The following is a 270,699-nucleotide window of genomic DNA, read 5'->3' as shown; positions in this document are numbered from 1 at the left end:
CAGAAATCTCTTGCATTCCTATACACTAACAATGAAAGAGCAGAAAGAGAAATTAAGGAAACAATCCCATTTACCATTGCAACAAAAATAATAAAATACCTAGGAATAAACCTCCCTAAGGAGACAAAAGACCTGTGTGCAGAAAACTATAAGATACTGATGAAAGAAATCAAAGACGACTCAAACAGATGGAGAGATATACCATGTTCCTGAATTGGAAGAATCAATATTTTGAAAATGACTATACTACCCAAAGCAAACTACAGATTCAATGCAATCCCTATCAAATTACCAATGGCATTTTTCAAAGAACTAGAACAGAAAATTTTACGATTTGTATGGAAACACAAAAGATCCCAAAGAGCCAAAGCAATCTTGACAAAGAAAAACAGCTGGAGGAATCAGACTCCCCAACTTCAGACTATACTACAAAGCTACAGTAATCAAGACAGTATGGTACTGGCACAAAAACAGAAACATAGATTAATGGAACAGGATTGAAAGCCCAGAGGTAAACCCATACACCTATGGTCACCTTATTTTTGATAAAAGAGGCAAGAATATACAGTGGAGAAAAGACAGCCTCTTCAATAAGTGGTGCTGGGAAAACTGGACAGCTACATGTGAAAGAATGAAATTAGAACACTCCTTAACACCGTACACAAAAATAAACTTAAAATGGATTAGAGACCTAAATGTAACCCAGACACTATAAAACTCATAGAGGAAAACATAGGCAGAACACTCTATGATGTAAATCACAGCAAGATCCCTTTTGGCCCACCTCTGAGAGAAATGGAAATAAAAACAAAAATAAGCAAATGGGACCTAATGAAACTTTAAAACTTTTGCACAGCAAAGTAAACCATAAACAAGATGAAAAGACAACCCTCAGAATGGGAGAAAATATTTGCAAAGGAAGCAACTGACAAAGGATTTATCTCCAAAATGTACAAGCAGCTCATGCAGCTCAATATCAAGAAAACAAACAACCCTACCCAAAAATGGGCAGAAGACCTAAATAGACATTTCTCCAAAGAAGACATACAGATTGCCAACAAACACATGAAAGGATGCTCAGGGTCTGGGTAAGATGGCGGAAGAGTAAGATGCGGAGATCACCTTCCTTCCCACAGATACAGTAAAAATACATCTACACGTGGAACTGCTCCTACAGAACACCCACTGAACGCTGGCAGAAGACGTCAGACCTCCCAAAAGGCAAGAAACTCCCCACGTACTTGGGTAGGGCAAAAGAAAAAAGAAATAACACAGACAAAATAATAGGGACAGGACCTACACCAGTGGGAGGGAGCTGTGAAGGAGGAAAGGTTTCCACACACTAGGAAGCCCCTTTGCGGGTGGAGACTGCGGGTGGCGGAGGGGGGAAGCTTCGGAGCCACGGAGGAGAGCGCAGCCACAGAGGTGCGGAGGGCAAAGCGGAGAGATTCCTGCACAGAGGATCAGTGCTGACCAGCACTCACCAGCCCGAGAGGCTTGTCTGCTCACCTGCCAGGGCGGGCAGGGGCTGGGAGCTGAGGCTCAGGCTTCGGAGGTCAGATCCCGGGGAGAGGACTGGGGTTGGCGGCGTGAACACAGCTTGAAGGGGTTAGCGCACCACAGCTAGCCGGGAGGGAGCCCAGGAAAAAGGTCTGCAGCTGCCGAAGAGGCAAGAGACTTTTTCTTGCCTCTTTGTTTTGCGGCGCGCAAGGAGAGGGGATTCAGAGCACCGCCTAAATGAACTCCAGAGACGGGTGCGAGCCGCGGCTATCAGCGCGGACCCCAGAGACGGGCGTGAGAACCTAAGTCTGCTGCTGCCGCCACCAAGAAGCCTGTGTGCAAGCACAGGTCACTCTCCACACCGCCCCTCCTGGGAGCCGGTGCAGCCCGCCACTGCCAGGGTCCCGTGATCCGGGGACAACTTCCCCGAGAGAACGCACGGCGCGCCTCAGGCTGCTGCAATGTCACGCCGGCCTCTGCCGCCGCGGGCTCGCCCCGCATCCATACCCCTCCCTCCCCCCGGCCTGAGTGAGCCAGAGCCCCCGAATCAGCTGCTCCTTTAACCCCGTTCTGTCTGGGCGGGGAACAGACGGCCTCAGGTGACCTACATGCAGAGGCGGGTCCAAATCCAAAGCTGAACCCCGGGAGCTGTGAGAACAAAGAAGAGAAAGGGAAATATCTCCCAGCAGCCTCAGAAGCAGCGGATTAAAGCTCCACTAACAACTTGATGTGCCTGTATCTGTTGAATACCTGAATAGACAACGAATCATCCCAAATTCAGGAGGTGGACTTTGGGAGCAGGATATATTAATGTTTCCCCTTTTCCTTTTTTTGTGAGTGTATATGTGTATGCTTCTGGGTGAGATTTTTGTCTGTATAGCCTTGCTTTCACCATTAGTCCTAGGGTTAGGTCCGTCCGTTTTTTGGGTTTTTTTTGGTTTTTTTTTAACTTAAAAAAATTTTTTTTCCTAATAAATGTTTTCTTAATAATTTTTTTCCTTATTTTCTATTTTTAAAAATTAAAAAAAATTTTTAATAAGTATTTTCATATTGTTTATTTTAAAAAATTTAAAAAAATTTTTCTTAATAAATTTTTTTCTTAATAATTTTTTCTTATTTTTTATTGTAAAAAATTAATAAATCTACTTTTAAAAATTAAAAAAAATTCTTAATAAATTTATTCTTAATAATTTTTTCCTTATTTTTTATTACAATAGCTTTATTTTATTTTATTTTATCCTCTTTCTTTCTTTCTATTTTTTCTCCCTTTTATTCTGAGCCGTGTGGATGAAAGCCTCTTGGTGCTCCAGCCAGGCATCTGGGCTGTGCCTCTAAGGTGGGAGAGCCAACTTCAGGACACCGGTCCACAAGAGACCTCCCAGCTCCACGTAATGCCAAACGGCAAAAATCTCTCAGATTTCTCCATCTCAACATCAAGACCCAGCTTCACTCAACGACCAGCAAGCTACAGTGCTGGACACCCTATGCCAAACAACTAGCAAGACAGGAACACAGCCCCATCCATTAGCAGAGAGGCTGCCTAAAATCATAATAAGGCCACAGACACCCCAAAACACACCACCAGACGTGGACGTGCCCACCAGAAAGACAAGATCCAGCCTCATCCACCAGAACACAGGCACTAGTCCCCTCCACCAGGAAACCTACACAACCCACTGAACCAACCTCAGCCACTGGGGACAGATACCAAAAACAATGGGAACTACAAACCTGCAGCCTGTGAAAACGAGACCCCAAACACAGTAAGATAAGCAAAATGAGAAGACAAAAAAACACACAGCAGGTGAAGGAGCAGGGTCAAAACACGCCAGACCTAACAAATGAAGAGGAAATAGGCAGTCTACCTGAAAAAGAATTCAGAATAATGATAGTAAAGATGATCCAAAATCTTGGAAATAGAATAGACAAAATTCAAGAAACATTTAACAAGGACGTAGAAGAACTAAAGAGGAACCAAGCAACGATGAAAAATACAATAAATGAAATTAAAAATATTCTAGACGGGATCAATAGCAGAATAACTGAGGCAGAGAACGGATAAGCGACCTGGAAGATAAAATAGTGGAAATAACTACTGCAGAGCAGAATAAAGAAAAAAGAATGAAAAGAACTGAGGACAGTCTCAGAGACCTCTGGGACAACATTAAACGCACCAACATTCGAATTATAGGGGTCCCAGAAGAAGAAGAGAAAAAGAAAGGGACTGAGAAAATATTTGAAGAGATTATAGTTGAAAACTTCCCTAATATGGGAAAGGAAATAGTTAATCAAGTCCAGGAAGCACAGAGAGTCCCATACAGGATAAATCCAAGGAGAAACACGCCAAGACACATATTAATCAAACTATCAAAAATTAAATATAAAGAAAACATATTAAAAGCAGCAAGGGAAAAACAACAAATAACACACAAGGGCATCCCCATAAGGTTAACAGCTGATCTTTCAGCAGAAACTCTGCAAGCCAGAAGGGAGTGGCAGGATATACTTAAAGTGATGAAGGAGAAAAACCTACAACCAAAGTTACTCTACCCAGAAAGGATCTCATTCAGATTTGATGGAGAAATTAAAACCTTTACAGACAAGCAAAAGCTGAGAGAGTTCAGCACCACCAAACCAGCTTTACAATAAATGCTAAAGGAACTTCTCTAGGCAAGAAACACAAGAGAAGGAAAACACCTACAATAACAAACCCAAAATATTTAAGAAAATGCGAATAGGAACATACATATCGATAATTCCTTAAATGTTAATGGATTAAATGCTCCCACCAAAAGACACAGACTGGCTGAATGGAAACAAAAACAAGACCCATATATATGCTGTCTACAAGAGACCCACTTCAGACCTAGAGACACATACAGACTGAAAGTGAGGGGATGGAAAAAGATATTCTATGCAAATGGAAATCAAAAGAAAGCTGGAGTAGCAATTCTCATATCAGACTAAATAGACTTTAAAATAAAGACTATTACAGGAGACAAAGAAGGACACTATATAATGATCAAGGGATCGATCCAAGAGGAAGGTATAACAATTGTAAATATTTATGCACCCATCATAGGAGCACCTCAATACATAAGGCAAATACTAACAGCCATAAAAGGGGAAATCGACAGCAACACAATCATAGTAGGAGACTTCAACACCCCACTTTCACCAATGGACAGATCATCCAAAATGAAAATAAATAAGGAAACACAAGCTTTAAATGATACATTAAACAAGATGGACTTAATTGATATTTATAAGACATTCCACCCAAAAACAACAGAATACACATTTTTCTCAAGTGCTCATGGAACATTCTCCAGGATAGATCATATCTTGGGTCACAAATCAAGCCTTGGTAAATTTAAGAAAATTGAAATCGTATCAAGTATCTTTTCTGATCACAACGCTATGAGACTAGATATCAAATACAGGAAAAGATCTGTAAAAAATACAAACACATGGAGGCTACACAATACACTACTTAATAACGAAGTGATCACTGAAGAAATCAAAGGGGAAATCAAAAAATACCTAGAAACAAATGCCAATGGAGACACGACGACCCAAAACCTATGGGATGCAGCAAAAGCAGTTCTAAGAAGGAAGTTTATAGCAATACAAGCCTACATCAAGAAACAGGAAACATCTCAAATAAAGAACCTAACCTTGCACCTAAAGCAGTTAGAGAAAGAAGAGCAAAAAAACCTCAAAGCTAGCAGAAGGAAAGAAATCATAAAGATCAGATCAGAAATAAATGAAAAAGAAATGAAGGAAACAATAGCAAAAATCAATGAAACTAAAAGCTGGTTCTTTGAGAAGATATACAAAATTGATAAACCGTTAGCCAGACTCAACAAGAGAAAAAGGGAGAAGACTCAAATCAATAGAATTAGAAATGAAAAAGGAGAAGTAACCACTGACACTGCAGAAATACAAACAATCATGAGAGATTACTACAAGCAACTCTGTGCCAATAAAATGGACAACCTGGAAGAAATGGACAGATTCTTAGAAATGCACAATCTGCTGAGACTGAACCAGGAAGAAATAGAAAATATGAACAGACCAATCACAAGCACTGAAATTGAAACTGTGATTAAAAATCTTCCAACAAACAAAAGCCCAGGACCAGATGGCTTCACAGGCGAATTCTATTAAACATTTAGAGAAGAGCTAACACCTATCCTTCTCAAACTCTTCCAAAATATTGCAGAGGGAGGAACACTCCCAAACTCATTCCACGAGGCCAGCATCACCCTGATACCAAAACCAGACAAAGATGTCACAAAGAAAGAAAACTACAGGCCAATATCACTGATGAACATAGATGCAAAAATCCTCAACAAAATACTAGCAAACAGAATCCAATAGCACATTAAAAGGATTATACACCATGATCAAGTGGGGTTTATTCCAGGAATGCAAGGATTCTTCAATATACGCAAATCAATCAACGTGATACATCATATTAACAAATTGAAGGAGGAAAACCATATGATCATCTCAATAGATGCAGAAAAAGCTTTCGACAAAATTCAACACCCATTTATGATAAAAGCCCTGCAGAAAGTAGGCATAGAGGGAACTTTCCTCAACATAATAAAGGCCATATATGACAAACCCACAGCCAACATTGTCCTCAATGGTGAAAAACTGAACTTTTCCACTAAGATCAGGAACAAGACAAGGTTGCCCACTCTCACCACTATTATTCAACATAGTTTTGGAAGTGTTAGCCACAGCAATCAGAGAAGAAAAAGTAATAAAAGGAATCCAAATCGGAAAAGAAGAAATAAAGCTGTCACTGTTTGCAGATGACATGATAGTATACATAGAGAATCCTAAAGACTCTACCAGAAAACTACTAGAGCTAATCAATGAATTCGGTAAAGTAGCAGGATACAAAATTAATGCACAGAAATCTCTTGTATTCCTATATACTAAGGATGAAAAATCGGTAAGTGAAATTAAGAAAACACTCCCGCTTACCATTGCAACAAAAAGAATAAAATATCTAGGAATAAACCTACCTAAGGAGACAAAAGACCTGTATGCAGAAAATTATAGGACACTGATGAAAGAAATTAAAGATGATACAAACAGATGGAGAGATATACCATGTTCTTGGATTGGAAGAATCAACATTGTGAAAATGACTATACTACCCAAAGCAATCTACAGATTCAATGCAATACCTATCAAACTACCAATGGCATTTTTCACAGAACTAGAACAAAAAATTTCACAATTTGTATGGAAACACAAAAGACCCCGAATAGCCAAAGCAATCTTGAGAACGAAAAATGGATCTGGAGGAATCAGGCTCCCTGACTTCAGACTATATTACAAAGCTACAGTAATTAAGACAGTTTGGTACTGGAACAAAAACAGAAATATAGATCAATGGAACAGGATAGAAAGCCCAGAGATAAACCCACGCACATATGGTCACCTTATCTTTGATAAAGGAGGCAAACATATACAGTGGAGAAAAGACAGCCTCTTCAATAAGTGGTGCTGGGAAAATTGGACAGGTACATGTAAAAGTATGAAATTAGAGCACTCCCTGACACCATACACAAAAATAAACTCAAAATGGATTAAAGACCTAAGTGTAAAGCCAGACACTATCAAACTCTTAGAGGAAAACATAGGCAGAATACTCTATGACATAAATCACAGCAAGATCCTTTTTGACCCAGCTCCTAGAGAAATGGAAATAAAAACACAAATAAACAAATGGGACCTGATGAAACTTAAAAGCTTTTGCACAGCAAAGGAAACCATAAACAAGATGAAAAGACAACCCTCAGAATGGGAGAAAATATTTGCAAATGAAGCAACTGACAAAGGATTAATCTCCAAAATTTACAAGCAGCTCATGCAGCTCAATAACAAAAAAACAAACAACCCAATCCAAAAATGGGCAGAAGACCTAAATAGACATTTATCCAAAGAAGATATACAGATTGCCAATAGACACATGAAAGAATGCTCAACATCATTAATCATTAGAGAAATGCAAATCAAAACTACAATGAGGTATAATCTCACACTGGTCAGAATGGCTATCATCAAAAAGTCTAGAAACAATAAATGCTGGAGAGGGTGTGGAGAAAAGGGAACCCTCTTGCACTGTTGGTGGGAATGTAAATTGATACAGCCACTATGGAGAACAGTATGGAGGTTCCTTTAAAAACTACAAATAGAACTACCATACGACCCAGCAATCCCACTACTGGGCATATACCCTGAGAAAACCATAATTCAAAAAGAGTCATGTACCACAATGTTCATTGCAGCACTATTTACAATAGCCAGGACATGGAAGCAACCTAAGTGTCCACTGACAGATGAATGGATAAAGGAGATGTGGCACATATATACAATGCAATATTTCTCAGCCATAAAAAGAAATGAAATTGAGTTATTTGTAGTGAGGTGGATGGACCTAGAGTCTGCCATACAGAGTGGAGTAAGTCAGAAAGAAAAACAAATACCGTGTGCAAACACATATATATGGAATTTAAAAAAAAAAGGTTCTGAAGAACCTAGGGGCAGGACAGGAATAAAGACGCAGACATAGAGAATGGACTTGAGGACGTGGGGAGTGGAAAGGGTAAGCTGGGACGAAGTGAGAGAGTGGCATGGACATATATACACTACCAAATGTAAACAGATAGCTAGTGGGAAGCAGCCGCATAGCACAGGGAGATTAGCTCGGTGCTTTGTGACCACCTAGAGTGGTGGCATAGGGAAGGTGGGAGGGAGACGCAAGAGGGAGGAGATACGGAGATATATGTATACATAGAGCTGATTCACTTTGTTATACAGCAGAAACTAACACAACATTGTGAAGCAATTATACTGCAATAAAGATGTTTTTTAAAACGTGTTCAAAAATTAAAGGAAAACATGGTCTTGATGTGTGAACAGATAGAGAATCTCAACAGACATGTGGAAATTATTTTTTTTTAAGAACAAATAGAAATAAAGAGTAGAATGATAGAAATGGAAAGTTTACTGGATGGACTCAACATCACATTTGAGATGGCAGTAGAAAGAATCAGGGAACTCTAAAAAGATCAAAAGAAATTATCCAATATGAAGAACAACGAGAAAAAAGAATGAAGCATTTCAAAACCCTATGGGACAATGTAATTGGAGTCCCAGAGTAAGAGAAGAGAGAGGATGGGATAGGAAAAATATATGAGGAATAATAGCTGAAAATTTCCCAAATTTGGTGGAACATGTTAACTAGCAGATCCAGTAAGCTCAACAAACCTCAAGCGGTATAAATACATTGAAAACCACAGCTAGTTAGCATATCAGAATCAAACTGGTGAAAACCAAAAATAAAGAAATATCTTAAAAACATATGTTTTGCCTGGTTTTCTTATTGTAGGTAGGATAGGAAATTCAAGACTAATTATTTCAGTAATGGTTGGAAGTAGAAGTCCTATATAGTCCTTTTAAGTCTCGTTTTCACAAGACCAGCTGATTAACTTGTACCTATTCTACCTTTATTTCTGTTATGCTCCGGCTACATGTCCCATCACTTACTTTTAAGATTGTCCTGTACATCCCATGACTACTACTCTCTTAAACCTATCTATATTAATCAGCTCAGGCTGTTATAACAAAATACCATAGACTTGGTGACTTAAACAACAGACATTTGTTTCTCAGAGTTCTGGAGGTTGCAAGTCCAAGATCAAGGTGCGGGCAGATTCAGTTTCTGGTGAGGACTCTCTTCCTGCTTGTAGATGGCTATCTTCTTGCTCTTATGGGGGAGAGAAAAAGAACTCTAGTGTCTCTCCCTCTTCTTATAAAGATACTAATCCCACCATGCAGGTCCCTCTCACATGATCTCATGTAAACCCAATTACTTCTCAAAGACACCACCTCCAAATACCATCACATTAAATATTTTGGAGAGACAGACATTCAGTCCCTAACACTATCATTGGTCCCCTTAAAACAATGAAAACAATCTGAATCGCTTTGCTATTTTGGTTGAAGTTTTGGTTAAGTTCTTAGCATTTAAAAAAATAAACTCCTAGGACTTCCCTTAAGGCAAAATAAACTCTGTTTGTTTGAGAAACAAGATGCATTCGAGGACTTGAATTTAGGAAGAGCAATGGGAGGAATGCTGCCATCTGACCCAGTTTTCAAACATTCCAAAATCGTTCTTTGGATGAATCTTTCCTTTCCTTCCTTTATCTCTTTCTGGGTCACTATCTTGGAAATTGGAATAAGAGTATGGCTTAACATATTGTTAAAATAATCACCTAAAGCATTCTGCTTCCTTTCCCCACCCCCATTTCAAAGCATCAGATGATAAGCTATATTAACAACTTTTTAACTCATAAACATCATTGACATGGCACCTCCCAACCTGCTCTCCCTTTATCAGAAGGAAAAAACTCTTCTCTCAGTGAGACAAAATATAAGACAAAAATATTTATTTAACTGGACTCGTCCTTTTATTTCTAAGACTGTTTTAATTGTGGCAGCCTAGCCTGACACTGGAACAAAACTGAAACAATTGAAATCTGAAAACAAATTGCACACATTTATTGAATTGGAGCACTATATTTAACTACACTTCAAATAAACTTAAAGGATTTTAAAAACACTTCGCTAGTTCAAACTGGAAGTGAGTGTGTAGCTGTTTTTATAAAATTACTAAGTAAATTTGGTCTACAAAAAATATTCTCCAAAACAACCTAAAGAAAAGTGATATTCATGTGGTTAAGGTTCTGCCCCTTGAGAAGGGAAGGCAGTGCTTTTAACCTTGAGTATTTTATGGTATATCTCTAGGAGAACTGGAAGTTTTGTTTTGCTTTTGTTTTTATGAAGACATCACCACGTTTAATATAGTGGTGAATGGCAGATGTTAGGGAAGAATAATGGATGGAAAAGTTGAGGGAGAGAAGGGGCCATGTTTGAACTCCCTGGGTCTAGCCACAGTAGAGTGGCATTTCCCCCAGACCAGAGTCAGCACATTTCAGTAGAACCAGACCCTAGTCTGAGTTTGGTGACTTGTGTTTTCTTTTGTAATTCTAATCACATTTTTATTTGTTCTGCACTCTTTTCCTGGCCCTCTTAATTATTGACACAAGGGACAAATTGGTCAAATTTGTGGCTAAAAATTGGGATCTTTGTACCTGACAGGACTTTGTTTATCTTTTATAGCCTGGAGTATAAGACTCCATCCAAAAGTGAGCAAGTGAGATGTTTAAGATGCAATGGGTAGAAATGGAATTTTTCAGCCCTTAAGAAGGGCAAGAGGACAAAAATATGTATTCTTGTACTTTTAGTCTAGGTTTACTTTTCTCAGCACATTTTACCCATGTGAAATACGAGGAGGAAATTACTTTACCTTGGATGGCTGTAAATTTCAAATTCCTTTGGCTGTAATACAAAGAACTTTTGAAAACTGGTCCAGATTGTTAAGTGTCTGTCAGTTTGGTTTTGCTTCTCCACATTGAGACAAACTTGAGAAGCTTGTCAGAGGAGCTGCATCTTCCTTGGTTTTCCTCCACTTTCTCTCTCATGGAGTTCCCTTCCTGCATATCCAAGCATTCTCAGCATTTCCATCTCCCCTATCCCCCCAAATTATGGTCATTAGTTTCTTCCTTGCTTTTTTCATCTGTGTGGAAGAGGGCATGCAGGAAAAACTCTACAAAATTAGCTTTATCCAAGGGTTTCCAAATGTGAGTAATCATAAAAATTATCTGGGAGCTGGGCGAAAATGCTGATTTCTAAGCCCCATGTCATGGACTTGAGTGAGCAATAAGGTTTTGAAATTTATTTAATTTGAAAATCTCCCTGAGGGATTAGAGATCAGTTAGGTTCTGGGGATCCACTGCTTTAGTGTATTTTCTTATAAAGTATAAAGTAATTATCAAATTAAGTTCGGATGATAATATACCAAGTTATAGTTGAGTATCTACATGACTCAACTCAGTGGTTTTGCATGATGACAGAAAATATTTTGCTTAAGTTATTTATAGATTCATGGCTGTGTGTCAAGCTGGCCTGAATCTGGAGGGCTTTCTCTGCTTACACTGCTCTTCCCTCTCCCCACTATACCCTCATCTGAAAAAATTACTTTTATCCCCCAATAAAATATCTTTATTGTTATGGTAAGATTATACAAAAGTGTATGGATGGCAAAATTTTAAACAACACATAAGTAAAAAAAACAAAATGTAGGGGACTTCCCTTGTGGTGCAATGGTTAAGAATCCACCTGCCAGTTCAGGGGACATGGGTTCGAGCCCTGGTCTGGGAAGATCCCACATTCTGCAGAGCATCTAAGCCCATGAGCCAAAACTACTGAGCCCACGTGCCACAACTACTGAAGCCCACATGCCTAGAGCCCATGCTCTGCAACAAGAGAAGCCACAGCAATGAGAAGCCTGCACACCACAACAAAGAGTAGCCCCTGCTCGCCGCAACTAGAGAAAGCCCGTGCACAGCAACAAAGACCCAACACAGCCAAAAATAAATAAATAAATAAATTTTTTAAAAAGTAAAAATGATTTCAAAATCTACCATGTTCACAAAACTCCTATGAATTTGAGGTCTAGCCTTTCATAAAACTCTTTATGTACACATAGAAATGCATAACTCTAAATATATATTTATATTTACATTTGTAGATTAGCTCAGAATTATTATCTCCCTCTCCTATCCCCAAGTCTAGGCTTAGAGTACACTTCCTCATCCCTTGGCTTTTTCACTCTCTTTGGCCAATAAGTGACAATGTGCCAGTGTCAAGCCGAGGCCCAAAGATGCCTCTCATATCTCCTCTTGACCTCTTGAGTGAAGAGCCTGTCCCAGCCTTCCTGCTGATCCCAGGAAGAGGGTGAGAGCCACATTGAGTGATGTCTTCCCTGCCAGCCCAGCTAAGCCACAGATATAGAAGATAAAGAAATATTTATTCCAATGTCACTTAGAGTTTGCAATTTTTTGTCCATACAACAATAGATAGGCAATGAAAAAAAATTTTTTCAAATAATAAATTGTATAATATTATCCATGCATACATGGACATCATATTTTTTCAGGTTTTGTTGTTTGTTGATTTAGGGGGTTTTTTTTGGTTTGCTTGCTTACTATATCTCTCCCACTCTTCTTACTGGACCCTCCCCTCTAGTCCCCATGTAACCGATATTACCAGTCTAGATTGTATCTTTCTATACCTTTCTCCATTTTCATATTATTATACACAAATATACAAACTTTATATAAAGGAGAATATCATGGTTTGTTTTACAAAAATGAGATAATATTACAACTATGATATGTCATGAAGGAGAAGTGTAGGAACATTTATGTATGTGTGTGTGTGTGTATAAAACAGAGGGATGCAAACTTCTTCCAGAGTCAGGAAGTGCTTCCCTGGGGAAGTGACATTTAAGCTGAGCCATAAAGGATGGTGTTACGGGATGGTGTTATGGGCTGAACTGTGTCTCTTCCCCAAAATTCGTATGTTGAAGTCCTAACCCTCAGTACCTCAGAATGTAACTGACTGTATTTGGATATAGGGTCTTTAATAAAGAGGTAATTTAGTTAAAATGAGGTCATTGGAGTGGGCCCTAATCCAATATGACTGGTATCCTTATATAAAGAGGAAATTTGGATATAAACACACAGAGTAGAGACCATGTGAAAACATATGAGGAAGACAGCCATCCACGAGCCAAGGAGGGAAGCCTCAGAAGAAGCCAATCCTGTCGAAGACCTTGATCTCAGACTTCTAGCCTTCAGAAATGTAAGAAAATAAATGTCAGTTGTTAAGCCATCCAGTCTCTGTGGCCTTGTTATGGCAGCCCTAGAAAACTAAAACAGATGGATAGGAGTAATTTGTTACAGGGACATAGGAAAAAGGGTACTTATACACTGTTGTGGAAATGTGAATTATAACATTTCCATTATACTCTTTCTGGAGAGTAATTTGCCAATAGCTATTAAAAATTTGTTTCTATGGACAAATTCTCAAGAGTGGGATTTCTGACACCAGATCATTTTAAAAAATGCTTTCCGGGGCTTCCCTGGTGGCACAGTGGTTGAGAATCTGCCTGCCAATTCAGGGGACACGGGTTCGAGCCCTGGTCCGGGAAAATCCCACATGCCGCGGAGCAACTAGGCCCATGAGCCACAATTACTGAGCCTGCACGTCTGGAGCCTGTGCTCCACAACAAGAGAGGCCGCGACAGTGAGAGGCCCGCACACCGCGATGAAGAGTGGCCCCCGCTTGCCACAACTAGAGAAAGCCCTCGCACAGAAACGAAGACCCAACACAGCCAAAAATAAATTAATTAATTAATTTTAAAAAATGCTTTCCTTGTGGGTTCTCCAGAGTCCTATTTTTCCTGCGATTACACTATAAAACTGCTGCTCTCAAAATATTTCATTTTCAAAAACTCAAGCAGCATACTAAGTGTGAAAACCAGTTAGGAAACTCAATATCAACAAAATAAAAGGTAGCAAAATTCTGTAACAATGTAGATTGTATTAATTTTCTATTGCTGCCTAACAGATTACCACAAACTGAGTGGCTTAAAGTAACATACATTATTATTTCACAGTTTCTGTGGGTCAGGAGTCTAGGAATGGCTTATCTGGGTCCTCTGCAAGGCAGTAATCAAGGTGTTAGCTGGGCTGTGTTCTCATCTGGAAGCTCAACTGGTGGAAAATCGGCTTTAAAGCTCATTCGAACTGTTGGCAGAATTCAGTGTGTTGTGGCTATAAGAGTCCAGATTCTTACTGGCTGGAGGCTGGAGGCCACCTGTAGCTTTTTGCCAAGTAGGTTTCCCCAACATTGCCATTTACTTCATCAAGCCAGCAAAAAGAGCTTGTAAGTGAATCTGCTAGCAACACGGAGTCTTACTTAACCTACCATAGTCACAGGAATGGCATCCCATGACGTTTGTCATATTTTATTGGTTAGAAGCAAGTCATAAATCTTGTCTACACTCAAGGGGAAGGGATTACACAAAGGTGTGAACACCAGGAGACAGAGGTCATGGAGTGACCTTACAGTCTGTCTGCCACACAAATTTAAAACCTTCCTTGTCTGTGAGTTAAGACATACACTCCTTTTTTGTACTCCACTAATCAAACTTATTAGTGTGCCTGACTTCCCAAAACTAGTCAATAATGTTACCTTTTGTTTCTTGCTTCCTTGCTGGGCTTTCTATGGCTTGATGTTGCTTTCACTTGCTTTGTTACAATTAAATTCAAATCAGCAAACATTTGTTGAATATCTTCTAAGCAGCAGTCTTTCCAGAGGTTGTGGGAGGTCTGATGACTTCTATCTTTTGAGGCTACTATTATACTAAAAAATTAGGAAGAATGCCTAGTAAGGGTTATAGCATTGTTGCATATTTTGAATGGGAATCTTAGAACTGAAAAATATAATATCTGCAATTAAAAAATTCACTGGGTGGACTTAATAGTGGAACAAAGATGAGAATAGAAAGAGTCGGTTAATTTCAAGTTAGATCACTAGAAAATATCCAATCTGAAAACAGAGGGAAAGTTATCAAAAAATTAACGGAGCCTTAGGAATCTGAGGGATAAAACCAAAAGGTCTGACATACAGGCAACTGGAATTTCAAAAAGAGAGACGAGAAAGAGTGGGATAGGAAAAACTGTGAAGAAATGATGACAACAAACTTCGCAAATTTGGTGAAAGACATACATTTACAGATTCAAGAAGCTTAGCAAATCCCAGTCAGGATAAACACAAAGAAAATCATGTCTAGACATATCATAGCCTAACTGCTTGTGGTAGTTTCTGACATGGTTCCCAATGACCCCAACCTCCTTGTATTTATTCCTTTGTGTAATCCCTCCCCATGAGTATGAGCTGAATCTTGTGACTTGCTTTTGATGAATAGAATACAGCAAAGCTGTGGGATGTCGCTTCCATGATTAGGTAACAAAAATTATAACTATTGGTAGCACTCTCTCTCTGTGTCTCTCTGTCTCTGTCTTTCACTCTCTCTCTCTCCCTCTTGCTTGCTTGCTTTCATGAGACAAGCTGCCATGTTGTGAGGTGCTCTATGGAGAGGACCATGTGGCAAAGAACTGAGGGAAGCCTCTGGACAATAGTTCATGAGAAACTGAGTCATCTGGCCAACAGCCCATAAGGAACTGAACGTTGGCAAAAATCACATGAGTGAACTATGTGCAGGTTCCTCACAGTCAAACCTGAGAAGACTGAAATGTGTGAGAGACTCAGAAAGTTGTGCCCAAATTCTGGATTCCTGACCCATAGAAACTGTGAGATAATAAGTGTGTACTGTTTTAGCTGGTAAGTTTTGAAATAATTTGCTACACAGCAATAGGTAACCAATGCACTGCTGAAACCAAAGATAAAGAGGAGATTCTGAAAACAGCCAGGAAAAAAAAAAACACAAAAAAAACCAATACATTACACACAAGAGGAAAAGTATTCAATGATTTTGGACTTTTCCAGAAAATATGGGGACCAGAAAACAGTGAGCAATATTTTTCAAGTGCTTAAAGAATGAAACTATCGTTTTACCTTGCTGTATCTAACAAAAATCTCCTATGAGAATTAAAGAAAACTAAAAATATTTCCAAGTAAAGTTAAACTAAGAGATTTCACTACCACCAGGTGTGCACTAAAGAAGAAATGCTAAAGGGATTTCATCAGACTGAAGAGAAATGACACCAAAGGAAAGCTTAGATTTTCAGGAATGAATTAGGACTATCAGGAATGGTAAATACCTGATAAATATATACGTCTATTTTTCCTATAATTTATTTAAAATAAACATGATTGTTTAAAGCAAAAATTATAGCATTATCTTTTGGGGTTTATAACATGTATGGATGTAATACACATGACAACCAGAGCATAAAGGAACGGCAGATAGATGGTTAAATGGAACTATACAAATGGAAATTTATATATTTTTTTGTGTTTGTGACATGATACATTAAATCCAAACAGACCGTGAAAAGCTAATGCTATGTATTATAACTTCTGGAGTGAACAGCTAGAAATTAATGCAAAAAGTATAGTTAAAAAGCTAGTAGATAAATAAAGATAGAATTCAAAAAATTATTCAAGTAATTCAAAGAGGGTTGAAAGTGAGGAAATAGCAAAACAAACAAACAAAACAGAGGAGACAAATAGAAAATAAATAATAAAACACCATACTTAAACCATATCAATCATTACATTAAATGTTAATGGACTAAACACTTCAAAAAGGGGGAAGGGGAGAGGATTTATCAGAGTAGACAAAAAATCAAGGCCCAACTCAGAAATGTATTTAAAACCATGCTTGTTAGCTGTTATCCAGTATTTCTAGATGTTTTTAGCAGAAAGGTTTTCAGGCCTACTATTTTTCAGGGACCAGAAAACTTATTGTCCTCTTTTATAAAAGATTACTAGGAAAAAGAAGTAGAATGACAACCAATACATACCAACTCACTCCCTAAATTCTATCCATGGTTGGTGATATCCTTAAACAATAGGCGAGGAAGTTTACAGAAAAATGATGTCCTAGGCATATGGACAAGTTAGTGACTCTCAAAAAGGAACATGTTGTACAATATGTCTCCTGTGGGCTTTAGACCTTTATCTTTTTTCCTTCTGCTTCCCATTTGACAAATATTTTTTGACCACCTTTCTGCCAGCCACTGTGCTATGAATTTGAAATATGGAAAGGAACAAAACAGACATAGTCTCTGCCCTTAAGAAGCAGCCCAGTTGGATAAATAAACATTTTAAAATTACTCAAATTATTATTTAATAACACATTATGACAAGTGCTAAGTATAAGCTACTGTGAAAGCCAGAACTGCAGCTGACTTCAGCTGAGTTTCCAAGCCTCATCCATTTGGAGCACTCCATTATCTTCAAGAACCAAAAAAGAAAGCTCAGTGGGTTGTAACAAACCTCATTCCCCATGCTGTCATCAGTTTTCTGTGTTGGGCTGAATTTATTATGAGAAATTTCCATGCTTTAGAAATCAGTGATTATATACTACCTTGTTCCTGTCTGATAAGGAAAGCTTTATGTAACTGTATATGCTCCTCACCTGGAATCCAGGAGGTATGGAGCCCCATTGATATGAATATTGGCCATCTTCTATATACCTTTAGTGTGCCATAAACCTATGGTACTTCTTATGGAAGAAAAAAGATGGCACATATGCATCAGTCAGGGTCCAATTCAAAAGACAGAAACTATACAAGTTATTCAACAGAGAGAATTTAACTTAAATAGTTGTTAGTCATTTGTAGGAAACTGAAAAGGCAAACATGGAAGCTAAGTTTTCACAAAGGTAATCATTAAGGGAAGCAAGGACTGCTCGTAGGGCTGTCACTTTTAAGGTGAAAATCACTGCTTGGTGACAATGATCGTAAACAGGAAGGAGGAAGTTTCTTTTTCCTCCAGACTTATAGCTTTCCTCTAGCATCCCCTATTATCAAAGCCTAAGGTGGAGTGGGTCAGCTGGTAAAGCAAAAACTGTAGTTTGCAGGGTCCAAGAACACAAAGCAGAGAACAGAATGGTGGGTTTGGAGAAGAAACTAGTTGATAACTGTCACAATGTGAAAGAGCAGATCAAAACTACAGAATTAAGGTCAGTGGGAATTTAGGAAGCTGAAAGTGGACTGATCAGCTCATGAAGAGAAAAGTTGAACAGGATGAAGTTTGCTGACTTTATCCAGTGAGTGGCCTTTGTTTCCCACTAGTTCTTTACCACTTGGGAACTAAAAGCGGAAGCTTCCAAGAATGAGTTAAAAAATTACCCTTAGGTCTGTCCTTATTCATTCATATTATAGTATTTTTTTTCAATTAAGACCATCTAAAATATGCCATAGTGCTTGTCTTTCCCCCACAATCTCCCCAGCTACATTGTCTGGACTTTCTCTTCATACATATCACCCAATTTATCTGGTACTTAGACTTCCAGGAACCCCCACTCTGGAACACCTGTGAGCCTGACAAAAGGCTTAAAGTAAATGCAGAAAGTGCCTGAAGCTAGTTTGAAATAGATGTCATAAAAGTCATGCACTTTATCTCTATCCAGACACAGAATATTTAAATTAATATTACACTTAATACTTACTTATCTGGTTTCCATTGGCAACCATGCAGAAGTGGCTGAACAAAAAAGAAAAGAAAAAAAGTTACATCATTCTGGCAGCTTCAAGAAGTTACCATGGAGAAGACAGATGCAACAAGAAAGAAAAAAAAACATTATCACCACCAAAAAGAGAATAACAGCATGCAATGTGGAAACAGCCCTACAAACCTCACAGTTTCAAAAGCATCAGTGATGGAGAAAACAGATCAACTATAACTCAAGACAGTGCAACAGCATGGCAGTATTCAAGAAAAAGAGTGGTTAAGTTCTACCTGTCTCAGACCCCTGAGGCATGTCATTTTTATCACAGACTAGAACAGCCATGTGTCTATTCACCATTTGTATGCTCAGTGCCTGAAACAAGACAGGCATTCAGTTGAGGAATCGTGGATAACCATATGGATGCCAAATCACCAAAAGAGTTTAAAATTATGATGAATATAGTCTAGTGGCAAATGCAAAGATGTATCAATTGCCTTTTGGAAAGTCACTACTATGATAAGCTACTACCTGAGGGCTATAGAAAGTAGGACCAGAGAAAGTTATTTCAAGAACAAAAATGCACTACTATAGGCCACTACCCTGATTCTAAATGGGAAAAAGGCAAGGATTTGATTCATCATGATTTACTTAAGAAAGAACTGTATTTCTCCCTCTCAGCTAACGTATTTGGCCCCTTTTGTTTTGTTGCTATTCAAAGACTCTTCTGTTGGGATAGATGTAATAGAAGAGATAGATAGATACATAATGAACAGTTATATGATTATATCACAAGGAGAGAACAACTTTGAAAGCCATCTGCTATTTGGTATAACAGAAGATACTAAAAATCTATAAGAGTCTAATAAGTAATAATTGGAAATGGTATGGTTCTTTTAACATTAAAAGGCTTCATAGGCTTTAGACTTCCAGTTTTTAAGTCTAGAGTTAAGCTTTTTAAGAGAAGCTCTTCTCAAACTAACACTCCCATCAAGAACAACTATAAACGTAGGTAAAACACAAAAATAAGTCAGTTATTTGAAGACATTGAAGAGCAACCAAGGTAGCCAGGTCCAAGAAGTCAAGATCATTGAGGAAAGGGAAACAAACTGGAATAAATGACGTCCTCCACCAGTTTTTCCTCTGAAGGCCTCTTCCATTTTATAGCTAGGAGATAGAGGCACAGCAAAGAGCAGTGGCCAAGAGCTTTTAACAGTCACATGGGGACGGAAAGACCAAAGTTGGAATTCAGACAAGTGGAGTAGCTAAGACTTGAACAGCCAGGATCCCATAGAGAAGGTAATCATAGAGAAATGAGTATGACATTCTGCAAGGATTTTGCCTCAAGGAATATTCTGAATCCTAAGTCTCTAGATAATGGGGGAAGGAAGAGGAACAGTTGCAGTAAAAAGAAAAATAAAAAACACCTCACAGTGGTTAAGGTGTTTAAAGGGTAAATGGAGATTTGGGCAGTCTCTTGAAGCTCAACATACAAAAACAGGAGTTCAGAGCCTGAAATGGAGAAGGAATCCTAGACAATCTGCCAGTTTTCAAGCCAAGACCTCTGAATGACTATTCCTTAGGTTAAAGACAACAACAGTAATATATCATTCCTCACAAAGGTTTAAATCCAGACTCCAACTATCTCAAAGCCTAATGGGAATTAATGTAAACTGTGCTAGTTAAATGAGGGCAAAAAGAAAATGTAATCCTCTTTGGAGGAAGATAACATCATCCAGTGCCTCTAAATAGTTTCATACACAATGTCTATCATTCAACCAAAAGTGTACTGGGCTGAATGACTGGAAAACAAAACAAAAACAGAAAGTAGAAATAGATACTCAGAAGACCCAAATTTCACAGTTACTAGAAATATAATTTAAAATAACTCAATTAATATGTCCAAGACTATAAAGGGACTGATGCAGAAAATAGATGGAAGTATGGAGAATTTCATTAGAGATCTGAGATATATAAAAGTAAATCAAGTAGCAATCTTAGAAATTAAGAATAAAATTTCAGAAATAAATACTCAATATATAGGATTAACAACAAATTAGACACAACTGTAGAGATCACTAGTGAACTGAAAAATAGGACAGAAGAAACTATACAGTTTAAAAAAGAGATAAAAAGATTGGAAAACAAAGAAAATTATAAAACAGACTTGTAAGACATGATAGAAAATCAACATATGTAGTCCCAAAGTGAGAGGAGAAAGAGAAGGAGCAAAAATCATGTTTGAAGAGATACTGTCTGAGAATTTTCCAAAATTGGTGAAAGACAATAAGCCACAGATTTGAAAAGCTCTAAAATCCTCAAGAAAAGCAAATATAAAGAAAATCATAGCTAGACACATCATAGTAAAACTGTTAAAAGTTAAAGAAAAAAGAAAAAGTCTTAAAAGCAGGAGAAGAAGAGAGGGAGATGCATAATTTTAAAGGTGTAAAAACAAAACTGATGGCTGACTCTTCAAAAGAAAATATGGAAGCCAGAAAACAATGGAATAAAATCTGAAGGAGAATAACAGCCAAGCTAGAAAGTTATATCCAGTTAAAATATCCTTTTAAAAGTGAGGGTAAAATAAAGACATTTTCAGACACACAAAAACTTTTGGGAATTTAATGTCAGTTGACCTACACCAGAAGAAATACCAAAAAATTTTCCAGGCAAAGGAAAATCATCCCTAGTTGAAGCTCAGTAACACAAGATATAAAAACAGATGAAGAACTTCCCTGGTGGCTCAGTGGTTATGAATCTGCCTGACAATGCAGGGGACATGGGTTCGATCCCTGGTCTGGGAAGATCCCACATGCCGTGGAGCAGCTAAGCCTGTGCGCCACAACTACTGAGCCTGAGCGCCACAACTACTGAAGCCCGTGCACCACAACTACTGAAGCCCATGCACCACAACTACTGAAACCTGCATACCCTAGAGCCTTTGCTCTGCAAAAAGAGAAGCCACCACAATGAGAAGCCTACGCACCTCAACGAAGTGTAACCCCTGCTCATCACAACTAGAGAAAGCCTGCACACAGCAATGAAGACCCAACGCAGCCAAAAATACATAAATAAAACTTTAAAAAAGTAAAAACAAAAAAAACCAGATGAAAGCGTAGATATATGGTTAAAAGTAAATGAATATTGACTGTTTAAACAATGGTAATATCTTGTTGAGGTTAAAATATATGTAAAATACATGTAGAGTTAAAATACATGGTATTGATGACAAAAATAGATGTGAAGGAGAAACAGAGTTTACCACACTATTTTTCAAGAATAAGTGTAAAGTGAAAGCATTTTCAGTCATAAAAGGATTATGAAAGTTCAGTAGTAATAAGTTCTTTGTGAAAAAACAACTAAAGGATCTTTGTAAAATGAAAATGAGCCCAGAAAGAAATAGTGGAAGCAAATATATTAATAAATATTTTTTATACATGAGAACTTCCCACAATCCCCTCTTTAGCTTTGAATAATTTATTAGAGCAACTCACAGAACTCAGAGAAACATTTCACTTACCAGATTACCAGTTTTATTATAAAAGGATATAACTCAGTAACAGCCAGATGAAAGAGATGCATAAGGCAAAGTATGTGGAAAGGGGCACAGAGCTTCCATGCTCTCTTGGCACACCACTCTCCCCCCATCTCCAAGTGTTTACCAGCCCAGAAGCTCATTAACTCTTATTGTTGAAGAGTTTTATAGAGCTTAATCTACAGCTGCCCTTCTCTTCCTCTTCCCAGAGGTCAGTGGGTGGGTCTAAAAGTTCCAACCCTCTAATCACTTGGTGTTTCTGGTGACCAGCCCTATCTCAAGGCTCTTTAGGGACCCCACCCTAAGTCATCTCATTAGCATAAACTCAGGCACACTCAAAAGAGACAGCTAATGAATGACAAAAGACATTTCTATCACTCAGGAAATTTCAAATGTTTTTGCTGGGGACAAAGACCACATATATTTCTTATTATACTACTCTAGTCAATGCAGCTACCTCTTATCTATCAGATGAGGCTGTTGCTTTAACAGTGAAGACCTTGTCTGAATGTCCTTCATGCCTTTCTCATATACATATCTCATTGCTCCAGTTTCATAACTAGAGCTGAAACTCAGCTAGTACCACCAGTGAAGCTATACTGGTTGCTCATAACTGGAATCTATTTTGATTAGCTTAGCATCTCCTCTGATTGAATGGTGACCATACCTAAATAGCTAGAGTCAGACCATAGTCTATCAGTCTATAGTCAGGAAACAGAAACCTCTCTAGGCATTTCAGGCAGGAGGGTATTTAGTGAAAGGAATTAGGTGTTTACAAAACTTTTGAAAGTACCAAAGAGGGCAATAGACAGGGAAAGTCATCAGTTATCTTTGGAAATCAGAAAATGGCAGGAAACTACCACTAATGATCTCAATAGCCTATTGCACCAAAGCAGATGGTTCTCAGTAGAAAGCCCAGAAGTCACTGCAAAATCTCACATTTAATGTCTGCTGAAGACCACATGCCTGCTTGTTGAGGCTGAGTAATAATGATTTCCGTTGTCTTCCACCTTCCAAAATCTAGCATGAATAACTCTTATTGGAAGAATCAAAACCATAACTCTGCTGGCAAGGGATTCTGGGAAACATAGTTTTCAGATTCTGAAATATAAAGGAACCCTTAGAAGGGCAGGGATGATGCTGAGTTAGCATCAGACAATATCTGGCAATGCCAGAAATCCCCTGAGAGATGATTACAATTTTTCTTATTAAAATATAGTTAATTTACAATGTATTAATTTCTGCTGTACAGCAAAGTGATTCATATACATGGATACATATATATGTATTTTATACATGTATATATATATTTAAATATTCTTTTCCATTATGGTTTATCTCAAGATATTGAATATAGTTCCCTGTGCTATACAGTAGGACTTTGTTGTTTGATAATTACAAATTTAAAACAAGAAGAGAAGGATTACAGTTCTCAATAATTGCAAGATTTTGCTAATTTATGCTGGCAAAAGTCTGGAGAGTAAATGTGAAAATGAATTCTGAAGGTGGTAGAACAAGAGAGGAAGAATATAATCTTAGATGCTCACTGAATTTACTTGTTGACCTAAATAAAGAGGTAAACTGAGGTAAGCTCAAAGAGATGACTTTATTTGGGAATAGCAGAGAAACTGCAATTCAGGACACACAAACTAGAGCAAGCTACAGATGAGTCCACTGAGGGTTTGGGGTAGGCTGTATTTATGGGAAGGGAATGTAAAGAGGGGAGAGTTCTGTTGGAGTCTGTTAAAATCGAAACAAAGAGAGACCAGCTTTGAAAATTCAAGCAGACAAAACCAGTCCAGTCATACAAACAAAGCTCACTTCAGCTCACTTGGCAAGACCAACTCAACCTGGGTCATTTCCCATTCATACCTCTGGAAACCATAAGCAAAAACCTTCCAAAGTTGATATGACATAACCCCTGATTAACTCCCTATCATTTAAGAAAATTCCAACATTTTCAGTTTTCAGTACATCAGGAAATCCATTTTTCATTCCTTAAGTTTTGTTTTTCTGAAGGCACATGAGTGAGACTTTCCATTTTATATCCTCTGGCTCCATTTTAGATTGAAATTCTTTCTATATCGATATTGGTATTGAAATAGACATGATAAAAACAAATTCTGGAGAGGGTGTGGAGAAAAGAGAACCCTCCTACACTCTTGGTGGGAATGTAAATTGGTGTAGCCACTATGGAAAGCAGTATGGAGATTCCTCAAAAAACTAAATAGAGTTGCCATATGATCCAGCAATCCCTCTCCTGGGCATATGTCCAGACAAAACTATAATTCAAAAAGATATATGCACCCCTATGTTCATAGCAGCGCTATTCACAATAGCCAAGACATGGAAGCAACATAAATGTCCATCAACAGATAAATGGATAAAGAAGATGTGGTACATATATACAGTAGAATACTAAGCCATAAAAAAAGAATGAAATAGTGCCATTTGCAGCAACATGGATGGACATATGTAATAGGGAAGAACCTTTTGTATTTTATTACAAGTTAATCACTAAAGGGATGTTGCCTATAAGCTTAAATTATACATAATGGCCCATCTCTCATCTCTGTCTCCATCTTCACATTGCCTTCTCCGCTGTGTCTCTGTGTGTCCATATCTCCCTTTCCTCTCTTTTACAAAGATACTAATCATTGGATTTATATCTTTGTTTTTTCTTTCCTTTTTTTTTTTTTTTGGCTGTGCCAAGAGGCTTGTGGGATCTTAGTTCCCCAACAAAGGATTGAACCTGGGCCCCCTGCAGTGAAAGCATGGAGTCCTAACCACTGGACTGCCAGGGAATTCCCTAATCACTGGATTTAGAATCCAGTCTAAATCCAGGAAGATTTCATCTTAAGATCATTAACTAATTACCCTATTCAAATAAGGTCACATTCTAAGATTTCAGGTGGACACGAATCTAGGGGAGGGAAGCTATTCAACCCACTACAGTAAAATTCTTCTCAATTATATGAACTACGCTTGGGGAGTTACACCTAAGGGAGTGGTAGAAAGGTGATATATGTTTCCCCTTTCTGGCCCAAAATGAGAATGTGAGGAAAGAAGATACTTTGTGTTTCTATTATCTAGTGCTGCATAACAAACCACTCCTCCAAACTGGAGACTTAAAACAGTAACAAATTATTGTTTCTCACAATCTATGAGCTGACTAGGCAGTTATGTTACTTCTTTGGTGTCTCCTGCAGTGTTGGGTGCTGGAAGGTCCAAAATAATACCACTCACATGACTGGCAAGTTGGTGTTGGCTGTTAGCTGAGCTGGGGCTGTTACCCAGGGCATTGATTCTCCTCCATATGGCCTCTCCAAGAGGGTAGTTTGGGCTACTTACAGGATGGCATATGGCTTCCCCAAGAGTGCAAAAGCAGAAACTTTCAGGACTTTGTAAGCTTTAGGACTGAAACCAACAGCATCAGTTCCGTGCCAGTCACCCGGTCAGTTCAGATTCAAGGCAAGGAGATACACAAGGGTGTAAAGAGTAGCGTGGTTCATTGGGGCCCACCAAAGTTTCAGTCTACTCACTTTCCTTCTCTCCTACAACTGTGATTAATGGGGGACCATTTCAAGTGGCAAGTAATTTGCAAAAATAAAATGTAGAGGTGGGTTAATGGGGCCAAAGCTGTCAAAGATCTTTGAGGCTTTGATGTTGGATAGAGCACCTAGGATGTTGGCAGATGTTGGGGTGAAAACGCTATGAGGCAGAAGCCAAAGTCTTCACTGAATGAGGAGAGTAACCTGAAGATATAAAGAGTTCAGCAATGAGGGAAATCAGATAGTAAGAATTCCAAAGAAAGAAGTATTGTCACATAAGGATAGAAAAGTAATGGTCTACAATATGGCACTAGCATAACGTTGACTGCCCCAGGGCCCTTCCCTATGGAAATGTGAGAATAGGCAGCCTCCATTAAAGTAATCTTTCAGAAATATTAGAAACAATAATAATATGTCTTTGCTGCATGAGAAGTAGAATACTTTTACCAGGTTTCAGAGAAAGCATTGATCAGAATCCCTCCAAGCACTTGAGAATGCTTCTTTAGGTAACTGTCACATCAGCATGGAAGTGTGACAACTTGAAGGGGTTCAAGATTGATTTAGGGAGCAAAACTTAGAAAAGATAGTCTAAATCTACCAATAAATGTATTTGGTTTCACTGAATAGTACTTTAGAAAGTACTTGAATAACTCCAGGTGAATAATAGAGACCCCCTTCCCCCAAAAAATCCATAAGATAGTTGATTAGCATACAAAAAGGCAAAATTTGTAATTGGTTGTTTTCTTCTATATACTCAAAAAGTTTAATATAAAGAAGAAATTTATATTGTCAAAAAATTAAAGGTGATGTGGAGATCAAAACATGAACTTTTACTATTAAACTCATTCTAAACTTTACCTATTAAAGGGACTTCCCTGGTAGTCCACTGGCTAGGACTCCGTGCTCCCAATGCAGGGGGCCCGAGTTCCATCCCTGGTCAGGGAACTAGATCCCACATGCCGCAACTAAGAGTTTGCATGCCGCAACTAAAGATCCCGCATGCCACAGCTAAAGATCCTGCATGCCGCAACGAAGATCCTGCATGCAGCAATGAAGATCGCATGCCACAACTAAGACCTGGGGCAGCCAAATAAATAAATAAATTAATTAATTAATTAATTTAAAAAAAACCTTTACCTATTAACTGTACCCACCAAGAGCTGCGTGCCTCTTGGCAGCCAATACAAAAAGAAGAACACATGCCCTCTGGGGGGCTGGTAGAGCCTCAAAGATGGTGCTGAGCAGGGTCAGGTTATGCATGCTAAGAGAATCAGAAAAGGAAGAAGAGACCTGTGAATACCTACAAGAAGGCAGAGGTCCCATTCATGGGCTGATAAAATGTCTTCCTCTACAGCTGGCTGTAAGAATAGCCACTACGGGAAATGTCCACGGAGGAAGGTATCTCCAGGGGGAAGCCAGGTTTTAGTTAGGGGAAGACTTGGAGATAAGTTCCTAGCTGTAGCTTAAGTAATGGTAGTTTGTTTGATTTGTGGACTAGGAGTTCCTAAAGATGCAGTGAAATGATTTGGGGAGAAGAAGGAGATAATGTTTAAGACTGTGTCAAGGACAAGAAAGTTAGGCACTGATTAATGAAAACAGGGATAAGCAGCGAGGTGAATTTAATTCTGACAGCCTCTTTTAGGATGACAGGCACCTGGTTTACCTGGCTTGGGGGTCGCATTTCCAGGCCACCATCTAGCACCCTGGGCTTTGAGCACACCTCACGCAGCTTGAGCTCCTATCACTCCAACAACAGTTCTCTTATCTGTTTACTCAGGTTTGTTCATCCCAATGACCACAGTCTCAGACCTTCAGAAAAAGATACTTTGGACGTATAACCTATAGTTCTTGTATTCTAGACTGCTTATCTCTAAAAATTAATCATGCATTCCTCATGGTGCTTAAAACGTCCATATAGAAGAATTTCCCTGAAGATTCAGGATAATTGGCAAAGATGTCACTGAAGGTGATAGACTATATATAACTTGGGTCTGGATGTGGTAGAGGTCCTTTGCACAATTTCCTTTGCTTTTTGAAATGTGAATTTCTTCTATCGATAAAGGCAAATTCTATTTTCAGTGCAAAAACAGAATTATTTTCTAGGGGCAAACTTACCACTTCTGTGGTGCCCCCTAGGGTGGTATCCTGTTAACCACAGAAATATATCAAAACCTGTAAGCAGTCAGCAAAACTTTAGGTTTTGGGAAGAACATTTTCAAAGACCGGCACACTAATTAACACAAAACAAGGCAAAACAAAACAAAAGCCTTACTTAGCTCTCTGGGTTATAAAAATAAATTTTTTTAAATTTATGTATTTATTTATTTTTTGGCTGCGTTAGGTCTTTGCTGCTGCGCGCGGGCTTTCTCTAGTTGCGGTGAGCGGGGGCTACTCTTTGTTGTGGTGCGCAGCCTTCTCATTGCGGTGGCTTCTCTTGTTGCGGAGCACAGGCTCTAGGCGCGCGGACTTCAGTAGTTGTGGTTCGTGGGCTCTAGAGCGCAGGCTCAGTAGGTGTGGCGCACGGGCTTAGTTGCTCTGCAGCATGTGGGATTTTCCCGGACCAGGGCATGAACCCGTGTCCCCTGCATCGGCAGGCAGATTCTTAACCACTGCACCACCAGGGAAGTCCCATAAAATGTTTTTATGAAAAACTCTGAAAAAGAGTTTTAATCAAAAGTCAGAAGCTTGTTAAATCTTCTTTTCTTTAGTCTTAGCGTGTAGTGCAATAAAATGCATAAGAACAAGCAACAGGTAAAGCTTTGTTCTTGAACAACTCCCTGTATGCCTGCAGATTTGATACTTTATTTTAAGTTCAAGGTTGGGAAGACTTTTCTTCTTGTTTCAAAGACCTTCCATAACAGCCTCTTACCAACACTTCTTGAGATAATATGATGACAAATGCAATAGAAACTGGGAAAGGGGGTGTAATTAGTATTTCAAAAGCAATTTCTCTTTTTGAGGAATCTAAAATTTTTAATAAAATATTATTTTAAGACACGTTATCAGGGCCTTATAAGCACTTGATATCGGCCAAGAAAGTTACTCTCCCCACCCCCCCCAAATTGGAAAAACTTCTGACCTCATTTAAAATGTATTATTATTTTATATGCCCAAAGTCTACCAAATGAATTTACTCATATAACAGTGACCGTAGGAATGTGCTCTACTTCGGGGGACTTTTTATAAATGTGGAATATGGCCCAATGTCTGTTGCCATGTAATATCAAGAAATTGTTTTCAATAATTACAATTTTGTGGTTCAGAATACTCCCTCCGTAGTTTTGCCTAGGTTCATATAAAAAAATTAATATGTGTTGTTGCTGAAAGTTTAGAAATTGCTAAATCCAGTTGTCAGTTCCCCGTTCTTACATTGTTTAATCACCCAGCAGCATCTGATGCAGTCGGTTACCCTCGCCTCATCTTCTTACTTGGCTTCCATGACAGGATACTTCCCTGTTTTCCTCCTACCTCTCAGTTTCCTTGGCTGGCTCCTCCTCTTCCCTTGACTCTCTTCATTCCAGCATGCCCCAGGTGTCAGTGTCTGGTCCTCTTCGCCATCATGTTCATTCCTCTGATGCTCTCATCCAATCTCATGGTTTTAAATATCATGTATATGCCCATGACTCCCAAACAAGGCCAGTTCCATGGATGTGCAGCCTGTGCCCCCCTCAGGAGGACCCCACACTCAGTTAATGCTCTGTTGTCACGATCTTGAAAATTCTTAGTAATTGTTTAACAAGGGGCTCTCCCTTTCATTTTGCATTGAGTCCTGCAAATTACATGCATGTCCTCCTCTCAGCTTTATATACCCAGACTAGCCATCTCTCCAGACTTGTACACCTAACAGCCTGTTCCACATCTCAACTTGAATATCTAACATATCTCAAACTCAGTAAGAACAAAACTGAACTCTTGAATTTTCTTCCCCAAACCTGCTCCACCTCTAGCCTCCCCAGTCTCAATTGATAATATCTTCATGTTTCCACTTGCTCAGATAAACACTTTGGAGTTATTTTTGATTCTGCTGCCTCTGTCATGTCCCCCAACCAATCCATCAGCCAATCATGTTGGCTCTGTCTTCAAAACATATTCAGCATCCAACGGTTTCTTACCACCTCCACTGCTGCCATCCTGGTCTGAGCCACCATCAGCTTTTCCCTGGATCACTGCAGGAGCTTCCTGTAGGCCTTACAGTCTATGCTCAACATAGAAGCCACTGTGGTCCCTTTAGAACATAAGCCTGATAACATCACTCCTCCGATCAAAACCCTCCAATGCTTCCCCATTTCACTCAGAGTAAAAAGGACAAACTCCTTATCAAAAACACCCACATTTCTCTAGGATCTTGTTTCACCGCCACCACTGCTCCTCATCCTATTCTTTGAGCTCCTCTCCTATTATCTGCCTCTCACTCTCCACTCAAAAACCATCCTGGCTCCCTTGCTTTGCCTTGAAAATGCCAGGCTTCTGATCATCTTAGGGCCTTTCCACAGGCTGTTTCCTCTACCAGGAATGTTCTTTCCCTGGTATATTTTTTTTTTTTTTTGTCTGCGTTTGGTCTCTGTTGCTGCCCACGGGCTTTCTCTAGTTGCTGTGAGCGGGGGCTTCTCATTGTGGTGGCTTCTCTTGTTGCGGAGCACAGGCTCTAGGCACACAGGCTTCGGTAGTTGTGGCATGAGGGCTCTGTAGTTGCGGCTCGCAGGCTCAGTAGTTGTGACACACGGGCTTAGTTGCTCTGCTGCACGTGGGATCCTCCCGGACCAGGGCTCGAACCCGTGTCCCCTGCATTGGCAGGCAGACAACCACTGAGCCACCAGGGAAGCCCCTTTCCCTGGTATCTTTATGGCTGACTTCTTCAAATTTTCTCAAATTCAATGAAATCTCTAGACCCACAGTGAACATCCTATTTAAAATTGCAAACTGCTCACTTCCTGAACTCTCAATGCCCCTTATACCCTACTTAAAATTTTTTTTCTGCAGCATATATCACCTTCTAATATAACATAATACATCACCATATACTATACAATATTATACATTCTAATATGTATACATATAATATATATAATATATATACCCTATATATAGTGTTTTGTATATGTTTTTTAATTTGTTTATTGTTCATTGGCTCCCCTTTCTAAAATGTAAGCTCCACAAGAACAGGGATATATACTATTCAATAAGCACAGTACCTGGCACATAGTAAGCATTCAATAAATATTTGCTATTAAATGAACAGTATATAGTACAATCCATATTTATTATAGAAAAACTTTAAGCAAGGGATTTAATCAATACGTATTTGAATTGTTCTGTCATTTATATAGAGCTCAAGTGATCAGCTTAAACTCCCTCTCCAATATTTAGCATGATGCAAAAGTAAAAACTCACCTTCAGCTGTTCTTTATTCAGTTATTATTCACATGAATGCTATTCCCTTCAACTGTTCATTATTCAGATAAATGGTATTATTCTCAAAGATGGTGTAGTGAGAGTGAGTGGATTAAGAATAAATCACTGTTAAGTGAGATGCTCCAAGATTGCATGCAATAATGATGCCTATTTAGTAGCATCTGCTATAGCAAAGGAATTTTGAAGTAACTAAGTATAACATAACCTCTTTAAGATCCAACTATAAAGAAGCTACTTAGAAGTCTGTAGATAGTGGACTTCTGAGAACTGGAAATAATTTTTGCTGGTGAGTAGTAAGGCAGTCATTCACAGGAAGGAAATGTAGCTTTTCCCAAAGTTAAATCTTGCCATATTTTTCTTGGTGGTGAGATGAAAGGGTTAATAGTCTCTAATATTTAAAATAATTTTGGGGACTTCCCTGGTGGCGCAGTGGTTAAGAATGCATCTGGCCAATGCAGAGGACACAGCTTTGATCCCTGGTCTGGGAAGATCCCACATGCTGCAGAGCAATTAAGCCGATGCACCACAACTACTGAGCCTGCACTCTAGAGTCCGTGAGCCACAACTACTGAGCCCATGTGCCACAACTACTGAAGCCCATGTGCTCTAGGGCCCATGTGCTGCAACTACTGAGCCCGCATGCTGCAACTACTGAAACCTGTGTGCCTAGAGCTGTGCTCCACAACAAGAGAAGCCACTGCAATGGGAAGCCCGTGCACCGTAACAAAGGGTAGCCCCTGCTCGCCACAACTAGAGAAAGCTTACTCGCAGCAACAAAGACCCAATGCAGCCAAAAAATAAATAAATAAAAATTAATTAATTAATTAATTTAAAAAACACTTTATAAGAAACAATGTTTAAAAAAATAAAATAATTTTGAAGCTAACTTTGTTGGTGCTTTCAAAGAAAAGTTACAGAGAAAGGTTTCACGTTTGAGCCTAACACTACAATGAAGAAAATGCAAATGAGCAAAGAATGCCCTACCTCTCTAAAAACTAGAATCCTAAGTCAGGCGTAGGGCAGCCTGAGGCAGGCCTAGGAATTGTGTCCAACCTGGTATGAGGAAAAGTTTGATCTAAAGGATCAGTGTAGGGCTATATTTCTGCCTGTAATTTAATGGGGTTTCAAAAACCAGTATCAAGAGTTTGTGTGGTTGGAAATGAAAATTTATTAAGAAAAATTAACACATTTAGGATGATTCCCTCTGGGGAAGAGAAGAGGATGTTTCCTGTCTTTAACCATGGCTCTTAGAATCTTTTGTGCAGCATTTTACAATTTACATGTTGCTTCCATTTACATTATCTTATTTTGATCATGACTAAGCTATTTACCAAACAGGTTAGATAATAAGAAAATAATCAAAATGAGTTTTTCCTTTTTAAATGAGATTTAAACACATTTTAAAATTATATTTATAAGTATAGACTTCGAATATATTAAGTTTCAAAATTATCATTGTGGCATAAAGACTATAACTTTTTATTACATAGCACAGATGGTCCTCCTCAGTTTTAGACGTGGTTGAAGTTAAGGGAAAATAAGGCAGAGCTAGCTGACTGGCTGTACCTTTGGGAAGCCCAGTCTGTCCCAGGGAATGTCCACAACTCAATTTTGTTGTAATGTCCAGAGCTGGTGCAGCTTTCAGGTCCTTCCCCATACTAAACAAACACTCAACAAGCCTGAAAAGAGTATTTCCCCATTGTAATTAAGAAAATTACTTCTTGTTTTATAAATATTCAAGGATTTTGTGACACAATAGAGGGAAACAGATAAATACATCATTTAAATGAAGTATTGTGGTTATTATCAACGGATCTGCACAATCTATTCAGGGGAGTAAAACCCATAGTTTCCCTGGGGTGGAATCAGAGATGATCTTATGAGAGAACTGCATCTTTAAAAAAATCATTGCAATACCAGAGAACATGAATAATAGCAGAACTGGGATACTTGATTCAAATAATAACTAACATACTAGTATTTCTGTTTTGAAGCTTTTTAATTCATAAATTAAAATGTAAGACTAGGTATTTAATGCAGTTTAAATTTTAAAATCATACATTAAGTAAAATGAAAAATTACAAAAATTTAAACATTAAATATAAATCATTACCAATATCAGTGGTTGGCAGGTAAAACAAATGAAGTGTTACAAACGAATATACACACTACATGAAATAAAGAAAATGTAATTAATCATGAAAAATAGAAGATGAAATATGATATCTTTTTTTTTTAAGAAAGATGTTTCTTTAAGTGCCAATTGGTTTTTATTAGATAGTGAACTTATTTTTGTGCACATTTTTCCAGTTGCTGAGAAAGCTCTTTCTAATTCTACACTAGTTGGAAGAGGACATATTGGTTATTAGCTAACTCCAGATATTTTCTTTTTACTCCATCTCCAAATGATCTTTGTCTCTGTCTCTCTCTGTCTCTCTCTTGTTGACTTTAATGACATATTTTTAATAGCTATCTTTTCCATGGGTTGTGATCTTTTTGTTGACAGCAAGCTGTTTTTCTAATTCTTTCAAAAGAGATATTACAGTTCCCTTTTGGCTTCTTTAGTTTCATAGTGGGATTCCATGCAGAGAGTTTCTTGCATTAATTTCAATACTGGCATTTTCATATCCTATTTGTTCAGAAGTTCCTGGAACACAAATAAGTATTATTCTTCCAATAGGAGATTTTCCTTTCAATTGTCATTAATTCTTCCTCTTAAGAATTATGGAGACAGTGAAGAATTTTATCTAAACAAGTGAAACAGTTTGATTAGAAATTGTAATCCAGTTTAATATGTAATGATTCAAATTTCAGAAATTTTTAGAATAATGGTTTTATTCCAACAAAAAATACTGATCTTCTGGTACCTTAAAATATCATAGTATATGAAACACTAAAAAATTTTTTAAAAACCGATATTGCATTTACTTGCTTAAAAGTGAAATGTAATCCACATAATACAAGGCAGATGTGCGGTTCAGTCCCAGCATTAAAAGAATCACAAATCCAGCAACCTGAAGTAATTAAAATAGAAACTCAAATCTTTACTATACCCTCTGAAGAAAATCCCCAAGGAGAAATACTTACTTAAAACTTCAACAAAATCCCCTTTCTTTATCACAATTGCCTGGAACACATCTGGAAAGTTATTCAAAAGTCTTTCTTCTTTGTTCATTACCAAAGTTCTCAGAACTTTCATTTGAACACATACAGGGTGAATTCTTGTCTTCCCATTATCCTTCACCTTCCAGAATTACCATTTGTTCTTTTCCTTGTAACCCTCCCCTCTTTCCCATGAAGGTCTCCTGTGTCCTCAGGTTAAAGATGGAATGGGAGGTAAGGGACTTGAGGTAGGTCCTATATTCTTTCAAGGAGCATGCCTACATTGAGAAAGAGGAAGATAGAACAGTAGCCTGAGGAGGCCACAGTGTTGAGGGAGGGATTATTTTTTGCATTGCTTTTGAATATAAGAAACATTAACATGTTTATAAGACATGGAAAAGGGGCCAAATGGAAAGAGAGACATTAAAAACACAGAAAAGATGGACTAGAATAACCCAAAGATGGAGGTTCCGGGCCTTTGCACATGCTGTTCCTCTCTTGCCCGAGACTCCCTTCTATGTACCCCATCTGGCTGTCTACTGCTTGTTCTTCAGGACTCAATTCAGAAATCATGTCCTACAGAAAGTCTTATAGGATCCCCCCTCCATGTTTCCATAGCTACTGAAGCTCATCCTAGTGTGGCCCTCACCCCTGTATTTAACGGTCTTGTGCACTTGCAGACTCCATCTCTAGAGACCAGGTCTACAAAGCAATCTTGAGAAAGAAAAACAGAGTTGGAGGAATCAGGCTCCCTGACTTCAGACTATACTACAAAGCTACAGTAATCAAGACAGTATGGTACTGGCACAAAAACAGAAATATAGATCAATGGTACCGGATAGAAAGCCCAGAGATAAACCCACACACATATGGTCACCTAATTTATAACAAAGGAGGCAAGAACATACAATGGAGAAAAGACAGCCTCTTCAATAAGTGGTGCTGGGAAAACTGGACAGCTACATGTAAAAGAATGAAATTAGAACACTCCCTAACACCATGCACAAAAATAAACTCCAAATGGATTAAAGACCTAATGTAAGACCGGACAGGAAAAACACTCTTTGACATAAACCACAGCAAGATCTTTTTTGACCCACATCCTAGAGTAATGAAAATAAAAACAAAACTAAACAAATGGGACCTAATGAAACTTAAAAGCTTTTGCACAGCAAAGGAAACCATAAATAAGATGAAAAGACAACCCTCAGAATGGAAGAAAATATTTGCAAATGAAGCAACGGACAAAGGATTAATTTCCAAAATATACAAACAGCTCATGCAGCTCAATATCAAAAAAACACACAACCCAATTAAAAAATGGGCAGAAGACCTAAATAGACATTTCACCAAAGAAGACATACAGATGGCCAAGAGGCACATGAAAAGATGCTCAACATCACTAATTATTAGAGAAATGCAAATCAAAACTACAATGAGGTTACACCTCACACCGGTCAGAATGGCCATCATCAAAAAATCTACAAACAATAAATGCTGGAGAGGGTGTGGAGAAAAGTGAACCCTTTTGCACTGTTGGTGGGAATGTAAATTGATACAGCCACTATGGAGAACAGTATGGAGGTTCCTTAAAAAACTAAAAATAGAACTACCATATGACCCAGCAATCCCACTCCTGGGCATATACCCTGAGAAAACCATAATTCAAAAGGACACATGTACCCCAATGTTCATTGCAGGACTATTTACAATAGCCAGGACATGGAAACAACCTAAATGTCCAACGATAGATGAATGGATAAAGAAGATGTGGTATATATATGCAATGGAATATTACTCAGCCATGCAAAGGAACAAAACTGGGTCATTTGTGGAGATGTGGATGGACCTAGAGTCTGTCATACAGAGTGAAGTAAGTCAGAAAGAGAAAAACAAATATCGTATATTAACGTGTATATGTGGAATTTAGAAAAATGCTATAGATGAACCTATCTGTAGGGCAGGAATAGAGATGTAGACGTAGGGAATGGACATGTGGACCTGGGGGGAAAGGGGTGGGTGGGACAAATTTGGAGACTAGGTTTGACATAAATACACTACCATGTGTAAAATAGATAGTTAGTGGGAACCTACCATATAGCACAGGGAAAAGCCTGCATGTAGCAACGGTGCTCTGTGCTCGGTGCTCTGTGACGACCTAGATGGGTGGGATCGGGGGGTGGGAGGGAGGTCCAAGAGGGAGGGGATATAGGTATACATGTAGTTGATTCACTTCATTGTACAGCAGAAGCTAACACAACATTGTAAAGCAATTTTACTCCAATAATAGTAATTTAAAAATAAGACCAGGTCCAGTTGATCCTTGTAACCCCAACCTCAGGCAGAGGAAGTGGTGCACACTGTAGTAGGTTCTCAATTAACATTTGCTGAATAAATGAATGAATGCTTTAAAGAGAGGAAGAGGTGGGTTTCCCTGGTGGCACAATGGTTAAGAATCCGCCTGCCAAGGCAGGGGACACAGATTCGAGCTCTGGTCCGGGTAGATCCCACATGCCGTGGAGCAGCTAAGCCCATGTACCACAACTACTGAGGCTGCGTGCCACAACTACTGAAGCCCACACACCTAGAGCCTGTGCTCCGCAACAAGAGAAGCCACCGCAATGAGAAGCCCGCACACCGCAAGGAAGAGTAGCCCCTACTCACCGCAACTAGAGAAAGCCTACATGCATCAACGAAGACCCAACGCAGCCAAAATATTACATGAGTAAATAAATAAAAAAATAAAGAGAGGAAGAGGTGGTCACACAACCATAAAAATAGGATGAGTCTTCTTTTTGAAAGAAACTACTTAAAACCATCATTTTCGTGGTCTCTTTAACTAAGATAGGAATCCTGACAGCTCCCATATAATCTGAAGGCCCAAAGAGAAAGTATAAAAGGAACTAAATATTCTACAATTTAAAATAACTAATTGATTCCAAGATGGGTGGGCTGTGGAAGGCAGCCCACTTCAAATCTCATGTAGTCTATCTCAAGTCCCAAACATGCCCTTCTTCTTTAAGGCTTTAGATTTAACCGTTCCAGAGAATTAATGTTTGTTTTAAGCAATATATTATTTAATATAACATGTACTATCTCACAGTTCACACGGGTCAGGAATCAGAGCATGGGTTAGCTGGGTCCTCTGGGTCAGGATCTCTCACAGGGCTGCTGTTAAGGTGTTGCCCGAGGCTGTAGTAATCGCAAGGATGAGCTGAGGAAGAATGTGCTTCCAAGCTCACTCACATGATTGTTGGCAGGATTTAGTTTGTCACGAGCTGTTGGGCTGAAGGTCTCAGTTCTTTGCTGACTATTGGCCGTTGGTTTCCCTCAGTTTCTTACCATGTGGTCTTCCCTACAGGGTATCTCACAACATGGCAGCTGGCTTCATCAGAGAGACAAGTGGGAAGACCCAAAGGGAAAGTGTGAACAGGATGGGAGTCAGTCTTTTATAACCTAATCTCAGTAGCGACAGCCCATCATGTTTGCTCTATTCTACTTATTAGAGTCAAGTCACTGGGTTCCACTCACACCCAAGGGGAAGGGAATATACAATGGAGTGAGTATCTGGAGCACAGATCACCAGGAACCATTTTAGAAGCTGCCTGCGCAATGGTGTTTTCACGTTTGTGTCATCAGGTACAGTAGTAGAGCAACAGTTCTGCAATTTACACCGATAGGTACATCAAAGAGAGGACCCAACCCAGAAGTCCTACATCTGTCTTGGACCCACTATGAGAGCAGGTGTGTCAAATCTCCCCACTGCTACATGTCAGAAAAAAATCTGTGGGACTTAGCATCCCTGACCAGCCTCTAAAACCACAGGGCACAACTTCAGATCGAATGACGGAAATTTATAGAATTGTACAAATGAGGCAAGAAGGATGAATCCAGGGAGTCGTGCCCCTCCTTGGTTTACCAAAAGGTTGGTAGGATTTTCAGGGGAAAGAATTAAAGAAAGAGGCTGAAAAGAAGAAAGGTAGAATCTTAGCCTACTTCCTCAGAAAGCAGAGCCTGAAACAAAGGCTGAAGTCTACATTCTTTTTTTTTTTCTATTTCTTTATTTATATTATTTATTTATTTTCATTGCGTTGGGTCTTCGTTGCTACATGCAGGCTTTCTCTAGTTGCAGCAAGTGGGGGCTACTCTTCGTTGCGGTGCGCGGGCTTCTCACTGCAGTGGCTTCTCTTGCTGTGGAGCACGGGCTCAAGGCGTGCGGGCTTCAGTAGTTGCAGCACGTGGGCTCAGTAGTTGTGGCTTGCGGGTTCTAGAGTGCAGGCTCAGCAGTTGTGGCACACGGGCTTAGTTGCTCCACAGCATGTGTGATCTTCCCGGAACAGGGCATAAACCCGTGTCTCCTGCAATGGCAGGCGGATTCTTAACCACTGCACCACCAGGGAAGCCCTGAAGTCTAGTTCTTTATTGAGGAATGTGAACTAGGGAGCAGGAGCAAGGGATGGGGGATAGAGGCAGGGAAGATGGAAAACTGATGCAACGATGCGTCATCAAGTTGGCCGTCACTATGGGTGACTGGCTGTGGGATCCAGTGGGACTACCAAGGAGTCCCCTGAAATGCATCTCAGGACAATCAATTAGGGATAAAAGGGGGGTAATATTCTTCAGTCAAATCCCATCCCCCATTGCTCAAAGGTCCCCCCAAGGGTGTGAGCCCCACTACTTCTGGGTTGCATAAACATGAGCACTATGGTGGGTTTCCACAGTGTTCTTCACCATGGAGCCAGCAGACAAACCCCAAGTGGAGGGTGAGGGGCAAGATTACAATTCAAGATTATGAGCCCCTTAAGGTCATGGACTATGCATTTTTCATCTTTGTGTTCCAAATAGCTCAAAATTATGATGGACAAATGTTCGTGGAATAATGAAGGAATGAATTTTAAAGCCTCTAGATTCACTGAATGTAGTTTGTGACTTACATGCTCCTTCAAACTAAGAAATTGTGAAAAAGTAGAAAAAAGTTTAAGAACCAGGAAAGCCATTTCTGGTTTATTAATAAGTAGGAAGAAAAATATGAAGACTGAGTTAGTCTGAAAACCTAACAGTGTAACACCTTAAAACACAGATTTTGCTTTATAATAGTTAAAAATTTAAAACATTTGGTTGGTTAAAATAATTGCATGTATATTTATATTTTATTCCATTCCACAGAAATTGGAAATCGTTTTATATGTGTTTGTAGAGAAAAAAAATATACAATTACATAAGACTTGTTTAAAATAGTATTATTCACAGTGAGGTGTTAAACCCCTAAGGATATTCAGTGGTGGGTTCACAAAACTTACAAAGTAAATATGCCATATCTTCCAGAAACAAGAGTGTTACAATGATTTTTCCTCTGGGAGGGTGGGGAAGGGGCAACCTGAGAGGTAGGTTGGGGATGAATACTGTTCTCCTAAGTATACATAGCATAAAGAGGCTGTGACGGTTAATTTCATGTGTCAACTTGACCGGTCCACAGGGTGCCCAGATACTTGGTCAAACATTATTTTGGGTGTTTCTGTGAAGGTGTTTTTGGATGAGATTAACACTTAAATCCTTAGCCTGAGTAGAGCAGATTGTTCTCCCCAATGTGGGTGGGTCTCATCCAATCAGTTGAAGACCTGAATAGAACAAAAACGCTGAACCTCTTCCAAGTGAGAGAATTCCTACTGTCTGATGGGCTTTGAACTGGGACATCAGCATTTTTCCTGCCTTCAGACTTGAGCTGAATCATAGGCTCTTTGGACTAGAACTACACCATCTGCCCGCCTGGGTCTCCAGCTTGCCAACTCACCCTGCAGATCTTGGGACTTTCCAGCCTCCATAATCACAGGAGCCAATATACATACGATAGCTAGATGGATAAATAGATAGATAGATAGATAGATAGATAGATAGATAGATAGATAGATAGATAGATAGATAGATAGATGATAGATGGATCCATCTTCTCTGAAGAACCCTGATCAAAACAGAAGCCAAGAACATTCATACTTGACCTGTTGAATTAGAAATGATTCCCTTCCCAAAGTCTTCACTAGTATTTACTAACTTCGGTAAACAAAATAATAACCATTCCATTTCCAAATTGGCCTCAAACAGAAATTGACATAACATAAAAATAAATTGTAGAATCCAGGTGGTAGGTAAATTAATTCTCCCTGTATAATTCTTTCTACATTTCTGTATGTTTGATAATTCTCATAACAAAATATTGAGGAAAAGAAATTTATTGGCCAGCCAAGATGGCTGCCGCCGCGGTGAAGGCTGCACGAGGGTGGTCGGGCTTTCTGCTGGGCGTGCGGAGTGTTGTCCTGCGGCTTCCAGGGCTGACCCAGGTGAGGTGGAGCCGCTATGGTCCTGAATACCAGGACCCCCAGATTGACAAGGAATATTACCGCAAGCCCTCGGCTGAGCTGACTGAGGAGGAAAAGTATGAGCGGGAGCTCAGGAAGACTCGGGGTATCAAAGCTGCTTCTGCGACGAAAACAAGCTCTGTGTTTGAAGACCCGGTGATCAGCAAATTCACCAACATGATGATGAAAGGAGGAAACAGAATACTGGCCAGATCCCTCATGACGTAGACTCCGGAAGCTGTGAAAAGGAAGCAGTTTGAGAAGTACCACGCTGCTTCTGCAGAAGAACAGGCAACCACTGAACGCAACCCTTACACCATCTTCCACCAAGCACTGAAAAACTGTGAGACTGTGATTGGGCTGGTACCCATGCTCAAGGGTGGCCGTTTCTATCAGGTCCCTGTGCCGCTAGCCGACCAGCGTCGCCACTTCCTGGCCATGAAGTGGATGGTTACTGCGTGTAGGGAGAAGAAGCTCCGGCGGATGCTGATGCCGGAGGAGCTGTCTCGGGAACTGCTGGAGGCTTTTCACAAGCGGGGCCCTGTGATAAATAGAAAACACGACACGCACAGGGTGGCCAAGGCTAACCGCGCGCGGGCCCACTACCGCTGGTGGTAAGGCGCGGGCGGAGGAGCTGGGAGGATCCCAGCGCGCTCTGCTGCAAGAAATGGCGTGAGCCACCGCCATGTTGCAGAACACCTGTGGGTTAAGCGTATACTTCCCTTTCAAGGGCAGGCGGGCCTCATAAGAAGGATGGAGCAGCATGTTTACTGATTGTTAGTCCTTTCTTTGGGGGCTAGAACTCGCTCTCCCTGCCCCATCTCCTTGCAAAGAGGGGACATATCAACTTGGATTTCCCCCAAGAAACTTAGGGCTCATCCAGCCCTTCTCTTCCTTCAGATTGGGGTGGATCTTTGGGTGATATGAAAGGAAGCAGCTTTAGTATCAGAAAAAGTTTATTAGAAAATTCTCATCCTGAGCTAGTGTAGCATGTGATGTGGTATTGCCATCCATTAAAACCAACTGGAGGAAACATGCTCGGTTCCAAAGTGGTCCTTGTACAAAATGTATAAAAAGCAGTTTCTGATGTGAAAAAAAAAAAAAGAAATTTATTTAAAATGCATAGGTTGTGAGAAAAAAAAAAAACCTTTAGGTTAAAGAGGAAAATGAATGTTTATAAATAGAATAAAGTGGAACAAAATCCTTACTAGGATTTTAAATCAATTGAGTTTAATTCAAATCCCAATTCCAAAATGGCAGTAACAAGATGCCATCTCAGCAGATGACCTTGACCCTTAATTCATAGACAAGAATGACACCTTCAGGTATGAAGTACCCCAAATGTCCAGCACCCTCTCGTACAGACTTACCTCCAAGTATCTCTTTTTTAGCTTTCTCTAGTCTCAGAGGATGAAGTGTACTGCCTCTTGGTCAAGACCAATCCAGCCACCTTGTCCTTGTTGCTCCTTCATTCTTCAAAGTCTTGCTCCATCAGTTAATCTCTCTCTGCTCTTGTTTCTTCAGCTCCTTTCTCATTACTGGTTTCTTCCCCTACAATATTTATGAAATGCTTAAGAATCTACTTTTCCAAAATATCCCTTCTTTGTCTCAGATACACAAGATAACTATTTCATGGAGATTCCTGTTTAGAAGATTCTGGGTCTTCCTTGGGTAATGCTGGTCTGTGAACTGTCTGTTACTGATCAGAGATTGAGATAAGGAAGTTTCATCAAAGTGTAAAGCAACTACACCAATAAGCACGCAGTTTCATTCAGCTTTTTTTTTTTTTTTTAAGTAAGACTTTCTCAATGAAATAAACAGTGTGTTCGTTTATATTCTGGCACCTTACCTCACTATGGTTACAGTCTAGTAATGAACAGTTTGTGGACCGGCACCCATCAGTGGACTAGCTTGTTTGTGGACTACACATGGAGTAATACTGACTGGAGTGACAATAATGCAAATCTCACTATATCCCCACACCAACATCCTACCCCGGTCAAGTGAGGCTGGAGAGAGAATTGTCAGAATTAACTCAGTTACGTGTTCAGATTACACTTCTAAGACATAGATCACGTATGTTTGAATCAACATCCCTCTGGAAAACTGTTTTTCAAACTACAGCTCTTGACCCAAACTACTTCCTAAGAATTGTTTTATGGAACTTTTGATTCAGTTATATTTATATATTTTTGATAGGTTATTGTTTAAAAATATTCATTCCCCTTATCTCCGTGATTATACTTTTCTGTCCTGGACTTAGGGCTTGCCATTGACTTGCTTTAGCCAGTGGAATGTTAGATGTGACATGATCAAAGGTTTGAAGAATATTTGTGCAACTGGGCTTACTATTTTGCACCTCCGCCATTTCCATAAGAAAAATATGCTCAGGCTAGTCCACGAGAATCAATAATAGGATGAGAGACGCATGGGGCAGAACCACCCAAGCTAGACCCCACCAGCCAGGATCAGTTTATATCAGCTAACCACCCACCAACCCACAGACCCATGAGCAAGCCCTGCCAAGATCAGCCGTGACACCCAGCTGAGTCCAGCATAGATCAGCTGACCCTAACCAACACACAACTGAGTGAAAGAAACGCTTGCTCTTGTATATCCCTAAGATGTTCTGGCTGCTTTATTACAAAGAAATAGCTGATTGATACACATTTATATGTCTGTATTGGGTTGACAATATAATGTGTATTGCAGTGGGTAACAAAAGGTTTGAAAGCCACTGGTCTAGAAAAATACCATGTTTCTCCTGCATTCCTTGCTATTTAATGAACTTAAAGGAAGTTCCTGTCTGGGAGTGGCTGCTTGCAGTAATAAAGAATGAAGGTAAACAGAAAATAGAGCTGAGAGATGAGAAATTAGGGGTGGGGTCTGGGGCAGAAAGAGACAGAGACTTAATAGCAACAAGCCTTTATTTTATATGCTGAGGTCCCTAAAATTGACTGTTTCCTGTTGCTTTTTCTTTGAGAAGTTTTCTCAAGTTCTAATACAATGGTATTTATTAATAGTATTAAGTCCTGGTTTTCACACTGGCATATATTCATTGTTTATAATCCATCTCCTTGCAGTATTCTTAGCTTAAATCATATATAAAATTAAATGTTGGAAACAAAGGTAGGATTTTTCTTCACAATTTAATTCATCCTACCCATTATCATTACATCTCAAACTATAAAATGTTGGATGCTTCACAGAGGCTTAAATATCTTATAATTAAAACACTTTAGTTTCAAAATGCAATTCATGGCTCAGAAGTAATGAGAAGTAATAATTTCTAATAACTGTCTCAATTAATAACTCCCATTATTATGAATTTTATATTTACCATGTTTTCAGTACTCCATTTAAGAGGGCTGCCCACCAGGTGAGGGTTACAGCAGTAAGACCTGTGGGGTGAGTCAGCCCACAGTAAGGGCTGAGGGACAGTGGAGGAGGTAAAGGCCTTTTTTTGGGGGGAGGGGGATTTATTTTATTTTTTATTTTTGAATTTTATTTATTTTTTAAACAGCAGGTTCTTATTAGTTATCTATTTTATACATATTAGTGTATATATGTCAATCCCAATCTCCCAGTACATCCCAACCCCCCCCCCACCAGCCCCCTACCCCGGTAAAGGCCTTTTGAAGACCAACAAAAACACCCCCAGAATTTGGAACTGCCATAACCAGCGAGTGTTAGAGAAGCAGCAGTAATGACAGAGTGAAGGTTACCACACTAAGAATAGTGAAGTAAGAAGACAATCTGCCTCCATTCTTCTTCTTCCCTGGACCCACTTCAAAGGGCTGGGGGATGACGGGGGGAGGGTCCCATACCCACTGCAAACCCCACAAATTTGGCCTATGTTAAATAGAACCGCATTACTCTGATAACCGAAAGTAATGGAATTAGATCAAGATGTAGCTAAGAAACCCTGTATCCAGAGGGAAAGGGGGACTTTTTAACAGTTACTTTTTAAAAATCCTGTTTATATCCTAATAAATTAAGATTCTTTAGGGAACCTCTTTCTTTGTATTGTTATCTCTAGGAATATTTCTATCCAAATAAGGGACCATTGTATATATTGGGGTGCCATCTCCTTGGTCAGTTCTGGAGAAGCTTTGATTTTACTTCTAATCTCTATATTTAATAATAATAATAATAATAATAAACTTCTGAATATTTACTATGTGCCAATGACTGTGTTTTTGTCAATGTCTAAGTGCCAAATTTATAGATTATTCTATACATTATATTTAGATTACTATCTCCAATCTCCCAGAATTTATTTTAGGAGCCCCTAATCTCATGAGCAGCATGTTTCTGAAACATTTTCAAGTCACTTTCACAAGTCAATTTAATGTTAGTTTGTATCCGTTTCAGAGGTTGACGCATCTAATCTTATCCCTGGATCTTCAGATTACCTCACAATTTGGATTCTATAGTTCCCTACAGACTGATTTTAATGAATATTCGTTTTGTTTTGTTTTGTTTTGTTTTTGGCTGCGTTGGGTCTTCATTGCTGCGCGTGGGCTTTCTCTAGTTGCGGCGAGCAGGGGCTACTCTTCGTTCGTTGCAGTAGCTTCTCTTGTTGCAGAGCATGGGCTGTAGGCGCGTGGGCTTTCATAGTTGTGGCACGTGGGCTCAGTAGTTGTGGCTCGCGTGCTTAGTTGCTTTGCGGCACGTGGGATCTTCCCAGACCAGGGCTAGAACCCATGTCCCCTGCATTGGCAGGTGGATTCTTAACCACTGCACCACCAGGGAAGTCCCTAATGAATATTCTTGCAAACACCTTTTTTAAGCAAGAAAAGTTGATTTGTGAATTTTCTTTTATGATTTGTGAAGCCAAGGGAAAGAAATGAATGAGTTGGTATATTCTGTATCAGGGGCAGAATTAAAATGTAACTTTAAACTTTTCACTGTCTAGTCTTTTTCTTTCTTTTTTAAAAAAATTTAGCCAAACAAATCATTATAAAATCATATTTGTATGATTTAGAAGTTTAGAAAATTGTTTAAATCACCTGCCTACTTTTAAAAGACTGTATACACATTTAAATATAATTCTCCCAGATAAAAGTCTATATTATTTTTAAAGACAGGGAGATTTCACAGTCTCCTTTCATAAACAATTCCAGAACTTAAAAAAACAATTCTTCCAGAAAATGCTCTTTATGTCTAACTGCATAATTCATTCCTTAAACAAACATCTACTATGCATAGGCATTGTACCCAATGCTGAGAATATAAATTAAGACACTGTTCCTGACCTTAAAGGTAAATTTCATTTATCACAGGTAGAAATGCCCACAGCCAAGTCATTTAGTATGTTGGGTAAGAAAGTCAGAATTCAAAAAGTTCTCAAAAGTTTCAGGTAAGCTAAAACAAGCCAGGTGAAATTAAATGGCAATACATTTAAACTCATTTACTGAGGAGGGAGGGGAGGGGGGGGAAGGAAAATAAAAAATCTACTGGAGTATAAGTGGGGAGAGACCAGGCAAAACACTAACAAATGTAAAAGCCTGGAGGATGCAGTTGATTCCAGATTTAGTAACCATGTGCAGTTGTTGCCAAGAAAGCTAATTTTAGGATGGCTTAATAAAAATATGGTGCAAAGAAAAGGGGTCAAAATATTTCCAATTGATTTTGTACCAATTAGATCTCACACTGTCGTGGGGGGTGGCTTATTCTAAGTATTCAACACAAACTAGAGCACGTTAATAGGACAGTTGAAAAGGTGAAGGGTCTGAAAACAGTATCTGTAGATTTGTCAGAGAATGATGATGTTTACCCTAAAAGAGAAGCTGAAGTGGGACATGATTGCTGTTTTCAAATATTTAAAGGACCCATGTGACAGAGCTTGCTAGCTGCCTTTCAGTACTCATTTTTCCCTTCATCCTTAGCTACAGAGCCCTGATTCTTAGCAGAGCACTTTGACATTTCCCAGCCTCCTTTGAGGTTAGTGGGCCATGTGACTAAGTTCTGAACATTGATATATCAGCATAAATGGTATATGGTACTTCCAGAAAATCTCCTTAAAGAGAAGGGGTGTGCCCTCCTGCATTTCTTCCTCTATCCTGCTGTGAGGAGTGTGATCGTGATGACTGCCCTCTAGCAGCCACTTTGGATCATAAGGGCAAAAGTGACACTCCAGGAATGGAGGAGGGGTAGGAGAGAAGGAGCCTGGGTGCCTGACACTTTCATGGCAGTTGTCATTTCAGCCGAGGATTTTCAACTTCTGGATATCTTTTACATGAAAAGAAATAAATTTTCATTTTGTTTAAGACACTGTTATTTGGGGTTTTTCTTATATGTAGTTGAACTTTGGGTGCCAAAAAAAAAAAAGATATTTTCTAAGACCTAGACATCTTTAAAAAAATGAAATGATCTACTTTGTGATGCAGTTACCTATCTCTGTATCTGTTTAAATGGAGGCTGTAAGACGAGCTTCAGAAATGGTAAATATTCCAGGGGGTGAAGAGAAAGTGGGTTATAAGACCTCTAAAGTTCCTTGCAGCTCTTAAGGTATGATTTCCCCCCACCCCACCTGGGGATCAGTGGCTCTAAAAAACAAAACAAATACAAAAACACACAGCTCCTTCTTCCTGTTGAAAACATGTTTGGACTGTCCCCACCAGACTTGGTCCAACATGAGTGGCTTAGTGGTGGGTAGTCTCCTGGCCATGCTGCCTGACTCTGTCTTGGAGTTAAACTTATTCTAAGACAGGCACTTCTAAAGTAAAAATAAAGGAGAACCAAAGAGCAAATCAATAAACTCTTCAGCAAAAGTGGTGTCATAAAGACACTCATTATGAACCTGGAAATGAATAAAACAGGACCTCTGTGGAGGTCCTTCCTGTGTGCCTATTGTAGTTGGCGAATCAAGGTGTAGCCCACAATCATCACCATGCTTAAATTTTTTTCCTTTTGTAAAATGAGGATAAAACCCCTAACGCCTTTCCATCTTTCCTCTTCCATTCTACTTCCCAGCTTCTAATAACTGTAACATTACTTTGTTTACTTTGTTACATTGTCTTAATATTGTTTTTTAACTATATTTACCTGTGTTTTGTCTATTGATTCTTTAAACATTTATTTCCTCGAAACAGTAATACATACACATGGCAAAAGAGTCCAACCGTGAACAGAACACACAAGAGATAAAGTCTCCCTTTCATCTCAGAGTCTGACACCCCATCCTCTAAGCATGTATAGGCTGCTATATATATTCATAAGTGTTTTCTAGAGGCACTATTATTTTATCTTTTACATTTAGGTCCACAATCTATTTAGAACTTTTGCATAAGTAAAATGTTCACATAAGCATCTGTTTGGGAACCCTATTCAGGTCCATTGGTCTACTTTCTAACATCTGGTAGTATAAATCCCCCAACTTTGTTCTTCCAGATTATCTTGGCTGTTCTTGATTTTCTGACTTTCCATATACATTTTAGGGTCAGCTTGTCAATTTACACAGACACACACAGACACACACACAAAATCTGCTGGGATTCTAGTAGGGATTAGACTGAACCTACAGATCATTTGGGAGAACTGACACTTTTACAATATTAAGTCTTCTGATCCATGAGCATAGAATATCTGTCCAGCTACTTGGGTCTTCTCTGATTTCTCTCAATAACACAATTTTCAGTACAGAGTTCTTGTACCTCTTTCATTAAAATTTATTCCTAGGTGCAGTGGGTGGGATGGTGCCCCAAAGACATTAGATCTTAATCCCCAGAAACTGTAAAATGTTTTCTTATTTGGAAAAAGCATCTTTACAGATATGATTAAGGATCTTGAGACAGGAGATAATCCTGGACTATATAGATGGGCCGTAAATGCCAGTAGTGTCTTTACATAATAAAGAAAAAGGGAAATTCAAGACACACACAGAGGAGAAGGCAATGTGAAGATGGAGGCAGAGGTTGGAGTGATTGTGGCCTCAAGCCAAGGAAGGCCAGCAGACACGAGAAACTGGAAAAGGCAAGGAGCAGATTCTCCCCTAAAGCCTCTGGAGGGAGCGTGGCCCTGCTGACACCTTGATTTCAGACTTTCGGTTTCTAGAACTGTGAGAAGATGAATTCATTTTAAGCTACCAAGTTTGTGGTAATTTGCTACAGTTGCCACAGGAAATGAATACACTAGGTATTCAATAGTTTTGGTGCATTCGTATATGGTATCACTTTTTAAAAAATTCATTTTCTAATTGTTTAGTGCTGGTACATAAAATATAACTGATCTTTACATACTGACTGTATCGATTTGCTAAATTCATTATTAATACTAAATGGTTTATAAATTATTATAATTTTATAGAGACTATCACCCTTTCTCCAAATAACAGGTTTATGTATTTCTTTCTAATCCTTATATATTTTTACCTTGCCTTTTTACAGTCGCTGGGAGGTCTAGCACAATAGTGAATTATAAATTCTTATACATTTTGATTTTGTAACTATGAAAATGTACTGTCTGTTCCAAACTTATAATATAATGAAAATAATGTTAAAAAATTTTAATACAGTAAAAAAGCAGCCAAACAAAATAATCAACATCCTTCTAGTTAACAAATCCAAAGGACTTTTCTTAAACCCCTCTCATGACTCTGCATCCTTAGACATTATTAACCCAGACATTGTTTATTAACCCTTTTTAATGCTTGCTTCTTCCTTGTCCAGATTCTTTTCTTCCTCTAACCCCTTATAGACATCCCCCAAATTTTCTTAGAACTTTTCTCTTTCTATACTGTCCTTGTTCACTGTTGGGATACCATTTTGAGGCCTATTATTATTCTTCAGAACCCTTTTCTTCAGGGGCAAAACAGAAACTTGCTTCCCTTCCTTTTTTTAAAATGCCATACCCCAAGACCCCTTCTTCATCCGAGTAGAATGCAGTCTTCCCTGCTCTGCCTTCTTTGCTGTACTCAAGAAAACCGTGAAATCTTCTCACTTTAAGGGTTTTACTAATAAATAGAAGTTACAGAAGTCCCCAAACCTTCACAATGTTTTGGTCCTGATCTATATACAAAAATTCCTTTCTGCAGAAAAGTGGCTGGAAGGTGTTGCAAAGTTGGGGTGTCAGAAAGCTGGCTGGCCAAGCAGCCTCAGAGTGACATTTATCTTTGTGAATTCACTCAGTTCAGGGTCTGGCCTTTGTGTTACATGACCACAGATGCTGAATCATGATCATTAGAACTTGTGTATGAAAACCAAAATACCAATGTGTTAATTCACAATGAAAAATGTAACTGTCAAGGGAAACGACTATTCATTTCATTCGGCGAAGACATTCTCTCCTTGTAGAAAAATTATATGGGAATTAAAATAATATTCAGAACTGTATTTGGTAAGAAAAGGAATAAAAGGTTTAGTTTTATGATTCAAATATTTAATGGCATCATATCAGGTTTTGATAGAGACGAAATTACCTCCACTACCAAAACCAGATAGGTTTTGTACCTGCTCAGGAGACCTTCCCCTTTAGACTGAGACGCTGTCGAATACTTACTTCCCAGGCTTTTCTTGGCTCAATTCCTGATTTAGACATTCTGCTTTAGGGATGTTGTTTCTTTCAGTGAACTATTTTCTGGCCAGAGAGGCTTATTTTTGGTTTGATCCATTCTGCATTGACCTACTATAGAAATCTTCCAGGACAATCTTTATTTTTAAGTGTTTGAAGAATATCTTACTGTGGACCTCAAATACCACTCTGCATACATCTGCATACTAGATGTTCACAACAAGTTCTCACTTCTACTTACTGGTGAGCAAAATTAAAAAAAACAAAAACCCCAAAAAAATAAAAAAAGGAAGAAAATCCTAAGTAGCCCCCAATGCCAGGCAGCCTGGCGCAGAGCAGACGTCCTCAAATCTGGTGAACGAAAAATGCAGTTCCTACTCCTGCCTAATGAAATTCAGGAAAGCATTACAGAGCGCATCGCCTGCCAGGCTGGAAACTCTGCCAGACTGCAGCTCTGGCCTCACCTCCACTCCGGGCCTCCGCCCTCTCCAGAGTTCTGCTCCAAGGCTCGACCGCAGGTCAGCGCACTGAGAAAGCGCCAACTGGGCAAGGACCCTGTCCTAATTTTATTTCACAACTGACAGCACCCACTCCCCTAATTAAATAGCAAAGACAAAAAAAAAAAAAAAGTAAGAGAAGGAAAACGGAGGAAAAAGGTTACCAAAAAAACCCAACAAAAACAACCACCTTTCAGCAATATACAGCTGTATTGCTCGGCACTGGGAACTCATCTCGGAAGCCTCAGTCTCTCCAGGGAATCAGGCCCCAGTTCTGAGGATCAGAAACAGAACTGCAGCGTCTGGATGGTTGGGACCGAGCCTACTTCTCCGGCCACCTGGGCCTCGGGACCGAAGACCTCCCTGTTACTCCGCCAGACTCCACCGCGGGCAAGCGCGCGACCCTAGCTCGACGCTGTTGGAGAAGCCCTGAAACTGGGCAGCCGGTCCTCCGCAGCATCTCAAGAGGGCCGCGCTCCCGCCGAGGTCTGCCCTGACATCTCGCCGCGCAACCCTCTAGAAAAAAGGGGGGCCGCACCCAGAACTCGGGCGCCTAGGGTCGCACCGGGCCCTTTCTCAGGCCGGCAGCGTTCCTTCCGCCCAGAGAGGGCAAAGAGTCCGGATGCCTCGCGTGCGCCTCCGCCCGCGCTCCGGAGCGCCCCCTAGAAAGGAAGCCCGAGAGGCGGCCGCGCCTCTGCGGCGATTTTATTAGCGCTCGGTTGGGGTTGCCCGGTCCGTCGGCGAGCGGGACTTCCCCTCCCCTCCCCCTCTTCCCCGGCGCCCCTCCTGCCCTCCCCCGCCCGGAGGCCGGAACCTCCCTGCGGGGCGGAGTGATACCGGCGGCGCCGTAGAGCTCGGCGCGGCCGAGAGGGACGCCGGGGACTGCGCGGGGCGGCCGGCGGGCGGAGGAGGAGGAGGGGAGAGAGGCGGGGCCGGGGCGGGTTGTTGTGAGGCGACTGCGCTACTGCCGGACCGGGGCGGTTATGGCGGCTCCATATTAACACCCTCCTCCTCCTCCGCCGCCACCGCCGTCTCCTCCTCCTCCTCCTCTCCCTCCCGCCCGCGCTCGTAAGCCATCTCCCCCTTCACCCTGACGCCTACCTCTTCTCCTCACCTTTCCCCCTCCCCTCTTCTACCATGCCCGGCATGATGGAGAAAGGGCCCGAGTTACTGGGGAAGAACCGATCGGCCAACGGCAGCGCCAAGAGCCCGGCGGGCGGCGGTGGCAGCGGCGCCTCGTCCACCAACGGCGGGCTGCACTTCTCGGAGCCCGAGAGCGGCTGCAGCAGCGACGACGAGCACGGTGGTAGCCTCGAACTCCTCCCAGCCAGCCCGCCTGCCCCCCTCCCTCCTCCTCTCCCCCAGCCCCCTCCCCTCGCCGCGCTCCCGCCCTCTCTCCCCTCGGAGCCCGGGCGCTGCGGTAGCCTCGAACTCCCGGTGCAGTGCAGCAGCACCCGCCACGACCCCGTCCCTCCGCCCTCGCCCAATCCTCCGCCCTCGCCCCCCCCCCAGCTCCCCGCCCCCATCCGCTGCCATCTCCCGGAGTGCCCGGAGTTAATATCTTCCCATCCACCCGCCGCTTCTTTCCTCCCTTCAGCAATTTTCATATTTTATTAAGTGTCTCTTCCTTTTTTCTTTCTTTTTCTGCCCCCACGCCTTTCTCTTTTTTTCTGTTTTGACCTTGCTTTGCAGATGTTGGGATGAGAGTCGGAGCTGAATACCAAGCTCGGATCCCTGAATTTGATCCAGGTAGATCTGTTTGCTTAAGCAAAATCCTGTCTCCCCTTTTCTGGGATTGGTTTAGGGTGGAAGGGGTAGAGGGCGGGCGGGTGGGGTTGGGGTCCGGGTGTGCGGTTGGGAGGAGATGCGGGGCTGGGATGGGCAGGCATGTTTGGCGGGGAGGCTGTCACGCTTGGCAGGGCTGTGACACAGGGCGTGTGGGCAGATGTGTGCATTGCAAGGTTAACATGGTTCCTTTGGAGGCCACTTGCCCGCTAGTGGCATCACCTTTCTACCGCTTGAGCCCGGGGTGAACGGAGGAAGACGGCCCCTCGGCGGATTCAGGGGTCGGAGGCCGGGGGTGGAGCGGCTGCGGGGCCGAGAGCTGGAGGAGAGGGTGTGCGGGCTGTGTGTGGAAGAACCATGCAAATGTCAGTTGCCACACCACCGGCCCCCGGGAGCGGAGGCCCGCGCTCTGCCAGGGCGGTGATCCCCGGGCTGCTGTCACCGGCCGAAGCCGAGGGCGAGCCCTGCCCGACCCGCGCACACACGGGATTTTCTTTTTTCTTTCTTTTTGGCTAGGTGGTGTAGCTTTGGTGGCGACAGCTTTGCGGAGTGTAGGAGCCGCGGAGCGAATGGGATTGGGGGAAGAGGGTGGGGAGAAGCCAGAGGCACACCTCGCTCCAGAGCCAGCCCTGGGAAGTCAGACCACAGGACAGTGACTGCAGCTGCCAAGGAGACATTTTCTCCCCTAGCAGCCAGGTTCCAGCGTCCTCTGCCAACCCAGCTTGCGGGCTCCCTGTCTACTTTTCTCCAAACAGGCTCTCTGGCGGTCACGGGATTTCAGCCTGGACGGGGATTGGGCGAGAGTTCCGCATATGGAGGCGCCCTTGTTGGAGCCTCTCGGAGTGGAGCGTGTTTCCTTCTCCCCCCAGCCCACCACAGACCCTCTTCAGTTCAGGCTTTGGGCAGACTTCGAAGGGGCTTCCCCACCCCACACCCCCGCTTCTTGTACTTAGTTTTTGCCCATTGCCCGCTTATAGTAATGTTGTGTCTCTGTCAGACTCTTGAATTCTATATTAGATATTAATAGGGGTTACTTGTATTTCTTGGGGGGAAATAGCATGTTTATTTGATTATAGGGTCTCGATGGGTATTTTCATTCCTCTCCTGCCCATTACTGCAATGCAAAGTGATATTTACCAACCATTTAAAGATTTTTAGGGTTTAGACAGCTTTTCTTGTCCCAAGGGAGAGGGTAAAATAATGTGAGTTAAAAGGATTGTCAGTGCAGGCTATTTTTCAACAGGTAAAAACAATGATACAAAAGTGCTCACTAGATCAGAGTTGCCTTCTAAATGACATGGCTTTGATACATTTTATTCAAAAGCTGCCTTCTAAATGACATGGCTTTGATACATTTTATTCAAAAGCTATCACTGTGTGTGCTGGAGGGCTTCAAATAATTTTAAATGTTGTGAAACTAATTTTCTTTATTAATGTAGCTAGTAGGTGAATGGCACTTTCACATTACAGTGCTCTGCCTCAGGTTTTAGCTTGACATTTGGAAAGTGCTTGCTCTGGCTTAAGACAGACTGAATTAATCACTCATCTCTTATTTTTGTACCCTGAGCAAGTCACTGGCCCTCCCTAAACCTCAGTTTCTCTAGCTGTAAAATGGAAATAAAAATACTTCGGGGAATTCTTGCCAAGGTTGTGTGAGTGGGCAAATGGGAGTTACTCAGTGAAGATTAAATTTCATAATTGTGAAGAATGATTCTGCATACATTTATTCCTTTCTGATTTGGGGCTTTCATTGGTATACTGCTTTTTCTGGAATAAACTTATTTCCAAATTAGAACTCAGCAGCATAATAAGCATACCTATCTTTTTGCCCCATTAGATAGGTTTATATTTCATAGACAACTATACACAAGTTGATTAAGGATGTTGTATTTAAGACCCAGACTTCATGCTAGACCAAATTTATGCATGCCATGGCCTGATCACTGTAGCAACTTTTGGAAAAAATTTCAAGCAAGCAAATACTAGAACAAATTTCAAAGTTTGAAAAGTAATTCATTGAAAGTACAGAATACTTTTTATGTGGTTTCACATGGCCACTATTTGTATTATCCAATTTACATTATCATATTTTGTCTAAGTAGAATATTTGAGGGAAAAATCACAAATATTACAATTTTTAAAGTTATATTCTCAATAATTTACTCAGACTATAGTTGATACTTTTTATTAGAATAAGGACAAATATGATATTCTTTAAATTCATCTACAGGTATGCCTCAGAGATAATTGCAGGTTTAATTCTAGACCATTGCAATAAAGCAAATGTCACACTAAAGCAAGTTACACGAATTATAGTTTTCCCAGTGCATATAAAAGTGTTCAATAGCATTAGGTCTAAAAATGCAATGTACATACCTTAATTAAAAAGTACTTTATTGCTAAAAAATTCTAACCATTTACTGCAATAGTAACATCCAAGATTGCAGATCACCATAACAATGTAATAATAATGAAAAAGTTTGAAATATTGCAAGAATTACCAAAATGTGACACAGACATGAAATGAGCAAATGCTATTGGAAAAATGGTGCTGATAGACTTGATCGACATATCTGTGAAGCACAATAAAATGAGGTATGCCTGTATTCATTTTCTCCTTAATAATCTGCAGAATATTGAACCCAAGGACACAAGTAAAACCAGTTATCATTTAAACTTAGGTGGGCTTTTCTATAGTTGTTATAGGCAAATCTTGTCAAGCAAATGTAGATTATCAATTATTAGACACCTTTTACAAGGAAATTTTGAGCCTGTACGCCATTCAACATAGTACCACTGCTCTATCTTATTCTAAGTGTTGTGGTGGTGTGTGAAGTTTTTACCCCACATCAATCAATATCATTGGGTGAGAACTTAAACGTATTTCTTTGGAAGAGATAAAGAGGAAAAGATGTTTATTAATTAATGATAGAAATTGAGAAATGGTCAGCTCCTCTCCTTTTCCCTTCTTCGTACTCTTATCTTTAGTCTCATAAACCACTCAATCTATCTTCATGAAGATTGCCCACCCGTAGCCATCCAAGTCATTTGGAAGAAAAATTCCTGAGGTATCAAGATTATGATGATCAGAATGTAGGAAAACTAAAAGAGGATTTTTTTGTGGAGGATATTTTTATTGGAGGAGACGATAGAAATTAAGGACAGAAAGAATGAATTATTAATATGAGTATTTTAGAAAATATGAGAAGAACTGAGATTTAAATTGGAATTACTGAAGTTAGGAGATTAGGAACAGTTTATGTTAATTGATGGACCATTGCTAAGAATGCTGTTATAAAAATTTACTAAGTGGATTTTTGATTCTTTTTTAGGTGACTCTTTTCCTTTTGATTCTTTGCTAGGCCTCCCCAACTTTTATTTAGTGCCTACTGACTATGCTTACATCATGAGGAGCAGTTTTGTGTGGTGATTAAGAGTCTTACCTCTTATCTTATGCCTTTTAGCCACTATGGCGTAGTGACCTTGGATGAACTGGGTACCTGATATATCCAAGCCTTAGTTTTCTCATTTGTAAAAGGGAGATACTATTAACTATATGACAAGATTAAGTAAAAATTAATGTATATAAAGCAGTGGCATTCAAAATATTTTGCCTGCATACTTGTAGAAGAAATTTGAAAAAACAGATTCCCATATTTTTAAGTTGACATCTGTTATTTGTCACTGAGTTTATTAGCTGAAAAATGTAATCTCCAGTGTACTGAAAATGTTAACACTTTGAAATAAAGTTGTTATATACTTATTTGAAATGCATCCAATTAAATGTAAATACGATAGTAATGTGGTAGTATCTATTTTATAAAATATATGAACAGGCTCCTAACATTGTTCCTTTTGTTTTTGAAATCATTTCTGTGCATTTTCCTCACAGAATTTTGTAATACATTTTTGTGCTTGAAAGTGCATTATTGATCACCTATCCAATTTATCTACCATCATAGTATGTATTCTTGTGAACAAAAGGTTCTAAGTGTTAAATCTCTTCTGGCTTGAGTTATTATAATTAATGTGTAATTAATTAAAACTGTAATAGTCATGGTGCCTTGAGTAAAAGAGAGCTTTGCTGATGTTCATTTGACATCATAGAGGTTTTTAAATTTTAGGCAGTGTACTCTTGTAAGATTTGGGATGGGTGAGAGACCTGCCTTTTTTTTTTTTTTTTAAAGTGAGGGAAGGGTGTTTGTGAAGAAGGAAGTCAGAAGTAGAATAAGTGTACAGCTTAGACTGCAGGTGAGTTCTCAGGCAGATTGTCTTGGGGAAGAAAACACAGGGAAGTTTGAAGTTCTGAAAACTGATTCCCAGAAAACTTATTCATGCTTGTGTACCTCTTGGAATGTCTTTGTTTACCTCAGTTTGAAATTGGTGAATTAAGTATATTTAAAAAATATTTGTAGTGTCTTACTGATCTCAATATTTAAGTTCTTTATATAGAATATTTGTTCCACAATTTCCATCAAAATCCTTAGTTGGAATGTCTTAAAGGAAATCTTAAAAGAAATAGAAGATTTATATTTTTGTACTTACTTTGAAACTTGCTATTGGTATAGAAATCCTAATCAAAATTGTACTTTTGTTGTTGGTTTTCCCCAAATTGGTCTCATAAATGTATTTTACCAACTGCAGTTAAGGAGATCTAAAAGTTTTCAGAAGGCTTGAACTTTTGTTTCATTTAATACTTTAAAAAACTGATTGCTCAATAATTTTATTTTCATAACTGTTGAGCTACTATAGTCTTTTAAAATTGTGGTTGCTTGCTGTCTAAGTTTTGGTTTGTTTATTTTTGATCCATTCAGAAGCTAGGCTACTTCTAAGGCCTTGGTTATTTTGTTGCTGAGTCAAATTGGATTCTCGGTATTATTTCTGAATATCAGACGGTTTTGAGGTATAATCTTAAACACTGTTTTAGATAAAAGCAAAATAAAAATTGGGTTTATGTCCTTTAAATATTTTGGTTTACTTCAACTTTTATGATGGAAAGGGTAAAGCTTTACTGAATGCAAGTCATCCTGAGAGGTAAATTGTTTTTAATAATGCAAGTTACTTTCTCCTATTTTATAGGAGAGGAATCAGATCTGAGTTGTCAGTAAAACAAAAAAGTCATTTCAGCTATTCAGTTTCATTTTCAAAGGGTTGGTAAGAGAGGTCATCAGCCGTTTGAGTTAGAGCCCCATGAGATTTTATACATTTGTATTTTTATTTGATTGATAAGGTAAGAAGAAGCCTTTCCAGCGTACAGAAAGAAGGGAACTTAAAGAACTGTCTTCAGTAAGCATGTAGTAGTAATCATAAGTCTTAGATAGTGCTTACCACATGCCAGGTACTTTACATATATGAATTCACTTCATTTTTGAACAACTCTGTGAAGAAGGTGCTCTCATTATCCCTATTTTTTAAGATGGGTTAAACTGACGCACAGACAGATTAAGTAAATTTGCTCAAGGTGACAAAGCTAGGAAGTGGCAGAGCTGGGATGCAAACCTGGAGTCTGGCTCTGTAAGTGGTTACACTCTTAACCATTATGCTAAGATATCTCTCATTTCCTATAAACATCAGTCATCTTTTGGTCCTAGTGGGACACATATATGAATGAAAATGGTGGAGTCCAATTCAAGAGTCAGGGAAAGAACATTGTGAAATGCCTAATTAGGCATTCTCTATACTCCAGACATACACACCCATACACCCATATTAGAAGAGCTGTTAGTCCCCACAGTTTGGATGCCAGTTTGTGTCAGAAGATTGGGCCCTTAATTACAGTGCTAAGAATTTTTGAGGAAACTTAACTATTGTTCTTCATGGGCAAGAATACAAAAAAAACCAAAATAGTTTATATCTGTTTAAGAAGAGATATTTAATGAAAATATTTTAATTCAGACTTTCTGTAATACAAGAATCAGATGCAAGGAAATATGTCTAAATATTAAGCATGTATGCTATTAAGACTTGAGACTTAATGGAAGCCTTTTCTTTGTTGCATTCCATGTTCTGTTAAGTAGTATTTAAATTATCTTACTGTCACAATCCATAGTGAAAAAGAATCAGTCCCATATTAAAGGATTGACGTTTAGGATACTCACTAGAAACAGCAATAGATTTTATTAATTAAATAAAGGCTTCTGATCAACTTAGATGTCTGTTTTATTTCCACTGAGTGGTTTAGCTATTTTGCTTTTGTGTTTTTATTTTATGTGGTTAAAAATTAAATATATATCTTAATATTTTTTAAAGAATTTTTTTAAAGACAGCTTAAAATTTATTTTTATTGAATATAAATTTTAGATAATGTACTTCTAACTTGCATTTTCTTAAATTCTCAGCTCCTATTTTTATCCTCTCTTATTAAAGATAGTTATGACAAAATGCAATATGTTTTGCTTTTAGCTTTATTTTGTAATTATGCTTTTTCTAATACTTTTATAGTATTCTCTCAATTCTTTTTTCTCCGTACCTAATTTTTCCTTATAGTAAAACGTACATAACTTAACAATTTTAGCTTCATATTGCACTAACAGTGTGTCATTCTCTAACTAAAATTTGTTGATTGAATATACAGTAGTGATGTGTTATGATTCTCCAAAAATAAAGAACGGCTGAATGACATTAAATTATTGCTTGATAGATAAAGTCTCTAGTTGGGAGTATAATAGTAGTTACTTTTACCCCTGGAAATGAACGTTCTTTATTCTGAATATCTTATAACTTTATAAATGATTACAGTTTAGCCTTAGAATTGTATTAAGGTTTTCTGTAAGTAATTTTGGAATTCTAGTCATTAGTTGCTGGTGGCTATCAACAGCTCATAGTTTTAATTGACTTGAATGCACCTAAGAATTAGGAAGAAGCCAGAAAAGGACCATCGAGTATTTAAAGACAGAACCTACTGGCATGGACTTGGCTCTGGGATAGCTGTGTCAGGCCTTTCGTGCATTCTGTCTATTCTTAATTTACATGCAGTTTCAATAGAGCTTGATTTTTCTGACTTTTTAGATTATAACAGATTAGAAATAAATTAGAAACAGCAATAGTATGCTTCTAGATTAGAGGTAGACTCTCAGATTACATTAAGGAGAAATAGCATTATTAACTTTTCCATGGTTTGACTTTGTTATCCTCTTACACAGAGTACAAACTTTTATAAATATAAAAAGTAATAAATGAAATTAACTCTAAAAAGGAATAACTGGCAGACTCCTAGCAAGGAGAACAAGATTAAATAAAAAACATAAAAAGCAGATACAGGTATTTAAAAATTACAATAATCTTGGCCCATTTAGATGTGGGCAAAACAATTAACTCATCACCTGAGGTATTCGCTCTAGTTTTAAAGCCAGAGTTTTTAATGACTCCTAAGTAACGTATAGAAGGTTAAATCAGATTTACTACCCGTTAAGAAGTAGGGATATAAAATGTACTTAATAAAGTCTTTCTTTTTAATTTAAAGAGGGTAAGCTTCAGTGTTTGTGAAATTTCGTTCGTATCTATAAATGGTATATTTACTATATTTAGTGTATATCTGTTTTCCTTCCTTTGTTTTCCTGTACTTTGTTTCTTTGTCCTCTTTTGCAGGTACTGTACTAAAATAGAAATAAAACTTACTTTGTTTATACTTATTTAAATGTAAAGTTCATCATATTCAAAATAATTAATTTTTTCCCCAGGTGCTACAAAGTACACCGATAAAGACAATGGAGGAATGCTTGTATGGTCTCCATATCACAGTATCCCAGATGCCAAATGTAAGTTTTCTGAAATTGAATGTTTATGTCAATAGGGAATCTATCAACCAATTCAAAATGCAACTTATATTTGTTTTTGGGTCTCTTAGATTCTCATAAGAAATCAGTTTGTCTTTGTTTTGTTTTGGTTTTTTGATGGAGCTTGTTATGTTAGAATGTTTTTCCTTTTGAAAGATAGTGGGTTGATCATTCCAATTTGTGTCAGGCCCAGGAAGACTGAAAAAACCTAGGATCTGATGGCATTGCTGCTTAAATCCTCAAGCAGGGGAGGGAGTTACTATGTAGACATCTGCACAGGCTATTCCTCAGTATATGAAGCTGTAAAGAAATGCCTTCAAACTTCCAAGAGCCCACTATCATTACCATTTTAAAGAGGAAAGGGGAAAGAACTGACTTCAGCAGCCATCAATCAGGTCATCTTTGTGCTCTCCATTTCTGGACGGAGACCTTCTGGATCATTGACCATGCACTTCTTGAATCATGGTGTGGCTTTAGACTTCAATGTGATGTAGCGGACCTGATCCTTTGCGGCACATCAGATATAGGAAACGTGCAGGTAACAAAACTAAGATCCCCACCCCTCCATTCAGTTATCATTTGATTTATTAAAACAAACAAACAAAAACCACTGAACAGCTATTCTAGTGGCTGTAAAATAAGCTTGTCTTTTAAAAATATTTACTAAATCTTAAAGATGTCCCATGATGGTTTATTTAGTTTCATGAAAATTAATGATGTCCTATGTATCATGTGCATAGTAAGTCTAGTCATACTTATTGATGCAGTAAGAGAACTAAAAATTGAAAACGGGGTATTATTCTGCATACCTGAGAATTCTTCCTATTTAAGAGCTTCAGAATACCAGCAAAAAGTCTAGCTGGTAAAGTAGGAATTATATGCCCTTGAGGTATTCTTAACAGAAAACACAAAATTGTACATTCTGTGTACTGAGAAACCTGAAAGAGACGATCAGGTTTTTTGGTTCAATCTTCATTATAGGCAGAGGTTTTCAGTCACAAACTGAGCATTAGGGTGTCATTGGTTTTTGCTGTTTTAGCACTGTTTTATACAATGGTGCATTTCTTAGCAAAATGGAAAACAAAATTCAGAAAGCCAACATGTCCTGGTAGTGGTGTGTCCATGTGGAATATCCAACTGAAGGTACAGGGCAGTGACTTTCATCCCTGGCTGTGCTTTGGAATCACTTAGGGGAACTTTAAAAAAAATTCTATTGATGTCTGGCCTCTACCTCAAACTGATTAAATCAGAAATCTTGGGGGTGGAACCAGGACTTACTTTTTTAAAGCTCCCCTACTGATTCTAATGCATAGCCAGGGTTGAGAATCACAGGGTGATTGGTATTGTTCAGCCTTCTATTTATAGGACTATAAGACATTTTTGTTAATCAGCATGTGTTTAGACCTGTCATATGTTTAAGTACTATGGGTTCTAAATAGAATATAATATTTGGATTTTCTTCATCAAAAGCTTCCAGTCTTAGGGAGATATAATAACATCCATAAAAATTAGTTGTTAATCTAACAGCATTATTGTTATAATAGCATATTTATATATTAAACTGTGCTGTACTATTAATAACAGCAAACTCTTAGAAAGTACTTAAAATGGGCCAGATGCTGTTTCAAGCACTTTACGTATATTAGCTCATTTAATCCTAGGAGGAATAGTACTAAATATAGTACTATTTTTATCACTATTTATAGTGAGGAAACTGAGGTACAAAAAGGTCAAGTTAATTGCCTAAAGTCCAAAAACAAGTGACAGGGCTGGGAACCAAGTCCAGGTAGACCAGCTGTTCTACAATCAGAATTCTCAACCACTGCTTCTCAAAAATGTGCTTAAAGAATTTATTTATTTATATATATATATATTATATAGGATCAAGAAGGACTTAACGTAAAACTGAGTCCTGCTGAATGTGAAGTGGCAGATTTCTTAGCAATGAAGCCTTGAAATAGCCAGTATATATATCATCATAGAAACTGTGCTTATTTAAACACCTCTACTGGCTTGATTACAATAATTGAGGATGAAGAAAAATGGAATAGTCAAACATCTTTTGTATAGCTAGCAGGAAGAGCTGAAGAAAATTTTAGGGATTCTGAAGCATATTTAAATTGTTATTATGTATAGCTGGCAAAACTATAGATAAACCATCCTTTATACTGTAATCAGAAACGGGAAGGTAAAAGCTTTGGGAAAACTCTAAACATGAGATGGGGTCTTAAATAATTAAGTCTCTTCAAATAAAGACTGCAATAGAAGTTACCTAATATTTTATACTGTAATTAGGCTTTATTGGCTAACCACAGATTGGTCTTTTTTTTAATACAAAAATAATTTTAGTAATGTCAGTGAATTTAATAAGTAGATGCTGTATGGTCACAGAGATAACTCATACTAAGTAAAATTTTAAACCAAGTGAACTTCTGATCCTGGTCATAGAAGTGAAAGTCTTTTTTATAGTATTTCATGGAAAAAGACTTTGGCTATTTTTTTACCCCTAGAGTGTAATTGTTTTTAAACTTTGCTTTGTTAAAAAAAAAAAAAAGTCAACCTGGGCAAATGAAGTAAATGAGAATAATTAATTATATAACATTGTTTCATTACAGTGGATGAATATATTGCAATTGCAAAGGAGAAACATGGCTACAATGTGGAACAGGTATGTAGAGAAATATTTTAATATTAAGGTTTGCCTCAGTATTTATCAAATCCAAAGAACATCTCATGATAGTTTCTGTCTTAAGAAAGTGCATAAGTTCAACCACCTTTATAGATACTACAGAAGTCCTAGCAAAGTCTGACCTTTCATCATCAAGGATTTTGCTTTTATAAACATTATTTATCTCAAGGCCTTGAACATTTTTCTCTCGATACCTCTGTTTCTTATCTGTTTTGAGTTCTTAAAGTATCTGAAAGCCTTCAGGATTACTCTAGAGATGCTCAAGAAAAAGGGAACATTTTTTTAAGTAGAGGTAATTCCCTTTGACTTTTTAACCTAAAAGACCTAAAAGTTAAACTTTTTATTTAAAGAAATACTTAAGATTTTTAGATTTTGAAGGAAATAATTCACAAAGGGCTTTAAAAAAAAGATTAGGGGCTTCCCTGGTGGCGCAGTGGTTGAGAATCTGCCTGCCAATGCAGGGGACACGGGTTCGAGCCCTGGTCTGGGAAGATCCCACATGCCACGAGCGACTAGGCCCGTGAGCCACAATTGCTGAGCCTGCGCGTCTGGAGCCTGTGCTCCATCCGCAACAAGAGAGGCTGCGATAGTGAGAGGCCCGCGCACCGCGATGAAGAATGGCCCCCACTTGCCGCAAGTAGAGAAAGCCCTCGCACAGAAACGAAGACCCAACACAGCCATAAATAAATAAATAAATAAATAAATAATTAAAAAAAAAAAAGATTAGATAACTTTAAAAGGAGATATATATGGCATATGGTTCATTATCCCTAGTAATAAGGGAATGGAGAACATGGAAAAGTGAAAGTGAAATAGAAATTCTTAAATTTCATTTCGACTAAGTACAAAATCAACCTTTATCAGAATTAATATAAAGTAAGTGAATTTTCTGTAACCTGGATTATTAAGAGCTAACTTTATAGTTAGTAACATGATTAAATAATAGAAAGTCATTTCAGTGAAACTGAGATATTTATCTAAATGTAGTTAACTATTCTGTGGATTTTGCAGACTTTGATTACGTATTTTGTTTTTAAGCCTTGGCTTTCTTTTTAATATTTGTTTGAGAAGGTTAATCCTTCAAAATGTGACTATACATGTGTTCATTCTCATGTTCATTTTCAAGGAGTATTACCAAAGTACAGAAATTAAAAACTCACTATTTAAAAAGTTGCTGTATCTCTTCTTAAAAAATAAATCTTTATCCCCTAAATGATACTCTGTACCTTACAGTAAAGATAAAGGCCTACCGCTTACTTACAACAGAAGGGAAAGTTGTTGAATTGTTAGAAATTATCCATTTCAGGCTTTCCTATGATTTAGTAATAAAGTCATTGAAGTTATTAATATGCCTCATAATAATTCTTTGTGTATATTATGATAATAAAGAACATTAAAAAATATATGTGGTAAAATATTGTTAAAGTTGCAGTTGAGGTACCCTTACTTCTTAGAAGTATTTAGCCCATGATACACTTCTAACAGGTTAAAACATAAATATTTCTCCACTGAGTCTTGACTGAGCACTTCTAGTTTTGTGTTATAATTGATAGTCTCATTTAAGTATTGACTTACAGGTTATTTTTCCTTTTAACATATTTTTCAATACACATTGACAAATGAATAAATGTGAGTGAAAGTCTTCATATGAGCCTACAAACCTGCTTTAGTAATTATAGCCACTCTCCTCAGCTCACTTTTTCTAGATTCTACAGCAAATATGGTATGTAAGAACATTTACTGTTCTGAGGCCCTGATTAAAAGAAATAAATAAATGAGGTCTGCTACCTGGGCACCCCTGATTAAAAGCCCCAAACTGTGAGTGTATCTTCAGTTGAAGTCATAGGCTTAAGATTTTAACCTAATTTGTGTTTAACTCTCTTAAGTGTGATGGAACATAAGTCCATTAAAACCAAAGGGGAATGATTTCTCTTCAAAGGCACTTGGCATGTTGTTCTGGCATAAACATAACATTGAGAAGTCCCTTGCTGATCTCCCTAATTTCACTCCCTTTCCGGATGAGTGGACAGTGGAAGATAAAGTCCTATTTGAACAAGCCTTTAGTTTTCATGGGAAGAGCTTTCACAGGATTCAGCAAATGGTATGGTAATTTTGCTCTTACTGTGATTCATACCTGAGTGATAAACTTATTCTATTGTTAAACACTTCCTAATTATTAAATACAAAAAAGTTTTCCAATCTAATTTCAATTTTTAAAAACATTTTGAAATAAGTATATTTACATACAGTTTTATTTTCTACTATTCTAATGCATGATCATTATGTGCCATTTCATTGTAATAAATTAACATTTATTATGACTTAAGTATACGTTTAATAGAGTTATTAAATACGTTTGTCATTTCAGAAAAAAATCATAATTTCAATTTTATTTTTAAATGTTTCATTTTTCCAACATTAGGATTTTATTTTCAAATTTATATTCCTTTGGATATGAAAACCAATTTTTAGAAATTCTGTATTATTTCAACATTGTTCAGGTGCTGTTGCTTTTTTTTTTTAAAGAAAAGCTATTTCTAGTTGTTAAATTTCTAGTATTGTGTCAAAATAATATAAATCTGAGAAGTTGCTACATTAAACTCTTTTAACTTGAATGAATGGAAATTAGATAATGGTTGCAGATATATCTAAGTGTCTTCCATAATCAAAGAGAGCATTTTTAATTGGGAGTGTGTGTCATTGTTTGCCAGTATGACAAAGCAGTACATGATCATTAGTCATTTTAATACCCAAGACTTTATTTTGTAGCTTAAGTCTGTTTGCATCATTTATCATTTTAATTTTATCTCTCCTTTCCCTGCTCAGAATAAATAGGAATATTTATTTAGAAATGTGAGTGACATAGGTATGGTGGGGTGCTATGACTATAGCTGCATTTTTTAGCTCTATAATTCATAAAGGTACCTGGGAAAATATTTTTTGTCTATGCTTTTGTTTGCTAAGTATCAAAGAATAATAGAAATATTATTCATTCTGTTAATCAGAGTTTATGAATAAACTTGCTTGATATTAACATGATTTTTTTTTCAAGCTTCCAGATAAGACAATTGCTAGCCTTGTGAAATATTACTATTCCTGGAAAAAAACTCGATCTAGGACAAGCTTGATGGATCGCCAGGCTCGTAAACTAGCCAATAGACATAATCAGGGTGACAGGTGGGTTGAATGCCCTTATGTAGTTACAGGTATTGCTTGTATTTCCTAAGGCAGAACAATTATCACAATACAGTGTAAATGCTTCTTATCCTTACATTCATGTTTCTGCTCTGATGAGAAGAACTGAATGATCAGAAATCTTAATAGTAAGAACTCTCTTCAACTCTTTAACTGTTAATCATAGCCAGCAAACCTTGCAACTGAGTTATATGTGCGTTGTATTTAACTAATCACAAATGCTTCCTTTCAGTACTGATGTATTCAATACATATATTTAGAATATATTAAGAAATATATTCTCTGGAAGGTGGTCTTTCCACAGTTATCTGAGTAACTGAGGTCCGCATTATTGTAGCTGTATCTTTCTAGTAGTATAAAACATCCTTTTTTCAGTTCTCCACTTGGAACACATTTATTAATTTGATATAATACTTATTATTTCAGTTCTCCAGTTGGAAAATAAGTATTATATCAAATTAATAAATGTGTTTTTTTTCCCAAATGATATTTCTTTCTAAATATCTTTCCTATTGGGTCTCTGTTTTTTAGCTAGAAATGTTTGCTTAAATGATTCTATATACTTAAAAGGGTAAATGTTTCTAAACACTACAGAAATCTAAACTATAAAAGCTCGTCTTCCCAAGGACAACTCCTGGGGAATATTTAGTAAAATTATTAGCCATGTATATTGCAGTTTGATGAGAGCACTGGAATAGAATAAAAGGAAGTGAATTAAGTTTATTAATCTTTGGTTTTTTTCAGTGATGATGATGTGGAAGAAACACACCCAATGGATGGAAACGATAGTGATTATGATCCCAAAAAAGAAGCCAAGAAAGAGGTAATGATAATCATTAGGGTGCTTATAATTGTTCTACAAATCCACTCCAAAAAACGAATAGTACTTCATATTAAGAAAAACATTTTTATATAATGGGTTAAAAGGTAGTAAATTTCAATGTTAATTGGAGGTTTTTGGAAAAACAGTAGCATCTAGAACTCCAATTAGCCAGTGATTTAAGTAATTTTGGGGTTATCTCATCCACTCCGAAGTATAAAAGCCCTGCCACGCTGCCTATTCTTTTTTTTTTTTAAATAAATTTATTTATTTATTTATTTATTTATGGCTGCACTGGGTCTTTGTTGCTGCGCTCACGCTTTCTCTAGTTGCGGCGAGCAGGGGCTCCTCTTCATTGCTGTGTGCGGGCTTCTCATCGCAGTGGCTTCTCTTGTTGCAGAGCACGGGCTCTAGGCTCACGGGCTTCAGTAGTTGTGGCTCGAGGGCTGTAGAGCACAGGCTCAGTAGTTGTGGTGCACGGGCTTAGTTGCTCCGTGGCTTGTGGGATCTTCCCGGACCAGGGCTCGAACCCATGTCCCCTGCATTGGCAGACGGATTCTTAACCACTGTGCCACCGGGGAAGTCCCCATGCCTATTCTTTTTTTTTTTTTTTTTTTTTTATTTCTGGCTGCCCCAAGTAGCTTATGGTATCTCACTTTCCCGACAAGGGATTGAACTCAGGCCACAGCAGTGAAAACCCGGAATCCTAACCACCAAGCCACCAGGGAACTCCCCACGATGCCTATTCTTTAATCCATAGAAAAGAAGTAGAACCACCCTCAGGTAATACAATATTAGGTGTAGAATATTCTTGGAAAACCTTTAGTTTATTCCATGTTATAACAAATTATTAATTAGTACCAGGTATACTGATAGCAGTGAAAATCGAAAGCTGCATCAAAGGAAGAGATGGAAGAATCCCCAACTAGAAGAGCACTCATATTCCTCAATTTAATGATAATAATGATGACTTAAAATCATTAAAAAGAAAAGTTTTAAATTGATATGCATGCTCATTTATTAAGGCAAGGAATTACATAATTGTAAAAAAAATAGACCAAATGTTGATGGGTAAAGGCTTGTGATGTATTGGCAGCTGTGGAATAGTGAAAATAACATTGAAAATTGGAGAATCTGACTTCAGCCAATTTAATGACTCCCATTCCTCCTCTTAAGGAACTCAATGCCATGGCCCATTCTGGCCCTTGTCATCTTTCATCAATGAAATTTAATAAATCCTACTCTTAACTTGATATTTTACTGATTTTCTTGCTACTGCTAAATGTTCTCAAATTCCTTGATTCCTTCATTTCTTTTCCAAGTCTCCTTTTTTCCCTAAACCGTAGACCAAATGACCAATTACTTAAGTTGCTCTCTTCCCAGTATCTTTGACTCCCCATTTCTCTCACCCTTCTGCTATTCTTTCTCTAACCCTATAAACCCACAATGCTGGATCAGTTGCTATTCTTGGTCTGGTGTAGCAGGAGAAAATTGCACGATCATGTACATTGTTGCTACTTACAAAAAATAGTTTCCAATCTCAGTGTAGCCCTTATTACCTCTCAGTTTTTAACCTGTAATTTTCAGTTTTTTCCATTGGTAAAATTAAAAGGTTTGTTCTGACAATCAAAGAGGTAATACGTATAAAAGCACTTATTACAGTACCCAGTACATAATAAATGTTGAATAAAATTTATTATGTAAGCAACTATTTGAACATTCATCCTTTTCTACACATCACCTACCACCTCTCCACTCCCCTCAAAAAACTTAGCAGATAACTTCACTTTCTCCTCCATGGAGAAAATATCAAGCAGGAACGCCCTTAAATTCCAGCCCTTGCCCTAACTCTGTGCTGCCATACTACCCTTTTTATCTGAGTATATTTACGCTTAGGATGTTATATTAAAATTATTGTATTTTGCCCACTAAGCTGTGAACTCTTTGAAGTCAGGGCCTCAAGTAACACTGGAACACCTGGTATCCCCTAGCACTTTACATAGTACTCATTGTGCACTTCCTTGCTGGTACTTGATAGGATCAGATTTTTAAAATGTCACAAATCCAGTAACATGAAATTACTGAATGAACAGTCTGAGCTGAATGGCTCTCTCTCACAGTAAGATAGGTCCCTCCCCTTGTTCTGTATAATTTCACTGCTTGTTTGACCTATCTTATCCCTTCATATTGCCTCTAGGACCTTCTGTTTGCCATACTTTCAACCTTTTCATTGCAGCCCAGAAGTAAGCTCCAGTCTTTCATTTAAAAGCATGACTATCTCTCAACCAGTCTAGAAAGAATTATCCTCCTTAGCATTACTTCACTCTTGAGTTTGCTTCAGTCAGACTTCTGTCCCTTTACTTCACTGAAACTGCTGATAGGTCAGCAGTGACCTCCTAACTGCCACATCCAGGGACTGGTTTCTCAGTGTACTCTCCTTGTGCTTCCTGTATTATTTCAAGTTATTGACCCCTCCCTTCTTCTGAAAATCTCTTTTTGAGTTTTGTAACACCATTCTATGATTCCTGTATACCTTTTTAACCATTGTGTCTCAGTTTTACTGACTTCTTTTTCTCAATTACTCTGTTCATTTTGTCATTACCATTTTTAATTCTCTCTCTCAAATAACTGTAAATTTTGTTCTTCTCTCTTTGGTCTTCTAGGTGACTGCCTTATTTTTAGGTTCTCATCTCTTCCCTGAATTACTGACATTTTCTATCTTAATTTACCTTATCTCCATGCCTCCAGACTCTGCACCACACCTTCCAAGTCCATTCTTCACCCTGCTGCCAAAGCAATCTTTTTAAAACCAAATTTACTGTTTGCAACCCTTCCATGGCTTTGTCCATAGGATAAAACAGTCTTTCTAGTTAGGCATTCCCTGCCCCACCCCACTTATTTCGCATTACTAAGAGAGTTTCAGGTAAGTGTTTTAGTTCTCCCAGCTTTTGTTCTTTGTTGGTCCATTTTTTTTATAGAATTCCCTTTCTTCTCAAATCTGCCAGGCAAATTCCTCATAACTCTGCAACATGTAGCTTGTCTATGAACCCTCCTGTGCCTTATGTTGAATTGACCACCTCCTTAGTTTTCTTTAAATCCATTGCAGTACTCATTGAGCTAAGTGGTACTTGTTTACATCTGGTTTCCCCTCACCTGCCTACCTATCCCTGGGTGGTAAGCTCTTAAAGAGCAAGAATTGTGTCTTAACTACAGGGCCTGGTTGATAGTAGGCTTTCAGTCAAATTAATTTTCACAGATGAGAATATATGTTATGAATTCTTAATTACTGTACAAATATGAGAGATTAGGGATTTGGGTTTAGTTATGTAGGAAATGTATGTATGTGGAATACTGTTTTTTCCAACTATGAGAGATGGTACTTACACATTTGGTCTTTTGTTTGCCTGTGATCTCATCCTGTTAGCAAATATAGTGAGGGGAGTAAAAGTTAAAAAGTGTTAAAAACATACTGCAAGGTTGTGGTGCGAGACTGGCACTGTTTGTCAGCAGCTTCATTCATTTCTCTGTTCTTTCACAGATGATAGGGACACCACGCGGGGAATGATACTATATCATTGCCTTTAACACACATCTTTATAGCTGCTTCTGCATGTTGTTGACACATTATATGGAAAGGTTTTTATTTTTGACTTTTAAAAATTATGAACTATACATACCATAGACTGTACAATTTAAAGAATAATAATAAAACAAACACCAGCGTGTCCATGACTGAGCTCAAGAAACGGAAGTCTTTTGTGTATGTTTTCTTTATTGCACCCCTCCCTTCTTTCCAGTGGGAACCTCTATCCTGAAATTTATCAATTATTCACTCCCTTTTTTATAGTTTTATCACAAAGTTATGTATCTCTGAGCAACTCACATTTAGTTTTGTACATTTCAGACTTGACTTAAATGGAATCATATAGTATGTGTTCAGCTACCTGCATTTTTTTGTTGCTGTCCAACATGTTTTTGCAGTTCATTTTCATTGCTGTATTATAGTTTTCCGTTGTATGCATATGCCACAACTTATCCACTCTCTAATTAATGGACATCATTTCTAGCTTTTTATTATTATGAACAATACTGATAAGAACATATCCTGGATACATATATATAAGAGTTCCTTTGGGACAGTGGTTCTCAGCTAGGTTTAGTATTACCCACATAAAGGGCACTTAAAAATTATGGACGTGTCTTTGGTTGATGGGCACCACTGGCATATAATGGGAAAGGGATGCCAGCTCTCCTCAAATGCACAGCACAGATTGTTCCACCAAAATGCCAGCAGTGACTTAGTGAGTAATAATACCCTAGGATTGTTTGGAGTGGAATTACGCTATTTTAGGGTGTAACCATGTTTAACTTTCCTAGGTAATGGCAAATCATTTTCTACATTTGATGTACTTCTGTTGAGCTATGAGAGTACTCATTATCCATTTCCTTGCCAATACTTTATGTGGTAAGACTTTCAAGCTGTTAGAAATCTGATAACCTGAAATGGTATCTCATTGTGTTCTCATTTCGTTCATGAGATTACTAATAAGGCTGATTATTTTTCCATCTGTTTGTTGTCCATTATTGTGTCTTTTTTTAATGCTTATTTGTGTTTGTTTTTTATCTATTGGTTTGGTTTTGTCTTTTCTTAAAGACAATGTATAAAATTTTTTTTTCTTAATGAATTCCTTATATATTCTGGATACTAATTCTTTGGTTAAATATGTTGCAGAGATCGTTTAGCAGTTCCTAGTTTATCTTTTTTTACTCTCTTTACATGCTTTGATGAACAGCTATTTCATCAAAAGCATGTAAATATTCAAACTTCAATATTCTTCTATATTTTTTTCTTTAAGTTTTAAAGTTTTGTTTTTTACAGTTAAGTCCTTGATCTTTCAGTAATTAGGTTTTGTTTATGTTGTGAGATAGAGACCCGTTTTTATTTATTTGTTTTCTAATATGGAAGTGAGTTCATTTCTTTCAACTGGTCTGCCATGTCAGCTTCATCATAGATGAGGTTTCTCTATATGTATGGCTCTCTCGTCTGCTTCTCTTGTCAGTTATATATCCCTTGTCAGTCACACAATGTCTTAATTACTATAACTTTATAATAAGTCTTGATAGCTGCTAGGATGAGTCCCATTACTTGGTAGTGCTTCTAAAAGTGAAAGTCCTTGGCTATTTTTGGACTTTTGCTCTCAAACTTCAAAGTAAGAAAGTGCTACTTGATGTTCCGTTGAATCTACATATAACCTGGAGAGAAATGAAATCTTTAATTGTTTATAGATTAGTTTGCATTTCCTATATAGAGGTTTATATTATCTGAAAATAATAGCAGTTTTATTTCTTTTCAGTCCTTATAATACCTTTTATTTCTTCCCTTACTGAACTGGTTAGAATCACCAGTATAATGTTGAATGAAGTTATGATAGCAAATATTTTTATCTTATTCCTGACTTTAGAGAGAATGATTTTTATGTTTCAACATCAAGTAGGATGTTATTAAAGGTTTTTGACTTGCTCACATGACTGGTAGTTGATATACTAGCTGTTAGCTAGCATTCCTCTCTAGCCTGGTGGTCCCTTAGTAATTTGGTTTCTGACCATGGCTGGTTTCCTCCAAAGTAATCATCCCCAAATTTACTGCATTCTGTTGGTTATAAGTGAGTTACTAAAGTTGGTCCAGAATCAAGGAGAATGGGAGAGAGTCCCACTTCTCAGTGGTTGGAATGTTGAGGAATTTGAGGATATGTTTTAAAACCTCCAAGTCTAGAATGTCAAATTTTCATAAATGTTTTTCCATGTGTGCTTGAGAGTAATACATACTCTAATTATTGGTTACAGGTTTTTTATGTGTCTTAATTGAAGCTTGTCAGTTATATGCTTGAAATCAATATTCTGTTACTGCTTGCCTACTTGCTATGGTTGTTTTTGTTGGTGTTTATGTGCTTATCTGATGGATTATTGAGAAATAATACTTTTTATATTTTGAAGCTGTTATTATTAGGTGCATAGAAATTGTTTTATCTTGTTGAATTGAACCTTTTATCAATATGTAATGACCCTTTCATCTCTTTTGATGTCTTCTACTTTTCAAGATTATTTTGTCTGATATAACTCTATCACCTTTCTTTTGTTAAGTGTTTGCCTGGTATATCTTTATTGCTTACTTTCAACATTTCTATGTCCTCACATTTTAAGTATGTGTCTTACAGGAGCATATAGGTTGGATTTTATATTTTATCTACAGAGTTTAGCTCCTATATACCAGTCATGATCATTGATATTTGTATTTTTGTTCTTTCTTATTTTTACCTTCTATTTGACTTGCTTTTTCTGGTTTTCTTTCCCCTCCTTTATGGCCTTCTTTTTGGATTAAGAATCCATCTCTTGTTTGATTTTTTTTTTTTTAACTGTCTACTAGTTTGGAATGGTTCTATATTTCTATTCTTACTGTGTATTCTGGAAATTTTATCCTGCATATTTAACTTAAAGCCTAATATTGGTGTTTTTAATGGGATTCTGATTAATATAAGACCCTTAGGCTGCTTTGACTTCAACCACTATCCTCTTGATTTATATGCTATTTTTTGCCAAGTTTTAGTTACATCTTATTTTTTGAAGTATCTCATATTAAACACATAGTCGGGGTTAGTTTAGATTTACCCACATGCTTAAAATTAATTTTGCTCACCATTCTTTCTTGAATCTTAGAACTTTCTTTGAAAATAATTTTTCTTTTTTCTTAAGTGTGTCTTTTACAGGTTAATTTAGTGAGAGTCTATTGATTATAAACACAGTCAGTTTTGGAATGTCCAAAATGTCCTTCCTTGTTCTTGAACACTTAATTTTGCTGGGGTTAGACTCCTAGGTTGACGGATATTCTTTGAAGATATTATTCTGCTGCTTTCTGATTTCTGTCATTGCTTTAGAGAAGTCTGCTGTCAGGCTAGTTACCACTCCTTTGGAGGTAATTTAGCTTTTCTCTTTGTCTGCTTTTATGATCTCTTCTTTGTCTTTAGTGATCTGTAGTTTCATTTTAATGTATCTGGGTATGGATTTCTTTTTTTAAACTTGCTTCGGATTCATTTGTACTTTCTGAATCCTGTCTTAAGTTCTGTAAAATTCTCATTTGTTGTCTCTTTGAATATAGATTCTCCCTCATTCTCTCTATTCTTTCTTTTGGGAATTCTTTTAGAAATGTAATGGACTTTTCACATGCCTCTTAACCACTCATATTTTCCATCCTTTTGTCTTTCCATACTTCTGTACTATGTTTTGGGCATTTTTCTCATATGTGCATTTGAAGTCACTAATTTTTTTTTTTTTTATTTATTTATTATTTATTTATTATTTATTTTTGGCTGTGTTGGGTCTTCGTTTCTGTGCGAGGGCTTTCTCTAGTTGCGGCAAGTGGGGGCCACTCTTCATCGCGGTGCGCGGGCCTCTCATTATCGCGGCCTCTCTTGTTGCGGAGCACAGGCTCCAGACGCACAGGCTCAGCAATTGTGGCTCATGGGCCTAGTCGCTCCGCGGCATGTGGGATCTTCCCAGACCAGGGCTCGAACCCGTGTCCCCTGCATTGGCAGGCAGATTCTCAACCACTGCGCCACCAGGGAGGCCCTGCAGATATAATTCTATTGTTTGCTTTCTGCTGTGTTTCACTCATGAGGCTTGTTTGGCAGTTTGTGGTTGTGAGCTCATTTTCCTTGGAACATATTTGTTGAAAATTTTTGAGACCTGGTTTTACAGTGCATTCTTCTGAGGATAGTTTGCCTTTACTTCTGCTAACTGTCTGAAGGCCCTACCAACCTGAGACACTTCAAAGTAAATTTTCGATTTGGGGTTTTTCAGGCCAGACAGTTCCTATAAATGTAGGCCCCAAACCTGCCTGAATATAGGCCTGTGGTTAGGGATTCTTAGGGAAGACTTCTTGGTTTCTTTCCTTTCCTTTCGGCCAAAGATGAAGTAGGCATGACTTTCTTTAATCATCCTCTCCCTCTGCAGGGCAGGAGCACTTTTCCTACTTTGCACAATGATAGAGTCCCCTTCCAGAGTTCTGGCTTTAACTTCTGTGCCCGGCACCTGTTGTCCATTGAAGCCTAGGCAAATGTCAGCTCCTGCATCCTTGCTTATCCCTCTGGATTCCTGCCCTCTCATCATTTCTGGTCTCTGAGGGATTTCCTTACCTCTCTGCCAGCTCAGAAATGAATTTAAAAGATTTAAAAAATATATTTGATCTAGGGACTTCCCTGGTAGCACAGTGGTTAAATATCCATCTGCCAATGCATGGGACACGGGTTCGAGCCCTGGTCCAGGAAGATCCCACATGCCACAGAGCAACTAAGCCCATGCACCACAACTGCTGAGCCTGCGCTCTAGAGCCCATGAGCCATAAGTACTGAGCCCATGCACCACAACTACTGAAGCCCTTGTGCCTAGAGCCCGTGCTCCGTAACAAGAGAAGCCACCACAATGAGAAGCCCACGCGCCGCAACAAAGAGTAGCCCCTGCTCACCGTAACTACAGAAAGCCCGCACGCAGCAACGAAAACCCAATGCAGGCAAAAATAAATAGATTTATTTAAAAAAAAAATACTTGATCTAGCAATTTTAGAAGTGCTATACTGGGAGGAGTCTCCCTGAAAATCAAATCTGCCATGTGTTGCTTTGAGTTGAGTTTTAAGCAACAAAGTGGATTATACTTCACTATACAATTATTTTGTGACTTTTCTTGGAGTTTCTTTTCTAAAGAATTGGATTATTAAGTCTCTTCAGTGAAATAGCCTTCAGCCTAATGGACACAAGTTTCTAATGGATTCCTGTCTCAGAAGCACAGAATAACACTGTATTTTTACATCACAGTTTAAGAATATTGCAAGTAATAATGAAATCCTCCTTAAGAGTTCATGGTGATCATTGTTAGAACTTTTCTAACCTCTTCCAAAATGCAAATTTGAGCTTTATTTTATTCGCAGATAAATAGACTTGTAGTTTAGAAATGTTGTTAGGATTAAAATAATCCTGTGCCCTTTTTAATTTTTACAAGGCATAGTTCTCTTTCAACAACTCTAAAGTGAGAATGAAATGTTATCTCTTTTTTACCAGTTGTCTAATTTGCCACTTGTCATGATTCCTAATTTGCCCCTTTTTTTACTTTCTTTAAAACTTTGCACTTAATAAGTTATAGCTTCCCCCTCCCCCCTTTATTGCTGAGGGAAAATATATCCCATCTTGAAATCTTGAAGCAAACAGAAATAGTTTAGAGTCCACCTTATTTTTTCATTTGTTCATAGTCCTCTGGGCATAGAAACCAAACATTTTATTGAGTGGATTAATCAAAGATACATTATGTTATATGCGCATTTCCCCCTAATTGATGAGTTGCTGTGTGTGTGTGCATTTGGACTCGTATGTAATATAATTGGTTAGAAGCATTTTGTAGGTGTACTTAGTGTAACAGATACTTCTACTAGTAATAGACTGTTTTCAGTTTATACATTTGTAAAAACCAAATGACCTATTATTCTGTCTTTATTCTTCCAGGGTAATACTGACCAACCTGTCCAAACAAGCAAGATTGGACTTGGGAGGAGAGAATATCAGAGTTTACAACACCGCCATCATTCTCAGCGTTCTAAGTGCCGTCCACCTAAGGGCATGTATTTAACCCAGGAAGATGTGGTAGCTGTTTCCTGTAGCCCCAATGCAGCCAACACCATCCTGAGGCAACTGGACATGGAGTTGATCTCTTTAAAACGTCAGGTATTTTATAAAAATCATATTTTTTGATGATTCTATCTATTTTGCTTATATACTTTTATCTCAGTAAACTCAAGTATTTTTGCAGATTTTCTCAGCCACCTATTTACATAAGTTTTGTTTTTTTATTTACCTTGTTTTCAAGTTATAAGACGCCTCTGTCTTTCTAGATTTGAATCCCAGCATTGCTACCTGTTAGCTTTATGATGTTGGGAAATAAAGTCTCTATAAGCTTCAATTTTTTATTTGTAAAATTGGGCATAATAATCATACTTCTTTCACAGGTTATTGGGAATTATTTGAGATAATACATGTAGATTGCTCAGCAGTGTTTGGCACGTTTTGAATGCTCAGTGAATAATGGCTGCCCTCTTCATTATCATCATTATCACCAGTAGTCGTAGCAGCAGTATTATTTAAAAGTATCATTATCATAATCAGGTAGTGGTTAAGTTAGGTTTTAGAGTCAGTGCTCCTAAGTTCTAACCCTAGCTACACTGTCTACTTCCTGCGCAACCATAGAGGAGCTTGTTTAACTTCTCTCAACTTCAGTTTACCATCTCAAAATGAGGATAATAATATTTTGCTTGGGAGGAATTAAACAAGATAGTATATGGTAAGTGCTTAAAACATTACTGCCTTGCACATAATATGTACTCAATTAATGGTTGTTATTAGGTCTCCGGTCTTTCTCAGTCATGTTTTCCTTTATTTATTTATTTGTTTGTTTCTCTTGTTGTTTTAGGTACTCTTCTAAGTCTGTACTTTCTTGCTCTAAATTAACCAGCCTTACACTATTTGCCAGTGACTTCTGAGTCTACTTCTCAAGCTGTGGCTTTTCTCCCAAGCTCTATAGCTACATTTCCAGCTACGAGCTAGACATCTCATCTCACCCCCAAAAGATTTCTTTCTGTGTTCCTTGTCTGTTGAAACATCTGAATCATCTTTGACTCATCCCTTGCCTTTATCACTCCCCCAACACACACAGACATAAGTGGTAAGTTATGTGAGTTTCATCTCTGAAATTTCCTTTAAATCAATCCCCTTATGTTTAATCTCATCCCTACTACCCTTGTTCAGGCCCTTATCACCTCTTATCTGACAATCCCTGTCTTGTTGATTCTCCTTGCTGTCCATCTCTCTTCAGCTCTATGTTACGAATTGTTATCAGTGTTATCCTTTTAAAATTCTGGTATAATCCAGATGACTCATCTTAAAGCTCTTCATTAATTTCCACTTGCCTTTAGCAGGTTACAGCAGAGGGAGACAGGAATTTATAGGAAGGTCATGTTAAGAAATTTAAAATTCATCATGCGTTAGGGAACCACTGAAGGATTTAAAAGAAGTATAACATGGTCATATTTACGTTTTTCAGCTCTATCTCTTCGTTTTTTTTTTTTTCAGTAGTTGCTCTAGGGGTTATAATATGCATCCTTAGCTTACAGTGTCATCCTTGCTTAGATATTACAATATGCATCCTTAGAGTTAATATTATACCACTTCACATATAATGTAAGAACCTTGCAACAGGGTAATATGGACCAAGATAGTTTTTCTCTATACCAAACATTCAGATTTCTCTATCCCTTGACCCTGGTTACTCACCAAAACTGCTATTATATTTCTCTTTTCTTCTCCAGCAAACTTCCTGAATAAATATCTACCACATTAGCTTACTCTGCTTTCTTACCACTTATTCTCAGAGGCTTCCCAATCTAATTTCTGCCCTACATCCCATCCCAGTTCTGCCACTGAAAAAGCTATCTTAAGATTGTTTATGAACAAGTTGCCAGGTCTAATGCCCTCTTCTTGGTTCTTACCTCTTTTGGCAACCACTTCTTCCTTCTTAGAATTCCTTTGTTTTGACTTATATGACCCTGGACTCTCAAGTATATATAAAGTATATATTTGATTGAATGCTTTGCCTTTAGTCGAAACATACTTGTGTGCAAGAATCCCATCTTCCAACCCACAGCACTCCTTCTCTTTAGAGAACTTCTGAAACACTTTGCCTGTGATATTTTTAAAGTGCTCAGAATTTTCTTAAGTAATGAAGGAATAAAATGTACTCAGTCACCTGTAATTATACTTAATCCTCAACACTACTACTTCACTACTACCTCACTTAAGACTATTTTTATTGATTTTTTTTATTAATTTATTTTTTTAATTTATTTATTATTTTTGGCTGTGTTGGGTCTTCGTTGCTGCATGCAGACTTTCTCTAGTTGCCGCGAGCGGGGGCTACTCTTCATTGTGGTGCGCGAGCTTCTCACTGCGGTGGCTTCTCTTGTTGCGGAGCATGGGCTCTAGGCGCGCGGGCTTCAGTAGATGCGGCATGTGGGCTCAGTAGTTGTGGCTCGCGGGCTCTAGAGCGCAGGCTCAGTGATTGTGGCGCACGGGCTTAGTTGCACTGCAGCATGTGGGATCTTCCCAGACCAGGGCTCGAACCCATGTCCCCTGCATTGGCAGGCAGATTCTCAACCACTGCGCCACGAGGGAAGTCCTATTGATTTCTATAAAGGAACTTTTTTAAAGCTTTAAGTTCCTTTCTTGGATATTCATTTGATGTGTAACATAGTAAAGATTTGCACTCTTGGATTTGCAAATTCTACCACTTTTATATCCCAGACGCATCTCATAAGCAGTGTCCAGACTGAATTCTTCCGTGCCCACTAGTTATCTGTTCCTCTTTTTGCATTCCCTGTCTGGTCGAATAGCACCACGTACACTCAGTTACTCAAACCAGTGACCAAAGAGTTATCCTTGATTCCTCCTCCTCCCTAATTCTCCACAATCAGTTGTTTACAAAGACATCTTAATTTTGTTTCCAAGTTATTCCTTAACCCGTCTCTGTGCACCACAGCCACCGCCACCCCTTCATTTCTACTGTTTAAATCGAAGTCCTCAACGTTTCTCATTCGGATTGTTACATTAACTTCTATCTTCTTCACCCCATTCTATTCTCCAGATTACTACTGGAATTATCATTATAAAAGTGAAATATGGTTATGTTGCTCCCTTGCTTAAGGTTTCCTTCAATCTTTAGGCAAGATTCAAATTCTTTGGTCTGGCCCCAGCCTAACTGCTTGCCACTGCTTTAGGGCTGTCGTGTCTTTCTAATGCTATTCTGCCTGGAAGACATTCCTTCCCCACAATCTTGTCTACCTGCTTCATTGTTATTAATCCATTAAAACCAAATACAGTATGCTAACACATATATATGGAATCTAAGGGAAAATAAAGGTCATGAAGAACCTAGTGGCAAGACGGGAATAAAGACACAGACCTACCAGAGAATGGACTTGAGTATATGGGGAGGGGGAGGGGTAAGATGTGACAGGGTGAGAGAGTGGCATAGACATATATACACTACCAAATGTAAAATAGATAGCTAGTGGGAAGCAGCCGCATAGCACAGGGAGATCAGCTTGGTGCTTTGTGACCACCTAGAGGGTTGGGATAGGGAGGGTGGGAGGGAGGGAGATGCAAGAGGGAAGAGATATGGGAACATATGTATATGTATAACTGATTCACTTTGTTATAAAGCAGAAACTAACACACCATTGTAAAGCAATTATACTCCAATAAAGATGTTTTAAAAAAAAAAAAAAAACTCAATTTAGGTGTCATCTCCTCTGGAAAACTTTCCCTAATCTTCCCCATGATCCACACCTGCTAACACATGCAAACACACTCTCTTCTTTCTCTCTCCAAGATTAGGTGAGGTGTTTTAGCACTTATCATACTTTTATATTTATTTATCTCCCCACTAATCTATGAAATCCCTAAAAACTGAGACTTCACATTTTATCTCTGTATATCTATCTAACGTGGCTGATCAATTAACCGCATTTGAACCAACCTAGATTTATACATTTTAGCTTTGTTTTTAAGATCTTAGGTGAAAAAAAATTTTGCACATCACTTTGTAAATATCAGATTGTCCATACTGGAAAAACAAGAATAGAAAAAAACTAAACAAATGAACAAACAAAAAATCCTAACCCTTAATATTCTAGGTAGAGATTAACAAAATTGCTAGTGGAATAGTAGTTTAAAACTTGGCATGGTTCAAAATCAGGTTCTACCTCCTATTTCTATAGCCTTGGGAGTTTCTTAATTTCTCTGTACCTTACCTTCCTCATCATTAAATTGTTACAATAGAAATAGAGTCAGTTCTGCTATAATGCTTGTTTTGAAAACATGATTTTTTTCCAACACAGTTGATATACTAGGGAACAGTTTGAACATAATGTGACTTTTGCATTTGCTTACATGTGATTTTTGTTAGGGAAGAACTACATCTTGCTGAGTACATGCCCACACACTTCAGATGTATACCAGCTACCTCAATTCACTGTGTGTTATGTGCCATCCACATCCACATCTGGTGTTAAAACTTTTTATCTTTTTTCAAATAACCCTTCTTCTACCACTTCCCAATGACTCACAAATTGCAGTTATTTTGACACCCACTTACGTAAGCAACCGTTTAAGGTAAAGTATCATCGTTATTGTAACACTTGTGAATTTCTTTACTATTTAGAGTGTATAAAAACTATGCTATCATTTTTATTAGGTGTCTATCTTACATGTCACTGATGAAGTTTTTAAGTGTTGTGTCCCAAGCTCCTTTTCCGCATAAGCCCTGTGGTTTTTATTGTGCAGTTTTGCATAGTACAGTGGCTTTTGAGAATGAGTATGTCAGGTTATAACAGAACTGATTGTACTTACTTCACAGAGTAGTTATGAGAATTAAGTGATTTATTACGTATGATGCACTGACAATGATGCTTAACATAATAAACACCTAATAAATATTATCCACTGTCATCATTATTATTCTTATTAGAATAATTGTTATTTGGTCAAAGCATTATTATGGTAGTGAGAAATATTGGTGGAATTTAATCCCTATATATACCAGTTGTCTTGGATTATAAGAGACATTGTTACAGATATTCAAACACTATGATTTATGAGTCTGTTAGATATGTATATAGTTGATGTGTATATTACTTGAATGAGTGTTGTATCACACCCTAAGTGTGATAAGTGTCCTATCCTCACGAACTTCAATTTAACAGGGTGATGATATATATCCTTTTCACTTATTGAATACTCAAAAATTCACCTAAGTAGATGATCTGATTCATATTTTGGGTTATTTTGTTGAAGGTTCAGAATGCTAAGCAAGTAAACAGTGCACTTAAACAGAAAATGGAAGGTGGAATTGAAGAATTCAAACCTCCTGAGGTATGTTATTGAAGAGTACATGTGCTAAGTACAGTGAAACCTTGTTCTTTGAGTTATCCAGTGTTCAACTACTATTTTGGTTACGTGTTAATACTTTGAAGGTTTTATAATATGGATAATTTATTATGTCTCTATTTTGTCATTTAGATAGTTACTCTCTTGAGACTTGGCTAATGATTTACATTAAATCATTTCGTTCCTGTCCTTAGCACTTCCTATCAAGCAAAGTAATTAGGGAAAATAGTGATACTAATAGGCCCAGTGCATGTGAAACTAGAAGGTCATTAATGAACAAGCCAGGGCATTTTTAGGTCTAGAGCAGTGTTTGTTCAAAGCCCTTTCCTACCTGTGTAAATTGGTAACAGGAAGAAAAGATCACAAGAAAAGGAGCTCGTTTTAACAAAATTTTTCTTTAATTTTGTGTATTTGGATTTTGGCTCAGGTTTCCAATTAGGATTTTAGTAGGTGGATTTACATTCTTGTACTTACATTCTTGTACTCATTCTTGTACTCATATCCCGGAAAATATGAAATCTAAAAACAAGATATAGATTGACCATTTTCTCAAGTCTTACTTGTACTTCAGCTAAAATTTAATATGTTTTTTATATTTGTGATGACTAAGGGTGTACTTAAATGCTCATAAAATCCAATCAAATATTTTTACAGAAGCTTCTATTATAAAGTCTTTTCTCTTTTCTCTCTCTTTTTTAAGACTCCTGTGTTATGCTTCATATCCTGGACTTGCTTTTCTATGTATGTAATAATCAAATAATCCTACTTGGTCTTAATGGGATGTTTTTTTCCCCCAAATCACAGGTTGACTGAAATATCTACAAAGGAAATATGTATGAGGGGATGGGGGGAGGCAGAAGAGTAGTACTTCATATGCCATCTTACTCATTAGAATCTTTCAGAAAGGAAGAATCATTATGAAGGAAGTTGTTTTTGTTTGTTTTGAATAGTCTCTTTCAAGAAGGTCAGGCAATGGAAAAGAATGAAATATACGTAGATTAATATCTCATTCCAAACCCCCAGGTAAACTGACAAATATTCTAGTGATATTTAAATAAAGATAGTGTAATACAAAGAATACTGCTCTATTTTATGTTATATTATTGCGACAAAAAATTAAATTTTGTATTGGAATTAATTTAATATTTAATTATGCATTATAAAATGCATAAAAGCAAAAAACTTAAAATGCCTATGAGTTTATAATTTAAAAATTAAATTAAAAAGTATAGCAGATGTTGAAAACATTATGGGAATATCTTGAAGAACTTTATGCCAATAAGTTTGAAAACTTAAACAAACCTTAGAAATTCCTAGGAAAATATGGCTTACCAAAAGTGTCTTAAAAAGAAAGAAAACTGAATAATTTATAACCATTAAATAATTGAAGGAACAATTAACATTTTTTCTCAGAAGAAAACAGCAGGCCAAGACAACTTTACAGAAAAAGTCTACCAAATTTTCAAGGAAATAAAATTCTAATCTCAAATTTTCCAGAAAATTGCAGAATAGTCTCATTCATTAACATTATATAAAGCAAGATGTGAAAGTACAATAGCATTTATAACTTTCCTATATGCTGCTTCTTTTGATGATCACGTAAGTCCAAAGAAGTAGATGAAGTAAATGCTGTTATTTTACATGAGGAAGTTGGGCCTCAGAGAGATTAACTGACGTGATCAAGATCACACATCTAGTAAATAGTGAAACTCTGGCTATATTTCAGATCCTTAGAGTCCAGTTTAATGCCATGCTGTCCTAGATTAATGCCATGCTGCCTCTTACTTTTGGAAGTTTTCATATAATTGTAAAAGTGTATATTAGATTCTCACATTTAAATGCAGTTATTGGGGGACTTCCCTGGTGGTCCAGTGGTTAAGACTTCACCTTCCAATGCAGGGAGTGCAAGTTCGATCCCTGGTCGGGGAGCTAAGATCCCACATGCCTCGTGGCCAAAAAACATAAAACAGAAGCAATATTGTAACAAATTCAATAAAGACTTTAAAAATGGTCCACATAAAAAAAAAAATCTTAAAAAATATTTAAAAAATAAATAAATGCAGTTACTGGTTTAGAAGTTATCATTTATTACATCTCTTGGTTTATTGTAAAAATAATGATCAAAATGAAGCAATCAAAATCTTAACACACTACAATCCATACACTGAAGTTTGTATATTACTTTGAGGTTGATTTTGAACTCACATGACTTGAAAAATGTATACATGTTTTATCATCTAGAAAATGCCTAGGATATATTTATATTTATCATATTGTTCCTATTGCTTTACAGGGGAGAGCAACCTGAATAGATATATTTCAAAACATAGATTAACAGTCATAGTAAAGACCTTGAAAACTCATGTAATCTGTCCCCTTACCTTTAGGTTAGCTGGTACCTAACCTAAAAAATTTCTCCCTAATACCTAATAAAAGAATTTTACTAACCTTTTAAACCATAGGCTACTAAATTATGTAACTCAACTGGAAATAAACAGTTACTAAGATGCTTTACTTATTCATTTGGTTGTATTTGTTATTTTCACTCATTTAGGGAAAATATTGGTGAAGAAAGTCCATTCACTTCCCTAAGTATTTATGATCACCTGTTTCATGTAAGGCACTGCATTAGGCACTGTGTGTGGGGGGAAGAGGCGACACCTAAAAAGGAGGAAGGATAGACTTTTTCCACCTACTTTTTAGAAGAAGAATTTATAGTCTAGATATTATAAGACAAACTGATTAAAGTTATAGATTTATAGGTAAAGATCTTAGGAAAACAAGTGGCTATTATTCATTCCAGCTAGGGTAATCAGAGAGAACTTCCTAGAGGGGGAAGTTTCAGCTGAAGTTTGAAGGATGAGTAGGAGTTTTGCACGTACAAAAAGGGCAGGTGAAGGGAATAACGTGAACAATGGTTTGGTGTTGAGCAGTGCATTCAAAATATAAATACAGTGGGGAAAAATAAAAGCACTGGATATTCCCTGAGCACTTATTATGTGCTCATTATTGTGCTAATTACTATTGAGAATTCAGTGGAAGTATAAAACAATGTTTTCTCAAGAAGCATATTGTCTACTTGGGAAGGCAAACTTGGTTGCAGAGGATGAATGCACAGGGTGTATGAGAGATGTTAATAAGGTTGAGTTTAACAGGGACTTCTTTGTGGTAGAGGTCAGTGGGCAAGACCACTGTGAAAACAAAAAGTCTTTGTGAAAGCTAGGAAGAGAAGTTTTCCTTTTAAATTAAGTCAAATGGAAAGGCCCTATAGCTTCTTCAATTTAGGAAGGATGTAATGCAAACTTTTTATTTTGGGAAAGGTATCCTGGCAGTGTTTTACAAGATACATTAGAAACTTTAGAGCTGCTAAAATACCAAGCATGTGAGTGATAAAGTAAATGGTAAATGGGTACTGGGTAGTGTCAGGTATTAGTTGTAGGAATGGACAGCAAGTGATAAATCTAGAGAACATTGCAAAGTAGAGGATACTGTATCTCCTGGAAAGTATGTGAGAGTGTTGTGGGGAGCGGTGTTATGTTTGGTTATGCTTTGATTTGTTGTGGGAGGAGGTAAGTGGGGAGCAAGGAGATTAATGAATCTAGGAAGGAAGAAACTGAAAAAGGAGTGCCTTTTGAAGCTAGAAGTTTCCCAGTCTGTGGGTATTTTCATGGATAGGTGTGTGACATCCTTTCATTATGGATGTTGGATGGAATTTTCAACATTGAGTAGCGGTGACCTTTTCTAACTCTTCCAAGTCAGAGGTAGTATGAATCTACTACTGACAAAAATGGGAAAGATGTGAAGACAGTTTAGCAGGGGAAGGATGTAGTAAAGATGCTGAATTCACTAAGGATGTCATAGATTGTTCTAGAAGGCTCTTTGGGGCCTTCTACATTATTATCGTTAGTATTATATACTGGATTGTTTTATATTAATATTTTATTATTTTTAAAACAACAATATTTCAGACTGGGGTTTGCTGCAAAAGAATATTCTCAGTGGTACCTCACAGCTCACCATAACTACCACACAGTTTTAGATTCCTAGATATAGTCTAGTTGTCCTTTCCTTAAGTTAAACAAATCTCTACCAAAGTTTCTTGGGTCTAAAATATAAAAATCAGTAACTTAAAGGAATCTTATGTATTTTTTAAATGTTGATTCTCTTTCTCCTATAGTGTTCCCTTTCTTCCACTGTTTCCATTTTGTAACATATAGACTTTTAAATTCCATACAGTTTCAACTCCCTCTCTGCATTTTTCCACTGACGCGTCTTCTTAAAGATTAATATTTGTGCTAATGACCAAATTCCACAGCTCTAACTCATTTCCCTTACCTTTTTCTGAGCCCTTCACATAGTGATGACCTCCTTCTTCCTCTAACTTTTGAGAGGTTATGTTCTCTTTTATAACTATTATTTTCCCTTCTCAGCTGTAATTTTTCTTTCTCTACATAAATAAAGACATTCTCCAAATTTGTATCCTCAGAATGCATTTCTCTTCTGTTTGGAAATATACAGTCTCATCACTTTGCTATATTAAAGTCATATCATATGTACCTTTAAATGACATAAATTCAACCATAACTATCAGCCAGATAAAAAAGAGAGAATACGTTTAGTAATAGCAAATGCACTAGTACTGGCAATTCTGCCTAAACTCCATTTATTGAGTATATGCCCCAGAGTGAGCAGTTATGAGCTGGAAACTGTGAATCCACCATTCCTTCAGTCAGTTTAGCTTCCATATGCCTCCTGAACATTTCCTTGAACTGAACGATATTCTAGTATTTAAATAAGTATTTATATTTTTCATTCAGTACTATCCTAAATTTGAGCCACAGGCTTCATCTGGGATTTAACTGAGAAACTAGTGGCCCATTCCAATGCTGGAGGAATAATTGGCTATGTGGACTTTTTGAGAGACTGTGCCTATCTCCGTGGCTACCTTTGTAAGAACATTTCAAGAGTAATTTTAGGAGGAAAAAAAAAAAAAAACTTAAAACAATTCACAGGCTGGTTTTAGTAAGATGACTCCATTGTTTTCCCTCATAAACATTTTCCAGACACTTAAAAAAAAAGTTTGAATCGATGACTCTGTTTTAGCCTCCTGCCTAATACCTTTTTTCAGTGTATCCCAAGTTAAATTCCTCATCTTAGCCTTGCCTTCCCACATCTCCCAAATCCTAAATCCTTAACATCATCACCCTTCTCCCAGCTTTCTAGGCTCAAAGTCTTATTCTGCTCAAAATCCTACCCTTCTCCCCTTGCTCCTTAACCCCCCCACCCCCCTGCCCAGCACAGTTGCTTATTAAATCTAGTATGAACTCATCAACCTTGGTTTTTATGGCACTTCCAAAAGTGGTCCTTACCGTATTTTGGTTTAGTTAAGTATCACCAACCTTCCAGGCTTATTTATCACTTCTTCCTGGCAAAAATCCTCTTGTTCCCTGTCATGGTATGCCTTCTCCTCATTTTTGCCTTTCAGAAACTTCTCCTATTCTTAAACCCATCTCAGACTCCAGTCCCTTCAACTTCCCTTTTTCCCTATTCTAATCATTTTGACTTTTCCCTCTCATCTTTGAATCCCCAGTATACTCTGTACTTTTTAATTTTAATAATAGTTATTCATCTTCATCCCATCTCCTGATATGCTTGTAAACTGAAAATAAGTCTTCATAGTGCTTGTTATTTCTCTTTCACCTTTTGTTCCCTTTTCACTAATGACACCTTTTCCTCCAGTTTATGCCTTTCAGGTTTAACAAACATCGATTGATCAATTTCTGCTGCTAAGGCACTGTGCTAGATGTTCTACATATATCCTAACTTTAATCCTAAGAACAACTTGCAATGTAGTATTACAAGAGATCCTCAGTATCCAAATGTTCATTAATCTAAGGGATACATGGAGAAGCAAAAGTTGCCAATTAAGAAAATATTCACTAATGAATTGAGCACCTATAAAATGAGGCTCTACTCACCAATTCTCCCTAATTAACTCTAGCTGTTATCCTTCCCACCCATCACAGCAACATCCTTCTCTGTTACTCTCTTGCTAATATAATGCAAATACAAAATGAAATTGTAAGCCTTGCAAAAGTTGTGAAACTTCATGAAGTCTATGAAAGTACACGAGAATGACTTTAATTGCTTGCAAAATTGTTGACAAACGGGTATCTAGCAGAATTAACAGTGGAAAAAAAGAGGATGGTGACTGAGACAAGCACTTTAAAAAAGAATAATTTGAGTAACAAATAATTAAGAGGGGTTACAAAGAATTAAGAGAAATTTGTTGAAGTCTTCAAAACAAAAATGGCCTATATGCTACGCTCATGTTGTAAATTGCAAAGCTAGAGAATGTTATACCATTGTATAGTCAGAAGACGTATGCCAAAAAATAAAATTAAAGCATGTAAGTGGAATCAGTGACTATTTTTTAATGAACTAATTTTCCTAAGTTTTAGTTTCATATTTCAGATCAAGTTACAATCAACCCTTTATTTTTTAACCATTTACTCTGAAATATTTGGACCTGTTTTAAGTAGGTTCCAGTACCAGTTATCCTTGGGTACCAAGGGCCTCTTCTGTCTACCTGTCACAGCCACGGTAGCAACAGATTGCCTGGGTATTAACTCAAGTATTAGCTCCTACTTCATTCTTGTTACTCCTCTTGGGGGATTAATTGCTAGTTTTTCCTCTGTCATCTCCTTTTTCTTTTCACTTTTGAAGCCTTGGTTCACCCTTACTACTGCTTCTGTATGTCCTATTTCCCCTCTTTCTCTTTGCCTGTTTCCTATTATTCCTTTACCTTATCACCAGCATCCTAATCTGGAGGCTTATCCAGGCTTTGCCTGGCCTGCCTTGCTATCCCTTTATAATCTCATCATCTGGAATTCAGTGCTTTGTGCTTTAGGTTTTTTCCTCCTTTACTATAGCTGTTTTTTTTACTTTTTTCTTTCTTCTCTCCTAATTTTTTTTTTGAATCTTTGTTTCATTCTTTCTTCCAAATGCTTGCTTATACCTCTTCACTCATGGTGAGAAAGTTGGTGTTACCCAGAACCGCTGTGTACTGTGGAAACACTTATTGCTAAGACTACAAGTGAGATAAGACCTAAACACCCCTTCTCAGAGGAAGCCTTTCTTACTGTTTTGTCCAGCATGTGCGTGTATTACATTGGCCACTTTATCTGGGCAGTTTCTACTGCACACCTCTGTAGGCTGGCATACTTATTTCTGTCCCTCCATCTACTGCCAGAGGTTCTTGATTACTCAGCAGTGGGTATACACTAGTGAAATTTGGTTAGGTGTTTAATTGATATTGTAATGCTGCCATAGTAAAAATCTTAAACTTAGAAATTTTTTAAACAAAAATACTGGAAAGAATGTAGGAGGTCTTGGGGGGAAAATCTATTCTTATAGTGGGTCACTCTCTGCTTTAGAAGTTTAAAGAAGTATTTTAGGGCATAGGCCTGATCTACAGTTTTATGTTAATTTATGTAACACTGTTTTTGATGGAGTAAGGATAGGTATAGTCTAAATATGAAGAGAAGAAACTTTAGAGTCACAGATCCTTCTCTGAAGAAAACGAAGTCTCTTAAATGTTTAAAACTAGGCTAAAATTAACATCTGCAACGTATGATAGGACCATTGTAGTTGGAAAATGGGCGATTAATAGATTTTCTCAGTTTTGATATCTCTGCCTAGCGTATAAGTGCGAATGTTGTTCATTCTCCCAAAATGGTACATTTCCCTTTCATTATCTTTTTGTGTTGGTAAAAGGTAATTCAGAATATATTTTTTAATTCTTATAAAAATGAAATCCTCATAAATCAGAGTTTTAGTAATCTCTTGTCTGTGATTTGGTGAAAAGTTTAAAAAAAATAAGCACTTTGGAAAAATGTCTGTCTTCATATCCTCATTAGGAAACTTCTCTTTAATTTTGTAGTCAAATCAGAAAATTAATGCCCGTTGGACCACAGAGGAGCAGCTTCTAGCAGTGCAAGGTATATTAAAGATAAGCAGTTACTGTTGTTAATGATTATTTAACTTGTCGTGAAAGGTGACTACCATAGTTCTTCCCTTCCTTTAGAAATGGATCAAGAAAGGGGTCTTGTGTTCACCACAAAGTCCTGGTGACCATGAATTCTGTTTTGTACTTGTGGATGTGACATACTGAGCCTGTGTGCATTTTGGGTCCTGAACAGCATGTAATGCATTCTCAGCACTAAATAAATGATGGTGATGACAAGCTTGAACAAGTCTTGGTCTCTCCGTGCCTCTGCTTCAGTATTCCTGCAGTTGGGTTCATTCTTACTGTATCAGTCAATAACTCATTATTTAAAGCATAGACTAATTTATGTTTCTGGTTTCCCTGATTACTCTGTATTTGATAAATGTCAGGTACTGAAAATATTAATGATATGCTTTACTTTCAGTGTACCATAACTTACTTAAGAGATATGCCACTGAATGCTTCAAAACCTGACTTTAAATATATCTATTTATACAAAAGAGAGGCTTAAGATATATATATATATATATATATATATACACATACAATTTTAAATGCACTATTTATAAGAATGCTTTGTTGAATTGTATGGCAGAAAACTTTTTGTAATATGAATACCCATGGGCAAATTGGAAGCACTATAAACTTGGATTTTCTTGTATTTGAATTACTTAAAGAAGGGCATATTGTATGTTTTAATTCAGTGTTGTAGATTTTTTTCCCTTTCAAGATGAACTATCTGCAGGACTGATTGTGTGATTTAAGTTTGGTTTACAATTTGTTTCTTCCTGGCTGAGCCCTCTGTATTGAGTACTAATAGCTTTTTTGTCTAGGTTAACTACTATAAGAGAGTTGGGCCCCAGTGAAACATATATCTTTAAAAATAGTTCCAAGTATTCAAACATAGAGAAAATATTTAACTCAAAAATGTTGTGCAAGTATCATTCGGATATGAGAATAATGTAGTTAAAGATTGATTAATAGATGACTCTGCAGTTAGAATTAGAGTAAGAATTACTCACCCAGTGTGACTTGAAAATGTCACAGGAGGGTGCCAGCAGGATAATGTCAGCCTTCCCTTTGGTGTACAGTCACTTCATAAATAGAAATACTTGATTCGATGGAGGTAGGGTGCTGGATGTGCATTGAGCACATCTGTAATTGTAGAATTAAGTTTCTGAATGAGTCAGAACACAGTTTAATTCGCTTATAATGTTCAATAATAGCTGTTTTAAAACTAAAAACTGACAATTTAAATTTTTGATTAAAAAATTGGTATTTTCAATGGCTGTCTCATATTTATTTAGAATTATGTCTTATGGCTCTAACATAGTTATTTGAGTAGGCATTGGTTTGACTGATGTAAAGCCTGTTTCCCTTCATCAGAGTAGCCTATAGAATTTAACCCCGTCTTCCAGTATTTCATTGCTTAAAGGTTAGTATACTAATCCTGTACTCTTCATATAAGAAATTATCCCAGTGAAAGGGTTTTCTTAAGAGAATAGGCTAGGAAGTCTGGGTTAATCTTTCTCTATATGTACAGAATCAGGATTTGATATTGTTCTACAGTACTCCTTTAAGTGGTAGGGTCCACTGAATCTTATGGCTGGGTTGGATATTATGAAAAGCTGCGTTCAAGAGAAGGACAATGGAAAGATTTACATATGGAGTTGAGCTATATATGTGGACACTATTTCAGCTTATAAATATTACAAGAATGGAGTATTTATAGAAATAATCAAACATTTCCTCTCTCCTGAGGGATATTCAGTGTCATATTTTTATGCACGTTTGAAAAGTAATCCTTAAATAAATTACACTAATGGAGCAATTTGTATGGAAAGATTCATGTTCTTAGGATTTTGAAAGCACTCTCTTAGTATGTTAATGTCTTCGTTTTTATTTAAATATTTATTTTGACTCTGTGTGTGAAATTTTTATTTTCACTTTGAGTTTTTAGGTTTTTTTGGTTTTGTTTTGGGTTTTTTTTGTTTGTTTTTGTTTTTGTTATTTACAATAAAACAAAGCTAAGCTATTTGTGTCCAAAATAGTTATTTTAGGGAGAATTAAAAAGTGCCATCTTTGCTTCATGTGCCCATGTATTTATATAATACTCAAAAGTGTGTCTTATAAACAGTATAATCGTATAGTAATGTCACCTGTACCTGAGTCTCAGTGTGGTTAAGGTACATAATTGAACTTTTTATTTTAACATGTGTAATCCAGAAGTACTTATCTTAGCAGGCAATTGTTTTTGGTTTTTTCTTCTTCTTTTTAATCTTTATTTATGATAAGCCTTTATATGATATTATTCTTCTGGCCACTTCACTTTCAAATCATTTATGTTTTGATATTAACATGTTTTAATTTATATAGAACTTTCTATTCAAGACATTTTACATATAGATTCTGATTTGACATTCATTTGTTAAATGCTTTATTTTATCTTGCTCGTAGTTGACCATTACAGTGACCTAGAAAGAGAAATGTTGACTCTAGTGTCACTAGTGAGATTTATAACTCTATTTTTTTTTTTTAACTCTACTATTAAATAAACTTTTTGTTGTAATTCTGAAAACCAAATAAGTATATTAAGATCATTTCCTAGGGCTTAAATATATATTTCCCACTTCCATCTGCTCATATTGTTGTTAACTAAGTACTAGCCATTTAAATTGTAAATAAATATTATTTTAACAACAAATATTTAAATAAATAAATAAGCCATTTCCCCTTCTTTCTCCCTTATTTGGAAGGGGGGAAAATCATGCTCAGACCAGATAGGAATGTCTGCTTTTACTTGTGTAATCTATCACTTTATTATGTTGATTTTAGTTCTAACTATGTTATAACTTCAATAGCATTCTTTGAGAGTCCCCAAGGGGGATATTATAAATGCTGCTTTAATTTAATTTAATCCTCTTAAAATACTTACCAAGAATGGTATTTCTACAATTTCTGTAATCTGTTTCAGCTTTGAGTATCTAAAATTTCTATTATAACAAATTAGTTAACAGTAAGGCCAGTTATAGTCTTCACATATTTGTGTTAATGGTGAAATACCCCTGTTTGTAGCTTATGTCATATATATAAATTTTTTTTTCTAATCTGTGGTGCTTTTAGAAATTATCCTAAAATCAATCTTGATATTCATATGATAAACATTCCTTATTAAGCAAGAATTAAGAAAAGAATTAGATTCTAGGTATATTTTTTTTCATGTAAAATGGAACAATTATTATCTGTTTTCAAAAAGTAACAATACATTTAAATGATAGTGCAAAACATCTGCTCTTTAAAGTGTATAGGAGCAGAAGCATGGTATACAATGTTTGACATTTTTATTTTATGTCTCCTCTTAAATGTATTCATTTCATAGTCATTAGTGGTAAAAAACTAAAAAACAAAAACAAACAAAAAAATATGCTTCCCAACTACAATATTTGTGCTATATTAGGGTAAACAACAAAAAATTTTTCTAATTTTATCAAGGCATCAACTTTAATTTTTAGTTTTTTTTTTTTATATTACTTGCCTTCTCGTATAAAACAGGAAATGACAGAACTATGTTCAAGTGAGTTATGCTTACAGTTGAATTTTACCTTCTCTCCCTATAGTTTATACATTCATTCCTTTTTAGGAGCAATGAAGTTGCAAGTCTAGAAATTGTCTTCTTTCTAATTTTATCTCCTACTTTAAAAAAAGCTAGAATGGTCCCTAAAGTAGGGGGGAAAAAGAGATTTGGCTGTTGATTAAGGCATAAGGATTGTAACGATCCTTACATGATCCTCAGTACATGAATGATCAAAAGGAGGTGGAGATAGATTCATACTTTTCCGTCTAAAAGTTATCTGTTTGCATTAGAGAGTTTCTTCTGTTATAACTGATATCACAAGAATGGAGACCCAAAAGTATAATTGTCAACCCTCTGATGCACTTGCTTCAGATAATTAATGATTCAAAATTCCCAGCATTTTGGGGATGGAATTTAACTTGTAGCAAGAAGATGGGAAGCTTCAGAAGAGAAAGGCTAGACATTGGAAAGACAATATATGATTCTGACTTTTAGCCGTCGCCCAGATGCACCAATCATTGTCCCACTGCTGTTGATATCTTTTTTACCTTCTTTACTAGGAATTCTTGACAAGATTTACAGGAGGTGAAAAGAAATGCATGTTCCTGAATGGTTTGAGTTTAAAATTAACCTCTTATTGATAGGAAAGAACCATATCCCTGGAGTTTCTAGATGTCACTGTGTTCTTACTTCAAAAATAGATTTTTGAAAATTAATATTTTCCAATTATACCAAGTACATGCTCACTTTAAGACATTTGTGCAAGAAGCAGGGAAAAAAATATCCCCCAAATTTTCATTACCTATATCTAGAAGTAGCTTGTCACTGTAATGTTGGCTTTGTGGGGTTTTTTTATAGTCCAAAATAAGATTTTAAAAATAACTTTTTAAACATACCAAAAGCAGATTTATGATATCCTTTCTGTCAAAGTAAAAAAAAGTCTAAATACCACGTTCAGAGTTGGGAAACACCATATTACAAATGCTCCTGAACTTACTATTTTACTACCCAAAGCTCTAAAAATACGAATTGTTTTTTGGTTGGGTAATATAGAACACTGGTTGGAAAATAAAATAATGATAACACAATATCCTAATGAGTAATATTTTTATGTTAATTCCCAAACAAAACTTTAAAAGTATATATTATAAAGATTATACGGTTTCATCTGCTAGTGTAGAAGCCATGTTGTTTCACTGTAACTTTGAAATGAAATTTAGCAATTTTACTGCAAACAATTTTTTCCTCTCCCTGGGAAATATTTAATTTCCCTCTTCTGGGGTTCTCTCAAGTTTTTTCCCACTCACCTTTGAAAACTGACCTCTTGCCCTAAAGGTCACAAGTTTAATTTAAAACTGTGGTTCAGATGGACCTAAGCCTTTTATATCTTCAGGAGGAGTGAGAGAGATTTAATCTTTTTTTTGTTTTGTTTTAGAGAGATTTAAAAAGTGTTCTACATTTATTTGTTATTTCATAATGAGATAATGAGTGATTAGATGATTTAACTTGTTTACTTTTTGATACCTTTAGTGAATTGTCAATCAAAAGTGATAGAGATAGTATTTCACATAAGGAAATAGAGTTACTAATGAGGAATAGTTGTGCTATCTTATTGTCTCACAGTATTACTTTATTGATTCAGCCTGTGATATGGGATATAATTCAGACCATAAAAATCTGTTTATTGAAGAAATTCATGAGAAGTTGATCCTTCATTAGAATACAAATTAGGGTTTTCAAGGTCATTAATATTAGCATTCCCATTTTATGTGTTTGTGTGTGCCTAGAATTTTTGTCAAGGTGAACATATTTTAAAGCATAGCAAAATTCTCATACCTGCAGTATTTAATGATGAAAATGAAGGAGAAATTTCAAGTTTTGTAGTAAGAACTTCCTAAGTCATTCTAGCACCAACTCTTATGAGGGATATAATATGAGATATGATGGACCTCGTTTTTTATAAACTGTGGGAAAAGAATGGACCCTTTCCCCAGCTACGAGTTGTAACAAAGTAACTCCGATATCATAGGTTGTTAAAGATGGTTGCTCAGCACCGCTACCTTGCTAGGCTGACCTACAGAAGCCTACCTGGGGATTCATCGGAAGGAGTCAGTCCCATTAAGTCTTCAGTTGGTGTTTCACTAGAGTTTGACTAGTTATCAGCCATAGTACAGAGCTTAAGAATTCCACCTTCTAGCCAAAATGTGCAATGTCACTGGGAATGTGAAAGTGATAAAGAAGTCAGCCATATGTGACTTGTAGCTTGGGAAGAATAAGAGAATGAAGCCCTATGGAGAAGAAAAATCAATCGTATTTCCTGAGCACTTCCTCTGTACTCTGCGTTGTAGTAATGCTGGTGGTACTTTGTATTCCATAGTACTTTCCAACCTTTTTCACATCATGGCACACAGAGAAAACTATGAAAATTTTCATAGCACACTGAGGCAGGCAGATGAGGCTGTTGTCTGTCCAGAGGAGACTGCCCAGGAGCTCGAGCTCTTCCAGACCCGGCCCAGCCACCCTGCAGGTTAAAGACATTAATATCTGGACCCATTTACTCTCAGGACGTGATTGAGCTCCTTAGCCAGACTACAGAAGTCTACAGTGTGGTCTGAGCCTTAAGACTTTGCAAAGTAGTTGATACGAGACTAGCATACACAAGTTAATGATAAACTTACCTAGGTGACTCAGAACCTAGGTGACCTGAAGAAAATCCAAAGTGTCTGGGTAAACTAAAGTTCCTATAGGAAGTAGTTTTGGTTTGGGGGCATGCAATTCTGGAAATGCAACAATATTAGTGACAAGGCGAAGTCCATCGAGCAAGAGAAAATAAAGTGGAAGACCAAAAAAAATAGAGTCAGAAGAAGAGGGGACAGTTATATAGTGGAGTTAGACTTGGGGACAGCTTAGTGGTAGGTTTTAGAGTATATTTTGCTAAACAAATGGGTGTTCGGAGGGTTGTAATTATTGTCAGACTTGGAGTCAGAGTTACTCTTAATGTGACTTCTTGCTAAGAATATAGCAGATCTAATCCTCGATTTATTTAAGGTTTTCATTTCTAAACTCACGTATTCAGTAGCATTGGTCATTTCTAGAATGTAAATTAAATATCCATTATGAAAACTAGTACACTGGTAGAACACTGTGTGTGATTTCCAATTAGTATTTGTTTTTCAGTGCAGTCATCTCAAGTTGAGTTGCTGTTTTCCAAAGTACAAGTAGTAGAGAAGTACTTGAGTATGCAGCAGTAATTCTTCATATGAAATGACCTTGGGTTCTTATTGCCAGATAAACCCTTGGTAGAACCTAGTCACCATTAGAATTTATACTCAATTATGAAGTTCAAAGTGGAAATCAGCTCATGTATTTAAGAGAATATAAATTCATTTATATTGTAAATGAATATAAAATAAAATATTGTAAGCAATGTTTAAGTATCATTATTACTTTGTTGTCATGCATATGTCTTTCCTTTTGAGAACAGAGCAAATGAGCATAGTTTATAAACCCAAAACTCTGTATTAACAATGGGATATGGTTATAGCTTAATAATGTCAGGCCTCCTACCCAAAATGCTCTAAGAGAAAGGAACTCCCCATAGAGTCAAGCCTAGCAAGTTGAATGTAGCAAGAGATACTTATTCCCAAGTTTTCAATAAAAAATAAGCACAGAATTTAAAAACAGGAGTTATATCATGCTGGTGCTTTAGGTAATAGGTGTATCACCCAAATAGCTATCAGTAAGAATATGTCTAGCATTTCTGCTGGGGTATTAATATGTCCTTATATTATTCTCTTATGTGTGATTGTATACATGTTAAGTTTATCTAAATCCTTGTATTTCTGGCTGCTTAGGTTAAACTACAGACTTTAATATCATAGACATCAATATTTTTTTCCTCCTTTCTCATCTCTAATTAATGAGTTACTGTTTTCTGGTATTTTAAAAAGCAGTTATCAAATTGTAAACTAAAAATTTTGACAGCTTTTATACTTTGAGCTAAGTGCATCTCTTCCTAGAATGAGTCAGTGAATTTCTTTTAGAATTCCCTTAAGAGCAAATTATTGTCCATCTGATTATATAAACTCACTTTAAACTCTGTGGCATAATTGACTATCTCAAGTTCATAAATCAAATATTATCCTTCATTTAATAAAATTTCCATAATTTTATGGAAGTTAGGTTTTTTAATAACTGAATGTACAATCCTTCTTAAATTTAAGGTAGTGATGATAAGCACAAGTATCTACAAGTAGTCACTATTATACCCTGATTCTTTAGGCTACAGAGCATATCTCGGAATCCTTCATATATACAGTCCTTAGAACTGTTAGATGAGTTAAAATCCAACAAACTCTGAAAAATAGCTTCCCCTTTTTTTGTCCATCAGATTGTGATGATTCTCCTGCTTTTTATGTTTAAATTCTTATCTCATTTCTATTCATTGGTACCTGGTAAGATAGGCAATTAATTATGTTGAAGTTGGTGTTAAGACCAAAATTACAATGCTTTTCTTAATGGGGGAACCCTAAGACTACTCACTCAGTCCATTGAGGGGATAAAAGAGATGGTTCATTCCCATCCAGTTTTGTTTACAAACGGTGTTGCTCAAATTTAGGTGACTGGCTACTAGGGAAATAAATGAATGTGGAATTGAGGATGGAACAAAGAATTCAATGCTTTACAATAAATGGACTGTATTTGAGAGTTCAAGAGAGGATTGGAGAAAATAACTGAGTATGTAAAAAATGGTAAGTCTCTGATTGTTCAGTTGAAGGCAAGTGGCTGGCTCGATGAAATGACATAATTGATAGTTTTCATCTGTGACCCTGATATCTTAGCCTCTATCTCAGAATTGAGAAATGAGCAGAGTTTATCAGAAAGGATTTTCATTGCTGGTATCTTGTGTGTGTGCATGATGTATAGTACACACAGCTCTCCTTACTGATCCTTCACAGGTGTATTATTTACTTTGCCTTCCAGGTGTCCGCAAATATGGTAAAGATTTTCAAGCTATTGCAGATGTAATTGGCAACAAGACTGTTGGCCAAGTGAAGAACTTCTTTGTAAACTACAGGCGTCGGTTTAACTTAGAGGAGGTATTGCAGGAGTGGGAAGCAGAACAAGGAACCCAGGCTTCTAATGGTGATGCTTCTACTTTAGGGGAGGAGACAAAAAGTGCTTCTAATGTGCCATCAGGGAAGAGCACTGATGAAGAAGAGGAGGTGTGTTTGTGTATGGAATTTGAGCTAATATGAGTTGAGGAATCACCATTTTGTGTGGTGTTCTGTAAGGTTAATTTGTCAGAGGACTAGCTAAATGAGCATGAAAGGTTGACAATACACTTACTCAGTGGTGCATCTCTCGTGACTCTTAAGTCATAATGACATGCTAAGTTCTGATCCTAGAAGAATGGAGAGTGTATTGTTCTTTCATAGTCTTATTTTTATTTCCAGTGTTAAGCTGTTTACTAATAAAGATGCCTGTTTGGTAGCTTCATTGCTTTTTCGGTTTTTGGTTTTTTGTTTTGTTTTGTTTAAAATAAAAGAAGCTTGTGCTTCCAAAAAACACTGGTGTTATGTTTTTGTTTTGTTTTGTTTTTCCTGTGACAGCCCAAACTATATTGTATTAAGTTCATTAGGAACTGTCATCTCATACGTGTATTTTTGTTTCTTCACCTCTAGGCACAGACCCCACAGGCTCCTCGGACTCTGGGTCCATCACCTCCTGCCCCATCATCCACTCCAACACCAACAGCCCCCATTGCCACTCTGAACCAGCCTCCACCACTTCTTCGTCCAACACTGCCTGCTGCCCCTGCTCTCCACCGGCAGCCTCCTCCACTCCAGCAGCAGGCTCGGTTCATCCAGCCCCGGCCAACTTTAAATCAGCCTCCACCACCTCTCATTCGCCCTGCTAATTCTATGCCACCCCGTCTAAACCCAAGACCAGTGTTGTCCACAGTTGGTGGTCAACAGCCACCATCACTTATCGGAATTCAGACAGATTCACAGTCCTCACTGCACTAAGATTAAATTGGACAGAGCTGCAGTAACTTTTCACCCCATCATTATACCAGTGCTCATCTGACTGATGCAAAAGAAGAAAGAATAATCCTTCCTAGATACTGAGGCTGGGAACTAGTTCTGTGGCAGTGGGCTAGCATAAGTAGATGCCTAAGAAATTTTTTAGTTCACGCAACTGAAATGTTATACAACAGAAAGTCTACAGTTAGCTTCCTTTCTAGAGTATACATTCAGCGACATGATCTCATTAAAGGAAAAGAGATTAAGTATTCTATATACCGAGGGTTTTTGTTTTGTTTTTACTGTATTTATTTTATTGAGAATCTTTATATTCCTGCCTCTTCATAGTCAAGGCTCTTAGTACAGGAATACTGACTTAGGAATTGTGAAAACTCCTTAAGTTTCATAAGTTAAGGATGTTCGACTTTTTCTCTTTTTTCTTTAATTTAATTTTTAACATTTTCCTATGTTAGGAGTGCAAGAATAGATAGCCTGCGTTTCAGATTTTGACATATGTTCATTTAATGCATATTTAAGAAATTATAGCTGCATATCCCTTTTTTCAAAAACTCTTGCTTTTTTTTCTAAAGGAATTTAAATATATTCCTTTAAAAGAAAGCAATTTAATCAATTGCAAAGCAATTATATGAACCCACAAAGAATGTACTGAACCTGCTAACTCTTTAACACACAGTTTAGGGTCCTAGCGCAAAGTCCTTGCTTAAAGGTCATTGACTCGCCATCTTGCAGTAGTAAGAGGATCGGAGTAATAATTTTACATATAAATGAGGATTTAATCTGTTCAAGTACAGTGTCTTTAAGTTCCTTGAAAATGGAGTTAATTTTGGTTTTTTTTTTTTTAATCTTTCTAAGTGCTATCTGCTTTTAACTAGTAGTTGCCTACAATAGGGACTTTAGAAGAGAATTATATTTTGTCAGTTATGTGGAGATAGTGGTTATGGAAGCATTTATTTACAGTACCCTTTTTGTGTTTAGGTTCTGAACTTTAAATTGCTGTCAGACTTATTAATATGGTCTGTATTTAATATAAAGGATGTTTTCTTGGTAAATCTCTATTGTGCTATTTGGATACATTTGTGTATTCCTTGCAGCTGACCTGTACTTCTGGGTTTGGTTTAGGGTTAAATCATCAACATTATTTCATAAAATATATTTAAGAATTTGTTCTGTGTTATCCAAAGATGTATCAGTATATTGTCACAATTATGCTGTTAACTTAAAATGCTGAGACCCCTTTTATAAAGAAACAAAAAAATTCAAGTCTTCTTAATTCAACACATAATCATTAAGCACCTACAAAGAATATTTTACAAGTGATTGTATTACTAATATTTTTGATAACAATGATTTCATATTGGAATCATGACCTGTGCAAAGGGACAGATCGCTTAGATTGCTATACTAGTGGAACTTAAGCTAAATGTTTGCACATTCACATTCTCACATTTAGAACTATTCCACGAAATGGTCAACATCAAAGGCCCTAGTTTATATTTCGAGATGTCATATATTCCCCAAATATTGGGTAGTCCCTACCTTTGGCTCTAAAGTGTTAAAGAGCTATTGACTTAAATCCATTGATTAGTTTTAATTTTGAAGTTTAGACCACTTCTTTCCATAAGGACCTTAAGTTCTGGCATAATCTAAAACTTTTTCCAGGATGTGTTCTTTCTCTCTCATTGGATCATCATGATTTAAAATTCCTAATATTCAAGAATTTATACTTATTTTTACTTTAATAGCCATGGGGACAGTTATATATCTTAAAGGAAAATATCTAAAGCATTTTTTTAAAGTATTTAGATTGTCTTGCATATGTGCATACTATACAGCTTCTATTGTCTTGTCTCTTGTCAGTAGACCTTCAGTATACAGTGTGTGGGATATGTGAGTCAAGTTGGTCAGCACCAGCATCTGTCCAGCTGTTAAGTATATTGTGATTCATTTAAAATCCGTTCTATCCCAACCATGGGCAAAGGTGCTGTATCTGAGGGATGTGCTGTAATTTGATCTACGTACACTAGAGCACACAGTAGAAAAATCTTAGCTTCGTTAATAATATGACACATGTATATAGTGAGATGTCTTTATTGTGTGCTTTGCATATTTTGTAAATATTTTGCACGTCATTATTTTTCTTTTTTGTTGAAGCAGTGTTTGGCCTGGAAGAGTGATATGCTTGCTGCTTAATCAAAGGATTAAAGAGTTAAAGATGTGTATGTCTTCTATTTTTATATAATTTCATGTTGTATGAGAAATTTAGGACCTCTTCACTGTGAAATTCTAAATACTGATTTTTATAAAAAAAAAAAAAAAGCAAAACCTGAAAATCTTTTAATGACCATTTCATTAATTTCAAGTTTATCAGTTTAAAAAAAAATCTACACCCAAGTATTTTTTTCATTACGTAACTAAAAATAAATCACGCTGTTGATACATCTGGTGATATTAATAAACATTTTTTTCTATATGATTTAATTCCAGTGTAATACGATGGAGGTAAAAGTAGGTTATGATCAAAAGTTTTTCTTAATAATCTTATAATAAAGTGAGTAAAATATAATGTAAAATAAAGGTGAAAGAATGTCAAATTCTGTCTTAATATAGGCCTACATTCTTTTTAGGAATAGATGTAGAGAACAAAAAAACCTGACAGTCAGGTTTTTCAACTATACTAAGAATGTTGCAAATACGTTGGTTAAAGTACTAAGTTTAGTTATTAAATATGTTGTATTTTAATGTTTCTTCCTGCTATCAAAAGAATATTATCCATGGATATTAATAACTGCTGATCACTTAACACTGGGGTGTCAGGGTCTCCTCAAAAATAATAATCTGACTTAGAACTCAAAGAAGGATCTCTCTTTTTGTGGTTTCCTGAAATAAATTATGAATACATTCTGATAATAGGAAACAAGAAAATGCGTATTAGTTTTTTAATTTGGACATTCATTATAGATACATCATTCATAAGATTACAGAGTAAGTGAACACAGAAAGAATCCAAGAATCAAGTTTGAGAAACCATGCTATATTATAAAATGTCTATAAGAAAGTACCTCACTTTTTGATGCATTTGTGGGGGTACCTTATCTGCCCTCTCTTAGGAAAAAAAAAATAGGTCACATGTAACTCCTCCCAACTTAGGTCTTGATTAACTGCCTTAGTGAAGGAATGTTCTGCAACAATAAATTTTGATAACAATGGAGTTTGGTAGTAAAACATTAAGATGAATGTTCCTAAATGTGTGACTGTGTCTAAAAGGCCATGTGGCGTTATCTTCCCTTCTTCTGTTATCAGAAGAACACCTAAGGGAGAAACGGTGAAGACCAGAAATTAATGTTGGATTGAGATGTTTGCAAATTGTCTTTACCAGATTTAAAGTAGGCTAATGATAAGGAACGGATCTTTCTTTGCATTGTGGTGACTTAAACTTTACAATCGTAAAGCTGGAATTTGGGTGAGCAGTCTCAGAAAAAGATGCTGGGAAAGTGAAGTGGAGATATCTAGGAGCAGTCTTCACACTGTAAATGGCATGAAGGGTAATCTTCCAGAATGCTTTATAGAATTATCTTTTTTTCTGGATTATTTTAAGAAAGGTTAAATTTTTATTCTATATAATTTAACTTTATTTAAATATATAAGGTACAATTACCGATAACTAAGAAGATCCTGAATAACACCACAACACGAGGTATCTATCTCTTGAGGTATCTATCTAGCTTACTGCCCAGAGCAGCTTTCATAATTGGCAGGATTTGGCTTCAAAAGGCCTGTATTCCCAAGACCATTTTTGTTCACATGCTGTGCCCTTTCCAAAAGAGAATTTGAAAACAATCAGAATTGTTGAGGGGCTTGTCACTTGACTTATATATAAAAAGTTCTCCCTCTACCATGGTGACTCTTCCAACTCCACTGAAAAGTTACTTCACCTCCCTGTGCCTCAGTTTATTTATTTTTCTTCCCACCCCAAAGTTTGGTGAAATGACAAGAAATAGAAAAACGAAAATAATGCTTAGCAGTGCTGGAAAGCCAGAGAAGGTGCCTCCAGCAGATAGAGACAGATTTATGACAAAAACCTCATAGAATTAAAGAAGCGCCAACTCCGCGAAGGCAAAAGAGCAGGAAAACACTGACATTCTCAAAAGGGTCCCATAATAACCTCAAATTCGAGGCAGATACGGAGCAGCCTCCAAGGATTCCTGCTTCCTGGTGTTCATGCCATTGTGTGTGGGCTGGACTTAGGGACTTGCTTCTGACCAATAGAATATAGCAAAGGTGATGGAATGTCATTTCTGTGGTTAGGCTAAAAGACTGGGACTTCTGTCTTGTTAGTAGATTTCTCTGCTTGCATGCTTTGATGAAGCAAGCTGCCATGTTGGAGAGGCCCATGTGGCAAGGATCTGAGGCAAGCACGCTGCCAACAGCCAGCAGAAAACTTAGGCACTCCGAATAACAACCTGCCAGGACCTGAATCCTGCCAACAACCACGTATGCTTGGAAGTGGATCCTTCCCCAGTTGGGCCTTGAGATGACTAGAGCTCAGCCAACACCTTGATTGCAGACTATGAGAGACCTTGAGACAGAGAACTCAGCTAAGCTGTGCCCAGATTTCTTAACACCACAGAAACTGTGAATTAAAGAGTTGTTTTGAGCTGCTAAGTTTTGAGGTAATTTGTTATGCAGCAATAGAAACAAATACAATGAACAAATATATACCATCTTCACAATTAAAAGAAAGTTGGAGTGACCGTATTAATGTCAGACGATGATTTCAAAGCAAGGAATATTGTCAAAGATAGAGATGTTCACTGCATAATGATAAAGGTGCCAATTCATCAAGAGGATCCCTGATAGAACTGCAAGAAGAAATAGGCAAATCTGCCATTAAAGTCAGTGACTTAAATACCCATCTCTTAATAGTTGATAGAACATGAAAACCCAAAATGAGTAAGACTATAGAAGATCTGAACAACACTATCAACCACTTTTACCTAATTGAAATTTATAGATCATTCCACCCAACAACAGCAGAGTAAACATTCATTTCATGTGCACATGAAATATTTCCAAGAATAAACCATATTCTGTGCCATAAACAAGTTTTAATAAATGGAAAAGTGTTCAAGTTACCCAGAATATGTTCTCTAAGTACAATGGAACTAGAAATCAGCAACAGAAATATGGAAAATTCTCAAATATTTGGAAATTAAACAACTCATTTCTAAATAAGTTATGGGTCAGAAAATAAGTTACAAGAGAAATTAGAAAATATCTTGAACTGAATATAAGTAAAAACAGTATATAAAAAACCAATGGCTGTAGCAAAGTTGTGCCTAGAAGGAAGTTGATAGTTTTAAACGTTTATATTATATAGGAAGATAAAATCAATCATCTAAACTTTCTTCTTTAAAAACTAGGGGCTTCCCTGGTGGCGCAGTGGTTGAGAGTCTGCCTGTCAATGCAGGGGACGCAGGTTTGAGCCCTGGTCTGGGAAGATCCCACATGCCGCGGAGCAACTGGGCCCGTGAGCCACAATTACTGAGCCTGCGCGTCTGGAGCCTGTGCTCTGCAACAAGAGAGGCCGCGATAGTGAGAGGCCCGCGCACCGCGATGAAGAGTGGCCCCCGCTTGCCACAACTAGACAAAGCCCTCACACAGAAACGAAGACCCAACACAGCCCTAAATAAATAAATAAATAACCCTTTAAAAAACAAACAAACAAACAAAAAAACAAAAAAAAACTAGAAAGAAAAGAGTAAATATAACTTAAAGTAAACACAAGAGAGGAAATAAAATCATAATTAAAATAAATGAAATAGATACCAGGAAAACAACAGAGAAAAATCCCCAAAACCAGTAGTTGCTTCTTGAAAAGATCAACAAAATAGAAAATTCATTAGTTAGAAAATTTGTTAGATCAAGAAAAAAATTGTGCAAATTATCAAAATCTAGACTGGAAGATGGATCATCACTACATAACCTACAGAAATTAAAAGTATTTGTAAAGGAACCTTATGAACACTTTATGTCAACAAATTTGTAAATGTTTTTAAAATGGACAAATTCTTACCACAACTGTCTCAAAAAGAATAGAAAATCTGAATCAAGTAAAGAAATTGAATTTGTGATTAAAAGTCTTCACACATAGGGGCTTCCCTCGTGGTGCAGTGGTTAAGAATCCACCTGCCAATGCAGGCTACATGGGTTCGAGCCCTGGTCCAGGAAGATCCCATGTGCCGCGGAGCAACTAATCCCGTGAGCCACAACTACTGAAGCCCGCTTGCCTAAAGGCCGTGCTCCACGACCAGAGAAGCCACCGCAATGAGAAGCCCGCGCACTGCAACAAAGAGTAGCCCCTGCTCGCCACAACTAGAGAAAGCCCGTGTGCAGCAATGAAGACCCAGCACAGCCAAAAATAAATAAATTAAATAAATAAAATTTTTTAAAAATGTCTTCACACATAAAAAAGTCTTGGCCCACATAGCTTTATTGGTGAATTCTATCAAACACTTTAAGAAATAACGCCAAGCCTACACGAACTCAGAAAATACAGGAGGAAGGAACACTTCCCTATTCATTCTATAAGAGCATTATTACTCTGATTTGAAGCCAGATAAAGACAAAAAAAAAGGAAAAAAAAAGAGAAACTTCAGACTAATGAACAGAGATGCAAAAATCCTTAACAGATATTAGCAAATAAAATTCAGCAGTAAAAGGATTGCAGAACATAACCCAGTGGTGTTTATCCCAGGAATGCAAGTTTGGTTTAACAAAAGAAATCAATTAATGTAATATACCAGAGCTTCATAACCTCAGCACTATTGACATTTTCGGCTAGATAATTCTTTGTTGTGCATTTAAGATGTATAGCTGAATCCTCAGCCTTTATCCACCAGATGCCAGTAGCATCCTCTCGCCCACCTCCAGTTTATCAAAAATATCTCCAGCCATTACCAAATGTCCCTCAGGGAGCAAACCCCTCAGTTGAGAATCATTGTAATACATCATATTAATAAAATAAAGGGAAAAGGAAAATGATCATAACAATAGACACAGAAAAGACATTTGACAAAATCCAACACCTATTCCTGATAAAAACTCTCAGAAAACTAGAAATATAAGGGAACTTTCTCAACCTGATAAAAGAAGCCTATAAGTAATATTACACTTAACTGAGTGCTTTCCCCTAGGATTGGAACCAAGCTAAGGATACCTGTTCTCATCACTTCTAGTCAACATTTTACTGGTTGTTCTAGCCAATTCAATAAGGCAAGAAAAATAAAGGCTTACACATGGGAAAGGCAGAACAAAAATTGTCTTTATTTGTAGATGACATGATCTTGCATGTAAAAAATACTACTAAACCTCCAAACACTTATAGAATAATGAGTTCAAGAAGGTCACAGGATACAACATCAATATAAAATCAGTTGTATTTTTATATACTAGCAATGAATGGTCTGAAAATAGAATCAAGAAAACAATTTTACTCACAGTAGTATCAAAAAGAATAAAATATTTAACAATATATTTTAACAAAAATGTGACAGAGCTGTTCACTGAAATACATAAAATACTGCTGAGACAAATTAAAGAAGACCTAAATAAATGAGGGGACATACCATATTCATGAATTGGAAGACAATATTGTTAAGATGGCAATTCCCCTCAAATTGCTTTATATATTAAACCCAATCCCTATCAAAATCTTAGCCTTGTTTTGTACAAATTGACAAGCTAATTCCACAAGTTATATGGTATTGCAAGGACCTAGGCCAGGAGCCAGGAAATTATTTCTCTAAATGGCCAAGACAGTAAGTATTTTAGGCTTTGCAGTCTCCACAGTCCCTGTGCAACTATTCATCGCTACCAATGTAGTTCAAAAACAGCCATAGAAAATACATAATGAACAGGCATGGTTATATGTCAATAAAACTTTATTTACAAAAACAAGTGCCAACCCGGAACTTAGACTAACCAAAACAATTTTGAAAAAGAAGAACAAAATTGAGTGACTTACACTAAGTGATTTCCATACTTGTTATAAAGTTGCAGTAATGAAGACAGTGTGATATCAGTGTAAGGATGGACACATAGATCAGTGGAACAGAATAGAGTCCAGAAATACACTCACAAATATATGGTCAATTGATTTTCCATGACAGTGCCAGGGTAATTCAATGGCAGAAAGGATAGAATATCTGTATGGGGAAAAAAAAAAAAAAAAAAAGGATGATCTTTAATTCACACCCCCCACATGGACATATATACACTACCAAATGTAACATAGATAGCTAGTGGGAAGCAGCTGCATAGCACAGGGAGATCAGCTCAGTGTTTTGTGACCACCTAGAGGGCTGGGATAGGGAGGGTGGGAGGGAGACGCAAGAGGGAGGAGATATGGGGATATATGTAAATGTATAGCTGATTCACTTTGTTATAAAGCAGAAACTAATACAACATTGTAAAGCAATTATACTCCAATAAAGATGTCAAAAAAAAAATTCACACCGCCCACAAAAATTAACTTGTAATGGGTTATAGGCCAAGATGTATGACCTAAAACTATAAAGTTTTAGAAGAAAATATAGGAGAAACAATGTAACCAATAGCATGATCTATAATAGAAAAAAATAAATTGGATTTCATCAAGATTTTAAAAGATCTTTTCAAAGGAGGCAACTAAGAAAATAAAAAGGCAAGTCACTGACCAAGAGAAAATATTTATAAAACATAAAACTGATAAAAGATTTGTATCCAGAATGTATATGAACTCTTAGAACTAAATAATAATAACACGTACAAGTCAATAAAAAGAGAACAAAAAAAAATAGGCAGAAGATTTGAAGACATTTGTCAAAGAAGATATGCAAATGGCAAATGAGCACATGGAAAGATGTCACATCATTAATCATAAGGGAAATGCAAAGTAAAGCCACAACAAGATGTGTATAACACCCACTAGAATGGCTAATATTAAAAAGACTGATGATATCAACCGTTGTCAAGGATGTGAAGAAACCAGAACCCTCTCATATAGCCGGTAGAAATGTAATATGCTACAGTGATAAGCCACTTTGAAAAGCTGTTTGGCAATCTCCAACAGATTAAATGTACATGTACAACACAACCCAGTAATTTTATTCCTGGAATAAATTTTATTTATTTTATAAATAAAAGGAATTTATTTTCCTGGAATAAATTTATTTATTTTATAAATAAAAGGAATTTATTTTATTCCTAGGTCTACCTAAAGAGAAAGAAAATGTATGTCCACACAAAAACTTGTATTCAAATATTCACAGCAGCATTCTTTATTTTTCTTTTATTCATAGCAGCATTATTTATAATAGCCCAAAGCTGGAAATAATCCAAATATCTACCAGCTGGTGAATGGATAAACAAAATGTAGTGTATCTATACAATGGCATACAGTGCAGCAATTAAAAGGAGGAAACTACTGATATATGCAACAAAATGGTTGAACCTCAGAAACATTATGCCAGTTGACACAAAGTGGTACATGTTTATTTACATAAATTTTCCAGAAAATGCAAAACTATAGAAACAGGAAGCAGATCTGCTCTTGCCTGAGTCCAGGGCTGGGAGTGGGGATTGACCGCAAGAGGACAAGGGGTGATGGATTTGTTCTAAAATTTCATTATGGCTATGGTTGAAAAACTGTATACATTTACTAAAATTCATTGATTGGGTGAATGATATTGAAAGTATAACAGTAAAGTTGTTTAAAAAAGGAAAAAGTATGAAACAAAAGTATGTGCAATAGGGACCCTAGTGTTTCCATAATGAGAGGCCCCCATTGTGCCCACAGAAGATCACATGGGATTTCTCAGGACAGAGGGGCAAGGTCATGGAATACTGAGGTGTGGCTGGAACCAAAGACATTTGAACTTTGTCAATTTTCCCCATGTTAACCCCTTCCTGAGCTTCTGCCTTTCCTTCTTAATTCTTCTGTCTTGTTTTCTGTGAAACAGAAGATGTGGTTAACCAAGGTATAAGAGCGTTGTTTAAAATCTCTTCATATAGATTAGCCACCATTCTCAAAAAGAAGAAATACCAAAAGAAAAAAAAGAAAGGTCTTCCTTGTTATCAACTTATTACAAAGTTTAACAAAGCCAAATCATGCCAATCAAACTCTTGATCTTACTTCATGGTTCCTAAGGTTAAATAACAACCTTAAAATCTATAGTTTAATGTCTTACAGTGACTAGGCAGAATTAATGTTAAAATGTCTTTCCAAGCACTGATGGGAATTTGCATGTGTGAATCTTATTAAAGGAACTGTCAAAATGGACAGAATCCACATTTCGCCAAGCATACAATGAAGACAGCAGGCCTAATTTTAAAATAATAAAAATCTCATTTCTCCTACAAAAAGAGTGACTATCAGATAATCAGACCATGAACAGAGAACGGGATGGGTGAGTGTGTGTACTGAGTGGGGGACCCCCTGGAACAAATACAGAAAATACAGGTACAGCATAAGTCTGTTTTCTTCAAATAGGCACTGAGCCTAGATGAGAATAGAGTGAATCAAGTAGAACAAAAGAAACATGGGTCTTTTTTGAGCTACTAAGCTAAAAGTGCTTCTGCTGGATGCATGTACATATTAGATGTGTGTTCGTGCCAAAACCTGCACACAAATTTTTATAACAGTTTTCTTCATAATTGCCAAAACCTGGAAAAAACCAAGATGTCCTTCTGTAAGTGTATGAATAAACAAACTGTGAGACATCCAGACAACGGATGTACCTTTGGAAAAAGACTTTGGAAAAGGAGTTTTAAAAAAAAATAAATCTATTTATTTTTGGCTGCATTGGGTCTTCTTTGCTGCGCGCGGGCTTTCTCTAGATGCGGCTAGCAGGGGTTACTCTTCGTTGTGGTGCGCGGGCTTCTCATTGCGGTGGCTTCTCTTGTTGTAGAGCACAGGCTCTAGGCACACAGGCTTCAGTAGTTGCGGCACGCAGGCTCAGTAGTTGTGGCTCGCGGGCTCTAGAGCTCAGGCTCAGTAGTTTTGGTGCACGGGGCATGTGGTGCATGCTCCGGGGCATGTGGGATCTTCCCGGACAAGGGACCAGGGCTCGAACCCGTGTTCCCTGCATTGGCAGGTGGATTCTTAACCACTGCGCCACTAGGGAGGTCCGGAAAAGGAGTTTTTTAAAACAAATTACATCAGTCCTTGGAGAAGCCTCCTTTCCCCCAGCACTCCCTGCCTCTCTTCCTGTGGTGGTCAGCACACTGACAAGCAGAGCGGGGTAAAGGTTATTTGATGAAAGCAAAGGAGCCACGTACCACTGGATCAAGAAGTTAAATACAGAAAATCCACAGGCATTCATTCATTTATTGTCTCAAGGCAGGACCTACTTAATGAGCAAGTGCTCATTCTATGTGCTCAGGACCCTGAGGTTTCGCTTTTTGCCTGGGAGGGGTATGCTGCTGTTATCACACTTTCCATGTGTCGTTCCATTACAGGCAAGGACTTTCCATTTTAACTTGCAGCTGAATTTAGAGGTGCAATGTAAGGCCCAAGGAGAGGATTTTTCCTCCTTATATGATCTCACTGATCTCTCCGTGATAGAAGATATGACCTTTTATCCTGCTCTAACTAACCCACAATATTGATCAGTCTTTGCACAAAAGGGCAGCCCAACGAAGACAATGCATCCATCTATTATTCCAGTAGGTGGCGTCCTCCCCACTCCGTCAACACCATCATTCCATTGACAGCCAAGGCTGCCATCTTTTATTCTTATCAATTTATCCAGCAAATTAAACAGCTGAAAGCCATGTCTGAAGTCTGGGGGTAATCTTAGGGTGTTTAGAAGAAACAGATTAAAAGTTTAGCCCTTTTCTTCTGTGCAAAAATTTGGTGTATAGTCCAATCCTGCCCTTATTTTTCTAGAGGAATTTAGCTTGAAAACTGGATTGTTTATAACATTGCAAGTATTTCGAGAACACTAAAACTGCTAAAATTCATCTCCTTCTCAAAGTTGTTTTGTTTGAAGTCACACCAACCATTTCTTTGAGGAGCAAGGTGGCGTAGTGACTAAGAGCCTGCAAGAACCAGACTCCCCAGGTTCAAATCCCACGTCTCCAAAACTAAGAATTTTGCAATTTGGGGCAAAGTGTTCAAGAGATGAATTTTCCAGACTATAAAATAGGGCTGATGATCAAATGGGTAAATATGGGTAAAGCACTGAGCACAGTACCTGGTGTATAATAAAACTTAATGTTAGCTATCATCTGCAAGTATTTTAATGTTTGTTTACATTATTTAATGTATATTTATGTCCTGTCCTTCCCATCCATCTTCAAGGTCCTTGAGGAAAGAGATAATGTCTCCTTCAACAGACTGGGCTAGGTCCCAGGGTTTGTTTTCTCTATTCTCCCAGACACCCTGCAGAGGATTCTGTGACCAACAAGGGGAACTAGCAACATGTGCTTGAGTTCCAACTATCACCCATCTAAAATTCCTCTACCTTCCCACTTAGCCTCCTAGCCCTGGAGTTGTGCAGCCTCCCCTTCCCACTACTGAAAGATTCACTATCTATAGCAGCATCTGATTTCATCATATTTTAAGTTTGGATATCACTCTTGGGACAAACTGGCTGCTTTATTCAGTTGACGGGGAAGAGGGATGGGGAGAGACAATTGAAGCACAGTCAATGACAGTACCAGGGCCCCGAGCATACCCGCATATATGCATACAAGACATTGTGTTTCTAGCCAGTGAGAGGAAATATAACTCTACAAAACATGCTGTTTAGTGTTGGGCTGTATTTGCAGCATGCTGGGCAGCGTGGGGATGGGCAGTAGATAATGAGAAAGGAGGTGAGTGCAGGCAACCATGTGAGAAGGTGCCCACGGGCTCCATCTCCCCATGGGGTGGTTAATCTGCTTACCAACCAAAAGGTTTGAATCTGGATTTCTGGCTCTCGCTGAAAAATAAGAGACCAGATAAAGACAGGCTGGCACGGAGGCTGGTTGCTGCTCCAGACCCCCACACGTGGTCTTTAGTGTGCCGGTGTCCCTCCCCGTCCCCAAGACAACTCTCACCTCTCTCCTGTGTGTTTCCTGCCTGGCTCCTGTGCCTATCTGAGTGGTGCCTGTTATTATTCTTCCCTTTTACGGATGAGTAATCGAAGCCCGGGCAGTTAAGTAACTTTCCCACGGTTGCCTAGCTGAAAGTGAAGGAGCTAGAATTAGAATTCTGGTCCCTTTCATTCTAAAGTCCAGGATCCTTATGATCCATCAATCTTCACAGAGGAGATTTATGTAGAATACAAATATCATTTAGAACATATACGCATGGAGAGCAGTAGGGTAAGAAAGAGCCCTGTATTGGGGAGTAGGGAGACCGGGACGCAAGGTGAAGCTATGGTACTTGCTGGGTGTCATCACTTCATGCCACTTCTCTGGACCTCAGATGGCTCATCTGTAAAATGGGGATGACCAGGCCTACTTCACAAGGTTTTGAAGCTCGAAGGAGATGTCTGGGGAGTCCTTGGAACGGCAAGCTCTACAACTCTAAGGGATTGCTGGGCCAGCAGCAAGGAGGAGGGCTGGCAAATTTGTGCTGCTGTGAAGGAAGGTCGGGAGGGACCGACCTGAGCCAGGTCTCAGACCTTGGCTAATGGGTCAAAATATGAAAGGATTGGCTGAGCCTGGTTATCCCTGACTGAAGGGTAAGATGTGTACAGTTCAAAAGTCCCTGAGGGAAACCAGAGATGATTTTTATTTGTAGGTACTCATGATTCTAGTGAGGGTAGGTTAGGTTTCTAACGGGCTGGGTAACTGCCTCTCACCGTCCTGCCCAACACTTTCCTGCGCGTCCTCCCGACCCGGGGGCCTGCGCCCCTCACCGCCCAAGCTCCCGTGGCCCCGCCCCTGCAGCGCCCCAGGCCCGCCCTCCTTCCTCAGGGGTGGGGCTCCGCGCGCCGGGCTCCGGGGCTGAGAGCCGAGCCCCCGCCTCGCCGCCGCAGCCCTGGAGTCCTCGCCCGCCTGCAGCCGGGAGCCGGCCGAACCCCCGCCCGCCGACCCACACGTGAGTCCCGCCCGGTCGCCGCCCGGGGCGGCTGCGCCGCGGGGATTGAGCCCCACGCTGTAGGACTGGAGTGAGGGGACCGAGGAGCGCTTTTCGGCTCGTCCCATTTACTTTGAAAACGAAAGCGCCGCGGCGGCAGGAGCCCCCCAGCCGGCTCCCCGCGCCCGGCTGCCCGTACCACTCGAGCCCGGCGAGTCCCCGACGGCCGCCGGGAGGGCGCGGGCGGTGGGCGGAAGGAGGCGGCGGGGCCCGGACCCGGGGTCGCGGGAAGCCGGCGGAGCAGGTGGTCCTTGATGCGGGCGAGTGGGTGCGGCGTGGGGGGCACCTGGGTTCCGGGGCCCGGAGCGGGTTTTCTTAGCAGAGGAGGGGTGTGGCGAGGACGGAGACTGGGGGTCCCGAGCCGGGGAGCGGCTCCAGGTGAACTGGAGGGGCCAGGTTCAGGTCGGGCTGCGCAGGCGGGGGAGGACCTTAAGGCGTGCCCCGCATACCCGCACTGCAAACCCCTGGCTCCCCCTCCATGTCCTTAGGTCCCCCCTCTTTCCACGTTTGCATGACTTTCCAGCCAAAGTATTCTAGAGTGAAACTTTAATGTTGGCATGAATGGAAACCTCCAAGAACTGTTCGATTGAGCGTGCTCATTTAGAACCACCCTCACCCCCAGCCAAGGGGAGCTCAGAGGGGTCTTGCAGGAAACCAAGACTCACAGAGGTTGAAATGAGTTACCCAGGGACACACAAAGAACTGGTGGAAACCAGATTGCCTCCCCCTCGTTACTGCTCTGCAGGGTTTTGGCAGTTCTGAGAATTTTCAGTGAATACTGGGGCCACGCTGTTGCCACTAACCCCACTGGGCGTCTCCTCCGACTCTCTCGGCTGGTTCTGCCCCCTCCTGCAGAGTTTCCATATTTGGCTATTTCAGATTTACTTTCATCAGAACTCAGTTACCTCGCTGTGGCAGGCAGGGTTGCTCTGGGCTCGCGGTGGGGTTGGTGAAATGAGGCGCGGCTCCCGCCCGGACTGCCCCCTGCGCACCCAACCTTCCACAGCGCCGGGCTCTGACCCGAGTCCCTTGAGGACAGGCCTCTAGTAACCAATGGGATTAAGTAAATATTTATTGGACACAGGTGCTGGGTGAGAACTGTGGTCGGGTCAGTGGAATGCATTCCTCCTTTCAGAGATATTTACATTTTAAAAGGAAGACACAAAATACAAAGAAATTGGTTGAAGTGCTTCCGGAAGTAGAGCAGTTCTGGGGGTGTGTGAGATAATTTTAGGCAGGGAAAGGCTGGGCTAGAACCTCTCAAATCCAGAGTGCAGCTGCCTGCTCTGCTTTACACACAGACAGCTGAAGACAGGGGCGTTAGCACAGTTGATGGTTTGGGTGAAAACCTTATCATCTAAACACTCCCACCTCCAACTCTAATTTGAACTGGAGAGACAGAAATTGCTGTAGAAAAGATGAATGTGAGGTGGAAGTAGAAAATGTCTAGCTTTATCAAGGTGCTTTTGTTTTGTTTTTGTTCTTGCTTTGAGCTCAGTGGAATGGGTTGGTGCTCAGATGCTGGAACCTCTCTCCCTGGGTCCTGGACATAGGCAGGAGAAAGCCTCCCATCTGAGCCAAACTCTGGAAATCCTGCCAGAGGGGCGGTGATGGAGGTGGTGACTTTCTCAGGTCCTCGGGGCAGAGGTCTGTGGCTGGGGTAAGGAGAAAGACGGGCAGTGTTTCCATCAGTCCGCAAGCATCACCTGAGTACCCGCTGGCTGTGGGCGGCAGAGTAGCGGAAACAATATGGAAAGGAGATGGAGTCCCGTCCGCTGGAAGTCCTAACTGTGGGGACTGAGATATTTCAGTGGAGATGACTGCAGAGTGAGGGAGCTGGGTGCCTCTGAGTCAGTGCCATTAGGCTAGCCACGGGAAAGGCTCGTCAGCATTTAGACAAACAGACCTCCTGTGATTATCTCAGCTTTACTGGAGAGGACCCTGAGGAAAAACTAATAGTGCCTTGTTTATAAAGCTCTTTCCTTTTCAAAGCATTTTGTCATTGCTCTTGTCATTTTGTTCTCATTTTGTTCTCCACGATACCCTTGTGATTCAAGCCAAAGCAGGATTATCCTCCACATGGCCCAGTTGGTGTGGGTGAAGCACTGAGGGTGAAATAACCCTTTGGGCTCCACTGCTGGGCCAGGCCTGTGTCTCCAAGGACTCCGGTTCCTCTGCTCCAGGCCCTTCACCCTGGTTTCTCAGAGAGCTACATCTGCCCAGCTCCCCCTCAAGGAGGGTTAACAAGGGCTCCCATACTCTAATAATGCATGTATGGTCTGTTCCCGGCAACACAGAGCAAGTTCTCCTCCAGACTCTGCCCTGGCCACGGCATGAACAGACACCCACGGTTAGTGAACTCAGGGCGAGACCTGTGTCTGGTCTTGTTTGTATTCTGGCATCTGGCACAGAGGAGGCCTAAACAAATGTTGGCCTTGAATTCATTTGAGCCGTGTCTCCCCTGGGCTCTGAGCTGCCAGGGCCTGATGGCTGGGGAACGTGTGCTGGGTGAGGCTCTGGAGAGACAGGTTGAGCTGCCAGCAGGACTTGCTTAAACCCCCGAAGTCAGAATAGCACCGTCCAGTTGACAGATAGCCTGTCTCAGCTGATGCACTTCTCACTGCCTCCCAGAGAGCAGGGAGAGACGGGTGCTGTTCCTTCCACTTTACCTGGCTGCAAGCCGGACCTCAGAAGTGACTTGAAAGATCTCACAGCACGTAGGGACCGGCCAGGACTCCAGCCCAAGTCTTCAGACTCCAATCCGTGTGCTCTTCTCACAGTTTTTTAGCTAGAGGAAGCCAGGATTCTGGGCACGAGGGCGAGGGAACCAGAAAGGCATGCATCAAAGGCTGCCTGACGCCTCTGTCACTGATCTGGGGTCTTTAATAAGAGCTAACAGACCAGGGGAAGGGGATCAGTGGTCGACTCTGCCTCTGAACAGCTTTTCCTGTCCAGGTGGTGGCTTTTTCTGACGTTCCTCTGGGGCAGGAGCTATCACCCCAGCAGAGTGTAGTAGGTGGGTGGGTGTGTGTGTGTGTGTGTGTGTGTGTGTGTGTGTGTGTGTGTGTGTGTCAGGGTTAGAGGGGAGCAAGCTGCAGGGCAGAAGTCATCCCCAGGGCTGCTGCGGCCACGGTCGAGCCCCAGTGAGTTTGTTGTTTTGCCCAGAGCAAAGCTTTTTGGAGGGTCACACAGCGGTTTTTTCCCCTAGAGTCCCCGGCAGGCCCTGTCTTGTGAGGAAGTGGGCTGGAGGGCCAGGGGAAATAAAAGTGAAAATACTCAGTGGTCCTCATAGAAAAATTCACAGTCCATTTGCAGTGACAGTGATGAGCGCTTTCTGCATCTTGTTACCTGGAGGCAAGCGGTGGTACAGGCTTAGACAGCGCTGTAGCAAGAGCAGTGTGCACCCAAGTGTCCGTGCAGGTTCTGTGGCACTGGGGTTACTGATGGAGCCCATTGAGCGCCCCCCCGGGCGTGGGGAGATAGGTGCTTGTGGGAGGGGGTACCCATCTCACTTCCAGCAGATCTTCATGCCTCGTTTCTTGACGCACACTCCATCAGATTCCCTCCTTGCCAGTTCAGAACATCCCTGGAATTTCCCCTATAGCTTTTTTTTCTCTCAAGGAAAAGGTGCTCTCCTGACCAACGGGAGGACACCTTCTCCACCTACACCCCTGATGCAGCTCTCTCCTCCCTCGGAGATGGAGATGGAGACGATTCCCTTCATAACTCCCTGGCCACTGACTCCTTCCCCTCCACCACATGCTCAGTCTCTTCAACAAGAAGACCCCACGTTTCCTCTCCCTTTCACTGACCAGCTCCTAGAAAGAGCAGCCAGCACTGGCCCTTGCACTCGGTGCTCTCTTCCTCGCTCGGCACCGTGCACCTGCCCTGCTGCTTACATGGCCCTTTGCAGGCTTCCAGGGCTTGGTAATCCTCGGTCGCCAGCCTGCTCTGCAGCTGTTGCTCAGCTCCTTGGAGGGGGCCACACCGTCCCTACTGACGTTTCCTTCCTTGACCTCGAGCTTCTCGTCCTCCTTCTGCCCTGTAAGTGCCAGAATGGGGCCAACACTGTGTCCTCGGGCTGGCTTGCTATTCCTACGCTCCTCTCCCTGGAACCCTCCTGCGCACCCGAGGTTAACCAGCGCTCTTAAGGAAAGGCTGATCAAGTCTCCACCTCTCACCCAGCTCTCTTCTTGGCCAGTTTGATTTGTGATACACAAAATCCTCACCGTGATGTTTCAGGGGCCCCTTAGATACTCGTCCCAAGCCGCCTCTTCCTCCACGTTCTCCCTAACCCTTGCAGAGATCATTGCTGTCCCTTAGCCACCTCTGTCCTGTCTCTCCCCAGCCGGTCCCGATCTACTGTCTATTCCCAGGGCTGCTACCTGAGTTCCCGTCCGCCCCCCACTTTTTCCTGTACTACCTGAACTGTCCATTCGCTCGCTTTCCTTCCCTTCTGTTTTCTTTTCCACACTGTTGCAGAGGGGACTCCTTAATGCATAGTCTAATCAAGACCTACTGCTTCCACTAATGGTGTACTGGGAATAGTATGGATTTCAGAATCTGGCAAGCTTGGCTTCAAATCTGGATTTATGGCTTGCTGGTTGTAGTTGTATGATTTGGGCAAGTCGCCCAACTTCCATGAGCTTCTGTATTCCCACCAGTAAACAGAGATAGTAATGTCACCCACTTGGGGTTGCTGGAAGGATTAAATAAGGCAAAATATACACAGAGCCTAGTGTCTGGCGGGTTCAATAAAGCTGGTTTTCTTCTTCCGGATGTTTGACAGCATAGGGAGTTGTGGGGTCTCTGGGGAGGTGGAAAATATGTGTCTAGCCTAAAGGCATTCAAATTTAAATTAAAAACAGACAAGCTCAAGAACTGCCGCATACCAGGGTAGACCATCATTTAAACTAGCCTATTGCTGTCGCTTTGCAATCTCTAGACCAGGCCAACCTCAGGGGCCAGAGTTGGTGAACTGGGATGGGGCAGGGCATGGTGGGGATAAGTTGGGCCGAGCCCTTGGCAGAGGGCAGAGAAGGGGGCTGGCAGCATCAGACAAAGGAGGCCCAGCCCCAGGGGGTGGGTTTCAGGGGCAGGTTTCCAGTCGTTTAGAAGGACTTGTGGGCAGAGCAGTGCAGCCTTGGAGGAATCATAGTGCTGGGCAGGGAGGCAACACAGGGACCCCACAGAAGAAATAAAATGGATTTAGGAAGCAAAATACAGACACTGGCTTGGTCACCAGGAGCAGAGCCATTACTTCAGTGGGATCCAGCTGTGAAGTCAGAGCAGAATGAGGAGTGAGGTTGACTTGGGGCAAAGCTGCCAGCCAGAGCCCTCTCTGTGCTCCCTTCCTAAGGGGGATGGCTTGGAACAGCCAGGCTATGTTCTGAGCCTCCGTTAGAGGAGTCCTTGATGCCGGAGGATGGAGGCAGGGGGTGGGGTTAAGCTGAGCAGGTCACAGAAGTCCCTCATCTGCCTTCAGGATGTTGGAATTCTGAGGAAGAGGCGGGGCAGATATCTGTGGTACAACCTAGGAAAATTTCCCATGCTTCCCTGGGTTCAAGGCAAACTAATGTACTATGAAGTGAAGGCTTGAGTGTTAAGTAGATGCAGAATAAATAAAAGAAGTGATTAAGCAACTGGGTGGGATCATTCCAGGAAGCCCTCCTGAGGAGTGAGGAAGGTGGGCAGCCGGGGGGGAGAGGAGGGAATGCTGAACCATGCGCAGAGGCATTTCTAAGCGATAAAGGAAGGAATGAACAGTTGTTCTTCATGTATGGGAAGTAGATTATTCTAGAGCAGATTGACGTTGGGGTGGTTTATATGAAAAAAAACTAATAATTTGGGATGTTGCTTGAACCTCTCCATAGCACTCCCATAGACTTCCTCAAAAATGCCCGGTGCCATGTATTTGCTTTGGACGGGCAGACACTAAATTCTTTCAATCTTTCCGTGATGCTAACAATTCCATATATATGACTTCAGTGGTTCACTGACACTAGGTCTTTCTAACAAGTGTGACTTCTGTAACCCCTGTCTCTTCCACCTCATAACTGTAATGCTGAATTTTCTCAGTGTCAGCTCTTTTTAGGCCATGTTGAAGAGCGGCAGGGCCTTCTACACCTGACTTATCTATTCCTAACTTTCTTCACATCGTTTCTCCTTCCTGGAATGCCTCCTGTTTTAATCTACTAATCCATGCCCCTCTCACTCTTTTCAAAGAAAACTCAAAATTTGTTTCTCGTTAGGAAGGCTGGTCTCCAAGAACATGCCCAGGTTCAGTGATTTGCTAGGAGGACTCACGGGATTCAGCATATAGTCATAGAGCTAAGATTTATCACGGTGAAAGGATACAAAGCAAAATCAGCAAAGGGATAAGGCACATGGGACAAAGTCCAGAGGAAACCAGGCACCAGCTTCCAAGTGTCCTCCCCCAGTGAATTCACATAGGACGTGCTTAACTCGTCCAGCACTGAACTGTGACGACACGTGTGAAATGTTGTCTATCGGGGAAGCTCATTAGAGACTCAGTGCCGAGTATCTTTATTGAGGACTGCTCATGTAGACACCCTCTGCCTAGCATACACCAAAATCTCAGACTTCCAGAAAAAAACAAAACAAAATGAAACAGATGTTCAGCCTAAATCACATTGTTTGCACAGTTCAGGCACAATGAGCAACTCAGGGTGGTGAGAGCCCACCCCAAATCCACCTTCCCAGACATCAGCCAAGACCCATCCTTGTAAGCAGACCTTTCTAGGGGTAGCAGATGCAGGCCTGCTATGTTAACCCTTTTCTGCACAGCTTCCCTGCATAATCCCACCTCAGTGCCTAACTATAGTTATGCTATAGAGAGAACCACCCTAGATAAGGGACCAGAAGACCTGGGTTCCAGCCCAACATGGCCACCTACTGCCGGGTGACACTTTGGATCCCTCAAACTCTATTTTCCTCATTTGGAAAAGGAGAGTTGTAATTCTTGTTTGTAGAGTTCAAGGGTGACTGTGAGGATCAAGTGAGATGGCATAGTGGGCATCCGTCCCCCTTGGTGGATCACCTACTGTGTCTAGGGCCATGAGTGAGCATGGGGAGTACGGAGGGAAGCGTGGTGAAGTGGCTTTGATAGGAGACAAGCCCGAGGTTGAATCCCAACCAAGCGATTGCCAGCTATGTCCCCTTGAACACGTTCTTCAATCTCCCTCAGCTTCAGGACCCGATCTGTAAAATATGAACATGAGTAATGAAACTAGTACCCATCCCTCACTGGGTTGCTGTGCAGAGTAAGTGGAACAACCCGTAGAAAGCATCTAGCCACAGTATCTAGCACACTGTAGGCACCCAAAGTGGCAGCTATTCATTTACTCAGATATTTGAGTGGCGGCTCTGTGCCAGCACCTTGAAAAAGACACAGTCCCAGCCCAGCTTTCTATTTGCTCATGCAGACTAATCCTGGACAGATAATTACATTAAAAATGAATGTAATCATACGTGCTATGAAGGAGAAGTACAGAGTGATAATAGGGTGTGTACTGAGGAAGAAGGGGCTGAGCTGGCTGAGGAGGCCTGTGAAAGCTTAGCTGAATAGTGATGCTTAAGCTGGGCTTGGACGAGTTTAGTTTCGTGAGAAGTGGGGGGAGGGAGGAGAGGATGTTTCCAGCAGAGACAGCAGCTTGAGCAAAGGGAGACCAGCCTTAGGGCGAAGGCTGGAAGGAAGGAAGGCTCTCCTCTCCTGTGAGGAATGGCAAAAAGGCCAGAGAGGCTGGAGAATAAGGGGTGGGGAGGGAGATAACCTGGAGAAGTGGGTGGGACCATGGTAGCTCAGTTAAGGGTTTGGAACTGTGAGAGTAATGGGAGGCTGTGGAAAATCTGTGTGAGTGAGAACACCTTGGCTTTTTCAGAGGCTAATCAGGCTGCTGTGTAAGGGATGCATTGGGGGAGTGAGTGGGTGAGGGGAGACCAGCCACAGGAGGGGACGTGAGGGGAGACCAGCCACAGGAGGGGAGGCGAGGGGAGACCAGCCACAGGAGGGGAGGCGAGGGGAGACCAGCCACAGGAGGGGAGGCGAGGGGAGACCAGCCACAGGAGGGGAGGCGAGGGGAGACCAGCCACAGGAGGGGAGGCGAGGGGAGACCAGCCACAGGAGGGGAGGTGAGGGGAGACCAGCCACAGGAGGGGAGGCGAGGGGAGACCAGCCACAGGAGGGGAGGCGAGGGGAGACCAGCCACAGGAGGGGAGGCGAGGGGAGACCAGCCACAGGAGGGGAGGTGAGGGGAGACCAGCCACAGGAAGGGAGGCGAGGGGAGACCAGCCACAAGAGGGGAGGGGCGGGGAGACCAGCCACAGGAGGGGACGTGAGGGGAGACCAGCCACAGGAGGGGACGTGAGGGGAGACCAGCCACAGGAGGGGACGTGAGGGGAGGCCAGCCACAGTAGGGGACGTGAGGGGAGACCAGCCACAGGACGGGACGTGAGGGGAGGCCAGCCACAGGAGGGGAGGGGAGGGGAGGCCAGCCACAGGAGGGGAGGTGAGGGGAGGCCAGCCACAGGAGGGGAGGGGAGGGGAGACCAGCCACAGGAGGGGAGGTGAGGGGAGACCAGCCACAGGAGGGGAGGTGAGGGGAGGCCAGCCACAGGAGGGGAGGTGAGGGGAGGCCAGCCACAGGAGGGGAGGTGAGGGGAGGCCAGCCACAGGAGGGGAGGTGAGGGGAGGCCAGCCACAGGAGGGGAGGTGAGGGGAGGCCAGCCACAGGAGGGGAGGTGAGGGGAGGCCAGCCACAGGAGGGGAGGGGAGGGGAGGCCAGCTATAGGAGGGGAGACGAGTAATAGGAGGCTGGTGCAGAGGCCCAGGGGAGGGGGGGTGTGGCCTGAATCGGGGGTTGGTTGTGAGGGAGGAGAGAGGGTACTACCAGCAATGATACCAGTTGTCTGGTGGCAACAGCAAGATAAAAAGTGGCCCTTCACCGAGAGGGAGCATTGGAGAGAGGGAAAGTTGGTTCCGTTTTGGGTGTGGTGGCTTTGGAGTGCCTGTGAGACATTGAAAAGGAAACACTAGGAAGGCAGTAACATGTGTGGGTCTAGACGCAGTGGAGAGAGACCTTGGGGGTCGTTAGTTCGTACATGGTCTTTGATGCCAGGACAGTGTGGTTTCAGGGAAGCTAAAGGGGAAAAAATATTTTAAAGTGTGTGTTTGGGTTCGGGATGGGGGTCGGGGTCTCTAACATCAGATGTTGCTGGGAAGGCACTTAAGATGAAGATGGAGAATTGACCATTGGCTTAAGTGACCCAGGAGCCCCTGGGTCCGGGGTGAGAGCAGTTTGGGGGGCTTGGTGGGGTGTGAGCCAGGCCGGAGTGGGCTAAGCGTTGGATTGAAGAGAGGCCGGTGGAGATAGTCACTCCGCTGTGTGAGGGGGAGGATGAGTCAGGAGGTTTGGCTGTGAGAGGAAGCAGAGCTCGAACTTCAGAGAAATATGAGAGCGAGAATTTGGGGGATTGCTTGCATCTCAGGAGAGATTCGTGATTGTGTGAGTGCTGATGGAAGGAGCCAGCTGAAAGGGGGAGGCTGACGGATAAGCAGCCTCTTCCCGTCAGAAAACCCCTGAGGAGGCAGGAGGCTGGGACAGGTGGAGAGCTTGGCCTGGTGCAGAGGCCACCTCTGCGGGGGCCCCGGGGGGGGGCGGAAGAAGGGCAGAGCGGGGGCCCCCTGTGCAGGGGGCCGGATATGCAGTCCTGGTGGCAGGAAGTGGAGGTATCTCTGGTCTGAAAACTTCTATTTTCTGTGCAATAGGAAGTGAGGTTTCCCGGGGAGACGGGGAGTGTGGTCAAGGTCTGTGCAGAAGAGAAAGGTGTGAAACAGATGTTGAAAACAAGAGAGTGAGCTGAAAGGGAAACTGGCCCAGAACTCTGTTACCTGATGAAGTCTCTGGAAAAGGAATCCAGCAAATGTGATTTTAGATCTCTAGCACCTTGTGAGGCACCTCGCTGAGGGCCCCGTACCTGTTTTTTGAATAAAAAGTCCTTCTCAAGACTGAGGGGCTCAAGATCTTTATTTTCTTTCTAATCAGACAAATACTTTGTGCTGCTCTGTCCCTTTGGTCTTTCCCCACGCCTCGCCATGTTGATATTGTCTAGGATTTTAGTTCTATGATAATTGTAGATTTAGTTCTATGATATTCTTTTTTATTGTCCTTAGTCCTTTAGACAATTGTTTAATGATTTTCATTTTCCATCTCTCTTATCACATCTTCTTAGATTGAATTATTTGAACACTTCTTCCATGATTGTTTTCTAAGTAAAAGTTTTTGTGGCAAAAGAAGAAAAAAGTCCTTCTCAGCATTTTCCCTCTTTCGCAGGCACCTGGCTGCCCACTGGGACACCTCACCCAGGGGCTAGTTCACATTGGTGGCAGTAAGGAGCACTGTTCAGGCTCCATTCTTCCAGCCCCGGATAGCTAGACCCTCCCCGTCCTTACACTGACTACCCCCCTCCCCCCCAAGTCAGCCATCATTAGCCAGCTTTGCCTTCTCTAGCTGTGACCGGTAGAATTTCAGGACTCCGAATCGGTTGAGATGAAGTGTTAGGCCCTGGGAAGCACGCTCCCTGGGAGAGAGCCTGTCCTGCTTTCTGCAGAAACTGTAGGGCTGCTGTTCAGTCTTCCCACGAGTACTTACTGCGTGCCTATCATATGCCCTGTTCTAAGTACTGCTCCCTCAGGAAACAGAAGAAACGTTCTTGCCCTCATGAAGCTTATATTCTGGCAGGAAGATAGTAAAGAAGCAAGCATATACCAAGCTACATGGTGATAAGCGCTTTGGAGAAAAATGCAGCAGGTGATGACGGGGCTGCCGGGGATGTTGCTATTCCACGTGGGTTGGTGAAGCCCTCACTTGTGAGGTGACACCTGGGCAGGTACCGGAAGTGAGGAAGAAGCTATTCAGGTGTCAGGCAGAAGAGCATTCCAGGCAGGGGGGCAGCACGCAGAAAGCTCTTCTACTAGTCAAGAAGAAGCGAGGCTGGTGTCACTGGAGTGTGTGAACAGAGGAAAGCGCTGGGAAATGGGGACAGAGGATGGAGGCCAGATCACAGGACTCTGAGGACACTGGCTTTTACCCTGAGTGAGATGGGGCCCTTGGAGCAGAGGAGTGACATACCTGACTTCTGTTTTTAAAAGGATCACTCTGACTGCTGGGTTGTGAATAGACTGTAAAGGGACAGGGGCAGAGGAGGAGACCAGCTATGAGACGAGGGCTTTATCCAGTGGGGAGATGACGGTGGCTTAGACTGGGATGGTTATGCTGACAGTAGAGAGAAGTAGGTAGATATGCGTGGAGGAAGAGCCAGTAGGATTTGGTGTTGTGGGATGGAGAGTGAGAGGGGCCAAGGATGACTCCAGAATTCTTGGTCCAAGCACCAGGGTGATTGGCGGCACTGGTTTACTGAGGTGGGGGAAGGCGGTAGGAGGAGCAGGCTGGGTGGGGCTGGATGTCTTACGTTTGAGATGCTCAGTGAACAAACACGGAGCCACGGACTAGGCAGTCGGGATGACTCGAGTTCAGGATGGGGGTCCAGGCTGCAGATAGGAACCAGGGCATTGTCAGCCTTAGATGGCATCCAAGGCAGGAGCCGAGATGGGCTCACCAAGAGCACAAGTGTAGATGGAAGAGAGAAGAGGTCCAGCACCAGCCTAGGTGCCCGAGAGGTGGGGCAGTGAGCGGCCAGAAAGGAGAAAGTGACCCGGAAGCTGGCACGGTGGTCTAGCTCGGCACGTCTCACACTGTAACGGGCTGCAGAATTGAACCTGAGAACTTATTAAAAAAGCAGACTTCTAGCTACCACTGGGAGATCCTGATTCTGAAACGTTAATTAGGCCGCGCTAAACTATTGTAACAAATAGTACCCCAAAGCAGAAGTCTGTTTCTCTGGGGTAAGGTGTCCAAGCCAGCATTTTTATCATGTTCCAGGGCACATTCTTAGCAGAGCGTCCAGGGACCCAAGCACTCCGGAAACTGTTGCTGTGCTTTGTGCCTAGACATGCTCCCCACTGGACTGAAAACATCTTGGGAACAGGAACTTGGGGTCCTGTCCCACTGCACCCCTTCGCACAATAGAATGAGGTTCAGACCTCTACATGCAGCAGGCACTGGATAAATGCTGGCCAGGAGTGAAGAATGGACAAGCATGAGTATTAAGCACTTATTTTTGTGCCACTGTGTGCTGGTAATTTATGTAGATTAATACGTTTAATATTAACTGAGCCTTAGAGGCAGGTGCTATTATTGTCCTATTTTCCAGATGAAGAAAGGTGACACAGGTAAGTGAATGACAGAAAAGATTGAACCCCAGTGGTGTGGTTCCAGAACTGGTCTCTAACCAGCAGGCTGTACTGCCTCTCATCAAGACCTCCCTTTTGGTACCAGTTGGGTTGCGGTGCCTTTTCTTCTGGCCATGACACAGAGTAAAGAGTACTGGATTTGTAGTCAGAAAGCCTAGATTCAAGTTCCTGCTCCATCACATGTTAGCTGTATAATTTGGGACATACGTACTTCACAACTTGGGGCCTCAAGTACTTCATCAGAAATATGACCACGATATTCCTATGGGGTTAGTGTGAGGACTGGGTGTGATGCTGTATGTGAAAGTACAAATCGCAAAGCACTGGTACGTATATTATTAACTTGAAAAAACCAAACTGTAGAACCCCTACAATTACCCAAAAGAGCTGCCAGAGGGGTGTAGATTGTAGGCAACCCAACAGGCCTTGCTTAACCAGACAGGTTCTCTGTACAATCCTTTATTTACTGATTTGGTTTTTCGTGAGATTTGGTTTGATAAGTTTCACTGTTCTTAAAAAAACTGTGAAACTTCTGGCTAGCTGATCCCTTAAGTCCTTCCACAGCTGACTGGCTCAGTTGTTGGGGGAAGCCACTCCTCAGCTTCTGTCTGCTTCTCTTGGGTCCCGTTCCTGGGCTCCCCACCTGCTTTCCCTCTTCTGTCGTCCTCATCAAGCCCATCAGTCCCAGTAGCCCGACATCAGCAGTTGAACTGAGGGGACTCTAGGCTGCCTGCCCATGTGTGGGCTGGCCCTCTGGGGTGTGCCTGGGGTAACGGACCTCGGGAAGCTTCTCCCCCCAGGACTAGGGTGAGAGGGTCGCCTTCGGTCCCGTGTGCTTCCTCCCCAGGCCTGGGCCAGAGCTGACCTCACCGCTGGTCAGGAGGGGATTGCCCATCTGCCTTTCCCAGGACATCGACTCATGCCCCAGCCACAGAGTCTCCCAGAGCTCTGGGGGCCGTTGGCAGTTGACAGTATGTCACACATCTGTGGTCAGCTTTGGAGATACGAACCTAACGCCATGGGAGGTGTGTGTGAGCCGTGTGGGAAGATGAGGCGCAGCTCCAATGATGTTGGCCTTTGGTAGCTAAAAGTCACCAAAAGGTCAAGCCAAGGTTTCGGGATCCTCCTTAGCGCGTCTGTTCTGTAGCCTGCCTAGGGTGGTCTCCGGCCTCTTCCCTTTCCTTAGAGCACCCTTAGGCCATGGAGGGTGGGGCCTGACTTAGTCCTTGCTTAAAAATAATTCTGAGTGCCAAGCTAAATCTGAACTGTTGTCCGTTGGCTGTGTATCCCAGCTCCCATGTCACTCGGCTTGCAGGGTCGCTGGAATGTCCATCACTTTCTGAGAGCCTGTCTGTGGGAGGAAAAGGCCCATCAGGAAGGGAGACGGGAGGGAGAACGGAGTCTGAGATGGTAGCCCCGTGCCTCGATGAAGCGGTGAGGGAGCCTTTCAAATGAGGGGGGTGGGAGCTGTGGCAAGAGAGCTGACCCAGCCTCAGGGGAGCCCTGTCGGGGGAGCCGCCTGGAGGTGTGGTCTGGGCCTCGGGAGAACCAAAAGGTACGTGTCCTCCCGGGGAGTTTTGAGAAGGAAGTGTCAAATGCCACGTAAAGGGCCAGAGGGCAACAGTTTAGGAGAGACTAATTGTCAAATCTGATGATGTGGTTACAGTTTAGATCATCAAATGAATATAACTGTGCTTTTCCAAACTACCTTTATGGGGCCTCACCTCCTACCCCAACACCCAGAAGATTTGGGCCTCCAGCTTGTTCAAGGGCAGAGTACAGGTGAACTTGGGAGATGTTTCATTCAGAAACTGGGGATGATGATAATAATAATGTGTACATCGTAGGGTTGCTGTCAGGATGAAAATGAGACAGTGCATATAAACTCGCTGGCTCTGAGCCTGGACGTCGCCTCAGTAAGTGTAATTGCGACCCATATCCAGTTCCAGCCCTTAGGTTCCATTCACATCTTTTCATATCACCCCCTTTCCGTCCGTCTGCCTCATTCTGATTTGTCCTAGGTTGTCTTCATGGCCCTCCTTCCAACGGCCCTTTTCCACTGAGGCCTTACATTCATCCCACATTTCCCTTCTTCTGTACCAAATGTTGATGGAGTGCTCTGTGCCCGGCCTCGGCTGGCTCTGAAGGTCTGAAGACTAATGAGGACAGCCCCACGCTCGGGCAGCTTGCTGAGCCGAACCCGGACAGCAGTGGGGACTGTCATGGGCGTGGAGCTGAGGCGGAGGGTCACAGCTTTGACTTGAGTCACAGCTTCTTATAGAGGAAGCTCTTGCGTGGGAAGATCAGCAGTCTTTATTATTTCCCTCCTGCTCTAACTTCTGAGAGCAAATCTCGGAGGTCTTCTGCAGCATCACCTGGAGCCAGGCGGACTCTGGATGGTTCTAAGCAGGAGAGAGAGTTCCCTTCAAGGCTTCCCTGAGCGAGACTGACGTTACAGCAGCAGCGGCCACAGAGTCAGGAGGGCCTCAGGAATGCCCTTCAGCCCCTGACCCTCCCTTCTCTCCACCAGCAGTGCTTTGCTGCACTCCCGGGAAAATGAGGAACCAGAGGTCTCCTGACAACTTGGCGAGAAATCACACTTCTCTTCAAAGGAATTAAAACCATACCCACATCATTCTCCATCCCGTGTCCAAGAAAACCCTCTTCTGCAAAAGTGTAAGGAAAAGAAAAGACACCCTCCTTCTGCCTCTGAGACACCAAAGCCAGCCATCGTGTGGATGGGACAGTTGGGTTTGGGGGGCTGTTGTCACATCTGGCTGTGGTGGGATCACCTGCTTCCTGCATGGTCTCCCCGTCACGTTAGACCTGATGGAAAGTGACCTCGTTACACCTGCATTTCTCCAAGGCCCTTCCTCTTTGTCTAACCTGCATGGTTAAAGGTTGATGAAAATAAAAGCAACCTGTCCTGGAGGTCACACAGTGGTTGTGTTGTTGTGTTAGGCTGTGGGAACAGCAGAGAGGAAGAGAAGGTTGAGCGGGAGCAGAGGCCAGCAGTCGTCTTGAGGGGTTTCACCTTCAGGAGCTTTCTGGGCCATTGCAGACAGAGGCTTTGGCAACAACTTGGGGTGCATCTCCGTTCTCTGTGCCAGTGGAGGCAACGTGCTAGATAAAGGGCTTTTCTTTTTCTTCTTCCTCTTTTACTGCCTCCTCCTCCTCCTCTTCTTCTTCTTCTTCTTTTTTTTTGTTGTTGTTGTTTTGTTTTTCATTTTTCTGGTAGTAACCATTCTTCCTGGAAGAGCAGCATCTCAGAATTCAAGGAACAGATGTGACTTTGAGAAAGGGAACCGCCTGTCCTTCAACAGGTGGGCATCTGGCCATACAAGCCAAGACTGTTCTCTATTAGATCACTGCCCAGGGCACAGGTTCGGGCATCTCCCTGAGTCACCGCATCTTGGGATTTCACATTTTAACTTTTCCTCATCACTAACCACCATCTCCCCTCCTTTAACTTAAGCCCAGGACCTGTCACTGGGTCTCGGGTGGGTTTGGGGAATAACATATTTGCACCTGTCCCCTGTTGCCAAATGTGAGCCTCGGGGAGTCGGCTTCTTAAGGTCCTGGCGAGGCCTGAACAGAACTGAGAAATGGGCTGTTTGCCTTCTGGCAGCCCACCCTATAACTGGCAGCTTCATGGGCTGGTGTGTTGTTACCCATCTGTTGCCCTTGGCTCAAGGACCACCCTGGGGCACCTGGCCAGCCTTTGTGCCCCCATCTTATCACCCGGGCCCTGGAAGTCTCACCTCCCAAAGGAAGCAATCTCTCTTGACCGTCAGTACCCTTTCTTACAAAGGGGCCTCGGGAAGGGCTGCAGGCCCCTCCCACAGTCCTCAGACTCCCCCATCCAGGCACCAAGGTACATTTAACAACACCCCCTGGACCCTAAGAACTGCTGTCAAATCCAGTCATTAGCAGTAGGGATCTCAGACCTAGTAGTGGGTGGAAGGTCACACAGGCTGAATGGGAGTTACTTTGGGGTAAGCAGCACTGATTAAATCCCAAATAGGGAGAAACACGAGACTGTGCTGTAGCAGTGGGTGTGATGGGGAAGGACCAGACAGCAGACCCCAGTACTAGCTTCCAGGAGTTCATGTGCTGCTGTCTCTCTGGGATGCCTTATCTCTCTAGACCTTACGTTCCTGACATAGATCTAAACCTGTTATGTCAAATGTCATCACTAAAATGACAACCAAATTACTTGCAAAGTAAAAAAAAAAAAAAAATTAGCGCCTTGGGCAGTGTTAAAACAATTATTGATACCACAAAGAAAACGTGGCCATTCCTCAGAATCATATAATTTATTCTGGAAGAGATGTTAGATGTCAGCTGGTCTGAGTCACCCCCATTCCTCTAAGACTGTCCCTAAGGCACCCCAGCCTGGATATGTCTCCTCCCGGCATCCTGCACTTTCTTCTCTCCTTCATCCTCTCCCATTGGTGCCATCATTTACTCAGCCCTCCAACCTGGATATGTCTCCTCCCGGCATCCTGCACTTTCTTCTCTCCTTCTTCCTGTCCCATTGGTGCCATCATTTACTCAGCCCTCCAAACTGGATATGTCTCCTCCCGGCATCCTGCACTTTCTTCTCTCCTTCATCCTCTCCCATTGGTGCCATCATTTACTCAGCCCTCCAAACTGGATATGTCTCCTCCCGGCATCCTGCACTTTCTTCTCTCCTTCATCCTCTCCCATTGGTGCCATCATTTACTCAGCCCTCCAAACTGGAACCTGGGAGTCATTCTCCATGTCCTCTCACTCGGCCCTTCTATCAAACCCATTTCTGAATCTATGCATTTTCTCTCAAGAATGCCTCACGAACATAGCTTCTCTTTGCCCCTGCCTTAGATCGGGCCGTCGTCATTCCTCCTTTGGTCTGTTTTAGTTGCTTCTTCCCCTCAACTCCCCACTTGGGCCTGTCCTTTATGTCTGTCATCCCTAAAGAGATGAAAACCATGGAGTGAAAACTGGACTTCCTGACCAGCCTACACTCAGGGCTCTTCACAATGTGCTCTTCCCCTCTTTCCACACACACATCTCACAGAGACCTTTCTAGGTGTTCCCAGCTGGGAATTTAGTTGCACAGGGGATGGCAAAACCAGGAAGCCAAACAGGACACTCGGAGTGAGGCAACTCCAAGATGACTCATAGCGGGAAGCTGCCCACCCTCTCTGCAGCGGAAGGTACGAAGAGAGGAGATGGTGTTTCCAGAGCTTGGGAGCCAGGGACCTGCCTGGTGGAGCTAGTCCACAGACAGAGGGGCCGTTGGTGGGGATTAAAGCCGTGGAGGAGCCCGGTCACTGTTGAGATGCTGCCTAACACTGAGGGATGAAGGAGAAATGGTCTACTGCTCCCTTCCTCCTACCCTGCAGCCTCCTGCCAGTGTCTCTCATTGGCTGAATGGAGCCAGAAGCCAGGGGACCCTGGAAACACAGTTTTGGGGGGCCAACCCCCTTGATGATGCAGACCAGGGCAGAGGCAGGGCAGAGGATGGATCTGAGAGCAAACAGGCGGATGACTGGCGTGTTCCCCTAATTCCACTTCAGCTACAGTTGATCATTAACTGTTCCTGAACTTTGTGATACCCTCTGGGAAATTGTTTTATCTCCTTCATTTAGAAAATGCTTCCTCCTTCTTCAAGACCAGTGGAGATGTTTTCTCCTCTCTGGAATCAGCACAGACACCTCAGAAAGCATTAGCTACCCCTCATCTGGGCTCCAGCAGCTTGTTTAAATCTCTCTTGGGGGGACTAGCCAGGAGGGTATTGCCATATATTATTCCTGGGTCTGATTTCCTCTGCTCTGCTTGGAGACCCTCAAGGGCAGATGTGTTGTCACAGGTCTCCGCATTCTCAGGACCCAACCCAGGACAAGTACATGCTGAGTGTGTGCAGGGATATACAAACAAGGGATCTGTGGGAGTGTCTTCCCACGGGGTCACAGCTGGTGGGCAGAGCAGGAGTTGAGCCCAGGTCTCTGGCCCTGTACCCTTTTCACTCTGGGATTTGATCTTGAACTTTCAAGAATCAGAACTTGAAAACCCTGAAGACAGTTCCTGGGCTTATGTGCTATGAGGTGAAATATAATACATAAAAGCATTCCTGAGTTTTCCAAACCTTCATTAATCTATACAAGATGCTGGGAGACTGTGGAAGTAGTGTGGACAGACAGACAAGGACCTTCCTTCTTTTTGGGTTAAACCCGAGACTGAATTCTGCTAGACGTGTGTCCTTTTTATTGTAAGGAAAAGCCAAACGCATGCTGCTTCAGAATGTTAGATTATGTATTATGTGTTCCCCAAAAATGAGTCAGAAGAAATATCTAAGTAAAGGGGAACAGTGGGGTCAGGTTGAGGGCCTAGATATACCAGATATTAAAGTACATGACAAAGCTTCTCAAAAAAAGGAAGAAAGGAGGAAAGGAAGGAAGGAAGGAGGGAAGGGAGGAAGGGAGGGAGGGAGGGAGGGAATATTTTAAATCGTGACATCCTAGCCTTTCTTTGGAATTTCTAGAAAATTCTCAGGGAAAAGATGCATCAACTTACGAAGCTTAAAAATGGCATTTAAAAGAAACTCAATAAGAGTTCTTAGGTAGCAGATGGGATATGATCTTCTCTTGTCTTTCTTGGTTTGAGTTAATAACTCTTCAGCAAGAGGACCATTATGATTCCATCAATGGCAGGAATAGACACAGTTTACTGCAGTAAGGAGATATATACGCTCTAATAGTAATTTTGATGATTTTTTTTTCTTATTTATAAGAACCGAAATCTTTTGCTGTTCCTGTTACATAAGCTATTAAGCCCAGAGGGGAAAGATTTTAATAAAATGGAGCTCTTATTTCCACTAAATAGCAGCCTGGGAATGACAGAGTACCAGCTGGAAATGTTGAATTGGTTAGAGAAATATATTTGTTAGACAAAGAAACGTCAGCCTTTATAGTTGTATTATTGGGGCTCTCTAATGTCAGCCAGCACAGTGCATTGATTCCATTTTTGGAGCTGAGTCACAGGCCTGAAGGAGCTTCAGAAGATGGAGACAGACCCTGCCCTGGGAAACTTCCCTGCTCGGTTTCTGTATAAGAACATCGCCCTGAAACATCTCAAGTCCATATTGTAGAGCAAAGCCCAAGTGCTTATTTTTTTGTATCTAGTGAGATTAAAAACTCGATTGCATAAAAAACAAATATTGGACAAGACAACACTGGAGAGTGAACAAGGTCAGCGGATGACTTAGGCCTGCTGACCAGGGCCGGGTAAGACACACAGTGGTAGGGAGAGTGTGGCCGGGGTGTCCTGTCCTCCACTGGCCATCCAGCAGGAGCAAGGATCTGTGAGGGTCACATGCTGGGCCTGCCAGTACAAAGACTGACAAGGAGCAGGCCACCGGGCAGCCTGATAGACCAATGGTCCCAAAAGTGGGCTTCAGGGGCCCCGGGGTGCTGGAGCAGCTCTTACTGGGACATGGGCTTCCTACAGCTAATGGGCTCTTGCATCATTCAGGTATGTTCAGGCACAGAATTGACAACTTTGACTTGGAATTTTTCCCCAAGGAGAGCAGACTGTTAAGCATTTACCACCACACCACTGCCTGGGGCTCCCTGAGACCCTTTCAGGGGATCTGCATGGGCAAAACTATCGGCATAAGAATACTAAGATGTCATTTTCCACCTTTACTCTGCTTTAATGAGTATACAGTGGTGTTTTCCAGAAGCTACATGACATGTGATAATGCAACAGACTGAATGCAGTGTAGATAAGAGAATCCAGCTATCTTCTCTTAAGCCCAAACAGAGATGTGCAAAAATGTAAAAAAAAAAAAAAAAGCCACTCTTCTCACTAATCTTTTTTCTTTTGGAAAATGATTATTTTTCATAAAAATATTATTTATGTTAACATATAATTGGCTCATTATTATCTTAAAGTGAATTAATAAACAAATATTTTCTTTAATTCCTCAATTTTATTCTCAAATATGGTAAATATTAATAAATATAACCGACATAAGCAAAAACTCTTTGGGAGTCCTCAAATTTTTTTTTTAACATTTTTATAGGAGTATAATTGCTTTACAATGTTGTGTTAGTTTCTGCTGTATAACAAAGTGAATCAGCCATATGCATACATAGATCCCCATATCTCCTCCCTCTTGCGTCTCCCTCCCACCCTCCTTATCCCACCCCTCTAGGTGGTCACAAAGCACCGAGCTGACCTCCCTGTGCTATGCAGCTGCTTCCCACTAGCTATCTATTTTACATTTGGTAGTGTATATACGTCAGTGTTACTCTCTCACTTCGTCCCAGCTTACCCTTCCCCATCCCTGTGTCGTCAAGTCCATTGTCTACGTCTGCATCTTTTTTCCTGTCCTGCCCCTAGGTTCTCCAGAACCGTTTTTTTTGTTTGTTTGTTTATTTTTAGATTCCATATGTATGTGTTAGCATACGGTATTTGTTTTTCTCTTTCTGACTTACTTCACTCTGTATGACAGACTCTAGGTCCATCCACCTCACTACAAATAACTCAATTTCGTTTCTTTTTATGGCTGAGTAAGATTCCGTTGTATGTATGTGCCACATCTTCTTTATCCATTCATCTGTCGATGGACACTTAGGTTGCTTCCACATCATGGTTATTGTAAATAGTGCTGCAATGAACATTGGGGTGCATGTGTCTTTTTGAATTATGGTTTTCTCAGGGTATATGCCCAGTAGTGGGATTGCTGGGTCATATGGTCGTTCTGTTTTTAGATTTTTAAGGAACCTCCATACTATTCTCCATAGTGGCTGTATCAATTTACATTTCCACCAACAGTGCAAGAGGGTTCCCTTTTCTCCACACCCTCTCCAACATTTATTGTTTGTAGATTTTTTGATGATGGCCATTCTGACTGGTGTGAGGTGATACCTCATTGTAGTTTCAATTTGCATTTCTCTAATGATTAGTGATGTTGAGCATCCTTTCGTGTGTTTGTTGGCAATTTGTATATCTTCTTTGGAGAAATGTCTATTTAGATTTTCTGCCCATTTCTGGATTGGGTTGTTTGTTGTTTTGATATTGAGCTGCCTGAGCTGCTTGTAAATTTTGGAGATTAATCCTTTGTCAGTTGCTTCATTTGCCAATATTTTCTCCCATTCTGAGGGTTGTCTTTTCGTCTTGTTTATGGTTTCCTTTGCTGTGCAAAAACTTTTAAGTTTCATTAGCTCCCATTTGTTTATTTTTGTTTTTATTTCCATTTCTCTAGGAGGTGAGTCAAAAGGGATCTTGCTGTGATTTATGTCATAGATGTTCTGCCTATATTTTCCTCTAAGAGTTTTGTAGTGTCTGACCGTACATTTAGGTCTTTAATCCATTTTGAGTTTATTTTTGTGTATGGTGTTAGGGAGTGTTCTAATTTCATTGTTTTACATGTAGCTGTCCAGTTTTCCCACCACCACTTATTGAAGAGGCTGTCTTTTCTCCATTGTATATTCTTGCCTCCTTTATCAAAAATAAGGTGACCATATGTGCATGGGTTTATCTCTGGGCTTTCTATCCTGTTCCATTGATCTATATTTCTGTTTTTGTGTCAGTACCATACTGTCTTGATTACTGTAGCTTTGTAGTATAGTTTGAAGTCAGGGAGCCTGATTCCTCCAGCTCCGTTTTTCTTTCTCAAGATTGCTTTGGCTATTCGGGGTCTTTTGTGTTTCCATACAAATTGTGAAATTTTTTGTTCTAGTTCTGTGGAAAATGCTGTTGGTAGTTTGAGAGGGATTGCACTGAATCTGTAGATTGCTTTGGGTAGTATAGTCATTTTCACAATGTTGATTCTTCCAATCCAAGAGCATGGTATATCTCTCCCTCTCTTTGTATCATCTTTAATTTCTTTCATCAGTGTCCTATAGTTTTCTGCATGCAGGCGTTTTGTCTCCTTAGGTAGGTTTATTCCTAGGTATTTTATTCTTTTTGTTGCAGTGGTAAATGGGAGTGTTTCTTTAATTTCTCTTTCAGATTTTTTCATCATTAGTGTATAGGAATGCAACAGATTTCTGTGCATTAATTTCGTATCCTGCTACCTTACCAAATTCATTGATTAGCTCTAGTAGTTTTCTGGTAGCATCTTTAGGATTCTCTATGTAGTGTATCATGTCACCTGCAAACAGTGACAGCTTTATTTCTTCTTTTCCAGTTTGGATTCCTTTTATTTCATTTTCTTCTCTGATTGCTGTGGCTAAAACTTCCAAAACTATGTTGAATAATAGTGGTGAGAGTGGGCAACCTTGTCTTGTTCCTGATCTTGGAGCAAATGGTTTCAGTTTTCCACCATTGAGAATGATGTTGGCTGTGGGTTTGTCATATATGGCCTTTATTATGTTGACGTAAGTTCCCTCTGTGCCTACTTTCTGCAGAGTTTTTATCATAAGTGGGTGTTGAATTTTGTCGAAAGCTTTTTCTGCATCTATTGAGATTATCATATGGTTTTTTATCCTTCAGTTTGTTAATATGGTGTATCACATTGATTGATTTGCGTATATTGAAGAGTCCTTGCATTCCTGGGATAAACCCCACTTGATCATGGTGTTTGATCCTTTTGGTGTGCTGTTGGATTCTGTTTGCTAGTATTTTGTTGAGGATTTTTGCATCTATGTTCATCAGTGATACTGGCCTGTAGTTTTCTTTTTTTGTGACATCTTTGTCTGGTTTTGGTATCCAGGTGATGGTGGCCTCGTAGAATGATTTTGGGAGTGTTCCTCCCTCTGCTATATTTTGGAAGAGTTTGAGAAGGATAGGTGTTAGCTCTTCTCTAAATGTTTGATAGAATTGCCTGTGAAGCCATCTGGTCCTGGACTTCTGTTTGTTGGAAGATTTTTAATCACAGTTTCAACTTCAGTGCTTGTGATTGGTCTGTTTATATTTTCTCTTTCATCCTGGGTCAGCCTCGGAAGGTTGTGCATTTCTAAGAATTTGTCCATTTCTTCCAGGTTGCCCATTTTATTGGCATACAGTTGCTTGTAGTAATCTCTCATGATCCTTTGAATTTCTGCAGTGTCAGTTGTTACTTCTCCTTTTTCATTTCTACTTCTGTTGGTTTGAGTCTTCTCCCTTTTTTTCTTGATGAGTCTGGCTAATGGTTTATCAATTTTGTTTATCTTCTCAAAGAACCAGCTTTTAGTTTTATTGGTCCTTGCTATTGTTTCCTTCATTTCTTTTTCATTTATTTCTGATCTGATCTTTATGATTTCTTTCCTTCTGCTAACTTTGGGGTTTTTTTGTTCTTCTTTCTTTAATTGCTTTAGGTGTAAGGTTAGGTTGTTTACTTGAGATTTTTCTTGTTTCTTGAGGTAGGAGTGTATTGCTATAAACTTCCCTCTTAGAACTGCTTTTGCTGCCTTCCATAGGTTTTGTGCCGTTCTGTATTCATTGTCATTTGTTTCTAGGTATTTTTTGATTTCCTCTTTGATTTCTTCAGTGATCTCTCGGTTATTTAGTAGTGTATTGTTTAGCCTCCATGTATTTGTATTTTTTACAGTTTTTTTTTTCCTGTAATTGATACCTAGTCTCATAACATTGTGGTCGGAAATGATACTTGATACAATTTCAATTTTTAAAAATTTACCAAGGTTTGATTTGTGACCCAAGATATGGTCTATCCTGGAGAATGTTCCATGAGCACTTGAGGAGAAAGTGTATTCTGTTGTTTTTGGATGGAATGGCCTATAAATATCAATTAAGTCCACCTTGTTTAATGTGTCATTTAAAGCTTGTGTTTCCTTATTTATTTTCATTTTGGATGATCTGTCCATTGGTGAAAGTGGGGTGTTAAAGTCCCCTACTATGATTGTGTTACTGTCGATTTCCCTTTTATGGCTGTTAGCATTTGCCTTACGTATGGAGGTGCTCCTATGTTGGGTGCATAAATATTTACGATTGTTATATCTTCTACTTGGATTGATCCCTTGATTGTTATGTATTGTCCTTCTTTGTCTCCTGTAATAGTCTTTATTTTAAAGTCTATTTTGTCTGATATGAGAAATGCTACTCCAGCTTTCTTCTGATTTTCCTTTTGCGTGGAATATCTTTTTCCATCCCCGCACTTTCAGTCTGTATGTGTCCCTAGGTCTGAAGTGGGTCTCTTGTAGACAGCATATATATGGGTCTTGTTTTTGTATCCATTCAGCCAGTCTGTGTCTTTTGGTTGGAGTGTTTAATCCATTTACATTTAAGGTGATTATAGATATGTATGTTCCTACTACCATTTTCTTAATTGTTTTGGCTTTGTTTTTGTAGGTCTTTTCCTTCTCTTGTGTTTCCTGCCTAGAGAAGTTCCTTTAGCATTTGTTGTAAAGCTGGTTTGGTGGTGCTGAATTCTCTTAACTTTTGCTTGTCTGTAAAGATTTTAATTTCTCCATCAAATCTGAATGAGGTCCTTGCTAGGTAGCATAATCTTGGTTGTAGGTTTTTCCCTTTCATCACTTGAAATATTTCCTGCCACTCCCTTCTGGCTTGCACAGTTTCTGCTGAACGATCAGCTGTTAACCTTATGGGAATTCCCTTGTATGTTATTTGTTGCTTTTCCCTTGCTACTTTTAATATTTTTTTCTTTGTATTTAATTTTTGATAGTTTGGTTAATATGTCTCGGCATGTTTCTCTTTGGGTTTATCCTTTATGTACTCTCTGTGCTTCCTGGACTTGACTATTTCCTTTCCCATCTTAGGGAAGTTTTCGACTATAATCTCTTCAAATATTTCCTCAGACCCTTTCTTTTTCTCTTCTTCTTCTGGGACCCCTATAATTCAAATGTTGGTGCATTTAATGTTGTTCCAGATGTCTCTGAGACTGTCCTCAATTCTTTTCATTCTTTTTTCTTTATTCTGCTCCCTGGCAGTTATTTCCACCATTTTATCCCCCAGCTCACTTATCCGTTTTTCTGTTTCAGTTATTCTGCTACTGATTCCTTCTAGAGTATTTTTAATTTTGGATCATCTTTACTATCATTACCCTGAATTTGTTTTCAGGTAGGTTGCCTATTTCATCTTCATTTATTTTGTCTTGTAGGTTTTTACCTTGCTCCTTCGTCTGTAACATATTTTTTGTCATTTTTTTTTTTTTTTTTTTTTGATGGGTGGTGCTGTATTCCTGTCTTACTGGTTTTTTGGCCTGAGACATCCAGCCCTGGAGTTTGCAGGCAGTTGGATAGAGTCAGGTCTTGGTACTGAGATGAGGACCTCCCAGAGGCCTCACTCTGATTAATATTCCCTGGGGTCTGAGGTTCTCTGTTAGTCCAGCAGTTTGGATTCAGAGCTCCCACCACAGGAGCTCAGGCCCGACCTCCGGCCTGGGAACCAAGATCTCACAAGCTTCATGGTGTGGTTAAAAAAAAAAAAAGAAAGAATGAATGAAAGAAAGAAAAAAAGGAGCAGTACGATATCAAAGAATAAAGAACAAAGTAAAATAAGAAAGATAAAAAATATATTAGGAAAAATAAACCTATAATTGAAACCACTGGTTGCTGGGGGTTCCTCCTGTGCCCTTAGGTGTCTGTGGTCCCTCACCAGTGCCTAGTAGGTGCCCTAGTTGTCCTCACATTTTTTAAAAGATGTTATTCTGTAGAGTGGTTTTTGGTTCATAGCAAAATTGAGTGGAAGGTAGAGAAAGACAGACAGAGACACAGATGAGCACATTAAATTCTTGTGCTAGGAAAGAGGATAGAATGTAGTGGAGGGGAACCCAAACTGAGTTTTGTACATCCTACTCCCTTGTTCTGGGGGCTCAACAGGCCTGCTGCTTTAGGGTATATCTCTGAGGGTCCAAATTTAGATGCTCTGTGACATAGACATGAGTGTGATCTTGAGAGAGAATCCTACAGGGGCACAGGACGTGAATTGTCCTCCTCCCTTGGGACTAGAGGACACAGGACAGATTAGGGCAGTTTGGAATAGGTTCTCCCCCTTCTCTGAGAGAAAGGTGAGTCTTGGTTATTAGGTTGTGTGTGTACATCAAGTGCTGTGCCTCTTCATCATCATAATTAAAACTTTTTTGTTAAATCTCAAGAGTAAACAACGTTAAAGTGGGGACAATCACATCTTGTTCTGCTCACCTACCACCCTTGAAATTCTGCAGGAAACATGCAGGGAGGAAAACATGGGGCTTTGGTCTCAAACCCCAGGATAAAGAAAGAAATCCCCTGGTCTGCTGGGCTTCTCCAGAGAGAAAGCTTTATTTACTGAAAGAGGCCAGTTGCTTCCTCTGCTCCATTCATCCAGGCTACAGCCCGGACTCAGCAGCTGACCTGGGCAGAGCTTAGGGTTGAATGGGGCAACCCATCTCTTGCCTACGTGGTCAGGCCACACAGCTGCTCCCAGGCCCAGCTGAACTTGTCAGCTCCAGGAGAATCATGAGGGATCCCAAGAACAAGCCAAAGCAGGCAAGCCTGAAGGCCAAGCCTTCCTGTACCACAGCCACATGGAGGGATGTCACCCCCAAGGACCACCCATCCTTTCACTGTTTGCAGACACTGAAACCACCACATATGGCACTGTGCCAAAAGTAGCAGCATGCCTGCAGGGGAGACAGACTGTTGTTAACCTGGGGACCACTGATGGGGATCCCAAGGGTCCTTAAGGGTACACATGTAAGGTGTGTGTGCTATTTTATAGGGACAAGGTCTAGAGTTTTCATCAAATTTTCAAAGCCAGGGGAAGTCCTTGATCAGAAAAGGTTAAGAATCACTATGTTATGACTCATTTATTTTGTAACTGGAAGTTTGCACCTCTGAATTTCCCTCACCTATTAGAAAAAAAAAAAAAGAATTACTATGTTAGAGGCCAGTACTACTTAGAGCTGCCCTGCTGAGGATCTCACAAAAAGTCCATTGAATAACATTAACTCAACAAATAGCTGAATTGTTCTCCACGCCTGGCTTAGTGCCAAGGGCTGGAAACGCAACAGTGAGCAAGACCAGATGCTATCTGTGCGTCACTGAGGAGCATAGATATAAATAAAATAATCACACAAATGCGTGTCCAATCTCAAATCAAGCGTTGCTCTGAAGGAATGGAACCTGGTTCTATGACAGATATAGCCGTGGATGAATGGTTTTTTGGTTTTGTATATTTTTTAAATTTTTGGATGGGTAATATATCTATATTCAAAAATTCAAAAGGATTATAAGCAAAAAATCCACCCCCCCACACACTTACCTTTATCCCCTAGCCACTCCCTGGAAGCCTTGCATGTTTTACAGACTGATGAGTAGATCTCCTGCTGTTAGACCAGGGGGAGAAGAAAAGGCTTACCTGAGAATATGAAGCTTGCAATGAAATTTGAAGCATGAATATGAGTTAACTAAATGAGGAGGCCTGGAAGGGGATAGGGGAAGCATGGAGGCAACAGCTTGTGCAAAGGCCCTGTGGCAGAAGACAGCATGATGTATTAGAAGAACTAAAAGAAGGCCTGTGTGGTTGGAGTGCAGGAAGCAAGAGGAGGAGAGGTCCAGGATGCTACTGGGTGGGGAGGATGCATTCTTGTAGCCTGCTTAGCACCATGGGCTTTAACCTAAGAGCACTGGGAAGCCACTGAATGATGAGGAGAGATAATCTTCCATCATACTTGTATTTTGAAAGTATCACCCTGGCTATAGTATGGAGAATGGATTGGAGGGAAAGCAGTTAATGGGCTTTTATTTAGCTCAGGTGAGAAATGGTGTGGCTTGGTGGTGGTGATGTATTTATATATTTTGCACGGAATGTATTGGTATACAAAGTTCTTGCTTCTAAAAAATGTTAACAAAACGTTTGTTTCAATTTTCTCAACTGAGTGGAAGAAAAATCCACAACCAGAGTTTACTCAGAATGTAGTTAACACCTGGCTATATTTTGCCCAAGCATGTAGCCACACTGAAGGATAATTTAGCATCCTGTTGATGGACAATGGGCTGAAGTCTCACTGAATCCTGCTAGAAGTTATCTGGTCCAGCCTCCCGCTGAGCGCCCCAAAGCCACCTCCCCTCTGCAGGAGCCCTCTAGTGGCAGGAGGTTGTTACTATGGTTACAAAGTCATAACAGAAGGACCCTGTGGGTGATATTCACTAATCAGGGAACAGATGATTCAAACACCTGATGGCTGTAGTTGCTGTGGTGTTTGCACACTGAATTTTCCTTCTCTTCTCCTGATCCCCCAGAATGGCTTGTTCTGAGGAGCAAGGAGGTGTCCCCTGTGGCTTCTTCCGCCAGAATTCTGGCAACTCCATGTCTTTGGACTTTGAGCCGGATGCAGAGTACCAGTTTGTGGAGCAGCTGGAAGAGCGCTACAGATGTGCCTTCTGCCGCTCAGTGCTTCACAACCCCCACCAGACGGGCTGTGGGCACCGCTTCTGCCAGCACTGCATCCTGTCCCTGAGGTGAGCGCTCAGGGCCTGCGCTCCCACCAGAAGCGGACAGGGCTGTTCCTGGGATCTACGTGTCATCTGTGGCCACTCAACTGTAATCGTGGTCTCGGGAATTGCTGTGTTTGGCCACAGAACCACGAATATGAGGACGGGCTCTCCCAGCGCCCTTCTCTGAGAGCCTGAGGAGTAATCTTCATTTTTTTCCGTCTTATTGATAGTCACCTTTCCTGAAAATTCAGACCACACCTGTTTTGCACACGAAGGCAAACCTCGGTGCACAGTCCATGTGAGGAAGGACCTGTATCTCATGGGGGTCTTTCCTGTAGGCGCCCTGACCTTTCCTTACCTTGAGGCAGAGGTGGTGTCGCATCTGGAAGGTTCCTTGCTGCCATGGATACTCTGTCGACTCCCCGGAAGCTGGGTTGTGCCATTTTGAGGTGGAGGCCAGGAGAGACATGGAAGCAGGCTTTGGGGGTTTATACAGGGACGCCACGGAAGTTGTACCCTCCCAAGCTTGGAAAGGGGGTTATTACAGCACCTTCTCATTCATTCCTGGGTTCGTTCATTCAGCACCTGTGTGTTCCAGACACCTCGCTAAACCAAGCTCTAGTGCACAGAGGTGAAGAGCTGGAGGTCCAGTGTGACACAGGACCCTCTAGAATCTTCTGTTCTAGTGAAGGTGCAAGTTGGGGTAGAGTGTGATAGCATAGGACTGCCGAGGGAACGTTGGCAGAGGACATTTGACTCTGTCTGCGGGACTCCCTCTTTGACTCACGTCCTGGAGGATGAATGGGAGTTTCTCAGGCAGACTGAGGAGGTGCTGAAGTTGGGGTACTGGGGGGCTCCTTCTGGGAGGAGGGAACAGCATGAATAAAGACAGGGCCTGGCCTGCTCAGGGGGAACTTCAAGGGGTCAGGCGTGGCTGAAGCGCTGGGGCTGCTCTTGGATGGTCTGTTGAGGTCAACCCTTAATTCTGGCTTCATTTTGATTTTTCTTTCCAGAGAATTAAACGCAGTCCCACTCTGCCCTGTAGATAAGGAGGTGATCAAATCTCAGGAGGTAAGATAATCATGCTTTGGGTTAGCAGTTCTCTGGGTGATGGAACAGCCAGTGTCCTGGGTTGAACTGGACAGAGAAGTTGGAGCAGGAGAGCAGGAGGGGGAGCTTCCTTGGAGTCCATATTCCTCTACTGTGGGGTAAGGTGGGACCCCCCTCCCACCCCTCTTTGAGAGAGGCCAGTTTGAGTCCTTACTGACCCCCCCAGGATTCTTCTCCCACTTCTTCTTTACCCTCTTCCTGTACTAGCTCCAGTTACCGTGAGTCACTTGCAGAAATGAAACACCCTGCTTCCTGGAATCACTTTCTCAACTGTTTAGTCTCTAAAACTTTCTTTTATTATTATTATGTCTAACAATAGCTTTATTGAGATACAATGCATTTGCCATAAAATTTGCCTTTAAAGTGTACATGTTTCTGGGGTGTGTGCCTAGGAGTGGAATGACTGGGTCTCATGGTAGCTCTATGTTTAACATTCTGAGGCACTGCCAGGCTAGTTTCCAAAGCAGCTGCACCATTTTACATTCTTACCAGCAAGGTATGAGAGTTCTAACTTCTTCACATCCTTACCAAAATACGTTGTGGTCCATCTTTTTGATTATAGTCTTCCTAGTTGGTATGAAGAGGTATGTCGTGGTTTTGATTCTCTAATGATTAATGACGCTGAGCATTTTTTCATGTGCTTGGCCATTTGGATATCTTCTTGGTAGAGATTCCTATTCAAATCCTTTGCCGATTTTTTAAGTGAATTGTTTGTCTTTTTAGTCAAATGTTCATGCTCCTTCTCTCTGCTCTTATGATAACGTTTTCCAAATGCTTAGCTGTACTTGTGTCTGCCTCACCCACTAGGCCAGGGGTTGGCATACTACAACATGGGATTTGTTGGGATAAATCCAGCCTACCACCTGTTTCTGTATAGCCTGTGAGCTAAGAATGGTTTTTATATTTTTAAATCACTGAAAAAACTCAAAAGAAGGGTACACAGGAACTCTGTACTATTTTTACAACTTCTTGTGAGTCTTTATTTCAAAACAAAAATTTATTTTATGAATCAAAAGAAGGATAATGTTTTGTGACATGTGAAAATTATATGAAATCCACATTTCAGTGTCCATAAATAACGTTTTATTGGAACACAGGCATGCCTGTTCATTTAAGTATCATGTACAGTAGGGTTGAATAGTTGCAACAGAGAACATTGCAACGTGGTTGGCAAAGCTGAAAATATTTACTCTCTGACCCTTTACGGAGAAAGTTTGCCAACCCCTGGCTTGTGCTGAAAAATAAGTCAGCACAGCTTCAGTGACACCACCTGATGACTAATGCAAACGTTCACCCTGGGACAGGAAGCTGAAAGCATCACCCTCATCCACAGCCCCACCTCTTGACCTTTGAGCATGGGGGGTCAAGTTCACCACGAGATTCTCCTAGCTTCAGCCTACTGCACTAAGCATTAAATTACCTGGCTTGTGTGTTTGGTGGCCTGTCAGATGTATCTGAGACAGCCTTTTCTTTTATGGTGGTGAATCTGGTATTTCCATTCCAACCACTGACTGGAAGTTTCCACCCAACGTTTGAGATGTACTTGAAGACCAAATTAATAATAGCTTCCTTCACGTTGCTCTAAAGCTTTGGAGTGTGTGAGACCTACTATGTTTATCTTTTAGGTGTTTAAAGACAATTGCTGCAAAAGAGAAGTCCTCAATTTATATGTATTTTGCAAAAATGCTCCTGGATGTAATGCCAAGATTATTCTGGGAAGATACCAGGTTGGTATTACTGGTGAACAATATTTGCCTTTGCTATATTTCCAGTGACATGTACTGAACATTTTTATGTGACAGTTACTGGGCTAAGCATGGTGTGGAGATTCATTGGGTTGCCCTCAGAGAATTCTTGTCTAGCGGTACACTTGGCTACAGTGCAGCACACCGAGGGCTAAGGTGTGAAATTAATCTCACGTGAAGAGATTCATTTTGTATGGAACACATGGAGGACATACCATGTGTGCTAGACCTTAACTTGTGGGTTAGGGCTATTGATCCAAAAGAGAAGATGTGAGACATGCTGGGCAAAAGAAATGGTCAAGCAAGGACACGTCATTTTTGGAAAACTGTGAAGGATTTGGGATTCCTAGGATGGGAGCCAGGGCATGACTGCAGAAAGACACAATTGTAAGGGTCCCTGCCTGGAAGCATTTGCAGGTGCTGAGGTGGGTGTTTCCTAGCTGCTGTGGGCCCTGCTGTCTTAGAGGTTGTGATCTAAGGCAGATGACACAGACCAGAACAGAGCTAGAATGTAGTGTAAAGGTGAAGCATTGGTATGAGATGCAAACAAACGAGGTGCAGGGGAGGTGAAGGGTCGTCGAGTTCCTTTCAGATGAAGCTGTCCTACCTTGCTCTTGCATCCAGCGGTGGAAGGTTGTTAAATAGGAAGCAGGAAACGTGGCTCTGCCACAGCAAGCCCATGTCAGGTTCAATCACACTATGAATGAATACAAGGCAGGCATCTCTAGCTTCCAGGGAATTGCTAGGAGGATGCTACAAGTTTCCCTTCCCAGCCACACGTTTTGGAATGTATTTCAGGTGATTCAATCTTTTCCCCATCATGCCTCTAAACCCCTAGGCACTGAGCTCATAAATGTGTAAATGATTTCCTTGTTAACCCAAGAATTTCTTTGGAAGTTCACAGAAGGTTTTTGTGTTTTCCTAAGACAGTCCCTCGCCACTTGTTTTGATAGTCAGGTCCTAGAGCAAGCAGGGCCTCTTTACCAACTTTTTTGTCACTAAGCCTGTACAGGAAATGAGGCTCATTGATCAGCTCTAGTGACCAGATCCTCAGCTTCTGCAGAAGAGTGGCTGGTTTATTTTCACCTGTTTCTTTTGTATTTCCTCTCATTCCCTGTTCTCCTTCACCTTGCGAGTAAGGTGTAGGATCTCACAGGTAGCAGAGTCTTGATGAATGTTGACGGTTTTGGTGAGAGCTCAGGGGTAGCACCCATGGATTTTGGAGAAGAGGTAGATGTCAGTTGTCACTGTCTCTCATTACTAGAGGCAAAGGAGAATAGCTATAATATTTATTTACCTCCTATAGAAAAACTGTGTGCTCTCTTAAGGGCTCAGCAAACTGTTTCTGTCAGGAGCCAGATAGTAAATACTTTAAGCTTTGCCGGCCGTACAGTGTCTGTCGCAGCTACCTGACTCTCCCATCTCAGAGGGAAAGCAGTCATAGCCAATATGTGAGACATAGGTTTGGCTGTTCTCCGTAAAACTTTATTTACAGAAACAGGTAGCAGGCCAGATTTGGCCCAAGGGCCGTAGCTTGCCAACCCCGTTTTAAAGGATCTTGTGGTGGGGAACAAACTCCTTAGGAGTTTGATACCTTGTCAGCACCACAGTAACTTGCAGTGTTATCCACAGGTTTTGTTAAGACATGCCTGCTTTTAAAAATCTGTAACATGAAGGACACTGTCGAGTCATCATTCTCTAATATTCTGGTCAAGAACATTTCCTGACTTGACAAGGCTGACCCATCCCAGCTTCTCCTGGGCCTGTGACCCTGTATTCCTCTATCCTTTTCTTTACGGCTTCTGGAACAGTTTCCTCTCCCTCCCTTTCTTTCCTTTAGTCCTTCCCCTTCCTTCACTTACTTAGGAGGTAGCCTTCTCTTCTTCCCTCTTTGCCCTCTGTTCCGGCTTTTACCATCTGCTGTGCAGAGATTAGTACTTGGTGCTGGAGGTGGGGATGGAGGGTGCACAAAAGAAATGTCCTTGAGGAGCTGGTAAATTAATTGGCAAGCCTAAGGAAAATATTCAAGAGCTAACCAGAGATTATGAGCAGGTTAATAGGTAATCAAAGATAAACCCGGCATGCTTTCTTCGTCACGCATCTTCCCCTGTCTTCCAAACAAGGCTGGCTGTCACAGCCTCCGTGCAAGCAGCCTTCTCCATGCCCTGTGCTCAGCAGAGGCAGCGGGTGGCCTCCGCAGAGAGCCTGTGACAGAGGCTGTGCCCCCTGCCCCCCACCCTCGCAGACCTTTCTCCTGCTGCCCCAGGGTCCTCCCTCCCTCCCTCACTAGGCCTTGCAGCAGGCTCCCCCTGCCACTGCCCTGCTCAGTGGGTCCCCGCTGGCTTGTTGTTATCTGTCGCAGGACCACCTTCAGCACTGCTTATTCCAAGCTGTGCAGTGCTCTAATGAGAATTGTCGGGAGCCAGTCCTTCGCAAAGATCTGAAAGAGCATTTGAGCGCAGACTGTCCGTTTCGAGAGGAAAAATGCCTTTATTGCAAAGAGGATGTGGTAGTCATCGATCTACAGGTAAAAAAAAAAAAAAAAGAATCATCTTTATGGGACTAAATTCTGCCTGAGTGGTCACAGTGAATCAGATGGGATACCAGAAGCACTTTTCTGGATTTATTTTTATGCAGAAAGAGGTCTAAAGAATAACTTTATCTGAGGGTTCTATAAAAAGCTAAAAACCTTCTTGGTAGGACTCTATTCATGTATCATTGGCAAAAATGTTGTTTGAGCACCTGCTGAGTGTGAGTGGTCCAGGAGTGACACTAGGCGCTGGGTCCCAAGGAGGTGACCACACTGTCTGTCCTCAGGATGCTCTGACCTAATTGGAGAGGCAGGATGCCGGCATAAGACGAGAGCATGGGGTACCCTTTACATGTGCCAAAGGAGCCAAGCCGGTGACTCCCATAGTCTGTCCTCTGTCAGCCCCATGTCCTCTGACCTTCTTTAAAAGAATTGGAAAATTGAACTGAATTGAATTCATTTATACCAAGAAAACAGCCATCTAGAACCCTTTTTGGAACTAGGCCATACCTTCCTACAGAGGGTAAGCCACATAGCATAGATACCCAAAGGGACATATGTATACACACTCTGAGGCCATACAGGGAGCCTTTGGAAGCAAGGCTGGCTTTATTTCAGCACACTTTTTCTGTTTCAGAATCATGAGGAAAACTTGTGTCCTGAGTACCCAGTATCTTGTCCCAACAAGTGTTTGCAGATTATTCCAAGAACTGAGGTAACTGTAAATAATTCTCTTAGTAGATTTTATGTAAGATAAAGTTTCAGTAATCATTGTGGTGTGTGTTTGATAAAATCCCATAAGCAGGGGCCCAAGGCTTAAATTATCCTCATGATAACCATGGTTCTGTCTTCCCTCCCCTTCTCCCTGAGAATTCTTCTCTGTTTTCATCTTAGCTCTCCTTCCCCCAGGCTTCAGCATGGTGTTTCCTCCCTTCTTCCCAAGACACACTTGGCTCCCTGCTTGCTGCAGTTACACCAGGTAGCCGGAGAGTCGGGGATGCATTTCTCTAGCATGAGGCTGTCTGTTTTGTAGGTGGATGAACACCTTGCTGTGTGTCCTGAAGCTGAACAAGACTGTCCTTTCAAGCACTATGGCTGTACTGTAAAGGTATGGAATAATTGTTTCTGTCTACCTTCTACTGTATAATTCATTTGTTGAGTTCATTTTATTCGATTCCATTCAAGATGCAGAAGGGCATTCACTTCTGAGAAACTTTAAGACTGGCAGTTGTAACTAGTGGTTACCAGTAGGGTGAGGCAAGATGGTGGTAGGGAATTAACAGGTACAAACTACTATGTATAAAATAAATAAGCTACAAGTATATATAATACAACACAGGGAATATAGCCAATATTTTATAATAACTATAAATGGAATAGAAAAAAAAAAGACTTGTATACAATACGTAATACATAATACTAATATTATTATTAGTCAGGGTTCTCCAGAGAAACAGAACAAATAATTTATATATACATAAAATTTATAATACCTAATACCAACTTTTTTGAGGTTTGGTTATATCTATGAAAATAAAATGTGACCCTCACATTGACCTTGCAATCCTACTGCTAGAAATTTATTTCACAGATATCCTTTCATAAGTATGCAATGATTACACACATATACAAACACACATGCACACAAAGATATTTACAATACTCCTCCCTTGTCCATGGGGGTAGATTCCAAGATCCTCCACGGATGCCTGAAACCATGGTTAGTACCAAACCCTATATATACTATGTTTTTCTTTCCTATGCATACATACCTATGATAAAGTTCAATTTACAAATTAGGCACAGTAAGAGCATATCTGAATTGCCAGCATCATTTGGGGCCGTTATCGAGTAAATAACGGTTACTTGACGACAGCACTGTGATACTGCAACAGTTTATCTGATAACCAAGATGGCTAAGTGACTAATGGGTGGGTAGTATGTACGGCCTGGATACCTGGACTATGGGATGACTCACCTCTGGGGCAGGACGGAGCAGGAAGGCACAAGATTTCACTACGCTACTCAGAACAGTTCACAATTTAAAGTATTAATTGTTTATTTCCGAAATTTTCTATTTAATATTTTTGGACCATGGTTGACTATGGGTAACTGAAACCACAGAAATTGAAATGGTGGCTAAATGGGGACTACTGTATTTAGCCAAAAAAAAAAAAAAATCCAAAAACCCACAAAAAATGAAAAACAACCTATAAGTCCATCTCTGAAGTACTGAGTATATAATTATATATATATATATATTTTTTTTTCATATTTTGGAATACTATGCATCTGATAAAAAGAATGAGGTATATATTTTAAAAATTACATACAGTATGATCTCACTGTGTATATATCTTCACTGACTCTGGTAGTGAGACTAGGGAATTGGGTGTGGAGACAGAGAGAAGGGGGCTTTTATTTTTATTCTACATCTTGCTATATTGTTTGAGATAAGCATATATTTCTCTTATTTTAAAAAACTCTTATGAGAAAGCTTTTTTAAAAAATCAGCTAAGAGTCCATAAATGTGTCACATAGCAAACCAGTGATTATCTTGGCTGCAGAAAGGATAGGGTTTACTTTCCTTGTGTACAAAATACAGAATTGCTTTCCAGCTCTAAAAGGAATCTCCTTTTTAAAAAAATTTTCTTTAAAATATTTATTTATTTATTGACTGCTTTGGGTCTTCGTTTCTGCACGCGGGCTTTCTCTAGTTGCGGCGAGCGGGGGCTACTCTTCGTTGCATTGCGCAGGCTTCTCATTGCGGTGGCTTCTCTTGTTGCGGAGCACAGGCTCTAGGCGTGTGGGCTTCAGTAGTTGTGGCTCACGGGCCTAGTTGCTCCGCGGCATGTGGGATCTTCCTGGACCAGGGATCGAACCCGTGTCCCCTGCATTGGCAGGCGGATTCTTAACCACTGCGCCACCAGGGAAGTCCCTAAAAGGAATCTTCTTTACAGTTAGGCCCAAACTTCCATTTGGATTGTATTCTAGGACTTACCTTAGTACTGGAGCTGGGGATGGCTGGGGGAGTTTTTCTCTGGAGGAGGGGCCAACCCTAAACTCAAGGGAAATTGATGATGAATGTTTGCTTAGAGTCTATGGGCCACCCATACCATTTGCTTTTACTAGTAATGCAGGCAGTCTGCAATGGAATTTTTTTTTTAATTTTATTTATTTATTTATGGCTGTGTTGGGTGCAATGGAATTTTAATGATAAGGGAAGAAGTTTGCATTTCTTCTTGCAAACATATAATTTGACTTTGAAGGCAACAAATTTGCATGGGCTGAAATTACAATTAGGTTGCGTACCTTCTGCCCGATAGCAGGACAGTGATAGAAGGTGGTAGAGAAGTGTGCTTGGTAGGAGGGAGAACTAACGGAGGCTTAAAACTGATCTGGGAGATAACCCACCAAGGAGGTAAGCTTTATATGGGAATAGTTGAGAGGTGGTAATAACTACACTTAACCCTCAGTCATATACTCCCAGGGCAAGGAAGGAAATCAGTGCTGAGAATTTTGATAGTGGCCTGACTCTCTGTAAGTGTCTCATGGGTACTGTAGAATCCTAAAGCTGGAAAAGGGACCTGGGATGGGTCATTCTCCCTGCAACCCACTTTGAGACAAGTAAGCAAAGTTGTTAAAGTTCTGCTTTAGCAGAATATCCCACCACCACCCTCATTTTGGGAGCCTTTCAACAACCTGACTTATTTTTCTCTTCATATTAAAGGATAAACGAGGAAACCTGCAGGAGCATGAACATTCAGCCTTACGGGACCACATGCTTCTGGTTTTAGAAAAGAACTTCCAATTAGAAGAACAGGTAAATATTCAAGGGTTCAAGTATAAAGGGAGGCAACAGGATCGCTGGGATTTGTACTTGTTGGTATTTTTATATTCCCCTCTGTTTCAGTATAAGTCAACTGGAGGTAGATGTTTTTCTACTAAGTGGCCAGACAGACTCACAGGCTTGTAGCACATTAAACTGGAAAGTGCCTTTGAGATCTTTGGGTTCAGCCCCCTCAACCAACAGATGAAGTAACTAAGCTCAAAGAAATTTTGATGTGTTTGTGATATTAAGGGGCAGAATTCAATCTCAAACCCATGTCCCTGATTCTCAGTCCAGTGCTCCCCGTGTTACACCACACTGCCTCTCTGCAGCCTATCCACACACCTTGTGGTTATTACCTGGCACCTAGTAGGAACCTAGTAGATATTTGGCATTTTTAAATGAAATCAGTATTGCCTTGAAACAACATTTGACTATCTGTTCTAGGCACCGTGGGTTTTATATATTTTGTAATAAGTCTTAACTTATTAACTTTGCAACCTACTCAACGTGCATATTTATTTCACTGCAATCAATGCATATGTACATATTTATTTCACTGGGTTGTGATTATCAAGTGAAATTATGTGTGCAAATGCCAGCCGTAGTCCCTGGAATATTCATAGTGGACCTCAATAAATGCTGATTCTATTGAGTAATTATTCTAAAAGTTCATTATTTTGTTAGGGCATCTCAGAGGATCAGACTTTTCAAGCCCAGGTAGGGAAGAAAACCATCCAGCTGCAGAGAGGGAGCTGAATTTTACGGCTGCAGATTATTTTATGGTGTCTGATTCCATATTAAAGCAGGTGTGTGAGTTTCAGGGTCAGATCGTGGAGAAAATTAGAAAGACTGATTAAACTGTAACTCTGGTGGAAGGCATGCTGCCTAGGAGCCATTCCCAAGTTCTTTCTGTCAGAGTTGCCTCATTCGTCTATCCACTGATCCAACAAACACGTGCCGTATGTCAGGTACAATGCTAGTTGCTAGGGACACTGAGTCAAGGAAGACACAGCACGTACCCTTGAAGAGGTCACAAAAATGTAAACAGATAAGATGCTGTGCCTTGTGGGACGTGCAATGGGGGTGCCCTGTGTTGGGGTACAGAGGCTGCAGCAGTTTGCTCTGTGGGAGTTGCAGAAGGCTTTTCAAGGTAACACATCCGAGCTGCACCATCTTGAAGGAAGAGAAGGTCCATCAGTTAAAATGTTGTGGAAAGAGGATATTCCAGAAGGGGAAAGTTTATGCCAAGACAGAGAGGCATGAGAGAGGTTCATGGTCCAAGGAAATGGGGTTTGGGGGTAGAGAGACATCCAGGTGTGAGACAGGGAAAGGCTGAAGACTGGTGTGTTGGGTCCAGACTGCACTGGCCTTCCATGTAAGCTAAGAAGTTTCAAATACTTTACATTCAGTGATTTTTTTAATTTATTCATATTCTGCTCTATTTCAGAAAGGATTTAAGGGCCAAAGTTTGAACTAATGTTTGCCAGTAATAAGGATCTAAAAGATGTTTTTAAATAGGAAGATACTTGGCCAGCTAATTGTTTGGCTTTAAAAATAAGACAGCTGGTGGTAGCATGGAAGATGGATAGAAGGAGAGAAGAGAATGAGGACAGAGGGACCAGGCAGAAAGATGCTGCAGTAAACTAGACAGTATGGCAGTAGAGCCTGGCGATTGATGAGTGAGGGTCCTGGAGCCAGAAAGCCCTGGGTTCGAGACCTGGCTCCGCACATAGGAGTTCGGGCAAGCTACTTAACCTCTGTCTTCCACAATTTTCTCATTTGTAAGATGGGGTCGTCGTGAGGGTCAAATTATATATGTGCGCTCTTAGCACGGTGCCTGGCTCACAATAAGCAGTTCAGTATTAGGGGAAGCGATACTGGAGGTGGTAGTGGGTGGTGGTGATGCGGAAGGTGAAGGCTTGACCAAGGCTGTGTCAGTGGGGATGGAGGGAGGGCATTGAGAGACTTCGGCAGGTTGGAGTCACATGCTGTAGTTAAGGCAGGGAACTTGGTAATGTTATTAACTGACATGGGCACTACACACAGGAGCAGGTTAGACGTGAGGGGGGCGGGGCAAGAGGAGACACTGAGTTTGCTTTTGGTCAAGGATGTCTGGTGCACACGTGGGAGTCAGCTCTTGGGGTATAAGTAGAAGATTTGGGGGCCAGAGATCAGATGGTTATTGCAGCCACTTGTGCATTCATTTATAAAACATGTGTCAAATGCCCTCTGTGTGCCAGGCGCTGTGCTGGGCTTTGGGGATCGGGAAATAAGTGATATGTAGCCTCAGCAATTTAGTGGAGAAAAACATGACCAAATTAACCCAAAAAAAAGCAATGAGTCATGAAGGTAAGTTATACTTCTAGAGTATGGTCAGAACGTCATGGAACTTAAGAGGTGGCCTAGGTAGGTGGTACTAGTGTGGAAGTATTTCTGGGAGGATATGCCCTTGAGTGAGGCTTAAAAAGTGATCGCTTCTAGGTGAAGGAGGAAGTGACTGAGAGCAGGGCCTGAAATAGAAGGTGTATAGTGTGCAAATGGGCATGAGGCTGAAAAGGTGGCCAGGGGCAGATTGTGTAGGGCCCTGTATAGCCTGTAAAAGAAGGCCACTAGAGATGGTTAAATAGGAGGGGTGACCAGCCCAGATTTGTCACATTATTCTTCTGGTCACAATATGGAGTATGATTTGGAGGAAAACAAGGCTAAAGACAGGGGGAGCATTCATTCATTCATTCATCTATTTAACAAATATTTATCAAGCACCTACTAGTGCCAGGCACCAGCCCAGTTGTTGAGGTTCCAGTGGACTGTGGGACTCATGCCAGTCCAGCTCCCATAGAGCTTCTTTTCAGGTATGTGTTTGTTAGGGACAGTGTATGATCTGTTAGGAAGCTATCGTAGCAGCCCAGGTGAGAAATAACGCAGGCTGAAACAAGACGAGATGCAATGAGAAATGGATGTAAGAGTTGTTTTGTGTGTCAGGAGTTAAAGTTGGCAGGTATTGCTGATTAAGTGGGTGTAGGGATAAGAGAAGAGTTGTCGAGGATCACGCGAAGGTTTTTGGTTATTTCCCTCAAATTGATTATAAATTCTGAGAGGTGGTGTGTTTTGCCTACCACTTGCTAGCGGTATGCTGGGCAGGTTACTTAAACGCTCTGCCTCTATTTCCTTATCTGTAAAGTGAGACTGATAGTCATACCCAACTCATAGGGTTCTTTGAGAATTAAAACAGCTAATGAATATAAGGGTTTGACAGACTCAGCAAACTGCAGCTATCACTACTGATACTGTGCATACAGCATCTAATGTGGTATGGCGGTCAGGACTCTGCGGTTGTTTAATAAGTGCATACTGAATGAAAGAGGAGAACCAGTTCAGCAAATTTAGTCAAGTGGTGTCACTAGCATTAGATGAGCCATCAAAGTGGGTTACATATAGAAAAGGCTGATGAGAAATCTATGGATCTTTCTTTTCTTTTTTTTTTTGGAAGCACCTGCGAACATTTCTTAGAATTATATAGTAATCTACCTGTAAATATTTTCTATAAATATATGTGTGTATATTTTTCCTAGAAATACTTAACCTGCAATATTTTCCTAGAACTATATTTAAATTTTAACTTGTGTGCATGTAGTTCAATGACCTCATTCATATTCCTGTTATTAGATTTCTGACTTATATAAGAGCCTAGAACAAAAAGAAAGTAAAATCCAGCAGCTAGCAGAAACCGTAAAGAAATTCGAAAAGGAGTTCAAGCAGTTTGCGCAGTTGTTTGGCAAAAATGGAACTTTCCTTTCAAATATACAGGTGAGAAATGGCCTTTCTATTCATAATCAAGACTTAGCCTTCAACTAGCTGTGAGGGTTTTTCTTTTAATTTTTAAATGGAAATAATTTCAAATGTGCAAGAGTAAGATAGTGCAAAGAACACCTGTATATTCTGCACCGAGATTCACTCATTGTCAGTATTTTGTCCCATTTGCTTCATTCATCCCCCCTCCTCCTCCTCCTCCTTGTCCCAAACTCCCCCACCCTGTCCCTGTCACCTCCCCGCCCCCCGTGGGTATTCTTTCTGAACCCTTTGAGAGTAAGTTGTCTATCTTATGGCCCTTTACCCCTACATACTTCAGTATGTGTTTCCTAAGAATAAAGGTCCTCTTTTACATAACACAGTACACTTAGCAATGTTAGTACATGTTTACACTGGTACAGTGCTTTTATATAATTTATGGCAATTAGTGTTGTAATCAGTGTTGGGCTGATATTAGTCACTTGATTTCAGATTCCTTGAGAGCATCTGTAGTCCTGCATTTTGTAGTCAACAAAGTGAAACTATTAATTCCCTTGGGAAGAAAATGCTTTAAACATCACTAAAATATAGCAAAAATTACTGTGTAAATTATGAATGTTAAATAACCATAAACAAATTCCTAAAGAATAATGACATTATTGTGATTATAAAATTTACAGTGGAAAATATTTCAAGATGTGATATGGGCAATCTTTTTGAAATCTGGATTATCCCAGAAAATGTAGGCCATATAATTTCCATATTTGTCAGCATACCATATGGATGTGTGTGTGTAGAAAAAAGGAAATCCATCATATGTTATTATTTCAATTCTGACCTTTTTCTAACACAAAAACCAGTCAAGAGTGAAGGCACTGAGGGTAAGAGTGGAGGAGAAATATAGTTATAGTTTTATTTAGTCCCTTCCATCTAAAGAGAGCAACCAAATGTTCAGGCTTTAGCTCAGGCACTTCTGTACCACCTGTAGTGCTCAGGCCAGAACAGGTGGGCCTTCTTCCAGCGCATTCTCTGCCTTCTAGCAGTGTAGGAGTGAATCAGAAGAATAGCATCTAAGAGAAGGAAGTGATAAGGCAAGGAGAGAACAGAAATATAAAGATAGGCTAGAGAACCAAGAGGAGAGACACCAAGGGAGGAGTAAAACTCAGATGAAGAATAGTTCAAAGATTTGAAACAGGAGCAGAGACGCTGTGGAGGGGGAGGAAGGTATTAGGTGACTCATCTCTCTGAGATCCTCATTGAATTTTCTCTTCTGGACTGTGCATTTTTCATTTCATTAATTGATTAATTAATGGTGAAATGTTTGAGTTGAAAAATATAACCTTAACGAATTACTCAAATTTTTCTGACATGATGATCCACTTTGTACTGAAAGGTTCTTGCCAGTCACATTGACAAGTCCGCTTGGCTAGAAGTTCAGGTGCGTCAGTTATTACAAATGGCTAACCAGCAACAAAGTAAATTTGATCTGAGGCCTTTGGTGGAAGCGATTGATACAGTGAAACAGAAAATCACCCTGCTAGAAACCCATGATCAAAGATTAGGTATGTCTAATGTTTTATACTTATCTGTTGGTGATGCGTTATTTCTACATGCGTTCATGAAACAAGCAGACCTGGCCGATGGAGAGTCACAGCTGTCCAGGATCAACAATGGCTGAATCTGGTATTTGTGAAACAGAACAGCATGAGATTCTGGCCACTCAGGCAAAAATGATGAAGGGCCATGAGCAGGAGCTGGAACAAGCAAGGGGTGGAAATGGGCCAGGAAATTCCAAGAACAGGGAGTGATGGTTTTTTAAGGAGAGTAGACAAAAATGAGAAGGGGAAAGATGTGGTGGGAACATTGTTTTAAGTATAGAAAAGGAGACAGGTTTGGCTGTTTAAAAGCATTCCAGTTAGAAAGCAGCGGGGCTTACCATGCAGACGCCCGCTACCTCAGTACAGAGTGCATCTTCTCAACACTTTGGTGAGCCTCAGATCAAGGGGACGCATTTGGGTTTTCTTGGTGCCAATCTCGCCAAGACACGAGAATCACGGAGTTGATATTATTAATAGGAATTGTCCATTGGTGGACATTGAATTCAGTTCATCTTTGGGATGTCAGAATTTTCTTGGTTCTCTTCGGATAACAAAATTCCTCTTTGGGCAAATTTTAAAGACAACTTTAAGGCCTTCAGAGTCTTTCTTTCTTTGCAGTTGTTTTGGAAGGGGAGACTAACAAACATGATGCCCACATTAATATTCATAAAGCACAGCTGAATAAAAACGAAGAGCGATTTAAGTTGCTAGAAAGTGCCTGCTATAACGGAAAGCTCATCTGGAAGGTGACAGACTACAAGCTGAAGAAGAAGGAGGCGCTGGACGGACACACAGTATCCATCTTCAGCCAGCCCTTCTACACCAGCCGCTGTGGCTACAGGCTCTGCGCTAGAGCGTACCTGAATGGGGACGGGTCCGGGAAGGGGACGCACCTGTCGTTGTACTTTGTGGTGATGCGAGGGGAGTTTGACTCACTGCTGCAGTGGCCATTCAGGCAGAGGGTGACCCTGATGCTTTTGGACCAAAGTGGCAAAAAGAACCACATTATGGAGACCTTCAAGGCTGACCCCAATAGCAGCAGCTTTAAAAGACCCGATGGGGAGATGAACATTGCCTCTGGCTGTCCACGCTTCGTGGCTCATTCCACTTTGGAGAATGCCAAGAACACCTACATTAAAGATGACACCCTGTTCTTGAAAGTGGCTGTGGATTTAACTGACCTGGAGGATCTCTAATCACTGCTTTTGGGGTGATAAAAGGACTCCTTGAATCCAGAACCTTTGGTTAATGTAGTGACTGAATGTAGGCTCGACACACACTTGTGTTTGGCTCTTTGCCCTTAATGTTTGAAGTCATTTTGAGATTTCTCAAGTGCTGTCTTCTTTTTACATTGTATTCTGTCCCAGTTTGAAACTGACAATACTTAGAATATCTTCTCATTATTTATATTTTTGTATCTCTTGAAAGATGTTAATTTTCTTAAAGGTAAGGTCTGGGGCATACCTCTTTTACTGGTGCTTACTGTGGGGTCTCAGGGTGGGCCCTCTATAATATTAAATGTCATTGAGGACACAGAGGTAGAATTTCCAGTTGAAAATGCTTTGGTATTTTATATTTGACCTTCTGATTCTAGACCTGACCGTAAGCCTGCAAAGACTATCTTTCAGGGTAGGCTATTCCAGTTAGGTAGATGGGTAATGTACTTCAATCTGCCCAGTTTGGACCAGACTTTTTCTGGTTATATACTGTATTTGTGGAAATTACTACACCTTTAATATTTTCATGAAGTTTACTAGTAGTCAGCAAGCACAGTTTTGCAAGGATGCATAAGAAGTGGTGAATAGAGTAAGCATTTTCATTCTCCCTGTTGAAGTAAAGCAGAAAGCACGGCATAGTTTATATATAAGGAGATACAGCCATCCAGCTAAAGTTCAGATTTTATTAGGTTCAAGCACGTGAAAAAACCGTTTTCAAACAAAATGATCAAATATTATCAGTTTCGTAAGATTCAACTTAACAAATAATATATATGTACATGTATACAAATAGTTTAAAGGTATTTTGGTAAGAATAGTAAATTAATATGAGGATGGGCAGAATTTAGTATATGATGGAGAAAATGTCAAAAATGGATAAGAGGAATTTAAAACCTAGGGAGAACACCATTACAATTTCTTATGGGTGTTAGTACTCCCATCTGAAATTGATAGCTAAAAGCAGTATCTCCTTTTTGAGAGGAATTTTGAATTCATAAATTGATATGAAAATGGGCACTTATGTAAACTTGTGATGTTTCCTGTCGAAGTCCTGAGTACTTTGTGAAGAACAGAAATGATCGTGTTCTTCTACATCTATCTGTATGGGTCTGAGAGTGTAAATACGAGTCTACCTGAGTCCTTCTGACTCTTGATAAGACTGAGCTTAACAAGAAACTACCCAGTTTTCCTGAGCCCTAACTCTTGTTATGCCACTGAGCATGGCCGACACTCAGCTGGCTCCCCTGAGCGTGCAAGGGCAAGCTGCTCACTCAGGTGATGACCACACACCTTAAAACTCTTGATCAGTTGACCTCACAGAAGCACATGATTTATACCAGTGGCTTCTGGAATAACTGGAACTTTCTTCATCTCTCCTGTGAAATTTCCAAGATACCAAAGACTCATACTGCACAAATCTTCCCAAAGGGTTAAATTCAAAGACCTAAGTTCACAATAGAAATCTGCTAAAGAACTACCCTGAATCTGCTGGTGAACTGGGGTACAGCTGACGGTCAGCACATTCCCTCAGACAAACTCAGAAAGTGTTTCTCTAGACCTCACAGCTAGACGCAGGTGGCGCTGTGTGCTTGTTTTCAATGTTTCTCATCAAGTCCAAAGTCATCGTTGCGTTCCTGAGGAACAGATCACACTGTTGTAACTAGTTTTAAGTCTTTGATGTGAAACACATTTTAAGAAGTGAATTTATCAAAATACAGATTTTGTGTTTTAACCAACTTCTCTACATAAAAAATGTTAAGTCACGGCATGGTTTGCTTATGAGTTCAGAGTCCCTTCATCATTGAAACAGTGAACACAGAACAAGGTATTCTAAAATAAAAAGCACTTCTTTCTCACAAAATAAGAGTTGTGAATTTTGTTTTAAGGAAGTCGAGCCATGGAAACTTATTGTTCCTTTTTTATGATCTGAACAGTTATTTTTATTCTGTATCTGTAAGATTTAAATTTTTATTTCCATTTTGGTCTGATTTCGGTTCCTGATGAAAAGAAAACAATACACTAGGCATAAAAGGGGAGTCAACAACCTTGAGAAAGGTATGTGCAGGATTCAGATAGGGTGGGGAGGTGGGGTACATACTAATGCACCTTAACAGATCTGAATTCTAACCTCTGGTCTCCAGATGTGATGATTTCAGAGAAACAAGAAATAGTCACAGGGTCAATTCCCAGTGCCAGTCTCGAGTGCACACAAATGGGACACAGAGCCACGAACCCTTTGTGAGGGCCCTTGGACAATCAGTCCACACTTCAACTACCTCTTTTCTCTTGAAAGTGGTTGCAGACATCGGTCTTAATCTTACATAAGAATTCTGGGCTGGAGATAAAGCTTTGATGGATGCACAGTAGAGGACCCAGGTGGTGAAATTCCCTGGGAACACCACACTTTAGGGAGGGGGAAGAGGAATCTGCAAGCATTTGGAGAAGAGGTCAGGGGTTAGAGAAGTACCAAGGGAGGTGGGAAGGGAACTGAATGTCAGCAGGGCCAAATGCCACCCTGAGAATAGCAGTCGCTCCCAGGGCACCACCCCCAGCACTCTTGAACTCATTATCTCCCCCATGCTGCTCCCTCCTCGGTCTGTATCTTTGACCCTGGCCTTTGCCTTAAGCTGCAGACTCCTATATCCAAGTACCTGCTGAACATCTAAGCATGGAAGTCCCACAGGCACTTTCAAGTACACTTCACCAAAACTGAACTGGAGATCTTCCCAGTCTCCCCACCACTGCCAACCTGTGACTCCTCCCGTTTACACTACCTCAGTTAGTGACATCAGCATCCAAGCCAGAGTCTGGACACTATGAATCCCCCCTCACTTTCCCCATCCAGTCACCCACCCAGTATGCCAACTGGACCTCCAAATAATTTCTTAAAACTATTCCTACTACTCTTATCCCTACTGCCTACTACTGCCCTATTTGCTGGCCTACAGTTTTTGCTTCACAACTATTCTCCCTATTTTCTTCTTTTGCCTCTTTCAGATCCAACCTCACACTGATACCCAGTAATGTCTAAAATGAAAATCTGAGGCTGACTCTCCACCTCACCCCACCCACTGTGGCTCCATCACCCACAGGACAAAGCCCAGCCTCCTTGGCGTGGTGGGCGAGGCCCTGCATGCCTGCTTCTGCCTCTCCAGCCTCACCTCCTGACAATCCTACTTGGCTTTTAGCAATAGCATTCTAAGCCATTCTGACATTAGTGCTTGTGGTACATTTTTACCTAGAATGCTCTTCTCTACCCTCACCTCCTCCTTTGCCTGGTGAATTGTTGCCCTTTAAGATTCTGCTTTGGCCTCACCTCCTCCAAGATGCCTTCTCAAACTAGCCCCTGCACTCAACCCCTACCCTCCACTAGGCCAAGAGCCCCTGCTCGGGGCTGTATACTTGCTTGTCTATAACTCAGTTCCTGCACTGTCCTTTTTTCCAGAAAACAAATGTTAATTGACTATATTTTTGTCAGATTTTACGTTAGGTACAAATAGAACAGATACTGTCCTTGTCCTCATAAAACAGAATCTGGCGGTCACTACAGCAGTGAACCAAAATGCTCACGTGCACATGTTCCCAGCTGCCTCTGATAGACTTTGCCTCCTAACTTCTTTCTCCTGAGAAACATGTATGTCTCAGACCATTCTGAATGTTTGTGATGCAAAGTAGAAGAATAGGCAAAAAACATTTGAAGGGAGAGCCCTAAGGGCAAAATTTATGAAGACAAGCTAAACCAATCCACATAAGGATTGGGGAGAATTAAAGAAGAGAGAAAAGAACAGTTCCTATGGGAACTGTTGGCAATTGTGACCTGGAGCCTGTTTGATGCTTTTATTCTTCCAAGAGACCCATGTTAAAGACTAAAATACATGTTTATATTATTTTTGGCTGTTTGAGTTACACTTGCTTGAATACAACTCCACGTGGACATTAGACTGTGGCTCCAGGATTACAAATAAGTATATAACGATATAAGTTGTGATAAATGCCTTGAAGAAAATGACAGACTACACTGAAAGAGTAACGGTGCTGGGTGGGGAGAACATGTACATACTTTGGGTTGGTGGGGAAGTCTTTATGCTGAGGTCACGTGATATTCGGTGCTCATGTGACATGTTTCCTGGATGCCTGGCACTTTTGAACACCCTTATAAAATGTGAGCCATTTCCTGTGAGGAAACTTGCCTCCTTGACCTCCTTTGCAGCACAGGAATGTGGCTCAGGCCCCACCAATCAGGCACAGTCATGCAAAACTTCAACTTGAAAGATGAAGTTGGAAAGATTCAACTTTTTACTGGAAGAAGATTTGCAAGATGAAGAAGGAAATGTGCCAGACTCTGACTTCCCAGTGGTGAGTAGACCAGAGGCAGAGCTCCTGGAACCCGGTCCTTATTTCTGTAGGTTGTGTTTATAGAAGCTGTGGCTTTGGTGTCAAGTGGCCGCAGCGGTGGATTTTCACTAGTGCCTCTAGTGTGTTTGGGTATCGTACCTGGCTGTGCTGTACCTGCATCTGGCCTCTGGTCTTCCTGGAGCTTCTGTGGGCGACACTATATTAATAAAGCCCCTGTAGCAGCTCGAGTGCATTGTGTTGTTTGTAACTAAGCGTGACTAAATCAAGCTGAGACCTGAAAGATGAGTGGGCCATGGGAGGAGCAGGTGGGATGAGAATTCGGGGCAGAGGGCACTGAGGAATAAAAGAATTGGTTTAAGGAACTGAGGATAGGCCAGTGTGGTGGGAGTCCATTAGAAGAGGGGACGGTGGCACTTGATAAGGTTAGAAGAGGAGGCAGGACCCAGAATCTAGTGCTGAAGTCATGCTGAGGAGTTTGTGATTTATGTGAAGTGCAATGAAAGTTGACCTGATGTGGGCAGGGGATTGCATGACCTGACTGATGTGTTCTAAAAAACTGCTCTATGCAGCGCATAGATAAGAAGGGGACAAGAGAGGATATGGGGAGAGTATTAAGTGTACACCAGCCTGCAGTTGTTCACAGGTCTGTGTCCTTACTAGATCACAAACTCCTCGAAGCCAAAAACCATGTCTAATTCAAAAGATGCTCAGTGTATTAAACTGAATTGTATATGAACACTAATGCACTGAATCTTTGTAACAAATCTGCTAGGCAGGTGTGATGCTCATTTCACAGATGGAAAAAAACTGGTGATTGGAGAGAGCTATGTGTTATGAGGTAGGCACTGTCCTAAGAATTCTACACACCCAATATATATTAACATGCGAGGGCTTCCCTGGTGGCGCAGTGGTTAAGAATCCGCCTGCCAATGCAGGGGACACAGGTTCGAGCCCTGGTCCAGGAAGATCCCACATGCCGCAGAGCAACTAAGCACGCGTGCCACAACTACTGAGCCCACGTGCCACAACTACTGAAGCCTGCGCGCCTAGAGCCCATGCTCCGCAACAAGAGAAGCCACCATAATAAGAAGACCATGCATCGCAACGAAGAGTAGCCCACACTCGCCACAACTAGAGAAAGCCCACATGCAGCAACGAAGACCCAATGCAGCCAAAAATAAAAATTAATTAATTTACAAACAAACAAACATGCGAATCCTTGCAGCAATCTTATGGGGTATATGCTATTTTATCCATGTTTACAGAGAGGCAACGGACACAGAGAGGTTATGTAATAAGCTCTAGGCTACGCAGCTAATAAGTGGTAAAGCCAGGATCTGAATCCAGGCAGGCTGGCTTCAGAGGCTCCACTCTTACTATGCAAGACTGCCTCATATGGGTACTGATTAACTCTACATGCTTCTATAAAAATATAATTTAAATGAGTTACTATGTAATAAGAGTAACCACTGGAATAAAGACCGAATGTATAACTTCCAAACCACTAGAGAAAAAAAATTGGAAAAAGAAACTTTATCAAACCAAAGACAGAAAAGAGAAGACAACAACAGGAAGCATGATACATAGAAAAAACAAGTTAGAATTAAACCCAAACCCAAATTTAAACATAAATAAGAATGAGTGAAATTTTACTATTAAAAGAGGAAATATCTCAAATATGGGGGACACATGTATATGCTTTTAAATATTCATCTAAAACAAAGCAGAGCTAACAACTCCTTTACTAGGTATATATTCAGAGACACTCTTGCACAAGTGTACCAGAAAACACATAAAAGAGAGTTTACCGCCAGCACTGTCTACAATAGCGAAAAACTTGGCGGGGGGAACCCCAAACAAACAAGGCACAGCATGGATGTGGAGCAACGGAAACTCTCCCACATTGCTGGTGGAAGGGTAAATTGGTACCAGCTCCACAGAACAATTTGGCAATATCAAATAAAGCTGAATTGTGAAAACCCTTCCACCTTGCAATTCCATTTCCAGACAAATAACCGAAAATTCTTGCCATGTGCCCAATAAGATGTGTACAAGAATTAACTCGTACCATAATGGCAAAAATCAGGAATCATTAAATTACTAGCAAAAGGAGAATGGATAAATTGCTTTATAGTCATACAATGGAATACTATTCAACACTTAAGATGAAAAAACTAGAACTACATGAATCAACATGGATAACTTTCACAAATATAATTTTGGTGACAAAATAAAGTTACACAATGGTATCATTTATGTTAGGTTTAAAAAACACATGAGACAATACTATATGTTACTTACATAGCTATATATAGCTTTCATGGGAATGACAGATACCACATCCAGGGAAGGAGTTACCTTTGGGGAAGAAGAAAGGGAGAATGAGATTGCAGAAGGGTTCACAGGGGGCTCTAACTGAGTAGGTAATACTAAAATCTGAAGCAAATATGGGAAAAATGCTAAAACACAGTAGTTAGGTGGCTGGTATATAAGTGTTCATTATATTACTCCCTGTAACTGTATACATGTTTGTAATATTTCATATTAAACATTTTAAAGAAAATAAGCTTTCAACTCAAGATTCTACAGAAAGAACAGAATAAACCAAAGAAATAAGAAGGAAGAACTTAATGAAGGCATACATTAATGAAAGAGAAAAAACTTCTACGATAGAGGTTATCAATAAAATCAAAAATTGGTTCAATAAATCTGATGAAGAAAAAAAAGACTCCAATAAAATATGTAGGAATGAATTAAGAACAATATGAGATCAAAAAAATGTTAATAATACCATGGACAATTTTATACTAAATTTGAAAATGTCGATGTAACGGATACTTTTCCAGGAAAAAAAAGTTTATCCCTTAAAAGGCACCACTTCCAGATGGCTTTAAAGATGAGTTCTTCAAAACGTAAGTAACAAATCATTCACATGCTATGTCTATTCCAGGTCATATAAAAAGTTAACCTGACTGATTCATTTTGAGACCTAGCAGAAACTGATATCAAAACTAGACAAAAGAAAACCATAAGCCAATCTCACTTACGAATATAGAAACAAAAATCCTAAATTAAATACACAGCAAATTGCATCCAGCAATGTAATGGAAGAACACATACTAGGATTGTAAGGATGGCTCAACATTAGAAAATCTATTACTGTAGTTCTATTATTGTAGAGTAATGGAGAAAAGCTATATGACCATCTCTAAAACTAATACTGAAAGTATTTGGTAATTCTCAATACCCATTTCTGATTTTAAGAAACAAACAACTTGACAATCTAGGAAAAGAACCAAGTGCCTTAATTTTTTAAAGAGGTATCTACCACAAACCTTTAGAAAACATTATGAGCAAAACGTAGGATGCAATCCAAATAATTTCTGGAAAAAATTAAGTACCCTTGAGGCTACTATACAGCGCTGTACTGGATTCCAGGAAAAAGCCCAAATTGTTATTTACACATAAATGCTCACCTACAAAATCCAAGAGATTAAGAATACAGAGGTTCAGCGAGGTGACCACATAGATCAATATACCAAAAAACCAAATTATCCTGGGGTATAATAATAGTCCACTAGGAAGAGCAAACAAACTAGAACAGCGGCCAAACCGCTAGGGAAAAACCTAAAAGGAAATGTTGCAAAACACCAAGAAAACTGCAAGCCTTCACCTGAATAACAAGGGAACATTTTAAGTCACGGAGAAATAACCACCTTGCTCAATAGTAAGTCTCCATATTGCACAAGTATCAAATCTGGGCAAATTAGTCTACCGAAAACTTTGCCATTTGGCGACATCTATTACAGAATTTGAAATGGAATCTCAAACAAGTTGCGGGAAAACGGTGCCATTTGGTGACAGTCTGTTACAGAATCTGGCCCTGGTTTGAGGTTCGTGATGTGTGTGGAAGCGCTCTGCGAAGAGTCAAACCGTGACTGGAAACCACCCGTCTACCCGCAACCCCCGCGGAAAGCCGCGCAGCCGGAAGAACCACGTCGGCTCCGCCCACCTCCTGTGTCGCGGCCAGGGCGTTTCCGGTCGGCTGACGCGTCCGCGCCCCGAGGCCCCGCAGGTACCACCTGGAGCAACAGGGCGGGCATGGGCGTCAGGCTCCGCCGCACTGGCCGACCTGGTTCCTCAGCACCTGCGGGCCGCGGCTGCTGAGCCCGCCCAAAAAGGTCGTTTCCCTCGCAGTTTCCAGTAAGTGACGGTCCCAGTCGGAGCTGCGGCTAGAAAAAGGCCGCGCCGGCATTTTCTTCCCCTCCTCCCCTAACCCCCCCTATGAAGCCCTTCCCTGGCGTCCGGGTGACTCCAGTTCTGTGCGCTACCACTCCCAGCGCCTGAGGTTTCCCCAGAAGATGTGTCCTTTCTCATGAGCGCTTCGTTGATCTTAAACGGGCGCCGACCTCTCACCTGTACAGTGGAGGGTGTGTTCTTGGTCTGACATTCGTCTCAGCCCTTCCTCGTCCTGCCATAGTGACGGCCCCGCAGTTACACACCATGGTAATGCTCCCACCATCACTTCTTCCCCACCTGCCTCGGGGATATACACTTACTTTCTGCTTCAGAATCTTTCATCTTCTAACGAAAATCGGTTACCAAGAACCAGCCCTCTCAGCGCCGCCCCCCTCTTCCCCTCTAAAAACCCTTTTCTCATTAAATAATTGCAGCAGTTAAGGAAAGAATGCGTTAAGAGTAGGACCCTGACGTAAATGACACGCATTCTTTTATTTACTCATGGCGACAATCCTTAAGTAGATACAAATGAGGGAACTGAGGCACAGAAAAGTTAATTTGCTGGAGGTGACGTAGTTTGCGTGGGATGGAGTTGAAATTTGAATCCATTTTGTAGCTCGCTCCAAAGCTGGTGCAGTCACCCCTTCATCCTTCCCCAATCCTTTGCATCCCCCTTTTCGTTGCTTCTCCTGAGGAATTTTTTTTCTGAATGCTGTCTTAAACAGTGGTCCCCAACCTTTTTGGCACCAGGGACCGGTTTCGTGGAAGACAATGTTTCCAAGGACGGGGGTGGGGTGGGGTGGGGGATGGTTTCCGGATGATTTAAGCGCATTACATTTACTGTGCACTTTATTTCTATTATTATTACATTGTCATATATAATGAAATAATTATACAACTCACCATAATGCAGAATCAGTGGGAGCCCTGAGCTTGTTTTCCTGCAACTAGAGGTCCCATCTGGGGGTGATGGGACGGCCTCAGCTCCACCTCAGCTCGTCAGGCATTAGATTCTCATAAAGAGCGTGCAACCTAGATTCCTCGCGTGTGCAGTTCACAGTAGGGTTCGCGCTCCTATGAGAATCTAATGCCCTGCTGATCTGACAGGAGGCGGAGCTCAGGCGGTACTGCGAGCGATGGGGAGCGGCTGTAAATACAGATTAAGCTTCTTTGCCCTCCGTTGCTCACTTCCTGCTGTGCGGCCTGGTTCCTAACAGGCCACGGACCAGTACTGGTTTGGGGACCCCTGGTCTAGGAGATCCCTATTTATGGAAATTTGACCTCTGAGAACTTTTTCAGAGCTTCTTCTCACTCAGACCCTTGAGTGTTCCATTTTATCAGGCATCTAAGCTCTGAGCTTAGTAATATTTTGCATCCCCAGTGTGTGCTTATGCCTCCTTACTTAAAAATGTACTCTTAACCCAGTATGTACTCATTAATCAGCCTTTCTCCCCTGCCTCAGTATGACTGTCATTATCATGACCACTGTCCTCAGCAAACATTTGAGCAGCTAGTTTTTGTAAGATAATAAAGATAATTGCAGTTTCAAAGAACTCTGAGGTTTAGTTCCTGACCTCAAGAAGACATATGACATTTATTCATAAAAAGTGCAAGAAAATAGCAGATAAACACTAAGTCACTTGCACAGAAAACAAATTCTACAGAAGTAACTTTGGACAAAAGAGTTTAAGTGCTAGACTCGTTTCCTCATCTGTAAAATGGTTAGGGGAGATTATTAAAAGTGTGTGAATCTAAATTCAGAGAAATGATTGTTCACTTTGTACTGAAGTGGGAACTGTTGCAGAGGCTATATAGTGTGTTCTTGGTACATTATAGTAGAGACGGGGATTAGTTTGAAGATTTCTCTTAGCACTCTGAACATCTGATAATGGCTGTTGACCTTGCTCTGGAAATAAATTTCAAATTTATACATCGTTTTATACGCAATTTTTAGGAGATTCATGACCCACCTCTTCCCTCCAAAGCCTACGTGTTAATAAACCCTGATTTAGGGAGATAAAATGAACTGCAGTTCAAAAGGCAAGGCTCAGCCAGCTGTGGAGGGCGTTTATCTTATAGGCAGTGTGGAACCATTGGAGGTTTAAGAAGATAAGTCTGGCAGCAGTATGAAGGATGAATTAAAGTGGAGAAAGGCAGTAAGACTAGTTAGGTGGAAGGTAGGATAATGTAGGTAATTCAGAGGTATTTAAGGACAGTGCCAAGCAGTAAGGGAATGGGGGAAATTGCAAGAAATATAGGCAAAGACAAACCAAGAGGAGTTGGTATCTGACTGGATATGGAATTGGGTAAAGACAGGAAAGAGTAAATGATAACAAGGTTTGAAGTCTGTACAGCTGCAGATACATCCTTTCTCTACTTTGTCTTCAGTTTTTTATTATACTAGGTCATTCCTATAACATACATGCTCTAAGAGGAGATATCACTACTGATGATGGACACCAAAAGCATAATAAGGGAATTCTACGCACAACACTATACTCATAAATTCAACAACTCAGAAGAAATGGACCACTATCAAAACTACCAAAACTCACTCAAGAAGAAATAGGCTGAATAGCTTTATAACTATTAAAGAAACTGAATTGGTATTTAAAAACCTTAAAAAAAAAAAAAAAAAAAAAAGGAAGCTCCAGATCCATATAGTTTCACTGGCGAGTTTTACCAAACATTTAAGAACAAAATAATAGCCATTTTACACAAGCATTTACAGAAGATAGAAGAGGAAGGAAAACTTCCCCACTCATTTTATGAAGCCAGCATTACCTGATACCAAAACCAGATAAAAACAGCACGAAAAGAAAACCAAATCAATATCCCTCATGAGCAAAGATGCAAAAATCTTCAAAAAAAAGAAAATTAACAAATTGAATTCAGCTGCATGTAAAAAGAAAAATACTTTTGACTGAGCGTCATTTATCCCAGGAGTTCAAGGCTTGCTCAACATTTGAAATCAATTAGTGTAATCCACCATATTAACAGACTAAACAAGAAAAACTACTTGATCCTATTAATAGATGCAAGACAAAACAAAACAAAAAACCAACTGACAAAATTCAGCACCATGAACCTGACAGTTTCACCTGTATTCCTTAAGAAAAAAAAAAAACACATTTTTTTCAGTTCAACCAAGATGAGAAAAAATCATACTTTGAACCCCAGGGTCTCATCCAGATAGAGGTCATTGGTTCTTTAATAGCTATAGAAATGTCCTCCATCTGTGACCAGAGGACCAGCTGGTGTGACTTGCTTCATAAGAGGACTCAGTGAATGGAGCTTCTGACTAGCCGAGCTTTGCCTGGCCTGATTTGGACTTCGTGAGCAAGCAGTCTTGCTTGCTCCCCATCAGAGAAACTACATTGCTGAAATGGCAGAGAGATGGTGATGAGTGAGGATGGACAGTATCATTTGATGTGGTCTTGGTAGTCTCTCCAAGAGATGGCACTCACTATCTATGCTTTTCTATCTTAAAAAATTTTGCACTTTTACAGACAGCAAACAAATGGAATGTGTACATTAAATTTCAGAAAGGATGTAGCTGTCTTCATATCAATGTTGAATACAAAACAAAACAAAACAACTCAGTGAACTAGGAGTAACAGGGAATCTGATAAAAGGCATCTACAAAACCTAGAGCTAACATCATACTAAATGGTAAAAGACTGAATGTCTCCTACCCCCAAGATTAGGAACCACACAAGGATTATGTTTTCACTACTCCTATTTCATATTTCACTAAAGTCCTAGCAATTGCAGTAAGGAAGAAAAAGAAATAAAAGTCATTTTGATTGGAAAGGAAGGAATAAAATTATCCCTATTTTCAGGTGACATTGTCTAGTAAATCTCAAGAAATCTATAAAACTTTTAGTGCTAATAAGTGAATTTAGGAGGTTGCAGGATAAAAGGTTAACATACAAAAATAAATCATATTTCTACACTAGCAGCGAACAACTGTAAACTGACCTGCTCCCCTCCCCCATAAGTGTAATACTTAGGTACTGTCTAAACCTAACAAAACATGTGCAGGATCTATGTGCTGAAAACTATAAAATACTGTTGAAAGAAATCAAAGAACATTCATACTGTGTTCATGGATTAAAAGAATCAGTATAATTAAGATGTCAATTCTCCTTAAATTGATATATGCATTTAATGCAATTGCAGTTAAAAAACCCAGCAGAATTTTTGTAGATATAGTTGATTCTAAAGTTATAAGGAGGGGACTTCCCCGGTGGTGCAGTGGTTAAGGATCCGCCTGCCAATGCAGGGAACACCGGCTCAATCCCTGGTCCGGGAAAATCCCACATGCTGCAGAGCAGCTAAGCCTGTGTGCCACAACTACTGAGCCATGTGCCACAACTACTGAAGCCCGAGCACCTGAAGCCCGTGCTCCGCAACAAGAGAAGCCACTGCAATGAGAAGCCCGTGCACCGCAACGCAGAGTAGACCCAGTTCTCTGCAACTAGAGAAAAGCCCACACACAGCAACGAAGACCCAACGCAGCCAAAAAAATAAATAAAATTTTTAAAAAATTAAAAAAAATAATGAAGTTATAAGGAAAGGTAAAAGAACCAGAATAGCAAAAACAATTTTACAAATGAATAGCAAAGTTGAAGAATTCAAACAATCTGATTTTAAGACTACTATAAAGCTACAGTAATGAAGACAGTATGGTATTTGTGAAAGTATAGACACATAGACCAATGGAACAGAATAGAATCCAGAAATAGACCCACACAAATATGACCAATTGATATTTTTCTTAAATAATAAACATTTATTTCTGACAGTCTAGGGGCTAGAAGTCTGAGAGCAGGGTGCCATCATGGATGGATTATGGTAAGACCCTCTTCCTGTTTGCACATGACTGACAACTGACTTCTCACTGTGTTCCTTACTGGTGGAAGGGGCTAGGGAGATCTATGGGGTCTCTCTCTTTTTTTCTTCCAGTTGTACTGAGATATAATTGATATACAGCACTGTGTAAATTTAAGTTATACAGAATAATGATTTGGCTTACATACATCATGAAATGATTATCACAATAAGTTTAGTGAACATCCATCATTTCACACTGACACAAAATTTTAAAATATAGAAAAAAGTTTTTTTCTGTGATGAGGGTTTAGGATTTATTCTGGTAACAACTTTCATGTATAACATACAGTGGTGTTAATTATATTTATCATGTTGTATATTACACCCTAGTACTTATTTATCTTATAATTGGAAGTTTGTACCTTCTGACCACCTTTATCAAATTCCCCCTCCCCCCACTCCCACCTCTGGTAACCAGAAATCAGATCTCTTTTTCTAAGAGTTTATTTGGTTTTGAAGAATAATTGACCTATAACACTACATTAGTTCCTATTACACAACATAGTGATTTGGTATTTCTGTACATTTTAAAATGATCACCACAATAAGTCTAGTTATAATATGTCACCATACAGAAATATTACATAGTTATTGATTATATTCCCCACAAGTTACATAGCAGTCTATCTCTGTCTACCCTATCTACCTATCTATCTATCTATCATCTATGATTGTTTTAGATGGCTGACCTCCTAAGTTCAAATGAATTTTAACAACCCTGCATTTTTACTCCCCCCACCCATGTGTACTGTTTTTGACATCATATTTTACATCTTTTTGTTTTGTGTATCCCTTAACTACTTACTGCAAATGATTTTACTACTTTGTCTTTTAACCTTCCTATTAGCTTTATACATGGCTGATTTACTACCTTTACTAATGAGATTTTTCCTTTTGTAATTGTCATGTTTCTAGGCCTTTTCTTTTTCACTTAAGAGAAGTCCCTTTAACATTTCTTGTAAACCTGGTTTGGTGGTGCTGAACTCTTTTAGTTTTTGCATGTCTGTAAAGCTTTTGATCTCTCCATCAAATGTGAATGAAAGCTTACTGGTCAGAGTATTCTTGGTTGTAGGCTTTTCCTTTCCATCACTTTAAGTGTATTGTGCCACTCCCTTCTGGCCTGCAGAGTTTCTGCTGAAAAGTCAACTGGTATCCTTATGGGAATTTACTTGTGTATAACTTGTTACTTTTCCCATGCTGCTTTTATTCTCTCTTTGTATTTAGTTTTTGTCATTTTAATTACAACGTGTCTTAGTGTGGTCCTCTTTGGGTTGATCCTCTTTGAGACTCTCTGTGCTTCCTGGACCTGGATGTCTGTTTCTTTTCTCTAATTAGGGGAGTTTTCAGCTATTATGTCTTCAGATATGTTCTCTGCCCCTTTCTCTCATCTTCTGGGATACTTAGTATGCAAATGTTAGTACTCTTGGTGTTGTCCCAGAGGTTCCTTAAACTGTCCTCACTTCTTTTTTTTTTCTGTTTTCTATTCAGCTGCAGTGATTTCCACTGCTCTGTCTTCTGCTGGCTGATCCGTTCCTCTGTATCATCTAATCTACTGTTGATTCCCTCTTAGTGTATTTTTCATTTCAGTTATTGTATTCTTTATCTCTGTTTGGTTATTCTTTATATTTTCTAACTCTTTGTTAAAAGCATCTAGCTTCTCATTCTGCTCATCCAATCTTCTCCCGAGTTCTTTGAACATCTTTATGCTCATTACCTTGAACTCTCTATTGGGTAGATTGCCTATCTTCACTTAGTTCTTCCGGGGTTTTATCTTGTTCCTTCATTTTTAACATATTCCTGTGTCACCTCATTTTGCCTGATTTACTGTTTTTATTTCTGTGTATCTGGTGGGTTGATTAAGTTTCCTGACTTTGGAGAATTAGCCTTTTGTAGGAGACTTCCCATGCATCCCAGCAGCACACTTCCCTCTGGTTACCAGAGCCGTATGCTCTAGGGGTACCCCCTATTTGGGCTGCATGGGTCCTTCAGTTATGGTGGGCTGACTACTGTGGGTGGTATGGTAGGTGTGGCTGGCCCTGGTTCTGTTGGTTGCCAGGCCCTGCCTTGTGTGGAGGCTGCTGGCCATTGGCTGGTGGGGCCGGTTTCTGGTTTGGGTGTTTGCAGGGCTGGGAGTGCTGGATCTAGTGTTGGCCTGCTGGTGGGAGGGACCAGTTCCTGACAGGTCTGGCTGTAGGGTCTGGGGTGTCCCAAAGCTGGTATTAGTCTGTTGGTGGGCAGGGCTGGGGCCCAGGGGACCCCAGGGCTAATGCCAGCTCACTGGTTGGTAGAGCCAGGTTCCCAGGTCTCTGGCTACAGGGCCCTATGGGTCCCAGAGCAGGTGTCAGCCTGCTGATAGAAGGGGCTGGATCCCAGAGCAGCTGGCTAAGGGGCCCAAGTTGTCCCAGAGCTGGTATTGGTCTGCTGATGGCTAGATCCAGGGCCTAGAGGGTCCTGGAACTGGTGCTGGCTTGCTAGTGGGTGGGCTGCATCCTGGTACCACAGGCTGCAGGGCTGTGATGGTTCAGGGTTGTTGTCTGCCCACTGGTGGGTAGGGCTGGGACCCAGAGGATCTTGGGGCTGGTGCCCACACACTCATGGATGAGGCTGGGTCTCATCCCAGCCCACACATGGATGGAGCTGTATTCTGGGGTCTCTGGCTGCAGGGCCCTGGGGATTCCAGAGTTGGTATTTCAGCCTACTGATGGGCAGGGCCAGGACCAGGGTCCTGTGGCTAGTTCCTAGTCACTGTGTTTGCGTCTTCACCCAGCTACTTGCTTGGCCTGAGGCATCCCCATACTGGTGCAGAAAGGTTGGTGGGCAGGACTAGGTCCTGGCACCAGTAGGCTAGAGGGAGGATTCCAAAATGATGCTTGCCAGCACCAGTGTCCACATGGTAGGAGGAACTCTCAAAAAGGGCTGCTGCCAGTGTCCGTGTCCCCAGGATGAGCTCCAGTTGCCTCCTGCCTCTCTGGGAGGCTCTCCAAGATCAGAAGGTGGGTCTGACCCAGGCTCCTTTCAAATTACTGCTTCTGCCCCGGGTATCAGAGTGAGTGAGATTTTGTGTGCGCCCGTTAAGAGTGGAATCTCTGTTTCCCACAGTCCTCCAGCTCTCTTGAAAGGAAGCCCTGCTGGCCTTCAAAGCCAAACTTTCTGGGAGCTCATCTTCCTGGTGCAGGACGCCTGGTCTGGGGAGCCTGATGTGGGGCTTAGACCACTTACTCCTTGGGGAGAACTTCTGTATTGTAATTATCCTCCCATTTGTGAGTCACCCACCTGCAGGTATGAGTCTTGACTATACTGTGTCTCTGACCCTCCTGCCCATCTCATTGTGGTTCCTTCTTTATATCTTTAGTTGTAGAAGACCTTTTCTGCTAGTCTTCTGGTTTTTCTCATTAGTAAATCTATAAATAGTTGTAATTTTGGTGTGCCCATGACCAATTGATTTTTGACAGAGGTGCAAATGCAATTCAACGGAGAAAGGACAGCCCTTTCAATACATGGTGCTGGAAAAATTGGATATCCATACGTGAAAAGTGAACCTTGATCTACATCTCACACCATATATAAAATTAACCCCAAATGGATCATAGACCTAAAAGTAAGAGTAAAACTCTTGAGAAAACACTAGGAGAAAATCTTTGTGACCTTGGATTAGGCAAAGAGTTCTTAGATACAACACCAAAAGCACTGTCTATAAAGGAAAAATATTGATAAATTGGACTTTATAAAAATTAAAATCTGGAACATATTTGCAAAGCAGAAATAGAGACACAGGTGTAGAGAACAAACATATGGATACCAAGGGGGGAAGGGGGAGTGGGATGAATTGGGAGATTGGGATTGACATATATACACTACTATGTATAAAATAGATAACTAATGAGAACCTACTGTATAGCACAGGGAAATCTACTCAGCGTTCTGTGGTGACCTAAATGGGAAGGAAATCGAAAAAAGAGGGGATATGTGTATACATATAGCTGATTCACTTTGCTGTACAGCAGAAGCTAACACAACATTGTAAAGCAACTGTACTCCAATAAAGATTAATAAAAAAATTAAAATCTATGGCTATATGAAGGACACTACAAAGAGAATGAAAGACAAGGCATACTGGGAAAAAATATTTGCACACCACATACTTAACAAAGGATTTGTATCCAGAATATATAAAGAATTTTCAAAACCTGACAAGAAAGCAAGACAACTCAATAAAAAACGTGGAAAAGTTGAACAGACACTTCACTAAAGAAGATATACAGATGACAGAAAAGCACATGAAAAAATGTTCAATATTATTAATCATTAGGGGAATGCAAATTAAAATGACAAGAAACATTACAGACCTATTAGAATTGATTAAAAAAAAAAAACCAAGTTCTAGCAAAGATGTGGAGAAATGGGAACCTTCATACATTACTGTACAGCCACTCTGGAGAACAGTTGTGCAGTTTCTTATAAAGTTAAGCATACATTTACCATATAACCCAGCAATTCCACTTCTAAATGTTTATCCTAGAGAAATGGACACTTGTGTGAACACAAAAATCTGTACCCAAATATTTATAGTATCATTATTTGTAATTCTCCAAAATGTTACAAATCAAAGCTGGCTCAACATTTGAAAATCAGTGTAATCCACCATATTAACAAATTTAACAAGAGAAACTACATGAACTAAATGCCCTTCAGTGGGTAAATGGAACCTCACTGTGGTCCAGTCATACGGTGGAATAGTATTCAGAAATAAATAGGAACAAATGATTTGTATATGCAGTAACTTGGATGAATCACAGAAGTGTTATCTTAAGCAAAGGAAGCCAATCTCAACTGGTTACATACTATACGATTATATTAATATGAAAGGCAAAACTAAAGGGACAGAGAACACATCGTGATTGCCAGGGGTTAAGGGTAAGGAGAGGGTCTGACTGCAAAGGTATTTTGGGATATTGTAATTGTTCTGTATAATGGTTGTTAAATAATCTATGCATCTACTAAAACTCATAGTACTATGTACACACACACATACACAAATTTTTTCTGTATGTAAATTTAAAAGAAAATTTTAAGTTAAAAAAAAAACATAGTTAGTTTAGAATCACCTTTTAAAATCCTACCCTTGACCTCAGTAATTCCTCAAAACACTATACCATTTTTCTGCTTTCAGAAAATATAGTTGTTTATTGTCTCTATTTCCTTGCTTACCATTCACTCTTTTATATATATATATATATTTTTTTTTTTTAATTCTGAAACATTCAGCAGCATAATGCACATGATTAAAAGATCAAGGAGTGGAAGGATTTATAATTAAAAACCAAAAAACAAAAAACAGTCTCCATCCCACTTGCTTTCTTCGCATTCTAGATCCAGCTCCCCAGAAACAAATGCTTTAAATCTTTTCTGTGTTGAATTTCTTTGGTGATTACAATTATACCTCTAAATAATATGCTTATATTTTCCTTTCTCAATTAATCAAATTTAGATGTTATCCTCTGACTTTCTGCTATGATAGATGAGGACCTGTATCACCCTTCACTTCTGCTGGCCACCTTCTCCCTGGATTTGATAGTTTTAAGATGGTTTTTATTTACTGTGTTTTTTACCCTTATAATCTTAAGCAGTATATTTAATCACATATTTCTTGTTCCAACAAGTTTTATCAGTATCTCTTGACTTTGTAGGATATTAGCACTTCTACCTTTCCCTCTACCTTTTCTCTCCCTTCCCTTTTCATGTCTGTCAGCTGTAACTTTACATTTCTAGCATTGCAATTAGATAAATTACTTTATATTCTATAACTATGATTAAAACGTCCATATTGTCTTATAGAAGTTGAATTTATAAGTTGAAACCAATTTAAAAAACATTTATATTACTGTAACTTTATAAATATTGTTCACTGAAAGTCCTAGTAATGTGCTTGGATTATATTCCTCTTAAGGTCCAGGATCATGTTTCTAGAAAATGTTGCTAGCATTAACTAATTCTTGACAACATTTTTATTAGAACCCATTAACGTTTTGTTCCAAATTGGACCAATTGCTTTTTAGTCCTTTGAATTCAGTTTTTTCATTTTACTTTTTCCTTCGAACTTCTGGGGTTTTCCATACCTTTGTATTCCTCACCTTCTGCTTTCTTTGTTTTCACTCTTATTTTGCTGGAGCACATACTCAGGTAACTTCTCAGAAAGTATACATGTGAGATAAACTTTCTAAATATTTGCATGATATGATTTTACCTGCCTATTTCTTGATAACTGAATATAGAATTCTAGGTTTAAAATAATTTTTCCCCAGAACTGCAAAGATCTTTTTCCAATATGTCCTAGCGTTCGATGTTGGTGAAAAGATTATTGCTATACTGAATCTTTCCTTGTGACCATTTTCCCTTTGGAAGCATTTGGGAATGTCTCTTGAAAATTTTATGTGATATGTCTAAGTATAGAGTTTTTTTGTTTGGTGGTTTTTTAAAAAAATATTTATTTATTTATTTATTTTGGCTGCACCGTGTCTTAGTTGCAGCCACATGGGATCTTCATTGTGGCATGAGGTATCTTTAGTTGCAGCATGCAGACTTCTCAGTTGCAGCATGCATGCAGGATCTAGTTCCCTGACTAGGGATGGAACCTGGGCCCCCTGCATTAGGAATGTGGAGTCTACCCACTGGACCACCAGGGAAGTCCCTGAGTTTTTTCCTTTGATCTTCTTTAGCAGTTAGGGGGTCTTTCAATTTGAAGAGTTCTTTTCCTGTTTAGCTCTGAGAAATTTTTAAATTTTTTATTTCCTCTCCTCCATTTTCTCTTCTTTCTTTCTGAAATTCTTATTGTTTATATATTTGGCCTCTTGGATTTTATTCTCTGTGATTCTTACTTTTTTTCTAAACTGATTTTATCTTTAATACCCTCTTTTAAGTTTTTTTATTTCTGAATAATATTCTTAACTAAGAAGAATGTTCTTATTTTCTGAAAGTGCTTCTTTCTCAGCATCCTGTTTTTGTCTTATGAGTTCAGTATCTCCTAAACTTCTCTGAAAGAACAGATCATAATTTTTAAAGTTCTCTTTTTTATCTTGATTGTTTCTATGTTTATCATAGATTTTATTATGCTGTAGATTTTCTTCAAATATCTGGTGCTCTTTGGTTGTGCATTCACACTGAAGAATGAGGGAATAAGAAGAATGACAAAACTTTTTATACATGGATGAAGATTGTTAACTTCAGGCTTCACTTTTTTTAAATAAATAGATAAATTTATTTATCTATTTACTTATTTGCTTTAGTCTGCGTTGGGTCTTCGTTGCTGTGTGCGGGCTTTCTCTGGTTGCAGCGAGCAGGGGCTATCCTTCGTTGCAGTGAGCAGACTTCTCACTGCGGTGGCTTCTCTTTGTGGTGGTTTCTCTAGGTGCGGGCTTCGGTAGTTGTGGCACACAGGTTCAGTAGTTGTGGCTCATGGGCTCTAGAGCACAGGCTCAGTAGTTGTGTGCATGGGCTTAGTTGTTCGGCGGCATGTGGGATCTTCCCGGACCAGGGATTGAACCTGTGTCCTCTGCATTGGCAGGCAGATTCTTAACCAGTGTGCCACCAGGGAAGCCCCAGGCTTTACTTTTAAGACTTTGCCACTTACTAGCTATGTAATCTTGGGCAAGTGTTTAAACACTCTGTCTAATGTGAAAAAAAATGGCATGATATGTTCTTTATTGTTTTGTTATAAGTATTAAAATGTAATGCATGTAAAGTGCTTAGAACAATGCCTAGGGTATATCAAACACTTATGTAATGTTTAATATTATTAAGGAAGGTGGGCTGGCAGGAAGCTAGCTCTTTTGCTTGGAACACCAACAAAAACGAGACTCAGGAAAGCATTACTCTGAGGCATCAAAACTTGTATTTGCTGCCCTGGAGCTCCCCATGTTTCATTCATTTTCTTTAAACAGTCCTTTGAACTTCTGCTTGAGAATAATCACTGGGTTGTATCATGGTACAAACAGATCTTCAATAATCCTCCTGTTTTCAACACTGCTTCTTATTCCCATCCTCCATAGTCTCCCTCACAGTGCCTGTTCCAGGTTCTGCTAGGCAGACCACTCCTACTGTAATGTCTTTCTCAAGTATCCCAGACTACACTACTCTTAGTTTCTCATGTTGACACGCTTGCATCTGCTTTCTTGTTTTCAGATGTTTATTGAATCACGTTTCCTTCTTGGATACTCTTTTATTTTTCCTATTATGAATTTATTAATTTTTATTGTTTAAATATCACTTTAATATGACTTCAGGACACTGTCTCTAAATATAGTCACATTGGGGGTTAGAGCCTCAATAAATGAATTTTGGAGGGTACAGTTCAGTTTATAGCCTTTATCAATGACAAAAACCAGTTTGACACAATGTGATCCAATAGTACTACCACATTAATACTAAATTCTTGTTCTTTCAGACTATAAAGCAAAGTTCAACTAAAACAGGGTGTTTATTCTGGTAGAATCTGCATGAGATTTTTACCAAGGTTATGGAAATACATATTTGATTTTTGTGATGACAGATACTCAAATTAGTTGAGTATTAGTTACAAAAATAGTAAACTCAATAAAAGTTTACTATTTAATACAAATATAAAACCATTTTGTGGATAACTAATACCTTACCTTCTCTCCAGTCAGAATATGAAACATAATTTCTATTTCTTTTGTCCAAAAAAAATCACTTTGCTTTTTAAATTCTCCAGTAATTTGTCAACATTTTTGTTTTACAGACATGGCAGGCAGGTTTTATACATGGATAAGAAGTCCACAGAACGCAGAAGTTCTGAAGATGCCAGGACCGGCAGAAGTGGAGGTAGGAATTTTACTTGCTTTAAGACCTTTTGTGTAATTTTAAGTGCATTTTAGGGGGCTTCCCTGGTGGCACAGTGGTTAAGAATCTGCCTGCCAATGCTGGGGACATGGGTTCGAGCCCTGGTCTGGGAAGATCCCACATGCCGCGGAGCAACCAAGCCCGTGAGCCACAACTACTGAGCCTGCGCGTCTGGAGCCTGTGCTCCGCAACGGGAGAGGCCGCGACGGTGAGAGGCTCGCACACCGCGATGAAGAGTGGCCCCCGCTCGCCGCAACTAGAGAAAGCCCTCGCACAGAAATGAAGACCCAACACAGCCAAAAATAATTAATTTTTTTAAAAAGTGCATTTTGTAAGTTATTTTGTTTCTCACTCATTTGTTGCTAATATTTGAGAGAATGATTGTGTTACATTTTATATCATTCGAAGGTAAACACAAACACAAGGAAAGAAAGCAAAAGCAAAACCACCACCGATCCCGACATAGATCATCAACATCTCATTCTTCAGATGACTATGTGTTTCCTTCTCTTACATCATCTTCAGGAAGCCAGACGGATTCATGTGTCAAAGGTATGTTTATCACCCTGTTAACAGGGTTTTCATTTATAAGTTAGATGATCTAGAAAAAAATTAATTAAAACTCCTTCATAACTTCTGTTTATTCAACAGAATAATACCCACTGTGTGCCAGGCATAATGGTAAGCATGGCATGGTCCCTTCAGCCAAGGAACTTTTAAGGTACTGGACAGTAAAGACAAACTAATAGTCCATTACAGTGCAGATGAGTGCTATGACTTGGTATGCACATGTTAAGGGGACAAGGAAAGGCTTTGGAGAGGAAATGATATCTGAATTGAGAATTGGAAGATGAATAGTCATTTTCTAGACAAAGCAAGGGAAGTGGAATTCAGGAAGATTTATTACACGTTAAAGGAATTGCATGTGCTAACCATTGTTGACATATGTGTTTCTGATTCTTTCTCAAGTAATATTATCACACATCTATTTCTTGATTTATCAGTGGACTAATCAGAGTTCTTCGTTGTAAGCAAAGAAAACTGGCTCTGGCTGATTTAAATGGAAAAGGAATTTATTGAAAGGATATTGAATAACTCACTCATAATTGCCAAGAAGCCTAGAGAACTAATCTCTGAATGTGAATAGGAACAAAGTGAAACTTGGCAGCTAGAACTGTAGGCAAAGTCAAACCACTGGTAAGGGCACACTGCCACTCCTGAACCTGGATGCGTCAACTTGCATTGTCCTGGTCACTACATGCCACCGCTGAAGAATGGATTCTTCACCATCTCTGCTTCTTGGTGTCACTAGCTCCTAGGCAGTATTGACTTTGCCTAGATCACATGTCCATGTGCTAGCTGCCTAGGAAACTGGGAAAGCAAGTATTGACCTTTTCAGCATTGACGGCAGGAGGCATGTAGAGAAGTATTCACCAGACATAGGAGGGAGAATCAGATGCTGGGCAGTCAAAATACAGCAAATGTTCTCCACATTCAACTCTAGACAATATCTATCATCTAGCTCACAAATTACTCCTTTGTCTCACCTACCTATATCTTTTCAGTGTTTGTTATTTGTATTATAATTAATTTTTCTATTAGCTAATTTGGTATCAATAAATTTTATACCTGTAATTCTACTTTTTGTTTCATCAACTTCAGTCCATTATTTTACTCTCTTTTATATAGGTAACACTACCCTTTCCTCCATCTTTTCTCCCCATTGTCTTTTTTTTTTTTAACATTTCCAGTAGTTAACATCTATAACCAAAACAAACTTTCATTTTCTCTCCATAGATTTACTTTAAAGTTTCCAAACCAGTAATCAGCATTTAAATTATTATCACCAAATAAATATTGTTACTGCAGTGCCAAGTCATGTGCTAGGATTACATTTCCCTTTCATGAGTCTAATATCATGATTACTGGAATTCTCAAAGGAGAATGTTTCTAGATGTAGGTACATCATCAAGTACATTTATATTCCATCAGTTGCCTCAAACCGTGCCATGTCTTAGTATCGCTTCATATTGGAACCATGACTTTCTTGTACAGTCTTTATTTTTCTTAGACTTTCTAGTCCTACCATTTTTTTTTTAATTGACAGAAGGATAATGTGACTTCACCATAATAAAAAGATTTTGCATCCTTTCAAACATACTATTCCATGGAGTTCATTTTTTTCGCCTGGAGATGTTCTTGCCTGCCTATTGCAAATTGGACTACTTTGTACCCCAAAGGCCTGAAAGATAGCTGTCATCCTAGGATTTCCTCTCACTGGTCTTCTGGGTTGGATTTATTGTTTATTAGATCCATGTCTTCCTATCTCTTGGTTTTCTGCCTTAACTGTTAGAGTACACTGTCAAATAACTTTTCCAAAATATATGTCTAAAAGGTAAACTGAGTCTTTGCATATCTCAGAATGTCATTATTCTCCCCCACACTAGTTTGAAAACAATTACCCCTAATTCTGGTTTCCAGAGGCAGTAACTTCATTCTCTCTTAACAGTATGTTTTGATATCTATCTCCAAATCTTAAAATAACCTTTAAAGAACCGGTTTTAGGTTCTATGGAAGATAAGAATTTAGCTGCTTCTTTTTACTTCCCCCACCAAATTCACTTCCTTTCTCCCATCCTTCTAAATAGGATTTCATTATCATAACTGAAAATTTCACTATTCAAGAATTTCATTATTATGACTTTTTAAATGCTGTTCACAACTGAGCCATACAATGGTTTCCTTTCTAGCACAACATTTTGTTTTCTTTTCACTTAATAATTATCTTTTAAAAACTTTGTTTCATTTTCTGTGTTTGTGACATATAATAGTAGTCTAAATTGCCTTTCAAAATGTTCAAACACATTAGGTACACTGTTAATTTCAGTTTGGGGATTCTGTCCTGGATCCTTTTAACATGCTCCATCTGAAATTACTGCTCTCTAGGCCTGTTAAACACCTGGGAAGTTAGAATCTTTCATCTTCATTCTGAGATTTCCTTTACCTCTCTCTTCAGTTTGATCACCTGTTTTCTGGATTCTGTGGGTTTTTTTCTTCTTTTGTTTTCTCCTTTATTTTATTGGAACATCTCTCCTAGTAACTTCTAGGAAAAAGAAGGACATTTAAGTCCTATTCTGTTTGTAGTTGTGGGTTTATGCCTGTAAATGAATTTCCTTTATTGACTTCTGCTTCCACTGAGATGAGAGGTTAGTAGCAAACCAGTGCTTCCACCATAAACAACTAGATAAAATGAAGAAAAGTATCTGTTTAAAGGAATGAAGAGCTGCTAAGGCAATGAGAACTAGAGGGATTAAGAATCTAGAGAGGAGGGCTTCCCTGGTGGCACAGCGGTTGAGAGTCTGCATGCCAACGCAGGGGACACGGGTTCGAGCCCTGGTCTGGGAAGATCCCACATGCCGCAGAGCGGCTGGGCCCGTGAGCCACAACTACTGAGCCTGCGTGTCTGGAGCCTGTGCTCCGCAACAGGGGAGGCCGCGATAGTGAGAGGCCCGCGCACCGTGATGAAGAGTGGCCCCCACTTGCCGCAGCTAGAGAAAGCCCTCGCACAGAAACGAAGACCCAACACAGCCAAAAATAAATAAATAAATTTATAAAAAAAAAAAAAAAAAAAAAAAAAGAATCTAGAGAGGAAAGAACTATGGAGAGGTAAAATGATACAAAGATTAGAGTTTGGGACTCACCAGGGGCTGGAGAATACAATAGGCCCTCTGTTGAAAACACAGGAGGGCAGGGATGAATCAGAGGTAAATTGAGCCTTACTAGGACTGTAATATCATCTCAGTACAGCCCCTGACTGGGTTTAGATGATCATCCATCATTCTATTTGCCTAGTGGAAGAAGGGTGAATCATCCTGGGAGGAATATAACATCATCTAGAGCCTCTAGAATTTTGTAACACAAAATACCTTTCAGTAAAAAATGACTAGATATTCTAACATGACTAAAGAACAAGATTAGGCTACAGGTAACCCAGATATTTGACTTACCTGACAATGAATTTTACATAATTATGATTAATATGTTCAAGAAAGTAGAGATTTATAAACTCTAAAAATAATCAAATGAAAATTTTGGAATAACAAGTGCATTATTTAAAATTAACAATTTAGATAGATTTTCCAGCAGATTAAACAAAAGACAGAATTAGCAAACTGGAAGTCAAATCAAGAGAAAGAAAAAAGTATAGAAGATACAGAAGAGAGCATCAAAAACATGTGAGACACAGTGAAAAGGTCTAACGTAGAATTGGAATCTAAGAAAGAGAGAAGAATGAGGAAAAAGAAATATTTGAAGAGAATAATGGCCAAATGTTTTCCAAAACATGAAAAACCTCAACTACAGATTCAAGAAACTTTGAATCTCCAAAGCTGGATAATACAAAAAGAAAATCACATAGAGAACTTTCATTTCCAATCAGGAATATGGTTGTCTCTTACAGCATGGAGTGGTTAATATGGCAGCAGGCTAATAATCTCCTTTCCCGTTTTCTCATTGAAATAATTCATTTTTTATCTTTCCCAATAAAGTATTGATATTTAGTAGATGCATTCACGTAGTTCTTGTTGATAAGCATAATACCTTATGCTTTCTAGATTAAATAGAAGTTGGATTCTAGTGGACTCACAGGAATATTTTCCCTCATATGGGCTCCTAAGTGCCACATATTTATAATACTGGGATACAATTAAAATTAAATAATTAATTTAATTTTTTAATAATTAATTTTAAATTAAATAATTAATAATTCATTTGTATTTTGTAAGACTTTTCCAACCAGCATAATAAAGTTAATTAAACTATCAATCTTGAGTTTGGATCAAGATAGTAGGAGGATGTGGAGCTCAACTCCCCCCACGAACACATCAAAAATACATCTAAATGTGAAACAACTTTCACTGCAAACTAACTGGAAACTGGCAGACGGACTCCTGTAAACCAAGGTTGTAAGAGATACACACGTAACCTGGTAGAAAGGGAAGAAATATGATTGGGTCAAAACTTATGCCCCTGCAAGGGAACTCAGAGGCAAAAGGAGATTACAGAGGAAGACCCCTGCCCTGGGGAGTGAGTAGTTCAAGTCACAGATTTGGTGCCCCAGTCCTGGGATCCTGTGTGGGGGAGACAAGCCCCCTTGGCTGGTTGGAGGACTGCTGGGACTAACAGAAGCGTGGTGGGAAGCTTGGATTCTGCTCGTGAAGGGTGCATGTGCGCTGGCTTGCCTGCAGGGTAGGGTGCAGAGAGGTCTGCTCTAGAGTCTATAGAGTTTCCCACAACCACCTTGCCACGTGCTTGCCAACTCAAGCAAGCACTTTGGCTCTGCTGAGTCCATGTCACAGTGCAACACTGGATCTGGGGCAGCCATGACCAGGGAAAAGACTCGACCACGGGACACAGAGGTGACCCAGTCCCAGAGCTGAGCCTGGGTGAGGTAGCGGAGGCCATTATTGGCACTGACTCAAGCAACATCTCAGAAGCAGTCCAGATCTCTGACGCTGGTGGCTCTACCACAGCCCTATACGTGCTGAAAGTCTACATGGAGCCCACCTGCCCCGCAGAGTAGTTCCACAACAGGGCGGTGGTGGTGGAGGCTGGTGGCAGTGATTGGCTGTAAGGGACAAGGAGATTTGCACCTGAGGCTACGTCTGAGCAGAGCCACAGGTGCATGCACATGCAGCACATTGGACCTCTGTCTGTGGCCAACCCAAGCCAAGAGCCCACACAAATCCCACTTGCTTTAGCACTAACCCCCCTGGGGCAAGCGTCTTGGTCCAAGGAGAGGGAAAAAACACACACTTAAAGGGAACAAAGCCAGCTTGGGCCCGGCCCTCAGGGCTTCTGTACCAGCAACTTGGAATCCGACTCCACCCACAATAGGGCAGTGACAGCCACTAAGCAGAGGTGAAGTCCCGCCTCATACCTGGTACCAGCTTTAGCCCCTCAATCTCTAGCCTCACCCCCTACCAAGGTGACAGCTTGGTACATCCAGCACACCCAGGAAAGACATAACTTGCATCCACATCAAATCCAGGTTTCCCACCAAAGGCATTGGGCACAGGCAGTCTGTATAGGAATGCTCTCACATAAGAACACTCTCTCAAGACCACAATAGGTAACTGTTTTGCCTAAATTCATAGAGGTAGAGAAAGTTAATCAAAATGAAAAGGCAGAGGGATTACTCTCAATTTAATGAGTAAGAGAAAACCCCTGGAAAAAAATAAATAATGAAATAGAAATAAACAATTTACCAGGTAAAGAATTCAAAGCATTGGTGATAAATGTTAACTGACCTAGGGAAAAGAATTGATGTATACAGGGAACACTTTAACAAGGAACTAGAAAATATAAAAAAGACCCAATCAGAAATGAAGAATTCAATAGCTGAAGTAAAAAATACACTAGAAGGAATGAATTGCATGCTAAGTGGTACAGAAGAACACATAAGTGATCTGGAATATAGAATAATGGAAATCATCCAATCAAAATAGCAAAAAGAATAATTAAAAAAAATGAAAACAAGAGATCTCTGAGATAACATTAAGCATATCAGCATTCGCATTTTAGGGGTCCCAGAAGGAAAAGAAAGAGAGAAGGGGATCAAAAATGTATTTGAGGAAATTATGGCTGGAAACTTCTCAAACCTGAGGAAGGAAACAGATATCCAGGTACAGGAATCTCAAAGGGTCCCAAGCAGACCAACACCAAGACATGGCATAATTAAAATGGCAAAAGTTAAAGATAGAGAATTCTTAAGGCACCAAGAAAATAACCCAAAGAGTCATATTCAAGGAAACCTCCATAAGGCTGTCAGCTGATTTCTCTGCAGAAACTTTGCCGGCCAGAAGGGAGTGGTGTGATATATTCAAAGTGCTGAAAGTGAAAAATCTGCAACCTGGGATACTTTACCCAGCAAGATTATCATTTAGGATAGAAGGAGAGATAAAGAACTTCTCAGACAAACAAAAACTAAGAGTTCATCAATACTAAACCTATCCTAAAAGAAATGTAGAAGAGTCTTCTCTAAGTGGAAAAGAAGAATCTATAGGAAAGGTAAAATCCCACTAGGAAAGGTAAATATACAGTAATGACTGAGGATAAACCACTTAAATACACCAGTATGAAGATTGAAAGACAAAGAATTGTAAAAGCAACTGTAACTACAATAAACAATTAAATGTTGGGGAGGAGTGTAAAAATGTAGGTCTTTTAGAATGTGTTTGAACTTAAATGACTACCAGTTTAAAACAAGACATATATAGTTATAGGTCAAAACAGAGGGAAGTTTATCGAGATACAGGCCTTCCTCAAGAAACAAAAAAAATCTCAAATAAACAACCTAACCTACCACCTAAAAGAATTAAAAAAGAAAAGAAAAGGCCAAAGTCAGCAGAAGGAAGGAAATAATAAAGATCAGAGAGGAAAACATAAAATAGAGATTAAAAAATAGAAAAGAGCAGTGAAACCAAGAGCTGTTGTTTTGAAAAAATAAACAAAATTGATAAACTTTTAGCTAGGCTCAGGAAGAAGAGAGAGGACCCAAATAAACAAAATAAGAAATGAAAGAGGAGAAATAAAAGCCAATACCACAGAGATACAAAAATCATGAGCGAATACTTTGAACAGTTATATGCCAACAAATTAGACAACCTAGAAAAAATGGACAAATTTCCAGAAACGTACAACCTGCCAAGACTGAATCAAGAAGAAACAGACAATTTGAACACACTGATCACTAGTAGTGAGATTGAATTTGTAATAAGAAAAACTCCCGAGCAAACAAAAGTCCAGGACTGGACAGCTTCACAGGGGAATTCTACCAAACATATAATGAAGAGCTAATACCTATCCTCCTCAAAGTATTACAAAAAAATCGAAGAAGATGGAACACTCCCAAATGCATTCTATGAGGTCACCATCACCCCCAAAACCAGACAAAGACACTACAAAAAAAAAAAAAAGAAAAGAAAAGAAAATTAAAGGCCAATATTTCTGATGAACATCGATGCAAAAATCCTCAACAAAATATTAGCAAACCAACCCTCTAAGATCAGGAACAAGACAAGGATGCCCACTGTTGCCACTTATATTCAACATAGTTTTGGAAGTCCTAGCCATAGCAATCAGAGAAGAAAAAGAAAAGGAATCCAAATTGGAAAGGAAGAAGTAAAAGTATCACTGTTTGCAGATCTCATGATACTATGCATAGATAATCCTAAAGATACCACCAGAAAACTACTAGAGCTCATCAATAAATTTGATAAAGTTGCAGGATACAAAATTAATATACAGAAATCTGTTGCATTTTTATACATTAACAATGAACTATCAGAAATAGAAATTAAGGAAACAATCCCATTTACCATAGCATCAAAAAAGAACGAAATACCTAGGAATAAACCTACCTAAGGAAGCAAAAAATATATACTCCAAAAGCTATAAGGTGCTGACGAAAGAAATTGAAGGCAACACAAACAGATGGAAAGATATACCATGTTCTTGGACTGGAAGAATCAATATTGTTAAAATGACCATACTACCCAAGGCAATCTACAGATTCAATGTAATCCCTATCAAAATACCAGTGGCATTTTTCACAGAGCTACAACAAATAATTTTAAAATTTATATGGAAACACAAAAGACCCCAAATAGCCAAAACAATCTTGAGAAAGAGGAACAGCGCTGGAGGAATCGGGCTCTGTGGCTTCGGACTATACTACAAAGCTACAGTAACCAAAACAGTATGGTATGGTCACTAAAACAGACACATAGATCAATGGAACAGGATATAAAGCCCAGAAATCAACCCACACACTTATGGTCAGTTAATCTATGACAAAGGAGGCAAGAATATACAATGGAGAAAAGACAGTCTCTTCAATAAGTGGTGCTGGGAAAACAGGACAGCTACATGTAAAAGAATGAAATTAGGACATTCTCTAACACTGTATACAAAAATAAACTCAGGAATTCCCTGGCAGTCCAGTGGTTAGGACTGTGTGCCTTCACTGACAAGGACACTGGTTTGATCCCTTGTCAGGGGACTAGGATCCTGCAAGCTGCACAGTGCGGCCAAAAATGAAACAATAACAAAAATAAACTCAAAATGGATTAAAGACCTCAATGTAAGATCGGATACTATAAATCTCCTAGAGGAAAACATAGGCAGAATACTCTGACATAAATCACAGCAATATTTTTTTGGATCTGTCTCCTAGACTGATGGAAACAAAAGCAAAAACAAACAAGTGGGACCTAGTTAAACTTAAAAGGTTTTGCACAGCAAAGGAAACCATTGACAAAATGAAAAGACAATCTATGGAATGGAAGAAAATATTTGCAAGTGATGCAACCAACAAGGGCTTAATTTTCAAAATATACAAACAGCTTATACAGCTCAACATCAAAACAACAAACAACCCAATCGAAAAATGGTCAGAAGACCTAAACAGACATTTCCCCAAAGAAGATATATAGATGGCCAACAGCCACATGAAAAGATGCTCAACATCACTAATTATTAGAGAAGTGCAAATCAAAACTACAATGAGGTATCACCTCATACTGGTCAGAATGGCCATCATAAAAAGTCTACAAATAATAAATGCTGGAGAGAGTGTGGAGAGAAGAGAACCCTCCTACACTGTTGGTGGGAATGTAAATTGGTACAGCCACTATAGAAAACACTATGGAGTTTCCTTAAAAAATGAAAAAGAGTTACCATATGATCCAGCAGTCCCACTCCTGGGCATATATCTGGAAAAGGTGAAAACACGAATTCAAAAAGATACATGAACCCCAATGTTCATAACAGCACTATTTACAATAGCCAAGACATGGAAGCAACCTAAATGTCCATGGACAGATGAATGGATAAAGAAGATGTGGTATGTATATACAATGGAATATTGCTCAGCCATAGAAAAGAATGAAATAATGCAATTTGCAGCTACATGGATGGACCTAGAGATTATCGTACTAAGTGAAGTAAGTCAGACAGAGAAAGACAAATATCATATGGTATCACTTATATGTGGAATCAAAAAAATGATACAAATGAACTTATTTACAAAATAGACATATAGTCATGGACATAGAAAACAAACTTATGGTTACCAAAGGAGAAAGTGGGGGGTGCGGGGGGAGGATAACTTAGGAATTTGGGATTAACAGGTAAACACTACTGTATATAAAATAGATAACAACAAGAACCTACTGTATAGCACAGGGAACTATATTCAATATCTTGTAATAACCCATAATGGAAAAGATCTGAAAAAATATATGTACATATAACTGAATCACTTTGCTATATACTTGAAACATTTTCAACAACTATACTTCAATAAAAAAATTAGCAAATTGAATCCCACAGTATATAAAAAGGATTGTACACTATGATTAAGTTGGATTTATTCCAGGGATGTAAGGATGGTTCAACATCAACAAAAGGAAGGATAAAAATCACATGGTTATCTTAATAGATGCAGAAAGAGCATTTGACAAAATTTCACATCCATTCATGATAAAAAAGTCTTACCAAAGTGAGTACAGAGGAACATATCTCAACATAATAATGGACATTTATGACAGTTCCAGAGCTAACATCATACTCAACGGTGAAAAGTTGAAAGCCTTCCCACTAAATTCAGGAGTAAGACAGGGATGCCCACTCTCACACTTCTATTCAACATAGTATTGAAAGTTCTAGCCACAGCAGTCAGACAAGAAAAAGAAGCAAAAGTCATCAAAATTGAAAGAGAAGTAGAACTGTCATTATTTGCAGACAGCATGATAGTTTATATAGAAAAACCTAAAATCTCCACCCCCAAATTATTAAAACTAATAAATGAATTCAGCAAAGTTGCAGGACAGAAGATTAATATACAGAAATCTGTTGCTTTTCTATATAATAACAATGAACTATCAGAAAGAGAAAGTTTTTAAAAATCCCATTTAAAATCGCATCAAAAAGAATAAAATACCTAGGAATAAACTTAATGAAGGAGGTGAAAGATTCTGAAAACTATAAAACATTGATGAAGGAAATTGAAGGTTATACAAAGAAGTGGAAAGTTATCCCATGCTCTTGGATTAGAAGAATTAATATTGTGAAAATGGCCATACTACCCACAGCAATCTACAGATTTAATGCAATCTCTATCAAAACACCCATTACATTTTTCACAGAACTAGAACAAATAATCCTAAAATTCGTATGGAACCACAAAAGACCCCAAATTGCCAAAGCAACCTTGAGAAAAAAGAACACAGTTGGAGGTACCACCTACCCAGACCTCAGACTATAGTATAAAGCTACAATAATCAAAATAACATGGTTCTGACACAAAAACAGATATATAGATCAATGGAACACAATAGATACCCTAGAAATAAACCCACACACCTATGGTCAATTAATCTATGACAAAGGAGGCAAGAATATACAATGGAGAAAAGACAGTCTCTTCAGTCGGTGCTGGGAAACTGGATAGCTATATTTAAAACAATGAGATTAGAATATTTCCTCATACCATAAACAAAAATAAACTCAAAATGTATTGAAGCCCTAAATTTGAGATCTGAAACCATAAAATTCCTAGAAGAGAACATAGGCAGAACACTGTCTGACATAAATCGTAGCAATATTTTTTTGGATCTTTCTTCTAAAGCAAAGGGAATAAAAGCAAAAATTAACATATGGGATCTAATTAAACTTAAAGGCATTTGCACAGCGAAGGAAACCATTGACAAAATGTAAAAACAAAACAACATACAGAATGGGATAAAATGTTTGCAAGGGATATGACTGACAAGGGGTTAATATCCATAATATACAAACAGCTCATACAACTCAATATCCAAAAACAAACAAACAAACAAACAAACCCAATCAAAAATGAGCAGAAGACCTGAATAGGCATTTCTCCTAAGAGGACATACAGATGGCTAACAGGCACATGAAAAGATGCTCAACATTGCTAATTATTAGAGAAATGCAAATTGAACAATGAGATATCAGCTCACACCTGTCAGAAAAGCTATCATCAAAAAGTCTATAAATAACAAATGCCAACATTCCATTGGTGCAGCCACTATGGAAAACACTATGGAGGTTCTTCAAAAAACTAAAAATACAACTACCATATTATCCAGCAATTCCACTCCTGGGTTTATATCTGGAAAAAACAAAAACACTAATTCAAAAAGATACAGACACCCCAATGTTCATAGCAGCACTATTTACAATAGCCGAGATATGTAAGCAACCCAAGTGGCCATCAACAGATGAATGGACAAAGAATATGTGAGATATATATATATATATATATATATACACATACACACACACACACACACACACACACACACACACACACACACTGGAATATTACTCAGCAATAAAAATGAAATTTTGCCATTTGCAGCGATGTGGATGGACCTAGAAAATATTATGCTTAGTGAAATAGGCAGAGAAAAAAATACTGTATATCATCACTTCTAAGTGGAATCAAAAAAATAATACAAACGAATGTATATAGCAAAATAGAAACAGACTCACGGATATAGAAAACAAACTAGTGGTTACCAATGGGGAAGGGGAGGTGGGAGGGGACACATTAGGGGTATGGGGTTAAGAGATACAGACTACTATGTATTAATTAGATAAGAAACAACGCTGTATTATATAGCACAGGGAATTATAGCCATTATTTTGTAATAAGTTGAATGGATTATAATCCGTAAAAATACTGAATCACTATGCTGTACACCTGAAACTAATATAATGTTGTAAATCAACTATACTTCAATAAAATTATATCAGTCTTAATTCTAATTCCTCAAATTCTTTAATCAATAAAAATGACTTGTAATGATATATCTAAAACTTCCAATTCTTTTAAAAACTTATAGCTGCTACCAAGGGAGGAATTAAGACAAAGAGAAGTGAGAAAAGGAGTAAATGGCGAAAAGAAAGAAAAGTAGGTAATTGTGAATAATTTAATATAAGAGTAAAATTTGGCTATTAGAATAATCTGCTCTTTCTTCCTAATTAAGGAAAACAAAATCTATACAGGGAACTTTGAAGAGATGTAAGGGAAGGAGTGGTTAACATGGTAGTTAACATGGAGCTAACCTAATAGTGTTCTTTTTCTTTTCAAATACTGTAATCACACCTTATCTGAAGTTTCACTTTCTGAGGTTTCAGTTACCTGCAGTACACTGTGGTCCAAAAATACTAAATGGAAAATTCCATAAATAAACAACATACATTTTAAATTGTGTGTCCATTCTGAGTAGCATAATGAAATCTCACACTGTCCTGCTCTGTCCACCCCTCGATGTGAATCATCTCTTTGTCCAGCTAATCCACGCTGTATTTGCTACCCATACATTAGTCACTTAGTAGCCATCTCAGTTATCAGATCATCGACTGTTGCAGTATTACAGTGCTTGTGTTCAAGTAACCTTATTTTACTTAATAATGGCCCCAAAGCCAAAGAGTAGTGATGCTGGCAATTCAGATATTCTATTACTGTGCCTGATTTATAAATTATACTTTATCATAGGTATATATATATATATATATATATATATAGGAAAAGACACAGTATATATAGGGTATGGTACTATCCCCGCTTTCGGGCATCCACTGGGGGACTTTGAACTATCCCCTGCAGATAAGGGGGGAATACTCTACTTAGAAAACTATACAGATAGTTAAAATACATTTGCAATTCTTTTGATTTTTTGATGTTAACATAGTTACTAAAATAGCATATGTGCTTTGAAAAATGCAAATAATACAGAGATAGATAAAAGGTGAATGGCCACACTCTTTTTATTCCACTTTCCTGGGGTTATCCTTCTTAAACATTTGTTACATATCCTTAGGTTCTTTCTCTAGCAATTGCAGAGAATGAAATAAATGAAATCGATATGTATATATGAATGTATAAGACTACAGTCTTATGTTACAGAAATAGATCACCAACTTGCTTCTCTAAATTTAATGTATTTAGTATAATAACATGCATACAAAAGAATATGTATAATATGCATAAAAGTTAAACATATAATAATAAAAATAACACTATGAACCTATTATTTAACTTAAGAACTAGAACATTACCAATGTTATATCTACCAGTATTATTCAATCTTCTTCCATTTACCTGACTACCTATCAGAAGTAATACTATCTAAACTTTGTCACCTCTTCCCGTACATTTTGATAGTAGTTTTAAAAAATATATATTTATTTATTTATTTGTTTACTTGGTTGCACCAGGTCTTAGTTGTAGCAGGCAGGCTCCTTAGTTGTAGCATGTGAACCCCTAGCTGCGGCATACATGTGGGATCTAGTTCCCTGACGAGGGATCTAACCTGGGCCCCCTGCATTGGGAGTGTGGAGTCCCAACCACTGCGCCACCAGGGAAGTCCCTTGATAGTAGTTTTATTACAAATGTATGTATCTATAAACATTATTATGTTTAGTTTGCCTAGTTTTGAGCTTTATAAAAATAGTATCATATCATATATAGTTTTCTGTGTCTAGATTTTTCACAAAATATTTTGTTTGTATGATTTATCTTTTCATATAGCTGTATTTCATAAATTTATGAAATTATGAAACTGCTGTATAATATTTCATTGTTTGAATAAAGCACAATTTATTTATCCATTGTCCCATGAATGGACATTTCGGATGTCTCTGATTTTTTTTTTTATTACAAACAATTCTACTATGAATATGTTATACATTTTTCCTGGTGCTCATGTGTAAATTTCTTTAGATTACATATCTAAGAATGAAATTGCTAAATTGTAAGGTACGCACAATGTGATACGCACAGTGTTGTTTGTGTTAAACACAATGTGTGTTCAGACTGCTGAGATTCCAGGGTTGTTGTTATTATACTTTAATATAACTTATCCTTGTCTAACACATTTAATTTGGTTGTTCAAATCATTTATTGTCTTACTGATATTTTATCTGCTTTTTCTACCAATTACAAAAGTGTTTTAAAATCTTTCATTATGATTGTGGATTTGTCTATTTCTTGTACTTCTTTGCAATGTTTGCTTCTTATATTTTGAAGCTGTGTTATTAGGTATATTTAAATTTTGAATTATTAACTCTTCTGGTGAATTTTACCTTTTATTATTATGGATTTACTTTCTTTATCTCAAGTAATATTTGTTACCTTAAAGTCAATTTTATCTGATAATAATATAGCTACACCAGCTTTTGGGGGGGATTAGGGGTTCATGTTTGTTTGGTATGTTTTCTTCCATTCTTTTATTTTCAGCTTTTCTGTATTTTTAATTTTAGATGTCTCTTGTAAACAGCATATAGTTGGGTTTTCTTTTCTCATCCAGTCTGACACTCTTCATTTTTTAAAAATCTGGCCGTTAAGAATTAATATAATTACTGATATATTTCTGTTACACCTACCATTTTACTATGTACTTTCTATTTCTCCCACTTACTCTGTATTTTTTTTCCTTTTTGCCTTCTTTTTAATATATTTTCTATTTCATTTTTTCCTTTAATTTGGGTTTCTTTTAATATTGGTTATCCTATAAATGATAACATACATCCTTGATTTATCAAAGACTCATGTTAGTTGGCACTTTTAACTTACACTTAGATGAGGGAAGGATCTTAGAACACTTTCACTCCTTTACCCTCCTCCTGACTTTTACACCGTTGTATCATATATTTTAATTCTACATAACTTTCAAATTCCAGAAAATAGTATCCCCCTAAGTCAGAAGCTAATTCATTAGAGTAAATACTTTTATTTTAAAAATGAAAGAAATGAACTTTCAAGTCAAGAAATTAGAAAAAGAACAACTAAAACACAACTGAAAGGAATATAGGAGAAAAAAATAGTAAAGATAAAACCTTTAGCAACTTTTAAGAGACAGGAAAAATAGACTGTAAGTTAATCCAAGAGCTGAATTTTTGAAAAATGCCAATAAAATGGTCAAACCTTGACAAACCTATTAAAAATAAAGAAAATACAAACAAAAGTAAAACGGGGATAGATAGATCAATAGATACATAGCTCTAAACACTTAAAGAGAATAATATGAACAACACTATGCTAAGGTATGAGTATTGATCTGTCCACAACACAGTTACACAGGAAATGTAAGTTTATTTTTCTATAATTCATCTCATTTTCTTCTTGAAGCCCTAGCTTATTGGAGAGGATGGAAACCTGATCTCAGCCAGTTTGGAATTTCTTCCTTTGAGTTAAGGAAGGGGACAGGTAGAGGGGTGAGGAGGTGGGAGGTGGTCTTTGTGTTTCCAAGACATGGGTGAGGGAAAGATACTCACCTGGTCCTCAATGTTATCTGTTCACACAGTTATCTTCTGAGATGTCCATCATTCAGTCTGGTCCTCAGTCATTGATCCACGCCATTTGCGACTGAGACGCCTTCATTCCTGTCTGCCTAGTCCTTTCAGGTATGGTGGCTCTCTCCCTGTTACATCCACGTCACATGTAGGAGCATGGGCATAATTCTGCTCCTCACTGCCATGCAGGGGTACTAAATGCAAGCCTATATAAAGCCTGGTCAGCATAATCTCCCCTCCCAGTCATTTCTTCTCTGATATCATGTGACTACCGCAAGGCTCAGAGTACAGCTTCTCTTTTCCCCTGCCTTAGGTTACTCATATTTGTGTGGATTTTTACTACTTCCCTGGTACTCTGTGAATCAGGATACAGGGCCTATCTTTTGGGGATTTATCAATGTCTATATTCTTATTACTTCCCCACAATATCCTCTTCTTCCTTAGTCTGGGGAAATTTCTTTCTAGTCTCGTTGTAGCTCAGGGTGAGGTTCTAGGGAGGTGAGATTGAGTCTAGTTCTTTACAGTTATATTTCTCCCAAATATTTTATCTATATATGGAACCTTCTCTATTTCCGTAATGGCTTACATTTTTAGAAATCAAGTTCAAGAAGACTTCTTTTTTTCTGTTTACTACCCTGGTTTATCCCTTCCCTAAAACAACAAGCTCGCAACTGCCTAGCTGCTTAAAAGGAGTATGGGAGGAGGGATAAGGAAAAAAATGAACTAATAGGTGAAAAAAACTTAATATTTCAAAAATATCCTGTCACATAAAAACTTGTTGAGATGACAAATTTGTGGAATAATATTTGCTAATATCAAACACTTACGATGTACCATTGTTTTAAGAACTTTACGTCTGTCAATCTAATCATCACAATAATAATTAAATAGGTATCATTACTATTCTGATTTTACAGATAAAGAAACTGAGATACAGAGATGTCAAGTAACTTAACTAAGTTTTGTTCAGTAGTGTCAGAACTTGTACTCAAACCCAAGAAGTCTGTCTCTGTAGTCCACTTTCTAAACTACTATGTCTTTGGTTCTCAAGTGACTCCCCAAGGAACATATGGAAATGCATAGGGAGTATGATTTAGTTTTTATAAAGACTGAAGAAAGTTACTGGCATTTAGTGAATAAAGACCCAAAATGTTAAATGTCCTGTAGTGTGAGGATGGTCCTGAACAATAAAGAATTGACCCATCCAAAATGTAGATAGAACTTCTATTGAGAAACACTACACTGTACTGTACTACCTCTAAATTGCCAAGATTGACTCAAGAAATTTAAAAAAAATTCATATAGATGACTATTCATGATAGAAGTTATAAATGTTATTAAAAAGTTTGATAGGCAGATTTTCTACTTAGTTTTTCTTTAAGATTTTCAGGGAATAAGTGAGTTTCATAATATATATAATAATCTCTTTTAGAATATGAAAGGATATAGAATGCCTCTTTTTTTTAAATTTTTTATTTCTTTTAACATCTTTGTTGGAGCATAATTGCTTTACAATGTTATGTTAGTTTCTGCTGTATAACAAAGTGAATCAGCTATACGTATACATATATCCCCATATCCCCTCCCTCTTGCGTCTCCCTCCCACCCTCCTTATCCCACCCCTCTAGGTGGTCACAAAGCAGCAAGCTGATCTCCCTGTGCTATGCGGCTGCTTCCCACTAGCTCTTTACATTTGGTAGTGTATATATGTCAATGTCACTTTCTCACTTCATCCCAGGTTACCCTTCCCCCTCCCTGTGTCCTCAAGTCTATTCTCTACGTTTGCATCTTTATTCCTGTCCTGCCCCTAAGTTCTTCAGAACCATTTTCTTTTTAGATTCCATATATATGTGTTAGCATACAGTATTTGTTTTTCTCTTTCTGACTTACTTCACTCTGTATGACAGACTCTAGGTCCATCCACTTCACTACAAATAACTCAATTTCATTTCTTTTTATGGCTGAGTAATATTCCATTGTATATATGTGCCACATCTTCTTTATCCATTCATCTGTCGATGGACACTTAGGTTGCTTCCATGTCCTGGCTATTGTAAATAGTGCTACAATAGAATGCCTTTTAATTGATTTTATGAAGCTTATAAAACACAAATTAGATTTTTAGAAATATTGCTAGAGACAAAGGGGGACATTTCATTATGATAAAAGCATCAATATATATCTGGAAGATACAACAATTATAAATGTATTCACACTGAAGTGGGTTGAATAGTATCCTCCCCAAAATTCAGGTCCACCCAGAACCTCAGAATGTGACCTTACTTGGAAACAGAGTCTTTGCAGATGTAATTATTTAAGATCATACTGGAATGGGGGAGGGGGAGGGACCTAAATCCAATGACTGGTGATGTTATAAGAAGAGGAGAAAGAATACATAAATGAATAAGGAAGAAGACCATGTGACTGCCAAGGCAGTGATAGGAGTTATGCTGTGCCCAAGCTAAGGAACATGTGGGGGCACGAGAGGCTTGAAGAGGCAAGGTAGGGTTCATCCCTAGAGCCTGCAGAGGGAATATTGGCTCTGCCAAGTCTGATTTTGGACTTCTAGCTTCCAGAACTGTGAGAGAATAAATTTCTGTTGTTTTAAGCCACTTAGTTTTTGATAATTTGTTATGACAGCCCAGGAAACTAATACACCTAATAACAGAGCCCCAAGATACATGAAACAACAACTTACAGAATTGAAAGGAGAAATAGACCGTTCAAATTGTTGGGAAATATCAGTATCCTACTTTTAATAATTGATGGAAAAAATAGACAGAAAATCAGTAAGGATATGGAAGACTTGAACAACACTATCAACCAGCTTGACATAAAAATATATCTATATAACACTTCACTCACAGCAGCAGAATACAAGCTCATAAATTATTCTCCATAAATGTAAAAGGATTGAAACCACTCAAAGTATGTTTCTCTGATCACAGTAGAATTAAAGTAGAAAAATCAACAATAGAAAGAAATTTAGGGGATCTCCAAATATTTGGAAATTTTAAAACACACTATAAAATAACCCATGGGTCAAAAATGAAATCACAAGGGAAATTAGAAATTATTTTAAGCTTAAAAGAATATAAAAATTTATGGACTGCAGCTAAAGCAATGCCAAGAGGGAAAGTATTAGAAAAGCAACAGGTGTCAAGTCAACAATCTAAGCTTTTACCTAAGGAAACTTAAACACAAAGAGCAAATAACCCAAAGCAAGCAGAAAGAAGAAAATGATAAAGATCAAAGCCAAACATTAATGAAATAAAAACCAAAAGAAAGTATAGAAAATCAGTGAAACCAAAGGTCATTTCTTTGAAACAACAAACTGATTTTTGAGCAACGAAATTAATAAACCTTTAGCTATTCTGATCAAGAAAGAAAGGAAAGAAAAAATACAAAATAAGGAATGAAAGATAGGGCATGATTACTGACCATATAGAAACTAAAAGTATTATGAGAATATTATGAATGACTTTGTGCCAACAAATTAGACAGTTTAAATGGAGAAATTTTTATCAAGATGCAAATAACAAAACTAAGTCAAGAGAAAATAGAAAATCTGACTAGAACAAAATAGCAAGTAAAGAAAATGAATTGGTAATTAAAAATCTTCTCACAAGGAAAAGTGCAGGCCCAGATGGCTTCCCTGGTGAATTCTACCTAACATTTAATGAAGAAAGATTACCAGTCCTACAAAAATGTTTTCAGAAAATAAAAGAGAAACAGTTCCCAATGCACTTATGAGACCACTATTACCCAGATATCAAAATCAGTCAAACACATCACAAGAAAATTGCAGAGCAATTATTCCTCATGAATGTATACACAAAATTTGTTAATGAAATACTAGGAAACTGAATCTAGCAGTGTTTAAAAAGGATTATACACTGTGTTCCAGGAATGCAGGTTTAGTACCCTCAAATCAATTAATGCAATATACCATATTAATCAAATAAACAACAAAAACCAGATTATCATGCCAGTAGACACAGAAAAAGAATTTGATGAAATCCAACACCCATTAATGATAAACACTTTCAACACACTAGGGATAGAAGGGAACTTCCTCATACTGATAAAAGGTATTACATGCTTAATCATACTTTTTGATGAAAGACAATGTTTCCCCCGCAAAGATGCTTTCTCCCCTAAGGTTGGGAAAAAAGCAAAGATGTCTCACATTTCAATATGTGCTTGTGGTTCTAGCTAGTGCAGTGAAGCAAGAAAATTAAGTCATGCATATTGGAAAGAAAGACCTAAAACTTTATTTGTGTACATGTTCCTGAATATAGACAATCCTAAGTAATCTAAAGAAATAAACTACTAGAATAAACAAGTTTAGCAAGATCAGTATAAAAAAATCAATTGTATTTCTATATGTTAGCAATGAATTGTACAACAATAAAATTTAAAAAACAATTCCATTCCCATTAGCATCAGAAAGAATAAAATATATAGGAATAAACTTAACAAAAGAAGTGCAAGACATGCATTTCTGAAAGAAATGAAAGAAGATCTAAATAAATTGAAATATTCTATGTTCATAGATTAGAAGACTCAATATTGTTAAAATGGCCATTCTTCCCAATTTGATCTATAGATTCAATGCAATCCCTACTAAGGTTACAGCAAGATTTTTTGTATAAATTGACAAGCTGATCCTAAAATTTGTATGGAATTTCAAAGGACCTAGAATAGTTAAGATGACCTTGAAAAGAACAAAGATTGAGCACTATTCGATTTTAAAACTTATGAAGCAACAGTAATCAAGATAGTGTGGTACTGGCATAAGGATAGACATATAGATCAATGAAACAGAATTGAGTCCAAGAATAAACCCTTACATTTATGGCCAGTTGATTTTTGACAAGCATGCCAAGGTAATTCAATGGGAGAAATGACAGTGTTTTCAACAGATGGTTCTGGGACAATATCCATGTGCCAACAAAACAAAACAAAACAAAACAACTTAAATCCTTACCTCATGCCATATGCAAAATTTAACTGAAAATGGATCATAAGTTTAAATATAAGACCTAAAACTGTAAAACTTCTAGAAGATGACAAGGAAAATACTTTTGTGACTTTGAATTGGATAAATATTTGTTGGATATGACAAGAAAAACATGATACATAAAAGAAAAATTAATAAATTTGACTTCATAAAAATTAAAAACAACTGCTCTTTAAAAGACACCATTAAGGAAATGAAAAGACAAGCCACAGACTGGGAGAAAATATTTGTAAATCATATATCTGATAGAGGACTTATATCTGAATATATAAAGAACTCTTACAATTTTTTTTTTTTACAAATTTTATAATAAGAAAACAAATAATCCAGTTTTTTAAATGAATGAAATATTTGAATAGACCTTTAACCGAAGAAAACATACAGTGGCTAATATGTACATAAAAGATGCTCCACAACATTAGCTTTTAGGGAAATGCAAATGAAAACAACAATGAGATGTCACTACACAGCCACTAGAATGACTATCATGTAAAAGATTGATGATACCAAGGGTTGGCTGGTAAGGAAAGGGAGAAACTAGAACCCTCATATTTTGCTGGTGGGAATGTGAAATTGTTCAGCCACTTTAGAATACAGTTTGGCATTTTCTTAAAAAATTAAACATAAACTTACCATTGGGCCCAGCAATTCTATTCCTATATATCCATCCAAGAAAAACATAAATATATGTATACACAAAGACTTATATGTGACTATTCACAGCAGTGTTACTTATAATAGGCAGAGATTGGAAACAATCCAATTTCCCATCAGGGGACAATGAGGGAAAAACACTGTCCTTCCACATGCAAAAGACATTTTACCCCTCTCAGCTTTCATTGTTTTCTTTTTTTTTAACCCCTGTACGTTTTAGTTTCTTCATCTGAAAAGTAATATTAGAAACTTCTGCCTGAGATCTAAAATATCTGAGTAGAATTTCTAATATTCCTGGGTCCAAATACCTGGTTTTAGTGAAAGTAGAAACAAAACTCAAGTTCATAATATTTCCTTGTTAGCATAGGTACAAGTATGATGGTGACATTGATTAAAATACAAAATTAAACTACTGTATTTTCCAACTAATGGGGCACAATATTCTTGTAAAAACGAAGCAAGCTTTGGGCAGTTCTGTTGTCCTGGGCTTTCTTACTTTTCTTTTTTAGCAATTGCTGACTAGGAAAGTAGAAACCAACATAGAGAGGGGAGAAAGAATATCTAGAGTGTGAGTGTAAAGTGTGATTGGGATTGTAGAGATACAGAGATAGAGAACAACGTATATGTCCAGCCCCTCTGTATTCCAGGGTGTTCACATACATGCCGTGAACTGGGAAACTGGCATATTCCATAAATTGAGGGGTTTATATTTTTATTCTCATTTTCTAAATTGAGCATGCTATATATACGCTATAGAGGTGGTCATTTAAAAAAGCCATCCCATGGGTTAGATTTTTAAATGCCTTGTATGGAATTAGCAGAGCACTATTTATGTCATTGATAACATTTGTTGATACCATCATCTCCATTTTTCAGCTGAAGAAACAAATTCAAAATGGTTGTGAGTTCAGGACTGAGTGATGCACCCAGAGCTGGCAGCGCTGGAAATAAAAACCCAGAGCACCTTTACTACTATCTGATTCCCTGCTGACACTCTTTTAAATGAAATTCACAATTTCTAATAGGGAAAGCAGAGGCTGTAGGAGGAAGAAGGTGGACCAGGTGGAGTCTTTACATTCTCTCTCTCTCTCTCTCTCTCTCTGGTTCTGGTGATCTGGGCATTCTGTTCTGTTCCAGGATCATAATGACTCCTACAACAGTCCAGCCCCTTTGGGATTTGAGGGGACTACAGCTTTTAGGCCCCGATTTCTTGGTCAGTGCTTGACTGAACATTAGAATCACCTGGGGAATATTTTAAAAATCATCCCCAACAGGCCACACCTGAAACCAGTGAATTAAGCTAGGCTGTCCTGCAATGGGACCGAGGCATCAATATATTTTAGAGCTCTCAGGTGATTTCAATGTGCAGCCAAAGTTGAGAACCACTTCCTCTAGGTCAGTACTTCTCAAACTTAAAATATTACTCATCTAGGGATCTTAAATGCAGGTCTCAAGATGGGGCTCAAGATTCTGCGTATCTAGCAAGCTCTCAGATGATGTCTCTGATGGTGGTCTGACTACTACACTTTAGGTAGCAAGAATCGAGACTATAGCAGTGATTCACAAGCCATCAAACCACTAGGGAAACTTGGAATAAACAGAAACATCAGTGCCTCACTCCAACCCATTAAAAACAACTTCCTCTGTTGGGTATAATTTTTGTTGTTTATGGACCTCTTGAGATGAACAAATCACCACCAACAAATTCCAAGTAATCCAGGCAGCCTGAGGATGGATGATACATGTGGCCCTACTGCCTCCTAAGATGTTTCAAGCCTGTTTACCCTGTGTGGTCATGACATCTAAGAAAGAGCACTTACTTCCTTAGCTGAGGGTGATCCATAACCTGACCCACATAGGATGTAGACATCTCCTTCTGGACTTGGGAGACCTGAACTATGTAATTTTGGCCAGTACTCTTGAACTCTCCATGCTTTAGTTACCTTCTCTTTCTACCTCCCCCCTCCCCACAGCCCCTGTGTCTCATGGAGGTACCATGAGAGTAAATGACACAGGACAAGGAGTTGGGGTGAGGGTGGAGGGCAGAAAGAGGAGAATCACATGACAAACGATGTGATGAGAGTTCGTTGCCCGGACTGTCCGGCTCTGGTTTGGCAGTTCCTTGCCAGCACAACTTCTGCACTGGATCCACTTTCCCGCCATCTGACCGTGCTTCTGGGAGAGGCCCCACCTCACTGTGACTCGAAGTTTTGTGGGGGCCAGGCGTCCAAGAGGATTGAGGTTTGCTTGATACGTGGCATGTGCGAGACTCCTGAGGATGACTCCAGAACTGTGGGCCTCTGGCATCCAGGTCATTGAGGGACTGGAAGACTGCAGACTACATTCCCAAATCCATTGCCAGCTGGTCTAAGTATGGGATTTATTAAGATATATACCCAAGAGTGGAATTGCTGGATCAAACATCCTCTCCACCAGGAAGCCTACACAAGCCCCAGAACCAACCTTACCCACTGGGGGCAGACACCAAAAACAATGGGAACTATGAACCTGTACCCTGTGAAAAGGAGACCCCAAACACAGTAAGTTAAGCAAAATGAGAAGACAGAGAAATAAGCAGATGAAGGAGCAAGGTAAAAACCCACCAGACCAAAAAAATGAAGAGGAAATAGGCAGCCTACCTGAAAAAGAATTCAGAGTAATGATAGTAAAGATGATCCAAAATCTTAGAAATAGAATGGAGAAAGTACAAGAAATGTTTAACAAGGACCTAGAAGAACTAAAGAGCAAACAAACAATGATGAACAACACAGTAAATGAACTTATAAATTCTCTAGAAGGAATCAATAGCAGAATAAATGAGGCAGAAGAACAGATAAGTGACCTGGAAGATTAAATAGTGGAAATAACTACCATACAGCAGAATAAAGAAAAAAGAATGAAAAGAATTGAGGACAGTCTCAGAGACCTCTGGGACAACATTAAACATATCAACATTCAAATTATAGGGGTCCCAGAAGAAGAAGAGAAAAAGAAAGGGTCTGAGAAAATATTTGAAGAGATTATAGTTGGAAACTTCCCTAACATGGGAAAGGAATAGTCAATCAAGTTCAGGAAACGCAAAGAGTTACATACAGGATAAATCTAAGGAGAAACATGCCAAGACACACATTAATCAAACTATCAAAAATTAAATACAAAGAAAAAATATTAAAAGCACCATGGGGAAAGCCACAAATAACATACAAGGGAATCCCCATAAGGTTAACAGCTGACCTTCCAGCAGAAACTCTACAAGCCAGAAGGGAGTGGCAGGACATATTTAAAGTGATGAAAGGGAAACACCTACAACCAAGATTATGCTACCTAGCAAGGACCTCATTCAGATTTGATGGAGAAATTAAAATCTTTACAGACAAGCAAAAGTTAAGAGAATTCAGCACCACCAAACCAGCTTTACAACAAATGCTAAAGGAACTTCTCTAGGCAGGAAACACAAGAGAAGGAAAAGACCTACAAAAACAAAGCCAAAACAATTAAGAAAATGGTAGTAGGAACATACATATCTATAATCACCTTAAATGTAAATGGATTAAACACTCCAACCAAAAGACACAGACTGGCTGAATGGATACAAAAACAAGACAGATATATATGCTGTCTACAAGAGACCCACTTCAGACCTAGGGACACATACAGACTGAAAGTGAGGGGATGGAAAAAGATATTCCATGTAAATGGAAATCAAAAGAAAGCTGGAGTAACAATTCTCATATCAGACAAAATGGACTTTAAAATAAAGACTATTACAAGAGACAGAGAAGGACAGTACATAATGATCAAGGGATCAATCCAAGAAGAAGATATAACAATTATAAATATTTATGCATCCAACATAGGAGCACCTCAATACATAAGGCAAATGTTAATGGCCATAAAAGGGAAATCAACAGTAACACAATCACAGTAGGGGACTTTAACACCCCACTTTCACCAATGGACAGATCACCCAAAATGAAAATAAGTAAGGAAACATAAGCTTTAAATGACACATTAAGCAAGATGGACTTAATTGATATTTATAGGACATTCCATCCAAAAACAACAGAATACACTTTCTTCTCAAGTGCTCATGGAACATTCTCCAGGATAGATCATATCTTGGGACACAAATCAAGCCTTGGTAAATTTAAGAAAATTGAAATCATATCAAGTATCTTTTCCGACCACAGCACCATGAGGCTAGATATCAATTACAGGAAAAAAACTGTAAAAAATACAAACACATGGAGGCTAAACAATAGGTTACTAAATAACCAAGACATCGCTGAAGAAATCAAAGAGGAAATCAAAAAATACCTAGAATCAAATGACAATGATTTGACCCAAAACCTGTGGGATGCAGCAAAAGCAGTTCTAGGAGGCAAGTTTATAGCAATACAATCCTACCTCAAGAAACAAGAAAAATCTCAAGTAAACAACCTAACCTTACACATAAAGCAATTAGAAAAAGAAGAACAAAAAAAAAATACAAACCAAAGTTAGCAGAAGGAAAAAATCATAAAGATCACATCAGAAATAAATGAAAAAAACAAAGAAAAAAAAAGAAAGAAATGAAAAAGAAATGAAGGAAACAATAGCAAAGATCAATAAAACTAAAAGCTGGTTCTTTGAGAAGATAAACAAAATTGATAAACCATTAGCCAGACTCATCAAGAAAAAAAGGGAGAAGACTCAAATCAACAGAAGTAGAAATGAAAAAGGAGAAGTAACAACTGACACTGCAGAAATACAAAGGATCGTGAGAGAGTACTACAAGCAACTCTATGCCAATAAAATGGACAACCTGGAAGAAATGGACAAATTCTTAGAAAAGCACAACCTTCTGAGACTGAACTGGGAAGAAATAGAAAATATAAACAGACCAATCACAAGCACTGAACTTGAAACTGTGATTAAAAATCTTCCAACAAACAAAAACCCAGAACCAGATGGCTTCACGGGTGAATTCTATCAAACATTTAGAGAAGAGTGAACACCTGTCCTTCTCAAACTCTTCCAAAATATAGCAGAGGGAGGAACAGTCCCCAACTCATTCTATGAGGCCACCATCACCCAGATACCAAAACCAAACAAAGATGTCGCAAAAAAAGAAAACTACAGGCGAATATCACTGAAGAACAGAGATGCAAAAATCCTCAACAACATACTAGCAAACAGAACACAACAGCACATTAAAAGGATCATACACCATGATCAAGTGGGGTTTATTCCAGGAATGCAAGGATTCTTCAATATACGCAAATCAGTCAATCAATGTGATACACCATATTAACAAATTGAAGGAGAAAAACCATATGATAATCTCAATAGATGCAGGAAAAGCTTTCGACAAAAGTCAACACCCATTTATGATAAAAATTCTCCAGAAAGTAGGCATAGAGGGAACTTACCTCAACATAATAAAGGCCATATATGACAAACCCACAGCCAACATCATTCTCAATGGTGAAAAACTGAAACCATTTCCACTAAGATCAGGAACAAGACAAGGTTGCCCACTCTCACCACTATTATTCAGCATAGTTTTGGAAGTTCTAGCCACAGCAATCAGAGAAGAAAAAGAAATAAAAGGAATACAAATTGGAAAAGAAGAAGTAAAACTGTCACTGTTTGCAAATGACATGATACTATACTTGAGAATCTATACTTGAGAATCTGCAAGATGCTACCAGAAAACTACTATAGCTAATCAATGAATTTGGTAGAGTAGCAGGATACAATATTAATGTACAGAAATCTCTTGCATTCCTATACACTAATGATGAAAAATCTGAAAGGGAAATTAAGGAAACACTCTCATTTACCATTGCAACAAAAAGAATAAAATACCTAGTAATAAACGTACCTAAGGAGACAAAAGACCTATATGCAGAAAACTATAAGACACTGATGAAAGAAATTAAAGATGATACAAGCAGATAGAGAGATATACCATGTTCTTGGATTGGAAGAATCAACATTGTGAAAATGATTATACTACCCAAAGCAATCTACAGATTCAGTGCAATACCTATCAAACTACCAACAGCATTTTTCCCAGAACTAGAACAAAAATTTGCAAAATTTGTATGGGAACACAAAAGACCCCAAATATCCAAAGCAATCTTGAGAAAGAAAAACTGAGCTGGAGGAATCAGGCTCCTGGACTTCAGACTACACTACAAAGCTACAGTAATCAAGACAATATGATACTAGCACAAAAACAGAAATATAAATCAATGGAACAAGGTAGAAAGCCCAGAGAAAAACCCACGCACATAGGGTCACCTTATTTTTGATAAAGGAGGCAAGAATATACAATGGAGAAAAGACAGCCTCTTCAATAAGTGGTGGTGGGAAAACTGGAGAGCTACATGTAAAAGAATGAAATTAGAACACTGCCTAACAACATACACAAAAATAAGCTCAAAATGGATTAAAGACCTAAATATAAGGCCAGACACAATAAAACTCTTAGAGGAAAACATAGGAAGAACACTCTTTGACATAAATCACAGCAAAATCCTTTTTGACCCACCTCCTAGCGAAATGGAAATAAAAACAAAAATAGACAAATGGGACCTAATGAAACTTAAAAGCTTTAGCACTGCAAAGGAAATCATAAACAAGACGAAAAGACAACCCTCAGAATGGGAGAAAATATTGGCAAATGAAGCAACAGACAAAGGATTAATCTCCGAAATATACAAGCAACTTATGCAGCTTAATATCAAAAAGCAAACAACCCATTCCAAAAATGAGCAGACCTAAATAGACATTTCTCCGAAGAAGATATACAGATTGCCAACAAATACATGAAAGGATGCTCAACATCCCTAATCATTAGAGAAATGCAAATCAAAACTATAATGAGGTATCACCTCACACCGGTCAGAACGGCCATCATCAAAAAATCTACAAACAATAAATACTGGAGAGGGTGTGGAGAAAAGGGAACCCTCTTGCAATGTTGGTGGGAATATAAATTGATACAGCCACTATGGAGAACAGTATGGAGGTTCCTTAAAAAACTAAAAATAGAACTACCATATGACCCAGCAATCCCACTACTGGGCATATACCCTGCGAAAACCATAATTCAAAAAGAGTCATGTACCACAGTGTTCATTGCAGCACTATTTACAATAGCGAGGACATGGAAGCAACCTAAATGTCCATCGACAGGTGAATGGATAAAGAAGATGTGGCACATATATACAATGGACTATTACTCAGCCATAAAAAGAAACGAAATTGAGTTATTTGTAGTGAGGTGGATGGACCTAGAGTCTGTCATACAGAGTGAAGTAAGTCAGAAAGAGAAAAACAAACACCTTATGCTAACACATATATATGGAATCTAAAAAAAAATGATTCTGAGGAACCTAGGGGCAGAACAGGAATAAAGACGCAGACGTAGGGAATGGACTTGAGGACACGGGGAGGGTGAAGGGTAAGCTGGGACGAAGTGAGAGAGTGGCATGGACATATATACACTACCAAATGTAAAATAGATAGCTAGTGGGAAGCAGCCACATAGCACAGGGAGATCAGCTCGGTGCTTTGTGACCACCTAGAGGGGTGGGATAGGGAGGGTGGGAGGGAGACACAAGAGGGAGGAGATAGGGGATATATGTATATGTATAGATGATTCACTTTTTTATACAGCAGAAACTAACACACCATTGTAAAGCAATCATACTCCAACAAAGATGTAAAAAAAAACAAAACTCTGTGATGAGCTCTGTGCTAGTACAAAGAATGGGAGCTCCAAAGTGCCATGAAGTCCAGACACTGCTGGGGGGGCAAAGGACGAACAGTTGCCCAGGACAAAGCAGAGGAGTCTCTTTGTCTTTGAGCTCTGATGCCTCCCTTTATACTCAGTGACCCTCATGCTCAGGCGCTTCTCCCCATGAGTCCCCAAGGACCAAAGTGACCTCTCTCATAGTCCTTCCAGAATCCCTCCACTTGATTTACTTTATGGAGGTGGATGCCTCCCAGCCTGTCCCAGCCATTTGCGTTTGACAGACGTACATTAGTGGTACAAGATTGAGCTATGAAATGGAGCAGGTGTTTTATGTGGCTGCAGTCAGATTTCAGTTGGGGCTGTAGTCGTCTGAAAGCATGATTGGGCTGGACCACCAAGATGGCTCCCTCACATGGCTGGCTGTTGAGGCTGGCTGTCATCTGGGAGCTCATCTGGGGCTGTCAACCAACATGTGGCCTGTCCATGAGACTTGAGGTTTTCACAGCATGGTGGCTTATTTCTGAGGGAGAGAGAGTGTTCCAAGGGCAAGCATTCCAGGCAGAAGTTACAAGGCTTGTGATGACTACCTTCGGAAGTTCCAGGATGTCACTTTTGCTTTATTCTATTGATCAAGTCACTATAATCAGCCTACTTCAAGGGGAGGGGAATTAGACTCTATTTCTTGATGGTGTGTGACAAGACCACTTTGTAAAACAGCATGCTGGATGGGTGATATGGTTGTGACCATCTTTGGAAAATGGATAAAACTCTATAGAACCCTACCTAAAAATGTCAGCTCCCTGCCCTGATGCTTCCCATGTCCCTTTCCTGCTTTATTTTAAAAATCTCTAAGAATACATAGCAAATAGTAGGCACTCAATATGACAACTAATTCCAAAATACATTGAGTGACTTATCAATCAAATAATAATATCTCAGGTGCTGTAATCGGCACAGGGGCTGTGCACCTAGTACAGTGCTTTGCCCTTTTAGAGCCTCAATACATGTGTGATGGATTACCAAACTTAAAAATGCGTAGAAAATAAAAACATCTCAGTGCCTAATAAAAACCAGTCACTGTCAAGAGCTTAGACTATAGCAGCATTCAATTTTCCTACAGTCCAACATTTCATACATTACACAGCCCTAAACCACTGTTTGTTTGAAGACTTTGGTCTTTCATACTTTAGCTGAGAGCCAGTGACTTCGATCTGTCATACAGCGGCAGAGCCACTGGGAAAAATGGCCTGTGCCCAGCCAAAGCCACAAAGCAGAGTGTTTGCGGACCAAGGTCTATGGCATCAAAGAAAGCTAGGTGGTCAGGTTGGGGTGCCCCCCCTCAGCTCAATCCTCTTAGCCCTGAGGGACTTGGGATGGGTATTGGGAGGTAAAGCACCTCTTTGTGCCTCCCATTTCCTCACCCTTTTCTCAATGGACTTTGGCTATGGCCTTTGGAAGCTAGGTCTTCCCATTGGATTCGGCTTTTGTATGTTTAAGTAGAAAAACTTTTCCCATGCTGTGTTCAAAAACATATTATCTTTATTCTTAACTTAGTTTATGGTTTAATTTTTAGTATTGAGATCAGTAATCAGTTTGGACTTATTTTGATATATACTGGAAGAGAATTTTAAAAATCTTTCCCAAATGTTTACCCAAATGTCCTGACACCATTTAATAATCTATCCTTTCCCATTGATTCATGATGCCATTTTTATCTTATACTTTTTAGTGGTTTTGAAGCAAGAGAACAACAAATCTATGTTTTAGAAAGAGTACTGATTGCAAGAGATAGGAGCAGCATACTTGCTGCTAGAGCCACATCAGATGTTAATTTGAGAAACACAAGGTGTTGGTCGGTTTGGAGCCTTTCCTCTGGGAGCGGGCACTGGTGCTGGGGTGGAGGGGCAGGGGAGGTTCAAGCAGAAAAGTTGAGCTCACAGTGTGGTCTGTGGACTTCCAGGGTCCAAGGCGCTTTCAGCGGCTCTGAGAGGTCAAACACATTTTCACAAAAATACTAAGAGGTTATTTTACTTTTTCACTGTGTTAACATTTGCACTGACAGTACAAAAGCAGCAGTGGGTTTTTACTTACCAGCAGTTTTCTGCTGATAACTTAGCATGAATCAAGGCAGTGGCACCAAACTGTGCTAATAACAGTCATTGTGTTCTTCACTGTCATGCACTCACAGTAAAAGAAAGAAAAAGGAAGAAAGAAAGCCAGTTTCAAGAAGAATGCTCTTGATGAGGCAGTAAAAAGCATTAATTTTATTAAATCTCCATCCTTGAGTATTCATCCTTTTAATATTCTGTGTGACAAAATGGGAACTGCACATAAAGCACTTCTGCGTGCTGAAGGACAGTGTTTTCTCAGGGAAAAGCACCGTGTGTTTGTTTGAGTTTCAAGCTGAAATAGCTGCTTTTTCACGGAACACCACATTTACTTCCAGGAAGGACTGACAAACATGGTTACCCAGCCTTGAGTATTTTCTCTTAAATGAATGAAGCAAGCTTGTCACTTCAAGGAAATAATCTGGTTGTATTTGTTGCCACTGACAAAATATGAGTACTCAAGAAGAAATCAGAATTTTAAAAAACCTGTATCCAGTACTCATTTTCCTCCTTTTTCTTACATCATGAGTTTGACAGTTTCCCTAAACTTAATGACTTTTCAGATGAGATTAATAGTGATATTAATGAATATGGATTTTTAAACATTGTATAATTAAGTGAGTTAACTTTTTGAAGATCTGCGTAATTCAGTAGACCAGTATTTTTCAGATAATTGGTGCATGATGTTACAAAGTCATGCATGGGTAAAAGAGCCATTTAAAGTGCAAGATAGGCTATTGGATTTTAGCATAACAGCGTATGAAAATTGATATGATTTCAGGCTCCACATTGCAGCTAACATTTTTGTTATTTGAATTGTGGGCAATTTATTTGTTTTTAACTGTAAAATATGCATAATATAAAATATGCATAACATAAAATATGCATAACATAAAATTTATTAACCATTATTAAATGTATAGTTGAGTTGCATTAAGTACATTTACATTGTTATGCAATTATCACCACCCTCCATCTCCAGAACTTTTTCATCATCTCATACTGAAACTCCATTCCCATGAAACAATAACTCCCCATTCCCCTCTCCCACCAGGATCTGAAAAAGCTATTAAAATATGTCCCCCTTTTCTGGGACTTCCCTGGTTGTGCAGTGGTTAAGAATCCGCCTGCCGATGCAGGGGACATGGGTTCGATCCCTGGTCCGGGAAGATCCCACATGCCGTGGAGCAACTAAGCCCATGCGCCACAACTACGGAGCCTATGCTCTAGAGCCCGCGAGCCACAACTACTGAGCCCGTGCGCCACAACTACTGAAGCCCGCGCACCTAGAGCCCATGCTCCGCAATGAGAAGCCATCACAATGAGAAGCCCACGCACTGCAACGAAGAGTAGCCCCCACTTGCTGCAACTAGAGAAAGCCCGTGTGCAGCAACGAAGACCCGACACAGCCAAAAAAAAGAAAAAAAATGTTTCCCTTTTCTAACTATAGTGAGGCTGGATTTTCTTCATATACTTCAATTTAGACAACTTATCACAACAGATTGAATGCAGAAGCTGATATAAGGAGTGATCTGCATTAGTTTCCCATTACTGTGTAAAAGATATCCACAACCACAGCAGCTTAAAACAACACGCACTTATCAGTTTCCAGGAGTCAGGAGTCTGGGTTCAGGTGAGCTTCTCAGGGTCTTTGCTCAGGGTCTCACAAGGCTAAAATCAAGACATTACCCAGAGGTGCAATCTTACCTGAGGTTCAGGGATCCTCAACCAAGTGCGTTGGTTATTGGCCGAATGCAGTTGGCAAAATTTGTAGCACCAAAGTCCCTGGCTCACTGTTGGCCAGGGACAGCTCTCAGCAACCAGAGGCCACCCACAAGTCCTTGGCACGTGACAACATTGGTCCTTGCCTCTCACAACACTGCAGCTCACTTCTCCAAAGCCAGCAGGAAAATCTTACTCCAGGGATTTCCCTGGAGGTCCAGTGGTTAAGACTCCGCACTCCCAATGGAGGGGGCCTGGGTTCTAACCCTGGTCAGGGAACTAGATCCCGCATTCTGCAACTGCAGATCCCACATGCCACAACTAAGACCTGGCACAGCCAAATAAATAAATAAATATTTTTTAAAAACCCTTCAGTCTGCTATGATGGAGTCTTGTATAATATAGTGTAATCACGGGAGTGACTATATCCTCACCTTTGCCAGATTCTTTTGGCAAGAAGCAAGTAACAATAAATGGAGTATGACCTTTAAAAATTGTGAATCACTAGGTTGTACCCCTGAAACTTATGTCATATTGTACATCGACTATACCTCAATAAAAAAAAGAAGCAAGTAACAGTTTCTCCCTCATTCACTTGACTCATTGGGGTCACCTTAGGGTGTGTCCATCATTCCAGACATTAAAGATACGTGCAAAAATGTAAAACAATGCCACTCTTCTTCCTATTTAAAAAATGTGTAATTAAAAGTATGTTATTCATGCTAATATGTCATGAGTTTCTAGTTGTTATTTTAAATCAATTAGTAAAGCATTATACTTTTCAATTTAGTGTCTAATAAAGTAAATATTGATAGATGTAATCCACATAAACAACAGCTCTTTGGGCTCTTTAATAGATTTTAAGAGTATAACGTGTCCTGGGAGAACTGTTAATATAATTAATCCTAATGGCAAACAGATTATGAACACCAAATAGCTGGAGTTTTCCAAATGCTTTTGCTGACCCACAGAAATACATGTTACGTTGTGACCCAGTATACGTATACATATGCATATACATATATACACAGATGCATAACCAAGGCAAAAGTTTCATGAAGTAATGCTTATTCTTATGTGTAGTGCACATTTCTACTCGATTGTTTGTCTTCTGAAAGTTCCTGGTCACAGTCCAACACATTGATTTCATAAACCACTCAATGGGTCAGGACCTGAAGTCTGAAAATTCTGACTGATCATTAGAACCACCTGAAAAGCATTTAAAAATACAGATTTCCAGGGCTAATAACTATTTATATGAACAGGCAAGGTCAAGGAAAGAGTGAATCTATGTTTCTCCTCCCTTGAAACACTACTGTGAGAACAAGCCTGGGTTGTTATTTTTCTGATGATTAACTGATTTTGACCACCGAAGGACTGAGTCATGAGAGGTACACATTCTGTGTTATTCAGCATCAGACAATGAATTCTAAGCAGAAGTGTCTCTAGGCAAAGAGAAGAGGTTACTGAAGTGTCCAGGGCTGTGCTTCTGGCAGCTCTGAGTTTGCTACATTGTTCCTGGTGGGTAGGATCCTGCTGGGAAAGAATCAGTTTTCCAGGAATCCAGAGAAGTAGGTTCAAGTCACTGCCACAAAGGCGGGAGGACTCTGCAGCCGATGAGAAAGGGGTTCACGTTCTGGTATGACCTTGGAAAAGTCATGAACGATCTAAACCTCTGCCTCCTAATCCATAAAGTGGGAAGAAAAGTGCCTGTCTGGCTGTGTCATTTGTGAGGGTCAGTGAGGTGCTGGTGCCTGGCACACGCTGTGAGTGTCCCAAGACGGCAGGTGGTTTCCTTGCTGCCCTTGGCGGTGGTTTGCCATTTGAAGTTGGCCAAGTCACTGAGGTCCCGGGCACACTGGAAACAGTGCTGCTGGCTCGTCTACCTCCCAGGGTTGGTGTGAAGGTCAAATGAGAAAGTGGACAGAAGGAAGAAAATGAGATGTGCCATTAAGAGGAGGCGCCCAGAACAGAGCTGGGGAACAGAACCTATGCCGTGGCGACAGGCCCTGGGTACCCAGAGGTTAGGTGAGCAGGTGCAGAGCAAGAGCACACACGCGCCACATGTCCCAGCAAGGAGCCTCTGAACACGTGGGGTGGGACGCAGAGAGTATCCCCCTTCTGGTTGCAGGCGCTTCGTGTGCCTTAATCTCAACTCATTCCACCACAACAATGTCATGGAAATATTACTACTCAAATGAGAGAACTGAGACTCAACCAGGGTGAATAACCGGCCAAGGTCACGCAGCTTGTAGATGACACGGTAGATGCCCCACTTGTGCAGCTGGGAGAGGATGGGATGCTGCAGCAGCCGCTGCCCAAACTTGCCGATGGGGGTGCCCTGGCCGCTTGGGGCTGGGAGGACCAGTGCACTGCTCACCCGTGGGGACCCAGCAGCCAGCTGGATGGGCCCTCTAGCTGAGCCTCCCATGACCACCAGGGGGCATTCATGGGACCTTCTGCAGATGAGGAGCTTGGTTCCCAGGACTGGCTTGTGTCTGAAGACTGCCCGGTGGATCAGAGTGTGACACCAGTGACAGCAGCTCCACCCTCCCATTCACCTTTGCCAGCTGCCTCACGGTCATGACACTAGTCACAAGAAGGGAAGAAAGGGTCAGTAGCTCCCCTCCCCAGCCACTCCCTCCCACCTACCAGATTCCAACTCTCTCTCTCTCTCTCTCTCTCTCTCTCTCTCTCTCATACAGCCTCATGAATAGTTTCTACAACAGACACCAGATAACTGTCATCCTATACAATTGTATTCTTTCAGGTTTATAAGAAACAGCGCTGATTCCATCATCTTCTCCATCTTTCCAGCTGCTATAAAATGGTATTTGCAGCACTCTTTACAAGATACGTCTCATCTCATCTCCAAGCATCTCCTGATGCTGCTAAGCAAAGATGATAAACATCTATGGATAAGCAACCTTGCAACCATCTGTCTCTAACATAAGATAACATAGGTCATGGTAATTTCTCCAAAGTGCATCCATCCTCTATTGAGATGAAACCATTCAGGCATGTGATAAATTCAGTTAGATTCAAGATGTGACAACAGAGAATTTCCTGAGTCCCCCAGAAAGAGTAACCTAAAACAGTGGTTCTCAGCCTTGGCTGCACAATGGAATCACCTGGAGAGCTTTAGAAAAACTGATGCCTGGGTCCCATCCCGAGTTTCTGATTTACTTGCTCTCGAGCGCAGCTGGGTGCCAGAGTATTTAAAAGCTTCCTGGATGATCTGATGTGCAGCCAAGCTTGAGAACCACAGATCTAAAAGATTAGGGAAATGGGGCTCAAGAACAATGATTAAAGGACCGGATCTGGTTATTCCAGAGGAAGGAAGGTGACAACTGCTCTTCGGTGTCTCCCATCCACTTTCTGGTATCTGTGCTAATTGAAGGGAAGACTGTCATGAACACCTGTCAGATCTTACATTTGAAAGTTCTTTTATAGTTTGCAAAGCATTTGATCTTATTTTAACCTCTCCACAACCCTGGGAGGTAGGCAGGGTAACCATGCCTAGGTGAGAAACAGGAGCCTCAGAGAGCTGAGTGATTTGCAAAGACATAAGTGGGAGAACCATTTTGGGAGAACCATTATCCAGAATTTCTGGCAGCCCAAAAGTCCAAACAATTTTATTTGCACTCTTAAACTCCTTTGTCCTCCCTGAGGCAGAACAAAATCTGTTCATGGGTAAAAGATAGGAAACCTTTTAAGAGAAGATGAAGTGACAGAGAAAAAAACCAACCAAAATGAAAAGTTCCTCAGGAAGCAGATAACAGGGAGCTGTCTTCATATGAGGGACAAAGAGCAGTGGTTATTGCTTTATTTTTTCCTGTGTATATAGGGCAGAAGATTAATATGGCAACAGAAGGTTAGATAAGCGAAGGAACTTTCTAGCTTTCTCATCCGTGAGCCCTTCAGCTGGAACCTTATATGTGGCCCTTGAAACAAGAATAAAGTGGGAGGGGGGACTGTGAATTACCTCAATATGGGATTGAAGGTAATATTAAGTTCTTTGAAAGAACTAAAATGATATTACAAGAGTCAGTAACAAGGAAAACCGTTTTAATAGTAAGCTATTCAAATTTGCAAAGAATAGGTCTCTGCGAGCTTTGAGATTTTAGGTTGCTGTCATTCACAGCTGGAGTAAACTTTGGAAGCTGTTTTTTTGCAAGAACATCTTACGTGTTTTCCCATCCACTTTCTTTTAGCAACAGCATCCCCCCTTTTCACTTCATGTGATCCTAGTGGAGCTGCATTCTGGTGCTCCAGGCCCTCAGGTGGGCTCATGAATCACCAGCAATGGTAACTGGTCCAAGGGTGGCATGCATCCCAAGCAGGTGCTATCACGGCGTGTGTTGGTCACAGATCAGTAACCCGAGCATCTGCAAAGAAAACCCCCAAATCTCAGTGGTTTAACAAATCAATGTGTGTTTGTAATTCACATAAGTCCAACGTGGCCTTCCATGTGGTCATTCAGGGACCCAGGCTCCTTTCATCCTGTGGCTCTCCTCTCTTTGGGAGCCTCAGAGCCCTCTCTATTCAGCTAGAAAATGGGAAAAGAGGACAGAGAATCACGTTGGGGAGGTTTTTATGGACGAAACAAGAAGTGGAGCCTTCCACATCTGCTCACACTCCATTGGCCAGACTCACTCACACGGCAGGGGAGGCTGGAACGCCATCTAGTTGTGACCCCAAGAGAAGGAAGAAGCAGGCTTGGCGACCAGCTAGCCAGGCTCTGCCACAGGGCCTTTCTCTGGGATTGGTATATGGAGGTTGAGGTGCTAAACTGGGGTCATGTCAGCCTGGAGCACCAGCAGCCATCTTTCCTGGATGCAGAGGAGAAGTGTGACCTCCTAGAAGAAAAGTAAACCACCACACAGCGGGAGGCAGAGCCAGGAGAGGGAGAGCAAGAAAAGAGGAAGAAAGAGGAGGAGAAAGGGGTCAGGGAGGAGGAGGAGGAGGAGGAGGTGCTGGAGGAGGAGGGGAGGGGAGGGGAGGAGAGAGAATACCTTCTGCTGCATGAACTCCCCTGGTCACTAACAACCCTGGAGTACTCAATTATGGATGCCATCAGGACCAGCTACACAATTTGCAGCTACATAAGTGCAAAATTAACCTAGGAGCCCCTATTAAAAAATTATGAATTTCAAGACAGTGACAGCAATGCATTAAACCAAATAAGGGGCCTTTCTGGGTGCAGGGACCCGTATGACTGCACAGGTCACACACCCACAGAGCTGGCCCTGGGGGTTACAGATGCCCTTTGGTGCTTCTGCCAGTTTGATCTGGGTTTCTCTCACCATCAACTAAAACAACTGATTGCCCTAGACTCTGTTCCCAAGAGGCTGTAAGCTCTCCAGTTTTGGAAATGATAAGAACTCTGCAGTGTGTTCATGAGTCCTAGGGTGGAGCTCTGTATACAGTGGATATCACTAGATGCTGATTGCCTGGAGGCAGTCAGTAGGCAGGGCCAGGCTGAGCTCTGGAGCTTTCTTTGGGTTCTAGGATTCTATGAATCTACCTAGAGATGTATATGTCTTTTGGCAAGAGATATGTTTCCCAAGTTTGTGTATACTTCAGTTCTTTGTAAATTAGATCCTATTTTTAGTACTTACTCTTTAAGGAACTCCATGGGGAATCATTTTGTCAGGCCAAGAACCATTCCTTTCAGAAGCACAGATTCTCCTAAATTGAGTTTGCCTAAAGTGGGGCACACGCATGCTGTCACCTAACCCCCTGCTCTCAGTTCCACAATCAATGGCTGCTCCAAAGAACCATCTCCGAAGGCTCCAGCCCTGCCCCAATATCTCTGCATACCACCCAGCCCTCACCTCCAGACAAAATCAAGCTTTCACCAAAGAGGTTGAATCACACATGTACCCCTCTCTCCGACCCCTAATGGAGGTGACTGGATTACATGGCACTCTGTGGCTTCCCTTAGGGAAATGTTCCTGGTCATTTCTGTGTCATCTTCTGACTCCCAGAAAGAATTAATGTAAGCATTTATCTGGTCAACCTGACTAGAGCTGATCTAGGTCCGAGCACAGGGAAAGTACAGTATTTCTAGAGTCCTTCCCTGAACCTCTCTCTCCATAGAGAATCTGTTTCTAGGAAGGTCAAAATATTTAGTAGAAGTGTCTCTCTCAAGACCCACATTGAGCAAGGAAGGGCACTGGCAAAATAAGGGATTACAGTCGTCCCTCAGTTTCCCCAGGGGTTGGTTCCAGGACCCCCAGGGATACCCAAATCTGTGGATGCTAAAGTCTCTTATACAAAATGGCACAGTATTTGCATAAAACGTAACACACTCTAAATCATCTCTGGATTACTTATAATACCTAATACATTGTAAATGCTATCTAACTGCTATGTAAATAGTTGTGAATGAAAGGTAAATGCTGCAAAAATAGTTACCAGTGTGTGGCAAATTCAAGTTTCACTTTTTGGGAATTTCTGGATTTTTTTCCCCCAGATCCATGGTTGGTTGAACCTGGGGATGTGAAATCCATGGATGCAGAGGGCCGTCTTTATAGCACTCTGGATTCATTTCAAGACCACACACACGTAGATCATTTTGATCAAAAGTGCCCTTGGGAAATCTCACCTCCTCCAGGAAGCCTTCCAGAGTAATTCAGAGAAGAGTCAAAAGCTGTTTCGTCTTGTCTGTCTGGAACACCTACAGGTAACCACGCCCCTGCCCCCGTCTCCTTTACGGTGACTACACATAGAGGCGCTCAGTAAATATTTGATGAATGAATGAATGAATTCTTAAGAAGTGTATTGACCACTTACTATGTGCCTGGCATATCTCAGGAGATACAAACTCAAGTCAGACATGGACCCCAGCCTCCCAGAACGAACAATCTAATGAATGATGTCCATACATCATAAACCCCTCAATTCTCACTCACAGCTTCACTCAGCCCCTGTCCTGTGTGAGCTCCAAGTTGGTGTTCACATGCACCCACGCATTAAGGCACATTTTAAAGTACGTACTCTGTGCCCAGAAGGTGGTGGAGACCAGAGATGAAAGACCTGGTTCCTGCACTTAAGAATTTCACAAACTACTGGAGGCGGTGGCCTGGCAGGGAGGGGGGGGAATGAACAGAAAACCACATACATTTCCACCACTGTGTGGTAAGTACAGTGATGAGGATTTGGGGGCTGTTCTGAGTGCACAGAGGGTCTGTAACGCTGAGAGGCAGTGAGGCATGTGGAAGGGAGCCTGGCTTCCACTCCACGTGGGCCACTTGCTTGTAACCTGAGAGAAAACATAACGCACCTCACCACAGGGTCACGAACAAATGAGATAAGGTGGGTAAACTGTGAAGGACCATTCAAATGTTAATTATTAAAGGAATTTTCTTGCTGACAAAGCCATTTCTGTCCATAGCAATATTGTTAGACTGGCTCATTTGAATAAAAGATGTATTTCTCCCATCCCTGAAGCTGCACTTTGGAGCAGCTTAATTTCCTACTGGCTTGATTTCTTTTCTACTAAGGAGAGGCTAACCTCAATCCACTCTGCCCTGTGTTCCAGAGCCTGGATACTTAGTGAGAGCCTCGCAGAGGCCCAGAGCCCCAAGCAAGGGCCAGAAGTAGTTCTAAGCAGTGAGCTTCAGGACTTGGCTACATGGAGAGGAATGACTTGTTCCTGGAATGGAATTCTCCCCACACACCAAATGCTAGCTGGGAGGGGAGACGGGGCTAGAGAACTTCCAAGCTTGACTGCAGGGCTTTGGGAATGTTTCATTTGTTCCAGCAAGGGATTTGTAACTGGAACGCAACACAATCAAATGTGCTAGAAAACACTCCAACTTCTCTTAGCTTTTGAATGCCTTTCTCTGTAATACAAAAACTCTTGGACATTTTTAGAAACTTAAAAAAATCATTTTGCTATTTTTGCCTTGATTATGATAAAGTCATGGTTTTTAGTCAATGTTTTTATTTTTAGATTAGCATCTTATGAAATATAATAATGCTAATTTAATACAATAGGTAATAATATTCATAAGGAAACAGATACCAATTTCTCTAACAAATGAAGCAAGGTGTTAAACTGATTTAAAATAACTGTCTAAAAATGATTTGTTGTTGAATAAATTTTCAAATCACCTATTGTGTTTCGTTGGGGAACCACATGAATATTAAGACAGACTGAAATTTCACTACGTGTTGAATGATGGCATCAAAAACAGATAAAGTTTTTTCACTACCTACTATAGAATTCTTGAGATTTCCCTCGAGTTATTTTGATAAATTTTAGTGTTTTGTTTCTAAATGGCAAGAAAAGAGGAGAAGGTTTTCAGTTGCTGTTTGCATGCGTGTCTCAAAAAATAAGACACATAGGGCTTCCCTGGTGGCGCAGTGGTTAAGAATCTGCCTGCCAATGCAGGGGACACGGGTTCGAGCCCTGGTCCGGGAAGATCCCACATGTCACGGAGCAACTAAGCCCATGCGCCACAACTACTGAGCCTGCGCTCTAGAACCCACGAGCCACAACTACTGAGCCCGTGTGCTACAACTACTGAAGCCCGCGCACCTAGAGCCCGTGCTCCACAACAGGAGAAGCCACCGCGATGAGAAGCCCGCGCACCGCAACAAAGAGTAGCCTCGACTCGCCGCAACTAGAGAGAGCCTGCACACAGCAACGAAGACCCAACACAGCCAAAAATAAATAAAATAAATAAATTAAAAAAAAAAAAGACACATAGATGTGAAGAGTATTTTCACCAAATGAAAAGTTAAATTAGATATGCTGTCTATATTGATTTTTGATGTTACTTTTCAGGGTATTAGAGAATTTTGCTTGCTCTGGAAGAACTTTAATCAAATGAAAAAAACAAGGATCTGAGTAAAGAGCATCCTTAGGCTAATTTGCAGAATTGTTATCATTTATGTGCAGCCATTAACGTATTGCATACTAACACTCATGTTTCATAAGCACTCTTTTAAAACAACATTTTATTGTGGAATTAAATAAACACTATACGACCAAGAATAAAACAGACTACAACTTTCTTGTCAATATGTGGGGCTTGATTAGATCCTCATTCAAAGAAATAAACTGCAAAGATCATTGGTTGGGAATAGGGAAATTTGAATATGGTTTGGGTATTAGATGATACTACGGAATTACTGTTAATTTTGGGGGGAGTGATAGTATTGTATTGTAGTTACACAGGAAAATTTTCTTATTCCTTTGCAGTGTATCCTGAAGTATTCAGGGGTAAAGTATTATGATGTCTAGGATTTATTTTAAAATACTTCACCAAAAAATAGAAAAGCAAATACGGCAACATGTTAATAACTTTTAAACCTTGGCGATGGGCATATGGAAACTCCCTACACTTTCCCCTCTACCTTTCTGTGTCTGAAAATGTTCATAAGGCGAAACAAGTGAATAAAAAATAAACCACAAAGCAAAAGAAAATGTAATCATTGAGTGGTCCCACACCCACTGGCTCCCTCTAGTGGCCAGTGGTGTTGAGCTGAGTGCAAACAGACTACCCAGTCTGGAGCGCTCAACACATCCCCTCCGACTGCCACCAGCCACTCTCACACTCACAAGGAGGCTCTCAAACTGTTTTGTTCTTTCATTTGTTGTTACTGGGCTTGTAAGACTAGAAATTGAGGCCTCATTACTCCCTTTAATGACCTGAATCCAGAGGAGTAACCTCATGGGTTTGAGTGCCACCAGCTGGGATTCCCTGCGGTAGGATGACTGGGGTCTGAAGCTGCTGGGGGTCTGTCTGAGTTGACTGAGGTGGGCAGGAAAGGCTTTCATGGGAGGTCACAATTTGTTTATACCAGTTGTTCTTGTTGTTACAATTAAAGTACACACCAGACAATAAAACTTAAGTGCAGAACTCCTGTCAGACAACCCACACATGTCACCAAAAAAGTGAACACAGCTTGCACCTACATTAAAAGTTTGGCAATTGAATGAACTTATTTGTGTCTTAGAATATAGAAGATGTTTAAGGTGTGTATGTTTATTTAAGTGATTCTCAACTTTCACCGATCGTGTTAATGAGCCAATCAACTCCTTCATCATGATGGCGTTGGATGAGAGGTTTTCCACCATCCTATGATTCTCTGTCCAGATTTGAGTGAAAATATCCAACACAAGATCATTAAAAAAGTTTTTTTTTCCCACTAAGCTTTGTCAGGGAATATATAGATTTTCCCCCTGTTGATTTGTCTCCTCCTGGCATTTTATTTAGACTAATATTAAGACTCACTTGCATTTTCTGAGCATGCACTGAGAGTTGGGGGCAGACATGTCCACACCCATCCCCCCACACCCAGCTTCAGCCCAGAGTGTGTGGGGAGGCCGCCTGGTCTTCCAGATTTGCCATTGTTGATCCACACATTGGATGATCCACACATTGGATATTCCACATGCCCATCATCAAGATCTAACCGGTTAGGGGTTCCCTGGTGGCTCAGTGGTTAAGAATCCATCTGCCAATGCAGGGGACACGGGTTCGAGCCCTGGTCCGGGAAGATCCCACATGCCATCGAGCAACTAAGCCCGTGAGCCACAACTACTGAGCCTGCGCTCTAGAGCCCGCGAGCCACAACTACTGAGCCCACGTGCCACAACTACTGAAACCCACACGCCTAGAGCCCATGATCTGCAACAGGAGAAGCCACCACAAAGAGAAGCCACCGCAGTGAGAAGCCTGCTCACCGCAACGAAGGGTAGCCCCCACGCACCGCAACTAGAGAAAGCCTGCGCACAGCAACAAAGGCCCAACACAGCCACAAAAAAAAAGATCTAACCAGTTAGAAATGGAAGGACAGTGAAACCTATAAGGAGGTTCCAGACATTTCACTTCTGCGCCTTGAGGTCGTTAGAGCTTTGGGCATCACTTTCTCTGAAGAAAGTCAAAGAGCAGGCACAACCAGAGAGAAGGGAGTCAAAGACCTGGCTCTCTGGAGCAGTGAGTCAGAAGGCCTTGAAGCTTAGCTTCTGGAGGCAGCTGCTGGGGACTGGCCACCTCCCATGGGATGACACTGTGGAGTGGCGTAATGGCAACCCACCTCTGTCCCCAGCTACTGCAGACCTCCACACCAGTGCCAAGGAGAGAGATGGGTCAGACCACAGGCAGGCGGAGATTAGCCACTGGACCTGTCCCATCAGAGCCCAGGACTCAAGGATTCAGGAGCAGAGACTTACATGGATGGGAACAGTCTCGCCACCCATGGGGATCTGGCTGCAGTGAATGGTGGCAGAAGCCTGACCCTCTCTGAGCCTCAGTTTCCTCATTCACTAGTTGAGGAGTGGACCTGTGATCCCTTTCACCTCTGCCCATCCACCAGGCTGTGACCCACCTGCGACGGTGAGACAGACCAGTCACCAGCAGAGAATGGACACCAGCCAACAGGTCCCTCATCATTACCCAGGGAGAGGGGGTGAATGGGACATCCCTAAGTTGGGGTAAGAACTCATGACTTGGCAGAAGGCAGGACAACTCTTCCCATTCCAGACAGAAGCCGAAGATGGGGAGCAGGTGGTGGTCTGCCTGCCCAGACCCTGCATCTCTGCGGGGCGGAGAAGGGCCCGCTCCAGCCGACCGGTGCAGGGGAGCAGGAGATTGTTGCTGCGGCTCCAAGCCCTGACTCTAGGCCTCGTGGTCCGTGGGCGAGGGCGGGCGGGGAGGGGTTGCTCCATCTTGAGGGAGTGTCCCGGGATGGGGCGGTCTCTTTGGCCCCGCGTCAGGGGCAGGGCGATGGGAAGGTTGCAGGACCCGGGATGACCCCGGCTTATCATGCCCCCCACCCCCCGCCCACAGGTGGCTCTGCTCCCGGGCAGGAGAGGCGGGGTCAGTCCTCTTTTTGTGCCCGGAACTCGGGCATGCTCCAGGTCCGGGGCGGCGGTGGCGCGTCCCGCTCCACGTCCTGGGAAATGGTGCGGATGTCGCTGGCGAAGGGGGTGATGCGCGCGCGGCTCCTGAAGGTGGCCAGGCTGCCGCGGGGCCGCAGGCTCCACTGCCGGGTCAGCTTGTGCGCCTCCTCCTCCTGCTTCATCCTCTCCAGGACTTCCTGCAGCACCGAGCGGAAGAGCCGGGACACCTCCTGCACCTCGGGCTCCTGCTCTGCCATCAGCTGCCGGAACCTGGGTGCGGAGGCGGGGAGAAGAAGAGGGGGCGCGGTGGAGCTATCGCCCGGGCGTGGCACGTGGCCGGTGTCTAACCCCACGGGCGTCCCTGGACACCCCCGTGGACAATTCCTGTTTCCTCCACTTCCCCACTTCTTGTGAAGTGAATCAGAAACCACCCCACCTCCCTGGTGCTCCAGCCCATCCTGAGTTCCAGCTCTTCCACTTCTGGCCTCCATGAGACTCCTTGAGACTCAGCGTCCTCGTCTGTAAACTGGGGTCATCACAGCTACCTTTTTGTGAGGTTTAATGCGCTAACATCTGTGAAGATCCTGGCACTCACCTCGGGTTATCGATGCAGTAGTAGCGACGGACGCCCACTGCTCTCTGGGACTTTTCTGGCTAACACTCTCCCACCCTTCTGCCCTCACTGGCCAGCATGATCTCTCTGAAATGTATGTCCGATTATGTCACTGCCCTGTGATATTCCTTCTAGAGCTTCCGGCCACCTCCTGGGTGAGCGTGAGCTGTTTGGCCATGCACACCAGGCTCCCTGCTACTTCCCTTGTCTGTGTTGCAGCCAGGAGTGTGGCCCCAGGTTCTCCTGGATGCCAAGCTGTTTCCTTTGCCAAAAATGTCTCTGGCTTGGAGCTCCAGAATGAAGGACAGCTAGCAAGTCCGTGTGATACCTAATTTCCTCCACCATATTAAGAGTCAGGACTTCTCAAACCCTTCAGCAGTGAGACAGGAAATGTGATGGGACAATCATCATATGAGCATCCCCAGCCCCCCTCATGTATGAGGTTTGGTTGGTTTGCCAGCTTAGATTCTCTCATCAGCACCACTCCCATGTCCATCCCCACCCCTGTCCTCAGGGTGCTTCTGGAACTAGATATATTTGGGGGGCTTCCATGGTGCAGAATAAGAAAAATGGGTTAGGGTAAGATTCCCAGCCTGGAGGAAGAAGCGGGGGGTGGTATAAGACTGCAAAACCCAAAGGAGTATGAATAGGACTGAAGAAGGAGGAGTTTTTAAGGGGAATTTTGAAGAAAAAGGTGTACAATAGATACATCTGTTGGTTAAAGAGATGGGTGAGGGAAGATTTGGGGATACTAAGGGGGACTTCAAGATGTTTTACTGTGGATCTGTATTCCTTTACTAGTGTTCGAGAAATGCAGGTAAAGAACTTTAGTTTTGAAATTACTTTTGGCTCTTGGACTCTGCTTCCTTGATTTCAACACGCATCCAACTGAGACTGAACCGTGTAGGTCACAGCTTTACTAAGGTTACACTGATATTCAGGAACATGATTGTACTCAAGCTCTAAATGTCCAGTGCCCTAGGGCTCTGAAACCTTCACACGCAAGCACGCGCACACACACACACACATCCCTTAGACAAGCTAGTGTGAAATAGGATAATTGAGAAACCAGTTTTGGAGAGCTTATACGGGGAAACCTCTCTCAGAAGGTAATATGGAAGATGAACTGGTGAAAGAGAGGGAGGCAGCCACATTACAACCCAGGATGATAACAGTCCAGGGAGGGAGAACAGAAAGCTAGAAGGCCTGGGGTTCTCGCCTATCAAAACTCACATGTTGTTTTTGTTTGGGAAACTTATATTGGTTCGGTTATTTTTTGCACTGCTGGAAGCAGGAGGGGCGGCGGGCTGGGCGCAGGCTGGGATGTGGGTGGTTTGGCAGGAGATGGGACGCCCTCTGGCGGGGCTTCGGACCTGGGGCCTGAGATTAGCTGTGAACACTTAGGGGCCCGACGCATGCAGGTCAGGGATCTGGGGGTTCTGCAGCTAGTGCCCAAACAGAACACAGACTGTACATTTACCAGTAGGTTTGTTTTTTAGACCACGGTTTCTACTGCAAATAAACCTCAGTTCTTTTCTGCAAAAAAAACCAGTAACAAAAACCTCACGTGCCTTCAGGAGCTGCCTCCCACCTCCCTCTGAGCCCCGAGCCCTGGCCTGGCCTTCCATGGCCTCTTTCAGATTCTTCCCCCTGCCTTGCTCCTTTCAACAGATACCTGGCCCATCCAGGCCCCAGGCTCCAGTCCTGGTAGCCTCAGGCCCCTGTCACTGCTGCCACCCTCCCTGGAGCCTGCAGCCCAACCGCTGGTCCCTGTCCCATTGCCAGGCGTTACCTGAGGATGGCGGGCCCACAGTAGGATGGGTGGATCTTGGCGCAGACGTCCTCTAGTTGCAGCCTCTCCCCGGGGCTGAGGTCGTAGGTGGGCCGGGGCGCGCTGGCCAGCCAGCTGTAGTCCACTCCGGTGCAGATCTTCCGGACGGCGTTGCTACGCTCCCACTGCTGCCTCTCAGCCTCTCGCATCTGCCCTTCCAGCTCCACCATGAGCGTCTCCAGCACCATCTCAGCTGGACTCCGAGACGACAGCCGTGGCGGGGCCTCGTTCCACCGGAGCCATGGGATGAGGGACATGGCCCCCCCAGGCCCTGCCGAGACAGGGCAGGAGTGTGTCTTCCTTGGGCCCCTCTGTCACTTAGGGTGGGGAGAACAAGGGGGAGGGAGGAGAGCTGAGACCCGAGTGAGAAGACCGCTCCCGCCTCACAGCTGGGTGGCCTCAAGTAAGTCATTTAACCTCTCTGAGCAGTCATTTCTAATTCTGTAAGACAAGGTACTCTTGCTGTGAGAAGCAGTTGTGAATAAACTTGGGAAGTTCCAAGCACCACATAAAAGTAAGATAATTTCATGGTTATAAAAATCCACAAAGCATCCAGATGATTGAGACTCCTGAATCCTTGCTAACTCCAAACAAAGACAGAAACAAACTGTTAAAAACAAGACAACAGGCCCAAAATGGAGTCACTGATGCTAAGCCCCACATCACTAAACCAAGACTTAATTACAGTTGCGGCTCTTCGAGAAATGGAATCTTAAACCAGTCAATCAGGAATCACCTGATCAGCACTAGTTAAGTAATCTGCCTGATAGACCTCTGCCATCCCCTGAAGGCAAGCAACAAACAACCTGCTTTTTTTTTGCCTAGTATAATGTCCTTGTTCTCACTCCCTTCTGCCTATAAAACTGTCTCATTTTGTACAGCTCCTCAGAGCTCCTTGATATAGGCTAGATTGGATGCTGCCCAATTCAAATAGATTTTTTGCTCAAATAAACTCTTAAAATTTTTTTAATATGCCTCAGTTTACCTTTTAACAATAGTGTATGGCTGGGCATAATCTTATCTCTATGATTTAAGGGGAAATACATATGCACACACACACACACACACACTCAGAACATATGCCTACATCCTGTATCAATGTAACAGGAAAACACCCTAAGTTTCTAAATGCCCCCAACCTGTTGCTGAAGGAAGCTTAGGATATTATCCTGTAAATGATACAACTTAGCCACCATTCATTCATTCATTTATTCATCATACATCAATCAGAAGCATGAATTAAGCACAGTGTACATATCTGTGGAGGAACACAAACGTGAAATCATGTCTGGGCCCTGCTGTACAGCAGACACAAGACTTGATGTGTAGAAACCATAACATCAGTGGAAAGAAATAAATGTGACTGGCGAAGCATAGAGTCAGTATTGCTGGGGTGGGGGAGGGGAAGGAGTGACTGGATGATGAAAGGGGGCCTAGAAGGCTCTGTGGATGAGAGAAGGCTGATGGATAAGTACAGGCTTCAGACACACGCACTGATGGAGATGTCCCAGGTGGAGGATCCAGCCATGGTACAAGGTGAGACGTGTGCAAGAAGCACCAGGTGTGAATGCAGGGATCCTAACTCATCATAGTATTCCCACAGGGTCTTGCTCAGTACAGGTTTGGTGAATGACTGATTGACTAGATGAATGAATGAGTGAATGAATGAATGGATGGATGGATGAACAGGTGAGCGAGTGAATGGACTGCCATCTCAGGTATGCCCTGCTGCCTGCCGGAGGTGGGTTTGTGCCTCTGACAACAGTGAAGGCAAGCTCCATTCCTGGGCTAAAAGCTGAAGTGGGTCTTTGAGGTGGTCCAACTCCCCCTCTTATACCCTTCCCCGCTTCAAGGAGCTCCCCCTTCCATGAACCAATGGTCCTCTTCCTGCCTAGACCCTCCAGTTGCAGAGAAAAGAGATTCAATGAACTCAGTCTCAACAACATGGCCATGAGGCATGTGTCACCTCCTGGGGACATATGTATTTTTAGGCAGCTCTCCCACCACCCTGCACCCATGATGCTTAGCCCAGAGAAATGAATTGTTAATGCTGGAGAATCAGACACAAATGGGAAAATTATTATGAGGTAGCAGTAGCCTTCTGGAATGGCACAAATCAAGCTTCCGACTTACACATGGAGACTTGAAAACAACCAGTTTCCTTAGCAACCATGGTACTTAGAAAATCTAATAAGGTTCATCCTCCACTTAGTCTGAGCACATCACCAATGGAGGCCTCAGATTATACCCCGACTCCTTTCTGTGAGGTTGGGAGGGAAGGACAGACCATAAAACCCTGCTATCGGGGTCAGAGGCAATTAGGACCTTTTCTTCTCAGCCTTCACTGCTTCATGTGTCCAGAATAATGTATTTGGGCAATAGTGTGGGGAAGGGGTTGGGAGACGGAGGTGGGCTCTGTCTCGTTCTGAGAGCCGTGAGCCCCAGGAACCTCTGCTTAAGGCCAAGGGATCCGATCAATCAGGCAGAGAGATGTTGTAACTGAATATGTTGTTTTTCCCAGACCGTTTGTGTTTTTAAAAGAACACAGGTCAGGTGGATGCTTGACACCAAAAGAGTGAATGGTGTCGTTTCAGGTGTTCATTCAGCTCCACTGACGGCATCTCAAAATATGGCTCGTGGTCTCAGCAGGGGCTCCTGACTATGCTGGGCCATTTCATAGCTCCATGCCTTGGTCAGTGCCCCTCCTTAGCCTAGACATTTAGTTTTAGGGTCACTCCCCTCTGAAGCCTTTTCTGATACTCCCACCTCACAGGTAGATGTGACTACTCCCTACCTTGCACCCTGATTTAGCTCGGCACAGACATTTTTCATAGCACCAGGAATACTTTATGGAGTGTGGCTATCTCCCCACCCTGACACTGTGTGTCCTATGTAAGCAGGGACTGTGCTTCATTCACCCTTCCATCCCTGGTGCTGGGTACATAGGGCAGTAGGTTCTTAATAGATGCCAAATGAATGAGCGAATGAATGCATGATCAAGAGCAAGCCCCATGGCTCTGACCTACCCCAAATAAGAGAGCATTTGTCAGGGGTCAAGGGAAAGACAATCTCTCCTCTGGCCCTCACGGCTCCACATTCTCCCCAACACCTGGAGATTCCACCAAGATCTTGTGAATACCTGATGGGGGTCTTGGACAGCCCTGTGACTTAGCTATGGGGTCAACAGGGGAAGGGCTGTGTGTGCACCTGTAACGGAGTTGAGTTTCTATTCTATCCTTAGGGTGGCCTTTAGAGGGGTAATAATTTTAAACTGTTCTGAAAATCTTACCTGAAAATGAGAGTCGTGGGGCCATTGGGCACTTGGGATCCCTCTGCCAGAATGGTTCCCACCTCTCCGCACCCTGCGATGCCTCCAAGAGGGGCCTGACCCTCATTCCCAGGAAGACTTCTCTGGTTGACTTTCCTCCAGCCCTACATCCCAATATGCCCCCACTACCACCTGCACCTGAACACTGGGCACCCAACCCTTGAACTTCACCAGCCTGGAAGATGGTTGAGCGAGGAAGAGACTGACAAGGCATGAGGCAGAAGGATGCGACGCTCTTGAATGAGCTCTTAATATGTCCTGCCAGATACACCCTCTGAGCACCCTCAGCTACCTGCCACAACCCCACAAGCTGGTTAGCGCATGAGCCAGCCCATCTGCGGCTTTAACTCCTCTGACCGCTCCTTCCAGTGGAGATGCCGTCTCCCTGGTTTCCATTAGATCACACTCCTTGGTCTACCGGCCGCCTTGATTCACTTCCTGGAGCCACCGTCTCAGAACTCGCGTGGGTGCCCTACCCCGGCCTTCCTTGAGTTGTGGCTGTTCGCTGGGGCTCTGTCAGAGGTGGTCTCCTCCTTTTAATGACCCTCATCCTTTCACATGCTTCCGATTACTACCTGAATATTGAGAGTTCCCAAATCAAAATCCATAACCCAGTTGTCCTCCGAGCTCCAGGTCAGGGTCTCCACATGCCTCCTGGTCACCTCCCCTTGTAGGTTCCACTTGCATTTCAACTCAAGCTCCCCATCTCCCTCCCCATTGGCTGCTGCTTCTCCCAGGTTGCCAGCTTGGTGGGGGGCATAGCTTAGTTGCCCAAACTGATGCACCATCCCTGTCATGTCCCTTTGCCTCATCTGTCAAATCCTGTATCCAATTCCTATTGATTCTCCCAAATCTGTTCACTCTTTCTCCCTTCATTAATTCAAGCCTTGACCATCTGCCAGATATATTACAGCTGCCTCCTAACTGGAAACCCAGGGCTGATCCTCCCAATCCAATCTCCACTCTATTTTCTTTTCACTATGGTAAAAAAAAAAAAAAAAAACCATAAAATTTACCATCAGAAGCATTTTTAACTGCGCAGTACAGTAGTGTTAACAATGTGTTGTTGTTGTGCAGTAGAACTCTGGAACTTTGTCACCTTGCAAAACTGAAATCCTATACCCATTAAACAGCAATTTCCACTCTATTTTCTGCAGTGTGATCTTTCTAAATCATAAAACTGATCATGTCACTATTTTGTTTTCATTTGATACCATAACACAGTGCATGGGATCTGTGAGCTCTATAAGGGCCTGTCTGCCCCCTACCCCCCAAAAGTGTCATTGGCTTCAAAATATAAATAGAAATCTACAAACTTGAAATTAATAAATTAATAGTAATTCCAAATCCGAGTTATAAAACTTCTTTCAACTTTTTTATTAAAAAATAACTGTAGGACTTCCCTGGTGGTGCAGTGGTTGAGAATCTGCCTGCTAATGCAGGGGACACGGGTTCAAGCCCTGGTCTGGGAGAATCCCACATGCCGCGGAACAGCTGGGCCCGTGAGCCACAACTACTGAGCCTGCGTGTCTGGAGCCTGTGCTCCACATCAAGAGAGGCTGTGACAGTGAGAGGCCCGCGCACTGCGATGAAGAGTGGCCCCCGCTTGCCACAACTAGAGAAAGCCCTCGCACAGAAACGAAGACCCAACACAGCCAAAAATAAATAAATAAATAAATAATTTTTTAAAAAACTGTAATGTGGGTTCATTTGATGATGTCTGATGCAATGTGGAGCGAGGCCTTCAATAGTAAAGGCGTCTAGGGCCTGTGAACATCTTCACGTCATCCTATATTTAAGCCCTGGGATGCTTAAAGGCTTTCAATGATTCCCAATTATCCTAAGGATTAGACTCAGACCCCTTAAGTGGCTTCAAGCCCCTTTATCATGTGGCTGCTGTTTACGTCTTCAGCTTCACCTCTCACCAAACTTCCTCTCCCCCAGTCCTCCCCCAACACGCTCTCCCACCCCACTCTCCACTCCCCTAATGCACCCGGCTCTCTCTTGCTTTCAGGCCTTTGCACATCCCTAGAACACTTTCGGTCTCCTCAATTACTGAATAAATCCTAGCTCAGCTCTTAGCTCCTACTCTGCTTCCTTTAGGAGACTTCCCAATCCTCCCTGACCAGGCTCCCAGGTTGCTCTGTGCTCACCCCATCATGGCACAGTCACAGTGAACCATGATTGCCTGTGTGTCCATCTCCCTCTCCAGCCAGAGCAAGGAACCAGGTCTTGAGTAGCATCCTACCCAGGCCCCAGTACCAGGCACAGGGTCTGGCCTATAGCAAGTGCTCAATGGACATCCATAAATAAATGGAGTGATACTTATTTTCTAACTTGTTTGGATGAATACCAGAGTGATGGATAATGTTGCCATGTGGTGCTTTAGTCCTTGCTCTGTGTGTGTGTGTGTGTGTGTGTGTGTGTGTGTGTGTGTGTGTGTGTGTGTGTGTGTGTGTGTGTGTGTGCAGCTGGGCCAGAAATCTACCTAGGCAATCCCTTCCCATTCCAAAATTTCTCCCCCTTTCTAAGCCCATTTTGAGGGATTCATCTTTGGGTCAAGTGCTGCCCTCCTTAAGGACCTGTATTTCTTTTTAGTCTGGAATTGCATTTAAGCTGAAAGGAGGCAGCAAGAGAATGGTTTGGTGTTGGAGGGTCTTCCTGCAGCTGGGAGAAATATAGAAGAAAGAGGAAGTGGGAGGCCTGAAGACAACTTTTGTCTCTAGGAAACCTGGCGTCCTAACATCCACTCCAGGCCTGGCGGGGGGCACTGGGCTTGAGTAGCAGGCCCACGGCTCACATGTTCAAGGGACCTGGAGCAGTGCTGTAGATGGAGGCTCACCTACCGTATATTTAAATATTCGTAAGTTACAAATTAAGCTAACAAACTATTCAGTAAAATACCCTCTGCTTCCTTCCTTGTTAAATACACCTTTGTAACAACTGGGAGGGTCTGATTCAAGCTGAGAATTCTTGGGTGCCAAAGGGTTCTTCGCTGGTACATGGAGGTGTGGGTTGAGCCAGCTGCTGGCCCTCAGCCTGTCCCCTCTCTCTAGTCACCCCATGAGGGGCCTTGCAAATATGCAGAGGGTGCCCCAGCTTCACGTCCAGGGCCCACCCACACCCCTACCAACGGTGTCTCTTTTGCCCCCTCAGACCTAGCGTTGCTCCCACGGTGACGTCATCCACCCTCAGGAGACTGGGCCCAGGGAGGTGGCCTGCTCTGGCTCTGGAAGTGGGCAGGCGACTGTCTGGGCAAGGAGTCCTGGATCTCAGTACCTAAGACCTGACCTGGAGGAGAAGTGACCTCAGGGTGGGCACATCTCTGTAATACCCCAGACTCCTCATCCCTGCAGGTGGGGGAAGCCAGAGCGCAGCCGGGGGTGGGGGGCGGCCTCTTCCCAGGTGGAAGGCTGTGCTCCTCACCCGAGCCGGCCTCTGAGATGGGTGCCCAGCCCACGACAGATGGCAGAGCCTGGGGCAGTGATCCCACCTGAATCCTGGGCTCTGTAGGCTCTGAGCTTCTCTGGCCCAGGGAGGTGGGCTCTCACAGGGGCCGGAGGGGGGTGTGGTATTTGAAATGTCTCCTTCCCCTAATCCCTGCCTCCCAGCCCGGGCTGGAGGCTTTGACAGAGACAAGGTTTCTGCCCGAGCTATTTCTGTCTCTGGTGCCAGCTGTTCTCACGGAGGCTCTTCAGCAGGTCTGATTAAGTTCTTAAGGGCCAAGGAGGGTGGGAGAGATGAAGGGAGGGAGAGAAAGAGGGAGGGAGAGATGGAGGGAGGGAGAGAAGGAGGGAGGGACACAGGGACAGAGAGGCAGGTGGGCCAGATGATGCCAGAGGTGGTTGGCTTATCCCAGGGCTTCCTCAGGACCTAAGTGAGGCCGTGTGAGTCTGTGTTGGGAAGCACCTGATGGCGAGGTGTGGTCTGATTAAGACTCAAGACGCCCAGAAGGCTCATCAAAACTGCTGTTGGGTGGTCTCCTCTGGGTGCTTTGCACCGTTGGATTCTGCCTTTCCCTTGCGTTGGATTAACCCTTGTGGCAGAGCCAAACTCCTCAGTTTAGCTAAGGCCCCTCACTCCTGCTCACCTCCTGGCCATGGTGACTCCAGGACCTTCCCATTCAGGCAACAGCACCTACAATCTGCCTCCAATACCTGAACATTGATTGAATCCTTATTTTTTAAAAATTAGGACATTTAGGGAAATATGAATATGAGCTGTATGTTAGGGAATGAGTGTTGATTTTCTTGGGTATAAAAATGGTATTATGGTGATAGGGGAATCTTGACAAATAGCCCAATCTTGGGATGCGATGCTGACGTCTTCCTGGCTAAAGTGTCACGATGTCTTCAAAGTCTTACATCTGAATCATTCAGAAAATGTTGCGTGTATGTGCATACACATGCATCTAGATGGGGCAAAAATGGCAAAATATTAACAATCATTTTGTCCGGGGGTATTTATGGCTGTTTATTGCACTATTCTTCCAACTTTATTGCATGTTTGAGCAATTCGTAATTTAAAAGTCGGAAAAAAGCTAGCTCAGAACTCATTTTCTGCAGGAAGACTTCGCGATTCATTCTATCTGGTAGGCTTGACTTGCCCCTCAGCACCTCTGCACATGGTTTATGTTGTACCCGTGGGTAGTGCTGTGGCATTTCTCCACAGGTGGGTTTGGTGTTGAGGTAGCAAACAGTGGCGTGGGCTGGGTGGGTCTGGGGTGGGGAGGCTGAAGCCCAGGCCTGAGTTCTGACCCATTCACGACTCAGCAGATACAGTGGGGAGTGTGTGCAGTGTACCTGTCACTCTGCAGGTCTGGGGCTCGCTCTAGGAGCACGCACCCAAGACAGGGATGGACACAATGAGACAAGCGATCTCAGGGCTGCAGTGGTGCCGGCCCACTGGCTGGAAGGGCGCTGACACCCAGTACAGCAAACAGCAGGCCACTGCTCTTTGGTTCCTCGTCAGTTCAGAGGAGGAAGAACCGTGTCGGTTGCAGGGGGAGACAGTGGAGAGCCAAGGTTTTAGCAGAGAAAACCTAAGTTCAACTCCTATGCCCTTCCCTTCCTGCCCAATGCTGCCTGTCCAAGTCACCTTCATTACTCCAAGCCTCAGTTTCCCTGTCTGTAAGATGGGGTAATAAGGTACCTACTTCAGGTTACTGTGAAGATTAAATAAGGTAAAGTCCCTGTACGTGCTTTATAAACTAACAAGAAGTGGGTTCATCTAGGTCTGTGACTGTCTGTCCCTTGGGGCAGGGATTTGTACCCTGGGACCCATAGGGAGAATTCAGAGGTTTATAAACTCGGATAGGAAAAAAAAATCTTTATTTCCACTACCTTTAACTGAAATGCAGTATTTCTGTCAGTTATGAATGCAGGCCCCCGACCACGGCAGTATCAGTGCACCTGTGGCTTTATCTCCCACAGAGGTCACGGATCTTTTCATAACACTCTGAAGCTGTTATTCTTGAAATATCGTTTGTGCTCGTCACTACTACGAAATCATGGTACGTATTAGCCCTGCCACAGATTTTATTATTTTACGTGTGAATACAGAGGCACGTATATTACTATACCTGAAATTGTTTTTTAAAAATATTTTGATAGGGGTCTGGTTTCAGAAGAAACAAATTGATAGCTGCATTTCAATATAGTGATTTCTTCTGTAATCACATGAACTTAAGTGTATGCATTTAGAAACATTTTGCCGAGAATGTGTCCACAGGCTTTACATACTTCTAAAGGGTCAAGGACCCCTTGGCTTGGTGTAAGCCTGACCCCAGCCCTGCTCCTGGCCTTGCTGGGCCCTGCTGTTGGGCGAGCTGGTGAAGGGAAAACTCAGGCGGGGAGCCTCGGGTCCAAGCGACCTTAGGAAAGCCCTCACATGTTCTATTGCTGCCCTGTGGCGGCACTCATCGAGTCCTTTCTCCTCCATTCTTTGCTTTTCTTTCTCCTTCCTTTCCCCTTCATTACCCTCCCACCCGCACATGCTCTGAGCCTTCCCTGCAGCCTATTTTTGAACATCTCTGAGGATGATGTCTTTTCCTGGCTCCCTGGGCGACACTGTCACCAGCTGTGGCTCGTTAGATGCGCTAAAGAGAAACCAGCCCCGTCCCTCAAGGGCAGGAGGAGTCTGGTTCAGTCAGTTAGCACTGGAGGGGACCAGGGGCATCTCAGCAGTGAGAACAATGCGGGGGGGGGGGGCGGTGCCTGCGGAGTAGGTAGCAAGGCTCTGACCCCCGCCGGAGGCATGAGAGGTTCATCTGCCTCTGGTGGGTACCGAGGCCACCAGTCTCCCACCATCGAGGGAAAGACGGTGCAGTCCCTGCGAGGTGGCTGTTTTCTCTATACAAAGCGGCCCCACCCAGGATCCACCTCTGAAGCTGGGCCCTAACAGCTGAGCTGGGCGTCTGCAGGCCAGGGCAGGGGCTGCCCTGTGTGCCCGCCGGAACCCAGGAGCCCAGAGCAGCACCTCCGTGGGGCTGTCCCCGAGTGCAGGCAGTGTGGCTCTGCGGAAGCCGGGCCCTGGGTGGGGAGGGGCCGGGGGCGGGGGTGGGGCAGAGGCCTCGAAGCAGGTGCGGAGAGTCGGTGCTCCCCACCCCACCACCACCCCCCGCCGCCTACCGACCTTCCTCCCAGCCCTGTTTTTGCCAAGACCAACTTTACAGATTACAAACTGACCTATTCCTCTTTGGCCTCATAGAAAAATAACCTGTCATCCACGAAGCCAGGCGGGACTCAGCCTGACCTGTGGGCCTCCGCCCACCTGAAAACATCTGTTCATCTTTTAAGGCCCCCCTCAAGGGTCAGCTCCCCCTGCAGCCTGCCCCTCACTGCCCCGCTGAGGTAGAACGGCTGTCATCACAGTGTCTGTAACACACACGTTCGTCCCTTTTGGGCTTATGTTTCTCTTTCCCCGACTCGGCTATGAGCTCTGTGAGGACAAGGGCTGTATTGGCTGAATCTGCTGGCATGCAGCAGACACTTGCTGAGCGGTTCCTGAATGAATGAATGAAGCATGAATGAGGCAGGCAATCCTCCTCATTCTGAGGCAGGAGTGCGACCAGCAGGGGGACAAGCGCTCAGGTCCAACTGACTTGTTGGTACTTGTCTGAGGGGAAACACCCTGGTCTGTTTCTGAGAGGAATTGCCCCGCTCCCTTTCTGAGGGGAGACGCGCTGGTAATTTTCTTAGAGAAGTCGCTCTGGCCCCTGACAGAAGGGAGATGCCCTGGTCCCTGTCTTAGGAGAGAAGCCCTTTGCTTTCTCTGCAAGGAGTCGCCCTGGTCACTGTCACAGGGGGAGACACCCTGGACACTGTCTGAGGGGAGATGCCCTGGTCTTTTTCCCGGAGAAATTGCCCTGCTCTCCGTCTGAGAGGGCACGCCATGGTCCTTATCTGAAGGGAGAGCCCTGGTTTCTGTCTGAGGGGGAGATGCCATGATCTCTGTCTGAGGAGAGATGCCATGTTCTCTGTCTGAGGAGAGATGCCCTGGTCACTTTCTGAGGGGAAATGCCCTGGTCTCTATCTTAGGGGAGACACACAGGACTCTCTGTCTGAAAGGAGGCTCCCAGGACTCTACCAGAGGGGGGAGCCCTGGTCTTTATATGATAGAAGTTGCCCTGGTGTCTGTCTGAGGAGAGACACGCTGGGCCTTTTCTTAGAGAAGTCGCTCTGGCCCCTGACTGAAGGAAGATGCCCTGGTCCCTGTCTTTGGAGAGAAGCCCTTTGCTTTCTCTGCCAAGAGTCGCCCTGGTCACCATCACAGGAGAGACACCCTGGACACTGAGGAGAGGTGCCCAGGTCTCTGCCTGAGACAAGCTGCCCTGGTCTTTATGTGACAGCAGCCGCCCTGGTGTCTGTCTGAGGAGAGACACCTGGTCCCTTTCTGAGGGGGGGGCTCCCAGGACTCTGTCAGAGGGGGGAGCCCTGGCCTTCAGATGGTAGAAATCCCCCTCCAGCTGACCAGTAGGAGGGGGCTGATCCCACGGTGGCCGCTCAGACGCTCCTTCCCAAGCCTGATCCTCTCCCTGAAGCCCCTCCCTGCTCCATCTAGACCTGCTTTCCCGAGCGTGTTATGGGGACGCACAGACCGCTCTGTGGCCAGAGGGACTGAGGCCCACACGTCACCCACGTGTCGTGGTCACTGTCGTGGCCCGAGAGCCTGCTCTGAGCCTCGCACTTCGTGGTGCTCGAGTCGCAGTGCTCAGATCAATGAGAGAGTCTCCGATTTGCATTGGCCCTTGCTTTCCCCTGCTTGGGTCCTCCCCGGAAAAGCCGAAGGGAAAAGGCGCAGGCTGGGTCCTCCCAGACGGGCTTGCTGCCTCCAGAGCCGACAGAAGCTGGGGCTCCCCGTGAGTTTATAAAGCAGGGACCAGGCCACGGCCCCGAGGACGCTGTAGAGTCTGCCGCCTCTTGGGGGACAAATGGGGACAGGTGGGGCCTCCCTGTGGCCATCTGGGCCCTGTACTGGGCCGGCGCAGTGAGCCGTCCCCATCTGCCCCAGCCCCGAGGTCGCTGGGCCCAGCGCAGCCTCACCCGGCCTCTGCTCTAACCTCTAAAGGCGCGACTGCTCTTGGGATGCCGGTGGGGTAGCCGCTGTCCCCTGGGGAGGCGACCCTCTTACCTGGTTTTCTGAGGTCAGGCTCTGTGCAGGTGAAAGGTCCCGCGGGGGTCCTGCTTTCTGCTTCCCGGTCTGGGAGGAAAGAGTGTCTGGATCTCTTCAGGGAAATGCAGAAATTTCGGCAGCCACAGGAGTACAGGGTAGAGGGAAGACTGAATCTAAACGCCTCCTTCCTTTTTCTCTTGTGGTGCTGGTTGCTGCCTCATGCATTTTCCTCTCTTTCTATCTCTCAGAAGTTGTGCTGAGAGAAAAAAACACTGGCCAGAGAAGGGATGCACCCTGGACTGCTGTTTGTGGTGTGTCGTGTGTGTGTGTGTGTGTGTGTGTGTGTGTGTGTGTGTGTGTGTGTGTGTGTGTGTGTGTGTGTGTGTCCCCAGAGGCTGGAAACACACAGTTCCTCTGATGAACCCTGGAGGCGGCCCAGGTCCTGATTGGCGGTTGCCATGGAGACCCACCTAAGCCTCTTTCACCTGAGCTGTATTATCTGAAGAGGGAGCCTCTCTGACCTGACAGTCACCTGAGAAGACCCAGGGGGGGAGAGCGGGCCTGTGTCCAGATGGCATTCTCTGCCCCGTCCTCCCCCAGCGGGCAGCTGGGGTGGCACAAACTGGGGGAGCCAGACCTCGCTCGCTGCACCCTCTGTAGAGCCCTAGGTGGACCTGCTCGCGGCAGATGTTTCCAGCTACTTGGTGAATGGTTCCTGGCCGGAACCCACTCTTTCCACCCACTCCCTCCACCAGGAGAGGGGTGATTCAGGAGCCGAGGGCAGGGGCCTTCACCTTTAATCACCGCGTCCTCACCTATCCTCCTCTTTGCTAATCGAAATTCTCTCCTTCCCTCAAGTCAAGCTCAAGTGCAGAAAGTTCTTCTGACGTTCTGGAGGAGGGGCGAGGCTGAGGAAATAATCCAGGGAGAGGAGGAAAGACGGACTGTGAGTGCCGAGTCTGAGGTATTCGCGCTAACACGAGGGGCTGGCAGGAGCCCTCCTGTGGCTGTTCTCCCGAATCCACGTTCACCTCTGGGCCTCCTGCCTGTCTGTGCCCTGGACACTCTCACTTGCAGGCTATTCTGGCTACGGGCCCACGTGGGCCAGACTACCCCCAACAGACATTAGAAACTGACGCCTGCTGCCCTGTGGGGGGCCTCGGGGTTGCTCGAGTGGGCACTAAGCTGCATGGCAATAGACCTCAAGTGATGCTGTACCAGGTACCAGGTGGTAGAGTGACTTCTGGATACATCTTGTCCTGATTGTATTGAAGATAAAGCAGAAGGCATCGCCAAGAAGAAATTAAACCATGCCTGAGCTGCCTCGTGCTGCTCACCCGCCTGCCTGCAGCTCTGACTGTGTTCCTGGGTGAAACGCCACTTTGCGCTTCCTCTGTGGCTGGTTCCACTAGGCTTATCTGCCGTCCCTCCTCATCCAGCTGCTCAAGTAGGGGTCTTGAGTCAGGAGCTGGGCCATATGCCTCTCTTGACTAGTTCACAGCCCAACCGTCCCAAAGATTGGGAAGGTCTCTTGGGGACGGGAGACTCCAATGTTCTGAGGAGCTGAAGTTGACCTCCTTGCACTCACAGTTCCCTGGTGGCCTCCACCCCAGGACCAGCTAAGGCCAGAGCAGCCTGGGGCAGGTAGCCAGGAGTCCCCACCTCTGAGCATCCCACCACTATCCTGACACCCTGACACAAGGGCAGAAATTCCAAGGTGGGGAGAATTTCCATGCTGGGGAGAAGGGAAGAGCGGGCTGAGAAGGCTCTGCTCTCCTTTTGGGAAAGTTGCTAAAAAGTGACGAGAAGAGGTCAGTGACTAAGTCACAAATTCGTTCATGCAGCACGTATATCTAGAGCACCTGTTGTGTGCAGGCATACCAGTTGCTGGCTGAGGGTGCGTGATCCCATTCCCCTCCCCCTCACTCCATGCTTCCCAGCCAAGCCCCCGTGAGGCTGGATCAGATGAGTAGAAGGTGGAATTCTTGCAGGAGAGTGGGGAGCAGAGACAGTATTAGGCTTCAGAGCTAAATGCCTTTATCTTCCTGCTGTATAATCTTGGGTCCACCACAGACCATTCTATTTGAATGAAAAAATTCATCCCTTGGATTAGTCTTAAAACCTCACCCTCGGGTGGGAGGGAGACGCAAGAGGGAGGAGATATGGGGATATATGTATCTGTATAGCTGATTCACTTTGTTATAAAGCAGAAACTAACACACCATTGTAAAGCAATTATACTCCAATAAAGATGTTTAAAAAAAAAACACCTCACCCTCAAACACACACACACACACACACACAATTAATGTAAAAGAGGTCACGCCGGTTCTGAGCCATCAAAGGAAGATCCCTCTGCAGCAGTGTGCTACGGACTCCTGACCTGGGACTCTGGGGAACATGCACGTAGATGACCAGGTCCTTAGCATCCTCCCTCTCGACACAGCTGGCCCCTTCCCGGTACTTTTCAGTGACGCCTTCAACCAGGAGAGGGGGGTCATCACCTCCCTCCTCCCTCCCCCACCTGCTGCCTTGACACCACAAAGAGGGCTCAGTGTTTGTGTTGACTGCTCATTTCTTTTCATCCGTTAGCCTGTGGAGGCTTTGTGATTATCCACGCTGAGTGTGAGTTTGTACTGGGGAGAGAAGGTGGTTGTCGTTTTTTTCTCTCATTCGGCATCAATGGGGGTTGTCAAAGCATAGGTAAATATTCAGCAACCATTCCATTCAAATGGAGAAACACCAGTGGGACCCGTGACATTGCCTCACAGATGGTGTTTGATGAATAAATTAGAGATGTGGAACTACTAAGCCATTTGGGTGCAGGGCTGGATTAAAAACTGTGAGGAAATTGGAGGAGAGCCCTGATCCCAGATGTCAGGCTGCTCTTGTCGGGTGCTCTTCCTGTTCCCTCCTCCTTGGCTTCCTTCCAGGCTGTGGGAACCAGTCCAAACCATTCCTAAGCACTCGGTCATGCCTTGGGTTTTCAGAGCCCTGCAGAAGATTTGTGTAGTCTGACTGAGAGTGAATGAAACTGACACAGTAGTCATAGGTACAGAGCAGACTTGCATTTACCCATGCTCTTCTCTCCGGGCAGCCCTCCTTCCACTCCTGTGGCCACATTTCCTTCTCCAGCCAGAGGAAGCATTGCAACTGACTACAGGAAAATGAGAACCTCACCGTCTCCCAGCTGGCTTGCTTAAGCCCCTGCTCCTTCTCTCTCTCCTTCTTTTCCCTTTCCCTTCTCTTCCATTTAGCCTCATTCTGTTATATATATATATATTCTGTTATATATATATATATTCTGTTATATACATATAATTCATTTATTCACTAGGTGTTTATTGACCATCTATTCTGTGCTAGACGGCACCTTCATGCCCCATTTCTGTAGAATTCACTCACCACTGACTTCTTTTAGTTCCTGCCCTATGGTTTGACTGATCTGAGAGCCTGGGCAAAACCGGCCAGCTGTCCATCAAAGAGTCCTGACATGTCTTCCGGACATGTCCCTTCTGGTTTTTCCATCTTCATCCCAAGGAAATAATTACTCCACCCCATCTTGTCTGATGCCTTTGTGCACGATGCACGCTTTGCCCCAAATGCCGTCTACCTGGGTCGGGGGGCGGGGGAATGGGTCTTACTTATTCCTGGAAATCTACTCTAGTGGTAAACCTCAGTGAACTTTGTCTGCCCAGCTGTTCCCTCCTCTCCACTCTCTGAAGCTTCATTCTTCTCTCTGTATATACAATCAATCCTCATTACTCACAGTTGCAAAGCTGTCTACTCACTGAAATGTATTTGTAATCCCCAAATCAATGCTCGTGGCAGTTTTGCGGTCATTCTGGGACACGTACAAAGCATTAAAAAATTCGACATTCCCAGCCGAAGTGGAACGAGGCAGTCCTCTGCCTTCCTGTTTCGGCTCTCAGACTGTAAACAAATGTCCTTCTCCCGGTCTATTTAGTGTCACACTTTTCCCACTTTGTGCTTTTTGCTGGTGATTTCACTGTCTAAAATGGTCCCCAAGTGTAGTGCTGAAGTTCTGTCTACGGTTCCTAAGCACAAGAAGGCTGTGATGTGCCTTATGGAGAAAACATGTGGGTGGGTTAGATGAACTTCATTCAGGCGTGAGTTTTACTGCTGTTGGCTGTGAGTTCAATGTTAATGAAACAACAATACATATGAATAAGGTGTCTTTGAACAGAAACACACGTGAAACAAGGTTGTATATTGACTGGCTGACAAAAATGTCCTGACCAGGGGCCCACCTGGAACCTAGCTGTGTATTTCCCCCAGGAGCAGTGGTTCAGTTCTGGCAGCGACATTCAGAACATGACAACTGCAGATAGTGAGAATCAGTGGAGCTTCACGCTGCTGGCTGAGCCTCCCTGCAGAATAAGGACTCTTCAAGGGCCAGGAGCCCAAGCCCCAGCACGTGGTGAAAGGTCAACGCACTTAGAGAAGGCAACAGCCAGAGCACCCTGAGCCTGCTGTCGGTGCTCAGCGGATGTCCTGGACCTGCCCCTGCCCTCCTGAGCCTGCAGGAGCCTGAGGTGAGCTGTCACAGGCTCGAGGACCCACAGACCACAGATGTAAGCCAGACAGGAGTGGACTGTGGGGGGCTGAGGTCACCCATGGGCGAGAGTGCGCACAGGCCAGCCGAGGCGGGTGACGTGAGGGCTGTGGGAGGGTGGTCCAGGAGCCTGGACGCTCTACAGTGTAGGACGCCACTCCAGGTCCAGGGGGTAAGAAAGCAGGGGAGCCCCTTGCGCTCAACCTGGAAATGCTTCTGGGAGGAGGCCAAGCACCGGCAAGTCAACGGGAAGAGGGGGCCGTGATGTGGCCCGACATTAGAAGAACAAAACCTGAAGTGACACAAGCTGCTGAGGGCCCTCTGGGTGGGTACTGACATGGGGCCACAGAGGGGATGCCCTGGGCCTGGGAAAGAAAAATAGGTGGTATTAGTGAAAGACGCAGGAGCAGGTGTGGTGTGCCGGATGAAACAAATTGTCACACGTGGACCTGAATGTCCCACGTGAATCTTAATAGATTCTGAAATCAGTTTCCAAAGAAGAATGCTGGTGAGTCCAGGGCAATGGAGAAGCTTGGTAGTTAGTACGCTGCCTGGCCCCTGGGGGAGTGCTCGGACTGGGCACGGAGAGTGAGGGGGAGGGTGGAATTGTCTGGGAATTCTGACTTGGTGGTGGTGAGACACGACACCCGGGGGGAGGAGCAGAATGGAGGGGAAGCTGGGCTTGGCTTTGGCAGTGTGCACGGGGAGGGGCAGACGTCTTTGTGACTCCCAGGAGGACAGGCCCAGTGACCAGCCCCACACTCAGAGGATGGGTTTGGCTAAAAACAAAGATCTGAGGGTCATCAGAGTCAAGGTAGATGTTCAACCTTGGACACAGGTGAGCAACTCAGATCACACAGGGCCAGAAGAGAAGAGAGCCTGGGACTGACCCACAGGGCCAGCAGAGAAGCAGGTGGAGAAAGGGCGAGGGAACCTCGTACCGTGTGCTTGTTTCAGCTGCATTCCCGCCAAAGTCTGTACTAAGGAACAAAGTAGAGCTAAATAAGCATTGTTTGGTAATGTGTCTCCCTAGTATCCAGACATGATCCTGGGGCCCAGGCAACATTCTAGACTGGATTAAACAGGCAGCATGTGAACATTTAGAAAAGGAAGTGCAGATCATGCAGAGTTAGCAGATGCCTACGGACAGCAGGTCAGGGGAAAGACCCCAGAGAGACTGAAGAAGGGACGTCGGGGTCAGCGGTGGTGCCTCTGCTGTCCCCACCCCCATCGCATCCCCGTGGTCCTCATCTGCATCGAGGGCAGCTCTGGCAGGCAGTTCTATTTGAACTCAGAGGCTTCTTTAATTGACAACGTCCCAGCCCAGGCTCAAAATCCCCTGAGGCCCAGAAAGCACACTGGGCCCACCTGCAAGTGTTGTCCCCAAGTGTGAGGCAGTATCACTGCGGACAATCTTCAACCAGTGGGGGCTGGGAGCTGGCAGATAAATGCTCCAGACTCCCACCCATCAGGTGAACGGTTCTTGAAGGCATGGCATCCCAATTCCCAGGGGGTTCCCCGGGGGATCTTACCCTGTTGCCCTCAGCAGTGGCCTTGACAACACACCCTTAGGCTGGTTTTCCCTCCTTCCTGTCTCACTCTCCTTGTGCCCTCACTCCTGTTTCCCAGATCACCTCCCAAGTCCTGGGAGCTGCACCCAAGTCCTCATCTCAGGCTCTGCTTCTGGGATGGCCAGAGAGGAAAAGCCAGGTATGTAGGGGTGGTCTGTGATGTTAAATACTACCAAGATTTCTAGTAGAATGATGTCCAGGAAGAACCGTTAGCAGCAGGGAGGTGGCGCAGGTCACTCGGGGACACTGCCATTGGAGCACGGGGGTGGGACAAGTACCCCAGGGGCTGCCACCCAGCGTGCAGAGTCTGCTCTTGCTCTGCGTGAGCTTTAACACAGGGCTCAGTGCCTCCCTTCATCTCCAGGAAGAAGCATTCCCTAAACCAGTGTTTACTGAAGACTCTATAGACAAGATGAATAAAGGGGTTTTCATTGCGCCCTGCACTGCAAAGTCTGTCAGTTTCCTTTGGACAGCTGACTCTGCTCAGCCCCTCTTACCAGTCACCACCAGGTCCCCCCTTTCTGTTGGCTCCTGTCTCCCGGTCCTGGACACCCCTCCTCCACACAGCCCGGCTGCCTCTCTCTGGGCTCATACATTCAGTGATGCTGGGAGGTGAGCCCAGCGTGAGGCCTGAGGTGCTGAGCGCCCCTGTCCCCCCGGGGTTCCCACAGCAGTAATGTGTCTCCTCCCACAGCGGCCTTTTATAGAGAAGACATGCCAGGCTGATCTAACGCAATCTTCCCCACCTTTCAGAGTGGATGCCTTGCTGTTGCTCTCAAAGGGCTGAGAACAATTCTTTCTGGAAGTCTTTCCCCCAGGATGTTCTCTGATAGACTCATAAGTGGCTAGAATTCCCTCTAGGAACTCCAAGTGCTCGGTTTTTCCTTCACCACATCCTCTCTTCCCTGCACATCCCAGCCCTCAACCATTTCCCCAACAAAGGATTACTAAGCACGCGTGTTGTGTCAGCCCCAGGGCTGGGTGCCAAGGCGGGAGGTGCAGAAGGCAGGTTCGTCTGTGGTCTGTGTCCTCGGGGGCTCCCGGCCAGAGGAGGGGAACCAGGACGCAGAGACGCACGCCCCACCCAGAGCAGCCCCTGGCTTCCCGCCTCCCACTCCTCTCCCATATCATCCACACCTCTTTCTTGACCCTGGGCTGCTCTACTGAGAATCCCAGAGCAGCAGGGGGCTTGACTGCCCTTTACTCCTGCACCTGCTGAGATAATGAGTTCAGAAGGGGCAAGCAACTGGATCATACAACACAGCAAGTGAATAACAAAGCAAATCCAGGAAAAACCATACTCTTTTCTTCCAAACCACTGCCCTGCCCACTGCTGCATCCACAAACCAGACAGAAGCCCCTGAACACGTATCTTCTAAGCCTTAGCTATGACCACCGAATACATCTCATTTTTTGTGTGTAACAAGCGTGTTTATCTGGAGGGGCTAAGGAGGTGGTGTGTGTGTGTGTGTGTGTTGAGCGGAATTCCATGTTACTTCCTCTTCTCATAATCCTGGAAGGCTGCTTGGAAGAGGAGGTATTTCAGCCATCTTCAGAGACAGAAGGGTGGGGGATTGGACCTAAAATCTGGGGCTGATGAAGGAGTCAGGATATGTGGTATCACTGCAAGCCGAGGCTGAGCACCTGTCCTGTGTTGGGCCCTGTGCTGGCTGCTGGGAATTGCCAGAAGGCAGCAGCAGGCTCTTCAGGGTTTCTTCACCAGTGCCCTTGGTTATTTTCCCAGAAGATAAACCAAAGGCACTTTAACCTCCTGCTGCTAAACAACCAATCAGGAAAGAAGAAAGACCAGAGCCATCCAAGCAACCCCAAGAGAAGCAAAGCTGGCTGCAACCCAGTGTCAAAGCACCAGCATGTGCCTCGCCGGGCCAAGAGGCCCCTTCCATTTCTCGGTGGAAGCCAAGTGCCTTGTTAGAGCTGTCAGAAGCCTAGAATCTCTGGAAACTTCATGGAGAGGAAACTGGAAACAAGAATTGAAAAAGTTAAGGTTTAGAAACGTGCACTGACCCATACCGGAAGCAATCTAGCTGTCCAGTAATTGCGGGGGGTGAGGGTGGGAGGGTACTTACAAATTATGGTACCTCAGTGTCCCAGACCTTAACCAGCCATGAGACAATAATGATGACAAAACTTGCTTCTAGCTTCCCACCCTGTGAGAAACGGTAGGCTCCACCATGGTGGTCGGGCCCGGGGATGAAGCAGGGAGGTAAAGAGCATGGAAGAAAACACCTGGGTTGAGGTAGAATTACCTTATTAGCCTGGTGAAGACTATGATTGTACATCTGCTGGGATTCTTTCCAAAATGTTCAAGTTGCAGTCTCGTTAGCCTTTTTTTAAAAAAATTAATTGATTAATTAATTAATTTTTTGTTGTTGGGTCTTCGTTGCTGTGTGCAGGCTTTCTCTAGTTGTGGCGAGCGAGGGCTACTCTTAGTTGTGGTGTGTGGGCTTCTCACCACGGTGGCTTCTCTTGTTGTGGAGCACAGGCGCTAGGCACGCGGGCTTCAGTAGTTGTGGCACACAGGCTCAGTAGTTGTGGCTCGCGGGCTCTAGAGTGCAGGCTCAGTAGTTGTGGCGCACAGGCTTTGTTGCTCCGCGGCATGTGGGATCTTCCCGGACCAGGGCTGGAACCCGTGTCCCCTGCATTGGTAGGCGGATTCTTAACCACTGTGCCACCAGGGAAGTCCCCCATTGCCTTTTTTTTTTTTTTTAAATGCGAAGTTCTTTTTTTTTTTTGTCTTTTTAAATTTATTTATTTATTTATTTATTTTACTCATTTATGGCTGTGCTGGGTCTTCGTTTCTGTGCGAGGGCTTTCTCTAGCTGCGGCAAGTGGGGACCACTCTTCATCGTGGTGCGCAGGCCTCTCACCATCACGGCCTCTCCTGTTGCGGAGCACAGGCTCCAGACGCGCAGGCTCAGCAATTGTGGCTCACGGGCCTAGTTGCTCTGCGGCATGTGGGATCTTCCCAGACCAGGGCTCGAACTCGTGTCCCCTGCATTGGCAGGCAGATTCCCAACCACTACGCCACCAGAGAAGCCCCCTCCCCCATTGCCTTTTAAAAACCAGAGTATAATATAGAAAAAGGACTCTTGAAGGAAAAGAGAAGCTTATCCACTTATTTCCTATCTGGCAGCTTCTCCGTTTCCATTAAGTTCACATATGTTCTTGACATACATGAAGCTCAGAGAAAACTGTAGAGCTTCTTTTGAGCCTGCACATTTCTTCAAAAGGTGGTTGAGGACTTCTCTGGTGGCGCAGTGGTTAAAGATCTGCCTGCCAATGCAGGGGACATGGGTTCGAGCCCTGGTCTGGGAAGATCCCACATGCTGCGGAGCAACTAAGCCCATGCGCCACAACTACTGAGCCTGCGCTCTAGAGCCCGTGAGCCACAACTACTGAGCCTGTGAGTCACAACTACTGAAGCCCACACGCCTAGAGCCCGTGCTCCCCAACAAGGGAAGCCACCGCAATGAGAAGTCCGCGCACTGCAACGAAGAGTAGGCCCCGCTCGCCGCAACTAGAGAAAGCCCGCGCGTAGCAACGAAGACCCAATGCAGCCAAAAATAAATAAATAAAATAAATTAAAAAAAAAAAAAAGGTGGTTGAATTCAGACTCCCTGCCTTTCTTTGTTTTCTCAGCAGGCTAAAAAAGGACAAGCACATAATAGTTCAATCCGTAGGAACAAAAGCCTCTTCTTGGATCTAAAGTTGGGAAACATCTCTTGGGGAACATGTACTGCTAACTATTTGGCCTACGCTACGCAAGGGTGAAAACAAGTTGTACAAGACCATGATTCTGGGAATTGACTAATCTGTTTTGTGACTTCACCAAAGAAGGACTAAGCATAGAAATCCAACCTCGTAATTCAGTGGTAGAGTCATTATGCCCATGAGGGAAAATAAGTTGCAGTCAACTTGCATTTGCATCGCCCCTGGAAATTTACAAAACATTTTCACATCCTCTGTCTCATTAACAAGTACCACTCCTCCCTCACAGGAGCCTGATGAGGAGGACAGGTAGAGTCCTGTGTGCTGGGGCTGTGAGGAGCTCTCAGGGCTTGCCCTCTGATTTCTGGGAGTCTCAGTAGCCATTTGCTCCCTGGTGTCTGTGATGAGTTACCCAGATCCATCCTGATCCTCCTGAGAGTGCAGCATAGAGGCAGAGGGCCTCACGGGTGAGAAGTGGGGGGCTCTTTAAAGTTTCTTCTCTCTAGTTTCAAATCTAGGCTGAGCACTTGTTTGCTGTGTGACCCTAGCTTTGTGTCCCAAGTTCTCTGAGCCCAGCTATAACTTGGAGCTAATAATAACCTTCCTTGTAGGGTTGCTGTGAGGATTAAAGGAGATATATATGGAAAGCATCTTGTGCAGTGCCCTGCTCAGAATAGCCCTTCAATAAACACCAGCTAGTCCCAGATTGGCCACCCCCAGGCTCAGTTTCTCTGTATCACTGCAATGGCACACTCAGGGGCAGAGTCCTTGGCCCCAGTCTCCTTAATTCTCTCTAACGAAAGACACCCCAACAGTGCAGACCTTAGTTCTGGGGGAGACAGCAGGGAGGTGAACCAGCTTCCTCATTCCCATGCCCCTCCCCAGACTCTGCTGGAGCCCTCAATGAGGTTCTGGAGGGGAACTCAGCTCTGTCCCCAGGGGCAGCTTCTGGCTATGGTGAAAGACTCAGTCAGGGTCTCACTGCTTCCCACTGACCTGCTAGGCCAACCCCTGAGACCCCAGACGGTGTATCCGGAGAGAGGCTTTGCTCCCTGGGCTGCTTAGGGGCTCTGTGAGACTCGGGGAAAGGAGGCTCGGACGTCCCTCAGAGTCCTCCCTGAATCTTGGGGAGACCATCACTCTGGCCCTTGTTTGTCTGTGCAAACCCAGCTATGACAGGGTGAGGCTGGCAGCCACGTCTTGAATGCCCTTAGGCCCGCTCCCTCCGCTTTGTCCCCTCCTATCTTCTTACGGTTGCTGCTTCACACACATCGGGTGTTTGCCTGGCTCCCGGAGGTGCCTGACTTTACAATTCCTGCGCAGAGCCCCACGGCCGCTTACCTAGGTGCCCAGTCTCTCTAATATAATAACAGGAGGAAGAGCCTGGCCCTTTTTGAGACCCATCTCACTCTCACAGTAGCCCCCTAACGAACACTAAGCAACGGTGTTCTTAGTAACCCCATTTTGCCAATGAAAAAACTGAGGCTCAGGGAGTAATTGTTGAAAGTTTCAGAGCTGAAATCGGCAAACTCTAAAGGCCAGGCCCTTTGTGTTACACCAGGGACCTGAGCTGTCACCCGTGGTTCTGCTGATGGCTGCAGTGAGTCAGAGGCCCCCTCGGGCTGATGGAACAGGGAAGGAGCCTGGTTCTTAAGGAGCCTGGACCTGCGGCCAGGGCCTTATTCCCATGGCTTTCGAGAAGTGGAGCCAACCCTAGGCACGCACTGCCACCCCATGCACCCTGACCCAGAGCCCTGTTGTCCACAGAACTGCCCAGCGAGCTGCCCCCAGGCACCCTATTAGGGCTTCACCTCCTACCTCTATGCCTCTTCTTCAATCCTTATTCACTGGGGCAAACTCAACCGTCCCCAGCTCCCTTGTCTGAGGAACGGGAGCAGAGCAGGGTCAACTGCAGTGCTCAGAATTCTCTGTCGGCCCCTGAGGCTCCTACCTGTTTATGCAGAAGTCGGGCACCACACCTGAGAGGCTGCTCAGAGAGCTCAGCCGGGCTCCTCCTGCCCGCCTCAGTCCCTGGGGCACCTGAGCCGGTAAACATGGCAACGAGGGTCACCTGCCCTCATTACCTGGCACCATCCTGCACTCAAACTTCCCTCCCTCACAGCCAAGTAGACACGGAGACACTCAAGCCTGGGCTTCAGCCTGGAGACCAGGCTATTCTACTAACATGCAGAATCATTCTGTCCCCAAGAGTTCACTGAAGTCTCACTTCCCAAATGTTCTAGCATGGCTTCCTCCACTTTGGGGTCCTGAAATTTGGTGCTATCAAATGATGCTTCTTTTTTTTTATTATTGGAGTATAGTTGCTTTAAAATGTTGTGTTAATTTCTGCTGTACAGCACAGTGAATCAGCCATGCATATACATATATCCACTCTCTTCTAGACGCCATTCGCATATAGGTCATTACAGAGCACCAAATAGAGTTCCCTGTGCTATACAGTAGGTTCTTGTTAGTTATCTTTTATATACAGTAGTGTGTATATGTCAATCACAATCTCCCAGTTTAGCCCCCCCATTCCCCCTTGGTAACCATAAGTTTGTTTTCTACATCCGTGAATCAATTTCTGTTTTGTAAATAGGTTCATTTGTACCATTTTTTAGATTCCACATATAAAATGATGCTTGTTTATAATCCACCTTCTTCCAGAGACTGCCTTATACATAGTAGGCACTATAATACATTGGTTAATGGAGAAAAAATATATATATATTTAATTATATGCAATACAAGATCAAATTAAATTTTTTAAAATAGATACTAAGACCCAGGCTGTGGTCTTGAAATTCCATTTATCCCTGAAACTAATGATAGTTTCTTAGAGAAGAGGCTGATTCCAGGTCCAGGCAGGAAACGTACAGATGAACCTGGAACTTTGTATACTATTGGCTTGGCCAAAAATTTCGTTTGGGTTTTTCTGAAACATTCTATAGAATGAACTTTTTGGCCAACCCCATACATAGCAAGGAAACAATCAAAGATGGCTAGGGTCTACAGACTGGATGGTAGTTGGACCAAAGCTGGTTTTATGAAGTACCCAGCCATGTTGGGGAGATGCACATAACAAGGACCTGTGGATAGCCTCTCAAAAATGTGGGCCACCCCTCGGAGCTGATGGGGGCCTCCAGCCAGCAAGAAGCCAGGGCCCTCAGTTCTAGAACCTCAGAGAAATCTGTCAGCACCTTGACTGAGCCTGGAAGCAGAGTCTTCCCCAGTCAAGTTTCCAGATGAGAACACATCCTAGCTGACACCTGGATGGCAGCCTGGAGATTCTAAGCAGAGGACCCAGCTAAGCTGTGTCCAGACTCCTGGCCTGCAGAAACTATGAGATAATGTTATAAATATGTATTGGGTTTTTTTTTAATTTATTTATTTATGGCTGCATTGGGTCTTCGTTGCTGCGTGTGGGCTTTCTCTAGTTGCAACGAGCGGGGGCTACTCTTCGTTGCGGTGCGCAAGGCTTCTCATTGCGGTGGCTTCTCTTGTTGTGGAGCAAGGGCTCTAGGCACGTGGGCTCATTAGTTGTGGCTCGTGGGCTCTAGAGCACTGGCTAAGTAGTTGTGGCGCACGGGCTTAGCTGTTCCGTGGCATGTGGGATCTTCCCGGACCAGGGCTCGAAGCCATGTCCCCTGCATTGGCAGGCAGATCTTTAACCACTGCGCCACCAGGGAAGTCCTAACTGTGTATTGTTTTAAGTTGCTAAGTTTGTGGTACTATTTTTACATAGCAAAGGAATACTAGTTGGAGACTTTCATTTCCTTCACAGGCCATGGGTAAGGAAGGCAGCACACCCTTTCCCCCATCTACCCTTGTCCCAGTATACGTATTCCCAGCTGAGCAGACACTGAGGACCATGGCGGCTTGGACCCAGCAACTGTGGGAGGAGATGAGAGGAGGCTCCTGTGTCCTCAAGCCCCCTGCCCCCGGGAGGCTGCACCACCTGCCATAGCCTCTCTAGACAAAAAGACAGCAGAGTTATTCCTCACTGCACAGGAAGAAGCCAGGGGCTGCCTGGAGATTAGCAGTAGGGCCAGACCAGGGCAGACAGTACATCTGTGACATAGGTCAGCTCGTCCCCTCCTCCAGTGCAAAACTGACCAGGCCACTCACCTGTAACTTTTCTGGACAAACTGGGGCTATGGAGTTGGAATCACGAAATGTAGAGAATCCCGAAATCAGCAGGAGGAGGTGGGGAATGAGGAGGCTGAGGGAGGAGTTTATTTTATTTCTGTAGAGAGGAAGAGACCACTTAGATGCCCTTGGATGCTTTCTTGCTCCTGGCTCCCCCCAGCCTCCTCCTGCCGCCCCCCAAGCCTCCTCCTGCCCCTGGGATTTGCTAACTGTGATCCCACTCAGGGCCTCTACCCTTGCTGTTCCTGTAGCCTGGATCACAGGCTGGTCCTGTCTCTCTGCTCAAAAAAAAAAAAAAAAAAAAGTCACTTCCTCCCTGACACTCTCTAACGCAGGTACCCACCTGCTGCACCCTTCCAAGATATCTCTATTACCATGTTTTTATTTTCTTCACAATACTACCATCTGAAGTTGCTATTTATCCTTTTCTTCATTATTTGTCCCACTAGAATGCAAACTCAAGCCTTGTCTGTCTCATTCATGGTTGTTTCCCTGAGCACCCAGCACAGTGCAAGCCTCCAAGAACTTTTTGTGGCATTAATGAGTTCTTACTCAACGCAGTCACCATTCTAGGTGGTTCTGTGTCACAGTGATGCTTGTAGGGCCGCTTCTCAGTCCTGCCTGCTGGCTTTGGGGTAATTTCACAGGCTCTGAGTCTAACTGTTGGGCTTTGAAGCCCTGGTCTGCCTCTTCCTATGTGACCTTGGAAAAATAACTTAACCTCTCTAAACCTTCATTTCTTCACCTGTAAAACACAATCATAATAAAACTACCTACCTTGTAGGTTACTATGAGAATTAAAGGAGATTAGCACAAAGAGCCTGGCACAGAACAAACAATAAATCTGAGCTTTTCCAACCTCAAATCAACAGCACACCAACTTGTAACAACAGATGACACTTTCTTGTCCTGCTGGCTACCCTCTCTCTTGGCTTTATCTTTTGCTTTATGTTCACCCTACTTTTATTTCTCCTTTGTCCTGCTGTTCTGCCCTATCTATTTAGAAACATTTGTATTGTGATTTAGAATATATAAGACAAGGGCATAAAGCCGAACTATGCCATTTAACAAATAATTAACAGTCTCTTATGATCTTTTTGTGTTCAGCTTTATCTGTAGGGATGAGCTTTTTCATTCTTGATATTGGCTGTCAGTTTGATGTTGGATTTTTTTTTTCTTGATCAGTATCAACAGAGGTTTGTCATTTTTACTGGTCTTTTCAAGGACCAATTTCTAGATTTGTTTATCCTCTCATGTATATATTTTCCCTACATCCTTTTTAATCAAAGCATGATTTACACATAATAAAGTGCACATACTTTAAGGATACCGTTCTCTGATTTTTAATCATTGTACTTACACTGTATAACCACATCTGAGTCAATATATAGAAACATTTATCATCCCAGAAAGTTCCCTCTTGCCTCTAGTTAATTCTCCACCCTCCCCAGAGGCAACAACTGTTTTGATTTCTATCTCCATAGATTCATTTTGCCTGTTCTAAAAATTCATATAAATGAAATTTCTTTTGCTCAATAAATTGGTTTTTAAAAATAATTTCAAATTTAAAGAAAAGTTGCAAGAATGGTAAAAGAACTCCTTATCCTTCCTTCTCACCCAGATTCCCCAACTGCTAACATTTCATCTGCTCACTCCCTTAATCTTTCTAGTTTTATATACAGTCCATTATCATTTGTCTCTTTGCTGTGTCATTTGAGAACAAACTTCAGACAAGAATGCCCCATTAAAGTGAGAGAGTGGCATGGACATATATACACTACCAAATGTAAAATAGATAGCTAGTGGGAAGCAGTCACATAGCACAGGGAGATCAGCTCTGTGCTCTGTGACCACCTAGAGGGGTGGGATAGGGAGGATGAGAGGGAGACGCAAGAGGGAGGAGATATGGGGATATATGTATATGTATAGCTGATTCACTTTGTTATAAAGCAGAAACTAATACACCATTGTAAAGTAATTATACTACAGTAAAGATGTTTTTAAAAAAAATGCCCCATTACCCTTAAGTACTCCAGTGTGGGCATCCCCCAAAACAAGAGCCCTCGCCTCCAGGCTCCAGGTATGAATACTAGGAGGTGGGGACAAAGTTGGGGGAGGGGGCCACCTGGCATCTGTCTGTCACACCAACCAGAGCTTGGAGTTCATGAATAAATATAATTGCCCTCCCCATCCATGGTGTGCTTTTTTTTTTATTACTTGGGATTTATTTTTGGTTGGAGAATGACCTCTTTCCCCTGTGTATACAGTCTTGATTATTGACAATAGTCAATGAGGTGTCCTGCTCTTCTCCAGCCAAGGCTGTCCCGATACCACAGCTGGACAACTGAACACACCCTCTCCAGGGACTTTGGACAGAGTGATGCAAGGGATGGAAAACTGCATCGTTGGTACAGGGGTGAGCATACTGACTTTGTCTCTTTGGGGGAGTCAGGGCATGTCAGTAACTCACACACCTCTATAGGGGGTTGCAAGGAAATGCATAGGGGGCTCTCTATGTAAACAGGCTTCAGGTCAGAGCTGAATTAGAACCAAAGAAAGAGCCCAAACTGGGCGGGGATGGGGGGGGCGGGGAGGGGGGAATGGCAGGCAGAGAGGCAAGACCTTAGGGGCAGCAGGGCCAGCAGGATGACCTATATCAACAGTTCTCAAACTTGAGCATGCCTCAGAATCCCCCAGAGGTCTTGTTAAAAACACAGAGGACTGGGTCTACCCCCAGGGTATCTGTCATTGGGACCGGGCGGTGGTCCAGCCCAGTGCCCTCTAATTGTGAGCAGCAGCGACATCTTGTGGTGAGGAGGGGAACGAACCTTGCGTTCCCTGAGAACCTCAGCCCCGGCGGTGCCCTTGGGTCCAGGACGGTGAGGGCCAAGGGCAGCGCGGCCCAGGTAGAAGCCAGTAGGCCCAGTCCTTGCCCCAGAGTGTGCAGGCAGCTGAATGCCTCATTTTACTCTAGAGACGGGGAAACCTACTCTTGTTTCCTGGAACTTTCAGCTTCATTTCAGAATACTTCCATCTTGATTTTTGTAAATAACTTTTTTCCCTGGTCTTTTCACCCCCAAAAGGCCAAGGCCTGTGAACCAACACCTTGAAGTCCCAGCCACACATGGGGTGGTTCCCAAGTCAGGAGACTGACTTTTGGAACGAAGTCCCTCACTAAACAATTGCTTTCAGCCCAAAAGAGCACTGGATGACATGAGCTATTATTATCCCTGGTAGCTTGACATCAATCTTTGGCAGGATATTCTAACTGATTAAGGTTGTAGTAATGATGTGTGAGTGGGTGGAGAAGGGAGCCTGTAGGCCTGGGCAGTGCCAACCTCTGTTTCCTCTGCTCATGTAGTTGGTGACCTGGTAGACTGGGGCGTCAGAATTTCTGGAGTTGGGCAGACGCTGGGGAAGTGAAGCAATGCTGGCTGCGCTTGTGTCTGAAAGAGCTGGGTTTGATTCCCGGCTCTGCCTCTGCGTTGTGAGTCCTGGAGCACCTCACCTCTGACCAACTGAGTTTGTTCATCTGGAAAATGCGGGGCATGACATCAGTCGCTTATGCGAAAGTGCCCTGTGTGGCACCGGATGGACTCTGGGTAAGAGAAAGTCAACGTGTGTCATCTGGAGGCGGCGTGAGAGGTCCAGGAGGGGAAAGAAGTGAATGGTTCCATCCTCCACGCCCACCCCCATGCCCCCACCAGGCCCAGGCAGGCACCTCTGACCTCCAGCCTGGCCTGCGCCTTGGCTTCCCGGGCAGAAGGAGCAGTTGGATGAGCCTCGGAGCTGCCTCCTCGTCTGCGTCCTGTGGAACTTTCGCTTCGTGACAGGAGGAGAAATTAATCATTAACCGCCAGGTTAACGGGGCGGCCGGGGCGTGGAGGCTGTGAGGTGTTGCCCCCAGTCCGGGCGACCCCAGAGGGGAGAGGGTCACAGGCCGCCCTCGCAGCTCCCCACTCTGCGCTGTGCTGGCCGGGTGCTGGGTGCTGAGTCGCTGTGGCTCCACCGGCCACCCCCAGGCTGACCTCCCCCCACTGGCTCACTCAGCTCAGGCCGCCAGCATCCTCTGCACCCCTCACGCCCACCTGCCTCCCATGGGCCTGCCCTGCGGCTCCTCCGCGCCCTTGCTGCAGAGCCTGGGGGGTGTGAGGTGTGAGAGTGAGGGAGGAGGTTGTGCCTTCCCCCACACCATAGCCCTCCCCGCGGAGAGGACTGGGCCACCTCAGCCTCACCCCCCAACACCCCACCCCCTGCCCTGGATTTGCTATTTTAGAAAGTGAGGGAACAGAGGTCAGGAGGTGGGGAAAGTCAGCCTCTTGCCCAGCCCTGTCCTGTGGAACCTTCTGAGATGCTGGAAATGTCCCATATCTGCAGGTCCAGTACAGTAGCTAGGGACCACCCCAAAGGCTTAACCTGTGCAACTGAGGAGTTTTTTTATTTCATATCATTTTTATGAACTTAAATTTATTTATTTGGCTGAGCCACCTGCTTGCGGGATCTTAGTTCCCTGACGCCCGGCAGTGGAAGCGTTGAGTCCTGACCACTGGGCCGCCAGGGAATTCCCTGAACTTACATTTAAATAGCTGCATGTGACCAGTAGCTCCAGGCATGCCCTATCACTCCTCCATCAGCCCCTCCCCCCCAAAAAATTGTTCTGGAAAAGGTCAGTTAAATTAATGACAACAAGAAGCATGTAACTGGGACTTCCCTGGTGGCATAGTGGTTAAGAATCCACCTGCCAATGCAGGGGACACGGGTTCGAGCCCTGGTCCAGGAAGATCCCACACGCTGTGGAGCAGCTAAGCCCATGCACCGCAACTACTGAACCTGCGTGCTGCAACTACTGAAGTCCACGCGCTTAGAGCCCCTGCTCTGCAACGAGAAGACAGCGCACAGCCACAACTAGAGAAGAGTAGCCCCTGCTTGCCACAACTAGAGGAAAGCCCGTGCACAGCAATGAAGACCCAACCCAACCAAAAAAAAAAAAAAAAAAGCATGTAACTAACACAGCGTAAAACATCATTACCCTTCCTCCACGGGTCAGGAGCTCGTGCCGAAGAACAGCTGCACAGAGACTGGTAGTAGGGTTCGGAGGGGCAGGACGCTCTCCCAGCACCTCCAGGCTGTCTTCTGTGAAGCCCATTCCTGAGGTTAAAGCCTTCTTGGGTGCCAGGAGAGCTGTAAGACCACCAGAGGAGATGCTCCAGAATTCCAGGCCCTCCCACCTCCAAATCCCAGGGAATTCTCCCTTCTCGAATTCCCCAGTCATGAGGTCGAGGAGGTCACGTAACATTTAATCTGGCACCTACCTGCCAGCACGTAAAAGGTCACTGCTCCAGCCAAGTTTCACTTTAACTGCAGTGGAGGCTCTGAAGTGACTACACCGGGCAGGCTGACCCCAGGTGCCGTCTGCACCGAGTGGAGTGGAGTGAAGCGGGAGAGGCCCCGCAGGAGGCTGTGGTCCCGGGGATGAGGCCACAACAGAAACCAGAGAGAGCGGCCCAGACTGACTGTCCCCACAGCCCAGAGCCTGTCGGGTGCAAATCTGCCCACATGATCCCCATGCCTTCCTCCAGTCTGACCCTCTGAACCCCAAGGGATAGCTGAGAGCGTGCAGGTGGGTGAAAGGGACAGGCAGGGGGCATTAGTGCAGAACTGGGGTCGTGGGTGCTGAGGGGACAGGGTTCTGACCCTTGCTGGTCACTGCAAACCTATGTGATGACACATAATTTCTCTGTCTCAGTTTCCCCAGCTGTAAACGTCACTAATCATAACCATCTGGGTTGCTTCCAAGGCTTGCTATAGGGTTTAAATCAGATAACAGATGTCATTCATTAATCTATTCATTCACTAAGTGTCTATTAAGGACTTGCCTGGAATATGGCAATCTATCTTCTCAGTGGCAGCAGAGAGATCCAGAGTTCCTGCCTACAGCATGGTAAACACCAAAGCCGGGCAATTGTGCACACAGGCCCAGCACGAGCCTTCCTCAAACTGTGTAAGACAAGGCCTGCTTAGGGAAGAGGAGGGGGGAGCAGGGAGGAGTGTCTGCAAGGGTGGAGGAAGGCAGAGGAAAGGGGATGGGGAGGGGGCTGTGAGCTCACCAATCCCAGTAGAGCAGCCCAGTTGCTCCCAGCAGGTCCTGGGGAATAGTTGAGCTGGGTGTGACTTGAGAGCCCACGTCTGCCCAGCCCACTCACGGGCCTCTCAGCCCTGTCTTCTCTGGTCCTTGCCTCCGTCTCCTCTCTCTTCCTCAGCCCCAGCCTCACTGTCACTTTCTCCCCTACCTGCCCCTCCCAGCCTCAGCGAGGTGGGTTTGGAAATGGAGAAGCCTGCGGGAAACCCACCTAAAGGGCCCCAGCAGGAACCAGCCTTACTCCACATTTCCAGCCCAGGCTTCCTGGGGCCTCTCCCTCTGGCAGAGACTCCACCAAGAGTGCCTGGACCAGCCTTGCCTGATGGTCGGTCCTTGCATGAGGGGCTGGGCCGGTGGGGTCCTCTCATAAGAGGCAGGTGCTAGGCTGGGACTCCTGGGCGCAGTGGGTGGTGGACCAGACTATGTGGTCAAAATGGGCTGGGACCAGGAAGGCAGAGGTACCGGGATGCTCAGGGGAGGCCAGCCTATCTCCGGTACTAGGTGATTAGCAGGTCTCCTCTGACAGAGGCTGGCACATCAGCCTGATGCCCCAGAGCCCAGACTCAACCTGTCTTGTTACATTTCTCCCATCAGGCTGGGAACTTCCCAAACACACAGCCACGTTCCTTCTTCATCTCACACCTCCCACGTGAAAAGTTTATCCCTTAGAGTTCGCTCAGCACTCACTGAGCACCTGCCAGCCCGCAGGCCAGGCCTGCTGGGAGGGGAGCAAGGCATCAGGTGTTCCCTGGCCTCCTGAGCAGCTGGCCAAGCAACCCTGGGCCCCAGCTGTACCAGCTGTCAAGCTCGGCCTCCTGGGCACACAGTGCTGGGAGAAGCTCATGGGCAAATCTTCCCTGCAGTTGGCCAGACATCACTGTCGACCTCCTCATCACCTTCTGGGACACGCGTGGACCCAGAATCCCTCTCTCTGGATGTTCACATGAGCCTGTTGGCATAGATGGAAGCTGATGGTGGTCCTGCAGCTGATGTGGGACCCAGAAAGGTCCTGCTGCCCAGCTCTTCCCTCTGCCTGCTCCCCAGATGGTTCCAGCCAGAGGTCAGCCAGTCAGCTCTGGGGGCTGAGCACCTACTGTGTGCAGAGCTACTGTGTGCTCAGTGTGTGGTGGTCACCTTTCGTGTTGCTGCCCATCATCCCTTCCCCCTTATTCTGGCAAAAGCCTTCCAATTCTGAACCACCCCCCTGTAGTCTGTAGGATTCCTGTAAGTCCTGTTGCCAGGAGGGAACATGTGGTCCAGGCCTGGCTAGTAAGAGATTCACCCCACCCTCACCTGGCCACAGCAACTGGTGCAGAGATCAGCATCAAAACGTTTGCTGGAGCTAGTGGGGGAGAAACGCTCTCTGCTGGTAGAACATGTGAACCGGGGACGGCTGGTGAGGATCTGGCCACCGTGGGAGGAGAGCCAAGGAACCAAGAAAGACTAATTCCCAAGGACATCCCCTGAGGTCCTAAAGCGACCGTGCCTGGAACTGTCAAGCATCTACATTTCCTTTTTAACTTAAATTAATTCAAGTTGGATTTTCTGTCACTTGGAACTAAAAGAGAGGAGGGTGCAGGGAGAAATAAATAGAGGAAGTGAAGTGGTTTCTACCTTCAGAAAGGCCCCAGGCTGAGAGGAAATATGGTTTCCTTTTTAGGGTCTCTGAACACATGATCTTTCATTTTTAAACCTGTGTGTGTGTGTGAGTGTGTGTGTGTGTGTGTGTGTGTGTGTGAAATATACATTCAGATAAGTTCTTATACTTTTAATTTCTCTACTAAGTATTACATATTCATAATGAAAAATATACCAAAAAAGAAAAAAAAAAAAAGGAAGGAAGGTCAGTTGTAGACCACTGTTATTCTTTTTCTAAGTGTTCAAAAATGACAGTAGTGTTGGGTACTGTGGTCCAGTGGTTAAGACTCCTTGCTGCCACTGCAGGGAACCTGGGATCGATCCCCTGTTGGGGAACTAAGATTCCGCCTGCTGCAGTGCGGCCAAAAAAAAATGATGGTAGGGTCATACGGTACATATCACTTTAGTCTATTTTTCTCCCCACCTACCAGAACATGGTGATCTTTAGGAACACAAAAAGGAAACCATTAGAAGATAAGTTTCACGGCGCAACTGAATTCACATGCATCTCACCACCTAGCCTCCCACCTTGTTGCAGGAAGAGGCCCAGGAGACACTCTGTGAACAAAAAGTGGTGATTTCTCTTCACTGTGTCACCTTCAGAGGAAGTCTACAAAACAGAATGTTCATTAATTCACTCATTCAAAGAGTAAATATTTCAGTGCCTCCCATGTGCCAGGCACTGAAATATTTACGTGTTCAGGGTATGATGAGCAAAACCAGATATGGTCTCTCCTCTCATGGAGCTTACAAGATGGTGAGGAAAAGTGTTTCATCAAATACTCACCAAACAAACGTAACACATGAGCTGGGACAGCTGCTCTAAGAGCATCACAGAGGAGGATTGACCCCCTCAGGAAGGCTTTCCTGAGGAAGTGGGGTTTGGGCTGGGATCAAAGGGATGAAAGGTGTCAGCCAGGCCATGGGAGGGAGGTGAGCATCTCATTCAGGGGAGCAGCACGAGGAGGGCGCTGTAGCTGGAGAGAGTGTGGCGAGTGTGTGTGAAGGTCATTGTGGCTGGAGTGGAGGAAGGGAGAGCGTCTGGCATGTGACACCAGAGCAGGTAGCAGAGAGAAGTAGGAGCCAGAGGATGTGGGACCTTGGAAATCACATTAATAAGTTTTGGCTTTATCCTAAGAACCAAGGGAAGCTACTGAAGTCTCCCCTAGCAGGTGTGTGTGGCCGGAGTAGGTCTGTGGTCCGTTAATGTCACGTGACTGCATTGTGAGGAATGGATTGGGTAGGTCCAAAATGGGCTCAGGGGTAGCAGGTAGACGGCTATTGCAGTAGTTGAGATGTGAAAGGTCAGGGTACCTTGCACTAGGGTAATGACACAGGAAGTGGGAAAAGAGAGGAGATTGGAGAAGTATTTAGGAAATAAAATCAGCAGAACTTGGTAACTGGATATGGAGGGTGAGAGAGAGTGTGCGTGTCAAGGGAGAGTCCTGGGTTTCTTCCTGGCTGGCTCAGCTGGGCGGGTGGAGCTACCAGTCAGCAAGCCAGGAAACGCTGTAAGGGAACCAGGCTGGGAAGAAGATTAAGTGTTCTGTCTTAGACACCTTGAGTTGGAGGAACCTTTGACACGTCCCAAAGGAGATGTCAAGTAGGCAGTTGGATATATCTCAGTCAGGATCTCGGAGATAATATGTGTGAGTCATTTGCAAACTGTGTGCACTGACCCATCAAAACAACCAGCTGGGGTGGGTTCTGATCCCACTGTGCTTCAGGGATCAAACCACTGACCCCTCTGGGACCCAGTGTCCTCAAGTATTCGGTAACCTGAACCTGTGAGCATATGGGGATGACGCATTGCCCAGACGTCCCGGAATCCCCCCACCAAAACCAGAGAAAGAAGTTTCCCAGTTTGGAGAGTGTTCCTGGCTCTGTTAGATTGGTCATTGGGATCTTCTTGCTGTGACCCTGGCTGTCCCTTCCCTGGTCAGATCATAGACCATCCTAAGCCCCTCAGATTCCTATTCTTGAAATAGGAAACCCCTGGCCCCTCATCCTTGTTAGAATGGAAGAGTGAATTGGATGAGCTGCCTTGGCCCACGGTGAGGCAGATTCTCTGAGGAACGTTAAGGTCAAAGGGTGTAAACTGTGAACAAGGATGATTCTTACCACAGATTCTTACCATCCGGGGCACTTTCCCCAAGATTTTGTTTTCCTTCCTTGTCCCCGGCCTGCTCTCGCCTGAACTTTCTTCTCTCTGTACTCTTCCCAAAAATGTGTTGCTGGGTCTCCATGCTGTTTGCTTATTTCACAAACAACCCAGTTCTTGATGATGTCCCAGGTTCTGTGGACCTTGCTTGGCCAGAGTAGCCCATGGAATAATGCCTTCCTGGAGGGTGTCACTCTTTGACACCCAACCCCCTCTCCTGGGTCGTGGCCAAGGGCTAAGAACCAGTCAGGGCTCATTATTAATGTCTATTATGTGCTTAGACACTGGAGAGATAAAATGAAAAAAACCCAATCTGGCCCCGGAGAAACCTCCCTCCCAATGGTTTTGAAGTGTGATCTGGACTATTTTTCCCTAAATTCATTACCAGCCTTTTCACCATATTAAAGTCTCCTTTCCATTCGCTCACTTAGCTTTTGAGTTTGTCCCCCCAAATCATTGATACAGTGGTTATCATTTACAAAGGCTTATTATGTACCAATCTTAGTGCCAAGCTCTTCACATCCCTTTATTTCATTTAATCTTCAAAACAACCTGTGAAGTAGGTTCTGTGTCTCCTACTTTTCCCTTGATGGCCTGAAAGAGGTGAAGTTGCTTTTCTGAGTTCAAACAGCTGGGGTTCAAAGCCAGGTCAAACCCAGGTGTGGTCTGACTTGACAGTGCCCTGCTCTCACTACTCGGCCACCTTTGTCGAGATGGCTGAGTGTTTCCCGCCTGAAAGCTTGGTGTTAGCCATGAAGTGCCAGTTTAATTAGAATGGAGGCCCCAGGAGTGCAGGAACCTTGTCTAATTCAGCTCTCGTCCCCAAGCACCTAGAACAGTGCCCGGAAAAGATTTGTTGAATCAATTTGAATGAAGGAAACAGTTTGAAACCCCCTCTCCTCACCCACTATCACCAAACACAGCTTTGACAACTATCAACTGCAGTGTAAGTACATTAATGACATAATGAAAGTGAATCTCTAGTGGGGGGGCTCGGGTACCCTCCAGGTTAAAGGCCTAAAGCAGAAGCTCATGAAGCCATCAGTAACCGGATAGGTACTTGCACTTCTCAGGTATGTTTGAATGTCCACCTTTAGACCAAGGAGCCTAGCTCTGTGCCAACACTTGCATTTGCCAGTGACCTTTAATAAAGGTAAAAGTTTTCTTAGCAAACAATGAAGCAACACTTTTGAGAAGAAAAGAGTAAACTGAAGCAAAGGTCATTATTTTCTAAATTTGCTTTTCTGCTGAGAACTTTGGGTGTTGGCATGGCTCTATTCAAAGGCTCCCAGCCCTTCAGGTCAAAGCCCACTCTCCTTACTACACGTGCATCTCATCCCTGTCTCCCCTCCGGCCCGTGTCATCCCTAGCGACCGTGTCAGACCTTCCCTCACCTCCGGGTCTTTGTCCTTGCTCTTCTCTCAACTTGAATCTCCTTTCCCTTCCTCTTTGCCTGGTTGAATTTTATTCATCCTTCAAATTCTAGAAAGTCTTCCCAAGTCCCCCCCCCCCGATACCCCCAACCCCACCTCCCTGCACACACCATCTGGGGTCAGTGACTCTCTCTATGTCCCTATGACACCAGACACATAACACAGCAAGATATTCTGGTCCTTATCCCACATTCCACCTCCCCAGACCCCCCCTGTCTGTCCTAGTCTCCCCAGCAACAAGCACAGAGCCTGGCCCATGGTAGGTATTAGGAAATCACACTGTGGTCAATTGCTCAACCACCTTATCAAATAGTTGTATGTCAACCAAAAATTAATCAGTCAACCTAAAGAAATGGAAAGAGAAATGGAAAATTTTATTTGAGCCAAATGTGAGGAATATAACCTGGGAAGAGCATCTCAGAAAGCTCTGAGAAGTCTTCTACCTGTTAGAAGTCAAGGCATCGTGATGTAAGTTTTTTGAAACAGACAGCTGTACATCAAACGTATTATTGACAGTTTACATAATCCAGATCTAAGCATCATCGTGGTGGGTCATGTGACCCCTTACAAGATCAAGAAGGAATGCTCTCTTTTAAGGATTTGTCTTGTTGATGCTGGGAGAATATTGCTGTTTATGGTTGAGCAGGTATTTCTGCTGATGGGGGAGGTTTGGTCCATGCATAATGCAGATACACAATGCTCAGTGGAGCGGGAAGAGGAGGCCAAAGGGCAGAGAAGTGTTTTTGTTTAAATTTTTCTTGTCTTGCCATAAAATATGAATTTTATTTAACATGTAGAACCACTTATTTAGTACCTACTGTGTGCCAAGCCTCTAACGTGTGTCATTCATGCCTAAGCCTTACAACAACCTTGCAGAGTAGTTTTGATCACTCCTCCTTTAAGAAGATGGAAGCTGGAGCTCAGAGAGGTTCCGTAACTTGTCAAAGCACACCTACTTAGAAAGAGGCAGAGTCTGGATGTGAGTTCAGGCCTTTAGGACAATCTCCCATTCCTGCTAGCTCCCAGGCTTCAAGTTACACAAATCTCTGTCATCTCCAAATTTCAAACTCTATAACACAAAAGATAATTTTCTTATCAGCTATGTGAGCTTAGATAAGTCACTTGACCCCCCTTGGTCTCAGTTTTGTCAAGTGCAAGACGGTGGCTGGGGGGAGGGGTGGGTGAGGGGGGGCACATGAACTCCAAGGTGCACTATGGCACAGAGGTGGTGTAATTGTACAAATCAGGAGCAGGTGGAGCTTCACCTAAAGGCAAACAACACTGGGGCATAAACCTAGCTAGAATCTGCCTCTGTTTTCTAATCTGTGGACGTGCACAGGGCCTCAGGGAGTGTGTACAGACCCCATACAGACCTTCCACCTCCCGGCAGTATGCACACAGCCTGTGAGCATTCCAGACTGCGTGTGCAAAGACCTCCTGAGTCTGCCAGGCCTGTGGGTGTTTGCTTTCTGCCTCTGGGCATTGCCTCCTACTTCTTCTAGGCTGGCCTCCCCTCAGGAGAGATGAACTCCAGCCGTTCCTGAGGAGATGAATCGACAGCCTGTCGTGCGTGGGCTGCTCTCACCAAGCTCGGCCAGGCCATTCCTGCTTTCTGAGCCCTGCAGAGGCCTCACCCATGTGCCAAGCCTTCCCCAGCCCAACACGCTTCCTCTTGTTCCCCTCCATCCAGCTGTCCCACTGCCCCATCTGCTTCTCAGGTGGTGGAGCCGTCTGCAGGAGCGTAAGGCGGACCCACGCCCCACCCAGAACAGAGGGAGTCTGTCAGCAGCACAGTGGAAGAGGCTGGGATAGCCGTGGGAAAGTGCTCTGGAAAGGCTAGCAGGGCTAAGGGGTCATAAGTATATGTTCATGATAAAAAAAAATCACATAGATGGCAAGAGAGTGAGCAAAGAAAACTGAAAGACAGAAAGGAGAAGTGCAAAGGGGTAGGACCTCCACAGGCCACGGCGGGGCTGAATTCTCTCCAGGTTACGCGGAGTCCTGTCCTTGACCAATCAGAAGCCAGCTGGGGTTCAGGTAGCCCAGGGCCACTCAGGAGCCCTATTCTTGTTTGATCATGAACCCAGCAGCCACTGTGAATGCACGTGGGAGGGATACAGGGCCCTGTCCCTGATGGACCCCTCCCTCCTGCCCTGAGGCCCCAAGATGAACAGAGATGAGTTGTGGCTGAAACAGGGCAAGGGGGGTGGTAGAGCGCAGGGTCTCTGGAAAAGAAAGGCGTTTGATGTCAAAGCCTGCTTTGCAGCAGGAAACAAAACTTCACAAGGATTCAGGGGGTGGTACCTCATCTGGCTTCCTTCCTTCCGGCCCTGGTCTAGAAAAAAGCCTGAAGCCAGAAAGCTCCTCATCCCCACACACCCCGCATCCCTCTACCCCCATCCTCCCAGCAGGGGGGCTCCCTTCCCCCACTCACCCTCCCCGACCCGATCCGTGGCTTCCCTACCACAGGGAGAGGGGCGGGTGGGTTCCATCCTCTGTTCAGGTTCAGGACACAGGGTCCTCACCCCTGCAGTCCCTGCCCAGCCAGGGCTGTGGTGGAGGGGAGCCCAGCCCCCTTCTCGCCCACCAGGGCTCCTGGGCCCCAGCACCTTAGAGAAGGAGGGAGGGGAGATTGGGCCCGGGGGAATCTCCCTGGGCTGTACTCTAGACAGTACATGAAAAGCATGCAAATGCGGTACAAAAATAGCATGCAAATCAACACATCTTCCACCAATTCATCCTTTATGTTCCCCTCCTCCCCCAAGGGTCCCATCATCCTTTAGGCCGTGGAGGAAGAGGTTTCTTTATACTCCCCACCTAACAGCCTCAGGGACTTTTATTCTGCTTTCCCTTCCCGACCCCTAACCTCAGTCCTTCCTTATCTTCACCCCACCCCGCCGATTGCCTGACCTTCAGTAGTTTGAGAAACAGGGTGCTTGCCACCTGGGCTGCGGAACCTTCAGGAGGGGCCTCGTTGTGGGTTCAGACCCTAAAACAGGGATGGGGTGGAGTAGAGAAGGAGGAGCCTCGCTGGGGGATCCACTCCTAGCTTCTGACCCGTAGGCACTTTGCCAAAGTCCAAAGACTCCAGACAGGGTGTGGCAAGGGCGTGCTTTGCCTCTGGCCCTTTACCCAGGCCAGACCCCCTGTTATTATTACTGCTATTATTGCTATTTTATCATGAGGAAAGAGTCCCTGGACCCCAGAGAGTGGGATTCAAGAAGCAGAGTGGAATTTGATTATGGTAATCGTTACACAATGTGTATACAGATTGTACATAGATTGTACACCTTAACATAGATTGTTCACCTTAAATATTTACAATGTTTAGTTGTCGAAAAAGAAAAAAGAAGGAGGAGGGGGAGGGGAAGGGAGAGGAGGAGGAGGAGGAGAAGGGATGGATATCATCCCTGAACTGAGATAATCAGCCAAGTTTAGAACTTAAGCATTTGGAGAGTTAAATGTAAAACAGTTGCCTCAAGCTACCTGGAGCAGTTTCACAGACACAGGTTCTTTTAGAGAGCCGCCTGGGGCCCAGGCTGCCTTTAAGGGACAGAAATGGAGCTCTGTCCCCTGTTCTCAAACTGCCAGGCTGGGTACCTCTGCCCCCATACCTGGTCCATCACTGACTCCAGCAGGGCAAGCTCAGCCTGGCCCTGCCTCTTGCTGGCCCTTCCACAGTTCAGCTGGAAGGAAGGCCCTCACCTTCCCCAGCTTGGCCCAGACCCAGACTGGGCCTGGCAACAGCTCTGGGGTAGGGAGGAAGCCCAAGGACCTGTTAGCTTGACCCGGCCCAGGACAGGAAAGGCTTCAGCCAGTTTCAAAGGCTCTTTAGCGAAGGGAAGGAAGCCACTTTGGGGTGGGTTCCAAGAGCAGACCAAGGTCCTTCCAGAGGGGGGGGAATAAACGAGGATGCCAGGCCTGGAGCCTTGGGAAAAGTGTCCCAGATCCTGCCTGTGGCTGAGCTATAGAGTCCAGAGGGAGCAGAGAAGAGGACCCAGATCTGCCCCTAAACTCAGCACTCATGAACAATTGAACTCGCAGCTCCTACACTAGCTATACCTTCATGGCCTGGCCTCCAGAGGTGGGAGACAAGTGGCTATAAGTGAGCCCACCTCGGGATATCATTCCCGTGACACCAAGTAGTACTCTATCCCCAAACCCGAAGGGGTGAAATTCTCTCCTCCATTGAAAGGCTCTTATTTATTTATTTATTTGTTTAAATTGAAGTACAGTCGATTTACAATATTATATTAGTTTCAGGTATACAGCACAGCGATTCAACATTTTTATAGATTGTACTCCATTTAAAGTTATTAGCAAATATTGGCTATATTCCCTGTGCTGTAAAATATATCCTGTAGCTTATTTTATATACAGTAGTTTGTACCTCTTAATCCCCTACCCCCTCTTGCCCTTCCCCCCATCCCTCTCCCCACTGGTAATCACTAGTTTGTTCTCTATATCTGTGAGTCTGTTTCTGTTTTGTTATATTCATTCACTTGTTTCATTTTTGAGATTCCACATATGAGTGATAACATATAATATTTGTCTTTCTCTGCCCAACTTATTTCACTAAGCATAATACCCTCTAGGTCCAGTCATGTTGTTGCAAATGGCAAAATTTCGTTCTTTTTTATGGCTGAGTAGTATTCCATTGTATACATATACCACATCTTCTTTATTCATTCATCTGTTGATGGACACTTGGGCTGCTTCCATATCTTGGCTATTGTAAATAATGCTGCTATGAACACTGGGCTGCATGTATCTTTTCAAATTAGTGTTTTCATTTTCTTCTGATATATACCCAGGAGTGGAATTGCTGGATCATATGGTAGTTCTATTTTTAATTTTTTGAGGAGTCTCTATACTGTTTTCCCCAGTAAATGCACCAATTTACATTCCCACCAATGGT

The 270,699-nt window shown here is 41.8% G+C and overlaps 3 protein-coding genes, 2 long non-coding RNA genes and 1 pseudogene across 15 annotated transcripts; 4 read left to right on the top strand and 2 right to left on the bottom strand.

The window, feature by feature from the left end:
- Positions 1-33,265: 33,265 nt before the first annotated feature.
- Positions 33,266-51,836, bottom strand: LOC118890901. The gene is made up of 4 exons (XR_005018850.1): positions 51,715-51,836; positions 41,961-42,141; positions 34,223-34,515; positions 33,266-33,782 (listed from the first exon to the last, which is right to left on the bottom strand). It is a non-coding gene; the product is annotated as an uncharacterized LOC118890901 (long non-coding RNA).
- LOC118890892 lies at positions 40,116-41,669 on the top strand (annotated as a pseudogene).
- RCOR3 (REST corepressor 3) lies at positions 51,494-101,745 on the top strand. 6 transcript variants are annotated; one of them, XM_036844252.1, is made up of 12 exons: positions 51,496-51,903; positions 52,293-52,349; positions 60,065-60,142; positions 62,776-62,828; positions 64,789-64,950; positions 65,902-66,026; positions 66,789-66,867; positions 76,410-76,628; positions 81,807-81,884; positions 89,842-89,899; positions 98,465-98,706; positions 99,166-101,745. In XM_036844252.1, exons 1-12 carry the CDS (start codon positions 51,738-51,740, stop codon positions 99,508-99,510), a joined length of 1,662 nt encoding a protein of 553 aa, XP_036700147.1. In that variant the 5' UTR covers positions 51,496-51,737; the 3' UTR covers positions 99,511-101,745. The 6 variants fall into 6 exon arrangements, with proteins under 6 accessions (XP_036700156.1, XP_036700147.1, XP_036700138.1 ...); XM_036844243.1 differs by having other exon boundaries at positions 51,496-51,906; XM_036844287.1 differs by lacking the exons at positions 51,496-51,903; positions 52,293-52,349 and adding exons at positions 60,348-60,698; positions 64,542-64,667 and having other exon boundaries at positions 60,061-60,142.
- An 11,731-nt stretch (positions 101,746-113,476) lies between these two features.
- Positions 113,477-160,011, top strand: TRAF5 (TNF receptor associated factor 5). 4 transcript variants are annotated; one of them, XM_036822908.1, is made up of 12 exons: positions 113,477-113,596; positions 128,500-128,642; positions 142,139-142,357; positions 143,347-143,404; positions 145,069-145,170; positions 147,551-147,715; positions 148,356-148,433; positions 148,752-148,826; positions 151,449-151,541; positions 155,217-155,357; positions 156,733-156,901; positions 157,556-159,970. In XM_036822908.1, exons 3-12 carry the CDS (start codon positions 142,140-142,142, stop codon positions 158,131-158,133), a joined length of 1,677 nt encoding a protein of 558 aa, XP_036678803.1. In that variant the 5' UTR covers positions 113,477-113,596; positions 128,500-128,642; position 142,139; the 3' UTR covers positions 158,134-159,970. The 4 variants fall into 4 exon arrangements, with proteins under 4 accessions (XP_036678803.1, XP_036678801.1, XP_036678821.1 ...); XM_036822918.1 differs by having other exon boundaries at positions 113,546-113,596; positions 128,497-128,642; XM_036822906.1 differs by lacking the exon at positions 128,500-128,642 and having other exon boundaries at positions 113,536-113,596; positions 157,556-160,011.
- A 6,528-nt stretch (positions 160,012-166,539) lies between these two features.
- LOC118879851 lies at positions 166,540-222,815 on the top strand. 3 transcript variants are annotated; one of them, XR_005016167.1, is made up of 7 exons: positions 166,547-166,713; positions 180,401-180,483; positions 180,910-181,053; positions 181,153-181,182; positions 196,898-196,997; positions 220,619-220,828; positions 221,649-222,572. It is a non-coding gene; the product is annotated as an uncharacterized LOC118879851 (long non-coding RNA). The 3 variants fall into 3 exon arrangements; XR_005016164.1 differs by having other exon boundaries at positions 220,619-222,572; XR_005016165.1 differs by lacking the exon at positions 181,153-181,182 and having other exon boundaries at positions 166,540-166,713; positions 220,619-222,815.
- Positions 222,816-225,479: 2,664 nt separating this feature from the next.
- RD3 (retinal degeneration 3, GUCY2D regulator) lies at positions 225,480-228,822 on the bottom strand. The gene is made up of 2 exons (XM_036822939.1): positions 228,406-228,822; positions 225,480-226,270 (listed from the first exon to the last, which is right to left on the bottom strand). Exons 1-2 carry the CDS (start codon positions 228,699-228,701, stop codon positions 225,979-225,981), a joined length of 588 nt encoding a protein of 195 aa, XP_036678834.1. The 5' UTR covers positions 228,702-228,822; the 3' UTR covers positions 225,480-225,978.
- Positions 228,823-270,699: the final 41,877 nt, after the last annotated feature.

The sequence above is a fragment of the Balaenoptera musculus genome, chromosome 1, assembly GCF_009873245.2.
Source record: "Balaenoptera musculus isolate JJ_BM4_2016_0621 chromosome 1, mBalMus1.pri.v3, whole genome shotgun sequence".
Taxonomy (NCBI): domain Eukaryota; kingdom Metazoa; phylum Chordata; class Mammalia; order Artiodactyla; family Balaenopteridae; genus Balaenoptera; species Balaenoptera musculus.
This window is presented reverse-complemented; position numbering and strand designations above follow the sequence as displayed.

Excerpts from the sequence above, each read along its gene's own strand:
- RCOR3 (XM_036844243.1), top strand. The coding sequence starts at position 51,738 with ATGCCCGGCATGATGGAGAAAGGGCCCGAGTTACTGGGGAAGAACCGA. Across the intron at positions 66,868-76,409 it reads AAAAAGAAGCCAAGAAAGAG|GGTAATACTGACCAACCTGT; the intron begins GTAATGATAATC and ends TTATTCTTCCAG. Across the intron at positions 89,900-98,464 it reads GCAGCTTCTAGCAGTGCAAG|GTGTCCGCAAATATGGTAAA; the intron begins GTATATTAAAGA and ends TTTGCCTTCCAG.
- TRAF5 (XM_036822906.1), top strand. The coding sequence starts at position 142,140 with ATGGCTTGTTCTGAGGAGCAAGGAGGTGTCCCCTGTGGCTTCTTCCGC. Across the intron at positions 147,716-148,355 it reads TGGTAGTCATCGATCTACAG|AATCATGAGGAAAACTTGTG; the intron begins GTAAAAAAAAAA and ends TTTCTGTTTCAG. Across the intron at positions 148,434-148,751 it reads AGATTATTCCAAGAACTGAG|GTGGATGAACACCTTGCTGT; the intron begins GTAACTGTAAAT and ends TCTGTTTTGTAG.
- RD3 (XM_036822939.1), bottom strand. The coding sequence starts at position 228,701 with ATGTCCCTCATCCCATGGCTCCGGTGGAACGAGGCCCCGCCACGGCTG. Across the intron at positions 226,271-228,405 it reads TGTGGGCCCGCCATCCTCAG|GTTCCGGCAGCTGATGGCAG; the intron begins GTAACGCCTGGC and ends CTCCGCACCCAG.